A 288,358-nucleotide genomic window follows, 5' to 3' on the forward strand; every position below is an offset into this window, starting at 1 on the left:
AGGAAGCAGAAAGGAAAAATAAAAACGCATTGAAGTTATAAACCAATCTCTTATCAATGTCCCGTCCATCATCTCACTCGCATTCGTTAGGTGCCCCCCCCCCCCCTGAGTCAGAGGAGAGAATCAACACAGTGCTCGCACATACAATAACAAAACAAAGATCACAACAAATGTGTCGGATGTATACGGATTTTAATTCCATGTGAAGAAACCTTCTAAAACCATATAATGATTCATGAGGCCACCGGCCATTACAAACGAAAGGCGTAATGATTAGTTGCCCATTATGTTTATCCAACCACTGAAAGTATAATGTACTGATGTATATTGCTGTGATCCAGAGCTACACAAAATCGGCAAGACAAAGTTAATTTAGAAATTACAGGAAACTATTATAATTACACCAGTGGAATTTATAAAGTTCTTTAGGCTAAATCAACCAGAGATTTTGTAATATGACGAATAAAAGGGAAAACACAGCTATATAACAGTCATGATCATATCTTTACAGATTCCAATTCTATTGTATTGCATTTAAAGATGAAAAATGCCAATGTGTTATGATAATATAAAAATTGTTATTTTACAAAATTATCACTGAACATCTATATCAAAGTGGAGGCTAATCTCGATTCCACTATCAATATAAAAGCAGCGCCATATTCTCTTTCAATGATTATATTTTACTTTACAATACCAACTCAGAACATGCAATATATCTTTAGTCCCTGGTCATCCATAAACTTGAAGTGATGAGGAAGAGTAGGTAGATGCAGAAAAGTATCAGCAAACTCCATCGAATTACTTCAACAATCAACTCCATCTTCCAGCATCAGTGATCTGTAACATAAAGTACATCGGTAAATATATTATGAAGAGTTGTAATCATGCTGAAAATAATAAAATGTTGACCTACACAGTCAAATCAAACTATAAAACACTGACAATTTCATCAAAATGGAATAAGCAATATTAAACAAACTTATGACATTTTTAACTTTTGCAATATTTCGGGGAATCAGTTCATGAATATGCAATAAGCTATAGCTGATAATGTCATGTCCCCCATTAATATTTATGGAATTAAGTTTATTCAAATTTTGTCTTCCAATTCTTTTTTTTTTGCGTGTCAAATTTTTCTGACCAATATTACTTTCATTCTTGAGTGACCCGCCCTCTTGCTAATTTTTTTACTTCTCATTTTTTTTCTGACCACAATCACCTTTCTGGCCTGAAAGCCTGTTTCGGAGGGTTGTTTCAATGCTTGTTAATAAACTAGCTACCCTACCCCTCTGTAAAATCGTTCCCAGGCCCCTGTATGTATATACACGAAAACTGATCGATATACCACTCATTCAATGAACAAGGTTATGATATACCTTAATTGTCATCATAGCTACATCTGACCCCAGCATCTTGAGTATGCACGCAGTTGTGGTTGCCAATGTCTCCATTATTCATGTGGCAGTCACGAAGATCGCTTTCAGTTCCGTGACATAACGCGTCATCCACGATGATCTCCCCGGATCCTGGTGGGAACACACCCCCTTCTTCTGCTTGTCCGTCGTCATATCCAAGACTTCGGCAAACGACTTGGGCATCGAGAACATCCCACCAGTCCTCGCAGACAGTCCCCCATGCTCCATTGTAATAGACCTCAACCCTTCCTCCGTTCGGATCATCGCCTCCATCTACCAAACGTACTGAGTGTTATGATAAAATTGATTTCATCATTGATTTGAGCCGTTGATGATAATGACATAATTTCGCGGGAAACACGAAAAAGTGACTTTTGGAAGGAAAAAATATATCACCGTATTTAAATCATATCTTCATTTGTATTAACAAATTGCATGAGGTTTTGCCCTGACAATACACCATGAACAAAGCACCGGTTGCATGGGATGAATCCAGTTTTCTCCGACTATCATGACTATATACTTATATTTACAAACAAGATAAGGGATCTCACAAGGCTTATATCATGCACGTATTCCGGGGGGGGGGCTTTGGGGGCTCGGGCCGGAGATAGAGGAAAAGAAAAGGAGAAAAAAGGAGGGAAAGTAGAAGAAAAATAAAAAAGGGGGGAAGAAAGAGAGAAGAAAAAAAAGAGAAGGGGGCGCCGAATGGATGTTCGACCAAAAGGGGTGCCGAATCGATGTTCGAGCAAGGGGCGCCGAATTCATTTTCGACTAAGGGGCGCCGAATTTATGTTTTTACTTAGGGGCGCCGAATTGATGTTCGACATAGGGGGCACCGAATTTATGTTCGACCAAGTGGCCCGGAATTGATGTTCGACCTAGGGGCGCCGAATTGACCTTCAACCTAGGGGGTGGGGGCGCCGAATGGATGTTCTACCTATTTGGGCGCCGAATCGGAGTTTGATATAGGGGACGCCGACTTTATGCTCGACATAGGGGGAGCCGAATATAGTTCGGCATAGGGGGAGCCGAATTGAAGTTCGACATAGGTGCGCCAATTTGATCTGCAAGCTAGGGGCGTCGAACTGATGTTCGACCTAGAGGGAGGGGGGGGGGGCGCCGAATCGATCTTCAACCTAACGGGGCGCCGAATTGTTGTTCGACCTGGGGAAGCTGAATTGATGTTCTACCGATAGGGGAGCCGCATTGGAGTTTGATACAAGGGACGCTGAATTGATGTTCTACCTAGGGGCACCGAATTTATGTTCGACCAAGGGGGCCCGGAATTGATTCAGATTCAGATTTATTTCCAACAGAAATAACATAAATATTGATACAAATCATTTTCATACATTATAACAAATATTTACAATAAATTAATGATAATCATGATAACTAACATAAAAAATAATACAAAATATTTTGTAGACAAATTATAATATTTAGTTTGGATAGAAGAAAAGTATCTGTGGAAATGGGGGATTCAGTCAAAAGCATAGTTTGTATAATGTGAACCCCCCTAAAGGAAGAGAAAAGAGGAGAGGGGGAGAAAGAGAGAGAGAGACGCAATGGTTGTTATTTGCCTACGGAGATTTACTGAAAAGATTAAAAAGAACAGGATAACTCACAGAACAAGACAAAACGAAAAAATAATAAAATAAAATGAAAAAAAAACAGGACGAAAAAAGGAGAAATAAACGTAAAATAGAATCAGGGCAAATTACGACCGAAAAGAGAGGATAAAACAAAATGATAAAGACTAACAAAAATAACTTGAAGTCTGAGATGAGATGATAACGAGCGGGAATTAGTAATGAAGACCTCGGTAGGATTTAAGTAAGAAGTTTTTCAGTTTTCTTTTAAAAGAATGTATGGAAGGGCTGATTTTTATGTTATTGTCGAGGGAGTTCCAAAATCTAGGGCCATCGAACATAAATGTACTCTTTGCCAATAAAGTTCTAAAACGGGGTAAATGAAATTCGTTAGATTGCCTAGTAGGGTAATTATGAAAAGACCGATTAAGAGGAAACATAGAATCAAATACACGTGGTAGTGTGTTTTTGTCAAATTTAAACATAAATTGTCCAAATGAAATAAGTACAGGTCGCTTATCTTCAGCAATTTGCTATAAAAAAATAGTGGGTCAGTGTGTGATGTTCGACCTAGGGGCGCCGAATCGATCTTCAACCTAGTGGGGGGGGGGGCGTCGAATGGATGTTCTACCTATTGGGGCGCCGAATGGGAGTTGATATAGGGGACGCCGAATTGATTTTCTACGCTACCTTGGGGCGCCGAATTTATGCTCGACATAGGGGGAGCCGAATTATAGTTCGGCATAGGGGGAGCCGAATTGAAGTTCGACATAGGTGCGCCAATTTGATCTGCAAGCTAAGGGCGTCGAACTGATGTTGGACCTAGAGGGAGGGGGCGTCGAATTAATGTTCTACCTAATTGAAGTTCGACATATGGGCGCCGAATCGATCTTCAACCTAAGGAGGCGCCGAATTGATGTTCTACCTATAGGGGTGCCGATTGGAGTTTGATATAGGGAGCGCCGAATTTATGTTCGACCTATGGGGGTGCCGAATTAATGTTCTACCTAATTGAAGTTCGACATAGGTGCGCCAATTTGATCTGCAAGCTAGGGGCGTCGAACTGATGTTGGACCTAGAGGGAGGGGGCGTCGAATTAATGTTCTACCTAATTGAAGTTCGACATATGGGCGCCGAATCGATCTTCAACCTAAGGAGGCGCCGAATTTATGTTTTACCTATAGGGGGTGCCGATTGGAGTTTGATATAGGGGGCGCCGAATTTATGTTCGACATAGGGGGAGCCGAATTGAAACTCGACATAGGGGCGCCGATTTAATTTCAACCTATTAAGGGGGCGTCGAATTGATGTTCTACCTATAGGGGAGCCGAATTGGAGTTTGATATAGGGGGCACCGAATTTATGTTCGACCTATGGGGGATGAATTAAACGTTCTACCTAACCTAAGTTCGACATTGGGGCGCCGAATTTATCTTCATCCTAGGGGGTGCCGAATTAACGTTCTACCTAGGGGCACCCAATTGAGCCGAATTGATGTTCTATTTATAGCACCCCCCCCCCATGGTGAATTATTACCGGATTTCTGACATCTGACTCCTGCATCTTCCCAATGTGCACAGTCGTGGACTCCAAGACCAGCATTGCCACAGTCGGAGATTTCTGCTTCGGTTCCAGTACAGGAGACTTCATCCAGGACGATGCTCCCAGTGCCTTCGCCAAATCTAGCTTCCGAAAACGCGTCTAATGCATTTCCGAGACCGAGGGATTGACAGACGACGTTAGCATCGTTGATATCCCAATCGTCATCACAAACAGTCCCCCATGCTCCTTGGTAGAAAACCTCCACCCTTCCTTCTCCTAGTTTTTCACCATCAAAGAGACGAACACCTGCAACAAAACACATGTCCAGCGGATTGGACAATGGAGGAATTATAAATATGTATGCGGTTGCGTTGGTGGTGACGTTGGTAATGGTAATGATGCCCCCGGGTGCCCCCAAAAGAAGAAGAAGAATAAATGATGATGATAATGTTGTTGGTGTTGATGATGGTCACTAGCGTACATACGTGGGGGGCAGAGGAGGCAGTCTGCCCTCCCCCCTGACGAGCTTGAAGACCATTTTGATAGAAGACCTTTTTTTTTTCCTTGTCAAAGTTTAGACCGGTTTTGCCCCCCCCCCCCTGTTGGATAATCCTAGGTACGCCACTGATGATGATGATGATGGTGATTATGATAATGATGATGAACATTGTGGTGGTGGTGATAATGATGATGATGATGATGGTGATTATGATAATGATGATGAACATGGTGGTGGTGGTGGTGGTGGTGATAATGATGATGATAATGATGATGATGGTGGTGGTGGTGATGGTGGTGATGATGATGATGATGATGATGATAGTGATGACGATCAATGACGACTATAATGTTAATGAATAGTCGTTTTTTGTTTAAAGTAACGTCTTCCGAGCACGGACTTGTTCCTGTTTGGAGGTATAATTTCAAATACTTTGGACAATAGACTGCAACTTAATACCCTTACGAAATGTTTCACAATTCATATTCCGATTGGCCCCATGATAATGAATATGGTATCGTTAGAGAGCGCCAATATTGTTCTTATAATATTCAGGCTCATTGCGTTAATAAAGATGAATAATTATAATTATGATACAGTGCTTGCTGAGACACCACAACACTTTCAATTTATACAATTTCCTATACTGATTTTAAACTTTAAATTCAATAAAAATTTATTTCAGCTATCTGGTCAGTACATTTCCCTAAATCTTTTTCCTTTTGTGATGTCGTGCATTGATATTGGATTAAAATTGTTTTATGCAGAGCCCTAGCCGGCTGGGAAAGATTTTTCACAGGGATGCTGGTTTAAATTTGACAAGCAAAAAAAGAGAGAGAGAAAACTTTTGACTAAAAAATATATATATATCAGTCATTTCCCACTTCCCATTGCCATGGTTTTATGGTTATATAGATTCTGGGCAATTTTCTAACATTGTTTTCTTTATGATTTATGTTATGATTATGTCACATAAACTACACTGGGTTCACCTGGAGTTTTCTTTTATTACTACTAAGAGTGTTTTGTTAAGTTTTAGAACCTGTACTTTCTTGTAAAAGATCAATGACCGATCAACAATTTTGATGTTTTGCAAAGAATATAAAAAGTGGGTCAGTCACTTCGACTCATTTTTGGCCAAGCGTTTCACAACACACGGACAAGCCCCTCATTAATTAATTGGTATTTGGTTCAAGAATGACAACAAAAAAAAATCGTCAAATCGATCATGGATCTTTTGTATTATCGTGTTTACAGGTCAGGGCTTGAATTATCTACTTCATGAAAAAAATCAAAGATGAATGTGAGGACCCCCCCCCCCAAAAAAAAAAAAAAAATAATAATAATTAAAAATATAAAATTTTTAAAATGAGAAAAATGAATGTATAAAAAGTGGCGAGTGTTCAAATAGTAACGCTTAATCTCACCTTCAATCTGGCCTTTGACGGATGTTGAAAAGAAGCACACGACGAGGTAAACCACGAAAATCATTTTGGCTTTGAGCTCGTATTCATGCAGTGAAAGAGGGTTTAATTATCAATCTTCAAAGTTGGCGGATCACAGGCTGTTAGCGTTGTTGGTCTTCAGCTGTACCGGCGAATCTGACAACATCTCGAGTTCAACCTTCAATTTAACGTCTTAATTGCTAGGAAGTTACCCCAATAAAATTTTTTTTCCAGGGGCATGATTAAAATATACCAGCAATTTTGGTTAGAGGAGAAACAAAATCACACATGGCCGTACATGCAACAGAGCGACCCTGGGATGCCATGGATGTAGACAAAGATTTTGATTTGAATTAAGAGGTTCAAGGACGAAGGGAAATTATGTTTGCTTGGTTTTTCATGCACTCAAAAAGGAGCTTCTTTCAAACCATGTAAAAATAAAGCAACGAATGATCATTGTCAGTGTAATTGTACTATGCTAAAAGTGCAAGATTTGTTTAATGCCAGGGCGTCAGCATCCAATAATCTTGATAATATCGGCCTGGAAGATATTTTGATTTGGGAGCAATCCATTTTCTCTTTTGATTAAAAGGAATATATAGACTGTTGATTATTTTCTTTTCCATCTTTATTATCTTCCTCGTTTCCTCTTTTCTCCCCCTTTTCACTTCTTAAAAAGAAAACCCCACATGGGTTAAGGTCGCTTCCTTCTCCACCATGCGCGTAGCGCTGCACCTGCATGCAAAGGAAGATATAATTTTTAAATAAAAATATCCACTGTGGTTTAGTTTGATTTTGAATTGTTTTCTTAATTTTTTTTGTTTCTCTATTCCAAAAAAAATGAAGGTCTCCAAACTTCAAATGCTTCAGAAACTTAAAGGCTATCAAGGCAAGCCTTCAAGAAAGGTCGGTCATCCAGGGACTCCAATTATAAACACTTCAGTGGTAAAGTGCAGTTGTAAACCTTGTTGACTTAGTTCGACATTAGCCGGGTATGACACTGATCGCCTCTGAAGAAGCATAAAGATCCAGCAGATTTATAAGAGCGTTATTAAGAGATGGATTATATTATGAAAATGTTCCAACCATTGAAACCGATCAAGAGGTTGTGATGTATTATCGACCTTCACGTTCAAGTTCACGTTACCTTTATTTCATTTCGACTCTATTAATATTGGAGCGTTGTGGCCCAGTGGATTAGTCTTCTGACTTTGAAACAGAGGGTCGTGGGTTCGAATCCCAGCCATGGCGTAATTTCCTTCAGCAAGAAATTTATCCACATTGTGCTGCACTCGACCCAGGTGAGATGAATCATGAATGGGTACCCGGCAGGATTAATTCCTTGAGTGCATCAGCGCTGAAAAGCAGCTCGAGCTAAAGCCGGGGTAATAATGATAATAACGCGTATCGGAATAGAATATGTCTAGATAGATGGCGCTATATGAATGCCTATTATCATTATTATTATTATCATTATTATTATTATGATACCATTCTCATTCTCTTTTCCCCTCAAAATTTTGGGCTCCGCCGATTACGCTTAAAAGACCCCCTTACATACAAAACAATGAGGAGACGTGCAGGTTAAAATTATATGATGATGCCCATAATCTATCATGGTTACATACGAAATTAAGGTATGCAAATTCCCTGAAAAAAACTAAAAAATAAACATGTCAATAAAAGAGGTAGTTTATATCGTTTACATGATTTATGTTTCAGGTGTTAATCATCGTTTTACGATCGATATACTCCGGACCCCTTTTTATTCGGAGATTTTATCAAATTTTCAATATCAGATGTTTTTGTCCCGGGGTTTTGTATTAATGGAATCTGTATCAGTGGCGTAACAGGGGTCGGTGGCCAAGGGGGGGGGGGGCAAGAGCCAAAAAGAACCGGTCATATCATGGTATGAAAAAGATTTTTATGCTGATTGTGCCCCGAGCATTAGGGCGAAACTCAATGCGTGATAAGTACCCCCCCCAACAAAAAAAAGAGGGGGCACAGCATGGCGCGCGCAGCAAAAAGTTGCTTAATACAAGTCCGAGAGAGCGCGAAGCGATTGAGAAAAAAGTATTTTCATAAAAATCTAACTTTGAGATTGATTTTGACATGGTATTGAAATAAAATATCTTACATCTTCCTTTCCTTTTCTTTCATCTTTTCTTTTATGTTCTCGGTTGTAGAACTTTTGGGGGCCAGTGCTATGCGGATCGGGTCCGGGGCAATGGCGGCCCCAGGAGTTTTAACCTTGAGATGCAAAAGAATATTTGGGGGCGAGTCAACACACGAATATTTTGCCTATTTCTCAAAATCGAGTAAGGAGCGCGAGCTATTTTTTTTACGTAGACCCTAATGACTTAAAAAGGGATCTGTTAAGGACTAGAAGTTTGCATTGGATCATGAAGACGATATCTCACCAAATAAATAATGCGAGCGCGAAACGCTAGCTGAAAATTGTTAACACCCTGAGATGATCGATAACTGGACGTTCTATAAGCACTTTTTGTAATCATGAACTGGATGGCTATATATCTAATTTAACATTAGATGCAAGCACGTAGCGCGAGCTGATTTTTTTAAATGAAAATTATGAATAGGCAGGATGCGTATCTCTCTAAAACGAATAATTAAAACTGTAATCGCGAGAAGCATACTGACTTGAACAATGTATTTCTAAGCCCCATGAACAGATAATTTATACTTATCTCAGTCAACAGCTATAATACTGCGAGCATGTATAGCGCGGGCGGCTGAAAGATTTATGTGAGTGACAAAAATTATTGGGAGCTAACAGTGAATGGATGAGAAAATTTTCAAAATTTAAGGAACGAAAAAGCTGTTTTGGAGCACTTCACAGCAGCTGCTTTAGTAGACTGCTCATGACAACATTTACTATACATTTTTTTTTCTTCAAAATTTCGGGGGTGGGGCCAAATCACTGGGGGCAAATGCCCCCTTGCCTCCCCCTTCGTGCCGCCACTGGTCTGGGGCGGAGTCCCCGGAACGTCGTGATATTTTTAAACAATGCAGATGGCCACTGTTTTATCAAACCGCGGGTACATACAAAACACATAACTTCAACGCGGCAGTTGAGGATAATAAACCAAATATTTTGAGGCAGCACAACATAGCAAATGTGGAAATATTTATAAAAGTCGCCAGCAGCGAGCGAAGCGAGCCAGAAAACAGATTGGCCTTTGAAAAATGATTTTGAAATAAAATTCTACTTATGTGATAATAGCTTTGGAAATTTATCCAAAGTAAACAAGCTTTTTATGGTTAATCTAGCCAGTGCAAAGCTTCACTTATCTAGGTTAGGACATAATATCGGGGGATATAACTAGCCCTTGGCTAACCCTACTTTGGCTAAGGATTTTTCCCGGGATTTTTGTCCTGATTGCGACCATTATTGCATAAAATTTAGCAAGCTTATATATAATAGACTCCATCCACCTTTCTTTCTGTTCTTTATGTGTTCCAATCCTCGGCAACCCGATCGTGTTATTAATTTCTCCTCTTATTTTTCTCGTCCCTTTTCTCTATATATAAGTTATGATTTTCCAATAAGCCAGTTCAAGGTTAGCTCATAATCAACTATTCTCAAATGACCTTTGTGATCATTAGGATAAGCACTATCATTTTCAAATGTAGATGTTGCGTAAGCTTTACCAGTAGAATATTCAAATTCTAAGAACAAAAGGCATTGTATAGACCAGGTGACTAGAATAGTATAGGCCTACATCAGGGATAAAGTTTGGAAATCTGTTTTATTGTCTGCCTTTGGTACATTTGACTATTGTTTAGGCTACTGTTAAATACCAGTAATTATGAAGGCTCTATCTTCAGCTTGGATGGAATATTTTGAAATACATGAATAATCATCAAATCACAAATGCCTATGTCAGTGAATTTGAAAGCCACCTTCATGGTTTTCTCCATTTTCTGCTCGTGCGCAGTTTAACCGTGAACAGGCTTATTGGTTCTTCATATCGCGTTTCTTTCTGCCTCTTTCTCCCATTTCCCCGCCATTCTTGCCCGTGCCATTGATGAGTCATATCTTTTGATTTTATAGGCATATCTCTCTCTTGCTAATCATGCTAACGTGTTAGTATTTCAGGATATTTATACTTCCTCACGTGTTCTTCTTTCCTTCCTTTTCCCTATTTATGTTCTTCCTTTCTTTCCCTTTCCTTTTTCCCTTTCCTTCTTCCCTTTCCTCTTCTATCTTTCAGTTTAATTCCCTTTCCATTTCTCTCCCTCTCCCTTTTCTCTTTTTCCCCACTTTTTTTTATTTTAATTTTCCCGGTGAAATCCGCTGGGGGGGGGGGGGGCAGCTTGCATGCCCCCGCCCCCCCGCCTGTTACGCCACTGATGTGTATAAGAATGAAGAAAGATGAACCCCGCCCGCATCACCGTGGTAATCATTAGGGGCCGATTGCACGAAAGGGTATTTGCAAGGACCGTCTTTCGTCTCGCCCATCTTTTATGATGCGCCATGTGAAACGCATTTTAAATAAATCATCTGCAAACATATTTCATTCGTCCATTAAAATAAACAAAATATTTGTTTATAAAATGATGTGATATATCATAAAATTTGATTTAAAAGCAACCTAAGGAATTTAATTCTTTATCATAAATTTCAGAAATACCCCGCTTATAGCGTATCATAAAAGATGGGCGACACGAAAGACGGTCCTTGGAAAGACCATTTCGTGCAATCGGCCCCTGGGTTCAATTCCCGGCACGGATCTTGACCAACTAAGGTATTCTTGGTCTTTTATCTTGCATCAAATAATGAAAATTAAAATTTTATCTTGCATCAAATAAATTAAAATGAAAATTTTATTGTGTTAAAAAAAGTTTCAGGGGATTCCCCCATTATAATAACGTACACGTACATTCGTACCGTACTTCCGGGCATGCGAGGTGAAGTTTGACCTGAGCCTGAAGTGAAAACAGCACTGAAAGTTCCATGAAACGTGTCGGTTTGTAGACAAAACTAATTGTAAGATCTGAGGGTCGAGTTATTGAAGTCAATACTACTTGAATCGTTAAATTCACCTCTTAATTGACATTCACAGCGGCCTGTGTTGGCCACAAATGTGCAGTGTCGTTGATCGTTGGAGTCAGTAACCTGAGTCAGTAATCAGCGGAACAGCCGACCAGAAAGGGCCTGAACCTTCAGGACAGAGGGGGAGTCAGAGACTGGTACTTCTGAGTAAAGAAAGCTTCGTGGCGTGTCGCGTCGATCGTAAGTTGCGATTTCCTGTGAGTGTCTCACTCTCAGACTCAAGTTCTCAACTTCTCTTCTTTTATATCAATCTCTGTTATTTAGATTTGCTTTACTTTAAAAATCAATTTCCCTTGGCTTTGATGGGCATGAGAGAAAGAAAGAAAGAATGAAAGAAAGAAAGAAAGAGAAAGAAAGAAAGAAAAAAAAAACAAGGGACATCGCACATGACAACAATAAAAATGTTAATCTAGATGGCAGTGGTAGAAAAGTTGGAATTTTTTTCATTTTCATAGAAACCTTGCTTTATATAGAACATATATCTTGACCCAGAGGCCCATATGTGAAAGTCAGTTTTAATTTAATTGTGTGGATTAATTAGATCTAGATGTGGATAGCCAATTGTGAAATAAATCTCACAGCTCATGTTCAAAATACATGCTCAAATGAAATTCTGTAAGTAGTAGCTATAACAGTTTTCTCACTCATCAAAACAATTTATCAATTTCTAAAATACATTTTCGGCTTCCAATAATTTTAGCCCGGAGATAGACCTGACTTAATTTAATGCGGTCTTCAGAATTTATGGTTGAATGCAGGGGTGGATCCAAATTTTTCGGAGGAAAATTTTGACAAGCCCCAAAAAAAGTTTTTCAAGTTTCAACCACCAATATTTTGGACCCGCAAAATAAAAAAAGGTCTTCACTTTCAAAGGGGGGGGGGGGATGCATCTCGGTTTCAATGGCAATTTTGCATTACAAATTTCAATTTTTCTTCTCAAAAGGGGGGGAGGCACGTGTCTCCTGTGGCCCCCCCCCCCCGCCTGGTTGATTGGTTGAATAAGTGTGAGTAGTATATTAGTAGTACACTATCCCTAATTGTTTTAGTTGTCAAAAAAAGTACAAACCAGCGAGGTTAATTTGCTCCAAAACCACCCAAAAGCCTATAACTATCAAAATAAAGATGATAATATAGGACATATATAGTGCATGTATTTACCTTGTTAGGCGCTAAAGGCACTCCTATATTACCCCAGTTAAGCTACATGTAGTCTACCGATTCCAGTGGTCACTGCTTTTTGAGGAATTACTTCCTGCCGGGGTCCGGACAGCCCGACCACCAGACAGCCCGACCCGCTTCCCTGGACAACTCGTCCCGGTCGAGTTGTCCAGGGTTGGCTCTGAATCGGACAACTCGACCACTTGAATTCTTCTTCAAAATTTCATTAAATAAAATTTCAAACTTTACTTCGAAAGTATTTTCCCGCATAATCCATGTTTCTTCAATATATTCTCGACAGAAAAATTGACATTTCAGTGCATTTTGAGCTATTTTGAAAGAAAATATAGCGAGTTCCCTTTCAAAATAGCTCAAAATGCACTGAAATGTCAATTTTTCTGTCGAAAATATATTGAAGAAACATGGATTATGCCGGAAAATACTTTTGAAATAAAGTTTGAAATTTTATTTAATGAAATTTTGAAGAAGAATTCAAGTGGTCGAGTTGTCCGATTCAGAGCCAACCCTGGACAACTCGACCGGGACGAGTTGTCCAGGGCAGCGGGTCGGGCTGTCCAGGGTCGGGCTGTCCGGTGGTCGGGCTGTCCCGGAACCGTAATTACCCATTTACCTGAACCAGAGTTGAGTGCAGCACAATGTGGGGGTAAATTTCTTGCTGAAGGAAAACATGCCATGGCGGGGAATCGAACCAACATCCCTTAGCTTGAAAGATGATAGTCTTAACTACTAGACCATGACACCGACACCCCCCATATTAAAGTACAGTGTAAGTAACCTGCTTGCTCAGTCAACGAAGAGGGCGGAGCACAGAGCTAGCCTGCGTACATGTATGCTGAATTAACCCAAGACAAAATGGAACAGCAAAAAAAATAAATACATACTGCCGAGTAGATGCATGCTTTTAGAGTCTATGGGAATATCAATTTTTTTTTAAAATCTTATTTCTCTCTCATAGTCATATCAAGTTTTTGTACATGAGGCAGAGCCTGAAAATATGGTGCAGGTTAGACCAAAATTGTTCTGTCTCTCAGTTAGAAGTGAGTTTTTCTGGTAGTCTTATTTGAGTTGGTCACTGCTCTCACGTTTGTAAACTTGATCACTGTAGTGAATGGCCTCTATGTACAATGTACCTGTGAGGTCACATTGTAAAATTTCAAAAATGATCTGTTTGAATTGGGAAATATAATGGAATACATCCATGCATATTAATAATAATAATAATAGGCATACCATCTATCTCTAATAAACCATTCTGAGGCATACTATTATAATTACACCAGCTTAAGCTTTAGCAACTGTTTCAGCATTGTACATACAAGGAAATATTTTTGTTGGGCATCTATCACAAACATTGATAACTATTATATTATTTCAATAATTCAATTCTTCTTACAGGAATTTTAGGTGATCTTTGGTGGTCTTCTCAGCAATGATCCTTCAGCGAGTTTTGTATTCACTTGCCCTGGTGGGAATATTTCATTTGGTCACGGGGAGGCGCTCTTCTACCGGGAGCAGTAAAGTAGATTCTTCTGATCCAGCTGAACTGTGGCCTGGACACCTTGAACCGTTAGGAGCAAAGGCTGTCCAAAGAGCTATACCTGTTATAGAAGGTATTACGAATACAAAGTAGTAATGGTTGGATAGTACTTAGTAAGTTAATACTTATCATTGGTAAAGTGTACTAATTAATAGTGGTGGTGGTAGTAGTAGAAGTGGTAGTAGTAAGTAGTAGTAGTAGTAAACCAAATTAACTACAAACAACATTAAAATGTCTTTCAAACAAAGACCAACTTCATCTGCAATCACACGCTTGAACACACATGCACACATACAAACCCTGACAATGTTACATATTTCAATCAAAAAAATTCTACATACATGTACTGAAAAATTAAAAATCAGTATGATCTTGAATGAAAATTGAATCATTGAGTGAACACTATCCCACTGCAAATAGTAAGACATTATTGATGTTTTTTTATTAACAGGTTTCCTGTCTCCGAAGACATTCTATGTGGACCATGTCTTGGGATCATTGCCAGTGGTCTTCCGGAACGGGGCCAAACTATCTCCTGCCTTCAAGTCCTGGTCCGACACTAACCTGAGACTCAGACCAGAGGCCGAGACGACCATCATTGATGTGGAGATAAGGAAGAAAGAGGATCGGAAGCAGCCTACCCAACGGATGAAGTTTACGGAGTTCCTGGAGCGGTATCAGACAGAGGATGAGTATATGGTGGATACATTGCCCAAGTTCCTCAGGTGAGGGGTAGACTGAAGTAGGCTTATCATTCTTTATATAAAAAATGTGAATCCAGGGACTAAGTTTTATAATTGTGAGGGGAGCAATAAAAAGCTCTCCTAAAACTTTTAAGGGGAGCATTAGGGGAGCACTACAAAGAAGCTCTTTGACATACAAGGGGAGCTCTCTTGTCCGATTTCAAAATGGATGGAGGAATGTACACTAAGTTACAACCAAAGGAGACAAACAATCAGATATAGATCTATGCAATATTTATCTCATTGAACTTTTTAATGTCATTCTTGCATGTGTGTTATTGCTTGAAATAAAATTGTGTGTTATTTACAAAACCTTGACAGAGAATGAGGTTTTCAAGGTGGACTCTTAACAGTTTGATCATTGACTGACACTCTTGTTGATAAGCAATCGCTGCAGCGAGTGATAAATCGCTCTACCAAAGATGGATTAATGAGAGCGGTAGCACATGATCACTCTCACTCCCCTTAAAACTGATTCCCTGCGAATCAACCCACCCCAACCTTTTTAAAAACTGTGAATCAGATAAATTTCACACTGATACGGTGGCTGGTGACAGAGAAAACATGCATTAAACAAACAAACAGATGGATAGATGCATACATTAGATTGGCCTAAGTAAAATAAGGATGATGTTTGCCACAGATGGAATTTGGTATTGTAATGTAGTATACTCTATTGCATTTCTCTGTATATTGTGAATAGAGAGAAGCCGTTGGTTTTTTTTTCTAGTACCTTCTTGATAATTCTTCAGTTGAATAAAATAAATTTTGTAGTAATGATGTTATCAAAGGTAAAATGCAAGTCATAGTAAGTAGACACATAAGTAAGTTGAGCCAGATATTTTACTGTTAGCCTAGACTTTTATATGATCATTTGCTTGTAGTCTATGTGAATCAACATTTCACACAAATAGATTTGTTCATGGCAAAGTTGGAAAAAATCTTTCAAGTAATAGTAGCATTAGCCAGAGCTATTTTGGAATGGTTTCAGCATTGTTTGAGTATTTTGAGTATTTGTCCCACATTGTAACTTGATGTTGTTGAAACCATTTCTTTTTATAATTTTTGCAGGAAAGATGTTGTTATTCCTCCACCTCTGGTTTGTGATGAAATACTACAAAGAATATCAGATGTGGTGAGATTATGTATATTTGAATTTCTAAATTGTAGGTCAATCTTCTATAAGTCAAATAATGATAATAATAGGCATTTGTATAGCACCATTTATCTAGAAACGATATATTCCAAGGTGCATTGTTATTATTATTATTACCCCGGCTTTAGCTTGAGCTGCCTTTCAGCGCTAGCGCATTCAAGGAATTAATCCTGCCGGGTACCAATTCACCTCACCTGGGTCAAGTGCAGCACAATGTGGATAAATTTCTTGCTGAAGGAAAACGCGTCATGGCTAGGATTCAAACCCACGACCCTCTGTTAGAAAGGCGAGAGTCAGAACCACCAGATCACGACGTGCCCCTGAGTCAGAGCAATTTTTCAGACCAGGGGCCTGTTTCATTAAGATTCACAACTATTGTATATTTGCTGTTATCATAACTTGCATCATATACTTGATTTTATTGGCTGCTTTAGAGATTTCCATTCCTTAGAACTGAATTAAACAGACTCTCCTATGTATTTTAGTCCTTCCAAATTGCAATTGTATTGCATCCTTACAGTTGAAGTCCCCTCTTAATGTTTATGAAATTATTACGTTTACTAGTTGCAGTGTGTTGCAGCCTTCTGGAATAGTGTGCAGAGAGTAGATCACATGAAACAAGTTTTTTTGTGTGCTTTCACATTTTATTGATTCAGATTTTAATAATTTGAAGAAAAAATATTTAAAAATTGTACTGCACAATTTTCTAGATTGATCTACTCCACTGCTCATGACAATGAATACTTAGAAAGTACAAACTAGAGTAAACAACAAATCATGAGATAAAATGAACATATAATTAAGTTAACATTTGTTGAATATTACTTAGCTTAATATATTTGAGCCATTCTTGACATAGATTGGTAAGTTGGTCCACAATTCCCATTCACCTTTATTTGGTTGTATCCCCCTCCTCCTCATCTTCTCATCCTTATCTCCTCTCATCCCTTCACTCCCCTTTCTCCTCTTTCACCCACCATCTCAATTGTCCTTCTCCCCTCCTCCTCTCCATCTGCTCCTCCTGCTCTTGCTCCTGCTTTCCTTCTCCTGCTCTTCCTCCTCCTGCTCTTCCTCTTCCTGCTCTTCCTATTCCTCCTACTCCTGCTTTTCCTCCTCTTCCTCCTCCTGCTTTTCCTCCTCTTCCTCCTCCTGCTTTTACTCCTCTTCCTCCTGCTTTTACTCCTCTTCCTCCTGCTTTTCCTCCTCTTCCTCCTGCTTTTCCTCCTCTTCCTCCTGCTTTTACTCCTCTTCCTCCTGCTTTTCCTCCTCTTCCTCCTGCTTTTCCTCCTCTTCCTCCTGCTTTTCCTCCTCTTCCTCCTCCTGCTTTTCCTCCTCTTCCTCCTGCTTTTCCTCCTCTTTCTCCTCCTGCTATTTCCTCCTCCCCCTCCATTTTCAATACCCATTTTCCTGCTCCTCTGTCACCCTTCCTTCCTCCCCTCCTCACCTCCCTCCTTCATCTCCTTCTCCCCCTCCTGATTATACAGGTTATGTGGTTCAGCAGCGGTGGTACCAAGTCTCATCTTCACAATGACGATACAGACAACATCAACTGCCTATTCAGTGGTCAGAAAGATATCCTCTTCCTTAACTACACACAGTATCGCCATCAGGTAGGCCTATATTACTTGTCTGTTCGAGACCACATTCTATGATTTTGGCTGTACTTCTTTTAATGCAGATTGCCAGAAATCATAAAATATATCAAAAGAAGGAGAAAAAGAACTTTAAACTAGTGTGTCCCTTTTCATTACATCAGAATATTTTCTACAAAGCTTGAAATGTTTTGAAGGAAAATAATCACTAAAATCCATAATTTGGTGATGAAATTGAAATGTAATAATGTGGTATATATGTTCCATTCGTATAGCGCAGCTACTATAATTGCATATACTCTACTGTGCTTGATACTTGGTATCATATTATTATCCCGGCTGTAGCTGAGCCGCTGTTTAGGCACTAAGCATTCAAAGAATAAATCCTACCGCACACCCATTCACACCTGGGTCGAGTGCAGCACAATGTGGGTAAATTTCTTGCTGAAGGAAGACAAGCCATGGCTGGGATTCGAACCCACGTCCAGGCTTGAAAGACAAGAGACACAACCACTAGACCATGACACCCCCTAGACCACGACACCCCCACAAGGTTCTGCGTACCTTGTTCAAGTTTTTATATACTTTTGCATTTATTCTGTAACTTCTGTTTCTGTTTTTTCTTTGTCTATATTTTGCATATAGATATTGTACTGTTTTTGTTTATGCTTGAGAAACATAAATTAGTACCGGTAAACAGAACTTAACTTTTCGCATTGAATATGTAATGTTTTTTCTATGCAGTTTCACTTTGATCATCCTGATGGAAGTTATTCCAGTGTTGATGTGGACAGCGTAGACATGATCAAATATCCTGGATTGAGGAATGTTGAATTCTACAAAGCAAAACTATTTCCAGGTGATTGCATCTATATTCCTTATAAATGGTGAGTACCAGATCCCAACAAATCAGTAAATTGATATAATTGTGGAGAGCTAGGGGATATAAATCTTAGCTGCTTTGCCCTATATACTTTATACTGTTATTCTTTTTATCGGTTAAAATAAAAGAAATTGTGGTTTCTGTCTTGCCTGCATAGCAGAGCCAGACTATACATGTAGATACATGTAGATGCCGCTTTTTTCCAACAGTGACAGTGGCGGCGACATGACCAAGGTCAGAGGTCACAAAGGGTCAATTAACTTTGGCCATGTTGGGGGTATTTGTGGATTAAACATAAGAGCAAATATGTATCCCTGAATGTTCTGTGCACGTTTAAGGTCACATGACCCAGGTCAAAGGTCATTCAAGGTCAATGAGCTTTGGCCATGTTAGGGATATTGTTGAATTGACATCATAACTTAGAAAGTTTTTGGATCTAGTTCATGAAACATAGACATAAGGGTAATCAAGAATGACTGATTGTTTTGCACATGATCACGGTCAAAAGCCATTTTGGGTCAATGGATATAGTATCTTATTATCATATGAATTGTGGGTTGTTGTTTTGTTTTGTAAATAATTATTCAATAGATCTTTGTTTTTCAAAGCCAGCTCTGCTGTTATATTGAATCGCGTAATGCAGATGAGACTGCCAGAGGTGCTCCACTTGTTTATATGTTGCCCTACTAACAGATCTGGAGTGATCACGAAAATAATGACAATTTTACATCAATCACTTGCCACTGTTTATACATGTATCAGCCTATATTTTTTCCTACCTTCATACATACTTTTCTACCTGAAAAAAAAAAAATTACGGGTCAAAATAGTATTGAGCCTTTCCACTTGTCCATCTATTCCAATTCCATGAATTTTGCCCTTTGACATTCTTCCCACTACCCAGGATTCATCAGGTGAACTCAATCGGCCGTAATATTGCGGTTAATGTTTGGTTTGACCATTCCTGTGAAACTGTCCCTAGTCCAGAGATCTGTGGACCCACTGACCGGAGGTTGACCATAGCGGATGTAGAGCTGGATGTCGAGAGACCTTTGGGATTTGAAGAAGACTTTGAAGAGGATCAACCTTCAGCAGTGTAAGAAATTGGAATCCAACCCAACAAAATTTAATTTTACTGAAACAAAAATCAGACATATGTACTTAGATCAAAGTTTTTACAGTATCGGAGAAACAATACAAAGGTTTGAATTTTTAAAATTTGTGATAAATTTTAACTAATTTTCTTAGTCCTTGTTCTATTTCTTTCACTATTCTGTTTTTTCCAATTTTTCTCCCCTCTCACACAATATTTTATGATTAAGGCTGGATTCCCCTTTGAGAATACCACATTTTAAAAGGAGACCTTGAAACAGAACCAGAAATGTAGAAAAGAAGTATGACTAGAACTGGCAGCTTACATATAGCTGTAAGGGTTCGAAACTGCTGAAGCATTCCTCACCTCAAGCTTCCTATCTCACCATCCCATTTCATTCCATTCCATTTTGGGTTGATGAACTTGATATTTCTCTCAATTTCATTTTGAAGATACAAGTCTACAGGCTGCTGCAGATATACGAGATGCTTGTTTTGCTTATTAGATACTGGAAGCTTATTGTATGTTGTTTCTTTGACTTCATGATCATTAGTTTGAATTGTTTTTCCTTTGCAAATTGTTTTTCCTTTGTTTCTTCTCTTTTTTATGGGGATGGGGCTTTAGTAAACTAAAATACAAATATTTATGTGATAGAATGAAAGTCCAATATTTTCATTTTTAGTGATTTTTCAAACCGATTTGTATTTATTGTCTATATTGAAGTATACTTTTCAGTAGAGTTAAGTTGTTGAAAGTCTAAAACTTTTCCCTTTTCTCTCTGTTTGACTATAGTGAGATGTTAATTGACACTCTGAAAGATGAGGAGATACAATTATTTACTCAACAAGATTTTACTGCTCTATTACAGAAGGTATTGTGTATTTTCAGTTTGATCATGTCTTATTTCTTATCACATGTCATGGTGATGATGATGATGATCAACATCCTCATCACCATCCATATCATCATCATCATTATCATTATCATCATTATCATCATCATCTTCATCATCATTATCATCATCGTCTTCATCATCATCACATCATCATCATCTTCTTTTTCCTCTTCAACATCATCATCTTCATCTTCACACTCATCACCACCATCATCATCAACATCATCATCATCACCATCATCATCTTCACAATCACCTGCACCATCATCACCATCATCATCCTCTTCATCATCATCGTCTTCATCATCATTATCATCATCGTCTTCATCATCATCACATCATCATCATCTTCTTCTTTTTCCTCTTCAACATCATCACCATCATCTTCATCTTCACACTCATCACCACCATCATCATCAACATCATCATCATCACCATCATCTTCACAATCACCTGCACCATCATCACCATCATCATCCTCTTCATCTTCACAATCATCACCACCATCATCATCATCATCACCTTCACCACCATCATCATTATCATCATCATCATCATCACATCACCATCTTCTCCTTTTTCCTCTTCAACATCATCATCCCCATCAACAACCACATCATTATCACCACTGTCGTAATATTTATTGACTTGGTCATCATCACCATCATCATCATTTTCACTGTTACCATCATCATTATCATCTTTGGTATGAGGAGAGATTAATTTCGTATCATGTGGTATTATTTTCAAAGTTTTGTGACTCAAGAATCATGAAAGTTTTCACTTCTTGATATATCCAAACAAATAAATGGAAACAGAATAGAGTCACGTAAAATAAACCTATAGGCCCATATTCTGAAGTCGGGTTTAACTTAACCTCAGGTTTAAAGTTGTGGTTTAAGTATGGATAGCCAATTGTTACATAAATCACTAACAGTAGAGATATAATATTACACCTCATTTGACTCTTAAATCATTCATAATTGTGTGGGAAGTATAAATAGATTATTGTCTTCACCATCAATGAATCAGAAAAGAGCACAGTAAACATGAAAAAATACAACTTAATAACAAAAATTAACATTTTTGGCTTCCCATAATTTTAGCACAGAGTTCGGCCATGTTCTAAGTTAAATCTGACTTCAGAATACGGGCCATAATGAATATCTCATCTTGAATCAATATTGATATACATGTACATGTACATGATGTATACAATTTTCTGCAGTTCACTTTATATCAATATCATATACATTTCCTTCACCCTTATATTCCCCTTCCGTTGTTCTTCATAGAAATTAACAATGTTAAGTGATCTGAGATGGAATGAAGAGTGCGATGCCCTCTCAAGAGAAGTAAGTTGATATATTTTCATTATATTCAATTGTAATTAGTAATTTCATATGCAGTTTTGAATATGAAATACCCGGTACCTTGATTGTATAAAAATAATGCATTTTATATACAGTGCCCCTTTTATAAGGTTTAAAAACACATCGAGCCAGAAACTTATCCTTTCAAGCCTGGAGTGCTTTTTACCCCCTCCCCAACATCTTTTGTGATCAATCTTTCATGCAAACAACACAAACTGGAAGGGGTCTACAATATCAAAATTACAAACACCACATAGAAATATTAGTTTTAGAACAGGTAGCTTTTAAAACAATTTCTGCAACTAAGAGGAAAGTTTCGGAGGCTATAGTTGATAAGTTCCCATCAGCTATTTGTGATACCAGTTCAAAGGACAGCAGGTGTAATACTTGTGGCCAAGTAAATCAGATAAATGTATTAAGATTTGATCATCAGCATACTCGGGAGAGTTAGAATCATGAACTAGCCATTTTCCTCATACATTCTGAGATAATAAATGTGGGAAAGTTTAACAGTGAACCCTACCAGAAAATGAACTTATTTAAAGGTCAAGTCCACCTCAGAAAAATGTTGATTTCAATCAATAGAGAAAAATCAGACAAGAACAATGCTGAAAATTTCATCAAAATCGGATGTAAAATAAGAAAATTATGACATTTCAAAGTTTTGCTTATTTTTAACAGAATAGTTATATGAACGAGCCAGTTACATCCAAATGAGAGAATCGATGATGTCACTCACTCACTATTTCTTTTGTTTTTTATTGTTTGAATTATACAATATTTCAATTTTTACGAATTTGACGATTAGGACCTCCTTGCCTATTATGCTTGTTGAATTTGTCTCTCTTCATTCAAATCAAGTTTTTGTTGGGGTGGACTTGTCCTTTAATGTTGTCAAATCCTGCAATGTTTTAGATAGTTAATTGTGAAGTCAGGTGATAAAATATGGCATTCAATAAAGTTTGTTTCTCTTGGCTTACCGAACATTATAGTGTTGTTGTCTACATTCAGCACTCAGCATGAAGGAGTGCATTTTGTGGTGGGGTTCCTTAACTTTTTTAGCACAAATGTACATGCATATTACCCAGCTAATAAAGTTTTGAGTGCGATAGATATGTTTTTGTAGATTGAATTTTACCAGTATCCTAGAGGTGTCTTGAATTGATTTCTTTGTGTATTTGTTTTTATTTTCTCTGTTCTGTAGGCATTTGAATTATTGGACTTGACAGAAGATGGCTTACTCGATAAAGAGGATCTTTCAAAACTGCAAGATACGGTAATAAAAGTGTATTCTTTTTCAAAGCAGGGCCCTGTCTTACAAAGAGTTATGATTGATCCAATCAATCTCAACGGTATGGAAATCCATCTTTACCATAATTTTTTTTACAGGAAATTTACACAATCTCCTTTGTAAACAGAGAATCACACTAAATCTTCAAGAGAATGATGAATGAACATCATTTGTAGAAAATATTCTGAACAAATTTGAATTTTAGAAGTTGACGTTTTTGGCCGTCCATAGTTATGATTTATGTGATCAATCGCAACTCTTTGTAAGATGGGGCCCAGATGTTTCCTGTATTTATTGATATACAAGTTCACAGCAATGATATAAAAAAAAACAACGTACAGGATTATTGATCAGATTACAAATGTGACATTTACACAATGATAACAATAGATAAGACTTAATTCATATAAAAATGTAAAATTAATTTGAATGCTGTGGTCAGCTAAAGCAAAAAGCTTGAATGAATTGCAGCCAGGGGAAAAGGGCTACATGAAAACCATTTAAAGAAATACACAGGTTTTTGTCTCGGCTGCATAGCAGAGCGAGACTAGGCTCCGCTTTTCCGACGGCGGCAGCAGCGTCGTTAACATTGAAATCTTAACCAAAGGTTAAGTTTTTGAAGTGTCATAGAAAGTATATGGACCAAGATCATGGAACTTGGACACAAGGATAATCAATTATTACTGAAGAACTTGCCTGAGTTTCAGGTGACATGACCAAGGTCGAAGTTCATAAACTTAGACCATGTTGGGGGAATCAACATCAAAATCTTAATCTAAGTCTAAGTTTTTAAAATGTCATCATAAATTAGAAAGTGTGTAGACCTAGTTCATGAAACTTGGATACATGTATAAAGGTATTGGTATATCACCAAACATTCTGCCCGAATTTTGGGTCACATTACAAACGTCAAAGGTAGTTCAGGGTCAACACACTTTGGTCATGTTGGGCGTAATTTTTTAATTGCCATTTTAGCTTTGAAAGCTAGTTCATGAAACTTGGACATAAGGGTAATTGTGTATCATGTTTCACTGAACATCCTGGCTGAGTTTCAGAATATATGACCAAGGTCAAAGGTCATATAGGGTCAATGAACTTTAGCTGTGTTGGACTGGGAGTATTTGTTGAATTTTCTCATAACCTTGAAAGTTTATGGATCTAGTTCATAAAGTTTAGACAAGAATAATCAAGTATTATTGAACATCCTGCATGAGTTTCAGGTCACATGACCAAGTTCAAAGGTCATTTTAAGGTCAATGAACTTTGGCCATGTTGGGGTATTGTTGAATTGCTATCATAACTTTGAAAGTTTATGGTTCTAGTTCATGAAACAAGGACGAGAGGATAGTCAAGTACATGTATCATTTATTGTTTTGCACAAGTTTTAAGTCACATGATCAAGGTCAAAGGTCATTTAGGGTAAATGAATATAATTTGTTATTATCATATTTCAGTCGTAAGTTTCAGCTAAGTCAGCACTGCTGCTATATTGAATTGCATAATGCAGGTGAGACTGCCAGAGGCTCCACTTGTTTATTGTTATTATTTTTCACATTTTTCATTCTTTTCTCTTATTTAGGATGAGATATTCACTTTCCAGTTGGAATCCAAACTATTTATGCTTTCCGATATAGCACATGAACAGGAAGTACAAGAGAGGCTGGTAAGATTGCATGATCTTAAATATCAGAACATATTGGCCTGTATTCTGAACTCGGGTTTGAATTAAACCCAGGGGGCCGTTGCATAAAGCTGTTCGTAAGTTAAGAGCGACTTTAAGAGCGACTTTAAGAACGACTGGTGATCCTTTCTTACACACTAAACCATCACCAATGAATATACCATTTACCATAAGACAGGATCACCAGTTGTTCTAAAAAATTAAGTCGCTCTTAACTTCCGAATATAGGGGGGGGTACCTCCGAGGCCCCCCCTCAACGATTCGTACGATTTTTTCGCTGCGCAAATTTTTTTGACCGCGTTGCTCGCTGACTTTTTACTTTCACGTCTTGCGTAACTTTTGAGACCAATTTTGCGTCACCCGGGTACGCGGTTCCGAAGTTACGCAATGTTATGTAAGTGCATGTCAGACCAAAAATTGCTCAAAAACGTGATTTCGTGTACAAAGTCAATGTAAATTGTGTTTTCAACCAAAAATCATAAATGTATGATTATTTTTAGTTTTGCTGGCCTAAATGTATTTTATGCTGTTTATGATCTTAGAAGAGTCCCCAACGAATTTCATTGAAAAAAAACAATGAAAAACAAAAGGTAAAAAAAAACAAAGAAATACATAAGATATTGATCTGATATCACAATTTTGTTCATGTACACTTGCTAAGAACATCACAAAGGGTTTCTATGCCAAAAATTAGAACATTTGGAGATTTATTTATGGAGTTAGAGGAAAAAGTATGATTTCGCATACTAATTACGCATAAATTAGCATAATTATGTAATAACAATTTGCATGAAATAAATTACTATACATTTTTGTAGATTATTTCCCAGACAACATGCGTGCCAATTTTCGGCGCGATCGCGCGGTCGACGGCCGAGATCTCAAAGGGGGCCTGTAATGAAATGAGAAAAAAATAGGATAAAACAAATCTACAATAAATGATAAATGGTGGACATTATTTACATGATTGCTAAGAAAGCATAAATGCTTGTAAGCAAGCAACCAGAGTACCGACATCTTAAGGTCCTATCTGAAGCTCTGAGGAACCTGGTAACGAGGATTAATGCCTTACCAAAGGGCACTAGCGCACCGATTGGGAATCTAACCCTGGTCACTGGAATCTGAATCCCCCGCTCTCCTGCCTGAGCTATTACGCCTCCTCTATTCTACTGGAATATTTTTGTATGTTATCTATGTTATAAATATCGCAGAAATGAGATGAAACGTGGCTTTCCAAGAAAGTGTTGATTAAATCTCTTGCATAGTCTGGAGCTAAATCTGGGTTTAATCATCAGCGTACCACTCAATAGGATAAGGACATTTTGGGGATGTTGGATAGATGATTGTTGAATTTAAGGATCACATTCATGCAATTAGAGGTATTAAAAAATATGCATTAATAATTATTAAAAAATTATTTAGGATTCTATGTTTATTTTTGTGTTTTGTTATACTGCATCCGTACATCTTGAATATTTTTTTCCATGTCTGTATTTGAAAAATGTCTTATGTGTCTATGTTCAATATGATTATCTTATTTATATTATGTTTATATTTTTTTTTGTTGCTGCTCTCTGTACGGGAGCACCTTGCTCGGCAAGCTTCTTGAGATTCTTCCCGTTTTTTAACCTTTGTACATTTTGTATTACAATATCTGAAAAATGAATGAATTGAATTGAATCCAAATAAATGAAACAAAATAAAATGAATCCCTAAGTACAGTCTTTGACGCATACAACCGTTATTCCGAAGCTTCGTAATTCCGAAGGTTCGGTTATTCCGAAGGTTCGTATTTCCGAAGGTTCGTAATTCCGAAGGTTCGTAATTCCGAAGGTTCGTCAATCCGAAAACGAAATAAGGTTCGTAATTCCGAAGGTTCGTTAATCCGAAAACGAAATAAGGTTCGTAATTCCGAAGGTTCGTTAATCCGAAAACGAAATAAGGTTCGTAATTCCGAAGGTTCGTTAATCCGAAAACGAAATAAGGTTCGTAATTCCGAAGGTTCGTTAATCCGAAAACGAAATAAGGTTCGTAATTCCGAAGGTTCGTTAATCCGAAAACGAAATAAGGTTCGTTAATCCGAAAACGAAATAAGGTTCGTTAATCCGAAAACGAAATAAGGCTCGTTAATCCGAAAATTAAATAAGGTTCGTATTTCCGAAAATGAAAATAATTCATTTTGGTAACAAAAACGATGTTATTTTTTATTATTATTATTTTATTCGGCATACAGAATCAAATAAAATATTACAAACAAGTGAATACAAAATGCAATAGAGTCATACAGATCATAATATAAAATTCAAGACAAAATTACGTTGTATCAGGTGCGTCTGGTCAAGCTGCCAGGGTATGGAAAAAGTTAACTTAATAACTATGGTCCGCAGACCTTCCTCCCCATACCTGACCAGACGCACCTGATATTGATTGAAATAATACATATATATATATATATATACATACATGTATATCAAAGTAAAATACGTACATTACAAGATTACACGATATTATGCAATGATAGTAATAACGATCGATGATGTGTGTTGGGGCCAAAGCATGTATTTCATTAAGAATGGCGCCCTGATCAAGCATAGGCTAATTACGATTTTATCTGAGCAATTGCTGCCTATAAGCAAATGGATTAATTAAAGATGCAGGGGGTCAAGTGTGTTGGAAGCGTGCGAGCAACCTCTAGATAATAGGATTTGTATTGGAGGGGATGTCATTTTTGATAACAGCTTCTGCTGGTAATAAAAATAAAAATAATACTAATAAGGATCCTTGTGAGATGTTGAAAGCGCGAATCGCAAGCTGAAACTAGTAGACATTTCATGTAACAAGACGTGAAGTGAGCATTCGGAGCATTTTTTGTAATCGTGAGAAAGATGTGTATCTTTCTAAAGAATTAATGCGAGGGCGAGTTGTAATTTGTTTATATACTGACCTGGGGCCCGTTGCATGAAACTTTTTACCTGAGAAAACTCAGGTTGTTTTTACAGGAGTTTTTGCCCTGTGCTAAAGTAATTGGCGGAAATCAGACTAACCTTAGTTTTCAGTTTTTACCAGAGTTTTCTCAGGTAAAAAGTTTTATGCAACAGGCTTCAGAAAGTAATCTTTTAAGGACTGCATTTAGTGACTCATGAATAGAATATATATCTCACGAACTAAATAATGAGAGCGCGAACCGCAAGCTTAAAATTTGTGATATTCCAACCTGAAAACTGGACATTTCATACTTCTTTTTTGTAACCAGGAATAGAATGAGTTCCTCAATAAACAATACTTGATGCGAGCAAGAAACGTGAGCCAAATTTTTCCGATTTTCCAACCTGAAAACTGGACATTCTATAGCATTCTTGTAAAAAAAAATAATAATAGCTGGGAGAATAGTTTTCAGAACTGAAGTGGCTTCCCTGGGTAAATGATATCTATATCAATATCATCATTCTAGGCCCACATGAAATTTCCAAAAGTTTGAGCACGTGATTCGCTCGCAACATCTCACAAGGATGCCCTTTTCACAGTATTGACCAAAAAGGTGAATTTTACATCTTCAGATTTGACTTTTTCCCCCAAACCGCTTGCTCTCTACGCTCGCAGAAATGAAACGTAAATATATAACTTTAGCATGTTTAGTGATCACTTAAAAAATTGTGCTCAATTTAGTTACTACAAAAGCACACAACCTCTTTACACAGATGATAATCTAATGGTGAAAATATCCGTTTGCACCAAATTGCCCCTATTGGCCCCTTTTTTTTTTACTTTCCCCCCCCCCCAAAAAAAATCCGTTCCTCCCCATTGGCTAAAACACGCATCGTCTTCATGGCTAACTGCAAAAAGTTCTTAAAATGTCCCCTTTAGATCAGATCAGAGCTTATATATTTAAAAATTCTGTTCGCGCTTCTTGCTAGCAGTTATTATCTAAATTTAGTTACATAGGCATCTCGCTTTGAAGATCACAAACATATTGCCCATCATATTAACAAAAATATAGCTCGCGCTCGCATTATTTAAAAAGGGTTTATCATGTTATTACATATTTACTTTATTTTATAAGGATAAAGCTAATTATTGACTGTTAGGACTACCCTTTCAAAGAAACAAACAAAAATCAACTTTAAACTGCCGATCAAGGAAAATATGGCTAAAAAAAAATCCCCCCCCTCTATTTGACGAAAGTTGGATCCGCCGGGAGGGAGGCAGGGGGCATCAAAAATGGAATAAAAAACAGGGGAATTAATATTTTCCAAAATGGGAAAGTTCCTTTTTCAAAAATAAATATGCCGTTTTTCATGTTTTTTCGAAATAAAATACTCTTTTTAAAGTATACAAGTTAAGTTAAGTTTTCAGGCTGGAATATTGAAAAATTTCAGCTTGCGCTTCGCACTCTCATTCGATTGGTGAAATATGCATCCTAAAGAGGTCACTAAATGCTTTCTTTAACAGGTTCCTTTTCTGGTCAGTATGTTTAAGCTCGCGTTTTGCGCTCGTGTAATTCTTTAGTTAGATGCACGTCTTTTTAATGACAGCAGAAATCTGCTCGGATTTTTAAAAACTAATTTTCATTTTTTATTGAAATAACCTAAAGTTTAGCTTGTGATTCACGCTCGCAACACCTCGCAATAATGCCATTTTAAGAATAACTGACCACAAAAAACCTTATACAACTTCACCTTTGAATTTGTTTTACCAAGCCGCTCGCTCATTATACTCTCTCCCGAAAAATAAAGCCTAAATATACATTTTGCCATAATAAGAAGTCACTTCAGAAAGTTATTCTCTACTTAATCAGTATCAAACAGACAATGACTTCAAGCAGATGATAATCTTAAGGTGAAAATATCACCACAGTCCCAATTTTGACGTATGAGTTTCATTTTTTGGCTTTACCCCCAACGAAAATTTGTTCGGCCGCCCTTGCCTTCCCATCCTCATATGATAATTGAAAGGCAACAGTGTCCCCCGCCCCCTCCCCTTGCCTCTGCCTCTGCTTTCCCGGTTTTCATTTTTCGGATTAACGAACCTTATTTTGTTTTCGGATTAACGAACCTTATTTTGTTTTCGGATTAACGAACCTTATTTCGTTTTCGGATTAACGAACCTTCGGAAAAACGAACCTTATTTTGTTTTCGGATTAACGAACCTTCGGAAAAACGAACCTTATTTCGTTTTCGGATCAACGAACCTTCGGAATAACGAACCTTTTTTCGTTTTCGGATTAACGAACCTTCGGAACAACGAACCTTATTTCGTTTTCGGATTAACGAACCTTCGGAACAACGAACCTTATTTCGTTTTCGGATTATCGAACCTTCGGAATAACGAATCGTCGGAATTACGCCACAAATGTTCGGATTAACGAACCCTTTTTCGTTTTCGGATTAACGAACATCGAGGTATAGGCAATTTACGTGTTTCGGAATTACGAACCTTCGGAATAAAGAACCTTCGGAATTACGAAGTGTAACCGTCTTTGAAGTGTTCCTTTATTTGATTTTCAGAGAAAGATGGAAAAGACAAAGAAGCCGCCATTATCAGACGATCCAAACGTTTTCGTCCAGCAAGTAGAACCTCTCAATCTAGATGACATAGATTGGGGAGACGATGGAAAGAAAGATGGAAAGAAAATGGATGAAAAGAAAACAGGTCAAACAAGGGAAGACAAGAAAGCAGAAGATATACGGAAGGAGGAAGAGTTGACCGATCATGGAGTCGATAATCCAGAAGATATTGATGATGATTCAGGCGTGAGTGTGAAAGTTGAACTTTAGATATGGACATTGTTAAAGACCTGCTGATGTATGGTATCTGGATGGAACCAAATCAAAAGGAATAAAATTCCAAATATTGTCATTCACATACAAAATCATGAGGCTATCCAGAAAGGTCTGCAATACTTACCAACAACTAAAGCATTACAAGCCAAGAGGGTTTCTCAATGAATATCCCACTTCCTAAAATAGAAATACATGTCTGATTCTAAGCATCCATACTATTATCGTAAATATCTTTTCATTTGTTATTCAAGCCTGAACAAAGGAATATTGGTGTATATGTACAGATCTGAAATAAAATGTGCATTGTATACTAATTGCCACTAGTTTAGTTGAGAGTAGGGATTTTTTGGATGTGCATGTTGACAAAATAGACTGCTACATATACATCTCAAGGCATTGCACATGTGCCATGTTGTCTCACTTGTTCATTTTCACAATCAGGACAATAAAAATTGTGATTCTTACATTGTCCCAAATGTAGGACAAGGTGCACTTGGATCATTGGTAAAGGTTCAAGTGGCTCATGAACAGCTTTATAAAAAAATCTTGCGGGTGTATGTTTCATAAAGCTTTCATAAGCTACAAGCCACTTAAATAGGGACTGGTGACCATTTCTGAGGAGATAAATCAACACCAAAATTGGTGTATATTGGTGGGAATGTGGTGGTCTAGTGGTTAAGACTCGCATCATTCAATCTGAGGGACATGGGTTTGATTCCCAGCCATGGCATTTTTTCTTCAGCAAGAAATTTACCCGCATTGTGCTGCACTCAACCCACGTGAGGTAAATGGGTACCAGCAGGAAGTAATTCCTCAAAAAGCTGTTAGCACTAGCTTAGCCAGGGTAAGATAGGATTGCCTTGAGCAGTGAGCACCTCACAACGTGTATACAATCGCTATATATACATGTAAATCCTATATTTATTATTAACCGTATCAGACATCTGAGCAGGGCAAATTTGAAACATTGTTGCCTGCTTAAGACTGGGATCAAATGACCGGTCAATAAAATTCCAATTGTTTATCCACGGGCCCAATTTATTGCCCGCTCAGGAAAGTCAATGAGAAAATGCGTGGAAATGTTGCGGGCAATAAAATATGTTGTATGGCCCCTAGGCCAGTCAATATTGCTTTATTATTATCTTATATTGCTAACCGCAAGAAAGGGTCACCGGTCTTGCCTAAAACCTTGTATAAGTCTTACATACAGCTTGTGAAACGACCTCCAGTACAATGAGAGGTACTGTGTTTAAAAGTTTAATGTGACATTAACTATTCTATGCAGTATGTATATATATGATTTGATTAGGGAATACCAACTATTAGGAATGATGGTGCTAAACCATGTCAAATTCTTTGCATATAGACAGATTCAGTAAAAATCAAGTGAAAATAAAATCCATGCCATGCTATGATTTTTGTTTGGCTCTACTATTAAATCTACTAGATCTAGAGTTATGAGGAGCAAAGATTTTTTTTTCTAAAAGCACTGTTGCAGGAACTCATACTTTAGACAAGTTTTCCATTAATATCAAATGTTATTTGATTACAGTCATTTTATGTGTGGAAAATATATACATCTCATGAGAAAAGAGCAGTTTTATTTATGTTAAAAGATTATTTTCATATATCACATTGGCCAATTATAGATATGCAATAATCCTGTCTTTCCAGAGAAATGTTTTTTTTGTATTTTTGTGATATATCTCAGAGGTTTCTATATTATTTTGGTATTATGCAATTATATATTCAGTTTTCGTAACATGTGGTTTTTGTTTGGGTTAATGTTTAGTTTGTAATCTTTTGATTGGGAATTAGTGTGTGATTCGTGTTTTGGCAAATCCGTACTTATTCCCATATGAAATTATGTTTAATATTATATTTGATGTCTAAATAAATTTTGTATTTTTTAATGGCGTAAATTATATTTGTTTGTGTGTTTTCCTTTAAAATCTGGTGGCTCATGTACAAAGCATATTGCCACAGGGGTGATTAAAACCTCTTATCTAAAAATGAGACAAATTTACGATCAGGTGATTTCCTCTGTAAAGTTATGTGTAAACTCCAAGACATTCAATCATAGAGTTTTGTGGAAAATGGCAACTAAATTATGGAACTGCCTTCCAAAAAATATTAGACCAATTGAATTCTTTGATAGGTTGTAATCTGTCTTTAAAGGCTTATATTTTTCTTAGAATTACATGTATAAGCTATTAAGTAGAGACACTATGTATTATGTTATGTTTCTAAGAATAGAATAGTGGTCTTCCCTTGCAAGAGTCATTTTTTTGCAATCATTACGTTTGCTATTTAATGTGAATTTTTAACCATTTTAAGGTTGCATATTTTCCTTTTGACTCCTGTAAAGTTCCCTTTGCCCAAAACTATGTAAAAGCATTTATCAAAAGCAAGTGATTATTGCCTAAGTTGGGAGTGAAAACTGCTCAGATATTTTTAAAAGTTCAATGACTCTATTTCCATACAGGAATCATGGATTTTCATTTTGTATTCAAATTGTATTCAGCTTAATAGTTGCCTGAATTGCACAGTGTACATGTATGTAATTTTAAGAAATTGCAACAATCGTTGACATCTTCAATTATTTTAACTATAATGTACTGGTTTAACCCTTAGTTATGAAGATAATTTAGAACATTACCAAGAAATATTTTGTCTTATATGCATGCCTGGCATTTAGAACATAACTACCTAACTCTTTGGTGCAATATATGGTGACTATAAACTTCATTCCTATTTTTAGATATTATTTTGTATATTTTGTGAGTTAATGAGATAAGCTATTGACAAATTTCTGAGTTTATATTGGAAAATGGAATGATGGTCCATTTAAAACAATTTCAAGACACTCTGGCCCGTATTCTGAAGTCTGGTTTAACTTAGACCACAGTTTAACTCTATGCTAAAATTATGGGGAGCCAAAAGTTCAAATATATTTCCTATGTTTACAATTTTGTTTCATTTTGCTTTCATTAGGAAGAAAAATACATGTACTTCAGTTATCATTCCCAGACAATTATGAACAATTTGGGTGTCATATGAATTAATATTGGATTAATAATGAGGAGTCGGTAGAGCGGGGGATTCTTATTCCAGTGACCCAGGTTCTATTCCCACTTGGTGCGCTAGTGTCCTTTGGTAAGGCATTAATCCTCAGTACCATGTCCTTCGGAGAGGACCTTAAGCAGTTGGTCCTCTGGTTGCTTGCTTACAAGCATTCATGCTTTCCTAGCAGTCCGGTAAAAAATCACCACCAATTAGTACTGTTAGGGATTTGTGCCCCAGTTGGCTCTCCATAGTTAAACCACAACTTTAAACCAGTGTTTAATTTAAAACCAGAGTTCAGAATACAGGCCTCTATATTCATCCTCCGTATGTTTATACCTTGTATTCTTTATAAGCCATCTTGCTCCTTCTGATACCGTTTTGTATTTGTTTTATTTGGTGGTGGTGCTGTGAAATGACAATGTTTGTATTACAAGAAAGAGTTAGACTCAAAGAATAAAGAATATGATTGACATTTGATAATCCATGTTGAATTCATTCTCAATTAGTTTGGAATATTGTCCCTGTAATGTGAACAAGGTGAATGGAAAGAAAATAAAAACCACAAATTAATGAACTCTTGGTGTTTGCATTGTGGAGGAATTGGCCCATGAGGTTGACCCCCCCCCCCCCACCAAAAAATAAATTAATAAATAAATTAATGAATAAACAAAAGCTTTTAGTGAGTGAATGAATGAATAAAATAAAAAAAAATAAAATAAAAAAACAATGTAAGTACTCCCTGAAAATTCTATTATTTTTTGTTTCATTACAAATTGAAAAAAAAATTCTCACAAAAAGGGTTTTGGCAGTTCAAACTGTAATTTTCTTCTAGTAAAGAATAGGGAACAGTTTGAAACTTCAAAATCTTGCCCATGCAAACCTCATCTTTAATAGTATCTGTCTTCTCCACTCCACAAATCTCTTGATGTGTTTTGTGTCCGTCTTCTCTCTTAATTTCTCATACATCTTTAACTTCCTCTTTTTTCCACCTCCCCTTACTGTCAATCCTATTGACATCTTCCTCTGTGTATCTCTGTTCCTTTTTATCTCTGTCGCATTTGCTTTCCCCATTCTCAATATACAGCTTGGCTTGAGAGTTTGTGAACCCCACCATGAATTGCGCTCCTTCATGCAGTTGCCAGAGGGGAGGGGGGGGGGGGGGGGTAGGAGGGACCATCATGATTTGATTGGCTCAGAAGCCTTGGTTTCTTATCCAACTATTATGTTTATTATCATCAACTTTTTTCAGGGCTGGTATGTTTCTGGAAAGCATTTCACGAACGTTTTATCAGTCATTTTCACAGATTAATTTGCTTTTAACCAATCAGATAAAAGGATTGGCAGTTTACATCAGTTGGTGAAAGTCACTGATAAAGATTTTATGAAAACCTCCCCAGGGCTCTATAATACAAAGGTTTGCGATGAATTGGATATATAAAAGAACTGCACTGATTGGTTCCCAGCCAGTAATTCAAACGAGCACGCATGCAACGATGATCTTGATTGGTCATTGGTATTTAGCGATTGACGGCAAATCTTTGTGTTACAGAGCCTAGGTTTTCACTGATCAATATTCTATACTTTCAACTCTTTGCAACCCTTTGTATCATTCTACTCCTCTCCACTAAAAAAAAAACTCACACAAAAAGCACGACCATTTTCTTGTGACCTTATTGTCAACAAATATAATCCAACTCTACATATCTAATCTGATAAAATATATAGGAGGAATGAAAATGTGAGATACGGTAATAAATATTGCAAAATGTTTTGAACAGCACAGATTCAAATTCACTACTTTTAAACAATGAAGACAACAAATGACCAACAGTATGAATAAATAAGTGAGAACATAAAACACTAACAGCACAGACTGCATTGAACATGAACTGAAAACAGACCAAGATAGTTTTTATCTTATTGATATCTACTACACATACATGTACATGTATATACAGTGTATACATGTATGTTTAACACAGTGAAGAATGAATCTTTTAGGCTAACAGAGTACCAACAAAATGTCTGGGTAATGGTTTAACGCACTATTTCGCTGGCGGTCATCCGAACCGTCGTATCACTGCAAACCAATTTCAGAGAAAATCAACTTCAAAGTAATTTCAACACTTTTTTCCCAACCTTACAACATATTCATTGCTAGAAAAATACATGGTTGGAAAGACCAAGACAATTGCTTGACATTGGTCTCTATATTTTCACACAAAATGAAGAATCAAGAGAAAATATTGCAAAAGGGCTACATGCTTGTAATTTCAGTTTGAGCGATTTACATTTTCCTTGTACAAAAATAACCCTGACCACGATTACGTAGCATGGGATCAAGCAAAACGTTGTATAGCTCTTTCACATGCAAAGTCAATGCAGTGAAGATGTACTTTCATTTTCTGTAACAATCTCAAAATTATATTTTTTTAAAACCAAACTTGACTGATACGACTGTTCCAATGAAAGCAAAGGATTTGTTGCTGTATCAAATAGGAAGCAAAGTTTGAACAAGTTAGTAGTACAAGTGTGTGAAAGTGTGAATTCAAATAGAATATCACCTTTATCACATAAGAAATAAACGCCATCTGGTACATGTATACTACTTTATTCTCTATACTCTATACCATGCAGATCATGTACATCTGCTGCTGGTTAAATAATTCATTAATGTAAAGACAGATCTTCTGAAAACCAGAATTAATCTAAATAAATAAAACATGATATAAAACACATTTTATCATCTCTTTATTAGGTTGGTTCATTCATTTATGGTAAGGCTGTTGGAAGCGTTTGGTTCAGAAATCTTAGATTCCCAATAAATCATTCCCCTTTTTATTACAGGAAATTCCACTTAACTGAACGGATACATTGAACTAAATAGACATCTTAATTATGGTTAAACCTGTTCTACAGGTACAGTGAAGTATGTATCTAAATTGTATGTTTATATTTGAATATGGCACTTGATATGGTATCCTAAAGCAATAGAGAATGAATGCATAGACACAGAAAAAGAAGGATGAAGGCATGAATGTATTATTGGACAAAGCAAGAGAGAGAGAGATAAAGGAAGATGTTAATGAACAAGAAGAGATACAGTACATAGTATGTAAATGTACACAAAGAGAAACAAAAGAATCACCAAATGCAAATGGAAGGCAGAGCTTTGAAAGTAAATAGGCTCGGTATGTTTATGAAGAAAGAAGGGAAAAGGTCATTTATGCATGATGCATCAACCTGTCTCATTTAATAGTCATTATTAGATCATATATTATTCAAACTATCAATCATACTGAAATAGCCACTGTGAAGATACTAGATTTTGTATTAAAATGCCCCTTTACAAAAATTTGGACAATGATGTTAATATTCTAACGATTAAACTCCTAAAACTCTGTTTCCCAAATTGCACTGACAAAGAATTTTTAACGAAATATAAATCAAACATGACACTACACTACATATACCCTAAATTTACCAAAGTTTATACAGACATATAGCATCATACAAATCTAATAAGAAAAGGCGATGCACCTCTATTCTTAATACTGTGTGATTTAGCACAGCTATAGCTGCGATTACAATAGCCTCTTCCAAATCAATGTACACCTACTAGTAAGAGCGAAATATATCAGTAATAAAATGTTTTTGTTTTTTTTTAATCTAGATTTCTTTTCATCTTCTCTTTTTAGCTCCCAGGAATGTCCTAGGAAGCTTTGAATTTACAACGCAGTCCTCAGACATGTGAATTTGGCCCCCAAAAAACACTGTTGCATTCCATAGAAGAGCTACTCCGTCTTGCGCCTGTGCAAACTTTTTAGTCGTTTTTCTTTTCGGCCAACTGAAAATAGAGTCACAGAAGTTGCATTGACACATTCATACTCAGCAACTGATGATAATAAATGTTACGTAGAAAACTCCTGACTCTAAAACTCCAAAATAGAAATAATGATTATGTCATGAGAAAAGCAGATTGACAAACCTACCAGTATTTTAAACTGAAATACCCACATACGCTAAAAATGATCATTGGTATCTTTTCAAACACTTCACAACCCACATAAAAAATACTTTTTAAAGAAAAAACTATAAAAATACTGAACAGTATTCATCTTTTCTATGAACTCAAGTCAAAATCAAAGAACTAAATATACACACAAATCCAACTGATAAAACTTAACTTCATTCTGTACATACGTACATGTATACATGGCAATACTTTATAATAAGTGCTGGGAGTCAGTGCATATAATTTACGTAAAACCATGTACGTTTCATCCGAAAACCAAAGAGCATATTTTGCAGAAATACATATTTTGGCCTAATTACAGGCATACGCATGAAGTAGTATTACCTCAGAGAGTAACATTCATACATGGGCATCAATATCAAGTTTGAAAGCCTAACAAATTGTGTTTGGTTCCGATTATGATTTCGCAAGTTGAACGCAATTTCCTTTCCTTGCAAACTGGAATACACACTAAGCCTATACACAGACTACACTGTACCGTAGTCAATGTTATTGCTCTTTAGTAATCTTTTGTACATGGTATTCAAATAGACAAAAAAAGGCAATGGTTTATAACATGTAGCAGAAATGAAGGGATTTATTTCAAAATAAAAGGACACTATGCAACTGTCCACAATTAATCTAAATAGATCCTCTATTATACCTGGTATTGACCACCGGGATACAGCCCAACTTTGGCAAAAGGAAGCAAGTGACACATCAGTCAAATTTGAGTTAATGTTGTTTCTGAAACACCCTTTGTATGTTGCACGTTCAGGCAAAATTTTGGGGAAGAAATGATCGTTCTATGGATCGTTCTATGGAAAAATGACGAACACACGTTGCTCATTTACAACAAATGATAGTTTTGTAACTTGCTTCCTTTTGCCAAAGTACGGCAGCATACATGTATAAGGAATATTATCTGTCTATGAAAGATGAAACACCTTGTAATATTATTGTGATTAAAAAAAAAATCAATTGATCGATTTGTGCACAGCTGTTCGAGGAGCTGGATGGAGCATACAAAAGGCACAATGAAACAATGGTATATGACCTGGGTGATAAAAGGGTAAGTGGTAAAAAAGGGGCATTGAGTTAAATCAGTCTCAAATATTAACAAGTGGAATGCCTCTGGCCATCTCACCTGCACCACGCGATTCAATATAGCAGCAGTGCTGACTTTGGAAACTACTATAACTCGCACAAGATGTTCAGTGATACTTGGTTACTCTTCTGTCCACGTTTTATGAACTAGACCAATACACTAACACACATGATGGTAATTCAACCCCAAAAAAACATGGCCAAAGTTCATTGACCTTACATGACCTTTGACCTTGATCATGTGACCTGAAACTCACACAGGATGTTCAGTGGTACTTGATTACTATTATATCCAAGTTTCATGAATCAGATCCATAACTTTCAAAGTTATGATGTTAATTCAACAGATACCCCCATTTGGCCAAAGTTAATTGACCCTAAATGACCTTTGACCTTGGTAACGTGACGTAAAATTCACGCAGGATGTTCAGTGATACTTGATTAACCTTATGTGCAAGTTTCATGAACTAGGTCCATATATTTTCTAAGTTATGATGACATTTCAAAAACTTAACCTTAGGTTACATGTAAGATTTTGATGTTGATTCCCCCAACATGGTCTAAGTTCATTGACCCTAAATGACCTTTGACCTTGGTCATGTGACATGAAACTCGAGCAGGATGTTCAGTAATCTTTGATCAACCTTATGGCCAAGTTTCATGAACTAGATCTATATTCTTTTTAAGTTATGATGTCATTTCAAAAAGTTAACATTAGGTTAAGATTTGATGTTGACGCCACCGCTGCCGCCGGAAAAGCGGCGCCTATAGTCTCACTCTGCTATGCAGGTGAGACAAAAACGATAGATCAAACTTCACCAAAAAGGAGCGCATACGCCCAAGCATGCCATGCAGTGCCCTATTGAAATCAGTGATTTTATCTAGACTCGATTCATGGCCAATCACTGAAAATGCTCTTTTTTTCAACAACTGAATACAAGTTTACCACACTTACATATACATGTATGTAGATGACGAAGTAAAATATTATTGGCTTTCCAAAATATAAATGAGTGGAGTAGCACAAATTGTTATCAGCTAGCTGTGTCCCTGACCAATTCCTGTATTTGTTTATAGAATGATTCCTTTCATCATTAATTCCTATTTTCATTTAAATCAAATGTCACACATAAGTATATTGATAAGCAACTACATGTACATAAGCTACAGTAGTAGCTGTAACTTGTACTGAATATCATATTCTCTCTGTTAATAATTGAAAGGAAATGTGAAGCCTTTCAAACTGGAAGTATAGTTTTGCAACTACACTTGATATAACTCTCTGTATATGTAATATAAAATGGAAGAAGCCTTTTAGCTTTAACATCAGGAATATGGCATGACATTCCTGCAAGACTTCTACACACAACTCACAATTATATTTTCAATATAAAGGACACAAGTTCTTTGAATGATTTATTAATAAGAAGCAATGCTGGGTCAATATAAAAAGACATAAATGTTCAGTTTATGTACATATTATGCTTCAGCCAAGGACTATAATGCAATTAAAATATTGTTTCGTATATAAAGCAGATCATGCATAAAATATGCTGCAGATACATGTACATTATACACTACATGTGATTGCAATTAGTGTCAATGCCAACACTGTGTAATCTAGGAATCTCTTGATAGCCAGGAATAGATCCATTCTAATATCATATATCCCAACTAAAGCATAGGGTATCAAAGGAAATGGTAATGAATGCACTGATATAAGTAGGCCATAATTAGTATACAGTAATTATGAGAACAATGTAGGACATACATTGGTCCTCATCTTCTAGAACTTGATGAATCATGTGTTTCATCAAACCTCAATGACGATGTATTATTTCAATTATAACACATATATGCATTAACTTAATTAGCTTAATTAAGTACAAACTCTATCATTATCAAAATTCATTTATAATATTCATAATTATATTGCAACTTTATTATTTCAGAAAGGATTATTTACATTTAAAAAAAAACAACCCTTCTTAAGTCCCATCAAATCATTAAATTACATGTTAGACTAAAATTAATTTGAAATATCATAATAGGAAGTGATCTACAAAATGTATGAAAAATCTTATGTATTCCTTTAAAATGTCTAGATAGGAACATGAACTATTGAACCCCAAATAACCACCCCCTCAAAAAAAGGGAAATTCTTAAAAATATGTTTAAGAGTGACAAAGATTCTAGCTTCGGTCATACTGATTTTTTCAAACATAAAATATCATTTCTCTCTGAATTTACAGTTCTACCACAAGGGATATCACTATTGCAAAGACAAAGATTTCAATCAAAATCATTCATTTGAAAAGCAAATCATAATGCTGTCAGAAACACTGGGGAAAAGAACATCTGTTGATATCAAAGACAGCCAATTTTATTTGTTCTACTGTGGGCCACAAAGCAAGCGTGTGATGAATTTATTGATTTTTATTTGTCCCCACTTTTGAGCTTGACACATTTCAAGCACAAATGAGGCAATCTACATAGGTTGTACATGTATGCTAACGATTAATGGAAGCCTGCAAATACATGCAATCCAATTTACAAAATTACAAATTTGTATAAAATTAAATATTCAACCAAGCATCACTTTCATGCGTGAAACATGACACCCCAATCATGTCAACAACCAACTTTTAGTACCACTCTCGTCTTGGCCACAATAAATTATACTGTATGCAAAAATCACATACATACATTAAAAACAGTGTCATCATTATGATCTACAGATCTACTTTCTAAGACATGAAAATTCTTCAAAAAATCAGGACTGCCACCTAAATAGGACTGAAAGCCTGTTAAATGAGCCAATCAAAATCTTTTGAAGGCAAATTACTTCCGCATCATCATTCATACATGTAGGGATCGGATAGTGTGTGGTGTATTGAGTGTGTGCATTTGGTTTTGATGGGGTGGGGGGTAAGCCTCTTGTGCCATGTAAAAAGAATTACACATTATACAAAATTTTGCATCAAAAAGAGGTTCACAAAATAGCTTTGGGAGAACCATTGAAATTCCACCACTTCAGATTGCAAACATGCGGACAAGAATCAAGCTTGAGGATAACATAATTGCTATGTATTCAAGAGCCCACAAACTTTGATACCAATAGAAATCTACCCAATTATATCCACTAGATCAATAGTGTACACATACATGTACATGTCAAAAGAGTATCTTTATAAAGAATAAGTTCACCCTGTGAACATGTAAATGTACACTATAGTGTATATATAAGGAAGTCTTACTAAAGGTAAATTTACATGTTAACATGCATCAAATGATTCCATGTACCAAATCCATTGGGTCTATTTTACCTTATTCTAGTGGCCATCAATTTCAATTATTCTCTTCCGTACTAATACATGCAATGGTTTTGTATTGAACATTGTCTTTTTCTGTTCAGGAACACAATCATATGTTCAAACACAACTTCACATAATATTAGTCTATTCCAAGCAATATGCAGGCCACATAATACGTATCTGTATCTACAGGGCCTTTGTAATCACTTTCTATGGGAGGAAAAACCTGAAGCCCAGTGCTTAAAGGAGAATGAAACCATTGGAACAAGATAGCTTGTGTGAAAACAGAAAAATCAAAGAAACAGATCAACAAAAGTTTGAGAAAAATCAGACAAATAATGAGAAAGTTATGAGCATCTGAACATTGCAATCACTAATGTTCTGGAGATAGCAAATTGGCAATGTGACAAAGATGTGTGATGTCACTGATGAACAACTCTCCTCATTACTTTAGTATATATTTCACTTGAATTGCCTCTTTTATCACATCTATCCATAGATCATGTGTTCTTTCTACATGAGGGCATGTAATACATATTTTTTAAAAATACATCATGGAAAAAGAATTTGTATCATCATAAGAAAAAGCAAAAAGAGACATTTTGAGGGTATTTTATAGTCCACCAAAAGGAAAGTTGTTCATCAGTGACATCACACATCCTTGTCGCATTGCCAATGGGAGGATCTCCATAGCATTAGTGATTGCAATATTTAAATGCTCATAACTTTCTCATTTATTGTCCGATTTTTCTCAAACTTTCTTTATTCTTATTCTTTGATTTTTCTGTTTCTACACAAGCCTATTTGTTCCAAAGGTTTCATTCCCCTTTAAACCACTTGACTATAACATTTGTTCTGTCAAGAATACATTTGACGACCTCAAATAAAGATACATGTATGATGTGATTCACCACATTCACTTTGAAATATCAATCACTATGTGTATAATAATGAAAGGCATTGGACATCAAATAATCACCAGATTTATCATCACAAACAAACCACCATCAAAAATATCTCTGAAAATCTGACAGACAAAATCACAAACCTTGATATAAATAGTTTTAACTGACAAGAATACCCCATACTTGGGCAAAAATGCAACACCCCCCTCCCCTCCCGCTCCCTCCCTCCGGAGTTGTTATAAATTACACAACATCTATTAAAAGAAAGTAAAAAGATAAGAAAAAGGTAGTCTTTGGTGTTGTTTGTGTCTATAGTGTTTGGTAATTCTTATCCTGTCTTGACTGATAGAATTTAAATCCGCAAAATCCAATACCAAGAACCGCTACAGCCAAGATGATACCGCCAACGAAACTACCGGCACTAAAACCTTTTCTGCTACCGCTATCCGCTGCCTTGTCGGTGGTACCAGCAGCAGGGCTCTCTGTCGGTGAATCAGTCATGGGTGCTTTGGTGGTCGGTGCCTCGGTTGACGATTTGTCAGGTGCTGGTGCTTCGGTATTGGGTTTTGTGGTTGTGGAGTCGTTGGCAGCGGCTGTGTCAGGTTCCTTCGCTGTTGTCATATTTTCGGTAGGTCCCACTGTGCATTGGAATGAGAGATTCAAGAAATTCAAAGTTCAACGTTTGTCTTTATTTTATCCATATCACAAGTTTGTTTCGTTCACAACTTACGAGTCAATAAAAATATCAAAATACCATATCAAACATTTATGATTACATAAAAAATAATATACAATGAATGTGAATACACATTACATAATGGCTAAATGTACAAATGTATAAAGCCTCCATTTGATTTACATGTAAGATGACGAAATTTCATACTTGAGATTCAGTAGAAATGCAAGACTTACTTAGTATAGAAATATTAACTAGTAATAATTATTTAAGGAAAACAATTTTAGCATTTCATTCAAACAACAAATGCATGCATGCAGTATTAAAGGACAAGTCCACCCCAACAAAAACTTGATTTGAATGAAAAGAGAAAAATTCAACAAGCATAACACTGAAAATTTCATCAAAATCGGATGTAAAATAAGAAAGTTATATGACATTTTAAAGTTTCGCTTATTTTTAACAAAACATTTATATGAACGAGCCAGTTACATCCAAATGAGAGAGTCGATGTCACTCACTCACTTTTTCTTTTGTTTTTTATTGTTTGATATAAGAAATATTTTGATTTTCTCGTCATTGTCATGTGAAATGAAGTTTCATTCCTCCCTGAACACGTGGAATTCCATTATTTTAACATTTTGTGCTTCAGGCAAGGAGGTCCTAATCATCAAATTCGTAAAAACTGAAATATTGTATAATTCAAACAATAAAAAACAAAAGAAATAGTGAGTGAGTGACATCATCGACTCTCTCATTTGGATGTAACTGGCTCGTTCATATAACTATTTTGTTAAAAATAAGAGAAACTTTGAAATGTCATAACTTTCTTATTTTACATCGGATTTTGATGAAATCTTCAGCATTGTGCTTGTCTGATTTTTCTCTATTGATTCAAATCAACATTATTCTGAGGTGGACTTGAACTTTAACATATTAATTTTAAAAAAAAGGTTGAAATCAGATGTGTTTATTTATTCTTTTTTTTAATTATCACAAGAAAATAGGAGAAAAGTGAACAACCATTTCAAAATATAATATTGACTTACATGTATGGAGCTTGAAAGTACCATCAACTATGGAGATGGCAAGATAATTCATCTTACCAATAACGTTCAAATGTCAACATGTTGAGTTAACTTATCTTGCCAATTTGACATAAATATGTGAACATGTCGTGATGATGTATCTCGCCTTGTTGACATAAACTTTTAAAATGTAAAAAGTGGGATTTAATTTTACATGTACTGTATATCCACAGCATGCATGCACCACATCCAGTCCGCAATGCGGCTGTCTACAGATGAACATTCACATACACGCATGCTGTGGACATAAAATTGGGCTACGCATCTCGCCATGTTGAAAGACAACTTCTCATACATGTATCTCAACTTGACAATAGCGTATTTCGCCAAGTTGACATACATTTTATATATGTTGACTTGGTGGGATAAATGACATATCTTGCCATCTCGAAATCGAAACGTAGCACAATACAGCTTCCATGCGTATGGCAATGTTGGAGTCAATTATCAAGTCAAAGTGTAAGTTGAAGGTAAACATCAGAGACTAAAGCCCTATTCTGAAGTCGAGTTTAATTTAAAACCTGTACATGTAAATTATGCTCATACATTGACTTTGAACATGGACCGTAAGAAAGAGATCAAAGGAAAGTGATCATCCTTTGATCTCAAAATACCCCGAACAAGTACATGTATTTTGGCGTATTCTACCCCACCCTACATATTGCAACAAATAATTATTTTCATAATCTAGTATGATAATCCTTTGTAAACATAAAGAGTTCAAATGAGTTCAACCTGAACTTACAAGTACAGTGAACATAACAAAATATGAATTTTCCTACCTTCTGGTGTGGTCATATTGAGTGTAGTTGCATCACTAGGTGCTTCTGTTGGAGTTTGAGCAGAGCATGTAACTACTGTATAAAGGGAAAAAAGAGAATGTAGATTACATAATACAGTATATAAAAATTGATCATTGACCAATATGAAATTACAGTAATATTTAATTTGCTAGCATTCATACAAATCAATAGATATTGCACTTGGCATTTGAAAAGCAAATAGTGTTCCATATGAAGTCGAGAACAATATCATTATCATTATTATTATTTTTTTTGCGTCACCTGTGCCTGGGTGGCAAGAAGCGAACTGAATCACTGTGACCCGCAGGTCTCTCCTCCCAATATAACAGGAGATATGTTTACACACAATGTACTGGCTTCAGTCATCTGCCTGGGGTGGACTCGAACCGCGATCTTTGGTTCGAAAGGCAGACGCTTTACCGACTGAGCCAACTTCGCTCTCACATACATGTACAAATTATACTATTTTTTTCATATCCCAGACAAAGAGAGGGGTTCCGCATCATTACAAAAAACGGTAGGGAAAGAGGGCCGAATTTCGCTCACAAGATTGGGGAAAAAAATCGAAAAAAAAAAAAAACAACAATTGAAATCGAAAATGGTGAACGGTAGCGAGCGGTGATGATTTTTCTCTCTCCGCTCCACGACCGCTCCAACAACGCTCGGGCGGTGTGACCATGCCTTTACAGGAAACTAATGCATTTAATGTCTTAATATCCATGCAATCAGACAAGTGATGAAAAAATTTTTACAGTTCAATATCTAGTATTAAGATCAAATTATGTTTTCTGTTTAATACGCACTCTTTTCTTCTCATTCCTTCCACTATCTTGGAAAACAAGATATATCAGGGGGCTCCTTTCCTAAGCCTTATCCACCACTCCCAATAATAAATAAATAATAATAATATTAATAACAAAATGAAATTTAGAATTAAGATCATCTCTTTAGTTTTGTCATGTTGCTACAGTGTGTAAATGTACATGTACATACATGTAGCTCTATAACCACATAATTGCCATTATATCTCAGACTCTTTGAATCATATTTTCATTCTGCTGCAAATCTAGGTGCTCTGTTCAAGCCACTTTGAAACAATGAACGAAACCGATGACTATTTCTATTATAACAAATGCATGATTACGAATGTTACAGTTACTGTACATACTAAAGTCAAAACATGAAGAAAGAAAAGAATAGATCTGGGCATAAATGTATCAATTTATGAACTTTTGTGTACGTTACAAATGCACAGTACGTGACAAAGGACTCCTTTTTCGCTTTTCCTCAATCAGGAGAATCCGTTCCATGAGGAGAGTGTCATGTGATATCAAGTGCATGAAATACACAAATGAAGGGTAGAAATATAACACTGTACGTCATGAAGCACAATGACTGACACATCGAAAATTACCATCTAGGAAATTAAACTGGCAACCTGTCAAAATTGGATATCCAGGCATTTACAAGTGTATATTTGCATTAAGGAGTATTATAATGCTCATCATATTCATCTGCACACCAGACGTCATACTGCAGGCCTACATTTTATGTATTGTACATATAAATGATTTGCTTTCACAGAGTAGTTCTTTTAAATATTTTGTTTAAAGTTCTCAGAAAATATTATTTATTAAAGGTCAAGTCCACCTCAGAAAAATGTTGATTTGAATCAATAGAGAAAAATCAAACAAGCACAATGCTGAAAATTTCATCAAAATCGGATGTAAAATAAGAAAGTTATGACATTTCAAAGTTTCGCTTATTTTTAACAAAATAGTTACATGAACGAGCCAGTTACATCCAAATGAGAGAGTTGATGATGTCACTCACTCACTATTTCTTTTGTTTTTTATTGTTTGAATTATACAATATTTCAAGTTTTACGAATTCGACCATTAGGACCTCCTTGCCTGAAGCACAAAATGTTAAAATAATGGAATTCCACGTGTTCAGGGAGGAATGAAACTTCATTTCACATGACAATGCCGAGAAAATCAAAATATTTCATATTTCAAACAATAAAAGACAAAAGAAAAAGTGAGTGAATGACATCATCGACTCTCTCATTTGGATGAAGCTGGCTCGTTCATATAACTGTTTTTGTGAAATGAAGCGAAATTTTGAATTATCATAACTTTCTTATTTTACATCCGATTTTGATGAAATTTTCAGTGTTATGCTTGTTGAATTTTTCTCTTTTTATTCAAATCAAGGTTTTGTTGGGGTGGACTTGTCCTTTAATAGCAATTGACTCAAATTGCATGTATGGACTCACTCTACACACCTATAGGTACATGTAAATCACAATCCCCAATAGATGTGCACTGTCCATCACTCGATATGTTTAACTCATAGACTACCGGCTCCTCTTTTCATCAGCTCTAGGCATCACATTCACAGGCATACATACTCCTATTTTAATCATTTAAAATTCATGCATACTACACAAGCACTGTCCCATCAACAATTTAAGATTGGCCTTTTAGATAAGTAATTACTATCCCGCCTGATCCATTACCACAAAGTACGGTATTTGATACTAAGGGCATTAAGGGAGCAGCAGAATGGATACCCGACACCGCCTGTGATTTCCTCTGCATATCAATCGCATCTTTTCTGACACCTATCCAGAGATAGCTGTTATTAGGATAGCCTCTCGGTCTCAGAAACCGGTCATAAAACAGACCCCTGTTCACATGGTGGCACGACATTTGCTCTGGTTTTAATATATCTCAGAGGACATAGGTTTAGAGTTAGGCTTGTAGTGTACGGTTCAGAACAATGTAAAGATAATTAGGTGGCGGATGAAGATTGAAGAGTTGGTCTAATCTTCAATAGTATTCCCTTTGCCTCAAATGGCATACACAGCATACTGTATGCTTTTTAAAGATAAATACCAGGGCCCCGTCAAGATTACAAAGAGTTACGATTGATCCAATCAATCGTAACTCTATGGAAATCCATCGGTGTCATAATATTTTCTACAGGAAATTTGCACAATGTCCTTGGTAAACAAAGAGAAGCACGGTGAATTATCAAGAAAACAATGAATGCATGAATATAAATCATAGAAAATATTTTGAACAAACTTGCTCAATTCGCAATTAACAAGGGGAATTTTTTTTTCCAACCAAGTCTTTGATTAAATTCCATGTACAGTACACTGTACAGGTGTAAGCAGAAATAATGCATCATCTAAATTCCAACATGACTTTGACATTTTGAGATTGAGGGACTGAAATCCCTTTTTAGGGATTTACTTGAGAAAATCCCATTCAACTTCACATTCCGAGGCAAGAACTTCCTTCATATTGATGTCGAGGGACATACTGCATGTGGCACTCGATGGATGGGTCTATCATTGAATCACATGCCTCACATCATAAAGCACAGAGCTCCATTGATTTCCCTAAAGAGATTGTTAAGTGCTGGAGAGGTTCACATGAAACATGAAAAGTGCTATACATGGAATGCTCTCTAAATGAAGAAGAGCATTTCCTTCCTTTCATATTCATATATGTACACTGTACAGATGATTAAAAAAAAGTCTTCCAATTTACATGTACATGTTTTCCTCAATACCAGAAGTTCCTGTGCCTAAACTGATTTCAATTACCACACCTTTATTTATATAGGTGGATGATTTTTATATTTTTGCTCAGTTGTGGTATGTTGAGGGTTTAATTCATAGATATCCTACACTGTAATTCTATCAATTGAGATCATATCCTACTTAAAACTTACTCAAACTTAGGACTGTTTCATAAAAACTTGTTATAACAAATTTATCACAAACAGTTGAAAGCTACTGAAATCATTCATTTTGATTGGCTGATACTATTGAATTGTAATGCTACAGTGTATATGAATTATGCATTTTTCATCATACTATTTATGAAAATGAGACACGAGACTGTAAGTTTTATGGTGCAAACATTCATTGCTGACAAGCAGACCGGACTGGTACATGATATCTATATCAAAGAGCTCCATGGAGCTCTTTGGTATAATGGATCCACTTCATGGTAATAAAAATAATGGTTGTTAGTCAAACAACTTTTCAAGAAAAATTATTCTTTCATATATGAGCTCCAAAGAAATTAAAAAACATCTACAGAAAACATAGAATTGCAAAAGTCATTTTGAAAACAGGTTTTAAAAAAAATACAAGAATCCATTATATGACATACATGTATATCTAAAGGAGATGTTGAAGTACCGGTAGTCCATGCTGCAACCAGTAGGCCTACATGTACATGTACATGCATTTTCTAAATGTTTGGATTTGATATGGTTTCATATACCCTCAGTATGTTGGAAAAAATTATACTTCCACAAATTTTTATTTCATTCATTTAACAGGAAAAAAGCTAGAGATGATTGGGGGAGGGGTTGGTGGAGAAAAGCACTTGGCTCCAAGAGAATGAGATAACCAGATTATATTCTTTGCCACTATGCATTGCTTCTGGTGTACAGCGGATGTAAAGGCCATCCAACATTTTAGGCCTGTTTTCACGAGACAAACATGCAGTCTTTCAATTTCAGATCCTGCATATCATCATAGTTTTCATTTCAAAGGACTACATGTATTCAGCTAATTCCTTAACAGTGATTTCCCACTGACAGTGCAGACCATACTATTTCAACATTTTCCAAGTCCTGTCAAGGCAATATAATCTAACAAATATTAATGACCTAGGCCCATAGTATGAAGTTTTATAGCAATTGATCATTAGTCTGCTGTGCAAACCCTTCACTCGAGTAAAGGGTCTGAATGTGTAGCCTACTCTTGCCTTGTGTACTGCAGGCAAGTATTGTATGTGCTAGTCTTTGCAAGGAGATACACTTACTGGTCAAATTTTCAATCAGGGTATGGGCCTGCAGACTAACTCCGTGTTTACACATTGACTCGGCTCGGGGTTGAACACGAGAGCCGTGCTAAACACGGCAATTTTATGCTGTGTAAACGCGATCAGAGTGATCCGCGAGCCGTGTCGAACACGGCTTTATCGATCCTACAAAATCGAAGGTAACTTTCAACCCGCGACCCGAGTCAGACTCGGCAATTTTTTTGTGTGTAAACAGAAAGCCGTGTCGAACTATCTTTCATCTATCTATCACTTTTGGCATTGTTGTTGTTCGCACAGACAAGATTTGATTCCGGCGGTGAATTTCCCGCGTTTAATTTGCGACGTCATAATTCTTCTTCCGTTCGAGAACGGCGAGCCGTGTTGAACTCGCCTTTTTATATGTACGTATGAACGCGATCTCTGATCCCTTCTTCGCATTGTTCAACCCGGCTCGCGGATTCAACACGAGAGCCGAGTCAATGTGTAAACACGGTATAATTGATCATGGGGTTGATTTCTATGATTGATTGCATTAAATATTGCTTTATTATCACTTGTAAAAATCAGCTCTATAATCAATCGCTAAGCCTAAATGTATCAGAGATCCAGTTTATCTTTAAGATGGAAAAGGGGAGTTTTCAACTCCCCTCACGGCAGAGAGACGAACTGGTCCATCATAATTAGGGCTAGTGGGAAAGCATCTCACATGTCGGTATGTTTCCTTGAATCTCCTCATAATCCATTCATCTTTCAGGCGAAAATACGTGTGAGAAAATGCAGCCGCTATGTCCACTCACTAGATATAGTGCATGACCTTTATCCTATAGCATTAAAAGCTATTCCAGACTTCTACAGTTGTGGTGTTACAAAATCATAGAATTACATTATATAGAATATATTGTCCATTTTGCATAGTAAAGCATTTCTTGTGATTTCATATGTAAATGGGTTTTAAAAATGGGAACTCCACATGTTCAGGGAGGAATAAAACCTTTTTTTCGCAAATTAATGAAGATGAGTGCATTTAATACCCTCATTAGTATACCAAATAGGATGTGTATGTAACTCTTTGTGAAATAAAGCAAAACAAATATTTGACATCCAATAATGCCCTTTTCTGTGTCATGCTTGGAAAAGATTTTTTCTGTATTAGAACACTGGTGTACAGATGGAAAGCATGGGATCTCCCCCTCCTCAAAAAAAATAAAAATAAATGAATAATCAGGTTCCATAGACCATATCCATGAATAAAAAAGAAAGAGAACATGAATAAAAGGAAATTATTTGTTACTATTTCAAAATATATTGCAAAAAAGAATGTCATTTGAAAATCACTTTTCAGGCCAAGTCCACCCCTACGAAAAGTTGATATGAATTTTATGGCAGTGGCATAATGAGCCAAAAATTTGCTCACTTGCTTCATTTGCTCACAACTTTTTAGAAATTTTCCTACATATGCATAAGCAACATTGTGCCTCCTCAAATTCTTTGGCTCATTATGCCACTGCCATAAAATTCATATCAACTTTTCGTAGGGGTGGACTTGGCTTGAAAAGTGATTTTACAAAATTCTTCTTTAAAATGCGACATGCCATTTGTTTCCAAATAACATTGATCAGCAGGATTTAACCGGGTTGGTACAATGTCACATCTGAGAGGATCCCCACCCCCCCCTCACCTTCAGGAGGGAGATTCTATGGTAGAAAAATCAGCCATTTTCAAAACACTTTTCAACCAACTGTCCAAACAAATGAGGCACTTCTGTTTTGTGGTAATATTAAAGTACTACAGGGTAATCACGTGAAAAAAGGACTACCAACAAAGATTTTTTTTTTCATGGTTGAATTAGAGGTGAAGATGTTTCCTGTCTTACGGGACATTTCTGAGTCTCGCATGACAAACAACAAAAACACCTTTAATTCACCTGTAATCAAACATTGTTTGTTGTGAGTCAGGTATTCACATCACTACCCTCTTTAACTTATTCATTGATAAAAAAAGACAATTTTATTGGTAAAGTGTATGAGAGACTATAAATTGTTTTCAAAATGTCCGTACCGGTACAACACATTCGGAATCGCCCAAGAATGTGAAGCTTCACCGCCCCCCCTTCCCCTCTCGTCGTCTCTTTCACTCTCCATACATACAGGGCAGGTGTGTGGGTTCAGAAAGCAAGAGAACTAATTTCCTGTTGATTTGTGTTTCATCTTGGACTGTTCCGCATCAATTGACTCATTTTCCTTTTCCGTCTAAAAGGCAAGATCAAACAAGTCCAAAATATTGTTCAGAAAATATCCAGCTGGATTTATTATTTGCTCAAAGGTGTTTTGGTGTGATAAAATTAAAACATTGATTTGTTTATAAATAATATTCAAATGTCACTGCAGATATGTTCATAATAAACGTATGGTATGTCAATTCAAGAAAAAAATGTATATCCATAAATTTATTGATTTCTTGACAATTTGGTGTGTTCTATTTGTATACAAAGGATATTTTACAAATTTCCTGTATAAAAAATTATGACACTGATGGATTTCCATAGAGTTACGATTGATTGGATCAATCGTAACTCTTTGTAACACGGTGCCATGAATACAGACCATTTTGTCAGTCAAACCACAGTAGTTAGGGACATAGGGTTCTAGTTTTGACTTCTTCCCAGTGTCCTTGTCATCCCCCCCCCCAAGTTCTGAAATCCACTGTCCTATTCCAGGGTAGGAAATAATTTGCATTCTAGGTCTTTAAAAAAAATCTCTTCACTTTGGGGCAATTATTTAATTTGGAGGTTTATTTCTTTCAATTAATGGGTATCAAAATTTATGCGAACATCACTATTTTGCCATGGGTTTTCTACATATTCTTATGTTGGTATCAAGACCTCAGGGCACAGGTGAAAAGATGGTCGTCCAAATGCATGCAATTTGGGGGGTTGGAGGGGGTGGGGGGATTATGGGCTGTCATGAAGGCAAAATTGCCCTACAGTATGCTGGCTCTAACTACAGTACTTTTTGGTGCAGGTCTATTTTGAGACCATTCTTTCTTTCATGATAATCACATACAATGTTTCTCCTCATTAATTTGTGGGAAAGCCTACAAGTAGTTACAGGAAGGATGGAATCCCTACAGTAATTTGTTTTTTGTTTTTCCTTTTTTTAGACAGTATTTTTTTTTCTTTTTTGTTTTTAGATGGTCCTTTTGTTAAAAGCTCGCAGTTTATGTAGAATCTGTACAGATCATTATACAAAAAGGGGAAGCCACATACATGAAGAAGACTTGCCAATTCTCAGTAAAATCTGAAAAGGTTTATTAATAGGCATTGGCTTTCTGATCTAAATAATAGATGATCTTATAATGAATGTAGAGCAGCAACAGGGCCGTCTGGTGGCAGGAACACTAAAATGTCACAAATGTGGCCACACTGAAAGTGAAAACAGACTTTAATTGAGCAAGCGTCTAAAAAAAAATGGCAATATTTAATAGCTCTTTATCACCTCTGCACCGCTGAATGCCCCATACCACAGCGAGATTAAAACTGCCTAAAATCACACCATGCACTCTACATGTACCGGTCTATCCTTCACATGGCAGTCTGAAATTACAGTCACATCTCCATCCTTGTTGCATGCACACCAGGGGCTCGTTGCATAAAACTTTTGCTCTAAAAAAACTCTGGCAATTTTTGGCCAGAGTTTTTTAATCTGCAATTTTCAATGGCATAATTTTGTTTGCCAGAGTTTTTCATGGCACAGGTTCTATGCAATGGGCCCCAGCAGGGGCCTGTTCGACCACAACACAAAGCATAGCAATGACCGTAAAACATTTTTCTACGATTGATTGCATTGACTACTATGTACAATCAATCATGAAAATCAAGTAATGACTGAAACCTTTGTAATTACAGGACACAAGAGATGACAATAGAATAAAGTACATCATCAGAGCCTCACTGTTAAAACTGTCTCAAATACATGTCCTTCCCAGTGACTCCAGGAGTAGGAAATAAGAATAATTCTTGTTGAAAAACATAAGGTTGTTTTATCCTCATAGATCTACATGTCCCCATTTTCACTTCCTTCCTTTTGACCTAATTACATTTACATGTAATGTATATTTCAACCATGTTGTCTCTCTAGCTCCCCTCCCCCTCCCCTTCTGTCTGATGTATCTCAGCCATAACCATTCGTTTTACAGTTCGAGTGTTTGCATCCATTCTCTTCCTATTTCTAAATGTCAAGTCAACCCTCCAAATCCTCCAATGTATATTCCAGCATCAAAATATATTGGAGGCAAATGATCCAATATTTACTTTTTGGCTATGGGACCTGCATAAGATTACACAACATCAAATATCTAAAGAAAGAGTGACGTTAATAGAAATTTGAAAGTAATCTGTTTGAAAAGTAAACATTGCCCAGACTGTCTTCCCCATGTGTGCATGTGCACAAATTTTAAAGGCCAAAACAGCCCATCATATTCAAATATAAATTGATTAATGTGGATTAAATGAAATGTTCATAAGAATTGTTATGAAAATCCACTTGTGGGCAAGTCCATGAACTTGCATGTGTTATGTATCAATGGGACATTTCAGGGGCTGTTATGACCTGAAAATTGTATTAAAGGGTTGCTCCAGGCTGAAAATGTATACAAAAAGAGTAAAATTCACAAAGCAAAGTGCTGAAAATTTCATCAAAGTCTCATCACAAATACCAAAGTTATTAAATTTTAAGATTTAGCAATATTGGCATGTTGTCATAAACATTCATACATGTACATGTATGTAGGTACATGTAGTTTGATTTATTGTCACATCCCCACTTTCCCTTTTTAATGAAATCATAATCATTTCAATTTTCATGTGTGAATGGTTTGTCTCCATTATTAAGGTCATGTCCACCCCAGAAAATGTTGATTTGAATATAAAGAAAAATCAAACTAGCACAACAATGAAAATTTCATCAAAATCGGATGCAAAATAAGAAAGTTATGAGATTTTAAAGTTTCGATTATTTTTCAAAAAACAGTGATACATGTATGCACAACTGAGAGACATGCAAATTAGATAATCGATGATGTCCCTCACTCATTTTTTCCTTTGTTTTTAATTGTTTGAATTATACAATAAAGTGCATATAAAAAAGGGACAGATTTGAAAAGTCTATAAGATTTTTGTTTCAAATTATGATGTCTATATTTTGGTGTTAATAGGTGCTCTAAGGTCTTATCTTTCAAATGCTTTAAAAAAAAATTTAGTTTCGTTCATGCTTGAGCGAACATGGAATGTTTTTGTCTAGGGTTAAAAATGAGGCTTGCGCCAAAATGGCATAAAATAAAAAAATATGATGATCGGACTTCTTGCTAATTAGCAGACTTCCTCTTATCCTTTTCATTATCTTTGCCATAATTTTCAAATCATGCGGTCAAAATTCATTTTCAGATCTATTTACATGTATTTATATTTACTTAAATTGTTCTGTTGTTGTTTCTTTTTAATATGCTCTCTGTTAGCTTTGAATATTCCTTCTTCAAGCTAAAACAATTTTCAACCAAAGTATGGGAGAGCATGGATTTTTTTTTCAAATCCTTTCAATGTGTGCTACAAAGGTTATGGTCCCTTTTGAACAGTGCCACACAGATGGGTGGGAGCTCGGGATGCCCCCCTCATTTAAAAAAAAACATGACCAAGAAAAAAAGTGGACAGGAAATAAAAGGAAAGATAGAAAGTAAAACATGACATGATTTTCTGAATATTATGTCAAAATCCATCACAAAATTTGATATTATAATAAAAAAGTGGGAATATTTGCGTACTCACTTCGCTTGCTCACAACTTTTTAATACATTTTATCCAATCTGCCATACAGTATCTAGCTCCTTCAAAATTGACTCAATACACCATTGTCATTGAAAGACATGAATCCCTTCTTGTGTTTCCTGTCAAGCAATTTAAAGTGGTCAAAGAATCAATGACCCCTTTAAAAAAAGATTCATGTCTTTTAAAGGTACATAACATAATTTGTTTCATATATTAAAGGATTTGAATAATCACAAGTTTTTCCAATTAGTAATGCAAATCTTATTACTTGGGTTGACAAAAAATCTTTGTTTCTCAGTTACTTATGAAGGAAAATTAATAGGTAAGAAAAGTTCAAATGAAAAAACAAAATAATTCAAGTAAATAAATAAATTTGTAAATAAAATTTGACAGCATAATTCGAAAATTGTGGCACAAATAATGAAAAGGTCCAGAGGAACTCTCCTTATTAGCAAGAAGCATGGTTATCATAGTACTCATATTCTGCAATTCTGGCACAAGCCTCTTTTTGAACCACCAACAAAAAACGTCCCGTGTTCGCTCAAGCATGAACAAAATTCATTTTTTAAAATTACATTTCAAAGATAAGACCTTAGAGCACCTATTAGCACCAAAATATAGACATCATAATTTAAAACAAAAATTTTATAGACTTTCAAATCTGTCCCGTTTTTTTTACTACGCACTGTATTTCATTTTTTACAAATTTGACAAGAAGGACCAAGTCCAACTTGACTTTAAATATAGTGTTTATAAACAATACTAATTCCACATGTTCAAGGAGGAATTAGTTGTTGATTCATTTTGCAATGAGGAGAAAATTAAAATATTTCATACTTCAATTAATAAAATACAAAAGAAATAGTGAGTGGATGACGTCATCAGTCTCCTCCTTTGCATACAGACCAGGATGTGCATATACATGTAACTGTTTTGTGAAATATCAAGCGAAACTTTGAAATGTCATAACTTTCTTATTTTACATCCGATTTTGATGAAATTTTCAGTGTTATGATTGTTGGATTTTTCTCTTTATATTCAAATCAACTTTTTGTTGGAGTGGACTTGTCCTTTAAAGTATCATACAACATAGATTTGCATTAACAATCTATATATTTTCTGACAGAAATATGGGCCTGATTTGCTGAATTTCAATCTTGTTCGATCGAATGTTGAGGTGTGTGTATTGTGGATGATCGTCGATGGCTAGTTCTCAACTAGGTACCCGTTCACTAGGTTTACCTTAATTAGAGCTAGCCGTCTGTAACGTTGGCGAAGAACAATAGAAAACAAGATGGCGGCGTAAACATCGGGCAAGTCTCTTCCGTCTATTCATGATATTTTTCTCATTTTTTTGATGAATTCTTCTTAAAAAATAACGAGAGCGTAGAAATGTCAGAAATGAAGTTTTATCCCATGTACATGATTTAGGTCTAGATCTTTTAGAAGGAAAGTAGAAATCTCGGGGGTGAAAGTTTCAAGTTTTGGCTTCCTTTGTGTGGGTCTATGAGATAGGATCCCTGGCTTCGTATGAGAGTAACCTTACGTTAGTAAATGATTTTTACTCTCTAGAAGCCGCCTGGCTACCCGTTCCTACCATGCTGAGGCTTTATGACGCACCCCGGTAAATGACCGACTTTGACGCAACCTATTCTGATTCTCCATGCTATGACTGACCAAATGCCTCCATGACGGTACCCTGGCCTGAGTCACTAATTTGTTGGTAAATGACCCACCCATTCCCGGGGGTCGAGGGGTGCGTCTTACAATTGATAGGTGTATTAGACCTTCATCCATACCATCATTCATGGTAAGTGCTAGACAGCTGGCAGCCGTCTGTTTCGAGGAGTTTTTTAACATTTTTTTTCTCCTCGTACATAGACGGCTCGCTATCGTGCAGCCACCATTAGGGGACTTGCCATGCAAAATCCCCCCTTCGGGGCTCTTCAATTTTTGTCTTTAATGAATAAAAAATTTGAAAATTAACGCACCAAAATGCAAATTTATATTCCCTCTTGGCATTAGGCCCTAATTGCCAAAAAACAGAGAAAAATAAAGTTGAAAGGGACAAAAACAGTGACTTACCTCGGCTGTCGCGCAAACTCACTTCCCCGTTTTATCCGATCTTAAGTACATAAACATATGGCCATTGAGTCCCCTGTACAGATCGCGCTAGAACTTTGGTCTCTGTATTGTAGTGAAGCCAACGGAGTTCAGCTGAACAACCAACAAAACAGAGACCGAAGCTTTTGGTCTAGGTAAGTGCATAATTTCTCTTTTCACAATTCATTTGGAGAAATATTTAGACCATAAATCACACTAGCCCCGTGAGTATGGTCAAATACACAAGGTAAGCCCCCTGGGCTCGCTCCCTGAGTTATGTCGAGCCTTGATACGAGTGCATAGGCATAGCCATGGCCCATAGGGGTGATTCCATACGTGTCGTACGGGACATTTAGAGAACATTTGACAGTTTTTGACAAGAAAAAACAAAAAATATTCCAGTAACTATAGGTGGTCATCAACTACTACCAGAGTGTAAGAAAAACCAAGACTTAACATGACTTGAATTCACATCCTGTATAATACAGATTAAAAATAGTAATGTGTCGTACGGACGCAGAAAAAGTAGCTTTTTTAGAAACCTCAAGTTTGTACTTAAAGGGGAATGAAACCTTTGGAACAAATAGGCTTGTGTAGAAACAGAAAAATCAAAGAATAAGAATAAAGAAAGTTTGAGAAAAATCGGACAAATAATGAGAAAGTTATGAGCATTTGAATATTGCAATCACTAATGCTATGGAGATCCTCCCATTGGCAATGCGACAAGGATGTGTGATGTCACTGATGAACAACTTTCCCTTTAGTGGACTATAAAATACCTTCAAAATGTCTCTTTTTGCTTTTTCTTACGATGATACAAACTCTTTATCCATTATGTATTCTTAAAAAATATGTATTACATGCCCTCATGTAGAAAGAACACATGATCTTTGGATAGATGTGATAAAAGAGGCAATTCAAGTGAAATATATACTAAAGTAATGGGGAGAGTTGTTCATCAGTGACATCACACATCTTTGTCGCATTGCCAATTTGCTATCTCCATAGCAATAGTGATCACAATATTCAAATGCTCATAACTTTCTCATTATTTGTCCGATTTTTCTCAAACTTTTGTTGATCTGTTTCTTTGATTTTTCTGTTTTCACACAAGCTATCTTGTTCCAATGGTTTCATTCTCCTTTAAAAGTCTGTGAGTTGGGCAAATTAATTTCATAGAAACTGAACTCAAATTGACACTCAATTACCCAAGAACAAACACATTTATAAAAGAAAGCAAAATAAACATTCATGAATAAATAAAGCAAATTATAATTTTCGAGAACATTGTGGCGTACGGGACATTCAAAATGTGTCGTACGGGACATTTCTAAATTGAAGCCAAACTTTCTTTATGTCACTTTGACTTCTTCAATCACATTATTTGGTTGATGATAATGATAATCCCATCAAACTATGACATTCATTAGGTTAGAAACCGCTATTAGGTGAATATTTCTGTCAATATATCGTAAACAAAATAATGTGTCGTACGGGACAATTGTGTGTCGTACAGGACACTTCTGTGTCATACATGTGTGTCGTACGGGACACTTGTGTGTTGTACAGGCACTTGCGTGTTGTACTGGGCAGCCTGAATAAATAAACATGAACTTTTTATCAATCAGAAGGAGCATTACCCTAAATTCTTGCTTATTTATGAATAATCTTTTAATAAGCAGTCATTCAGGACAATAGAATTGAGTAACCTCAATTATACAATTGGGAGCAATATGTTATAATTGTTTTCATGATGGGAAATGTACAAGTGTTCACAGCATTTTTACGAGCTGAAAAACTTCAGGTTTCGTGTGAAGTTATATTTTAGGGAACTAATTGATGATTTCCAAACACTATTTAAACAATAAATGAATGAAACTTTGTATAAATTATGGGGCTAAAATGATGATGTTATGATTTTTTTATATAAAATGTATATCTTCATGATATATGTCACAACTGTCACTTTTTTTGCTTTTTTTTGGTCACAATTTTTTTTTCTAAAGAAATGCGGTTCTACTTTTTCAAACCCATCTGCATTTCATGAAACCATATGGTTTGTCTTATTTTCCAGATTTTTTTACAACTTGAAAAAAGTAAGGAGTTTCAATACTGTATATAAAAAATAGTGATCATCAAGAGACGTCCAAATAGATGATCATGATGATTGATATGTATTTTTTTACATCTTATAATAATTCCACATTAGCATGCAAGAGGGAGTCATCTTCCCGGCTAGGTTGAAATAATTATAAAAGTTTTCTTTTCATGCTCAATGAAAAGAAATTAACCTGCTCTGATCAGTGAAAATCACCAGTTTAGCTGAAGGGATTCACAAAAGAATAAGCCTACATGAAATCAATTAAAATGTTTAGAATCACCTATTTCATGTTCTGTGGAGATAAACAAAGTACTTTTTCAGTTCACTTAATGTTAAATCAATTAAATGAATTTAAATATGCCTACTATTTATGGTTTCTGAATCCAAATCCTGCAATTAAATGCATTATTATATTGTGTGTCGTACGGGACATTTTTTAATAGGACAATAATTGAAAAATGAAGGGCAGTAATTAGATCCTTATGGGATAAATCGATCACCCATGGGTCAAACAAAGAGAAACTCATTTTATGAAATTGCATCATCAAAAATAAAATTGTAGGAAAAACTTTTGCATTGTCATGTGTCGTACGGGACATTGCCAAAAATAGGTTCGGAAAAATCAGGGCTACCCCTATTATGGATCATGAAAATGTTGTAGATATTATTTGGAACCATCAATGATATATTATTCTATTGACCTGCAATATTTTCAATCATCTCTTGCTTTGCAAATAATTGTTTCAGGTGGTATTTGTACTTGACTATTCAATGAGCAAAATTATTGAAAATTTAAAATTCCATTGTTCTCCCCAAAAAAAACTATATCTGTCTTCACTTTTGGTTAAAACTCATAAATTTCATAAAATTTAGGTATTATAGTAAAATATTACACTACTTATGACTTATTGAAAGCATGTTGAAATTTATGATATTTTTGAAGTTCTAGTGTGGAATCGCCCATATAGGTAGTTTAGCTTCCGCTGCGAGCTGCGCTGCGATGCAGCAGAGCGAACGCCAATCCGCGGCAGCGGCCGGCTGCCGGCTTGGCCCAAGCCTTGGCTTTGCTTTGATGTACGGCACGGTACTCACCCAAGAAAAGCATCAACGAAGAAACAAAAATTAGATATCTCAGTCCCATCCTGTAAGGTTTCTCCCAACTATTTCGTGACAAGATCTTTCAAAATTTCGGCTTCTGATATGAGAATTACGGTCCAAGATTAACAAGAACAAGATGAAGATGAAATCTTCCAGACGACGTCATCAACTATCATCAACTTCTAATTTTTCCAATTCTAAGAAATAGAGGGCGCATTAGCAAAGCTCTCTCGGATCGATCGGAGAGAGATGGGGGGAGGGGGAGCTTGGGGTATGGGGGTATTGGAGGTGAGTGTGTAGCGACGTTTTTAGGCAAAATAACCTTCCTCTAGTTGACTTTTTATCCATTTTTTTGTAAAATTGTGTGCAAAATATAATATTTCTATTCTGTTCAGGCAAAAAAGTCATCTTTTACAAAGTATGTCTTTTTATTTGTCGATTGATGTGATATGATTTTTTTTCTGCTTTCACATTCTTCTTCTTCCGGGTGTAGTACAGACCTCTGGGTAGAGTATTTTCGTACTTTGTGCAGTGCTGAAAAACTAGTGTGCCATGCTGCATTGCCAAACCTCAGTAATATGCTTATGAGGTTAAAGGTGTATGTACATACTAGGTAAAAGGTAAAAGTGCTCCTGGCCTTGTGCAAGTAAAAACTAACTCCTTTTCCATCTAAGCCTGGAGCAGCGTTATCCCGTCCAGCTGCCTCTTAAACTGTTCCAGAGAAGAAGCAGATGCTACACTGGCAGGAAGCTGGTTCCAATGGCGTACAACACTAGGAAAGGAGTTCTGAAACCGTCCTACACAATTGTTGTCGATATTGAGTATGTCGTCGTCCAGATGATCGTAGTGCTGGGTAAAGGTAAGGTGGTTCAGGTGGGATGGCAATCAGTCCATGAAGAATACGGTAGAGCATGATCACTTTCAGATGAGCTCTCCTTTCAGCGAGAGACTGCCATTTCAATGAGTGAAGCATTTCAGTGACACTATGTCTGGGATGGTAGTCTCCAAGTGTAAACCGGGCAGCACGCCTCTGAACCCGGCATTTCAAGTTTTGAGATGTAGTCTTGGTAGTGAGGATCCCAGGCTGTTGCTGCATACTTATAGGTCGTACATATGTCCTGTATGCCTGGTCCTTGATTTTCTTAGGGCAGCCATACAGGTTTCTCTGGAGGAATCCTCGTGTACTGTTTGCTTTTTTTTACACATGTACTGTCAATATGCGTCTTCCAGCTGAGCTTTGAGTTGATGTGTACTCCGAGGTACTTGGCATTGACAACAGCTGGAAGTTCAACTCCATGTAGAAAATAAGGTGATTTGATGACATTTTTCACCTTATTGGTCACTCTCAGAATTTCACATTTCGATGGATTGAAAGACATCTGCCACTTGGCTTCCCAATCTTGCAGGTTAGTGAGATCTTCTTGGAGTGCGTCTGCGTCAGATTGCGAGCTGATGTGTCGGTAGAGAAGACAGTCGTCGGCAAACATCCGCACTTCCGACTGGACACAGTTGGGCAGATCGTTGATGTAGGCCAAGAAGAGAAGCGGGCCAAGTACAGTCCCTTGAGGTACGCCCGAGTTGACATCAGCTGGGAGAGAGGTAGTTCCTTCAAGCACCACTTGTTGGACACGATCTTTAAGGAAGGCTCTGATCCAACAAAGAAGATTTCCTTGGATGCCATAGAAGGCTAGTTTTCTCAAGAGTCTTTCATGTGGTACTTTATCAAATGCCTTTGAAAAGTCCAACAGTACTGCATCTATCTGCTGTTTGTTGTCAATCCCTTTGGCAAGGTCGTGTATGGTCAGTAGCAGTTGGGACTCACAGGAGTGGAATTTTCTGAAACCATGTTGCTTTTCAGACAAGATGCTGTTAGCCTCCAGGTGATTGATGATTTCTGAGAATATGATGTGTTCAAGGGTTTTGCACACAAGTGAGGTCAATGAAATTGGTCTATAATTGCAGGCTTCGTGCCGGTTACCTTTCTTGAAGATTGGTGTGATGAATGCAGCCTTCCAGTCTGATGGAATTGCACCTTGATGTAGGGTGGACTGGAACAGTAAAGATAGGACAGGTGCAAGTTCTGTAGAGCACTCCTTCAGGATACGTGCAGGTAGGCCATCAGGTCCTGGTGCCTTGTATGGGTTGATCTTGGACAACAGTTTCCAGACTCCTTCAGAACCAATTTCAATGTTGCAGATCTTCGGGTGTGGACTAGCTCCCAAGTCAGGAATGTTGTCTATGTCTTCTTTTGTAAAGACTGAAGAGAACTGATCGTTCAGGACAGCAGCCTTTGTTTTGCTGTCACATCGGAGGACGCCATCTTTCAAGAGTGGTGATACTCCAGAGTTGTCACACCGCTTATTCTTAATGAATGTCCAAAATCTCTTGCCTCCACTGGGACCTTCTCCACATATCAGATCTGAGATGTAGGTCTGGTAGGTTTTACGACATTCCTTTTGCATGGTTTTCTTAAGTTCCTTGTAATTACGGTGTTCTGTGTTGTCAAACTCGGCTGCTGCAGCTCTCGATCTCCTGAATGATCTTTTCTTCTTTCTGGAGAGACGTTTCAATTCTGTCGTGATCCAGGGTTGGCTAAATCTGCATGAGGTCATCTTCGATGGTACATCTTCCTCCAGTACAGATAAGATCTTACTTTTTATCTCTGTCCACTGACTTTCGACCGGGGTATCTAGAGAAGTCTGGTCCAAGTAGCTATCAGCAAAGCTTGCCATTGTTATGGAAGAGAAATTAGGCAGTTAACTTCATTTGTAATCATTCTGAAAATTTGCAATTTCATTGATATTGACATATTCATTTGTTTCGAATACATGTACAAAATCTTGATTTATATGAATTGTGGTTGTAAACTTATCGATTTGAAAGACGAAGAAAATGAAATATTATTCAAAAAAAAAATACAGTACACTGTTCCATTTGTTGTGGACAATTTTTGGACATTACAAACTTTAGAATTACACATGAAATGGTTATGGAACCCGGTTTTGGAAGTGAGAAGCAAAAGTTTTTGTTTAAAAAATCTATGAGATTTATTAATCTAGTGGCCGGCTATTTACAAAATCACTGAGAACCTGTAATTGAGATTAGTTTGAATCTGTAATTGAGATTAGTTTGTAATTTCGAAATCCTTTTAGAATACTAGTATCCCTTTTCTTGAATCCATTCCGTACTTTAATTCAATTAATTATCATGCTGAAAAAAAAATTGTTAAAAAGAATAGTCTAGAAAACAAGGCGACCTGTCGTCTACTTAGTAACAAAAATAGGCAATGAAAAAAGCCCACCCCCCCAAAAAAAAATGACAGAGACACTGAGAAAGCAATAAACACACCGTGAAAAAAGAGAAAAATTGGGGGCAACAGATCAACAACACCCCCCCCCCCTCATCCCAATTGTATTCATACAGCTTGTGGCTGAGATTTTGATTGGCCAGATTCGCCCCAGTTAGCGCTCTAGAAAATTTTCCAACCGTACAGAAAGAATATCACTTGATTCTTAAAATGAAACGGAGAACCCACACATGTCCTCTCCATGAGGCGAAACTTTGATGATTTTTATTTCGAGCGAACAAAAATGAGTTTGGGGAAAAAGAACGGAAGAAGATTAGAAAGAGTGAGATCTTCTTCTTAATTTTTGAAAGAAGAAGAACAACAACAAGAATGAGGAGAAAGAAAGAAAGGATTTACAAAGAAAGAAAGCTCGAGTTAGGCGTAAATGTTTTATTTAGCCTACCTTTGCTGCTTTGACACAAACTTTTAATGCAAAGTATATAGGCCAGCCTACTTACAAAACTTCTTTTTAAAGGTCAAGTCCACCTTAGAAAAATGTTGATTTGAAATAATAGAGAAAAGTCAGACGAGCACAATGCTAAAAATTTCATCAAAGTCGGATGTAAAATAAGAAAGTTATGACATTTCAAAGTTTTGCTTATTTTTCAACAAAATAGTTATATGAACGAGCCAATTACATCCAAATGAGAGAGTCGATGATGTCACTCACCCACTATTTCTTTTGTTTTTTTTATTGTTTGAATTATACAATATTTCAATTTTTACAAATTTGACGATAAGGACCTCCATGCCTGAAGCACAAAATGTTAAAATAATGGAATTCCACGTGTTAAGGGAGGAATGAAACTTCATTTCACATGACAATGATGAGAAAATAAAAACATTTCAAAAATAAAATACAATAGAAATAGTGAGTGATGTCATCAGTTCCTCATTGGCATACCGACCGAGATGTGCATATAACTGTTTTGTGAAATGAAGCGAATCTTTGAAATTCTAAAACTTTCTTATTTTACATCCGATTTTGATGAAATTTTCAGTGTTAAGCTTGTTGAATTTTTCTCTTTTTATTCAAATCAAGTTTTTGTTGGAGTGGACTTGTCCTTTAATGACTGACATGTTTGTTGTTGTTATATGTTTAAGTGCTTGCTTGTCAGGCCGGGCAGCGGAAACGGTGATGATGCTGAGCGCCCCCCCCCCCCCGTGGCGTAACTATGGGGGGCACGTGCCCCCTCAATCGGCTGCCCCCCCCAAAAAAAAAAAAAAAAACCGGGAAAAGGAGAAAAAGAGGGAGAAAGGGAGAGAAGAGAATCATAGGAGGGGGGGGAAAGAAGAAATTATTGTTCATTAAAATGTTATATTATGTTATATTATATAAAAAGCATTTTTTCATAACTTTATAAAAAATTATTTGCTCAGAGCCTATGTCTTCATTGTTCCTGGTGCCAGCTAAGACCGTTTAACGAGATGTATAATCCTGTTAATCATGTAGTACTAAAACCTCCCGTTTTCAACTGAATATACACAAAATATATTTCCTCGCAATTCGAGTTATTTTTTTTTCAAGACCACTTAAAGTGATTACCCTATTTTAAGGTCTTAATATAAAACATTTCCTGTCCGTGCTAACGTTCACATTGGTTGATTGGTGAGATGTCTGCTCTTCATGAATTCCTAAAATCAGTCCTTAAAATATCAATTTTTCTGATCTAAATATAAAAAATTCTGTTCGAGGTTCGCGCTCCCATCATTTTGGTCAGTAAAATTTGTACGGTCTTAGTAAATTTCAGTAAACAAGTCTTAGAATGTCCCTCTTCAGGTCTGAATTTCCTAAATTTTCAGCTCGCGCTTCGCGCTCGCAGTATTTGATTCGTGAGATGCGTATGACTATGACATTAAAATGTGCTTCATGTGTTTAGATTTAATTCTAACAAAATCAGAAAGTGCTTGACACTCGCATTAGATGACAATGGTGAGATACTCTTAATGGATTCCTAAAAAAAGAGTTTTGGGTCAATATGTCCAAAAAAATCAGCTGGCGCTTCGCGCTTGCATCATTTGGTTAATGAAATACGTACGGTCTAAGTGAATTCCTACAAACAAGCCTTATAATGCCCCTCTTCAGGTCTAAATTTTCCAACTTTTTGGTATAGCGTAGGCGATATCTTTTATTTGGAGGCAGTGGCGTAACTACGGGGGGAACGTGCCCCCCCCCCATCGGCTGGCCAAAAAAAAACGGGGAAAAGGATAAAAAAAAAGAGAGAAAGGAAGAGAAACGTTGTGGGAAAAAACATTATTAATTTTACATTTATAATTTTGCAATTACAATTTACAATTATATTATAATTATGTTATATTACTGTTTATTACATGAATTAACTTTTTTTTTCATAACTTTATGAAACATAATTTGCTCAGGGCCTATGTTTTCATTGTTCCTGGTGCTCGCATTGTCTGTTTTACTATAATAGATCAAATATTTTTTGGAATACTATAGTTTTCAAATATATTTGAGAGACGTGACGTTGTCAAATCAAGTCAATATACACCAAATATGTTTCCTCGCACTTTGAGCTGTTATTGTTTTATGTAGTGACATATGTTTATTTTTCATGACTACTTAAAGTGATCGCCCCGTTTTAAGGTCTTAATATAAAACATTTCCTGTCCGTGCTTACGTTCGCATTAAAGGATTTGTGAGATTTTGTCTGCTCTTCATGAATTCCTAAAATCAGTCCTTAAATGTCCCTCTTTTCTGATCGAATTTCAGCTCGCGCTTCGCGCTCGCATCATTTGGTTAGTGAAGTACGTATAGTCTTAGTGAATTCCTACAAACAAGCTTAGAGAGCGGTGTTGGCTCAGTTGGCGTCTGCCCGTCGAACCAGAGATCGTGGGTTCGAGTCGACCCCGGGCGGATGACTGAAGCCAGTGCGTTGTGTGTAAACGTCTCTCCCATGTTTCATAGATGCAGGCTATGTTACAATGGAAAACACTCCGTCCCTCGGATAGGACGTTAAATGGAGGCCCCGTGTAGAGGAGAGTCATCACCTTTGCACGTTAAGAACCCACTGCACTATTCGTATAAGAGTAGGGGAAACCCCGGTGTAGTGCATGGTCCACCTGCATTCCCCCCTATCAGTTATATCGGGAGGAGAGACCTGTGGGTCATAGTGATTCAGTTCACTTTTCGCCTCCCAGGCACAGGTGACGCCAAAACAAATAATAATAATAAAGAATGATCCTCTTCAAGTCTGAATTTCCTATATTTTCAGCTCGCAGTATTTCATTAGTGAGATGCGTATGATAATCATGATTACAATGACTACAAAAAGAGCTTCATGTGTTTGGATGTAATTCTTACCAAATCAGCAAGCGCTTGGCACTCGCATTAGATGACTTTGGTGAGATATGTACTCTTAATGGATTCCTTTTAAAAATAGTCCTCAAAATATCCCTTTTTCTGATCTGAATATCAAAAATTTTCAGCTCGCGCTTCACGCTCGCATCATTTGGTCAGTGAAATATGTATGGCCTTAGTGAATTCCTACAAACAAAGCCTTAGAACACCCCTCTTCAGGTCTGAATATCCAAAATTTCAGCTCGCGCTTCGCGCTCGCAATATTTGATTCGTGAGATGCATGTGTCAATCATGATTACAATGACTTCAAGTGCTTCCTGTGTTTAGATATATAATTCTAACAATACCAGCAAGCAATTGGCGCTAGCATTAAATGAATATCGTGAGATATTTTACTCTTGATTGATTACTAAAATATAGTCCTTAAAATGTCCCTGTTTATATACAAAAATTTCAGCTTATGCTTAGCGCTCGTATTGTTTGTTTAGCGAGACAGGTATGTAATATGATAACAAGAATTTGCTTAGGCCTATAATGTCCCTTTCTAGATCTGAATATCAACAATTTTCAGCTTCGCGCTCGCATTATTTGGTCAGTGAGATATATATCCGTTTAATGGCACTGTCCTTAAAATGTCTCTTTTAGGTCAGTATACCTGGCAACTGAGCGCGCTTTGCGCGCTCACTAGGTGACTCAAAAATTTTTTTAGTGTGCCCCCCATGCCGTGACCCACGGTACGCCACTGTTTGGAGGAGTTGATAAATTCGCAGTAATACCAAGCTTTTGGAAAAAAAAGTCACAGGTTTTATGTGTCCATTATCAAATATATGATCCAAGCTAAAAACTCCTTTATCAAAAAGATCCTTGTAAAAAATAGTTCTACCTCTGATACAACTATTTTGATTATCAAATATAATTGGATTAAAATCATCTTCAGAATATCGATATTTCCTCAAGTCTTGTCAAGCCTTCATCATTTCTGAATAAATTTAAGATATTCTTATATTCAATTTTGATGTGTCAAAGTTATACACAGTCACATTATAACACACACGTTCTCCTATTGGAACAATTCCGCGGCCTTCTTATGCGCCACTTAAAACCAATAATAATAATAATAATACAAAATCTCGATGAACTATTCCTTGAATTAATTTGAAGTTAACCTCAGATTGTGCAGCCTGAGAGAGTGCTTTTTAACGCCAGGATGACAAATTCGTTTGCTCCTTTCGCTCTCTTCTTCTTCTTCACCCGGCTTTTACAAATTCTTTTTGATGACTTTTTGGGGCGACCCCCCCCCCCCCATTTCGCTGTGCGCCCCTATTTCCTCTACTCCTAGAATGCCGCCCCGTATATTGGAAACATTGAGAGCCAAATGGAAAGCATGGTCATAACTATTTCATCCATACTACTCTTTAATTCATAGAGATGTGCACAATTATACTTCCAGCCATTCAAATTAAGAGATTTCAGAAAGGATTAATTGTAATTGTCATGAAACATGCCCTAATTTTCAACAGGCTCTATTGGCCAATCGTAAATCTTTTCGATGGATGTGCGATACGGTGCATCTGTTCTGCCACACGTCAACCGTGCTCTTGTAGCCCGTTTTCCGTTTTCATAACTTTCAGATTGCAATGGAGAGCATGTACAATACTTCAGGGTCTCTTGAATGTGATGAATACTTCAACTTAACCAGGTTAACAAATGACGATGTAGCTTCCTTGACATATCATGTGCCGGGAGACTACTTTTATTTTGCAGTGTTTCTTCCTCTAATTTTGGTGGTCGGAGTACTTGGCAACTTAGCCTTCATCTACATAGTCCTTAAAATACATAGGATACGGATCTCCACAAATTGGTTCCTATTGAATTTGGCAGTTTCTGACCTAATCTTCCTGTTAGTTACAATCGGAGAAAAGATATGGCGTTTCGCTAGCTCGCCAATTCAAGATGATTCGCACATTGGCTCTGATGGCTGTATCTTTGTACTCTTCTCCTCAAATGTTGCATACTTTTTTATTCTTTATTCTTTATCACACTGGTAACTAGCCTCCTCAGCCTCCCCCCCCCCCCCCATTTTGAAAACCGTTCCGCGGCCCTGTTCAAGATGACATTTGTTTGTGTTATCCTAGACCAGAAAATTTATTGGGATTCAGAGAAACACTTAACTTGTCACGTTCAAGAATATTAGAGGTCCTTTTTTATAATCATGTTTTCATTACTTTTTAAAGAAACAAAAATGAGAAAGGACTGAAAGATCACCGACCTGGAATTACTTTGTTAATTATATAAACTCGAATATAAATTATGATGAGTAAAACCTGGAAAAGATGCATTATGTTTTATTTTGTGTTTATTTGCAATATTCTATGAGCTGTCTTATTTTGAATGTATATACGCCAGTGGCATACGAGGGGGTGCTTAGGGCGGTTGCCCCCCCCCCCCCCCACATAAACATCACGACCAAGAAAAAAGAGAGAAGATTAAAATACGATATAATTTTCTGAATATTAAGTCAAGAGCTATCACTAAATTGGACTTTTCTTATGACTGGACTGTCAATTTCTTGCCTGCTTCGTTCTCTCACAACGTTTAATAAATTTCGCGCCACATCTGCCCCTCGAAGTTTTTGGTTTCTTACGCCAGTGGTACCATTATATTGTACGTATACTCCTTTTCGTACATACTGTCTTCTTTTCTTGTCCTTTTTCTATTTTGCTTTCCACTTTCCATTCCCCTCTTTCCCCTTTCTCTATTTCTTTTACGAACTTTACATGGAAAGGGGGACACTAGTCCTCTACCCCTCAGCTATACGCTCTTGACTGCTTTCAGTTTGGAACAAACTCCCTCCATCTCTTCGAAACCTCTCTTCTCTTAACCTCTTCAAAAAACATCTCAAAACACACTTATATAACCATAAACCTTAACTTGTCTTATGCAATTAACAGCGCTTTGTATCCTCTGGAAAAAGCGCTATATAAATCCAATTATTATTATTATTATTATCATTAGTATTTTTATTCCAACTGCTGTTCATTACTCCGGGCTGAAATGATTTCATATCTATATATAAAAGAAATATAATAAAAACATCACCAAGCGAGATGTTGAAGGTTTCATCAAAATCTGATAACATAAATAAATTCTTAAAGGGATGGTCCAGGGTGGAGATATTTATATCTCAATAAATAGAGTAAAATTCACAATGCAAAATGCTGAAAATTTGATCAAAATCCGATAACAAATAACGAAGTTATTGAATTTTAAAGATTTGCATTATACCGGTGAAACATTTCTAGGTATGTCCTTATGAATATTCATTAGATGGGCTGATGATGTTACATCCCCACTTGTTCTTTTGTATTTTATTAGGTTTATTAAAAAAAATACTACCAAGAACAACAATTGAATTGACAACTGATTAATTGCATTAGTTATTTATTGCCGCAACTTATTTCATCATAATGGAAACACATCATTTACACATGTATGAAAAAAATGATACATTTATTATTTCATAATAGAAAAAGGAAAGTGGGGAGACATCATCAGCCCATCTAATGAATATTCGTGACAGCTATGTGCATATAGCTGTTTTCACAAACTTGATAAATTAAAAACTTTAAAATTCAATAACTTCGGTAATTCTTATTCGATTTTGATGAAATTTACAGCATTTTGCTTTGTGAATTTTACTTTATCTATTTAGATATATTTTCAGCCCGGACCATCCAGCAATCAGCAATATTTCGTGAGAAAAGGTTATATGCACGCCGTAATGAATATTCAGGTGGATGATAATGTCATTTCCCTTTTCTTATGTTCCATTTATTCATATTTTCATACAAAAAAAGTCACGTGTGCATGATATACCTCCCTTGTAACAAAATAACTTGTATCAATCAATATCTTTCAAATCAGCTCGGTTGTTAATCATTATTTCTTGGTTATCAAAATTTAAATAAATATAATTTCATATAATAAAATGAAATACCCCCCCCCAAAAAAAAAAAATCATAAGTTGGGATACAACATCATCAGCTTGCTCTTTACATATCAATGAAGACATGCATACTTTATCCCTATTGTGCAAAGTTTTAAAATGTGATAACTTCGTAATTCCCTGTCCGATTTTGATGAAATGTCAGTGGTTCGTTTGTCTGTTAAAATAGTATTAGTTTTAGCCTGGAGTACTTCTTACCTACATGAATGTGGCATGTGTGACATCAGAATATAAAATAGGGCCTCTATACGTCCACAAGATAACATGGTAAGTGTGTTAAACAAAATAGAAAAGAATAAAAAAAACATATCGCTTGAGGAAATTGATAAAGAGCCAAACGAGTCATAAATCATTTCAAGCATGTTAAGTGTGAGATGAAATTGGCTTTTGATCATCGTATACTCGTAATTCATCGGTCATAAAATCTGTCATTACATTACAATATTGAATAATTTTTGAAGAGCCAATGTTTTAGGAACAAATACTAATTAAACCTCTCATTGTTTTTAGAATTGACTAAAGTGTACCTGCATATAATATCGAACTTAAAAATGGTGTACAGAAAATGAGGAAATACAGTATTCAGTAATTTTCTTGTAAAATAAGCAGGCAGATGAACTTTGAATTTTGCAACTTCCTCGTAATGAAAAACGTATTTCGCCTATTAATTTTTATGATTGATTTTTTTCAAAGTATTACGCCAAAAATATGCCGTGACGGAGTGCGAGCACCTCAGTTAAAATTCAGGGAAGCGTTTCATGAAAGAACGTAAAGGTCAAGTCCACCCCAGGAAAATGCTGACTTGAATAAATAGAGAAAAATCAAACTACTGCTGAAAATTTCATCAAAATCAGATGTAAAATAAGAAATTTATGACATTTTAAAGTTTCGCTTAATTTCACGAAACAGATATGCAAATGAGGAGACTGATGATGTCATCCACTCACTATTGCTTTTGTATTTTATTATATAAAATATGAAAAATATTCTAATTTTTCTCCTCAATGCCAAGTGAAATAACGATTAATTTTTCTCTGTACATGTGCATTGTTTAAATATGGTTCAGTCAAGTTGGTCCTTATTGTCAAATCTGTATAAAAAAATAAATATTATAATATAATAAAAATAATTAAAGATTTGTATAGCGCACATATCTGTCGATGACACTCAAGGCGCACAATTAACTTATATAAAACAGAAATGAAATAAATAAATACACAAAAATTGAACAAACTGACAAGAAAAATACACAATCAGTTAAAGTTGGTAATCAAAATAATAATTCGGGCTTATCACCCAACAGTTAAGGAAATGCTTCCCTCATGAGGAAAGTCTTTAATTTTTTGGTGGAATAGCTCTCTTGTGTAATTCAAACAATAAAAAATAAAAGAAATAGTGAGCGAGGGGCATCTTCGTCTGTCTCATTTACATGTCACTGAGTTTTGCATATCATTGTTTTGTGAAAAGTAAGCGAAACTTTAAAATATCATAACTTTCTTATTTTACATCCGATTTTGATAAAATTTTGAACAGCGTTATGCTAGTTTGATTTTCTCTATTTATTAAAAACAATTTTTTTCTGGGCCGGAATTGACCTTAGACGTCCGAAAGTCCGTTTTTATTCGCCGTTCATAGCCAATCAAAATATCTGATTAACTTGTCGGACAAAAATGTTCATGAAACATATATGTTTATGAAAGGCTCCCCAGCAGAAAGCTCCAGCATCTTTTTGTACATTTCTGATATTCATATACAGACCAGACTGGTTCATCGATTATCAACAAAACTGTCCTTACGAGGAGGAATGAGAAAGGAGAATATGAGACATCGAGGTATGGGCCATGTAAAACAATAATACCCCTATAAATCGATAAAGAAAACATATATGACATCACCATCCAATACTATCACCATCATGTTATCTTGCCCTCTATAAAATTTCACTGGCTCCCCGGGCAGTGAAAAAAATCGCAAAAAGTGCGAGCCATGCAGTTGATCATTGGCATTTTAAACACTACCTTTTTGTAACAATCATGAATAAGTGTGCGTGTATTTGAGTTTTTTCAGACGTGTATCATTCGGATATGATTATTTACGTCTTGGGACCGACCTTTAACGTCACCATCCGAAAGACGTGACCAGCTGGCTCGAACCTCGAACCTGCACCAATTTGTAACTTCCCCCACAGCTTGGATTACAGGCGCACGCCACAACGCCCAATACCCCTATACGTGAATAGGATCGGTTTGTCATGAATATAAACCCCAACTCTTAGGGCCAATTTTTAAAAAGAAAAATCATGAATAATTCTTCCTTATTTAATTTTATTAATTCTCTTCACATAACTTTTTTTTGGGGGGGAGGGGGACATGGCTGTTTATCCGCCTATATATAAGCCTATTTTGTAATTTTCCCACCCAAATTGAAGCCGTGACTATTTTTCATGATTCATTAAAGTGTGAAATAGGCCTGACGTTTTCATTTAGATTGGGGTTCGATTTGGGGAGGGAGGCAGGCGCGTCGCGGATCGAGAACTAGATCCGGATATGGAATCGGATCACCCAGTCGCTGATAATACCGGTAACGGATATCCAAAGCTGTAAAGTCGCGAACTGGAGCTAAGTATAATAAAAGTTTGGTCTTGTTTTCCCAGAATCCAGAGATGATTTAGTATTTTTGTTTTCTTTGATTTGGAAGATTGTCGAAAAAGTAGCACTCCTAATAATTAAGAATGCGGAATTTCGGTGGAAGACTCGTGAATGACTTTGTTAGATGGGCGGTGTTGGTAAGCAATTTTTTTATTGTTGTCCCCATGTATTGCATTCTACGTTTGCTACTTTACATAGAAGTTCCTGTTTGCATCTTGCTTCATTTAGAATCTAACTTGCAGTTACATGACAGAAGTAATAATTTTGCGGGTACCTTTTTTGCCACTCACCGTGGCTCTTCCCGGTGAGTAGCTATTATATGGCAGTGTATGCTATTGCTGCATGCTGGACACCTTTAGTTTTAATTCAGTGCTTTAAAAATGACAAATGTTATGTTACTTAGAGGATTACATTACAATCAAGAAAAATATGCATATTGCTTTTCCAAATATTTTTTAATGAATATTATCTATTTTGTCCATAAAAAACATACAAAAATTGTACAATGTAATTACATAAATACAATTTGAAATCGAATAATTAAATACGGATTAAGTAGAAATGAAAGAGGAGAAGAAAAGAGTAAGAAAACGTTTTTTCCATGGGCCAGGGCTCGCAAAAGTAAAATTCAGTACTATTGCCCAGAGGCATGCGAGCCCTCATGGAAAAACCATTGAGAGAATATTGCACATTCAATATATAAAATTACACATTATTAAAATTCAAATAAAAAACATTGACAAAAAGCATTATTGAAAAAAAAGTATGTAACGCCAGGCAAGATAAAAGAAATAAAGAGGGGTATTGGGAAGAATTTGAATACCCATGCCGGACTGATTAAAGAATGTGTGCAATGCTTAACATAACATATAACAAAAATAACTTAGATTTGTGTGAGGTACTAAAGCCTGAAGAGCAACAATGAAATGAAATAAGGAGGAATGCCCTAAACAACAGAAAGAGCATGCCTCCACATTCCTATTAATAACAACATGTGTACTCGCCAGGCTCCAGCACCTAACACATACAGTCATAGAGACAACAAATAGTAAAATTACAGGAAATTTAGAGGAAACTCGCCTCCTTGATAAAGAAAAGAGAAATTAAGAACTGCGTACTAATAGTAATGATATTGAGATTCTTAGATTTTATGTCCCCCCAACAGTTTTGCTAAAGAGGAATAAAAAAAATCAACTGTACCAAATGGATACAACAGATCATATAGCCTGTACTACTTTTGAGCATTATTCTGAAATATTAAATGAAAAAAAACCAAAAAGTTAAATTATATACTAAATCCTTACTGACCGATAATTAAATCAAATTACAATATTCGAAGAAAGACAATTGTTGGATGCACATCATAAAATGAAAAAAAAAAGTACATGTAATTATTTAGGTAATATGGCAAGCATATCAAATAACAGGAAAAGTGTAATGGCAATAATTAAGTTAGTATAAATGTTCTGGAGGTAAGGTCCAAATAAATAGAGGAGGAAAGAGCGGGAAGAGATATGTGCACTGTATATTGCAGCAGACAAAAATAATTCTTAAAGAAATGTCATTGTTGGAATAATAGCACAAATAATGAGGTGGTGAAAAGAAAGCAAATGAAATGGAAACAAAATGGAGGTATTGTTAAAGTTGGACAAGAGTGCTCCCTTTAAAGAAGAAAAAAATGAAGAGAGGGAAGTTGAGACAGCGTTATCTCTTACACTTAGAGGAAGAGTGTCCCAAAGTCTTGAATATGATAAAATTATTTTATATTCACCAACAGTTTTCTTTGCATCGCACTTGCCACCTATCCCTCCACGAAAAACAATTATTTTTGTGTGCGACAAGTAAAGATATTCTTGATAATGATGTAAGACTAAGAAAGAATTTGTGTTATTTTTTTTTCTCTTTATATATTATATCATGAGTAAATTCTAAGTATTTGCTTGCTTTTTTCATATCAAATCTGAGCAGATGTTGGTTATAAATTTGTGTTTGCTAACCATTTTTTTTTTTTTTTTTAACTGCATGTTCCATGGCACTTTCCAATATTATGCTTAATTGTATTGTGACGCTCATCAAATTCTATCGATGCGCTGTCGATTGTCGACGGCTCTAATCATGGTAAACCTCGCACACGGTACCTTGAGAACTAGCCGTCGACAATCACCCACATGTTCGATCAAAGGAGCGGACAGGATTGCAATTCGGCAAATCAGGCCCATATTTCCGTCAGAAATAACAATTGTTAATGCAAAACTATCATATGACATTTTAAGCATTTTCTGTCCTGTTAGAGATAAAGTTAAAGTTGGATTTTTCGCCTTGTTTTTGCAGTCTTGTTCTATGTAATGCTCTGTGAAATTGAACTTCGGATGTCTTACGGTACAAAATTGTTTTCGTACATGTCGCAGTAATATGCTCGTCTGGAATCACGATAGTGTTCGGTAATTCCATACGTAACTATACAAAAATATTCTACCGGGTTTGAGAAAGTATAGTGGAAATATTTTTGTCTGAGGTTGCTTCGGCAGTATGAATAGACCAAAACTTTTGTGTGACAGAACAGATACACCGTGTCGCATAACTTACCAAGTATCAGTCAACAAGATTTACGATTTGCCAATAGAGCCTGTTGAAAATTAGGACATGTTTCATGAAATTAATCCTTTATGAAATGATATCTGAATTTGAATGGCTAGAAGAACATATAAATCATGGGCGGAAATCCCAGGGGGGGGGACAGGGGAGACGTTATGATGGTAAGAAATACATCATTTGAAATAAAAACATCTATTTTGGGATGATAACCTTTTTTTTGCTTGTCAAATTTATTTGTCGAAATGACCTTAAATTTGGGGTGATAACCCCTTTTTTTTTTACTTGTCAAATTTTCCAGCCCCTCGCCCTCCTACCTTTTGGGAGAGATTTCCGCCCTTGGTATGAATTATGCACATCTTTTTTTAGAGTACTTGTGGATGAAATATTTATGACTATACTTTTCCATTTGGCTCTCAATGTTTTTTTTTATTTTGATGCAAATCTGATAAATGCCTTGAATAATTAACTCTTTTGTTACTTATACTTTTTATTTTACAGGCAACATGGGCAATTGTAAACCTGATCATTTGGTTGGTGACATTCTTTAAGTATATGGATAATGCTAATTACGTTTATACCAAATATCTCATGAAGGTAAGAAGGATATGCCCCTCGCTACCCTCCTCTTCCCCTCCCCTCCCCCCTCTCTCTCTCTTTTTCTCTACATGTATATCACAGGGGTCGAGGAAGCGGGGGAGTGGGGGGGTGTGGAAGTGCTTCAGTCCCCACTTTTTTTCCGAAACCATGTACAAAAAATGTAAAAATGACCAAAGGATTGTGATTTTTGCATAGTCAGCCCCCCCCCCCACTTTGAAAACCATTCCGTGGCCCCTTTATCACAAACACATTCACCCCAATAGACACACACACATCCTCTCCCATCTGCACAAATGCCCTCACTATTTCCTTTCCTCTTCTGCCCTCTCCTTTTTAATTGACCATACCTATTCAGATGTAGAAATTGATTAGAATTACCTCCTTCCTATTCTACTCCTTCCTATTCTACTTTTTTTTCTTGTTTATTCTTCTTGTTATTCCTCCTTCCTGTACCATCTTATTTTTCTTGTTACTCTATTCTTTACCTCTCCATCTTCTTCTTCTTCTTCTCCTTCTTCTCCTTCTTCTCCTCCTCCTCCTTCTTCTTCTTCGTCTTCTCCTTTTTCTTCTTCGTCGTCTCCTCCTTACCATCTCCTTTTCCTTCTCTACCTCATTTTCCTTCCTCTCCTTCCTCCTCCTTCTTCCTTTCTCCCTCCCTCTCTCTCTCTCTTTTCTTCTCCGGGGAGATAAAACATTTTTAGAGAAGGTCCTTATCTATTATTTCTCTTCTTTCTAAAATGACATTTTGTTTTGAACCCAATCTTCAGTCAGGCCTATTTTCAAATTTGCTGGTGAAGATTTTAGAAATTTTTGAAGACGAAATGCACGTTGCCCCATTCTCTGTCCATAATCTATTTCATCCCTAATTCATACTATGTTTTAAACCTGCTCTGCATACTTTCTGTTTCCAGAATGGTCTTCCCGTTGCTAGAGCAAGTGCTGCATGTCTCAACTTTAACAGCATGCTTATCTTGTTTCCAGTCTGCAGGAATATGATCTCCTATTTCAGGGGATCATGTGAATCTAAGAAGGTAAGCACCTGGGCCCCCATTTCTTGTAAAAACTTGCTATGATAGCAACTCTTGCTGGAATGTCAGCTTTCATTGGAAGAGCTGATCAGGATGCAGAATTTTTACTGTTGCCATGGTACATTTTGTTGGCATTCCAGAAAGAGTTGTTATCATAATAGCATTTCATTAAATTGGGATCTGGGTCCCGTTTCATAAAGGACTTGCAACTGTTGTAACTTTGCTATTATGGCAACTACATGTACCATGGTAACAGGGCTCAGCAGCCAATCAGAATCAAGGTTGCCATGGTAGTTGCCATAATGGCAAAGCCACAACAGTTGCTAGTCCTTTAATGAAACTGGCCCCTGGGCTGGGATTCAGTTTGATACTTAAACCATAATTTTAAGTATTTAATCAGTATTTTGCTACATTAGAATACTTAGCCATCTTTAGTATTCAACTGAATTTTTTGGCTAAGTATTTTGTACATTCTTAATGGCACTTTCTATTGACACAACAATCGTTATGTCATAGGAATAACAAGATTATTGTAATGTCATTCATGCATGCAGTAGCTTTTTATTGCTCTGTGTTGTGACATTGTCTGCTCCAGATCCATGGACCAGAGACATTAATAATGATTTTTTTTTTGGTCTTCTCTAGTTCTACCGACGCAACTTACGCCGTCAGCTGGACAAGAACATCACATTCCACAAGCTCCTGGCATATGCTATAGGATTCTTTGTTGTCCTCCACGTGGTGGCTCACTGCTTCAACTTCCAGAACCTTTACAACGGAAGAAAGGTTTCTAGTGACGACGACTGGTTGGCCAACAGACTCAGCCAGCCGTCCTTTGGTCTCAATCCCTTCAAAAGCATTCGCTCGGTAGGCCATCAGGGAGGGTTTCATGAAGCATCCAGTCAGTGATTTTCAGTCACAAATTAGCTCTTGGCCAATGGGATTCAAGGATTTCAGTAACTTGTTGTTCGATCTCAGTAACAATGTTCAGTGATAATAATTAAATATGAAATCCCTCTGTTGTTAAACATACAAAATGGAGTAGCAGTGATGATAACAGAAGCACGAATCTGTGGTTTACAGTTGTAGCAGGGTGCCTTGGAATGTAGAAAGTTTGAACATTTGAAGTCACGAAAGTTAAAAGTCCATTGATAATATCACATAGGAATTTTTGTGCAGGATGAATGAAAGAACAAGTAAGATGTGTTGTCTTTGTCAAGGGTTTAATAGGAAATGTTACTGCTGATATTTTTAAAATTATTGGTATTTTGACATGAAGCAGATATGCTCTATGTGCAGCTACATGTGTTTAGGAGGAAGATTTATAAGACTTATTTTCAACTGATTTGTATTTTTATTGTTATTAATATAAATAGTATTGTTGAATTGTGGTATGATCGTTTGGATATTAGCCTTTTACATTTAGCATGATAACACTTATTTACAACATTTATTTTTCTGAATACAGAGTGATGTGAGTGGACTAGGAGTGATAGGGCCAGGTCTAGCTTTGTTAGCTGGTTGGACTGGAGCAGTGCTCTCAGTGACTTATATCCTCATGTTCTCCTCAGCTACGGAGTTCATTAGGTATATTTTTCTCTTTCTCTCTTTTTATACATGTACCAAAGCCAGTAGCGTACGCAGGATTTTTGAAAAAGGGGGAGGTTTCGAGTTGAATGAAAATTTGACAAGCAAAAAAAAAAGAAAAAAGGTTTTCACCAAAAATTAGCAAAATTTGGTCTTTTGTAATTTGAAAAGCAAAATTTTTTTTTTAAAAAGGTTTTAAAACAACCCCCCCTTACGTACGCGCCTGACCACAGCTTTCATTTTTACAAAAATGAGACCTCTTTATGTATTCCTCAGATAGATTATATAGACTATGAAAATGCACTAACAAAATGTAGATTAGAATGTCTTGAAAGAAGATGAAAAAAATTGTGTATGGAGTTTGCTAAATCTCTTAAAAACCCGTCACTGTAATAACTGGCTACCAAAAAGGAAAAATGTCTCAATCTCATCAAGAAGTGTTCCAAACTTTGCTCAGATAAAATGCAAAACAGATAATTTTAGAAAAAGTGCAATACCATATTTCATTGATTTACTAAATTCTAAATAAATTTTTACTTTCATACCCTTGAAATCCAATCAAATTTTTGCCATTGTTTTAGTCTCCATTTCAATCCAATTGATATTTGAATTTTGAATTGTCTAATATTCATCACTTTTTAATATTGTATTTACATAGTTTTTTTTCCATTCTATTTTATTATATTTAATGAATTTTTATGTACACTTGCTCTTTAAAAATTATTTATTATCTATGTATATTACATGTTTAAATTGTTATTGTTCGCTTTTATTCATGACTTGTGAACGTTTTATTGTAAACATGCTAATTTCAGCCTTCTGGCTGTGTAACATGTATTGTTTTTATTAGAAATAAACCATGATTGAATTGAATTGAATAGATAATACAACATTGCTGCAATATTACGGTATTTGGATTATAAAAGTTCCATATGACCAGGGTTTGGAAAATGCTAACTGATATGCTTAGGCAATATTAATGTGATATTGTGGAACTGAACAGGCTGGTAGGGAAAACGTGAATAAAATTGTTTTGATCCTGACAAGAAATATATTAATAATAATATTTGGTCAATTATTTCTTAAAACTTTAATTATATTTAGTTTATGTAGCTTATTATTATGTCAAAACTCTGTGTGCTTTTTGGATAAACCTTTCCTACTTCGTAATTCTATTTCACAACTTTGTTTGCAACTAAAAGAATATCCTAATTACTCCAATGTCCGACAACCAATATCAGGATTTATTTTAGCACTCCATAATATTCCATTGATTCTTGTTTTCTTTTGTGTGTTTCATTTTAGGAGGTATTACTTTGAGACTTTCTGGTTAACCCACCATCTGTTTGTCATCTATTATGCAATGCTGATGGCCCATGGCATGGGGTAAGTGATTTCCTTTATCCATTTTGAATTTGAAGCAAAGAATCTAAATTTGTAGGATTCTGAAGGGGTGTCAGAAATTAGAGAGTGTCAGACAATCTGATAACTTTTCTGGATTGTGAGTGAATTAGGAGCAAAAGTGTCTGATTGTTAGATAAGTGTCTAACTGTTCAAGGATATTAATAACTTGTCGGTGCTAACAGCTGTCATGAAATGTTCCCCGTGGCTCTTTGTTGATATTACTTTCATATTAAATTGGTAGTTATATGACACATACAGCAATTTTTTAGCAAAGTAGTCTTTTTTTCAGTGAGAATGTTATGGCCTGCCTACTAATTTTTTTTCTTAATGATAATATGGTTACTTGTTCATGAAACTGTAAGTCTCTTCTCCAGTCTTCTATACATTTTTTCTCGCCTGCATAGCAGAGCAAGACTATAGGTGGCAGTGGCGTTGTAAACATCAAATCTTAACCAAAGGTTAAGCTTTTGAAATGACATAACTTAGAATATAGACCTAGTTCATTAACCTTGGACAAGGGTAATGAAGTATTACTGGACATCCTGCTTGAGTTTCAGGTCACATGACCAAGGTCAAATGTCATTTAAGTTCAATGAACTTAGACCATGTTGGGGGAATCAATGGTGAAATCTTAACCTAAGGTTAAGTTTTGGAAATGTCCTCCTAACTTCTAAAGTATATGGACCTAATTCATGAAACTTACACATAAGGGTAATGAAGTATTACTGAATATGCTGCCTGAGTTTCAAGGGGGGGGGGAGATTCTGCCTCGCCCCCCCCCCCCCCCCCCCCCGGCTGTGAGAGCGGTCCACATAACCTGGCTCTTGGAATTCAACATTGAAAGTGACTTTTTTTCCAAAATCATAAGATGCTCAGGAATTCCCAAGTTTCTTTAGGAAAGGTATGCAGAGAAATAAGTTATAGGAAATATTTTGTGAATAACCTAAAATGTTGTTTAACATAATGCTTAAAGAATTCAGTGTTGGCCGGCCCTGCATGCATTTGCTTATTTGATGATTAAATTGTAATACATATTGGTCATGATGCTGTGTTAATTTATTTGATGATTTTACCATCTTCATTTGCCTGTAATTTGTTTAGTTTGTTTTACTTTTGTTTATTTAGTGGAGTAGTAAAGTACCAAATAAACATTAATGAGCATGAGCTGGTAGAATGCATATTAGATGAAGAAAGATATTATATATTAATTTATTTTTATTTGAATTTATTTATCTTTTGAATAGTGGAGTAGTTAAGTACCAGACGAACATTGATGAGCATGATCCAGTAGCATGCATGGTAGATGAAGAAACCTTTGATCAGTGTGTGATTGATAACCCACCCGAGTTCGCTGGTACACCTGGAGCTGTGAGTATAGTCCCAAGGGGCAATACTTTAAGGGGGTGGCAACCCTGAGGTATTAAAGCGAAGAACATGAAGAAGAATTCCCATTTTGAATTTGCTGCTTTGACTTCCTATCAAAAATCTGATAATCGTTGGGATTTTGTTGCTTGCTTTTCATAGCATGCATGGATCAGCACCACAATACAGTCTTTCATTTATCCATTACTACAGACCAAGTAGGTCTTTATGCTCATCCACTTCTGGCTACCTTGTATCTTCCAAAAGTTTCAAAAACTTGGGGGGAAAGATCCTTTGCTTGTGCATGCCCCACTTTGTGTAATAGTCTTCCTGAAGACATGAAAAATGTACCTCTGTCAAGACTTTTAAAAATTATCTCAAACCTCTTATTTAATTCTTAGCTTTTTATGTGCCTTGAGCACTCTACAGAGTGGATTTGGCGCTTTATAAGTCACATTATTATCAAGTAGCATGCATTGTAGATGAAGAAACATCTGATCAGTGATGATCTGGTAACCAACCCGAGTTTGCTGGTACACCTGGAGCTGCAAGTATAGTCATACAGTGGCAATACTACGAGGTGGGGAGGAAGAGGGGGGAGAGGGCAAGATACAAGATACTCTGTGGTATTACAATGATGAAGATGATCCATTAGAATGTGTGGTAGATGCGCTTACTCAGCTTGCATATGAGATATGCATGTGATGTCATGATAGAAAGTACTGTAGGTGTGTGATCGCTTCATCATTGCAATCCATGAAAATTGGAAGGACTCAAACAACCATTTCACTACAAATTTATACTGCGGACTCATTTTATAAAACAAATAATGCACAATTTAAAATTTGTTATGTTAGTGACGATGCAAACACCTCGCATATTGCAAATACCATTGAATGCGCTGCATTGCCACAACACACTTGTAAATGTGCATATTTTGTATATATTTTTTTTTATTCAGAGCTGGAAGTGGTGTGTTGCACCTCTATGTGTGTACTTCCTGGAGAGGATCCTTAGAATGGTTAGAACATGGCCAGATGTCACTATCGTTAAGGTAATTCCAAAATACCCTGCCCACTGTACATTAGTTATTATGTTTTGGGTCATATGTTTGTCCAATTGAATCTAAGTGATAACTGTAGAACCTTCCAATGGATCAACTTTAAAACTTGTGTCATGTATACGTATCATAATGATCATGATCTTCTCATTTTGATGTTGCAATATCAATCCTTTCTGATTCATAATCTGGAAACTTACCATAATAGGCTGTGGCACAAAATTTGGATGCCCTTTCTTGCGTCTTATGAATCCTTTAATTGGGACACCATAAAAGAAAGAAAACCATCTGAAAACACTATTTGTGATGCACCAAGTAGTTTTTCAACATGTACATGGTGAAAAGATAGAACACCTAACCTAACACATGAGTAGCTAAAAGAATATTGGCATTTTTAAACTGGTGTAGATGTGATGAAATGCCACAAAAATTAATCATTACAGAAATGATATTGTGAATGGGGGTTAATTGTTTCCTGATCACACAGGTTGTCCAGCATCAATCTAAGGTGATAGAGCTGAGGATGAAGAAACAGGGATTCAAGATGCTTCCAGGACAGTATATCTTCCTCAAATGCTCTCCAATCTCCAAGGTCCAGTGGCATCCGTTCACACTGACATCGGTAAGCACAAGTTCTTAAAATCCTTGCCAATCTCATTGTCATCAACAAGCAGTGTATCCCACACCATTCTCTATTTTCTCCCCAGATTTCCCAGTGTGATGGAAAAATTTTGAAAAGTCATAGATTGATATTAAAATGTCAGTGCATTTTCCTCAAATGGTTGTCTAATCTACTTGGTTAAATATTGTGCATCAATATTGTGTAAAATTCTGTTATTGGAAGTGGCTATTAACCTGTTGACTTCTGAATTCTGTGATTCTCATGATTCTGATAGGCTATGTAGTGGGATTCCAGTAGACAATGGGTTAAAGTCTTCAATTTCTATATTTGAATATTTTAGGCCAAGACCACTTTTCATTTTCAATTACATCATAAGTAAGGACAAGAAAAGCTATAAGGGCATTTAAACTTTCCAAACCAAGGAGAGGGTCATTAAGGCCAGGAAAACGTCAACCTGTACCATGATCTTTTAAGGCTCTGGGGCCGTTTCATAAAGCTGTTCGTAAGTTAAGAGCGACTTTTAGAATGACTGGTGATCCTTTCTTATGCGCTAAACAATCGCCAATGAATATACCAGAGCTGCCAAGTAGTACAGATTTTCAGCTTTAAAAAATACTGAAATGTTCTTTTTCTGGTTGGCAGCTCTGATATCAAGGCACCATTTACCACAAGTCGCTGTTAACTTATGAACGGTTTTGTGAAACGGCCCCCCTGAATTTATTAACTAGAGCCATGTTAATATTGTTTCATTATGCTTGACTTTTTAATTCCATCTTGGCAGGCCCCTGAGGAGGATCACTTCTCACTGCATATCAGGAGAGTAGGAGACTGGACAGATGAACTAGCGGTCAAGATGGGAGCTGACCAAGCAGAACCTCTGCCCATCACCCGGTTACCGAGGTCAGTTAAAGGGGGATCGTCATCTGTAAACATGGGGAATTGACACAATTAAGTTGAACCACAGCAGATCAAGATTTATGATAAGCAAACATTGCTCAAAGCTAAGCAGGCTTGTCTGAAGAATTTCTTGCTAGTACATTGAGTTTGCTTTTCCCAAAGCTGTTTCTGTTACAGGCTTTTCCAATGATTTTTCAAGAAGCAAATAATTATGCAATCCTAATGAAAGCAGACGCCCAGCTGTCTGTGTAGGTTATTTCAGGGAGTTTTCACTCTGGGATGCACAATGGATTCCAGAACACAGTAAATGTATTGAAAATGCCCTCAAATGACAGCTGGGAGTTCTTTGTCGATATTGATGAACCGGAATAGCAGTTTCGTTCTAAGTGTCAGGGCTGTCGAAAAATTGCAAATATGTTAATTGTCCAGGGTCCAGCTTAGGACGAAACTGCTGTCTTGATACACCAATTCTGACAAAGACTTCTTGGATGCTCTTTGTCTTGAAAGGCATTTGGAGCGTTGTGGCCCAGTGGATTAGTCTACAGACTTTGAAACAGAGGGTCGTGGGTTTGAAGCCCAGCCATGGCGTAATTTCCTTCAGCAAGAAATTTATCCACATTGTGCTGCTCTCGACCCAGGTGAGATGAATGGGTACCCGGTAGGATTTTTCCTTGAATGCTTTAGCGCCTATTAATATGGCGGCTCAGCTACAGCCGGGATAGTAATATGATACAAAGAGTCAAAGCGCAGTTGAGTATATGCACATAGTAACTGCGCTATATAAATGTACATATTATTATTTGACATTACATTTTCTATGTTCTAGAATCCGCTGTGCATCGTTTGAGCGAAATCTCCCTATTATAGACATTTTCAACCTGATCATATTCATATCTTACCAACTGGATTTGCTTTAGATAGTTGAGGCAATTGAATATATGTTTGTTCTAGATGGAACAATCTACTGTTTGGAATTCAAATGTATATTTATTCATGATCTAGTTGGAGATTTGCTTCATTTGGCTTAGAAAATTGTAGGCTAGGATACAAACAATTCACAATACCAGTAATCTGCCTTACATTTAAGAAAGTATTTTTGTTTCTGTTTTTTCTACAGAGTTCAAGTTGATGGACCATTTGGTACTTCATGTACTGATATATTTGACTATGATGTCGTGATGTGTGTCAGCGCTGGCATTGGCGTCACTCCTTATGCCTCTACGCTCAAATCAATATGGTAAGTGATGCCATAATCATTGTAGAGTACATGACATTTCTAGTTCATTGTAGAAGTAATCCCATTCAAATAAATAGTCGTAGTAAGCAATGATTTTGAGAGAGGGTCTTTAAAATTAGGGTGAATCATTTTCGTGCATGTAGATCTAGACCTAGGAATTTATGCAAGCTAAATGTGTAAATAATGCATAATAGCTAGAGAGTATTCTAGAGAATTTTATTCAAATAAATGTTGGAGGTCAATAGTCGAAGTGACTCATTATGATCATAATCATCATTATTATCTTCATCCTCTTCCTTATCCTCAGCATCCAAATAACATTATCGTCCTTCCCTCCTCTTCCTTCTCCTTCCCTTCCCTCCACCCTCCTCCTCTCCTCATCCTCCTATCTCCTCCTACCCATCCCCTTCCACCTTCCCTCATTCACTCCTCCCCTTTCCCTCTTCCTCCTTCTCTTTTACCCCTCTTCCCCTTTCTCTCCCTCTCCTCCTCATCACCATCCCATTCATCCCCTTATGCGGGTGCGTCGTGGTCTAGTGGTTCTGACTCTCGCCTTTCAAACAGAGGGTCATGTGTTCGAATCCTAACCATGGCGTGTTTTCCTTCAGCAAGAAATTTATCCGCAATGTGATGCACTCGACCCAGGTGAGGTGAATGGGTACCCGGCAGGATTAATTCCTTGCATGCACTGAGCGCCGGTGATGGCAGCTCGAGCTAAAGCCGGGGTTATAATAGCAGCGCTTTGTATCCTCAGGCAAAAGGCGCTTTATAAATACCGCTATTATTATTGTTATTATTATTTATGGTGTTTCCTTCATCCTTCTCAAAGTACATGAAGGAATTCACCAATCCCAATTCCCCCACCTTTTCATCTTCCTTGATGCAATCCATTCATCATCTTTTTGGTCTTCTTCATGATTAAAATAACAAGGTTTTTTTTTGAGTAAGTGTAGATTAGGCACTCCACTCACAGACCTGCCAACCAGTGTTTTAGGCGTATGTAGTACATTTTTGCAACCAAAATACGGCAGTACGTTTTTCTTTTTTTTACAAAATCGTTATTAATTCAGAAAATCATCTCTATATGTCTCTATTTAATAAAACCATGGACCTAGGTCCATGATAAAACGTACACAAATATGGTTATTAGATCAATGTAATTACAGGTAACTTGTTTTTTTTTCAATTATTTTCTAAAAACCAGGGTGAGATATACACATGTTTCAATGTTTTTTTTTTCATCTGCAAGAGCAGTGCGCATTTTAGCTTGCATGCAGCTTGATCATCGCGATGACCTAGTGCGCCCAGCATTTTATAATGAAATACAGTTTTTTGGGGAAAAATACAGTTTTTCATTCCCAGAGGTTGGCAGGTCTGCACTCACATTATTAAACTCAAAACATAACTAAGCCTCATTTCTGTTTGGTTTGTTCCCAGCTACCGTTTACAAGCTGGGGATGATAGTCTCCATCTTAAGAAGATGTATTTCTACTGGATCTGTCGCGATACCCATGCCTTTGAATGGTTTGTTGATTTACTTTCATCGTTGGAAGAAACCCTGAGACAGATTGGGAAAGAACATCTTCTTACTTACTCAATCTATCTCACAAGAGGATGGGATTATACACAGGTAATCATGAAATATATATGCCATATTCATTTCAAATCAATAAAATGAATACTGACGGAGAAGGTTACAAGAAACCCAAGTCAGTAACTACATTTCGTATAGCATAGCAAAATAAATACATCATTGGCAGGGTATATTGATAAAAGGAAAATTAAAACAGAAGTGTATAACATGGTAATAATGACAACGATATTGAACCAGAATAGAAAATAGATTTACAGCTGTTTAAAAAGCATATCTTAGTATGATAATTTATGTCAATGGGCACCATTCATGAGTAGATGATTGTGCAAATTTTTCACCGTATTGCCACTTGAAATCCAACTCGAAAGTGCTACATTAAATTTCAACTCCATTTGGTCATGAAAGATGACCCACTTAAAGAACCCCTGGATCAAGATTGCTAACTCGGTTATAACTTATGGATTAATGAGTGTCTGATGTGCACACATAAAGTAAAATGATGCAGTTCTGATTTTGACATTTGATGTGTAGAATTTGGCAATAATATTGCAGTATCAATTGATATTAATCATTTTTCATATAGCAAGTCTCCCAATTTGAAATTTGTTTATGCCAGGCCAAGAATATCTACATGCAGGAAGACAGAGAGATAGATGCAGTGACTGGTTTGAGACAGAAGACTCATTATGGAAGGCCAAAATGGGATTCAAACTTTTCGTACATCGCTGAACAGAATCAAGGGTAAGAAAGTTAGAAAGTTTGATAATTTTCTCTACTATATCATTCTTCCTCCTCCTCTTTAATCTTTATGGTTGTTTGGGATGAGACCAAATGGAAAGAAGGCAAAGTGGGTGTGGACTACTGTTTACCTTCTTCATTATACCACTTTCTTCTGTTGTAGTTTACCTCTCCTACAATATAATTCATATTTTTCTCATTTTGGTATCAAATATTTTTGTTATCTCTATCTTCATCTCCTTATTCTTCTAGAGATGGCAAGAACATATTTGCCCAAGGAAGAATGAGTTGAAGTTTTTACATTGATAATTACATTTTTCACCTTCTTTCTTCTTGCTCTGATAAAGGGATTATAGTTTATTTCAACCTATCTCAACTTGATACTATTCTCCACTCCCATCTTAATAGCAGAAATTTAAAAAGTAGAAAAGTAAAAACTTCAAATAATTATGATCTTCATCCATTAAGCCTTTCATTATTCTTTTTCTGTATGATTAATTATACTTTTATTCTAAACGATTTTGAATTAATTATTGTGTCCTTATCAGAAATATGTGACGGCATATGATATGATCTGCCTCAGTTTAAACTTAAAAAATACTTTATGTTTGTTTGTAAATAAAACCTCCATACAGTGCTGCTGAGCTCAAATCAAACTGCCATTTCCCATGAAGAATAATGGGGAAAGCATTTGAAAATCTTGTTTTCCCCCAGGCATGTGTATTTTTATTAATAATTTGAGTGTCTATTTCTTCCCACAGTGCTACTATTGGAGTGTTTTTCTGTGGTCCTAAGAGTCTGTCCACCATCTTGCATCAGAATTGTAATAAGTTCACCTCCGATGAGTCAGAAGGCACCCGCTTCGTTTACTACAAAGAAAACTTCTAAGTGCAAGAGGGATATATGCAGTGGTAATTTATTTTTATATTTTTATAACTTGAGCAATATCTGCCTTGAAAATTTGGGATCTCTTGTCATTTAGTTGTATTTTTGGTTCATGTGTTTGTGAAAGGTATAAGAAAATTATGATTTTTAAAACGAAAACGGCATTCTTGTGGTAGGTAGTATGTGACTTGTTAATACAGATTCTCAAAGATTCATTAGTTTAAACATGATTTGAAAATGGTTAGAATATAACATCTTTGAGAGTTGGCTTGATTTTGTCAAGTTTGGTTTTAGTATACATGGGTGTGCTTGTTCATTTTTTTTTTGCAATAGCTGATTGTTATTAATTTCTATTTTTCTAGTAAGTTGTGCTTATCTTCCATGTTTTGTCAAAGAAAGATATTTTGCTGATTTCTTTTTACATTCCACTTTTAGGATTATTCAATATCACCAGCTTTTATTGATTTATTTCCATGTGTTTTATCACATGTATTTTCAAAAACTATTTCTAACTTATCTATTCTGGTATCTACGCTTTATACTGTTGTGAACTTGTGATATGATTGTGGTATTTAGAATTTATATAGATAGTATATACCTCATATGAAAAATGGCTTTCATTTAATCTCTCGATACCCTTGATACTGAACACTATTTCAGGTCAGTACTCTCTTATCTGTTTTTTCAAGCATAAGATATATTCATTATTGTTCGTGTGTGTGTTTTAATTCTAATTTTGTTTAGATTTGAATGGGGATATCTTTGAGATACAATACAATACAATGTGCCTACATGTACTGATCATATTGACGAGTAAAGACTCATTTTGAATATAGCCAACAGTGCTATTATTGATCTTTCAAGTTAACGATTCTCTTATTTACAAATTTCAAAGGACATATCTTGCATATAAGAATGCATAAATCTCCCTTTACAATTGCTTGAGTGGGGAAGAAAGATTGATGGAAAGATGATAAAATATCAAGTCATGTATTGTTTTCTCACATAAGTAATGCATTTAAAATGCTGATCCAGAGGACTTGAAATCATACAACAGTTATTCATCAAATAAATGAATTGAAAAAAACAAGAAATTAGAGGGAGTCGTTAGTATTGAGAGTTTTTTTTTTTAGAGCATGATATGCCTTATAACTAGCCTTACTTTGAAGAAATCCCTCTAAACATGATATATGCAATAATCTCAGTGTACTTAATTTCATCTTGTCGCTATCAAAGAAACAAGCATTTTTGTATTTCTTAAAATTTATATTCCTTCTAAATCTTTGCTTATTAACTAAAAGTGATATTGTTGGCTAGCTAGATCATTTGTAGTCAATGGTGAATTCATGCCAAATGTTAACATTTTTTTATGTGGGAAACTAAACAATTTTTTTTTCAAATAGCATTCTGCATATATTCATTAAGATACAGTGTAGTATCTTCAAAAATATAACGCAAGTCTTGAGACTACTGAATGAAAAATACTGAATGAAAAATTCTCCATAATTACTTTGACAACTGTGGAATGTGCATGGACCGAAGAAAATATCACTTGATTATAAAAAAAGAGAAAATATTGGAAATATTTTTGTTCACAAATTATCAGCTTTATGTGCAATGATTGGTCATGTAATAAGCTTTTATTGCCTTAATGATATTGATTGATATTCTTTTAGCACTGTTGTGAGAGTGTGTGGGTCAGGATTTGAAAAATGTTTTAAGACTTAAAAAATATTTTAAGACTTATATATTTGAATATATTGTGCATATTTATTGTTTTTATGAATATTCTCCCTTTTCAGGAAAATGTTTGGGTATGTTTCTCTATGTTCTTTGAAGGAGGATTAGTTATGTGGTGGTATCTTATAATATTCACCTCTCACTAGTCAAGCACCACTGATTGCTTATTCAAACATGTGATCTTGTGCCATTTTTACAAGAATTTGTTCTTTTTATGATAAAAAACTGAATCCACAGGATATAAAATGAGTAGAGAAATAAATGGCAGCGGGAATTTTTTTTGGAGATTTTGAAGAATTCTATCCACCCACTCCTAGAACTTTCACCCATGGATCTTTAACTATGCAGTATGATGCTATAAAGTTATCACATTTTATTCTTGATTTCAAGATAAATCTATTAATTATTCAAGCTTATGCAGAGGTCGTTGCAAAGGTAAACTTTTACAACTTGTTTTAGTGCCATGGCATTTCAAGCTATCAAAGTAATTTTAATTTTTTGAAAATATTTATACCTAAGTGAATGAAAAGGGAAAAGAGCTTTGTAAATCAAATTAGATTTTGTAAAAGTTTTGTTTGATGTATATTGTGACAAAGAGAGTTTGTCTTTCTTTTTTGCATTTTTTTTGCTATCAATTTTCATTTAATATTTCCATTACCATAAGCCATTGATAAAATTAAATTAATTTTTTATTTTTTTTTCTTAATGTGTTGATTAAATGAATATGAGGAATACTTGCAAAGCAAGAGCCAGTTTTACTTATCCAAAATTAGGATATGATATGTATGGGTTTTTTAAATAGAAAGTAAATGTATCAAACAACTAATATGTTGTTACATACAGTGTATTTGATTTCTTTTTAATGAGGTTTTAATATTAATGGATGTACAATGAAATCATTCATGGTCTTGATTTCGGATATCTTTTATTACTAAATTTGACTCATTTTAGATTTAGTTTTAAGGACAATGACCAATTGCAGATGCTATTAAAATAGTACTTTATATGACAGGGTGTTAGAATGCAATTGATATTGAGTAAGATAATATTAGAAGTTACTATTTTAACTTTAAAGTAAAAGAAAAATGGAAGCACCTCAGTACATTTAATTTTCTCATTCAACAACTATAGAAAAATAGACATTTTCATATTGAATTTTCATATATTTTTTTAATTGATTATGTTATTGTTTTTGTTGCTGTAAAATAAAGACAAAAAAGACTAAAGATGTTTTCTAAAGTCAACTGTTTTTTACTTCTCAGAATATGTAAACATTTGAAAAAGCAGGTTTCATTATGTTTTATTTCTAATTTCTCTACATGAAGGGAAGTTGAAAGTTCACTTTTAAATCAATTGTCTACATTTTCATACTTATGTGTTGTCGAATCTGGTTCTGAAATATCTTTATTGAGAAGTTTATGTCTATGTTTGGAGAATTGAAGATTTAAGTAGAAAGTTCTAGCATTTTTTCAGTGGGGAAGGGCAGGGAATTTGAAGGATTTTCAAAGAGAATGTGATAATATTTGTTCTGAATGAGATGTTAAAGACACGTTAACTTTCTGTTCTATGTTGATACTTTTTCTATATTTTTAAAATATTTTATTGTAATTTCTCATTTCAACAGATAATTTCAAAATATTTTGGTATGTTCTTTTATTGATATCTTGCCATTTATTTTTATCTATTTTTCTAAGATCTCAATATCCTTGATGCATTCCTGGTGTTGTTGATTACTGTAACTCTTGTTTTTTTTTAATGCCATACTCCACGCCAAGTTAGTAAATCATTCTTTCACAAGCAGGAAACAAGAAATTGAAGAGTATATTGCTCTTCCCATAAAGCCTTAAAACTCTAAACCTGTCAATATTGTGTTAACCATGAAACTTAAGCAGTTGGAAATAAGAAATGCTTTAGTAAATTTGTGTGTTTTACAACCCATGTATTTAGAATTTAGAATCATGATTGAAGATGAAGGAATGAAATGCACAAAAAACACTTTTTTTAAGTTAGCCTTGGAGGATATTATTAATTTTTTGAAATACTTTACAACATATACATGTAGCATTAATGAACATGTGTGTGATACAAGTATTCAACTCCAATTTGTGAATTATGCAATTCAAGAGATCTTCAGTGCCTTATATTTGAAAAAAAAATAATTGATTTTAGATCCAGATGTTAAGGTTTGTTTGAATTATTACTATCAATTTAACAATCACATTAATTGTATCTTGATTCATGACTTGGATCATCTATTTTCTTTTTTGCAAATATGAAGATTTTTTTCAAATGTTTTTTCTACTGCTGCTAGATCTATTTTGAAAACTGCCATATGATCAGTTCCACCATCCACCATATTGACAAAATGCATGTATGCTCCCTGTATTCTAATTTCTATATGTTTTTAAAACCTGCCTATTCAGAACAAGAAATTCTTGGTAATGTGAATTTACGGTCATAAAATAAGAAGAGGTTATTAATGAATTTATAGTTGGTTTTAAAGCGGCGCCAATGAGCCCCAAAATATGGAAGGAGCTTAGTTTTGGATATGAATTTTTACAAAAAGGAGCTTAGTTTGGATATGAATTTTTACAAAAAGGAGCTTAGTTTGGATATGAATTTTTACAAAAATCGTGAAAACCGCCCCTACCTATATTTTGTGCCATATGAAAGGTTAGATATTAAAGGAAATTATATGTTGAAAATGTTGAAAACTGTTGTTGGGAGGGGGGCATCTTCAAACTCCAATCTGTCACTGTCAATGTGAAAATTAAATTTGTAATTTTGTTTGGTCTAAGGCAATCAACAAATCATGAGGATATTTGGTGTAATTTTAGTAAGGATGATATAACAAATTTACCCACCTGATAGTTCATATCTATGTCAAGCAGAGTGTATTACATCTTACATTTCTTGGGGAAAATTCCTTGATTTTTTTCCTTGACTTTCCTTTTCAACAATAGAGATTATTTTGAATTTATTCTCAGGGTTGATAGATTCAATTAGGTGGAAAATAAATTTTTACCCACCATAGAAGCCATTTTGTATGTATAATATGATGTTGAATTTTTGAAATTTGTTCTCAGAGAAACTATGTCTACAAATTAAGTTACAAAGCCATAATCATGAATATATTGATTTCTAGATTTGTTTGTAGATTATTTAAATATTTATTGATTAATGTGTTGATTAATGTGTTGCATTAATGTGTGTTGACCATATTTAGATTAGCTCAGGGGAGTTTTGCAAACTACTCATTGGTATCCATTGATTTCGCATTCATTCGTAATTCCGAAGGTTCGTTATTCCGAAGGTTCGTAATTCCGAAGGTTCGTTAGTCCGAAAACGAAATGAGATTTTTAATTCCGAAGGTTCGTTAGTCCGAAAACGAAGTGAGGTTCGTTAGTCCGAAAACGAAGTGAGGTTCGTAATTCCGAAGGCTCGTTAAGCCAAAAACGAAATGAGGTTCGCAATTCCGAAGGTTTGTTAGTCCGAAAACTAAATGATTAACGAACCTTCGGAACAACGAACCTTATTTTCTTTTCGGATTTATGAACCTTCGGACTTCGGTGCATCAAACCTTATTTTGTTTTCGGATTAACGAACCCTTTTACGTTTTCTGATTAACAAACATCGAGGTATAGACAATTTACGTGTTTCGGAATTACGAAGTGTAACCCATTGATTTTTATTCTGAGGTAATGTTTCATGTGTTTTCAAAAACATTTTCTTGGACCTCGAAGAGGTGGGACATTAACATTAATGAGATTGAGAACAACTGATTGTCAATGCAATATCATATCAACATTCCTTTCATATTTGCTTTAATCAGATGATTGCCAGTACCAGTTACTGGTGCATGATCATGTATATGACAGGAGAAAGATTTTTTTTTATGATTTAACAAGTAATATTAATAGAAGACATTGATTTGCTTGAATTATGGAAAATCATATAAGCATTGATGGTTTACAATTTTTTTTGAAAATGTAAACTGTACACATCTAGACTTTATGTAAAGATTGTTTCTGTGATAAGTATTTTTTTTAATGATTCTTCTTTTATCCAGGGTTACATTGTGTATGGATTTAATGTTTCTCCTATGTTTCAAAATCATGAAAATCAAATGTACAATCAGTAAGTTTTGTGTATTGACCCCATGATATCCATTTGTAATTGCTGTTGTTGAAACAATTTCATGTTCTCATTATGATGTACACAATCTAATGGCCCCCTCCCACTTTGTGTTGGAAAAAAGGCTAACATTAAATTCCCATCTCTTAAAGGGCCATGATTTGAAATATGTGTTAGCCTAATGACATCCAATAATGTTCTTATAATGGTGCATAATATGTTCATTTTGCAGCTAATTGTTCATTTTAATGAAATTGTGGTTTATTTAAATTATATGATGTAACAGGATCTTTAGAGCATCGTTATATTGCTGCAGTAGTACGGATAGAAATATTCTGCAGCATAAAACTCTAAATGTTTTTGTTTTTGTCACTACACTGTTATTTCAAATAGGAAGCTTGAATAGTTCAACATAATTCAGATCATTGAACTTTTACCAAGCTTCACACAGGGTAAAAAAATAGTATAGCCGCTTTATCTGTTCAACATTCTAAATTGGAAATATCATGAAGAAGGAATTCATGTAAAATGGGTATTAATTTTACAGTGTCTTAAAGTGGGACTGCTTGTGGAGTTAGAGGGTTGTCTTATTTATTGGCATTGCATCATCATGAAATTTATTCTTGTATTTCACGTAGCTGCCAAGTAGTACTGATTTTCAGTATTTAGTACTGAAAAGTGAGAAGAATACCGATAGTTTCATGTAAAATACTGATTTCTAAAGTTTCAGTTGTATGTGTGGTCCTATGATATTTTTAAAAAATACTGATTTCCTCACCGAAATACTAATTTTCAGCTTCAAAAATACTGAAATGTTCCTTTTCAGGTTGGCAGTCCTGAAATTTTCAGGATATGACACACTAACAGATCGTGTTTCAGATTGTGTGTTTTGGATTGTAATTAGAAAAAAAACATAGGGGATATATTTTTTTCTATTTCATGGCTTCAAAAGAAATGGAAGGGAAAATGTTTTACCCCCCAAATATCAGTAATTGAATAATTTTCATAACCCACCTTTGTAAGAAAATGTTATATGGATTTATCAAAACCTTGTTATGTTGATGATGCTCTAATTATTGGCTAACGTATTTTGTTGCAAGTATGATACATGTATCTCGACATATAGTAGTACTTTGCCTTATTTCATTGAAGCTGTTAAGGATTCATTTGTAAACTTTGGAGAAAATAATTTCTTCCAAGAAGATGAAACAGTTCATTAAATGAATAAAGAAAGATGTAGGATATGATATTCTAGGTTTTTTTGTCATTCTGTTTTCTATTGTTGATTGTGTGTAAAGAGATCATTAGTGGGCAAACACAGATTTTCTTTTTTTCTACTTGCATTTTCATTTCATTTTTACTTCCGTCTTCTGTCTGCTGGTCATTCATGGTCTCCCCTGCTCTGTTAACCCCTTTCCTCTCATCTTCTTACTTTCTATTCTGAGATTTCCTATGTGTGTGTGTGTGTGTGGTTGATTTTTGTCTCACCTGCGAAGCAAAGTGAGACTATAGGCGCCGCTTTTCCGACGGCGGCGGCGTCAACATCAAATCTTAACCTGAGGTTAAGTTTTTGAAATGACATCATAATTTAGAAAGTATATGGACCTAGTTCATGAAACTTGGCCATAAGGTTAATCAAGTATTACTGAACATCCTATTAGAGTTTCATGTCACATGACCAAGGTCAAAGGTCATTTAGGGTCAATGAACTTAGACCATGTTGGAGGAATCAACATCGAAATCTTAACCTGTGGTTAAGTTTTTGAAATGTCATCATAACTTAGAAAATATATGGACCTAGTTCATGAAACTTGGACATAAGGTTAATCAAGTATCACTGAACATCCTGCATGAGTTTCACGTCACATGACCAAGGTCAAAGGTCATTTAGGGTCAATGAACTTTGGCCGAATTGGGGATATCTGTTGAATTCCCATCATAACTTTGAAAGTTTATGGATCTGATTCATGAAACTTGGACATACTAGTAATCAAGCATCACTGAACATTTTGTGCAAGTTTCAGGTCTCATGATTAAGGTCAAAGGTCATTTAGGGTCAATGAACTTTGGCCGAATCGGGGGTATCTGTTGAATTACCATCATAACTTCGATAGTTTATTGGTCTAGTTCATTAAACTTGGACATTAGAGTAATCAAGTATCACTGAACATCCTGTGCACGTTTCAGGTCACATGACCAAGGTCAAAGGTCAATGAACTTTGGCCGAATTGGGTGTATCTGTTGAATTACCATCATAACTTTGAAAGTTTATGGATCTGATTCATGAAACTTGTACATAAGAGTAATCAAGTATCACTGAATATCCTGTTTGAGTTCCAGGTCACATGATCAAGGTCAAAGGTCATGTAAGGTCAATGAACTTTGGCCATGTTGGGGTTTTTTGTTGAATAACCATCATATCTCTGTAAGTTTATTGGTCTAGTTCATAAAAAGTGGACATAAGAGTAACCATGTATCACTGAACATCTTGTGCGAGTTAGAGTAGTATTCAAAGTCAGCACTGCTGCTATATTGAACCGCGTGATGCAGGTGAGACGGCCAGAGGCATTCCACTTGTTTTGTTTCCATATCGCTTCCGCTTTTTTCTTCACTTACATGCCACCAAGTTGAGGATATTATTAAAAATTATATATCAATAATTATATATGTAAATCACTGTATTATTTCACTTCTGCAATATCGTTCTCTTTTCTCCTTTTGCCAATGAAACTCACACGTTTGAAAAGGAGGGAGCCGTAACAATACTGTGGCAAATCCATGTAGGAGCGGACCCAGCCCGTACCCCCTCCCATTGGCGGCGGAAGCCAAAAATTTTAGGAGGGGACAAGCAAAAAAAAAAGGTTCTCAACCCAAAAATTTTAGAGGGGACGTAGGAAAATAAATTGACAAGCAAAAAAAAAAAAAAAAAAAAAAAAAAAAAGGTCATCAACAACAAATTTAGGGGGGACCGTCCCCCCCTCCTCAAATTTAGGGGGGACACGTCCCCCCCGTCCCCCCCCGCTTCCGCCGCCTATGCCCCCTCCCCCTTTTGAGATTTGTTTGGGGAGTATGTCGTGCATATGCAAGTGGGGATATTGTTTTTTTTTGTTACTTGTCAAATTTTTCATGACATAAATCACCACTTATTAGGAGTCAAGACTTTTTTGGGGGAGGTTTTTTTTCTGTAAAAAATAACCCCCTTTTGGAAAATCCTGGATCCGCCCTGGCTATATATTTGATGGCCTATGATGTTTTCAGGGATGTGAGAGTTCAGATTTTTAGCTGATTTCAGATTTTGTTTTGTTTCAATTTTCTGCTTATTTTGGACTTTCTTTACAAAAAGTATGGGAGCTCTTTCTATTTCAGACTTTTTATTTGTGACCACTCACACCTCTGTGTTTTTGATCGGGATGTCATAGGTTTGATCCTGAGCAGTGTCCCCGGGGGGGGGGGGCACTTACATTGACGAGTGGATACCATGCGCGACCCAAAAAACACGTAAAAAGGATGTCTTTCTCACGATAGGGCACGTTACGTACGTAACGTGATAAGGGTGTCAAAAACACAAAAATAATGAAAAAAGGGTATCTATTTCACTAGGAAAATTACATGTTTAGGGTCAAATTTGAGGAGATGATAAAACAAAATTAAAATGTTTTATAAAGGATGTCCTTTTTGCCCCAGCACTACGTGTTTGCGCGAGGTGTAAAAGGTGGGGTCGTACTAAACCAAATAAGGTAAAGCCGACGACCGAATGAACCGTAACAATGAACATTCCTGTACTTGTTTGGGGGTTCATTTCAGGGAGGTTTGCCAAGAGTATCGTTTTGTTTCCAATACTTGTTAGGGGTAGGGTTTCACATGCCAAAACTTGTTAAGGGGTGCATTTTCAGAATATGGAAATTACGTGTTTAGGGTGCTTTTCGAGACCTCATGGTCGCGCATGGTATCCACTTGTGAATGGAAGTGGCCCCCCCCGGGGCCGAGTCATAAAAATGGGACCATCCGTCCACCCTCTCGCCAGGCATCCGGCAGTTTAGAATAGAGAAAGGCATGGAGAAGGGTAATCTATACATTGCTGAAGAGCTGAATTGGCTACCCTGGTGAATAACAAGATCTTAATCCAGCGGCTCCAGGAATTAAAGGAGGCAAAGATAATTTCTATGACAAGCCGCCCCCCCCCCACAAAAGGTATTCACTCCCGAATGAATGTGATTTATGTCACGAAAGATTTGACAATCGTATGCCCGACTTTTTCCACTACAAACATTACATATATGGCTCTCAGTGGGGGAGGGGGGGGGGTGGCACGGAACGGCGTGCCCCTTCCCCCTAGATATATCATGATATACCGAAGGATCTGATTGGTTTCCTATTACCAAACTAAGTCGCAGAGAAAATTATGCACCAATTTTTTGTCAACATGCTGGTTAGATTAAAAGAGCAAATAAAGGTTGTAAATGCATGCAATTGATTGCTGCATTTCTTTAAATTATGAGGATATCTAAAATTCTAAACCGAAAATTTATTTGAAACGCCGGCGCTTGTGTGATTCAATTATCAAAATGTAGAAAACATATACTGAATGGTTACAGGAAGGAAAGGACCAGGAATGAGCCTATTTAGTGACAGCATGACGAAAGATTTGAAATAAAGAACATGAAGGATGAATTGAGGAAAAAAAAGAGAAAAAAAGGGAATTGAATAGTAAGGTTGAAGAGGGGGATGAGAGAAGAGACGGGGGAGATGGATAGAGAGAGGAGGGAGGTTTTTTCTTTACTATTACTAGTATTTCCGTAACCTCATACTCCATCTATGTACTCCTGTAATTTTTTCAGAAAAAATCATATTCTATTCTTCATAGGGGCGCGAAAACAATTTTCTTTTTATATTTGTTTGAAGAAAACAAACAACTTTTTGCACCCGGTCAAAAACCAAAAGCAAAACACGACGATCGAGATATGCGATGGGGACCACGAACGATGTAATTTTACACCTGTTACGAGAATTCCGCTTGGCGTACTTCGCAACCATGACGACCGTAACTTTCTGCGGAATGATAAATCGATTCGTCAATATGGGTACTCCGCATGAAATATAACACCAAATCAGTGCTAAAAAAATACCTCATTGCTGATTAGCGCAGTCACAAAATTATCATCATCCTAGTTTACATGTATTTTTACGTAAACTGATCACATTTGTTCAGATAAATAGTTTTTATTCTGCCTTTCACTCTGAAAGATGTTGGGAAGTCGGCGGAAGAATATAAGTTTTGTTAATGGACCCAACAATTTGCATATCAATTAGGTCTGTCTGGCCGATACGACGAGCGAGCTAGCTGAGCTACCTGCTTGCAGCTTAACTTGCGCCCGACCGCACAGGCGAAGACTTTGAAGAATTACCGACTACTTCTGGCGGCCCTAGTGTCAACAAAACATTAACATGCGAAACGTATCGCATTGGAACTTGTGATTAACATTTTCAGAAAAATAATGCATATTTATGTGTTATATTAGTTAGAGACAGTTTCATTTTGTGAATTGTCAACGATGGCAGATACAGAACAGGCAGCCACCACTGCCACAGACGGAGGACCGAGTGAGAAAGAGGCAAACAAGGCTGATTCTCCGAAACCTGATCAAGAAGTTGCGCCTCCCTTGATTAGCACCTCGAAACGTGAGTTGACCATAGAAAAATTGCTAATGAAAATAAAACTAACCAATGGCAGTAAAAATAGTTGGGTTATTTTGTAGGGTAGGTTGGAATTTGGGCATGATATCCTTAATTTATAATATTACAAGGTTAGTCAAATATGAGTTTTTTAACTTAAATTTCCGTAAGCAAAGCCAAAGGCAGCTGTTGAGTGTTGCCTGTTGGAAATTTGATCAGCTGAAAGTCAATAACAATTAACATTAACAGTTCATGAAGGAGAGTTGGTCAAATAGATGTAAATTCAAAGGTAGACCATATCAGATGAGGGAAATAATGACAGATATAATTTTCATGCTCCATTTTAAACTGTCATAATAAAATATGATGGAGGTACCATATGATGACTTTATCTTTGAAATTGAAGTTTGATGTCCACACACACATCTTTTGCTTGCCTTGAGTTGAGATTTTCTCAACACATATGGTACGTACATACATGTGTACATCACAGGATGCATGAAAATAGCACCAATTATTTATTGTGAACCGGAGGTTTACATGCCTAATATTTTATTCCAAAACTTTCAAACAAATTATGAATTATTGATTACATTACAAAGTTTTTGAAAGTATGATTAAGAGGGCTGAAAAAAAGTGATTATTAAAAAAACCTCAGAAAAAACAGAAGATCTTTCAGAAATTCAGTCTAACCTTTTTAATACTATGAAGGGGAAAGTTCTGAGTCAGGTGGGTTGCAGTTGGAGGGCACGGTCCTTAGGACACTTTTCTTCCTGCTCTACATCAAAATGACTGAATTACCGGTGGGCCTTCAGAAATCAGAAGTTCAGTTAAAAGTGAGCTTTTTTTTACCTGAACTAGTCAAAATGAAAGGCAATTTGTACCAGGCCTAGAGGATATAAATTGTAATTTATTTTCATTACAGCAGAGAAAGATGCAGAAACAAAGCAACAGGATAAGAAGAAGCCTGGTGCTGCCCCAGCGCGCAGAGGAGCAGGCCCAGCAGTAAGTAGAATAAAAACGTAAGTTATCTCAATTTCTGACATAAATTGGCCCCACAAAGAAATCTTACAATATCAATGTCCAGGAAAAGGCAGTGAAAATCTCCTTTAGATTTTCAGATCCTAGTTAACTTGAAGACTCTTTATGCAGCACTGTATTCTATCTTCTTGGAGACATTTTATTCTTGCCTACTCTTAGTATTATTTGAATATTGGGTTAATATTCAACCAATTTAAATTAAAGCCACTTGAGAATTTGTGTGAAGAAAATTAATGAGTTGAATATTTTGTATTCTTTTTAATATTAGCATGCAAACAAAGGCCCGGTAAGTTAAATCTAATGTCAAACTATAAAAGCACTTGCACTTTGCTGACTGTTGCCGTTTATCATGAAACCCTCTTGTGTAACAATATTTTGGCTACATGTACCGTACAAAGTGTGTCACAAGTTTTGAATTTCACAATTTGTATGTATTTTTTTTATAGTGCTTTGTTATGGTTTTAAGACCTTATATTTTGTAATTTTTTTATTGGTGTATTGTAAAACTATAAAGAATTTTGCTCCACATCCCCATTTTAAATAAATAGGATGTGAAATTGCAGGTTTTATTCCTTACATGTAGCATTAGTATGTTATTTATAGGATCGTCTGTTACTGTATAAAATTGCGTTCATTTGAATGAGCTGGTGAGGAAAATAATGCAACTTTATTGTCTTCAGGAACTGTAACAATTGAATATATATTTTTTATCATGCCCCATTGATTTCAGACTTGATCAAGGTTCAAATATTGACTTGTTTGTTTAGACTCCATTGTTTGGACACTAAGGTGTACAGTTGCCGGATACTCGGTCAATAGACTTTTCTCATTGGGCAACCATTAGCTCTTTTGATACAGCCATAGGCTGTGGAGAAGACGGTCAATATTTGATTAGTCTCCATAGTTCACATACAAACTGATACCTCATTGCAAAAAAAATCCTATATTTTACGTTTGAGAAATAAATGTTTTCTTCATTATATAAAATGCAAATGTGTTTAGAAAATTGGACAAAATTTGTTCTATTTTATAGATACTCTGATGACTTCAGATGGCAGAGTGCATTTCTGATCACCATTGCGTGATCAATATATTCCTTCACATGTAGTACTAGCAAGAGGACTTCCTGTCATTTCCCCAGTGTTGTATGCAATGTGTTCATTGATTATTCTAAGATTGTTAGTCTCCTTTGATTATTTTGTTAAAGCATGATTAGATATTCTTTAGATGTAACGTTCCCTGTATGTTATTTCTAAAAAAATCTTTGAATTGATGGTAGTCTGACAAATGGTCTCATAGTTGCTTATTGTTTTTTACATGTTTTTCTTAAGTTTGTAGCCATTTCAAAATAGCATGGATGGATAAATGTTTGTTTTGTATATATAGTCGTGTAATGACCTTTCACCCTATTCTCTAGGGTCAAGGGTCACAGAAGGGTGCTCGTGTTTCCATATCACTGCAGCCTGGTGGAGACCTACACGGGCACACTAGTGATTATGTCAGAGCCAGACGCCAAGTATGTTAGACTTTCCCCCTCAGTCATTCCACTGCGTCTGCATTGCATGAATATGCTAAAAAGAAAAATTAAAATAGTCACATCCAGCTCAATACTCTCTTTCCACCAAATTATTAGCTCCACCCTCCTCTCATTTACATTATCATGCAATACACAGTTACAGAAATGTCAATTATTCTTTTGTTTGGTAAAAAGTGATGGAACTCAAAATTTTGTGTTCCAAATACCGTAATGAATTTATTTAGAAATTTTTTCTTCATGGCTTTTGTTCTCATTTCTATAAATGCATGATGGCATTTGGCAAAATGTATACTCATTATTGCTCTCTATACTAATTGCTTTTAATCATGCAATTTCTTTTCATACTATATCTCCTGGGGCCGAGTTTTATTGACTTTGACATACATGTGCAATGTAATACTTTGGGGGTGGCTGTAGGCTTTGAAAATATTGATTGATTGCAGTATTATGCTGTACAGGTTTAGACATTAGATCTGCAGTTTAATATAAAGTACTTGACAGTGTTTATTATTCCATATGGGTGAACTGTTAAAAGCATGTCATGCATCGATCATTGTAGGTCATTATTTTTTCTTTTTAGTGGAACTTGAAGGTGCTTTTATAGTATTGTTGATATTTCACATCCATAACAACCAGATAGCTTCCTTAGCAACACATGCTTTCCAGCTGCCAGAGGCGTAGAAATGACACTACTTGCCTGCCTCTCATAACGATGGGTGAATAGTAGTGTCAGAATAGATAGTGCTATGGGAAATAGTGCAGGTGCTATCAGTCTGCTCAGCTCCCCCCCCCCCCTCTCTCGTCCTTTTTTCTCATTTTCTCTCCTTTATTTTGTCTCTGTTATTTTGCCTCATTATGGCCCTTCATGGGTTAAACCTTTGATATATCTACATCTATCTATCTATCTATCTATTTATCTATCTATCTATCTACATCTATATTCATATGTCAGTTTTTCAGATTTATGTAGGATGAATTAAAGATTGGTGGAGAGCAAAAATGTAAAAAGTAGGGCCTCGTAGTTGGCATATATGTAAAGCTGAAGATTAATGTTACTCTGTTGTTGTAAAGCACATTTCAGAGAATATCATCCATAGTCGCAGTCTGCTGACTAGTTTCATAATTGGATTCAAATTTTTATCACTGTCAGTCCATCAATGCTATCTTTAGACACAGAATGAGTTTTAGTTGTCTATTCAGATGAGGTCTACCTGTACTTGCTTATAAAAGTGCTGTGCTTGTTACTACTTAGATCATTAGATGAACACCATTATCACAATTCACCTGTATACTTTATTTGAGTACCATTTTCTAGTATTACATTTTTTTTGTATAAAAAATCAATTTATTCTTGTATTGCATTATGTTATAATGCTGAACTATTTTTTTTTTTAGAATGCAAATACAATGTATGCACTATACACCCTTTTCATGATTTTTCCCCTTATATTTTTTGTGCACAAAACTCAATTTACATTTCTTCTTTTTTTTACTCCCATTAATATTTATTTATGTCAGGAGTATGTATATTGCAGAGCTCCGTATGAACATATTCATTTATATATTATTTTGCTATTGCTTCTGATTGCTGTGACATATCCCTTTTCCCCAAGTCACAATCTTTGCATTTCATTTTCCTCTTTTTTTTTCTAAGACCAAAAGCAAAATAATTATCATAGGACTTGTGTGTTTATTGAATTGCACTGCACATATAGTTTGAGACATGCGACTATGTGAGCCACTTAAGATCGGAACTAATCGATATTCGCATACATTGTAACAGTGAGTGAAAGCTTGTTGCAAAATATTGTGTGCTTACATCTATTATGAATTGTTGAATTTTTTGAAAATTAGTGATAGAACTTTGATCAAAGTTCATTTCAATTTTGTAGAAAATCAGCTTCACAATATTTCATCAACACCAATGTACATTTACTTTGGTAATGCTTATGTATACATACAATAAATGTTACTACACTTGTACAATTTTTATATTGCCTTCCCCTTTACTCATCAAGCATTTCATTTTATTTGTTTGTTAGAATTTAAGTCTTAAATTATGTGTTTCCTGTGACAACAAAGCTTACAATTTAGAAATTATATCTGGTTCAGAAAGACCAATACATTATTAATGGAAGAGTAATCCATTTTGCACAATATAGTCACTTAATTTTTAAGGTTTGAATTTGGACCAGAGATCACTGGTGAGTTATTTACATCATTTTTTTCACTCAAAATCTGAGATTAGAAGGTCTCATCACCTTGGGGAAAATCTGCAATATTTGTTATTTTTTTCATTATTTCCTTTTATGAATTTCCAGTCCATGGTCAAGAAGAACGTAGTGATGTCATCCGAGGCTATGAAGGAGATGGCAAAGCAAGCTAAGGCTAATCGAGATGAAAGGAAGACCGCGGTAAGGCAATTTGAAATTTCTGTCCTTATTTCCCCTCTATTCTTGCAATGTTCTCCTTTCATGCCATTGTGAATTTGCATAATAAAACTCCTGGGTCATTGAGAAAGTATGAAAATACTTCTATTTCATGAAATTGCAAAGACTCATATAACATGCCTACACAATTATTTTTTTTCAATGGGGGTTGGATTGTCCAAAATTTTATCTTGTAAAGAAAAATAGTTGACCCTCGAGGTAGAGTAGAATAGATCAACACTAACTCCTCAAGAATATGACAAGCAAACAGGCTGTCTTCTTGAGAATTAGGCAATGAATGAAAAATAAGTTTTCAAGTCCAAAGCTTGTTGACATTTTAGTATATTTTTAAAATATACTTGCATATCCCACAAACTCTAAGATTGTTCAGCCCTAATGTATAGTACTAGTTAGGAAAAGGAGATAATAAACTTGAGGTTTATCGGTGTATCAAACTGATTGCTTCATACAGATGAATCAATGTGTTGGTCATCAACTTGTCTGCTCTGAATTCTTAATCTGAATGAAGAAATATGTAAACATTGGAAGCACTTCTAATTTTTTGGCAAATTAGGAGATAAAATACAATGTGTAATCCAGTGACACTATTCACTATTAAAATAACACATCTTTCTCATGTGGTTTCTCCCCTTCCAGATGGACAGTAGACATGCCTTCATGTTCTCAAGTGTAAGTATATTCTGAAATGGCTCTAAAATGAAGTATGATAAAGATAAGTTTAATGAATACTATTGTTCAAGAATAGATGGTCTGTTAAGATAATCAAGACAGACAATGTATTTTCTAAGTCAACATCTGAATTTTTGTTAATGTTTCTTCTTTACTATCCATCCAAGTGGGTTCAATCTTCCAGTCACTAAACCTATTGAAGACATAGTTATCCTGACATTTCATTAGAAATTCAATGGTCAACAAATTTAATACAAAAGCAGAGTTGAAACAATCACAATGCAAAATGTAAATAAAGGTATTATTAATTTCGATGTATCTAGCTTGCTGAGGCATTGAACATGGAACTATCTCAAGTGGAGGACTTCTTGCTTGGAGATGATAAGTTTGACATGATCGGTGAGTTCTTTGCGCAGGATGGACCACGCAAGCTGATGTTCTTCTACCAGGAGGCTACGAGTCGAGACACCTTGTATTCCAGGACAGATACATCCAGCGTCATCACTCAACCAACACAGAAGAAGCTCTTCCTTACCACCGGTATGTTATCATCTAATATAGGCCATATAAAGGCCTGTAAAAGAACCATCAAGATGTGGAACACTCTCCCAGTAAAACTCTCCCAGCACCATCAACCGAAGCCTTTCGTCTGCAACTGACGAAAGGCTACAACAGCGAGATCAATACCTGTTTTTACTTGCACCATGTATATATTTGGCACATGCACTTTATCCTTGTGACACACACTTCACCAAGTTCTGCAAGAATCTTCAGGATTGAAGGAAGCAGACTATACAGAAGAAGAAGAAGGGCACTGAACACAAAACATAGTGAATCACAGTAGTGGCTGGGCCCTGTCTTACGAAAAGTTGCAATTGATCCAATCAATCTCAACTGTAATGAAATACATCCATACCATAATTTTATCCACAGGAACTTTGCACAATCCCCTCAGTAAACATAGAGAATCACACAGAATCTTCAAGAGAATGATGAATGTATGAATAAACATATCTAGAAAATGTTTTGAACAAATATGAAAGTTAGATGTTAACGTTGCTGGCCGTCGGTAATTATGATTGATCGGATCAATTGCTACTTTGTAAGATGGGGCCCTGGCTTAGATATCTCTCATTCATCTTGAATTTTATTTGTGCCCATATTCATTTTCCCAATGGTACTGTAATATAGAAAGATGCCCTATAAAAAAAGATTGCCTGGAGCTAAAAACATTGAAATTGGAGGCCTGTAAATGCAAAGAATTAGACTTAAATAGTTTTATTAAAAAAAATGATGGATTACTTGTGGAAAGACCAAGTTAATATTAAAAAAAGCTTCTTAAATCAACCTTCCCGATTCATTTTCTTGTCCAGGTACATCTGAAGGCTTGAATGGTATGTGCTATTTCTTCCTGCGCTCTACCAACAAAGCCATCACACCGGCTAACATCGCTGCCGAGGTGAACTTTGGTATGATGGACTGTACCAACGGGAAGATCCTCCAAGGATTCAAGATGATGCTAGATAAGATCATGATGCCTGCTCTTAAACTCCAGGAGGTAATCATTTGTGTTATTCCATAAAACAAACCTTGTTGTATGCCCCACACCCATATTTACTTCACTTCATTAACTTGTTTTATCAAGCCAGCTCATAGTTGTTGTTTAACTTGCTCATTACAAAAACTTGAGAAATAGTTATTAAAGCTAAATGATAGTAGTTGCAGTAAAACACTAATTTCGTGAGGAAGTTTGTAAAACCAAGGTTAAGTATGACTATATCATAGTGGATCTAGATCTGGTACAGTTACATAAACTGAACTTTGTGAAATCATAAAATCTAAGCTGAAATATGATCACACTGAAGATCGCCAACACAGATAGGCACACGTGGGACAGTGTATTATTATTGCTGGAATAAAGACCAGACGGAAGTGACCGAATCCGCACTTATTTTGCTTATTTCTCAGCAATTACACAATTTCTTCCAGAATCCTTTGGCACATATTTTTCATTCATACAAACAGACACTTGGGTGGTCATAGATTCTGTAAAAAGTCATTTTAAGATCGTTACCAGAACTGGAATTTATCTTTAATGTTCTAATGTCTTAGTTTGGACATTATTTAACCTACACATGGTATGACATTTTTACAGACTGGAAAATTTTATTTTACATTTATTGATGTTTATTCAACATCTTAGTCAAGCCTCATACCTTATTTGCCATATTTTGTTAAACACTTGTTAATATCACAGACCTACATGTAGGCCATAGTGTACTCCAGTCTTCATTCATGTATTTGTCTTTGTCAGAATTATTGTATTGTAGAATTATTGTAAGTGTTAATGAATAATGTACTGTCTATGCCAATACTTCTTGAAATAAAACTATATACATATATTTTTGTTTCATTCTAGAATTGGGGTGAGATCAAGGACGAGAGTCAGGTGTCAGATTTCTTTGAGCAGCTTGAGAAGTTTGTCGGCAGCCTTGGCACGGCGACCTCTAACATGGACGGCAGGGTGCAGCTGTGTGAGCATGAATACCTAGAGACCATGCTGGATTCACTCAAAACGGCTGCAGACTTCACCGCTGCAGGTGGGGCTATTGAATCTCCTCTGAGTGTGGTTGTTCTTATGGGGAGTTGATGACTAATCTTGTTGTAAACTCATTCAAATACTTCCCTTGCCATCAGAGAATAAATAAATCCTGGTGCCCGTATCATAAAGAGTTACAACTGTTGTAACTTTGCCATTATGGCAGCTCCCTTGGTAACCTTGATTTTGATTGGCTACTGAGCCCTGTTGCCATGGTAGTTGCCATAATGGCAAAGTTACAACAGTTGTAACTCTTTATGAAATGGGCCCCCTGTATTCAGAAGCAGTAATAAGAGCGAATACTATTCAACAAGTTACAGTTATCTTAGTGTTAACTAGACTTTTTTATAACGAAATATTGATAAAATTACAATAAAGAATTAAAAATAGCCCTATAATTAGGAATTATCAGCTTTTTATCACTGAGGCAGATAAATTGTATGATAATATCCTTTATATTATTCTGCACTTCTTTCTGATAATACACTTAATATCTTAATTGATCGGCCATCAATATCATCCGTTTGCGATGATAGCCATTCACCAGATGATATTCTGTAGGTTGCTTTCATTTTTCATTCGTATGCTCATTTAATTTGAATACTTGGTTTCGGAAATGCCTGTAATAATGTTTTATATCATTATTATTACAATCTATTATTGAACAGCCTCTGTCCCCGATACTGTTGAGAAGCTGGAGGAGCTGAGTATGATGTGGCTGAAGCAGATTGTCCAGGTATTGACCGAGAGTGAGCAGATGCGAAAGGAAGCCGATGACATCGGTCCTGCAGCCGAGCTGGATCACTGGAAGAAACGCATGTCAAAGTTCAACAGCCTCCTAGATCAGATCAAGAGCCCTAGATGTAAGGCAGTGGTCGGTGTGCTGATCGCTGCCAAGTCCAAAGTCCTCAAGCAGTGGAAGGAATTGGTAAGAACCATTTATGAATAACTTCTGTCACTAGGTTGATAATATATTTTGGTTTTTCAATCATTCATTGTTCAAAATAACAGTTATTACCAAATAACAAATCAAATACAACTTCAAAACTGTTATTGCCATAGGAAGTCATGAAGGAAAAATATAGTAAAACATCATTCTTTTCAAGCTTGATGGCAGCAATACTGGAAATTTGTCAGTAGCTATAAAGTACTACAATCAGTTGTGCAAATATGCCTTTTTGAATGTTTTTATTTGAAAAGTATTGTGAAAATATCTGTGTCTGTATAAACAATTGTTCTCATAGTGTTTATATTATTTTTACTTTCCCCCAGGATCGTCGCATCACTGATGCTGCTAACGAGGCAAAGGATAATGTCAAGTATCTTTACACCCTGGATAAGTTCTTTGGACCTCTCGTCAAGTGTGATCCTGTAAGTAGTATGGTGGACATCTATAACAGTATCGAAAACTTAAGTCCAACAGAGATCTCTGTCTTTTTCAAGGGGCTACCATAGCTCAATAAATAAGGCAGCAGTCTTTATACCATTGACAGGGGACCAAACAAAAATTGATGCACAAATTAAGAAATTAAACCAGCTGGTGTTAAACAAAGATTTAAATGTGACTCTCTTATTAAAAGATGAGAGTCAGGATTACAATACAGTACCATATTGCTATACTCTGGGAACTGACTTCTATGGATCAATATTCTCCATTTATTTATGATTTACCAAGTAAAATCAAAAGCATATTAAGCAAATACTATCTTACCTGTATTTCCTTAGTCCCCCTTTTTCCTGCTGCACCCCTGAATAGTTCACCAGATAGATTACGCATAATAAATTCTACAATGTATGTTTATTATTATTATTACAGAGTGCGATGATCGAGCACATTCCAAGCCTGATGAATGCCATTCGTATGATACACAGCATCTCCCGTTACTACAACACCTCGGAGCGTATGACCTCACTCTTTGTCAAGGTCACCAACCAGATGATCACTACCTGCAAGGCTTATATCAAGAGGGATGTTACCAAGATCTGGGATCATGAGAGGTAACCATTTCTCAAGGAATAAATCTAACATTTTATACTTTTCTTGGGTCCTAAGGAGGCGTGCTGTCTCAGTTGGTTGGGCGGTGGTCTTGCAATCTGTTGACCAGGGTTCAATTCCCAGTCAATGCGTTATTGCCCTTTGAGAAGATATATTTATCCTTACTACCAAGTCCCTTGGAGAGGTTCTTGAGCCATTAGTCCTGTGGTTGCATACTAACAAGAAATCATGCTTTCTTAGCTGCCAGGTACAATAACCGGCACCATCAAAAAAATAATGATATGAATTCAGGAGAGCTTTTCACGAAAATTCTCAGCTCTGACAGTCAAACATGTGTGCTCCTCGGCCAGTCAAAATCAATAAAGTTGCCAGATCTGACAACTTATTAGTTCTCACGTGTTGGTAACCTCATCCCTGGTGAATCCTTGTAAAATGTAGTAAAAGAAGTAAGTGTCTGGAAGGATGAGACATATTATTCTGTGTTTCAAAGGGAGTTTGCTTTTGCTTTTGTATTACAAGATTGAATATTAGGAATTTACAGGCTTTCAAAGAATATGTTCTCTGTCATTTATTATATTAGGCCTGTATTGCTGAAGCGCCTGAATGATTGCATCAAACTCAATGAGGAATACCAGAAGAGCTTCCACCGTACGAAGGAAAGGCTGAAGGAGACCCCAGAGGAAAGGCAGTTTGAGTTCAGGTGAGATAATCATCACTTGAATGTTTATTTATGTGAATGAATTCTTAGAAATTATTGCAAAGAAGCTATCAGATCCCAAAGATAGAAAAGCTTGAAAAAGTACGCTATGATCCAGGAATTAAATGTTCAACCTCATAGAGTGTGACAAATTGACTACACATTTTCAAGATAATTCTGAAGATGATGATGATGGTAATGGAGGTGATGATGGAGATATGATGCTGCCATTGATGATACTGATGGTGGTTATGATGGCGATACTGATAATGATGATGATGATACTGGTGGTGGTGATTATAATGATGATGATGAGGATGATGGTGATGGTGATGATGATGATGATGGTGATGATGGTGATGATGATGATGATGATGATGATGGTGATGGTGATGGTGATGAGGATGATGATGATGATGATGATGATGATGGTGATGATGATGATGATGGTGATGATGATGGTGATGATGATGATGGTGATGATGATGATGATGGTGATGCTGATGCTGATGATGATAAAGATGCTGATGCTGATGATGATAAGGATGGTGATGATGATACTGGTGGTGGTGATTATGATGATAATGATGATGATAGTTAAGATAATTAGGATGATGATGAGGAGGAGGATGATAATCATGCTGCTGCTGATGATTGTGGTGATAGTGATGGTGAGGATGATATTGCAATTAGTCACTGTAAATATTTTTGGCAGAGTATTACCAATGTGAGGAAATATGAAGTAGTATTAAACCTTTTGCATATGTATTTCCATGACAGTGAGAACTACATCTTTGGCAAGTTTGACACGTTCTGTCGCCGCCTGACCCGTATTGCTGACTTGGTCAATACCATGGAGAGCCTGAGTGGACTCGCTGATGTGAAGATTGAAGGCATTGACTCTCTGTACATCAGGTTCCAGGGGATTGTAGCCACACACAAGAAGAAGAGCTATGATATCCTGGACCATCGTAAGGGAGAGGTAAGAATGGATTCTCTATTGATATATGGCAAGTTGGCTTATCAAAAACAGAAATTAATAAGGTCATTCTGAGCTACTTGGTATGGCAGTTTGGCTAGGGCATCTAGTCATCTGGACTAGTGTTCTGTTCTCTTAGAGGGCTAAAGCATAGTGCTTCTCAAATATGCTCACCGGCAATAAAATATTGTCATAGCGTTTCATTTAAAGGAATTAGAATTCATAGAATGACTGATTAAGCAGACTTCATTCTCCTAAGGACAGAAAGGAGCACTGAAACATCAAGATTGAGCTGGTCCTCATGGTTCTTTGCAGCACCACTTCTTATTTAAGGAGATAATATTAGATGTATTGTGAAGCATCTACCACAACACATTCACCTGCTTCTGAAATCTTTAGAAGATATTTAACAATTAATCCAGATTCCTTTGACAACAAATTCATACACACAACATATTTATGGGCAATTCCATGAAACAACCCTTTTGTGCATATGAAATTTATTATTTTCTGAATTTTCCTTTGTTTAACAAACTTATCCAGGCAGGATAATTTTGGAGTAATAGAATTTCACATGAACTTTTCGGAAGAGCCCACATACAGAGATCGGACATACATTCGTTTGTATCACCCAGGTGTTAGTTTTATAACATTGCTTGGATATTTTTATTGGAATAAGTTTACCTCTTGATTTACATTATTCACTCTTGTCTTTGTTCCATGTACAGTTTGATCAGGATTACATGGATTTCCGCTCTCAGATTGACAGTCTTCACAATGCCCTGCAGAACTTTGTAGACAGCTGGTTTGAAAAGCCACTGACGGTAAGTTCTCCTACATGAAAGTAAAATAATGATATCTTTATTGCATTAACATTGAATGCTCGAGACACATGCAATTCAACAAATTCTGCACTGTTACAAGCTATTATTTGTATGAGCGATAATAGAACCAAGTCCTGCAAGAATTTCAGATCATTCTTTGTGTGGAAAGTCTCATTGATCAATTACTTTGTGAAGAGGTTTCTGCATATCTAATTAGTATGAACTGTTTGCTTCCATCTCCAGACTGATCAAGCATTAGTGCTGCTCTCTAAGTTTGAGAAGATCAAGGGTGCCAATCTAAACCTGAATGAGAAGTACATGCGTGTCCTGTCAAATTACGGTCGTGACCAGGAGATGGTACGTAAGCTCTACCAGAAGGGCAAGGAAGATCCGCCCATCATGAGGAACATCCCTCCGGTAGCAGGCAAGATCGTCTGGTGCAGACAGCTCTTCAGGAAGATAGAACACCCTATGAGGGCCTTCAAGGCTAAGCCGGAGATCTTGAAGACAAATGAAGCCAAGAAGTTGATCCGTAACTACAACAAGATGGCTACTGTTCTTCTGGAGTACGAGGTTAGTGTGCACAAGTTTTATTAGAAAAGCACCCTTTGAGTTACGGGGACATTTCACGAAAGGTGTCAGCACTGGCAAATTGTCTTTCTTCGGCAGTTACTATTTCAACAGTCAGAGGCCTCTCAGCCAATCAAGACCAAGGATTTCACTGAAACTGTCAGCGCTGACAATTAAGTCAGTGCTGACAACTTTCATGAAATGCCCCCTGGTTGTGTAATAATGGTAAAGTAGGAAATGGTAGACCAAGAATTGGGATGTTTTCTTAACTAAAGCTTGACATGATAAAGTTGGATGATCTGTTGGATGATTAATTAAGTATGCATCTTGGTCTGTGACCTACTTTTTGGATAGATGACCTAGAAAAAAAGTTAAATCAGGATTATTGAACTTAGGTCAGTACTTTTGTTATCAAGAACGATCTGTTGATACGAGAACTGTTATCAATGTTTTCATTTTCTGTAAGCATCTTAGCCAAAGCCTGGCAATAAGATTTACCTGTTGGATCTGTTCATGCTATATTATGGTGATTATGACTATCATAGTAATGATGATAACCATTGTTTTTTGTGTAGGTTCTGTACCATCGTGGCTGGTTCCGTGCGGTAGACAACATCCGCTCTGGTCTCCAGGCCTCCCTACTAGTACGCCACCCTGAGACAAAGGTCCTGTATGTGAACTTTGACCCCCAAGTCTTTGAGCTGATTGCTGAGGCCAAGTACATGGGAAAGCTAGGCCTTGAGATTCCTGAAGCTGCAGGAGTACTCGTGTTGAGGGAGACCGAGATCAAGGGCAACTATGTTGCGTAAGTCAGCTCTGGCAACTTTATCGTGTACATGGTGATTTTAGTACAAGATTGAAAAATTCATAATGAAGTAGGGGAGTATGACTTTCCTTATTTTTTTATCAGATAAGAATTATTTCCAATTCATATGTTGAATCATATATAATACAATGAATCACATTATGCTGAGGAGGTTTAGTCATGTACTTGGTTCTTTTAGTACAAGATTGAGATATTCATAATGAAATAGGGTAACTTGTCCTTCCGCATTATATTATCAGGTAAAAAATTATAATGTTTGATCCTCTCTAATACAATTAATAACTATACTCATTTGAGGTTTAGGATGGATTAATCTGGGAAAGTGGAAGGGGGTAAGAGTGATTGCTGTGAGTGTGAGGTAATACAGCAGCTCCCACCCCGTTCACAGGGAAAGAGCTTCTTATAAAGTTTTAATTTACTCTTTACCACTACTCAAATGTTCACCCAAAGTCTCTTTTCATTTTGACAGTCTGGTTGAGATGTTGAACGAGTATGACCGTATTGTCGGTACCATCCCAAACATCCTACTACCCCTGATGACCCCATTCCGAGACCGTGTAGAGGAAGCCTTGCAGCCAGGACTGACCAGTCTTAACTGGACTTCTCTCAGTCTTGACCAATGTAAGTATCTGACTTAACCTGTTGAATGAAATATGAATTCAATTTAACTCGTTGTGTTTCCTGTTTGATAGCTCTTTTACATCATGTATCAAATTTAAGCTCAGTCACAAACTGTCTTCATCCGTGCCTTTTTCTCTTCGCGTAGGTGTGCTAGGTCAACTGTTTTTGTCCCCTCTGGGGCCTGTTGCAGAAAGAATTGCGTTTAAACGCGAGTCAAAAAATCAATCGCAAGTCCCAAATGCGTGCTGTTGATTGGTTGAAAACCAAGTTGCGCATGATTTTTAGAGTTGCGATCGATTGCAACTCTTTCTGCAACGGGCCCCTGATGGTCCAAGGCGGGGACACTTGGGAATAATGTGGTGTGTAATTATGTAGAATACAGTCAAAGCTGTCTGTAAAGACCATCCAACGCTGACAAGAAAAGTGCACTTTATGAGCTGGTGGTCTTTATAGATATATTCCTACAACAAATACTTTAAAAAACAGATTCAAGGGAAACCAAATTTGTGGTCTTTTTTACAGGTGGCCCGTTTATACAGGTGCTTGCAAAAGCAGCTTTGACTTTATTTGTGTCTTACGCCTTTGACAGATATCAACAACACCTACAAAGAGATTCACTTCCTACAGCACGTAACCATTTACTTTGGCTTTTATGTAGATTCTACTTTAGGAATTATGAAATTATCTCTGTCCATTGTGCCTTTGACAGATATCAGCAACACCTACTCAGATATTTGCTTCCTGCATCACTTGACCTATCAGCTTTTAAATAGCTGCTATTGTATGAATAATTATCCGTGTCCATTTTGCCTTTGACAGATATCAGCAACACCTACAAAGAGATTCACTTCCTGCAACACCAAACCAAGCAGGTGTGTGATCTCCTGGAATGTCGTATTGATGATGTCCTCAAGGACATGGCCACTACTGCTCTGTGTGACTTGCCTGTGCATGAACCCACATCTACCACTGAATTCCTGGCCTCGACCGAGAGGACATGCCAGGAGGCTTGTGACCAGCTTACCAGGTAAGAAGAATGTCTCATTGATGGAGAATGTGAGATGGTACCATAAGCAAAAGTCTGTGCCAGGTTTCGCTGCGACTTTTATTAAGAATCACACTCAACATGTTTGCACTTTCAGAGATGCAGTTCACCCTGACAATATAGGTTGGTTTTGATAAAAGCAGCATAACAAAATAAACATGTCTACTGTGATATGGCAAAACCTATCAAAGAAAAACAAAGTTTGTGATAATTTAAAAACACTTTATTTTGTGAAATCAAATGCAAGCAGCTCCCTAATATGCCATGAGATATAATTTCATTAAATTCCATTTTCTCAGAAAATTTGAATTGGTTTGCATTTGTTAAACTGGGAGTAATAATCTGTATGAAGAAGAATATAATATCAATTATGTCCTGTAATGGTGTAGAATAAATTATTGATTATGCACTTACAAAACAATTCCTGATTCTATCCTTAGATGAATATTGATATCTGTTTCTTATATCTTTGGAACAATCTGAATTTCAGGCAAAGCCAGGCTGTCGAAGCCTCAGTCAAGGACCTCGTGGAGATCCTGGTTGGCAACCTACGTGAGAATGAGAAGCAGAACCTTCAGGGGTCCTACCCATGCCTTCACCCAGACTCTAAGCATAAGAGATGCCTGGAGTGCCTGCCTTGCTGCTTCTATACCATGCTAGGAAGCTTCAGTCAGCGCAATACTGACGCGCTCATCAAGTGTGAGTCTGTCAAGTTTGAGTAATATCAAATCTTCTCTTTCCGGAAAAGAAATCCATTTATTAATGTTAGATATCTTTAACACATTGGAGATGAGTAAAGGTCACTGAACTGTAATCAAGGTTAGTGGTAGAGATAGGGAGTGACAGAATTTTATGATTATAGTGCAAGTTATCACTGCATAATGAATTTTTTTTTGTCACATCTCAAGTTTGCTGTCTCTTTGGTCATGAAGATGCTGTACAGAAGGCCTCAAAAATTAATTAAGAATGAGTGTATTGACATTGACAATATAGTGAAACTAATGTGTCCACATCTTTTGCTTTTCTTAATATTATGCAATTAATTTCTTATGATTAAAAAGAATATCTTCCGTCAATATGTGTGTGTTCTTTATTACGTTTTCACTTTGTCAACTCTGAACTTCGTATTTTAGGTACTCGTCTGTCCCTGGACACCATCAAGAAACGTCTTCAGATTGGAACCAACAAGTACACCCGCGGCGCCAGTGAGAACGAGGAGGCCAAGGTACCGCTGTTCCAGGCCGACATCATCCTCTCCATCCCGTCCATCGTCCTCCAACCCAGCCTGGATGACATCCAATCTACCGTCAACAAGGCCGTCCAGGTTATCCTCAAGATGGCGCAGAATATCCCGCAGTGGGAACAGACCATCCTGAGCCAGAAGGCTGCTCTCAAGGTAAGCAGGTTGCATTCACATTGGTTTATTTATTTGCGTTGCATAGCGTTAGATGAATCGTCATGTTTGATGCTGACCCTATGCCTTCTTTAGACAAGCAGTTTACAATATTGAATTATTGAGTAGGTTTTCTGTTAAATTATTGTATATGAGTAGATTTTGTAGTGCTCATACTTGTAGTTTAAATGAAAATTGGCAAGCTGTAATATGTGGATTTATAGATTTAGAGTTTAGAAAAGTGTTGTTGATATAGTTGTGTATGATGAAGGTTATGTTTAGATTATGAAGAGACATTCTGAATGGAATTTTCAGGAAGCTTCTCTTTTCTAGTATAAATATTGTTTAATTCAAGATTAATTTGTTAACAGCACTCCCATTGATTCATGTATGTTTTTAAGTCAGACACAAATTGATTTGTTAATAAATATAAATGAAATAAAATAAGATAAATAATGAACATGGAAATATAAAAGATAAACAGATTGCATTTGAATACCATTGTCAAGGTATAGAGCCCTTAAAGCCTAATTACTGAATCGTCCTTTTAATATTTTTTTTTAGTAAAGAGCAATACTTCTCTGCCTTTTACTTGTATCTCCTTATATGAATAACCATGCACTGTGATGTGTATAGTAGCACTTATCTGAATAGGATAGATGTATTCTTTAGAAATCTATATAAACAATGGTATGCAATTGAAATAATAATGTAAATGCATAGTATTAATATTCTACTCACATAAACGACAATGTTCTTGTCCAGTATGACCTATAAAATTAACTCTTTTTCTTAGATACTTCAACTATAGGTAGATGATTGGTAAAGATGTTATCACACCACCGTCTCTTTGCTATTCTTGAATCTCTACACTAACAAATGTATTTATATAATTTCTTCCTGAACTACAATGTAGTGATTGCAATTCTTAAAAGTCTCGGGCCTATTTTAGTACTCATGTATGAATTACCCATTAGAAATATCACATAAAACTATTCATATTTGTATTTCATTTCCAACAGAAAGCTATTCCTATACTAACCATGTAGTATTAGCAGCTACTGACTATGCATATTCCTCTCTCCCCTTCCTTTCATCTTCCATTGTTTATTTATCTCTACTAACATGGTTGTCATAGAAACGGCTTCCTCCTGAACTCTACAGCAAATGGTTGGCTCAGTTCAAAACTCCTCATAGGGGGATGATGACGAATGCAAGTACTCTGCACTCGATCCCTGGTCCTGAGCAATCATAGCATCCCATATTAATCAACACAATACACACCAGTACCTGTTATTGTCCCAACACGCCTATTCCATCAATAAGGGCCAGTTTTGACATTTTGGTGTCATGTTTTCTTGAGCTATTGAGGCTGTCAGAACTGTCATGAAACTAGTTTCTTTTCTGTTGCCCGCAAAATATCAAACGATTGTCCTCATGTGTCCATTTTCTTTATCTGGGATGAAACTTCACACCTGTTTCATGATGGTTTGGATGGTTTAAAGTTCCTAGTGTTTACACCCAAAATGTCAAAACTTGGCACCCTATTTCATGGAATTGCCCACATTTACTACTTTATGTTACTGAAGCTACACTTTTACTTGTTAAGCAGCTTTAATAGAAGATTCTTGATACACTATGTGACATTAGGTGTAATTGCTTACAAGTGTCATTGTAATGGAGCACAGTGCATTCCACATCAATTGATGTATTGAATATATGTATTATAATCTTTGTGAATTTGTTTCAGAATGATCGTATATTATGCATGATGCAAACACTATTTTATTTCATATTTTATGGGAAATGTCTCACCATTTTTCACGCAACAAGATTCCAGTATCAGTTATTTGATGAATGATGAATATTTTGTGAAAATTTTCCTTACTCGGGCATTGGTGAAACAATACCAGATGGCATTATTTGACTCACTACAACATTTCGCAAACACAGAGAAATTGAATTGTTTTTTTTTAATTAACCTATTTTTCTGTGCATTTTGAGTTATAAAGAGAATAGTTGCTACCTGGTACTAAAAGGTTTATTGAATTGCATATCATCCTATGACATTTCATATCCTTCATCATGGGCAATGCATGTTTCTCTCTTTCCATTTCCCTGTCTTTGCTACCTTTTCTTTTCTAGTTGAAGGTAGAGTTCCATATCCAATCTCTTTTTCCTATAATTTAACTTTACATTCATTCATTCATCCAAACTTCCTTTTATATATCTGATGTCACATTCACCAACTCAAAAGGCTATGCTGGGGGAAAGAAAGGTGACGTATTCGGACTAAAACAGAACTGATGCACCCCATTTATCCTTAATTTCTTTCTCTACCACCTGACCAGTGATTCATCTTCGTTAACACCCTCTAATTTATCACACTCCATGTTGCTCTTCTTTCCAAAATATATTTACAGGGGCACTCGGTAATATTGCTGTGATGTGAAATCCAATTCTTGATTCCAGTTCCTTGAGAGATGTGTATTTTATACTCTGAACCTTATGTGAAATTTATGGAAATTATAAATTCAGTTGAGTTATCTGCACTTTGGCATATTCAAAATTGAAGCAAGAGAACAATTGCTCAATCATTTGAAAAAAAGGGCATTTTCTTAATTTAGGTGTCCTCTGCAAACCCTAAAAATAACAATGAAAAAAATGTGCCCTTTTGACAATGCCTAGAAGACTTGTTCCAGTTTTAACTAATTGTACATCTATACTTCTAAATTTATTATACTTTATTTGTAAAAGCAATTGTTTCCAAATGGATTGATGGAGAGGTTTATGCACACATACATGTATGATGGAGCAAATTATCTTTCATGCACAGGGTTTAATTTGAAAGTAGACCTGTTAATGTTAAACTGTGCAGGGGTCTTCATTATTATGACATCATACCATCCATCCATTCCTTCATTGATTCAGCGTTGTTTTCAAATGTCTTCAACATTGTCCAGATGATTGTAAATTAGTACATTTATGTCAGGTTGTGAATTTGGAGGTGGTGGTGGAGGTATATGTGTTGGACATCATAAAATGTACTGTAGTTGTACATGTTGGTGTTGTTGTTTTTTGCAGAGGGTTGGGTGTGAGTTGTGATTCTGCCATATTGCAGCTGAGCGAGGTCTATGACTGCCCTCCCATCAAGGGAAGAATGACGACTTGATATTTTCCTAAAAACTCTTCTTAGTAATACTAAGGAATATATTCTAAATGCTTGTACAGATTACATGACTGTAAAATGTTGATTTAAGATATGATAAAAGGGTCTTGTAATAGTTAGAATAAGATAGTTAGAATCTCCCACTCACTTTATACAAAAAGTTGTACATAAACCTCTAAAAGTAAAGCTCGTCATAAAGATTTTTAAAGAAGTCAACAATCTCAACAATATTTCAGAGTGAATATAGTCCAACATTCTGGGTTTTTCACCCTTCAAAATAATAATAAAAATGATTCACCGGGTGTCTGTTGTAGAAAATGTTCCAATAAAAATCAAATGCAAATCAAACAATCAGAAGGAAAAATTTAGGACTTTTTATTGATTTCATATTTATAAAAAAAAAAAAGATTTCTGCAACTGCTCCCAGATTTCTTCATGTCTTTATTTGATTTATTTTCCCTGGATGAATCATTTGTTCATTTCAATTTTCATATCATCAATACTTGATCGCATACAATATATTCTTTTCATTTACATCATGTCATGAACATCAATTTCAGGATTTCATTACTTACATCTACTAGTATCTGTTTGATTCATAGATTTCTTACATTCTCATTCAACCCATGTCCATTTAGCTGTGAAAACATCAACCTCATCATCATTTTCTTTATGGCTCTTGACAAAAAAAAGAACGACTAACTTCGGAAAGTGGTAATAATGGTCGGAGGGAAATTGTAAATAATTGATTGCTAGTAAACAAGCATTTGTGATTGTATTGTATGATTCTCAATGTAGAGACAGCTGAATTTGATGGGCACGTATAGAGGAGGGGTAAGCAAAAAGGAAAACGTAAAGCTATTATCTTTCAGCTTGTTCCATTTGTATAACAAGGACATATGGCTGCCTCTAAACCACGGGTTCTCAGCTAGCAGCGTGCATGCTACTTTCGGAGCATCAGGCATTGCAAAGCATTGTTTGCAAGCCAAAAGTAAATAATTTGTTCAAATTGCGTTCACAAGTTTTGCTAAATTTTTGTGTATGTTTTGCATTGATGAAAGTTGTCTGGGTCAAATAAAATGCCACATTTTCAAAAGCTGTGGGAGGCTCCTTGACCCCCAACAGGTACTCTTAAGCCAGCTGTGGACCTCACACTGATTCTTGTGTGTTGGGACGCAGTAGTGACGCAATGTTTCTGGTAGCAAATGTGGCACATCAACAACACTAATTGAGAACTCGTAATCTAAACCATGCTTGAGCGATTAACTTTGGAATGATTGATATATATACTCTGGCTATGCTTTTATGATGAGCAGGATTGAATAATCTTTATTGAATTCATCATTACATATCAACAGAAATACATCATGATAAGTGAAAAAGTTTGACATATATATACAATTATACATGTATAATATAAAATTTCATCAGTACATTATTCTTTCGTCTTTAAACTATTATTTAAACAAAACTATTAGATCTCAAAAGTCAAAACATATTAGGGCCTATTAGAATGCTCTGTATAATTCTGCTTGTTGAAATGATTTTTTCAAATCTATTTGTGCAGATTTACTCTTTTTGTCTCTTATCTCTGTTCATCAACAGGGCGTAAATTAATCCAAGGCCAGGGCCATGTAACACAAAGGTTAGCGATTGATCGCTAATATGAAAGAACTGTTCTGATTGGTTACTAGACAGTCAGAGCAAATTCGCATGCAACGATGGTCTTTTCAGGCCAATTTAATTAGCGATTAATCTCTAATGTTTGTGTTACGGGGCTCAGATCATCAATGCAATTTTATTCTTTTTTCACCCAGAATGTCCCTCTTCATTCATGGAGATGTTAGTGCCCAAGATAGAAATCTATAAGATGTACATGTATATGAACTCAGGGCCCCGATAAAGCTGTTACATTTCCAAATCACATTATCTTTTCGCAGTACAACGTTGAAACTATTCCAGCCCATGTGATGCTTTATGATGTGTATGACAGAATTGGCTTGTTTCATTTAATCTTCACTAATTGGCGCATCATGTTCACAATTAACCATTATATATATTCGTCATACCGCAATTCACCACTGCCATTCACAGAGATATAGCACTCAACAAGCCTATATCTGCACTATACACGGATGTGCGCTTTCTCAGAATGGGAGGCTGCATAAACCATGTAGCAAGATATCGTGATAATCTGCTATATCCACCCATCACTTAAAAAATATTTCATGTTAATTTCATGTGTTTAACGGTATATAGCATTATGTATATGGTTGAGGACATTAATGTGTCTATGAATTTCCAGCTACATGTACATAGCTCAAAAACATTCACAGGAATTTTAACAGGATGTTTTGGGAATAGTTATTCCATATACATGTAGGTCTAAACTTTGTAGTTATCTTTTCAAATACTTAATATTCATATGAATATAAATTATTTGAATAAAACAATGATAAAATAGTTTCAGTGAATTAACAAAGGTGTTCTTAAATGTAGGAAAACTGTAGAAAATAATAATGTGGACATGAATAGAATGAAATAAAAATCTATTTGAAATATTTGTTTATGCAATAGAAAATATGAAATAGAATAGAAATAATGAAATTGTTAAAATTGAATGGAAACCAGTCAAATGTCAACTTTAAAGTAACCATTTTACCATAATAGATGGGTTTTGAAGAGCATTTATTGTGAGTTCCTTTTAATTATAATCACTTATATACAGACTGAATATTTTGGCTTAATACTGCTTGGGGTTTGTTATGAATTTTCTTTCGAAATACAGATGGACAGATATCTATTCATACATGTATATTCAATCATCAATATGCAATCATCGATTGAGCAAAAATGAATTGAGTGCTGGCAGTATAATCTGATTGGAAAGTGCAGCATGTACTCTGATTGCTCGATATATTCTGAAAGAAAACAAAGAAAGGCAAATCTTACTATTCTCGAACTATTCAGTAATTGCGTTAATGTCAAAGCAGAGACAAAAAAAGAAACGTGGCAAAGCATATTATATATTCAGTAATTGAATAAGAAAATGAGATGTTACATGTATGATAATTGATCAAGTTGATGTCTGTTGCAATGTTATCCAATCTGAACGTTTTTTTAAAGGTTACTGGTATCCAAGAAAAACTTGAATACTGGTCCTAGGAAAATATAATCAGCTCTTTTCTTGTAAACATGTATGTAGAAAGCTTCTCATTCTAAATGTAAGATACAAATTTTAATTTTAATTCCTTAAATTTTGTTGCATGCATTTTTTAACCAAAATATTAAAACTCACATTCTTGCCATGTCAAAATTGCATCATATGAATTACCTAAGTTGTAATATATTCTCAATATTTATCATGTTTCAATCTCACAGGAACTCGAGGAATCTAAAGATGACAAGGATGCCGAGAAGGTCACTCTGCTGGCCATTACCCAGAAGCCTCTTCACAAGGTCATTGCGGAGCACAAGGACGTCCTGAAGGTCGTCATTGCTCTCAACAACATAGTGGGTAACTTCAAGATCGAGTGTCAAGACATTCTCAATGAGTTCACTCACTTTGCTGAACTCTGGACTGAGGTTAGTGTTAACCAATGCCAATGTGATATGTTTGTCTGTTTTTAAGAGTCAAAAGTTCATCATAATTATATCCCACTAATACTTGAATATTCTCACCGAATATACTTCCACCCTAGTAATCAACCGGGTTTGCTACTTTACCTGTACTACTCAAGCTAAATTGCTGGTTGGTCTAATGCCACTGTGTCTTTTTTTTCCCATTTGGTCTAAAACTAATGTGTATACAATCAGGGTTCCGTAACACAAAGATTAACGATCATTCGCTAAATGAACTGACCAAAACTGACTAAAAGAGTTTAGTCTATGGTGTAAGTTGAAACCAATGTCATAATGGTATTTTTGTGTGTGCTGTTCAGAGTCAATAGTTCATTGTTATTTTGCCCCCAATAAAATTTGAAGATTTTCTGAGAAGTTCAACAACTCTTGTAGACCAAAATATCATTGTTGTAGACCTAGATGTACCTTGCCTTTGATCATTGAATGTCTTTCTGCTTTACATACAGGATCCGGCCGAGAAGGTCAAGGAGTTCATGGACACCAAACCACTTATGTCTGAGATTGAATCACAGATGAGATACTATCAGGTAAATAACTCATCATTCTTAATCTTCAGGATATAATAGGAACATTGGAACTTTCTTTGTTGCAACTTCCATTATCAAGTACAAAAAATGATTTGTTAGTAGACACTCGTAGTCTCTAAGAAAATACATGTAGGTTGCTTTGAGCATATTTGTAATATTAGTTATTTTACTGTTGTACATTATGTCAACATTAAAACTAGCATAATAATTGGGATGTATATATGGAGCAGCGTAGCAACTGGTTGTTGGGAGTTATTTTTACATGCTATGTACAAAGTGAGCATTGCAATAAGCCATATAAGTAAAAACTTCACAGCTTTGTGTTGTGTAGGCCAAACAGGCCTTTGATAAATTGAACATTAAGTTTCATGTTTGAAAAAAAAATAGGCATATTAAAAAAAGTTCCTGTAAGATGTCTCTTGTTAACTTATTTATTTTAAAAGGGGAACATATATGGTGATAGACAAGCTCACTATGTATTGAGTGATCTTTGATGATAATGTCATCTTTGTCATACAGGGATTTGAGATCAAGATTGAGGAGATTCCAGCCAGCTACAGGGTCGGCTCCGTCATCTGCCTTACGGAGCGTCTCAAGACTGCCCTCGTTGCTGAAACCAAGGCATGGAAGGTTGCATTCGGTCGAGCCCTCAACTCCAAGGCTTCCGCTGACATGGAGGAGATCTTTGACTTCATTGAGGATCTCCAGAAGCGTCTGTCTCGCCCCATCAAGGATCTTGATGATGTCCGTGCAGCGATGGCAGCGTTGACTGAGATCAGGGAATCAGAGATCCGTATCGACATGACCATCTCGCCCATAGAGGAGTCCTATGCTCTGCTCAATAAGTATGAGCTGATCTTCTCGGATGGCAATGCTGAGAAAGTGGACAGTCTGTCCTACAACTGGAAGAACTTGACCGCACAGGTAATCCCTATTGCCAGTTCTCAACTTGTTTCAAACCCAGATCTAGGAGCTAATTAAAATTTGCCATTAATTGTAACTTTGCCTCTGATATGGTAATCTTCACAATAGTTATCTCTAGCAGAGTTTGCAAGTCAAATTTTGATCTAACAGGACCTTCTCCTTTACATTTGATTCTGGTGAAATTTTCAAGTCAGTTTTATAACTGAGCACAGCGTCCATTTGAAAACAAAAAATCTCTAAAACAACCTTCATCAAAAACCTAACTGTTTGTGTTTATCAAAGTGTTGCACAGTTTTTTGAAAAAGGAGCCAGATAACCCTTGGTCTCAATCTCATCCTATCCATTTGGTATAATGCCTTCTTGCTGTAGTTACAAAGCGCTTCACAGTTCCCTCCATCAAAAATAATAAAGAATTTATTCGTTTACATTTCCACATGTTATCCTAAACTCTGTCTGTATAATGTGGATGCAGCAACCTGTAAACATCAACTTTTTATTTAATCATTTGTATTGTTATTTGTGTACTTCTTTAGTTCATCCAAGTAGCTGATCACTTGGTGACCATCCAGCCCGAGTTCAAGGGTGACCTACTGAGTGGTGTAACAGTCTTCCAACAGGATGCCACTCTCTTCGTAGAAGAATATACAGAGAAGTAAGATTCAGTATTGTCATATATATGGATTCGGACCTCCAGTAATGTACTGGTGAACTATCACAAATGTCAATATCATGACCTCTTCCAGTAGAGGTCAGATGGGTCATTTCTCTGGAAAATGCCGACGATTCAGCAGAAAATTTGGAGGTTCTGTCAATATTTAACCTAAAATTCAGTGATATTTTGTACCTTAGCTTGGTTATGGCATTTTGTGATTCCAAGTGAAAGAAAGTGATGAAAATATGTGGTTAATGTTTGTAATCAGATTATAACATTTTCATCAACATGCATGGGACTGTCTTTCTTTTTAATATCTGATACAGTGTACATGGAAATGAAAATAGTTACTCTTAATGATCATATAGTAATTGTGATCACTCCTAAAGATATTCTTTCAATGTCAAAGTCATCATCAATATCTTAAACGCGCTTTTCTTTCCTTTGATACCCTAACCTGTCAGGGGTCCCATGGTCCAAGGTATTGCACCCAGGGAAGCCAGCGACCGCCTCCAGCTCTTCCAAGCCCGCTTTGACGAACTCTGGGCCAAGTACATCACCTACTCTGGTGGTGAAGAGCTCTTCGGGCTGCCTGTCACCGAGTACCCTGACTTGCAGCGGATCAAGAAAGAGTTCAACCTTCTCCAGAAGCTCTATGGCCTCTACAACGCTGTCATTGAGAAGGTCAACGGATACTATGATATCCCTTGGGTTGATGTGGACATTGAGAAGATCAACGGAGAGTTGCAAGACTTCCAAAACAAGTATGTTCTCATGCTTAAGTTTCAGGTCTACGATTAGGTTGAGGTATACTTAAAATATTTGATATAATTTAGGCTTTATGTTGTATTCTGTAAATTTAAGTAATCATTGGAAGACCAGTTTAAAAAAGAGGATTTTAAATAACAAACTTGAAAGTATTTTTATAAGATAAAAACAAGGTCTTAGATCCAGTGGGTGATATGGTCTTGTGCTGTGGTATGCAATTAGACCATGTGTTAAAAGGTGCAGGTTTAGAGTTCTGTTCTTTGGCACAAACTTAATCTACACTTATGATTATACACTCAGGAGTTGAATGCTGACATGAAATTTCCTAGATCCTGTGAGTTACAACAGAGTAGCCTTGTAGAATGAGAAAAGATGGTAGTCATGTAAATCTATGTTCATATTATTCTGTTATTACCATGCTGCTATGTCAGAGACAAGTATTATGTATTTGGTATATGCATGCCTGAATTACAATCTAATTTTCTCTGTCAATTTTGGCAGATGCCGTAAGTTGCCCAAGGCCCTGAAGGAATGGCAGGCCTTCATGGATTTGAAGAAGAAGATCGATGACTTCAGCGAGTGCTGTCCCCTCCTTGAGATGATGGCCAACAAGGCGATGATGACCCGCCACTGGGATCGCATCGCGAACCTCACCGCCCATACCTTCGATGTGGAGTCGGATACATTCCTTTTGCGCAACATCATGACAGCACCCCTCCTCCCAAACAAGGAAGACATTGAGGTGAGATACATACTGGAAAATATTTGGTATTAACACGTTGGTGGCTGAGCCCTTATAAATATGGGCTGGAGTCTATGTAAAGCATGTTGTAGCAAATCTTTCAGTCTCCAGTGGGTTAAATGATGCCATTGGATTTTGAATCACAAGGTTGGATGCATGTCAGACCATTGACTTACTCAAAGGCATGAATCAATAATTGCCACTCTTGACCCAGGTGAAATGCAAGTGTGAGTAAAGGAAATCAGTACGGTTGGTGAACAAGGAAGATGCTTCAGACAGAAGCGGTTGAGAGTGTATCATCATCAGCCAGAGTCCGTAACCCTTGACAAGAGGGGAAAAGGCCGACTCAAATAAATGATAATGTGGACATTCCTTGAGAAGGATCTTTGTAAGCCTCATAACATTAGAAATTAACACAAAATCCTTAATATGGCCATTTCTTAATGCCTTCCTTTTCCTCAGGATATCTGTATCTCAGCTGTGAAGGAGAAAGACATCGAAGCCAAGCTGAAGCAGGTTGTTGCTGAGTGGAGTGTCCAGGACTTCCAATTCGGTAGCTTCAAGACCCGTGGTGAGCTCATGCTGAAGGGTGATACTACCGGTGAGATCATCTCCATGATGGAAGACAGTCTCATGGTCTTAGCGTCTCTCATGAGCAACAGGTTGGTAGTATTCATATCTTCCCTATTCAAGGATTTAATTTACAAAAATAAAAATATAACTCCAGCAATTACTACATTATGATAACATGATCTTGATACAACCATGAAAATTAAACAACCAAATGTAATACAGTAATTTGTTAGGTAAATTGTCTTCTTGTAGATGTTTGACAAGATTGTACATTGTATGTTATTGACGAATTGGCATATGTTGCCAAATTTCTGTTACGATCACTATCATCATCATCATCATCATCATCATGACATTGACCATCATCATCACCGTCACATCATCATTGCCCTCATTGCCTCCATCATCAACGTGATTACTGTCATGACTAATCATCACTATCACTATCATCATCATCATCATTATCATCACCATCACCATCGTCATCTTTATCTTCATCATCATCATTCATCACCATCAACACCATTATTATCATCATTATCATCATCATCAATCATCATCATCTTATCATCATCATCATCACTATTGTCACCACCGCTTTCAAGCTCACTCAAGGTCTTTACTCACTGCTGCAATCCATGCTACCACTCATCTATAGGTTACAATTATGTGATATTGTACTATTTACCTTCCCAGGTACAATGCCCCATTCAAGCCCGAGATCCAGAAGTGGGTCCAGCGCCTGTCCAACACCACAGAGATCATTGAGAATTGGATGCAGGTGCAGAACCTCTGGGTCTACCTGGAAGCTGTGTTTGTGGGTGGTGACATCGCCAAGCAGCTGCCACAGGTTAGTAATGATGGTCATTTCCTGGGCCGTGTTTCATAAAGCCTTTGTCAGTTATTTACACTGACTTATTTTCTCTGAGCCAATACATGTAGGATGCGAGGATTTTGATAGTTTATAACAATTATAAATTACTGGCTATATCGTGCAATGCTTCCCTGGCCTGATCTGACCTGGGGGTCGTTTCATAAAGCTACTCATAACTTACAAATTTATCCATTACTTGTGACTCCTTGTTTTTCCATATTATAACAAAATGCTTGTTTTAAACAAGAATTATAAAATGAAACCAAAAATGGATGTCTTGGAAATCCATCTGACACATCTATGAAGGATCCTATCTTGGCATTCCATGAAAATGTACGACTGACCTACACGTGCAACCATCTCAAATAATTTTGTATTGATTTTCTTCTTGTTCATATGAAAGTTGTAATACTCTGATATCTTCATGGCTTGAGCAGTTCATGGATTGATATGATGAGGAGGGGGGGGGGCTGACATCCAAAAAAATTGATTATATTTTTAATTGCCCATTTGTTTGTTATGAAAGCACTCCGCGTTTTGTCCAAGAATCATCCTTCCATTTTCCGCTACCTGTTTCTTCTTGCCTTCCAGGAAGCAAAGAGGTTCAGTAACATCGACAAGTCCTGGGTGAAGATCATGCAGCGTGCCCATGAGAACACCAACGTGGTCGGGTGCTGCGTGGGAGACGACACCCTCTCCCAGCTCCTGCCCCATCTCCTGGAGCAGCTGGAGATCTGTCAGAAGTCCCTGACTGGCTACCTGGAGAAGAAGCGTCTGGTCTTCCCCCGGTTCTTCTTCGTGTCCGATCCCGCCCTTCTTGAGATCCTTGGTCAGGCTTCCGACTCCCATACCATCCAGGTGAGTGTTTCTCTTCAAACTATTCAACTTATGATGAACAGGGCCCTGTGACACAATACGTTGTGATTAATCACAGGGCTGATTTGTATTCTTGATTGCATTGATCATTATGTGAAATCACACATACAAACCAACTTTAGATCAATTGCTAAGTTTTTTGTCACTGGCCCCAAATTATGATGCATGCAAATGGTTAGACTGATATGTGAAGGATAGATAGATTTAAGTTGAGTAAAAAATATCAAAATGCAGTTCTTTTAAAAGAATTGATTACATCATTGTAGATACATCACAGTCTTTTGTATAAGATTTTCCAAGGCATGTGCTTTATACTCCCCAAGCTTCAGTAGACAAAATTAGAATGGTACTGACAAATAAACCAAATGTCTGTGATCATACTTACCCAGTTGGAACTGTTTGTATATTGGCAATTCCATATAGTATGTACATCGAGCCCTATATCAGAGATGCCAACCGTTATAAGAAATTACAATGTGAGTGACCAAATTGCTGAACCAAATGTTTTGTCACGAGACAAAACATATTTACAACAACTTTTCGCTCGGTCACTCAATCGGGAAGTAAACACTAAATTTACAGTAGAACACATCTCATTAATATTGGCAACTCTTGGCAACTCTGCTATATGCAGGGCATTCATGAAGTGATCTGCCTTTGTTCTGTGTCACATGAAAGTTGTAACATTCTCAAGTATAATGGCTGGAGTAGTTCATTTGGTGAAATAAGAATCGAAAAAAGGGGCTCAGATGTGCATAGAGGTTGATTATTTTATTTGTATCGCCCATATATGGCTAATTTAGGATAATTCTTGATAGATATTCTTACTTTTTTAGTGTATTGCATGCATTACATAATATCTTGCACTATAATGTATGAAAGTAAAACTTGTTATTGAAGTTATTATTTTTTTGTTGCTTTTTATTATGTTATATACATTTTGGACTTGCAGCCAAACTGGGTGAGAGTTGATCAGATAGCACACTATTGTTGTCCTCTCTTGTGATTGGTGCTTTAACTACAAATCTCCCATAGAAAATGTCCTTCTTCTATTTAAGTTTCACAAACAGACAAATAGTTGTCACTTATCACAGATGTGAAGCTGTATCTTGTTATTGTGTCCCTATGAAAATTTTTCACACAGTACAAAAGACCCACTCTTAATGTACATATTTTTTTTCTTATGTATGTCTTTATTTAAATGATGTTGTTTATTTATTTACATATTTGTATTTTTTTTTCTGTAATTGACATAATTAGTGTACTAGATTTACTTTTCTGCAAAATTATTGATAGATCTTGTGCTCTAGAGTTGACACAAAGTGCAAAGAACACCATGTACTTCTCCTTTTAGGCACCTGCATATCATGTAGTAAAACTATTATATAAAAAATGTATATGGAAGAAACTCATTAGATAGTTCAATATTTTTTTATTGAACCATCTTTCATCAGTCCACTATAGCTCCTGTAGTCTGTGTTTCTTTTACATTTCAAGTGCAAATAATTGAACTCATTCAGAGGGAATTACTAATATATCAGTCATTCTGGAGGAGGAGGTTATTCTCCACACCATATCAAAAACCTGGGCCCGATCTTACAAAGATGAATTGTAACTCTATGGAAGTCCACTAGTGTCATAATTTTTTCCACAGGAAATTTGCAAAATGTCGTTTGTAAACAAAGGACAACACACCAAATTGTCAAGAAATCAATGAATTTATGGGTATACATTCATATCTAGAAATTTTTTGAACAAGCATGTATTATGTGAGTTGACTTTGCTGTTGATCGGATCAATCACAACTATTTGTAAGACGGGGCCCATGTTCATGAATATATAATAATGATTGATTTCCTTGATTTGATTTGATATTGATTATAGGCTCATCTTGAAGGTCTGTTTGACAACGTGAAGACGGTCGATTTCCACGAGAAGAATTACGATCAGATCCTCGCCATCAGCTCCAGAGAGAAAGAGAAGATTGACCTGGTAACCCCAGTCAATGCTCAGGTAAGTAAGAGTCTAGTCAGGATGACATCCTAAAGATTTATTTCTATAAAAGTAGACCAAGATGTGGGGATGTTGAAAGCAAATGTATACATTCGATTGTAAAGTTTTACAATGTTATACATTAATTAATAGATTAATTTTAGGTGTAGCATTGTGGTTTACTCTCCTTGTTGAATTAAGTACAATATCAATTAATTTTAAGACATAAGGTTGATTTGGGACCCCAAAAATGATTGCGATCGATCGCATTATTCAAGAAGAACTTTGACCAGATTATTAGTGGCCCGTTGCAGAAACAGTCACTTTGAAAAGCAATCCCCCCAAAAAAATACATCAAGCGCAGGTCCCACATGCACGCATTTGATTCAACGAAAAGTTGGCAATGGCACCTGAACGCCAATGCAGACCTGATTAGATTATTGATATTGTTTGTTTCTTATTTCTGTTGAGGTGTGGTTAGGAGATTTGCTGAAGACAGTGAAGAAGTCCATCCACACTGTCATCAGGACTTTGTACATTGATCTCCATGACAAGGGGACAGAGTATTAGAACACCAATGCAGACTTGACCATGTGATTGATATTGTTTGTTTCTAATTTCCATTTAGGGTAATGTCGAGGTGTGGTTAGGAGATTTGCTGAAGACGGTGAAGAAGTCCATCCACACTGTCATCAGGACGTCGTACATCGCTCTCCAGGACAAGGAGAACTTTAACCTGATAGAGTACGAGAATACCTACGCAGCCCAGGTTGGTCTGCTTGGTATTCAGATGATCTGGACCAGGGACAGTGAAGAGGCCCTCAAGAATGCTCGCTCTGATAGAAAGGTACGTCTCGGCACAATTCGCAAGTTGTGATAATGATCTCACAATAAGTTGGAACAGAATCCGATAAAATTACCTCCCAAGTGTTTCTATGTTTGAATAAATTTTTTGCCAATTATGCTATTAGAAAATGTTTTATTAAGATATTAGCAAAATAAACATGGCATTCTTGCTAGGGGAGTGTTTCATCAGCCTTCGTTATCTGACAACTTTCATTGATTTTGATTAGCTGTGAAGCATGGTATAATGGTAAATGTCAAATAAAACAGGGGCCCGTTGCAGAAAGAGTTGCAATCAATCGCAACTCTAAAAATCATGCGTAACTTGATTTTCAACCAATCAACAGCACGCATTTGGGACTTGCGATTGATGTTTTGACTTGCGTATATATGCAACTCTTTCTGCAATGGACCCCTGGACTTGTCAGATGAAATGCTTCCCAGGTTATGGGTCTTTTTCAAAGCAATAACAACACACGGTCCCAGTCCCACAGTAACTTCTCGGTGTTGCCCATCTCCAGTGTTTGTGCTTCTCAGAATTTATGAAATTGCTATTTTCAAGAGATGCTGATCTGACGATTTTCATTTTCTTCCCTGTCCAGATCATGGCGACGACCAACCAGTACTTCCTTGACATGCTGAACATGCTGATCGACATGACCACACAAGAACTCACCAAGTACGAAAGAACCAAGTTTGAGACTCTCGTCACCATCCACGTCCATCAGAGAGATATCTTTGATGACCTGGTAAGTCAAAGTTTGTCCTTTACATTTGTAATGTTAGCAGTTGAGCTGAGGCAAACATTGAGGAAGTGATGCCCAAGATATGAATTCACTCTTTTTGGCAAACTATGAAGCATTGCTTTCAAATATTTATCTTGAATGACCATAGTATCATAGGCAATTTTCCTAATCATGAGATTAAAAATACTCTAGCGTGTTGAAAAAAGTACCTATAAGTGAATGATTAATTTGTAAAGCAAGGACTGCAATGAAGAGGACAAGAACAGGACAAGAGGACAAGAACTTTTCAAGCCTCTGGCTTTCCTAGGGTGTTTGATCCTCACATTTTACAATGTATATATCTACTCATGTGATTTTTACCTAATAAATGAATTGAATTGAAAAGATGGAATCTAAAGTGGTTCTAAAACTTGTAAACACAAAGGTATATGTAATTACTATGTCAAAAAATAATGTGTGAAAATCATGCTGCTCTGACCAGGATGTTAATAAGGGACCCTGGCTTGCATGACAAGTGTGGGGCCAAGTGAGATAATGAGGCTTCTGTTGAGGGAAGGTAACATTCTCAAATTAACCTAACCTATCTCTTACCTTTTAGTTTATTGACACAGTAGAGGTACTTTAACTTCCATTCATTCCTTTGCCAAAAGCTTATCAGACACAATTCTTTCTTTTGGCAATGTGATTTTCTCCCATCCCTTTTTCTTTGAGTAATCCTTCCAATTGTAATATTTTTCAATCAGAATAATGCAAGATTTAAACTTGCACATCTCATTACAAAGAATTGTTCCTAAGCACAACAATTTTTCTTGCATTTGATAGGTGCGAATGCACATCAAGTCCGTCAATGACTTTGAATGGCTGAAGCAATCTCGATTCTACTTCAACGAAGACACCGATGCCTGCATCATCTCCATCACTGATGTAGATTTTGCCTACATGAATGAACCTGTGGGGTGTACAGACAGATTGGTGATCACTCCACTTACTGACAGGTAGGTATAGCATCACAGTAGGAGGGACAAATCAAAATATTTCTCCTTTAATCTTTTCTTTGCTTATAATGTAGAGATACCAAATTTAGTTACGTGTATTTGAGGAAAAAAAATCTAATATTCAACTTAAATTCTTGGTTACTAAAACTGCAGGCCAAGGCAGTATTTTTATGGTGGTGTCTTTTACACATGTTGAGACAAAGTTAAACCATCTTGGTAAAGATATAATCTATGCTCATGTATATACTCATGAGCAAGTAGTGGTGTTGTTTTTCCATCTCCCTTTATGAACCTTCCATATTTTACTATTGTAAATTGAAGTCAAATTGCAAAATGGAAGCAGGGAATTGCTGACTATTTGTGTGAGATATTTGAAGCCAAAAAGTTGAAATATAACTCTAAATATATTTATTGACTATTTGTAAGATATTCCAGTCCATCATCGTGCAATATAATTTTATATATATGTTCGTTGCCTATTTTTAAGATATTCCTAACCACTATCCTGAAATATAATATGAGATATATGTTTCTTCTGTCTCCCGTACCTAGATGTTACATCACTCTAGCCCAAGCCCTGGGTATGAGTATGGGTGGTGCCCCTGCCGGTCCTGCTGGTACGGGTAAGACCGAGACAACCAAAGACATGGGAAAGGCCTTGGGCAAGTACGTTGTGGTCTTCAACTGCTCTGATCAGATGGACTTCAGAGGATTGGGCAGAATCTACAAAGGTAACCATTGTTCTCTTACTTTCTTCTTTCTCTTTTTCTTCATCTTCCTTTTTTCCTCTTCCTCTTTCACCCACTTGTCATCATCTTTCTCCTTCTCTTCCTCCTTTTTCCTTCTCTTTTTTCTTTGTTTCATCCTCTTCCTCCTCCTCCTCTTCACCTTTTCTTCCTCTTCTCCCTCTTCTTAATTTTCTTCCCCTCTTCCATTTTCTTCCTCTTCTTTCTTTTTCCTTTTCAGTTAAATACACACTGCTTTTGGCATATCATTCTGCTTCTACTTGTCAATCACCCAAGTGAATAGTGCATATTGATGACAAGCAGCCAAAAACATACTTAATAAAAAAAAACCCCATATTTTATTATTCGAAATAGACACCAGAAATGAAAAACTCAGAAAATTTGTTTTGCCCAATTGATCGTGGGCCCGGCAGCCGCTGTGCAGCGCCAGATTGACGAGGCTCTATCCCTTTAATTGTTGAACACCAAACAGGGTAGCAGTAACTCCCATCTTTTGACCTCTTTTGGTCTGACGTGGCCAGGATTTGAACCCCCGACCTCCCGGTTGTGAGACGAACGCTCTACCAACTGAGCCAACACACCGGTTAATAAAGGCACCTTTGTTGCAGATGAAGATGAATCTGCAAACCTATGAATTTTCTCACAACATAGTCCATGAAATGGATCAATCATTTTGGCTCAGCAGATCTTGAAGACTTCTCATATATATTCTCTTGTTCCCGTAGGTCTTGCTCAGTCTGGATCATGGGGCTGCTTCGATGAGTTCAATCGTATTGAGCTCCCTGTACTCTCTGTGGCCGCTCAGCAGATCTACATTGTACTCACGTGTAAGAAAGAACGTAAAAATCAGTTTGTCTTCACTGATGGTGACATCGTCGACATGGACCCAGAGTTTGGTATCTTCTTGACCATGGTAAGACTGTTGCCCGGCCATACTATTGATTCTCTATGTGGTGGAGAGGATTACAGTCTCACTTTTACTACGACTGATTTTTGTCAGATTTATTTGCCCTTGAGATTTGGAGAGTAATATATTTATTATTATCTTGAATAAGTTGGTTGTCTTTTTTGCAATCATTCCTATTTTATTTAATACAACTTAGAATTCTTCAATAGGTTTGTGAGTTGGGTTCAGGGTGAGGTTTCGGATAGGGTGTGGTTTGAAATTAAGGGTTGAAGTTGGTCATATATGAATATATGAATATATATGACTTTTTTTTCTGCTATTTTTGTAACAATTAAAAAAAAAAAAATCAGGTCTCAATATATTTAAATTAGATTATTAGATTGTATATATGCATACGTTATTAATTATATCATTTGCTTATTATGTTATGCTATGAAAAAATGATTTCACTTTTATATGCTTTTGTTTATTTGGAATGTGGAAATAAATAAATCAAATCAAATCAAATTTGCAGTGGAGTATTTGTCGCCGGAATACATGGTACCAAATTTATGCCCACCTCCAAGGTATGATCCCAAAGGTAAAAAAATAAACCATTTCCCACCTCTGTTTGCAGAATCCTGGTTATGCCGGACGTCAAGAGCTTCCCGAGAACCTGAAGATCCAGTTCAGGACTGTAGCCATGATGGTACCCGATCGTCAGATCATCATGAGGGTCAAGCTAGCTAGCTGTGGTTTCCAGGGCAATGTCATCTTGGCTCGCAAGTTCTACACACTCTACAAGCTCTGCGAGGAACAGCTTACAAAGCAGGTGAGATGATTAAGGGAAATGAATGATGAAACTGAAGTAAAATGATCCATGTTTGTAACTCGATTCCTTGGGAGTGTTTTAGCAACATTTGTTTCCTTACAAGTCGTCAGATCTGAAAACTTTTCTTGATTTGCTGAGAAGTACAGTTGTTTGACTGTTGGAATGGTAACTAAGTACTTTCATGAATTACTTTCCAGGACCATGTTTAATTAGGAATAGGAAAGAAATAGATAGTGAGTGACTAATTATACTGAAGACGTATCATGGTGTGCTAGCAAATGATCTTCTTGTTTTTAGCAGGTTTGAGGAACAATATGCAGATACTGTGCTCAAATGAATATTAATTAATATTGTGAAGCAACTTTATATAAGTTTATCTATACTTCTCAAGAACTGTTTCAGGAAGCTGTGTTTATTTTTGCATGTTGATATATGGTGTCATATCTCTATAGCTAATTATGTGATTGTTGAGTAGATTTTGCTTGTATTGTAGGAATGTTTGAGAGTGTCTGCTCTTTGTAATCGTAATACATATCGTTTCACTATCAATGATGTTCCTTTGTTGATTGTAGGTTCACTATGACTTTGGTCTTCGTAACATCCTGTCTGTGCTGCGTACCCTGGGAGCCTTCAAGAGATCCAACCCACAGGATAGTGAGAACATGATTGTCATGAGGGTTCTCAGAGACATGAATCTATCCAAACTGGTAAGCTCCCCTTTCATTCATTCGTGTAGACCTCCAACTCATTCGGAATATAAAGTTAAGAATCTGGATTTTTTGCCATGCTGACCATTTTCCTATTTTTTTATTTAATAATTTTACTTCCAACTGCCATGGGAAATGTTTTTTGCCATCTTTCGTAAAATCATCGCTATTTGTCAATCAAAAAAAATTTAAAAAATGAAGAGTGTTTTGACTCCTTAGGTTTGAGATGATTTCCTATTTTGAGCTACATACATGTATCTTTTTTTGCTCCAAGATTATACCCCCACAGTGCTAATAGTATTAAGTGACAGACTTTGAGAATGTTATATGCTTTGACGGGAGACAAGATACCTCGGTGGGTAGCGGACCAGCCATGCAAGCTTGGGCCACTGGTTCTACCCCAGTCAGGGCAGTGACATTTTTTCTTATTCTTTTTCTTAATTATTTTCACTTTCAACCATTATGATCATGAATATATATTGTATTTGTCCAGGTTGATGAAGATGAACCCTTGTTCTTGTCTCTGATTGATGATCTGTTCCCTGGGATGACACTAGACAAGGCTGGGTACCCTGAGATAGAGGCTGCCATAGAGAAACAGGTAACACCTTGATAGCATTTATCACCCCTCCTCTCTCCCAGTTAGAAACATGATTCAAAACACTTTTGCCATAGGTTTTATCAAACATTTTATTGTCGTATTTCATTGCAAGGAGGAGGGATCCTCTTATGCTTTTTATTTCAACTTCGATCTTTTTCTTTGGTGTGGAAATGGATGGTACAAAGGTTTTCATGCCTGAACTCGCTTCTGACTTAAACACCTTTATGATCGCACAAATTAGCATGATTAAAAAATACTTTTCAAACCATGTGTATCATCTGTCAACAATACCCTGAAACTTGATTAGAAAACCTATTTCTACCCCAGAAAAGAAATAATGGACATACTCCTTGACATTTCTACTTTGTAATTTCATTGTATTTGATGGTTTAGTATCTTTGCAGGGTATTATTAGAACTTGCACCTGTTAGAACTCCTAACTAGAAGATTTGATAATAATTGATGAAGGTTCAAGAAATGCTTGGATTAGACATCAATTGTACATAATCAACATTTTGTATGCCCTACCCCTGTTTTTATTTGAAAAATTTGACTTCACTTCATTAACTACTCAAGCCAGGGGCCGCGGGATGTTTTTAAAGTGGGGGGGGGGGGCTGAGCCAAGAATGTGCGCTTGACCATGCAAAAATCACAATCACATGTTAACTTTTACATTTTTGTACATGGTTTTGGAAAAAAAGTGGAGGGGGGGGGGCTGAAGCCCCTCCCCCCCTCGCTTCCGTGGCCCCTGCAAGCCATGATCATTTGAGAACATTTCCTTATATGCATTGACTCAAATGTATGTACTTAATGGAATTTCCTTTATTGATTGTTGAAGAGGGCTCCATATTTTCACTACATTTGCTAGTTGTAATATGTGACCCATACTCTTTTGTAATAGATCCGTGAAGCTGGCTTAGTTCACCATCCTCCATGGACTCTTAAGCTCATTCAGCTGTTTGAGACTCAACGTGTTCGTCATGGCATGATGACCCTAGGACCCAGTGGTGCAGGTGTGCTACATTCATAATGCCTTTCTTTAAAGATTTGATAACCACTTCCCCAGAAGCATTTGTCATTGCTCCATTTCATGTCTCCATGAAATGAATGTTTATGTCCTAAAATTGTTATCCTTGTGGCTAATAAGCAACGATTTGTTCTCATCAAATGTATTTACTATGTACATGGAAATCTATCTTGGTTGGGATCTTGACAAAAGCAAAAATAACTCCATATTTCTGTTGTTAACTTTTTCTAACAGTAGGGCAATTCTATAAAAGGATAGACCTTTTTGTACGTCGGACCCACGTTTTTCTCAAGTCTTACTTCACTTTCAAAACTTACCAAGTCATGGTCCTTTGAGAAAGTACAGACTTTCAAAAGAACAAAAAATCAGAGACAGAAAGTTTCATGAAGGTCCCACCACATATAGGGTGGCGTATGTACATATTTTATGGAATTGCCCAGAAGTGCATTCTTATCCTTTTGATGAATTAATAAGATGAGGATGGAGGGTGATGATGATGATGATGATAATGCACAGCATTTGTATAGCGCCATGAATCTGTCAAAGACATTCAAAGGCGCATTTTTGGAGGAGCCAGCCAATCTGGGTTGCAAAGAAGAGCGCGAACACAGATCTGTGACCCTCAGGTCTCTCCTGATAGTAACTGGTTGGGGGAATGCAGGTGGACCACTACACCAGGGTTTCCCCCTACTCTTTTTCGAATAGTGCAGTGGGTGCTTTACGTGCAAAGGTGGTAACTCTCCTCTACACGGGACCTCTATTTAACGTCCTATCTGAGGGATGGGGTGTACTGAAGTGTACAAAGTGGAGGGAGGGGATGAGGGCTATCATGGCCGCGAGTGAGATAAAGCCAACCATCCCTGTTCGATGCGCACAATACTTATATAGCTTTTTAGTACTAACTGAGTGACTGAGCATAATAACAACGATGACTTAGTAATAATAATAATAATAGGCAATTATATAGCGCCATCTATCTAGGAATAATCTATCCCAAGGTGCAGTGTTTATTATTTATATTACCCCGGCTTTAGCTCGAGCTGCCTTTCAGCGCTCATTGCATTCAAGGAATTAATCCTGCCTGGTACCCATTCACCTCACCTGGGTTGAGTGCAGCATAATGGGGATAAATATCTTGCTGTTCAAGGAAATTACGCCATGGCTGGGATTCGAACCCACGACCCTCTGTTTGAAAGTCAGAAGACTAATCCACGGAGCCACAACGCTCCGCTTTGGTCATCAATAATGGATTAGGATTGGATTATAATGAAATAGCAGCATGTGACATATATACTTTTCTTGCTATGTTTTCCTCAGGTAAGACCAAATGCATCCACACCCTAATGAAAGCGATGGGTGACTGTGGCGCCCCTCATAGGGAGATGAGAATGAACCCTAAAGCCATCACTGCTCCTCAGATGTTTGGAAGATTGGATGTAGCCACCAATGACTGGACTGATGGTATCTTCTCTACACTCTGGAGGAAGACACTCAAAGCTAAGAAGGTAATATTAGGTTACAGTAAAGTCCCCAGTTTTCTGCGATAAGGAATTCAGGAAAAATACAGAATAAAAAAATTGAATTTTTAAGGGGAGTGTTTCATCAACATTTTTACAAGTTGTCAGGTCTGAAAACTTTCCTTGAGATTGATTGGCTGAGAGTTACTGTTACCATGGTAATTTTCAAATAAAAGAGTAGTTGTCAGATAAAACTTCTGACAAGTCCTTTCCTGAAATGCTCCCCAGGTCAAGCAAATTTGAATTACAGAAAAATAAAGAATACAGTACAAATCAAGACAATATCCAATCGAATTAAATCTTGCATCATTGGAAGCAGTGCTGATTAAACCTTTTCAAAGTGTTCAGGTCTTTTCAGGATAATAAATACAAAATATGTTCATAATTAATCTGGTTAAAACTATAATTGTTGAGAAATCAGCAAAATAGTCTTGGCATTCCAACCAGGTGCTGTGTCATTTTCCAAGCAATACTTACACTATCCCACATGTGCTTATCTGTGTTAGCACTATTCAGTATGATTTTTTCAGTGAAGATTTCAATCTTTCAAAGATCAGGATGTATTAGGACTCTGTCATGAAATAATTTTTTTTTGTTGCAACTGCAAAATTAAGCTATAAACCTTTACTTCTCTGTCAGGGTGAGCACATCTGGATCGTTCTTGATGGACCTGTAGATGCTATCTGGATTGAAAACCTCAACTCCGTGCTCGATGACAACAAGACCTTGACCTTGGCCAACGGTGATCGTATCCCTATGTCACCAAACTGTAAGGTCATCTTTGAACCTCACAACATTGACAACGCCTCTCCTGCCACCGTGTCCAGGAACGGTATGGTCTACATGAGCTCATCCATCATGGATTGGCAACCTATACTGCAGGTAAATGCTCCTTACGAGCGGATTCAAACTTTGGCCATGTTATATAAGATGCTCTAAGGGATACAACACTACTGATCGTATACTTTCACTCTGTGCATTTGACAACTAAATTGTCTTATCACTCTTTTATATGCAAAGGTCATTGTAGGAAAAAACAGTTTATTGAACATGAGTTTGCATATTTTTTGGATGCTGTTTTATTACTTTGCTACACTATATTTATACAAAGGAACAAGAAAATTGTACAAGATTTACATGTATATCCCTATGTGTTTAATACTTTTCATATCTTGAAAACAATAGCAAATGTTATGTAGATTTTTTGCCACATATAAAAAAATGGACTTCCACTCTCAATTTGTGGGAAAGTCTCATAAGGGATACGTTGATCAAAACCTACTGATAAGAGACGTGGGATGGACGTCAGCAAAATATGTGAAAAATACATGAGCTATAGGTGAAACTGTTTACAAACAAAATCTTTCCCCAACAAGTTTAAATGCCACTTTGATATCATACTCATGAATGCTTAATTGATATTTTGATCCCATCAGGGTTGGTTGTTCACCAGACCAGCTACACAGCAGGAACTATTGATGTCTCTCTTCGAGTCAACCTACAAGGATCTCTATCTCTACGTCATTCAGAGCCTTGTTCCCAAGATGGAGGTCAGTGTTTCAAGTCCATTTGTTAAAAAATATAAATCTGGACGAGGTTTTGATATAATTTACTTCCATTATAACTTTTGATTCAAAGTTTCAAACGTACAAACTTCATTTATATCAAATTTCAGGATAAATTTGATGAAAGCTGAATTTGTAAATTTTAGATATATTTTATCCTCAGAAGAAGAATACCAAAGGTTTAAACGTTTTAGCCCCCCCCCCTTCAGAAGAATTATACATCACTCTCCATCTTAATTAACTTAATGATGATTTGATTAAATCTACATTGTTAGATCTTTTTTTTTTTTGGGGGGGGGAGCTTCTTAAAAGGTTAGATCATGAATTGGTACTGTAAAAGATGCATAAAAGTGAATGAGATTGTTTGTTAAATACCATGCCCATGTTAGCACTTAGGCTTGAATTTAAGCCCCTCTCGACCATTGACTCTTGCTAGATAATCAGTTAAGGATGCAGTTCGACTTTCACTGAACTATGATTGATTATAGGTGCTGGAGTGTATGTACGTGAGACAGACGATTGATCTTCTATCTGGTCTGATTCCTGGTGAGGATTCTAACCCATCTAGAGAACATCTGGAGAGACTCTACATCTTCTGTCTGATGTGGTCTCTGGGAGCACTCCTTGAACTCGATGATAGAAAGAAGGTAGGGTACATTTATCATATCCGCTCTAATCTCTTCAGGTCAAAGTTTAGTAGACATAGCTGTGCAATTCTATTAAACCCATGATCATTGCATATAAAGAATATTTAAAGTTTGCTTTATTCCTCTTACCTGTACCTCTCAAATGGGAAAATTAAAGTAAATTGGTTTGTGAGACCAAAGTTACTTATTCATTATATTCGGATGTTGGATTGGCACATTTGTATTCGGGTACGTCAGGTCTTATAAACTTAAAAAGTACAATCAATGTAAATAAAAGGTACAGTTAAAGGTACATGTAGCCATAAGTCTCTGCCAAACCATAACTGTATGAAGAGTTGCAACCAATTGTAAATATTGCTTGTAGCTCTCTGTCGCACCTTCCGAACAGATTCTTCATTTTGATTAAGAATATTATAGAGGACTAATGGTGTCTTTAACGAAATAGATGTTTTGGTAAGTAGGAAGTGAGGTCCTTTTAATGTAAACAAAACAAAGACCAAAACAAGCCCCAAAACAATCAAAGAAATTGATAGCAAAGTGAAGTTCAAAATGTTATGTGGTTCTCATATGGACTTTAATATGTTTGTGGCATTCTGTGATAATGTGAGTAATCTGTGACAACTTCCTTTTTTCCACAGATGGAAGCTTGGTTGGTTGAGAGAGGTGGACTCCTGCTACCAAAAACTGAACCTGGTCAAACTATCTTTGAGTTTGTGGTCAGAGATGACGGCCAATGGGAGCATTGGTCTGATAGGGTAAGAAGAGGTTTATTTCACTGTTTGAAGATAAAAATAAAGGTCATGATCATGATCATCACCACTGCCTCTGCTGCCACGGCTACATGTACTACCACCACCACCATCATCATCATCACCACCACCACCACTGTCATCACCACCATTGTTATCATCACCATCATCTTCATCATCATCACCATCATCATTACCATTATCATCATCACCATCATCTTCATCATCACCATCATCATTACCATCATCATTACCATTATCATCATCACCATCATCATCATCATCATCATCATCATCATCATTGTCATCATCACCACCATCACTACCACCACTATACAAATTTATTTTCTTCATCTTGTTACAGGTGCCCGAGTACATCTATCCCACCGACTCCACACCAGAGTATTCCTCAATCTTGGTTCCTAATGTTGACAATGTGTGCACAGATTACCTGATCCATACCATCGCCAAGCAGGAGAAAGCAGTGCTTCTTATTGGTAAGATCATCAACATATAGAAGGAGGGAATGAGGGAGGGGATTGAGCAGGGAAAGAGAAAATGAAGAATGAGTTCAGGGGCCTGCTTTATAAAGTTACCAGAGCTGCCAAGTAGTACGGATTTTCAGTATTTAGTACTGAAAAATGAGAAGAATACTGATGGTTTCATGCAAAATACTGATTTCTCAAGTTTCAGTTTTATGTGTTGTCCTATGGTATTTCTTTGAAACTACTTATTTTCTCGCCAAAATACTGATTTTTAGTTTTAAAAATACTGAAATGTTCTTGTTCAGGTTGGCAGCTCTGAGTTACTAGTACAATTATTGTACCTTTGTCATTATGACAACTACCATGGTAACAGGCCAATCATAATAAAGGTTTCAATGGTAGTTACAGTAATTGCAAAGTTATCATAGTTACAACTATTTGTGAAACTGCCCCCAGGATTGGGAATAAACCTATAATACCAGAGTCCTTTTCACAAAATCTTTAGATTCTATCTGATTGCAAGGGATTGAGACTCCACAATTTTATTATGAAAGGTCAATCTGTACATGGAATCGGGAGGTTGGAAAAGGGAAGAACAAAAATGGTTTTGATGATGACAAAGGGCTTTGTAAACTCATTAAAATCAAGCATATATAGATTGTAGAAAGAAAATTCAACTCCACTTGATTCAAGTCAACATTTCATTGTTGATTTCATCTCACAAAAGGAGAAAACAAAAAATAATGAAATACTAAGACAATATGAAAAGTGAGGCATTGGAATGATTGTGGTGTTTTAAGTACAATGTTTTATCGTTATGATATGCTAATGCGATTGTATTAGGTGAGCATTGTATCGATTGTATTGATTGTATCGATCATAACAGGTGAGCAGGGTACAGCTAAGACTGTGGTCATCAAGGGATACTCCAGCAAGTATGACCCAGAACACCATCTCTTCAAGAGTCTTAACTTCTCCTCTGCCACCACACCTAACATGTTCCAGGTATTTTAAAATTCAAAACTAAAGAAAGTAGTTGATGTTTGATACATGCGTATGTGAGCACTTGTATTGGTTGGCCAGTGTTAACTGGATGCATATTCTGACAGCCTAGTCAATGATAATATGGAGTGCACATATGCATGTACCCTATTTTGAGATCGTTCAAGGGTTTGCAATCACCTGTTGACTTAAAGTGTCAAATATTCTTGATATTTTCCATTGAATCTAAATATTGCTCTATTTAGATATAAGTCTTGTATCTGTTTGGAGGATATTTAAAATCTTTCAGCACGAGGACACATTGTCCTATGTTATGCTGGATCATGGCTTTATTTATGTATTTTAAGTATTATTTTTTTGTAGACCAGATTTTCATTTCCTTTGTATTTATGTCTGTATTGTCATTTCACTTTACTTTGATGAGGCCCCCCCCTCACCACAACCACCGCAACAAAAAAAAAAAATAGCTGACGTGTGTATTGTTTTGTAAGTGTCTTCATTATTGTTTTTCCCATGTTCACAGAGAACCATTGAGAGCTATGTTGACAAGCGTGTGGGTACAACGTATGGACCGCCAGCTGGTAAGAAGATGACAGTGTTTGTTGATGACGTCAACATGCCAGTCATCAATGAATGGGGAGATCAGGTAAGATCTGATAAAGATGATATGATGATAATGACAGTAATATTTTGCTTTTTACATTCACTTCATATATCATAGGGGTATCTCATTGGACTTGAAACTAGTTCGTGACTAGTTTGCAACTCCATATTTTGGTAATAGCAGAGATGTCTCTGAAAATTAGACTCCAAGTGGTTGCAAGAAATGAAATATGCATTTTTTTTATAGACTATTTAGAGTTTTTATCGGTTGTGGATATTATTTTGTTTTAGAGACGTCTCAGAGACTTTGCTGTGACTCGGAAGACGTCTCTTCAACTTTCTAAAGAATCGATTTACATCTGTCTTGGAAATATCTCTGATTCGTTCCCTGGAAGTTGCCCAGTTGTGAGAGCCAGACCAGTTTTGTCATAAGACATACATGTAACAGATTCTTATCTGTAAAAAAATTGAAAGATCTCCATTTTAAAAAATGTGTAATTTTCTGAATATTAGATTCACTCAACGTAAAAAAAAGTCAGTTGCAACTTTAGCAAAGCATTTATTTCAAATTTCTGAATGGTAAGGAGTTTCTCATCAGATATTTGAATATGCTCACTAAATTTCAGATCACCAATGAGATTGTTCGTCAGTTGATGGGCACCAAGGGTTTCTACAGTCTTGAGAAGCCCGGTGAGTTCACCAGCATCGTCGACATCCAGTTCCTAGCCGCTATGATCCAGCCTGGAGGAGGCCGTAATGATATCCCGCAGCGCCTCAAGAGACAGTACAACATCTTCAACTGTACCCTGCCGTCCAACAACTCCATCGACAAGATCTTCAGCACTGTCGGAACTGGACACTACTGCAAGGTATGAACGAGATGCCGAGGGAGCATTTCATGAAGCAAATAGTCACTGATTTTCACCTACTAATTTGCTCTGAGCCAGTCAGATGCAAGGATTTCAGTAGCTTGTAACAAATAGTGAAAATCACCAACTATTTGTTTTTCATGAAATGCTTGCTAAGTGTCCCTGATTATTTCAGAGACACCCTAGGAACTTATTCTTAACTTATGTTTATTTAAACCCAATCTCAGCTCTAAAGTTGTTTGTACATATATAAAGATTGATTATTTTATTGAATTGCCCATATGCTAGTAATGGCTCTTTTCTCCATTAAGGAAAGTCATCCTGTGTACATGCATGAAAACTTGGAAATATCCATCAGTAAAAAAGAAATGTACTTGTAGGACCAATGACTTATGACAGCAATTTGTCATTTAGAACCTCTTTGATTTATATCCCTTGTAGGAACGTGAGTTCAATGCTGAAGTCTGTCAGCTAGCCGCCAGTCTCGTCTCCTGCACCAGGAAGTTATGGCAGCGTACGAAGATCAAGATGTTGCCCACCCCTGCCAAGTTCCATTACATCTTCAACCTTCGTGATCTCAGTAGAATCTGGGAGGTAGGTTCATTCATTCAATTTTATTTTGTCTGATATCTCTGTCTATGTCTGCATTATTCGATTAGTTCCATGACATTTACTCCGGCGACAGTTGCTCAGCTGTAAATTCCACATGCTAATAAGATGACCAACCTCAACCCTGGATTTGATACTATACCCTGTCTTAAACCTAACATAAAACCCTTTTGCAACCCTAACCCTAATCCTGTTACTTAGACGAAATAAAGCCCAGAGAAATTGTCGCTGTATAAAATGTTGTGTCACCATTTAATTAGTTATTATCGTATCAGAAACAATTTAGTGTGACTAAGCTTAGTACTAACAATCTCGGTAACGTGTCTTATTGATGATTGCTTTCAGTAATTGGTTTTCTAAGGCCCAAATTGCATAGATATAACAGATTCAAATCTGATTGAAACCAAGATTAATCTGAATTCGATTTAAAGGACAAGTCCTCCCCAACAAAAACTTGATTTGAATAAAAAGAGACAAATTCAACTAGCATAACACTGAAAATTTCATCAAAATCGGATGTAAAATAAGAAAGTTATGACATTTCAAAATTTCGCTTCATTTCACAAAAACAGTTATATGAACGAGCCAGCTACATCCAAATAAGAAAGTCGATGATGTAATTCACTCATTATTTCTTTTGTTTTTTATTGTTTGAAATATGAAATATTTTGATTTTCTCATCATTGTCATGTGAAATGAAGTTTCATTTCTCCCTGAACACGTGGAATTCCATTATTTTAATATTTTGTGCTTCAGGCAAGGAGGTCCTAATCGTCAAATTCGTAAAAATTGAAATATTGTATAATTCAAACAATAAAAAACAAAAGAAATAGTGAGTGAGTGACATCATCAACTCTCTCATTTGGATGTAACTGGCTCGTTCATATGACTATTTTGTTAAAAATAAGCGAAACTTTAAAATGTCATAACTTTCTTATTTTACATCCGATTTTGATGAAATCTTCAGCATTGTGCTTGTCTGATTTTTCTCTATTGATTCAAATCAACTTTTTTCTAAGGTGGAATTGACCTTTAAGTATAAAACAACTCTTGGTGAATCAAGGTCATAATATCTTATCTGTTGTTTACTTGCTTATATATGGTGGATCCTTCCATGAATGTTCACTTTGAAACTGATTAAGTGTGATATTTGTTTTATCTTCATATAGGGTATGTTGAACAGTGATGCTGAAGTGATCAGTAATACGGCAGTCCTACTTGGTCTATGGAAGCACGAATGCACCCGTGTGATTGCTGATAGATTCGTCAGTCAGGAAGACAAGGATTGGTTTGAAAAGACCATCAAACATGTGAGCCTTTCATTTATGGATTTTTTCCTTGAGTCAAATTCATTTAATAGTCTTTAGCCTAAAGCTATGATGGTAGAAGTTAGGAGACAAGGAAATGTTGCATGGACCTGTCATGAATGATATGTAGCAGGTGTAATATGATGATGTTTATTATAATCATTATAATTGTTATGATTACACAGCTAATTGTATTAGTGCTATTGTTTTTTGGGGTCATTTGCAAGTCCTCCATTACAAGAATATCACTTCTGTACAAAACAGAAAATATGAGTGTGACCAAAAGTGTTATGAAATATTTCTTGCACATGCAGAAAAATTAGTTAGAGAAATTAAAAATTGTGAAAATCTAATTGTGCAAAATTATCTTTTGCATTTAGAGTAAGGCTTGTTATTACAGTGATTAGTTACTTTTAGATAGAATGGAAAATAATTTCAAGTGCAGAAAATTAAGGAAGGGATTCTACTTTGTCTGAATAATCCAGCTACAAATAATTCATTACATTGTTGGATTACTATCATTTTTTCACCGTTATTTGTTTGTTGCAGACAATTGAAGAAGACCTAGGAACGTCCTTTGCAGAGCAGCTCCCCAAAGAACCATTGTTTGTTGACTTCTTGCGTGATGCTCCAGAAATCACAGGTAAACAATTTATTTTATGGCCTAACCAAAGATTAAGAACATTGTGTAAATGACACTTTAATATCTTGCTGGAATTAAAGGACAGGCTATTTTCAGTTTTGTTGGTTGAGCAATTTTAGAGCTCTTTGAAAGACCAACCCCTTCAAAACCTGGAACAGTTTGATCTGTCGGATAAGGATTTTTCATGTTTTCGATGATTTCAAATCTGCATAAGTGGCCCAATTCGGGTTTGGAAGTTTGACATAAATTTAATACAAAGAATACTAATGATCTTTCATTTAATTACAAGGTACATGTATAAGAATGATTTTTCAATGTCAAATTTAGTTAGCTTAAAAATGAAAACACTTGTCAAAATCAAACTTTTCTAATTACAAAGTTTTAAGCATATGGCAATATATCATGAATCCTCAATGTTTTGAGGCACTGTTTTAACACACAATTTCCAATTTATTTTTCTCTTTGAAATTGTTTGTAAGTATGATTCGGTATCTCTGGATATTTTTCTCAAATAGCTGAATCCAAGCGCATTTAGTTTGTCCCGACCTTATGATTTTATTATGCATGAATTTAGCACACAACACATGAATGTTAATATAGACACAACTTTCCACTTGTTTGTTTATATAAGTATCCATAGTTTCAATACTTTATTTGCAATGTAAATTATTATCCTGTAAAATATATACTGTCAAAGAAGAGATGTATGAACTATAAGCTACTGTAATATATTTCCAATAATTGCTGATATATATTCCATTAATTTTGTAAACATTTGTGATGAAACTTATAATAAAGGCTTGATCTTTAACTTGAAAAAGTGAGGAAAGAAACATGTCAGTTGTCATCATTGTTGAAGGATAGTAGTTTTTCCCACTGATTTATTTTCCAATTGGTGTTCCTGTGCCATACACTCTGATGAAAAATTTGTTCATTATAGGACGTCCTTTGAAAAACACTTTATATAGCTTCACATTGCATGTGTCTGTCTTATCATTTATGAAATGTTGAATTGTAATGTGTAATGCAGTCTATGCAACTTTCATTGTATTAAACTGTGTAGTCATTGCCTTATCATTAATTGTTTGTTTATACACAAAGCTATCTGTACATATTTTGATTTTAGTTTTATCTATTAGAATATTTTGACTATTCTGATTTTTTTTATATATGATTTTGTCTTTCATGTGTTGTTGTTAATGAATAGGTCCTAGTTTATGTATACATGACCTAACAGTAGTTTGATTTATTTTATGCTTCAAATTGAATATTCTGAGAAATTCTCTGATGAAATGTGACTCCAATTGTCGAGTCACTTTTGATTTTCCTGAATTCTGTTTGAATGTCAGCCTTCTCCAAGAGGGTCTTTGCCTTGTTCTGAACTTCTTCCACTAAACTTTTAAAAACAGTTTTCAGTTCCTTTCAGGAATGATGCACAACACTTTTATTGGATCATGAAACTGTATGGTTTTGTACTCTGTACTTTCCATTTGTCATGTCTCATTTCATTCATATGTGCATCATACCCCATTGAATACTCATCAGAGAGCAGGGTTGTCACCGGGGACCTTTTAATTGTGGAAAATTTATTGTCTGACACCTCGCCAAAGGGATTAAGGGGCACACAAACTGGTTGGTTTCCGGTGCTTAAATATATCGAGAGCACCATTTCATTTTATATCTGTTTCATCAGGTGGGAATTTAGTACCAGGTAGATGAGTGTAATGTTGCATTGAGCGCCTGCCAGAAATTTCCAATGATGGGTGGTTCTGGTCGGCACCGTCCATCATTTGATAACATTGTGAATGGTTATGTATACAGTGTACATTCCATGCCTGACTCGTCTACATGATATTTTTCTGTACAGGTGAAGAGCCCGATGATGCTGACCTTGACGCTCCTAAGATCTATGAACCCATCCCCAGCCTTGAAGCATTGGCCGATAGACTCACCACATTCCAAGACATGTACAATGAGACCGTCCGTGGTGCCAAGATGGACTTGGTGTTCTTCAAGGTAATTATCATTGTCCAGGATGATACTGTTGTTTTTCATATGGCATATTGATTTACTAAATTCTAAATAAATTTTTACTTTCATACCCTTATCAACTCAAATTTTTGCCATTGTTTTAGTCTCCATTCAATCCAATTGATATTTGAATTTTTAATTGTCTAATATTCATCACTTTTTAATATTGTATTTCTTTTTTGTTCTATTTTATTATATTTAATGAATTTTTATGTACACTTGCTCTTTAAAATTTATTCATTATCTATGTACATTGTAAATTTTTGCTTTTATCCATGGCTTGTGAACGTTTTATTGTAAACATGTTAATTTCAGCCTTCTGGCTTTTTAACATGTATTGTTTTTATACAAAATAAACCATGATTGAATTGAATTGAATTGAATTAAACATCCAACAAAAATTACAGTAGAATAATGATATATAGCATTTATGAGGTGCCGATCGAGTTGCGTATTTAATGCTGTGCTATATACTAATTTGGCTATATACAGGTAATAGCTCCAGTTGTTGAATACCAACAATGTGTACAAAGAATGACAGAATAGGTTTCCATCACTACATTTCGAAAAGTTTGATTCTGCCATGATCTTGTGTACTTTCATTTTGAAGGTTACATCGATTCTCTTCAGTTGTTACTGTCATGTTACATGTATATTTTCCTTGTTGATATGTCATGCTCCTTCTGTGCCATTATTGCAATTTGTTTGTTTCCACAAATTGAGATTCCTTTATTGAACACATGGTCTTGTGTTCTTACATTTTGAAGGTTACATCGATTCTCCAGTTGTTACTTTCATGTAACATGTATATTTTCCTTGTTAACATGTAATGCTACTTCTGTACTATTATTTAATTGTTTCCACAAGTTGAGATTCCTTTATTCAACACATGGTCTCTCAGAGCTGCCAACCAGTACTGATTTTCAGTATTTAGTACTGAAAAATGAGCAGAAAACTGATGGTTTCGTGCAAAATACTGATTTCTGAAGTTTCAGTCTTATGTGTTGTGCTATGGTATTTCTTTGAAAATACTGATTTCCTCACCAAAACACTGATTTTCAGCATTTAAAATACTGAAATGTTGGTGTTCAGGTTGGCAGCTCTGGTCTCTTGCATTCCAATGTGAGAGACTACATTGAATCTCTTCTCCAGCCTTATACTTTTCATTTCAATATGTCATTTTCCTTCTGTTGCTATAGTAATTGTAATTGATTTGTTGTACCTCCCAGGATGCCATGTGCCATCTGCTGAAGATCTCCCGTGTGATCCGGACCAAGAGAGGTAACGCTCTCCTGGTGGGTGTGGGTGGCTCCGGTAAGCAGAGCTTGACCAAGCTGGCTTCGTTCATCGCTGGATACAAGAGCTTCCAGATTACTCTCAGCAGGTAAGACATCAATGCAAGAACTACATAATACAGTTCAATAATGGTTTTATTAAAAGATAACACTGCATAGCAGACCAAACACTGGATTGTGCATGATTTGCAGTTTTACATTATATTGTACATAAATATTCTATACATTTTCTAGTAATCAAAAGTACAAAAACATCATGTGTGTTATATAGCTAATGATAAAACCATGAAAATGCAAACGTAGGAATTTAAGATAAAATAAAAGTAAAAGTAAGCCACCATACAAATAGAGCACTGAAGTGATGACATCACAAAGAACCACCCACAACCTCAACCGGGGGGAACCAATGCATGGGGGTCCAAGATACAACCCTGCTTGTACAAACATTACAATTTTATTTGTATTTTTGCTTGATTTATGATTCCCAGTATCAATTTGATGTTCATTTATTATAAACTTCATTTATTGATAAACAGTAGCGTAAAATGGTTTTTGTATTGGTCACTTCTTCTCCTGTAGGTCATACAACGTGACCAACTTGATGGAAGATTTGAAGTACTTGTACCGTGTGGCCGGACAGCAAGGCCAGGGTATCACATTCATCTTTACTGATAACGAGATCAAGGATGAAGCATTCTTAGAATACATGAACAATGTCATTGCATCAGGAGAGGTAGGTACAATTCAAGGAAAAAATTACAGGGGGCTCGAGGCTAATTGCCCCCCCCCCAAAAAAAAAAAAATTAAATAAATAAATAAAAGCCCCCAAGAGTCCCTGAAAATGGAATATGTAAGGTCTAGTGTAAACTGACATAATATAGCAAGTTTTGGCAGGTACACTATAATTAGTTGATGATTATATCTTGAAAAATAAATAATTTAGAAGAGACATTAGAATTGTTAGACACTCAAAATTGTTTTTATTTGTTGATTTATCAATATTTATTGATGGTAATATGAATGATTTGTAAATCAATCCATGATATGATAGAAATAGGGATTTTGAATGTGTAGCTAAAAATGACTGCACTTGTTCTACACAATCTGAACAAGGAATGCGTGAATTAATGACAGTCAGATAAGGTTGAAGTCAGTTATACCCTCAGACCCTAGTATCTTTGCATGGAATTCAAATTCATGCTTTCCTGACATATATCCAATCAGATGCAAATATCAAGGAAGCATTTCCAACACAGTTTATGACTTCGTTATAATGATTCATACATAATACATAATATGATATGAGCAGTTCTTGTTCTTGTTCTACTGTATTTATTAATGTGTAATCTTGACTAAGTCTATTTTGATGTTGTGATAATATGTGTATAATACATAATAAGATATGAAAGTTCATCCCCAGAGTCATCCAAAACATGTTCTTGTTCTCTATTTTATTAATTTATAATCCTTTCTGATTATTTGTTCTATTTATAAATTTCAACCCTATCTATCGTATTTGAATATATGATACCTTCAGGTGTCCAACCTCTTTGCCCGTGATGAAATTGACGAGATCACCGGAGAGCTCATTTCCGTCATGAAGAAGGAGTATCCAAGACGACCACCGACCAATGAGAATCTCTACGATTACTTCCTGATGCGTGTGAGAAACAACCTCCACGTTGTCCTCTGCTTCTCACCGGTAAGTCGCAATTTGTGCATAACACAATCCTTTCGAGCAAATTACATCTATAACCTGGGCTCCGTAACACAAAGGTTTGCGATGAATTGCAAATATGAAAGGACACCCCTGATTGGTCCCTGGTCAGTATTTTAAACTTAATACGCATGTAACATTGATATTTATAGGTCAGTTCATTTAGCGATTGATCGCTAATCTTTGTGGTACGGAGCCCCAGTGTCACTTCTTTGTGTTAATCCTTAGAGATTACACAACACCCTCTATTCTCTAGTTCCTCTCCTTTTCCAATGTGATAAAAAAATCTTCATTTTCTGGGATCTCGCTGCTAGGTCTACTCATTCATATTTTGGGGGAATTCCTCATTAAATTTCTCACTCATGGCAAAAGGTTTATGACCCACGGTGAAAAATTGGTTTCTCATGACAATTGAATGTAATATTGTGCATTGCTAGTCTTAACAACTGGTTCTAATACAGAGTGATTTGATTTTTTTGGCACTTGTAAAGAACATTGTTATATTGCAGTGAAAATTTATAAGAAAATGTAGAAATTCTCTGTATTTTCTAATATTCTGTGCTCCTTTTCAATTCGAGTCAATCAAATTTGTCAATTTTACATGAAATTAGCATATTTATGTGTTTTGAAATAAGAGTCTGAATATTTTCATATTGAAAAAAGTAGAAAATCAGATTGGTATGATTTTGTTTTTAATACAAGAAGGCAATGGTTTCTTGAATTATATGCTGAAATTTTACATGAAATGCTCTGAAAATAAAATTCATTTATTTCTTTTCTAAAAATTGAGCTCAAACACCTCTTTCCCTTTTTATATCAGGTCGGTGAGAAATTCCGCAACCGCTCCTTGAAATTCCCTGGTTTATTCTCTGGCTGTACCATGGATTGGTTCAGCCGTTGGCCCAAGGATGCTCTCATCGCTGTGGCCCAACATTTCCTTGCTTCATTTCCCATTGTTTGCTCCGATAATGTCAAGAAGAGTGTTGTCAACACCATGGGTGTGTTCCAGGTAAGAAAACAACATAGTGTCATATTTATGAAGAGGGTTGGTGGTTTTAACACTTTCGTCTCAGTCCATGGATTTTGGAATAAAACCCAAGCCTTGCTCTGACCGAAGGTGATGGCCTTTTGGAAAAGTTCAAATGGGTCTCAAAGAGAGCCAAAATTAGATGATTAATGAGAAGTAAGGCTTCCAGGCTAAAGCCAGGGGCAATAAAATTCAAACTCCTTTGAAAATGCATAGAGACGCTAGATGATAATGTGATATGTAAAAGAACTGAATATTCACATTTTCTTCTTGGATGTATATTTGCATGTGGTTATGAAAAATGTGGTTGAAGATGAGAGAAGATTGTAGTGGTGGTGGTGATGATGATGTTGAATATTATTATTATATTCATTATGATATCATCGTATTCACCCTGTCATGGTCAATATTTGTATGGGTCATCACCATAAGGGAATGGAAAAAAACATTGTATATTCACTTTGGAAATATGGCAAACATGTTTAATTCAATTACATTGACTGATCGTTTTTCTTCATTTACATTACCTCAGGATCTGGTGGCCGAGACTTGTGTAGATTACTTTCAACGTTTCCGTCGCCAGACCCACGTGACACCCAAGTCATACCTGTCCTTCATCGATGGTTACAAGAAGATCTATTCTGAGAAAAAAGCTGCCATTGGCATGCTTGCCGACAGAATGAAGACTGGTAAGACTGTCTTTTATCATGTTTAGTATGCATGAAAAATTATTGGGATTTGTGTACATTATATGGTGCTAATTACTCAAATTGGCTTGTTAGGGGGTAATTACTTGATGATAGAAATTTGTTCCTGTTTCATATAAATCTTACCACCCACAAATCCTTTAAAAAGTTATTCTCTGTCAATTAAATGCTATTTTTAATTTTACCCCCCCAAAAAAAAAAAAAAAAAAAATTCAAACTCAATAATTTCAGCAATTTTGAATAAAAACATGACACAAAGTTTCATCTGATATTTATGCTTCCACCCTGTTTAATGTATCAACATCTTTATCCAAGTATGCGCACTGGAGTGACAATCAGGGTATCAGAGTATCAGGGCCAAAGGCAGCAGAGGTCATATACATGAAAATATCACTTTACTTTCAATTGCTCTGAATTGACTCTGTTCTGCAAGTGAGTTGCCTCATGCATCCCTAACTTGTAGGGTATCTCGCATAATGTATGCATATTATTCATGCATTGTATCATTTTTAATTGAATTGATGAATAATTAAAACTAAAGAAGACTTTCAAATTGACCTCAAATGACAGTGTTCACTCATCACTCTAACAATCTGCTTTTTTTTTGTATCATATAGGATTGGATAAGCTGGTGGAAGCGACTGCATCTGTGAACGAACTGAGCAAGGAGCTTGCCGTGAAGGAGAAGGAGCTGGCCGTAGCCTCCAAGAAGGCTGATGCTGTGCTGGCCGAAGTGACCGTCAGTGCTCAAGCCGCTGAGAAGGTCAAGGCACAGGTCCAGAAGGTCAAGGACAAAGCCCAGGCTATTGTAGATGAAATCAATGTAAGTAGGAGAGCAATTTATCTGAACATCTTTGCAACAAAACTCCAATCGATTGCCTCAGTGGCATTGTTTTGACTTTCAATTTGTGGCATTGTGGGTACTTCATATCCCAATCACAATGCCAAGATATTATGAAACAGTAAAAAGGAAATATACCAGGATGCCAGTTTTAAGACTTAAGTCTGAACCCAGACTTTTCCAGGATATTTTCACACATAGAAAATACCCGTTTCATGTAGGAAAGGGATCTTGATTGTTTTCCGAGGTTTTTTTTTTATCAAATGTGAGTGACATCCCTTAATATGTATTGCACAATTGAGTCATTCATTCCCAATACTATTGCATAGAGAGAAGCTCAGATATCAGGAAGCAAATACCAGCCAATCACCAAATATGTTTACATCAAATTCTTTCAAATTCTATTCAGTATTTGCATGTTAATACATTTCAGCTCAGTATGTAGTAGCTGGGTTATCACCTTGTACCTTTAGAAAATCGGTAATCATTGAGTTACTGCCATCCTTTAAATTTTCTCCTCCCAGGATCTGTTGTGCTTTCAGTTGTGGCACTGACCATGCAGAACTGTACAGGGTTTTTAATAATGACCTTGAGGTCTCAATCAACCCCAAATCCCTTGTACACTGTAGGAATGTCCCCTTATGCATATATAAGAGATCTTGTTTTTTTTAATCTATCATGATCAGGTTGACAAGCAAGCTGCAGAGACCAAGCTAGATGCTGCTAAGCCAGCCTTAGCTCAGGCAGAGGCTTCGCTCAACACCATCAAACCAGCTCACATCTCCACCGTCCGTAAGCTGGCCAAACCGCCCCATCTCATCATGCGTATCATGGATTGTGTGCTGCTTCTCTTCCAGCGTCGTCTTGAACCCTGCCAGCTGGATCCTGAGAGGCCGTGCCCCAAACCATCTTGGGGAGATGCTTTGCGTCTCATGGGTAGCTCTTCCTTCCTCCAGGTGGGTCATGCATGGTCCTAAAAGAGCCATGCCTTGGGTATGCTGTGTAACTCCTGATGCCATGGTCACATTTGTTCTACGGCGGCCGTACGGCGGCCGTACGGCGAGTCGAAAACAGCCGTTTTAACATTTTTTGTCCAACTACATATAGGTGGTTTGAATCATAATTGATAAAACGGCTGTTTTCGACTCGCCGTACGGCTGCCGTAGAACAAATGTGACCATGGTATTAGACTCCTGCTGGTTGTTGGGTGGGGCATGCAATGTCTTCAGAGAGTCTCCCATCTTCTTGGCCTATGTTACAAAATATAATGATGATGATGAGGTGCTGGGCAAGTGACCAAGTTTTTTAAAATGAAGGGAATGGAAAAGATTAATCCGTGGCCTTGTGTCCCAAGCTTGGTTAAAATCTATGGACACTTATACTCTAGAGCAAGGCATGTCATGTACCTGTGGTTTCATGATACATCAGATGAAATAAATGCTATAAGCCTTGTTAATACCAACTTGTGCCCCTGATAGACCCTGATGAACTTCCCGAAGGACACCATCAATGAGGAGACAGTAGAGCTCCTGCAGCCGTACCTGTTGATGGAAGACTACAACCTTGAGACCGCTAAGCGAGTCTGTGGTGATGTCGCCGGTCTCTGCTCCTGGACTGAAGCTATGGCATTCTTCTATGGCATCAACAAGGAGGTTCTTCCACTCAAGGTGAGATCACGGATGGAAGTCAGCAGGTTCCTGCTTCATGAAGACTTGTTATGATAACAAATGCACAATTTCTATGACAAGTTTACTAATAGTCAAATTGAATAATTTCATTGGCCCGTATTCTGAAGTCAGGTTTAACTTAAACTCAGGTTTTAAGTTGTGGTTTAAGTATGGATAGCCAATTGCTACATAAATCATTAACACTAGATATGTCATATTTCAGCTAATTTGGCTCTCAAACCATTCATAATTGTCTAGGAAGTATAAAATGATGATTGTTTTCATCATAGATGAATCAGGAAAGAGCACAGTAAACATAAGAATAATACAACTGAATAAAAATTTTGACACTTTTGGCTTCCCATAATTTTAACACAGAGTTAGACCATGGTCTAAGTTAAACCTGACTTCAGAATACGGGCCATTAGGTTTATACTATTATTGAATATGTGTTATTATTACAAGTTTTATGAAGCAGGCCCAGAAGAGACATTTAGAGTTCTAACAAAGTTTTAATCATAAGGAATGTTTAACATGCTCATTCATTGTTAACAAAAGTTTTAGGCAGATGAAATTGTAATCTATTTTGACTGAAGAGAAAATGATTGTAGAATAATTAAGTAAATGGTGGCTCAGGAAATATGAGACACCATACTGTGATGAGGAAAATGAAAGAATAGAAAAACACATGCAGATGGTGATTGTAGTATCCCAAAGTCAAGAATGTAAAATACAGAAAGGACGTAATAATTATTCATTATTGGTTTGCCTTGATGCAGAAATTCAATGAAAAAATGTTGACTTTGATAGTGAAATCAACAAATATTTGCTGTTGCTTTTAGGCTAACTTGGTTGTCCAGGAAGCTCGGCTGACCAAAGCCAATGCATCGCTGGCAGAGGCCCAAGCACAGCTGGACGAGAAGCAGAGAGAACTGGACCTTGTACAGGCCAAGTTTGATGCAGCCATGGGAGAGAAACAGGTAAGACATACTAAGCTCTCTCCTGGAGGTCTTGTTTAAAAAAAAACTATTATTATGACTTTCACCATCCTCTGCAGGCCTCACCAAGGCCATCCGATGCAATGGCCTACAAAGCCCTCATAAATGGCCTGATTGCCTTTCCAAATATTTGTAGAGGCCAAAATAAGTGCCCTTTTTGCCCGTGGCATTGGTGCCCTGCAGTTATCTATTGTCCCATGTGTCCCCATTGGAAATTACACATTATTATTGATGTTGTTTTTGCGATGGCAATAGATGCCCCCCCCCCCTCCTTAAGTGAGCACTGCATTTGCTTTCCTTTAAGTGCCCTTTTATAAATTGTCATTGAACTTTTGAATTATTAATTTGAGCCTTGCATTTGTTACTAGCATGGAAGCAATGCTCAGTACCCAATAAATATCAGAATCTACATCAAAGATACTGTTGAATGGCAACAGGATCTGGTGCAGTTTTTTCCTCCAAATCTTAGGAATAGTTAAAATATTGTATTCTCTGTATATGAAGTTATTACGATGGTATGGCAGACATGCCAACCAGTACGTTTTTAGGCAGATTTAGTACGTTTTTGCAACCAAAATATGACATTACGTTTTTTCTTTAAAATATATGTTTTTTGTAAGAAAAAAACAATTAAAAAAGAAACATTTTTATTATTTTTTTTAAAACAAAATCGTAATTTATTGAGAAAAATCATCTCTGTATGTCTCTACTTCATAAAACTTACACAAATATGGTTATTAGATCAGTGCAATTTCAGGTAACTTGTTTTTTTCAATAATTTTTTGAAAACCAGTCTGAAGATATTCACACGTTTCAAATGTTTGTTTTTTTCATCTGCAAGAGCAGTGTGCATTTTAGCTTGCATGCAGCTTGAACGCCTCGATGAGTGAGTGCGCCAAGCATTTTATTATAAAATACACTTTTTGGGGGAAAATACAGTTTTTTTTATCACAGAATACAGTTTTTCATACCCAGAGGTTGGCAGGTCTGGTATGGTAATACTCATACATTGATTACTATGAACAAATCATGATTATTCTGTTGCACACTTTCCACACTGACTAGGCTCTCCTGGACGACGCTGAGAGCTGTCGTCGTAAGATGAACAATGCCACTGCTCTGATCAGTGGTCTAGGAGGTGAGAGGGTCCGCTGGACGGAAGCCAGCAAGAGATTTGAAGATCAAATCAACAGGTATGTGCTCGATCAAACATATTGCCTAATTCAGTGTAGAAGGTTTCAAGGTACACCATGTATCTTCCTTGGGCAATTGTTGGTCCTAAAAAGGACCAACCAAACTCCATGTTTCGACAAGTGTGTTCTTGTCATCTTCAGAAGAAATGATATTTCCTTAATTTGTAACTCAAACCTGAATGAAATATTTTTTTGAATTCCCTCCAATCCCTTTGAAGACCTGCAAAGAAGAAAAAAATATATATACAATACATCAAATTGTTATAAAGGACAGGACTTGCTGGCAAAGGCAATGACCAGAGCCAGGTAGTGGAAAAGACCTTAGTTACATATTGGCCAACATTAATTCTTGTATCTTGACAGTACATACCGATTGTAATTCTTCCGTTCATGATTCATTGATCCAAACAAGCGTCTGCGAAGCAGTCAAATGAGCTCCATAGAAATTCTTCCTTCCATTTCTCACGGCAGCAAAGTTTTCACTTATCTGATAAACATTCCTTAGATGTATTAGCTTTAAAAGAGTTAGGAAACTTCACTTTTCCATATGTTAACGCTTTTTGTTAAATCCATGTTTTATGTTTATAGGTTGGTAGGTGATGTATTGCTTGGTACTGGTTTCCTGTCGTACTCCGGTCCATTCAATCAGGAGTTTAGAAATCTCCTCATCAGGAACTGGAAGAGAGAGATGGCTTCCAACAAGATCCCGTACAGCGATGTAAGTATCAACACACCGTCAATGGCGCATTCCATGAATATTTGTTACAAGCTACTGAAATCCTTGCATCTGATTGGCTCAGAGCATAGTAGTTAGTGAAAAACACAATATCTGTGTAATGCAATGCTGCCCCAGTGTTTTTGTATTGATTTTAACTTAGAAACTTGTTTTCAACTAATCAAACATAATGATTTCTGGAGCTTATGACGGCTTATAATAACACTGATCTTTGTAAACTATCCTAAAAGTTTACCCCATTTCTGAGAATTCCCTTACCACTTTTTAATCCCACAATATCATGAATGTTCATAGGATATTGTGGAATGAATGAGTTCAGATCATAGAGTAGGCCTATAATTCCTACCATTTTGAATGGTGAAAAGGTAATCAAGGTACAAAACAGGTAGGCCTTCGTAAACTCTAAAGTGGTGACGTCAGATTTACATGTACATGGCCTGTGTTGTAAAAAAATGGCTATTGACATGGTTGTGAATAACAGATATGTTTTGCCCCTGAATAGAAAATTTCTCTATTGTCGTTTTGGGAAGTACTGCAAAGTATGTACTGTACGTCTGACCCCCTGTATATTTATGGAACCTTACTGAAATTATTAATCTTATGGGGTTTCTTTAGTTCACATGAGGAGTTGCCATGCTCTCAAATTAGCATGACTTGAGAAATTCACAAAGTGAAGTAACTACGGAGATAAATGGTGGTCATATGCACAGAAGGGTTGATAACTTTTTTCTTTTTTCATTTCCTCGGGGTAACCCTGTCAGTTAACTAAGCACTGTTATACTTGGGGGCCCTGAGAAAAAAGAGACAAAAAATACATACATATAAGAGTTATATGGAGTTGCCCATCGCATTGTTTCCTTATTGCTGTTGTATATCTTTCATTGTTTGATTTATGATTTTGTGTTTGTAGGAGCTGAACCTGACAGCTCTTCTGGTTGATTCTACCACCATTGGAGAATGGAACCTTCAAGGCCTCCCCAACGACGAGCTCTCTATCCAGAACGGTATCATCGTCACCAAGGCATCAAGGTTCCCACTCCTGATTGATCCGCAAGGTCAGGGCAAGGCATGGATCAGGGAGAAAGAGAAGAGCAATGAACTACAGGTCAGTTTATACATCAGTCTGCCTGTCTGTCTGTTTTTCGGTGTTCTGTCTGTCTGTCATTCTGTTTCCCTGTCTATCGGTCTTATTTATTCATCAGATTTTTTTTGTTAAGGGTATATGTATCTGTCAGACCCTGATAGAGGCAACCTTCCTGAAATATATTTTTTTTCTCTTTCCTACATGAAGTTCATGTGTAAGGGTGTAATGCTTTCCAAATAATCATGGCTTCAGCAGTTTATGAAGTTAATGGAGAAAAGTGGAGGTTGGATATACAAAAATGATGATTATTGTTTAGAAACTGCCCAAGTGTGACTTTGTTATTGATGTGAATCATACTTATGATGATGATTATATTACATCACCTTTATATACTGCTTTTTAAAAATGATATAACATGTTCTGTATCTGCATCATCCTCTGAATCTAGATGACCTCTCTGAATCACAAGTACTTCAGAACTCATCTTGAGGATTCCCTGTCTCTTGGACGTCCACTCCTCATCGAGGATGTAGGTGAGGAGCTGGATCCTGCCCTGGACAACGTCCTGGAGAAGAACTTCATCAAATCTGGTTCCACTTACAAGGTCAGAACTCTCTCTCTCAACTGCATAGTGACTGTATGCAGTAGGCATTCGATTATATATGATTCGTGAAGAAATATTGAATAACTTTGAGACTTTCTTTGAAAAAAAAGAAGAAAATAGTTGATAGGGGAAAAGTATAAGTAAATTTCCTGAATGTTAAGCACAGTTAGAATAGATGACACGACATTTGCTCCAGTGTTTGATATCTCTTAGGGCGTATGGTTAGACTTAGGATTGTAGTAGAGTTTTTAGTTCATAATAATGTCAAGACCGGAATTAAGGTTTATTTAGCTTTGTAGGTTAGGTTTTTACTTGCAGACTTTCCATTAGAGCAATTGTCGCCGTAGCAAATGTCATGGAACCTTAGATTTATCACAGGTCTGCATTGTGATATATAGATTGAAAATTATTATTAGTAATGTTGTTATTAATTGTAATTCCCCATCAGGTGAAAGTTGGAGACAAGGAATGCGATGTCGATAGTAAATTCATCATGTACATTACCACCAAGCTCGCCAACCCAGCCTACACCCCCGAGATCAGCGCAAGGACATCTATCATCGATTTCACTGTCACCATGAAGGGTCTTGAAGATCAGCTTCTTGGTATCGTCATCCTCACTGAGAAACAGGTAAAACATTCATCCACTAATATACAAGTAATCAATATTGGCAAAGATGATGGACAAACTTGTCATTATTATTAGTAATGTTTATACATGTACATGTACTAATACATTTTTGAGGCAGACTAGATGAAGCTATCTTTCCAAACTTTAGCAGAGGAAATATAGGGTATGCTAAATCAAATGAGTTCGTCTGCCAGTAGGAGACTTTCATATAGCTATCATTAAACACTCTACAAAGGTCTCCACCATGTAAATCCTGTTGTCTAAATCTAGCCTAATGCTACACTGAAATATTTAAGAAGCTTCGTAGGAGCTACTATTCTTGCTCACACCACTAAAATCCCTCCACTATTCCAGTTCTGACCCACCCAAAACCCATCTTCATCTTTTTTTCAGGAACTTGAGGCCGAACGCACCAAGCTGATGGAGGAGGTCACCGCTAACAAGCGTAAGATGCAGGAGCTTGAGGATAACCTTCTCTACCGTCTGACAAGTACCGAAGGTTCCCTGGTGGAGGATGAGAGTCTCATCGAGGTGCTCAGGGTTACCAAGATCACCGCAGAGGAAGTCAGTGAGAAGCTGACCATCGCTGCCGAGACCGAGCTCCGCATCAACACTGCTCGTGAAGAGTTCCGACCCGGTAAGTTAGCGTTACTGTTCGATGTGTCTATTTTCAACTTTGATAAGAAATTGATGAACATCAAACAGAGAAAAAGCACACTTTCATGCTTGTGCTATTTTTTTTTTATTCAAAGGCCTTTAACCTAAAGTCCAGCTATTGATCATACAATTGCTTTGTATGCTTGATTGTTTGTAATGATCAATGTCCATGTAATGCCCGAAGATCAAGGGCTGAGATATGTATGTTTGGTCCAAGGATTCCCCCCAAAATTATATCTACTATGTTTGTTTCTTGTCTATGTCTTTCTTGTCCATGTGCATATACATGTATATGGTGCAGATTAGAACTTGAAACTAATAGAACATTTCAGTTTGATATAAAAGCAAACTCTGTTCTATGGGTCTCCTGACCCTCTTGAGTGGCGCCCCAAATATCTCGGATAGTTTTGTTTTTCAATCGCAGTCCTTGGATAAAATTTGTACAGAAAATTGTCTGCGAATTAGTTCTGATGTTTTTTTCTTCTTCTCTAGTTACAATCTTTGAATATGCTCTTTACATTTAACCTCCTGCAAACCATTTTCTTCATTCTGCAACTAGGATTATGTTTAACTGGCTCTTCAGTTGCAACCATTTGATATACCCTGGCTTCGGGTTTAACTGCATCAAAATAATCTGTTTTTTTGTTTTTCTTTCAGTTGCGACTCGTGGTAGCACCCTATACTTCTTGATCACCGAGATGAGTATGGTTAATGTCATGTATCAGACGTCTCTGAAACAGTTCCTTGGACTCTTTGATCTCTCCATGGCCAGGTATGAACCCTAGTTTACTCTCACTTCTAATCTGATTGATCATAGTTTTGATAGCATCTCTGGGGGTTGCTTCATAAGGCTGTTTGTAAATTATGCATGTCTCTATAAACAACTGGTGCCCCATATGCTAAATGATATATTGTATTTGGTTGACTTAAGCACCTAAGAACAAGTTCCAGTCATGTGTTACTTAGTGTGTTACTTTAAGAACAGCTTGATGAAAAACCAATTAACAGTGCTATTATAAACATTAATGTCTCTTCGTATGAGGCCCCCCTTCCCCATGTTGAGGGCTGGACATACACAGTTCATGGAATCGCCCTAAAGCTAGTAAACTTGCATATATTATCATCGCTCTGACCTTTTTGTATATGACAGGTCCCAGAAGAGTCCAATCACTGCCAAGCGTATCGCTAACATCATTGACTTCATGACGTATGAGGTCTTCAAGTACACAGCCCGCGGTCTCTACGAGAATCACAAGTTCCTCTTCACGCTGCTCCTAACCTTGAAGATTGACATGCAGCTTGGCAAGGTCAAACACGATGAGTTCCAGACTTTCATCAAGGGTGAGTATCAATCATGGGAGTGTCTCACTTAGCCATTTGTTATAAGCTACCAAAATTCTTTGGTCTGATTGGCCGAGAGCAAAATTTCCAATGAAAGTCATCAACAACTTGCATCATGAAAGTTTCCTTGGTGAGGAGGTAGATGTCATGAGTCCAGACTTTCATCAAGAGTGACTTTAATCATGAAAGTGTCTCATCGAGCCATTTGTTTTAAGCTACAGAAATTCTTTTTATTGGACTACTAGAGAATAATATTTCAATAAAATTAAGTGGCAAAATGCTTCATGAAAGTGATTCCTGAAGGTTTAATCACTCACTGGGAACAGAAGAGCACTTCATTCAGGGACTTGTGAGTTTCATTGAACAAATTTTTAAAATATATATTCTCTAGAAAAGCATTATATAAATCCAGCTTTTATAATCATTAATCTGCCTCTTTGTGAATGTGGTTAGAGTTCCTATTCACCCATGTGAAGAAAGTGAACTATTCATTTCTTTTGCCAATCAAACTTGATAGGTGGAGCCGCTTTGGATCTCAACACAGTGGATGCCAAGCCCAAGAAGTGGATCCTGGACACCACCTGGCTTAATCTTGTCCAGCTCAGCAAGCTCCCTCAGTTTACCCAGCTGTTGGGACAGGTCAGTCGCAACGACAAGGCCTGGAAGAACTGGTTTGATGAAGACGCTCCGGAGGAAGCCACCATACCCGATGGCTACTCCACATCTTTGGACGTGTACAGGAAGCTGCTCTTGGTGAGGTCCTGGTGTCCAGACAGAGCCATCCCTCAGGCTAGGAAGTACATCGCTGATTCTATCGGTGTCAGGGTAAGCCGAAGTCCTGATACTTTGTTATCATTGTGCAACTGCTCTCGTTCGTAATGCTATCACTGTTGAGTGGCCAACATGTATATCTAGTTGAGCAAATTTTGAAGCGCTTTGTAACTGCAAGGAAAAGACTTTATATACCAAATACTCGATGGATTGCATTTGATCGGATACATTGGGTGAATTCATGATCAGTATTGACATTTTTGTATCGGTTTCCAACCAATTTCAGTTTAAGTCAAACATTTATCAATTAGAGTTGAATTGATATTTTTGATGTTGTAAGACCTGAAAGAAATCTGTAATTTATTCTCTTGACTGCAATCTACACCTGTGTGTCCTTCATGTTAATAAGCCATTTGTGGTCCCAAGGTCTAAATTAGCTGCCATAATTTGATGCTTGCCGGTGTATTTTCTTTACTTACAGTGCAATTGTTACTTCACCCTTTGGGCGCTGATGTTGCAATCATGCACATATATACAATTACATGTAAATTCAACAATTATAATAACTAATTTTCTCCCCTACCTTCAAATCAGAGAAGCTAATAAAAAGTGATAGTTCTTGGATAACATCTACTAGTATATGATAATCATAAGTATCAATAATGCAATATGGAAATCTTTAGTTAAAGGAAATAACATCGAAAAAAATTGTCATTATTATCACTCAAAATTAATTCAGTGTGCAAAGAGTTAACTAGATCATGCTCTCCAATGATTGCTAACTGTTGTTGTCACTATCATAAATATTTGTTTGACAGTATGCTGAGGGTGTTATCTTGAACCTTGAGACAATGTGGGAAGAGAGCGAGAAGAAGGTTCCTCTCATCTGTTTCCTCTCCATGGGATCAGATCCAACAGCTTCCATCGAATCTCTGGCCAAGAAGATGAATCTACGTAAGTAATTTCTTTGCCCTTGTGTCCCACGGATTCGGAATTTACTATTTACAAACAACTACAATGCCACCATCATTTTCAAGCTTAGTCGCTCATGATGTGGGGACCTTCTGCATTCTTTTTGAACTATGTTATTTTATTTCAGGTGAAAATGTATCTTGTTAGTATTCATTTTTCATTGCTTATATCATGACTATTGTGTTGTTTGGTAAAGTTTACTACCTTTGTATATGCAATATTGCATATTCATTATGAATGCAGAAATAAAATAAAATAAAATCAAGTTAACAAATTCATGAAATGTACACTGCAACTATCTGCAGTAACCCGGTACTTGAGTATGAATACAGAAGATTTTCTTAATGGAGTAGTCGTATATCATGCCCTTATGACATCCTCATGTATTGAATAACCCTTTGAGGATTATTACTAGTCTACAGGCACAGACCCTGATTAAAACTTTGATCAACAAGTGGGTCTTTACACAAAGACTAGCACATATAAAACTTGCCTTTTCAATTCCTGAGTAAGAGGGCCTTCAGTACATTGTAGGATTTCTGTTCAGACCCCTTAACTCAAGTGAAGGGTTTGCACAGCAGCCTACATGTATATTGTTACTTCTTAATTTCACTTTGTTGTATAAGAACTTGTATTCAAACACAAACTGCAGACGATAATTTCTTTTTTTTTGTCTCACTTCTCAGGTTGCCGTGCTATCAGCATGGGTCAAGGCCAAGAGGTCCATGCCAGGCGTCTTCTGAGTTCCTTCCAGGCCGAGGGCGGCTGGGTTCTCCTACAGAACTGCCATCTTGGTCTAGGATTCATGGATGAACTCCTTGAAACGGTAAGATATCCACCATTCCTCTGCGTTGATCAAGAAGCATTTCAGGGAGATATTAATTTCATTCTAAGCTTCGGTAACTAGACTTTGAAACAATGCTCATGGGCTCGGAGTGATTTTCTTCCCCAATATTCTCAAAAAAGCCCTCCAAAATAAAATGAAATAATCCTGGAAAATCCCCATTTACCACATGATTAAATCTTATCAAACATTACAGATTTAGGCACTAGGTTGTGGAAAGTAGCCTGATCACTATTTTGAGTTTTTTTTTGTTGTTGACATCTTATAGGTGCTGAGTTATTTCTTTTCTTTATAATCTGTCTCATGTTTTGGGGTGACAACCACTGAGCCATGTCACAATAGCTAACATCTGTGGATCATTACTGGAGGGTTCATCCCAAGTTCTTGACACCATGTTAGTGTTAAGTCATTGCTAATCCTTGTAATCATTCTTGTATTTTGTAGGTGACAACCACTGAGCCATGTCACGATAGCTTCCGTCTATGGATCACCACTGAGGTTCATCCCAAGTTCCCTATCAACCTCCTTCAGTCTGGTATCAAGTTCACCAATGAACCTCCTCAAGGAATCAAGGCTGGTCTCAAGAGAACCTATGCTGGTGTCAGTCAGGTAAGGAACACTTCCTTCCATATAAGTCATTTGACACCGAATTTATGGCTTCTATATCACTTTGTATCATTTGAGTATTAAAAATCTTTTCTTGCTTAGATATCAATTTGTCTTTTGTGTTTGTGTTGTTAGAAACAATTGGGAATCTGAACTAGATTGGAACTTCGAAAATGAAATAGTACATTGATTTTCGGTTAATCAAATGCATGTACTAGGGACTTACCCTTGCTTCTTTGATTTTAATGAAACTTTTTCTGCAATAGACCCAGTAAGTAAACAATATCCAGATAGACATGTAATTAGCGCTTCAAGCACTTTAAAGGGTAGATAACAATTTCTTCATAAAATGCATTATTATTATACATCCGCTTGCATGTCTAATCATTTGCTGATATCTTACTGTGCACAGGAGCAACTTGAGATCTCCAACCTACCCCAATGGAAACCAGTGCTCTATGGTGTTGCCTTCCTGCATACAACGGTGCAGGAGAGACGCAAGTTTGGTCCTCTAGGTTGGAACATCCCCTATGAGTTCAATCAGGCTGACTTCACAGCCAGTGTGCAGTTCGTCAACAACCATCTTGATGATCTGGATCCCAAGAAGGTAAAATATAGTTAAATGTCATCTTTAGATAAATCATTATTTGGTATTTACAGACCAAAGACATGTAAGACATAAACACCATCAATTATCCAATTTTAAATGGTGAAGTTTATAAGGAGCCTTATTAAAGTAATTTTAATATCATGGAGACGTTTCATCAACTCTGTCATCTGACAAGTAGTCGGGTATGACATTTTCCTCTATTGGTTTTGAGGGTTTTTGACTGAAAAGCTTGGGTGCCTGACCGCAATTAAGGTTGCTTTCGGATGATGACAACTCGTCAGCGGTGGCAACTTTCATGGAATTCTCCCTAGGCGGTCGAGTTGAAATCATCCACTCTTCCTGAAATTTTAATGTGCACTCTTGATACTATATCTAGGCAAAATTAGAAAGAGTAGCAGGGCTTATCTCCTGAAGAATTTGATGTGTTGATTACCTTTCCAACAAGTTTTGAATTTTCTTGAATACAGTTCTTGGCACCTGCCTTTGGGAGAGCTTTTATAATCAATCTCTACACTATGAATACAAGAAATGATTTTATTCTGTTAGTAAAATGAATGTTATAACATGTAATCACAAACCTCTATCTGATACACTTCATATTCTTTTGTATCTATAGGGTATCTCCTGGAACACGGTGCGCTACATGTTTGGTGAGGTGCAGTATGGAGGCCGTGTGACTGATGATTACGACAAACGTCTTCTCAACACCTACTGCAAAGTATGGTTCTCTGAGGACATGTTCAGTGATAAGTTCAAGTTCTATACTGGTGAGTTTTATGCCCAGTCGACCTGACTGATCTGGTAAACCCCTCCTTAACCTAATGAAAGACAACTTTAGATTATTTTTCATATATTTTCCTTTTAAAATAAGGCCTGTTTTATTGACCACCTGTTCAAAAAAATAATTGTTCATGAAGACTACATATTCTGATTTCCATTCAATCATGCTGTCAAGAACATTTAATGAAGAACCTACTGATGGTTATCTCATTAGATTAGAGTCATGAATGAATGAATAAGACCTTTAACCCTAAAAAGACTGGGCTATTTTGGAGGCTAGACAAACTGGGGGGGGGGGCCTTTTGGGCCCCCCCCTAAGATCTCGGCCGTTGGTCGTCCGATCGCAACCAAATTTGGCACACACATCCTTTGTCATGTCCTCTAAAAGGAAACATAGTCAAAATACTGATATTCATTGTATTTTTTAATATATGCATAATTAATTATGCGAATATGCAAATTTTTATCAAAAAATTGAATTTTTCATACTTTGGTACCTATTGCGGTCCATAAATTCCCGTTTCAAGGTTTTCAGCTATAAGAAGAGGTTGTTTATCATGGAATTGTGTTATTTCGTGCTTGAATTATTAGATATGCTTATGCAAATTAGTAATTACTAAATATGCAAATAAGTACTCTGCACGCGTTATGTAGAGAAATACAACATTTGGCATGTTTTATTGCATTACACTCTCTTGCAATGAGCCAAAGCAATCTTGGAAGATAAACAAGTGATGTGTTACATGTACACTAGCTGGTGAAAACAAAGCATAAGAGATATCACATAATTTATGCAAATTATATTCATAATTATGTGAATATGCAAATTTTTATCAAAAAATTGAATTTTTCATATTTTGGTACTTATTGCGGTCCATAAATTCCTGTTTCAAGGTTTTCAGCTGTAAGAAGAGATTGTTTATCATGGAATTGTGTTGTTTCATGCTTGAATTATTAGATATGCTTATGCAAAGTGTTTCCTGCACCCAAGAATATAGTTGTGCAAGCGATTCTGGTATTTTGCACTACTTTTCTTATGTTTTTCTTTGATTTTAATTTCTTATGTATTTCTTTATTTTGCATTTCTTATGTATTTCTTTATTTTTTATGCAATGTTTTTCATTATTTTCATATCCTAGAACTGCTACTTGAATTCACAAGTGACATAATATAGAAAGAAACAAATAAAAATGTAGTTAGAAAACAATGTGTATAACATTCATTCAAATACCATACACTTTACACACAAACGAATACAAATTTCAATTTCTTACGTGACATGTGATACGAAAATGTTACGTAACTCCGCAACCGCGGCATGGGGGTATACAAATTTGGTATCAAAAGTTGCGCAAAACTCAAGAGAAAAAAGTCATGAAATGGCGGCGCGAACGCTTCATGCGCAAAAAAGTTATCGCGATTTATGTACAGGGGGGGGCCTAAAAGGCCCCCCCCCAGTCTTTTTAGGGTTAACTATTCTACATGTTTCACCATCCATAATGACATATCTTGTATCACATATGATCGCTTTACTTTTTTGTGCTACCAATCTATACTTTGTGGACATACAGTCTGCTCTCTGGTCATAGTGCTGCCCTCCAGAGCTCCAGACCAGAGTCTCTCTGCATGACAATATTGCTTTTACTTTCGGTCATTCAGTTTCATAGCAAAGCCTATGCATTGTTTCAAAGTATTAACTGCTGTACAAAAGCAGAATATTATCATCATTTGATTTAATTGTTTTGTAATTTATCTATGTTACCAGGTTACACCATCCCTAAGTGCCGTACCGTAGAGGAATACCGTACTGCCATCGATAGTCTGCCGTTGACTGATTCACCTGAGGCATTTGGACTTCATCCTAATGCTGACATCACCTTCTCTACCAACATGGCTACTGAGGTAAGCATTACCATGATTGAAATCAGTATTTTCTTTTGTAACCAACCTTTGCCCCACTTGATTGAGATGGATGATATATCAACAATACGGAATAATTACCAGATAAGAAATTACAATGTGAATAAGGAAATGGCCGAACCAAATTTTTTCTTATGAGACAAAACGTGACCAAATTTTCTTTGGTCAGTCATTCAATTGGGAAGTTAGCATTGAATTTACATTAGAACACATCTCATTAATATTCCGTAAAGGTTGGCAACTCTGCATCAAGCTGTTCGTAAGCTAAGAACAATGGGTGATCCTTTCTTGTATAGAATTTTTTCACCAAATTTCATTGATGTTGATTTTGCACCTTAAGAGAGGATCACCAGTCATTCGTAAAGTTGTGTGTACTGGGAACGTTTCATTAAGCTGTTTATAAGTTAGTGACTTTAAGAACGACTGGTGATCCTTTCTTGTGGTATACGATATTCGCTATCAAATGTTCGTTGGTGATTATTTAGCATGTAAGAAAGGTTCACCAGTCGTTCTTAAAGTCGCTCTTAAAGTACAAACAGCTTTATGAAACACCCATCTGTACTTACAAACTACACTATGAAACACCTAGCAGGTGGGGTAAATGAGTCCCATAATCTCTTGAAATACTTGCATGCTGTAATAGGCAGCCTTCTTTCTTTGGGATAATAAGCAGTATTCATTAGAGAAGTAACATCCATTGTTTTTCTTTGCTTGATGACCAGGTGTTGGAGACCATTCTGAACATCCAGCCCAAGGACAGTGGCGGTGGAGGAGGAGAGACGCGTGAAGCTACCGTCTACAAGATCTGCGATGACATGTTGTCCAAGCTACCGGACGACTTCATTCCTCATGAGGTAATGTTACTGCACAAGACTTAAGGGCCCACAACACAAAGCTTAGCGATCGATTGTAATAATTGATCTGTACACTTGACTGCACACAATGATCAGGGAAATCCAGTGCAAATATCATCCTTATAAAATATAATCAAGCCCTGAGCTTTGTATTATGAGGCCCAGTTCTTTGTCCATCGGTGAGGGCCAGTGTATCACCAAGAAATACCCTGAGAAGTGTTGTAGGAAACAAAAAATGATAGAGAGGGGGAGCCCAATAATGTTAAGGCAGGCCACATTGGTTGAAATAATTTTCCAAGCAGGCTGCAGGATTGGTGTGAAAATTGAATTCTGATATGAAAAAATAAATGAGTGTATCTGTAGTCACCAGCAGTGATTGTGTAAAATGTTTATTCATTTTTTTCTTTTAGTGAAAATACACCATAGATACATGAAGAATAATCAAAATTTCATGAAGAAAGAATAAACAAAGACCATGTATGTGAGGTGAAGGAGTGTCCAAATGTCAGTAGTTCATATGATCTTGAATACTTTCACTTTTTAAATCTCAAGAAGCTTTCATGATTGGTTGGTATGATGTTGATTTTAGAGTATGCAACAGCTTTATGCCAATCTTCCCTCTATCTCCTTTTATCAATCCATTTCATCCTTCTGTCACCCTCCAGGTCAAAGCCCGCCTCCAGAAGATGGGCCACCTCCAGCCCCTGAACATCTTCCTGCGACAGGAGATAGATCGCATGCAGCGTGTCATCTCGACGGTGCGCATCACCCTCCAGGATCTCAAGCTAGCCATCGATGGTACCATCATCATGAGTGAGAACCTGAGGGACGCCCTGGACAATATGTTTGATGCTAGGGTACCAGGCTCTTGGAAGAAGGTAGGTCAAGGCATTTTTCCATTCGGTCCAAAAGCAGATGGTCCAAGACCATCATGGCTAAACCCACTTGGTCGACCATCAGGAGTGCTTCCTTGGTTGATATTATCTTAGTCTACATACAGATTGTCTAATTCTTAGATCGACTACACCATCATGGCTAAAGCCATTCGTTCAACTATCATTTCTTTCCAATTAACTTTCGGTCTACACTGAACTTGGTCCATTACCCTCTAAGTCTTAATTATCAATGAGTTTTATACCCAGTTGTTTTAATTTCAAATTCGGCTGTTTAATAACTTGCACTTTGTCAAATGGATCCAGTTAATAATAGGGTAATTTCCACCTTGAATTAATGACTGAAAGGTTATTACAGTTCAGTATTGAAATGTAAAAGAACTGTACATCATCATCAGCCGTTGATGAAGTCTTGTATCCATCACTTTAACGTTTTGTTTCTCTCTGTCAGATCTCTTGGGATTCTATGACGTTGGGTTTCTGGTTCACCGAGCTGATTGATCGTCATGCTCAGTTCCATGCTTGGTGTTTTGATGGACGTCCTAATGTCTTCTGGATGACTGGTTTCTTCAATCCACAGGTAATACCTTCATCATGTCGTACAAATAATTCTTTTTCAACATGTCATGTTTAAAATGCACTGAATGATATCTCAAAATGAGGAAATGCTTTTGGCTTTCTCTTATTCATAGAACATTGAAAAATACCTATTTATGCATCTTTAATGCAGAAATAAAGTCCCCCAAATTTCATTGTGCATCTTTTTAGTTCTTTAATGTAAAATGTAAAGAAAATATCTTTAAATTCTGCGCAACTAGATATTTTCATGATACATTTTCTCCTGAGGAAAGGTAATAGAATACACAGTGAACCAAACCAAAATGGACAAAATGTATGGCTTTGTATTTGTTTCATGTACAAAACGGCGAGTTGAGCTATGTGTGCCATCTTTGTTGATTTTTTGTTTTAAATCAAAGTATGTTTTGTTATGTCTTTCCTTCATAGGGTTTCTTGACTGCTATGAGACAGGAGATCACTCGAGCTCACAAGGGATGGGCTCTTGATAGTGTGGTCCTTCACAATGACATGACAAGATACCTCAAGGAAGATATCTCATCCCCACCAGCTGAAGGTATGTTATGTGATGATGATGGTTGTGATGATGATGATGATGTTGTGATGATGATGATGATGGTTGTGATGATGATGATGATGATGATGGTGGTGATGATTATGATGATGATGATGGTGTTGATGATGATTATGATGATGATAAATTGATGATTTCTTTTTACACTCTGCTTCCGACAACATTATACACTTGTCAAGAAGAATTTTACGAGCACTAAATTATTGGCTTCCTCCATTTTCACATCCATTTTATTGGCTTCTAATGATTCAACTTCAAGCATTTTTATCCAACGTCATGCTTATGAGACTAAGAGAGTTCTTATTTAATGCCATGGCTATAATATCCAAATCCTGTGCGCTATACAATTACTATTTCAAAAAGTATTAATTTGATTAATGACCTTGATATCAATCTTGTTCGTCTGCAGGTGTATACATCCATGGACTGTTCCTTGACGGTGCTGGATGGGACAGACGTAACTGCAAACTGATCGAGCCCCCTCCCAAGGTCCTCTTCACCCCCCTCCCTGTCTGCCATGTCTATGCCATCAACACCCTCGGAGGCAAGGACCCCAGGCTCTACGAGTGCCCCGTCTACAAGAAACCCAGACGTACCGACCTCACCTACATCTTCCCGCTGTACCTGAAGACTGTGCAGCACCCCGATCATTGGATCCTGAGGGGTGTGGCCCTGCTCTGTGATACCAAGTAGACAGGGGTCAAAGGTCATGAGGGGTTAAAGGTTATTGAAGGGTCAACATCAGATGGATGTAAAAAGCTTCTCAATGTGCTGTGCACGTTATTGGAGTTGACATACAGTTATGGATATTTCGAGTTATACATAAAGTTTGATTTCTGTAATGACTTAATGCTCAATCTAGAAATGATAAGATTTGTGAGTATAACAAAAAAAAAGGAAAAAAAATCAGACATTTAACCAGAATTCTATCTGAGAGTGATTGTATAGCAATAACAGAATTAAATATAGTACTGTCATTATTTTCCCGGTTTTTAATCCAGGTCCACTGGCTCACTGTTACTGTTACACTTTACACAAAATGGCGAATGCGTGAAACTTTTCAAACTTTTCAAATCTCATTTGATAAAAGTATTCAGCTTTTCTATTTATATATGATTAAGTGTACAGTGTACAGCTTATGTTTTGTTCTCTATTATGTGAAGTGCCATATTTAGATTATAATCTTTCACTTTTAAACATGATATGAACTGAATGACTAAGAGGATCATAATATCTTGCTATAGTATATTTTATTGGATCATATATGGGATATATGGGCGATTTTACAAGTATGGGTTATTTTTTTATTAACAAGTTGATAAATGTTCACATATATTTACAATGTACAATTGTATAGTCCATTGCTATAACCTACATAACATTTCATCATACTATTATCACCATTACTTCTCACACTGCATTTTAAAGAATTTCTATTTACAGTAAGAAGTCTATGTTTTTCCTTAACTGAAATAAGAAACCATTCCCAGTTTCTTTCATGATATGAATACATTGCAGCTGACAAGGCTATTCAAATAAACTAGATCTGGGGCCTGAAACACAATGCTTGGCAATGATCGTAGAACCTTTTTCTATGATTGATTCCATTGACGACAATGTACAACCAATTGTGAAAATCAAGCGTATGATCGATCAATCGCTAACCTTTGTGTCACGGGACCCTGATGACATTTAAGTTATCAGCAATAATCAATTTATTTGACAATGATTGTACTTTGCAAGGCGATAATCCATCAGCAATTCAACATCACAATGCTTTCTAACTTCTACTATATATTACATTTATATACATGCTGTATATTATGCCTTGGTTGAAACACATGTATTATGTACTACTTTATTTTACAGCAGTATGATATATCGTTTGCAGATAATCTGGTATGCAGTGATGCATAAACACGTGTTTGGATACGAGTCTGATATTTGGAGTGATGTTGCACTGTTTATCCACTTTGAAGACAGTTCCATACTTCATATTTTAATCATTTGAGAGAGTTTCCTCCGTGTCATGAGTTCCAATTCATGGGAGGCTTGGTGTTCATTGAATGAATTTGGAGAATTTATTTGAAAAGAATTTAGCTCGCAATACTTTTGAAAGCCTACCTTGTCAAGCTATTGAAATATGAAAAATATGTGTTACCAGTTTTCAACCGAAATTCCTGATTATCCCATGGCATTTCTTTGATGACATGCATGGCTTGAAAAAAACATACTCATGGGAAATGTAATACTAAGACACTAAGACACTAATACTAAGACTGTGTCAGTATGCTGTGCTTGAAAGTCAGCATCACATGAGATCATACATGCTTCATACGTGCATAAGTCAGAATATGATGTCAATATCACGGGTGCTATAACCAATTTAAACTTTTGAAAGCCTACCTTGTCAAGCTATTGAAATATGAAAAATACATGTTACCAGTTTACAACCGAAATTCCTGTTTATCCCATGGCATTTCTTTGATGACATGCATGGCTTGAAAGAAACATACTCATCGGGAATGTAACACAAAGGGACTTTGCTAATTCTGTGTCAGAAAACTTCGCTCAAAAGTCAGCATCACATGAGCTCATGCATGCTTCATACGTGCATAAGTCAGAATATGATGTCAATATCACAGGTGCTATAACCAATTTAAACGATTCCGTCCAGTGTTTCTACTCATTCTGCTTCCATGATACTCATAAAAAATGTTTATTCCGTCCAATGTTGATATCAGCTTGCAGTGTGTGAGAATTTGACAAGATCGATGATAGCTTCAAAAGTATGACATGATGATTATAACTGTATAAATATGACATTTGTAGAAGTATGAATTGAATGTGAAACTATCTGAACCACCTTGAGCCAATGACTGTTATATTCCGTCCTTATGAAAAGAGAATACTTGTTAATATATGTGATAAATAACCAAACTGGGAAGTGTTTCACAGAACAAAAAGTCACTGAGTTTCAATGACTAATTTGCTCTGAGCCAACCAGAGGCAAGGATTTGGGTAGCTTATAACAGAAGTGAAAATCACTATGTATTTCATGAAACGCTCCCCTAATATTCAATAATACATAAGATTTATATAGCGCACTTTCCATCTTGATTAGATGCTCAAGGCGCTTTAGAGCAGAACAACAAAAACTACATATACATGTAATACATGTCTGAACAATAAGTCAATGTCTATAAAAAAAACACTTTTATACAGGTATGTTTTCAGGTTGCCCTTGAAGGTGGTCACTGAAGTCTGGGTTTTCAAACTGTGTGGGAGAGAATTCCACAGGCTAGGTCCTGCAAATTTACTGCAAATGTGCCTCTCCAAATCTTATCAAAGAAGCCATAGTATTCACCTTTCATGTACTTAATATCTTGCAGTCTATAATTTTCTTTTTGGTTTGTGTCGGACATCAATTATTCAGACATATTTCTCAACATGTTTAAGTGTGATTTCAATTTATTTACACAATTGTGGTATTCAAGAAACCTTGAAACAAAAGCTTATTTATATTCATATTTATCTGCTCTGCACCAAATATTGCCGCATCATAATGCTATGTGTACATGTTTTCTATATTGTGCTTGCTTGAATCTAATAAATGAGTGAAATATAATTGCTGTCTGAATATCAATTTCATTCATATTTTGCTTGTTAGTGGGAAGGTTGTGTGCTGACTATGTAATTTTGATTATGATATATTTTTTAAGTTTACAGATTGGTGTGATTGTTCTGAGAGAATTTGTTTTCAGCACAGAATGCTGACCCACGTGTTGAGCTTTAAATAGGAATGATAACGATGAAAATGGTAATTACAAAATTGTATCCCTGTCTGCTAATTTGATCTTTCCAAAATAGCATAACTACACATGAATGTTGCAACTCTCCCTCAATAAATAGAAGTAAGGTTTTCATCAATGAGCCTTACAATTGTAAGGTTGTAATCCCGCATGTGCTATACATGTAGAAGTAGATTACCGCTTTAGACGAATTAGTGTATCATGTTACAAAAAGTGAAGAGAGAGAGAGAAAATGGAAGAAAGTACAATAGAATTTGTTTAAGCTTTATAATCATATATTATATGAAAAAAAAAACGAACATAGGATTTGTATAATGCACGGATCCACCTTATTTGGGGCTCAAGGCACTCCTATATTACCCAGGCTAAGCTAGTGTACCAGTTCCAATGTTCACAGCTTTGAGGAATTACTTACTGGCGGTACCCATTTACCTCACCTGGGTTAAGTGCAGCACAATATGGGAAAATTTCTTGCTGAAGGAAAACTTGCTGTGGCTGGGAATTGAACCCACGTCCCTCATATTGAAAGATGAGAGTCAGTCACTAGACCACGACGCCCCACATAACATTATTATTCAATTGAGAAAAAATGTTAAATTTTAGGTCCCTTCCCCCATAACATATCTGAGGGTGTTTTTGAAGTCAATTAAAGTATGAAACATACTAAATTTTACTTGATAATACATAATTCATCTATATGTACATGTAGGTTAACAATGATATAGAAATGTGAACATTGATATTTTAGATTATATCGACTAAACAACATTTAACTTTTTGTTGGGGGGGATCCAATTTTTATGAACATGATAACGATATCTTGAATTTGCAACTTACTAGTAAAGTTTTTGAACATACCAAGATTGGGGTAACATTCACTCCCTCAAATATAAGTATAGCTCCAAAAACCCGGCATAGAATTAATGATTATTTACAGAATTAGGCCTATTAATTTTTAAGGTATAAATTTCCAATATTTCCACCCATTTATATCAGAAAAATATGTAAAGCTCATATTTCATTGGTGGTGACATAATGAGCTTTTCTCAGAGATATTTTCAAATATTCGATTCGGACTCCCGACATAGCATCCAGAACTGTAGAGTGATGACAAGAAGTGTGGCTAGAATACTCAGCATGAAGATGCGATCAAGGATTCGGGCAATCATTTCATAGTCATCATCCGTCTCGGATTCCTTAGAAGAAAAAGTGATACATTTGAAATTAGTCTTTTTTATAAAATGATTTTATCAATTACAGTTTTCCAGCATTTTGTTTACTATTTGAATGCATTTGCATTACTAGTAAATCAACAGAAAATCGTGGAAATCAATTAATAATTAATTTGCATGATTTTCTATATTTCTCTATATTTGAAGTCAAATTAAGCGACAACTAATATTGAAATTATTGAATCTTCATGATCACTTATCACCAATGGTACTTAAGACCGATGGTACGAGTTCTTAGTGTCTAAAGGAATCTGTACAAAAAAATATTTTATTTATTTTTCTAATATAATTCTCGAGCAATTGGTGATGTATTTCTTTTAACTGCAAATTTCTTCAACGGTAGTTAGACCTGTCTGGCAATCTTACATATGGGTATAAAGCACAAATAAAATGATCTATTAAGGTCAAGTCCACCTCAAAAAATGTTGATTTGAATCAATAGAAAAAAATCAGACAAGCACAATGCTGAAAATTTCATCAAAATCGGATGTAAAATAAGAAAGTTATGTCATTTCAAAGTTTCGCTTATTTTTAACAAAATAGTTATATGAACGAGCCAGTTACATCCAAATGAGAGAGTCGATGATGTCACTCACTCACTCACTATTTCTTTTGTTTTTTTATTGTTTGAATTATACAATATTTCAATTTTTACGAATTTGACGATTAGGACCTCCTTGCCTGAAGCACAAAATGTTAGAATAATGGAATTCCACGTGTTCAGGGAGGAATGAAACTTCATTTCACATGACAAGGACGAGAAAATAAAAATATTTCATAATTCATATAATAAAATACAAAAGAAATAGTGAGTGAGTGGTGTCATCATCATCAGTTCCTCATTTGCATACCGACCGAGATGTGCATATAACTGTTTTGTGAAATGAAGCGAAACTTTAAAATGCCATAACTTTCTTATTTTACATCCGATTTTGATGAAATTTTCAGTGTAATGCTTGTTGATTTTTTCTCTTTTTATTCAAATCAAGTTTTTGTTGGGGTGGACTTGTCCTTTAGGTTTGCGGTAAATTCATACCTGAGATTGTGGCTGCATTTCAAATCGAGTCCATTTTGAAGTCTGTGTTTTCATCCACGCCAGGCGTGAATTATCGCGATCCTTTGTTGATACTGCCTTCTCTGAAATGACAATTTCAAAACGGAATCAGGTCAAACTTTGGATGTATATAAACCTAAGATTTTGTGACGTCAAGTTTTTATCAATATTGACATGATTAGCGACAGTCGAGGGTAAATAGGTTTGGGTGATCATAGAGAAATAAACACATTCATAATTGATCGATGAATCGTTTCAATAAATCGTGATATCCACCGAGTAGCTTTGATGAAATATAATCCTTTTAAAGTCAATTTCATCAAACGATTTATTACTATTGACAACGTTCTCAATTCACGTCACTTTCTTGCCTTATCATCATCTTTCAACCATCAATTTGAAAACAGCTCTCAAAAGCTTTCTTCAATCGACAAGTAAGCATCGATGGTAACAGCTTATTAACACTCCACTTTTATTAAAACACGGAACTTTACATTATAAAGAAATTCATGTTTTAATCGTATTTCAAATATCACACTTTAAAAAAGTGCGATATTTTACTGATCATGCTGTCTACTTTTTAAATATAATATTTCAACTACAATGATAGTAACTGGTATTATGGTGAGAGGAATTGGGTCAAGTATCGAAACATGTATATCAATTAAATTCTCCAGTAGCACAGTGGAGGTGCCGTGGCCGAGTGGGCTAAGGCGCCTGGCTGTACATTAAAAAGTCCGGGGTTCGATCCCCGGCCGCGGCAGCGATGCCCGTGAGCAAGGCATTTATTCTACAATGCTCTTTTATCTTGCTTTCAAATAAATGGAAATGCTATGTGCATTATTGGTATTTGTAACTAGGTGTTAGCTTGTTTGAAAAAAAATAAATAAAAAATAAAAGTCGACAAAGAAAAACTTTGAAACAGACGTGTGAATTAAAATAAAACATTGGAGATAAAGGGGCAACACAGAATCAATTAAATTATGAAGCATTATGGGATATCAATTTAGTAAAATGTAAATCCAGTGTATTATGATAGGAAGGAAAAAGACCCAAATATGGGGTAGAAAGACAATTTTGCCCTTTTTTCAAATTCTGAATTGCTTTTCTTCCTCTCTTTTCAATTTTCTCCTCATCCTTTAAAATATGTTTTTTTTTTACAAATGAAAGAAATTAATGGCGTGGCAGCCCCATGCCTCCAGTAGCACAGCCTCTGACTTAAACATAACTTTAGAAAATTAGGGAACAAAACTTTTAAGATAATGCAATGAAAGATGTAAAAAAAAATTAATACAAATTTCAGCATTAGAACATCATGGAGACAGAAAGCCAGTATCAACATGATCAATAATTAATTACGTAACTATCGGAATTCTTCTAGATGTCACATCTGATATTTGGAATTTTGCATTTTGGGGCATAACTTGCCTGGATGATCTTTCATCTCCAGATCTTCGACGTTGGTATTGGATAGGGTATTCGAACCCGTAACCTTCTTTTTGGTGCACCCGCCAGAACCGACCAATAACCACGGTTGAAGGCAGTCGAAGAAGATGAATCGGACAACGCCGTTGTTGACGCGTCCTTTCCAATGACTGACGTTGATAACGATAGCCGACATGATGGCAACGGCTATCGTGATGATGAAACAATCGCTCACGTAGGATATGACCGGGGCCGTTTTACCTACAGAATCGGAAATCAATGAAAATTTGGGTCAACAGATTTAGATGTCCAAAATTAAATGGATGATGTTGATAGTTCACCGAACAATAATTGATATGAAACTACATCACCTAAATTTGTCATGGATACCTCTTGACGCGGGAGGAATGAAGATGGACAATTTATTTTATATTTTTTGCTGATTATCGTTAGCGTTAATTTGAGATTGTTTGGCCAATTGATTGATGAGACGATGCAAAAAGCATCCAAAAATACAAGGGATAGTCGCATCGTGACACTTGCACATTCTGGCCACATACGGTAAACCTGAGTATGTGTGGCCAGCCAATTTATGATTTAATCATAATTACTGACTGGTATTAAGAATGGGCTTTTATCAACGCCATAAAGAAAATGTATAAAATCTTATATCAGAAATCATTTGGTAAACAAAAGGATAGACCTACTATCTTGATATTAAATTAAAATTAAATGGGGAAATGGCTTGCCTCACCCTCGGCAGCATATACTGGCTAAAAGGGCCATTTGTTTAGAGTCATTAATACATTTTTGTGATGTATAGGTTAGTATAGTTCTAAACTAAATTTAGGTTGTGAAAGACAATTTAAATTCCTTGTTATCGGTCTCTGGGTGAAAATGCTGTGCATTAGGTCCCATATTAATGTCTTTATAATTATCATGCAATATAATTTAAAAAATGTAAAATAATCAATGGAATAACATAAAACACAAAGATGCTAATCCAAGTTAATTGAGGAATGGAGATTCCTTTTTCAGAAATGTAAAATGCAACTAATGTTTTTTCCCAATGATATTCCGAACCTTGGGGATTTCGAGGAATATTAATAATATAGGTTATTTATACTGCGCACATATCCACCTTGTTAGGTGCTCAAGGCCTCCTATATTACCCGGCTAAGCTAGGCGTTCATAGCGCACACAGCTTTTTAAGGAATTACTTCCTACCGGTACCCATTTACCTCACCTGGGTTGAGTGCAGCACATTGTGGATCAGTTTCTTGCTGAAGGAAATTACGCCATGGCTGGGATTCGAACCCACGGCCCTCTGTTTCAAAGTCCGAAGACTAATCTTTTAGGTGCTCAAGGCGCTCCTATATTACCCGGTTAAGCTAGGCGTTCATAGCGCACACAGCTTTTTAAGGAATTACTTCCTACCGGTACCCATTTACCTCACCTGGGTTGAGTGCAGCACATTGTGGATCAGTTTCTTGCTGAAGGAAATTACGCCATGGCTGGGATTCGAACCCACGGCCCTCTGTTTCAAAGTCCGAAGACTAATCCACTGGGCCACAACGCTCCACACAAGCAGGAATAATTATCGCTTCGAGAAATTAGATTAACACACCATCCCATAGAAGACATGAATAGCCAGAGTATACCCTTTTCAGTTAAAAATTAATCATACATCTCCCGGGGGGGGGGCACTTCCATTGACGAGTGGATACCATGCGCGACCATGGGGTCTCGAAAAGCACCCTAAACACGTATTTTCCATATTCTGAAAATGCACCCCTTAACAAGTATTGGCGTAGGAAACCCTACCCTTAGCAAGTATTGGAAACAATACGATTCTCTTGGCAAATATTTCCTGAAATAAACCCCTAAACAAGTACAGGAACATTTTATTGTCATACCACGACTCCTTCGGTCGTCGGTTTTATCTTTACTTTACACATCATTTGGTTTAGTACAACCCCATCTTCTACAACTCGCGCAAATCGGACTCTGTTGGGGCAAAAAGGACACCCTTTATAAATCATTTTGATTTTGTTTTAACATCCCCGCAAATTTGATCCTAAACACGTAACTTTCCTAACGAAATAGATACCCTTTTTCATTATTTTTGTGATTTTGACACCCTTATCACGTTACGTACGTAACGTGCCCTATCTTGAAAAAGACATCCTTTTTACGTGTTTTTGGGGTCGTGCATGGTATCCACTCGTCAATGTAAGTGGCTCCCCCCGGGATCCATCTATACCTCTTGAGTTTTTTGGTAGGTTGTCGGTGACGACGATCTGAAAGACGGTCAGACCCAGAACGAGCGAGACGGCGGCAGAAAGACGCTCTCCACTTTTGGCGGGAATGATGAAAATAACGATCGACAACCAGCTCAGGAAAGATATCGGTGACGTCACATTCTGTACGTAATATCTCGGCAACCGAACAAGCTTGAAACTCATTTGCATGATCTCGTAAGAGATGTTTCCCTTTAAAGTTACGTAATCAGATTTGGTGGATGTGCCAACGATGTTATATTCTGAGCTGACGTTTGGGTAATGTACGACGGCCATGCTTGTATCTAGCTTTACCAGGTGGACGGGTGTATTCTGTGTGGTAAAACGTAGCCTATAAAACATAAAAACAGTGTAGATATTAGGAGAAAAAACATTATTCTTATGTTTTTAAGCACATACACACACATATGCTCTTTCTCTCTCACACACACACACACATGCACACACACCCTCACACACACCAAAAAGTAAAGAAAACGCGAAGGAGAGAAAATATCGGTAAAAGTGGAGGAAAAGCAAATATGGACACCCATATAGCTATATACATGTATTTTATTCAAAACATGAAAGTTTTATGAATAATGTAATCAATATAATGTTTTATTTTCAAAATACAAAACTGCATGGTTACCGGTTTTGACATTTGGTTGCACAAAGCAAATAATTCTGATTACTTTGCCTTCAGTAGTGTTTCAAGAATGTTTATATTTTAATTCCTAGTTTGCACGTTTGCTTTTTCAAAATGTTTGAATGACATATTATATGAAATATATTACTACAGGGTAAATGACGTTATAAATTTATTTGCATTATATAAGTAATAGAAAACAAAGATATAAGAATGTTTTGCTCTATAGAAATATATCGGCATTGTAAATTGAATCAAATCATTTTCTTACTGAAATGTTGGAGGCCTACTTGTAATGTAATTCATAAATCTGACTCTTGAATATCTTCATCGAAAATTAGGTCTACCCAAAATATTCAATTTCTAGTTTCTATCTCCACCAAAATAAAGATACCGTATATTTCATATGAAGGAATTAAATATCGTTTCAATAAAAAAATCTGGGGATTAAATTTGGATGTCACTTTAAGTCTATGTTAGAAGGAAAAAATGTAAAATGTTACCGAATATTTAATATATAAATAGGGGGGGGGGGGCTACGCCCCAATATTTTTTTTTTGATATTGTTTGTGTTTTAAAATCATTTTCACTTCCAATTGTAATTAATTTCACCCTCCGAAAAGGCATTTTTGTTTTTTGGCAAACCTTACTGGCGTACAGATTGGGGGGTAAAGATTTGGGTCATGCCCCTGTTACACCCACAAATGTAATAATCGCCCACAAATGTAATAACGCCCACAAATGTAATAACACTTTACCCACAAATGTAATAACGCCCACAAATGTAATAACACTTTACCCACAAATGTAATAATTTCACCCACAAATGTAATAATGCACTTTACCCACAAATGTAATAATTTTTGATCGCCCACAAATGTAATAATGACTTTACCCACAAATGTAATAAATTTGAAGGGATTTTTGGCAAATCTGTTCTGAACTAAAATCGTATAGTAATGCGTTCATTTAGCACAAAAGTGCAAAGTCTGTTTTCCTGACCCGGTCAATTAACAAATTATAATATAAATCCAAAGTCTTTATTCCAGACCCGGTTGTTTCAAAAATAATAATATGAGCCCAAAGTCTTTATTCCAGACCCGGTTGTTTCAAAAATTATAATATAAATCCAAAGTCTTTATTCCAGACCCTGTTGTTTCAAAAATTATAATATAAATCAAAAGTCTTTATTCCAGACCCGGTTGTTTAGAAAATAATCATATGATCCAAAAGTCTTTTCTCCAGACCCTGTTGTTTCAAAAATTATAATATAAATCAAAAGTCTTTATTCCAGACCCGGTTGTTTAGAAAATAATAATATAAGTCCAAAGTCTTTATTCCAGACCCGGTTGTTTAAAAAATAATCATATGATCCAAAAGTCTTTTCTCCAGACCCGGTTGTTTCAAAAATTATAATATAAATCCAAAGTCTTTTTCCAGACCCTGTTGTTTCAAAAATTATAATATAAATCAAAAGTCTTCATTCCAGACCCGGTTGTTAAAAAATAATAATATAAGTCCAAAGTCTTTATTCCAGACCCGGTTGTTTAAAAAATAATAATATGAGCCCAAAGTCTTTATTCCAGACCCGGTTGTTTAAAAAATTATAATATAAATCAAAAGTCTTTATTCCAGACCCGGTTGGTTCGAAAATAATAATATGAGCCCTAAGTCTTTATTCCAGACCCGGTTGTTTAAAAAATAATCATATGATCCAAAAGTCTTTTCTCCAGACCCGATTGTTTCAAAAATTATAATATAAATCCAAAGTCTTTTTCCAGACCCTGTTGTTTCAAAAATTATAATATAAATCAAAAGTCTTTTTCCAGACCCGGTTGTTAAAAAAATAATAATATAAGTCCAAAGTCTTTATTCCAGACCCGGTTGTTTAAAAAATAATCATATGAGCCAAAAGTCTTTATTCCAGACCCGATGTTTCAAAAATGATAATATTAGTCCAAAGTCTTTTCTCCAGACCCGGTTGTTTCAAAAATTATAATATAAATCCAAAGTCTTTTTCCAGACCCTGTTGTTTTAAAAATTATAATATAAATCAAAAGTCTTCTTTCCAGACCCGGTTGTTAAAAAAATAATAATATAAGTCCAAAGTCTTTATTCCAGACCCGGTTGTTTAAAAAATAATCATATGAGCCAAAAGTCTTTATTCCAGACCCGATGTTTCAAAAATGATAATATTAGTCCAAAGTCTTTTCTCCAGACCCGGTTGTTTCAAAAATTATAATATAAATCCAAAGTCTTTTTCCAGACCCTGTTGTTTCAAAAATTATAATATAAATCAAAAGTCTTTTTCCAGACCCGGTTGTTAAAAAAATAATAATATAAGTCCAAAGTCTTTATTCCAGACCCGGTTGTTTAAAAAATAATCATATGAGCCAAAAGTCTTTATTCCAGACCCGATGTTTCAAAAATGATAATATTAGTCCAAAGTCTTTTCTTCAGACCCGGTTGTTTCAAAAATTATAATATAAATCCAAAGTCTTTTTCCAGACCCTGTTGTTTTAAAAATTATAATATAAATCAAAAGTCTTCATTCCAGACCCGGTTGTTAAAAAAATAATAATATAAGTCCAAAGTCTTTATTCCAGACCCGGTTGTTTAAAAAATAATCTTATGAGCCAAAAGTCTTTATTCCAGACCCGATTGTTTCAAAAATGATAATATTAGTCCAAAGTCTTTATTCCAGACCCGGTTGTTTAAACAATAATAGTGCAAGTCGAAAGTCTTTTTCCAGACCCTGTTGTTCAAAAATCATGATATGAATCCAAAATCTTTTTTCCAGACCCGGGTGTTTAAAAAATTATAATTTTAGTCCCAAATGAGATACATTAATGATATTCCAGTGGAATAAAAATTAGAATCGAGCTTAATCTTTTCTCCAGACGCTAATGGTAAATTGAAAATCATGCATAGTCTTTGCTCCAGACCCGGTGACTAAAAGCTGAAACTTTATAGTAATGTGTTTATATAGCACAAAAATGCGAAATCTTTTTTCCCAGACCCGGTTAATTAAAAAATTATAATATAAGTCCAAAGTCTTTTTTCCAGACCCATTTATTTCAAAAATTATAATAATTATAAAAAACAAAGACCCACGATCCTATTTATGTTGAATAACATGGAAATGAAGCGTAGTCTTTCTGTCAGACCCAGTTATAAAAGTCATTAAAACACAACAACAACAACAAAACAAAGACCCTGCAACCATTAAAGGTCAAGTCCTCTTCAGAAAAATGTTGATTTGAATCAATAGAGAAAAATCAGACAAGCACAATGCTGAAAATTTCATCAAAATCTGATGTAAAATAAGAAAGTTATGACATTAAAAATTTTGTTTATTTTTAACAAAATAGTTATATGAACGAGCCAGCTACATCCAAATGAGAAAGTCGATGATGTCACTCACTCACTATTTCTTTTGGTTTTCATTGTTTGAATTATACATTATTTCAATTTTTACGAATTTGACGATTAGGACCTCCTTGCCTAAAGCACAAAATGTTAAAATAATAAATTTCCACGTGTTGCAGGGAGGAATGAAACCTCATTTCACATGACAATGACGAGAAAATAAAAATATTTCATATTTCATTTAAGAAAATACAAAAGAAATAGTGAGTGAGTGATGTCATCAGTTCCTCATTTGCATACCGACCGAGATGTGCATATAACTGTTTTGTGAAATGAAGCGAAACATTAAAATGCCATAACTTTCTTATTTTACATCCGATTTTGATGAAATTTTCAGTGTTATGCTTGTTGAATTTTTCTCTTTTTATTCAAATCAAGTTTTTGTTGGGGTGGACTTGTCCTTTAAAAAAAATAATTTCTTGTATATTCCTTCCTTTTTTCTATGAAAAAACCTAAATAACAAAACATTAAAATACATATGAAAAAAAAACTGAGAAATAAGATATCAGTAAGCAATAGGGGGATTACTTCCCGAAAACGATAAAGTTGTTGATTGACGATCTATGATATGTTATATAAAAGAAAAACATTCTAACAAGAGGGGATAACCATTCCATTCCATGTTTTTATTTGGCAATAAGTCATGATTGACTATTTATGCCACCCACTGTATGAGAAGTAGGGTAACAATTTTATTTAGTATTATTTTTATTACTTCTTTTTGTCTCACCTGCATAGCAGAGTGAGACTATAGGCGCTGCTTTTCCGACGGCGGCGGCGGCGTCAACATCAAATCTTAACCTAAGGTTAAGTTTTTGAAATGACATCATAACTTAGAAAGTATATGGACCTAGTTCATGAAACTTGGCCATAAGGTTAATCAAGTATTATTTAACATCCTATTAGAGTTTCATGTCACATGACCAAGGTCAAAGGTCATTTAGGGTCAATGAACTTAGACCATGTTGGGGGAATCAACATCAAAATCTTAACCTCAGGTTAAGATTTTGAAATATCATCATAACTTAGAAAATATATAGACCTAGTTCATTAAACTTGGACATAAGATTAATCAAGTATCACCAAACATCCTGCATGAGTTTCACGTCACATGACCAAGGTCAAAGGTCATTTAGGGTCAATGAACTTTGGCCGATTTGGGGGTATCTGATGAATTACAATCAAAACTTAAAAAGGTTTTGGATCTGATTCATGAAACTTGGACATAATAGTAATCAAGTATCACTGAACATCCTGGGCAAGTTTCAGGTCACATGGTCAAGGTCAAAGGTCATTTAGGGTCAATTAACTTTGGCCGAATCGTTTTTTTTTTGGTGAATTACCATCATAACTTTGAAAGTATGTTGGTCTAGTTCATAAAACTTGGACATAAGAGTAATCAAGTATCACTGAACATCCTGTGTGCATTTTACGTCACATGACAATGGTCAAAGGTCAATGAACTTTGGCCATAATGGGGATATCTGTTGAATTACCATCATAACTTTGCAAGTTTATTGATCTGACTTTTGAAACTTGGACATAAGAGTAATAAAGTATCACTGAATATCCTGTGCAAGTTTCAGGTCACATGATCAAGGTCAAAGGTCATGTGAGGTCAATGAATTTTTGCCACATTGGGGGTATTTGTTGAATTACCATCCTATTTCTGTAAGTGTATTGGTCTAGTTCATAAAACGTGGAAATAAGAGTATCCAAGTATCACTTAACATCTTGTGCGAGTTATAGTAGTTTTTAAAGTCAGCACTGCTGCTATTTTGAATCGCGTGATGTAGGTGAGACGGCCAGAGGCATTCCACTTGTTTATTATTATTATTATTATTATTTGTATATTCATTCCTTTTTTTAATGAAAAAAAACACAAAACCTTTAAATACATATAAAACAAAAACCGAGGAATAAGATATCAGCACACAATATGGGGATTACTTCCCGTAAACGATAAGGTTGTTGATCGACGATCTATGAGATATTATATAAAAGAAAATCATTCTAGCAAGAGGGGATAAAGTTTTAACAAGTTCTTCGGTATTTTAAATTTTCAGTGTACCAAGCACTATTTGTAATATATTCAGCATTTCTTTTTATTAGTTACAATTCCAATAATCTCAGTGGCCTAAGATATATTTTCTGGGGTTATATTGACCCGTTAAGTAAGTAAAGAGAGAGAGAGAGAGGATTTATGTGATCAAGAAGTGATAAGATAGGAAAAAACTGATTTGAAATGACTGAAAGAGAGACAGGCAAAGAAAGAAGGGCCCCCTCCCACACCCGTACCAGAGTTACGGAGTTAGGCTGTCCCGTCGGTGGATTCAGGTCCATCAACATTTTGAGGTTTAATCTTTCCATGGGGCAAACGTGTGTGTGTGTGTGTGTTTGAGTTTTGTCAGACGTGTCTAAATCAGATATGATTATTTACGTCTGGGACCGACCTTTAACGTCACCATCCGAAAGACGTGACCAGGGCTCGAACCTCGAACCTCTGCATCAATTTGTAACTTCCCCCACATAGCTTGGATTACAGGCGCACGCAACAACGACCAGTGTGTGTGTGTGTGTATTTGAGTTTTGTCAGACGTGTATCAATCAGATATGATTATTTACGTCTGGGACCGACCTTTAACGTCACCATCCGAAAGACGTGACCAGGGCTCGAACCTCGACCCTCTGCATCAATTTGTAACTTCCCCACAGCTTGGATTACAGGCGCACGCCACAACGCCCAGTCTTTAAATATGGTGTAGTCTTTGCTCTAGACCCATGCAGTTATTTCAAAATAGGAAATTATTAGAAACGATAAAAACAGACAAACAATATTAACCAAGACGCCACAATATCACTGATGTAGAATAACGTTGTTGTTGTTGTTGTTATTTTGGGTCTTTAAGGCGCGTACCATTCAGATCTGAATATTTACGCCTTTTATTAATTTGACGTTTTTGTGGTATTCAATTCAATTCAATTTTATTTATTTCACTTCCATCAAACAAAAACAAGTTGTATACCAACTTACGGTATGCCTTATCACAGGGTTTTATAGTTTGGGAGATGCTGGTGTCTAAGTTTTTAGATTAATCTTTTGCTTAATTTGTATTTTAAGAGAACTGGATGTGGGGGTAAAGACAACTCTCTAAACCCAAGCATTTAACTGGGTTTAATTTTAAAGATTGGTCTTAGCTTTGATTTTTTTTTCAATATTTATTTATCTTATAAATAGCTGGGTCTAGACGAAGGTCTAAGCATAATAATAATGTTATTCAACAGGAATAAGAATATGACAAAGTCTTATGTTTTTAAGATTGTTTGAATTAATTTCTAAATGACTGGGTCTGGAATAGAGACAACGCTCTAAACATGTGCTTTTGTACTTGGTCTTAATTTGGAGGATTGTTGGTTCTTAGATTCGTTGTTGGGGGTTGGGTTTTATTGTTTTTTTTATTCTTGAAATAATTGTGTCTGGAGAAAAGTCTACAATCGATCTCCATGTTATTCCACAGTAGTTAGATTATTGGGTATTTGTTTTAGACAATTTTATTTTTAAATAATAACCAAGTCTGGAAAATGGACGTTTTCTTTGCAAATGCATAATTACAATGTTTTGTAGGGGTCTTAGTATTATTATACAAAAGAATCTGGGTGTGGGGTACAGACATATTTTTTACTGGGTGTAACTTTTGAAAACTGGTTTTAGATTTGTTTTTCTTTTTTAATTCATTTCTTAGATAACCTAGTCTGGAGGAAAGAGTACGTTTTACAACTCATGTTATTCCAAGAGAATATGATAGGGTCTTATGTTAGATTTTTTTCGTAATTTTTGTAATAATTAGGTCTGGAATAAAGACAACATTCTAAACCTCTTTTAAAAACATGTTCTTCGGTTCAAAGATTGCTTGGTATTAGATTTGGAGTTATTTATATTTTTACTCTTAGCCTTATTTTGAAAAACAAATGACTGGGTCTGGCTGAAAGACTACGCTATATGTCCATGTTATCCACCATTAATAAGATTATGGGTCTTTATACGGTTTTTGTTGTTGTTGTATTGTTATTTACAATTTTTGAATAACAGGGTTTGGAGAAAAGGCTAAGCTCGATTTTCCTTTTTTCCACTGGAATATCATTATGGTATCTTAGTTTGGACTTATATTATAATTTTTGAAATAACTGGGTCTGGAAAAAAGACTTTGGACTTACATTATAATTTTTGAAACTACTGCGTCTGGAAAAAGACTTTGGACTTTTGTGCTATATGAAGGCATTACTATAGGGTTTTAGTTTTTAGTTTTAAATAACCAGGTCTGGAGAAAAGACTATGCTTGATTCTCAATTTACTCATAGCGCGTATATTCACAATACGTTCAGTATAATTTAAAACGACAACAAAGACTTTGATTCCACCAGTTTTAATTAACTTGGTCTGGAGAGAAGACTAGGCTCGATTCTCATTTTTATTCCACCGGAACATCATTATCGTATCTTAGTTTGGACTTATATCATAATATTTGAAACAATCGGGTCTTTGGACATATATTATTATCTTTTGAACAACCGGGTCTGGAATAAAGACTTTGGATTTATATTATGATTTTTGAAACAACAGGGTCTGGAAAAAGACTTTGGATTTATATTATAATTTTTGAAACAACCGGGTCTGGAGAAAAGACTTTGGACTTATATTATCATTTTTGAAACAATCGGGTCTGGAATAAAGATTTTGGACTTATATTATTATTTTTAAACAACCGGGTCTGGAATAAAGACTTTGGATTTATATCATAATTTTTGAAACAACAGGGTCTGGAAAAAGACTTTGGATTATATTATAATTTTTTAAACAACCGGGTCTGGAGAAAAGACTTTGGACTTATATTATCATTTTTTAAACAATCGGGTCTGGAATAAAGACTTTAGGCTCACATGATTATTTCTTAAACAACCGGGTCTGGAATAAAGACTTTGTACTTATATTATCATTTTTGAAACAATCGGGTCTGGAGAAACGACTTTGGACTTATATTATCATTTTTGAAACAATCGGGTCTGGAATAAAGACTTTAGGCTCATATGATTATTTCTTAAACAACCGGGTCTGGAAAAAGACTTTGGATTTATATTATAATTTTTGAAACAACCGGGTCTGGAGAAAAGACTTTGGACTTATATTATCATTTTTGAAACAATCGGGTCTGGAATAAAGACTTTGGACTTATATTATTATTTTTTAAACAACCGGGTCTGGAATAAAGACTTTGGATTTATATCATAATTTTTGAAACAACAGGGTCTGGAAAAAGACTTTGGATTATATTATAATTTTTTAAACAACCGGGTCTGGAGAAACGACTTTGGACTTATATTATCATTTTTGAAACAATCGGGTCTGGAATAAAGACTTTAGGCTCACATGATTATTTCTTAAACAACCGGGTTTGGAATAAAGACTTTGTACTTATATTATCATTTTTGAAACAATCGGGTCTGGAATAAAGACTTTGGACTTATATTATTATTTTTTAAACAACCGGGTCTGGAATAAAGACTTTGGATTTATATTATAATTTTTGAAACAACAGGGTCTGGAAAAAGACTTTGGATTTATATTATAATTTTTTAAACAACCGGGTCTGGAGAAACGACTTTGGACTTATATTATCATTTTTGAAACAATCGGGTCTGGAATAAAGACTTTAGGCTCATATGATTATTTCTTAAACAACCGGGTCTGGAATAAAGACTTTGGATTTATATTATGATTTTTGAAACAACAGGGTCTGGAAAAAGACTTTGGATTTATATTATAATTTTTGAAACAACCGGGTCTGGAGAAAAGACTTTGGACTTATATTATCATTTTTGAAACAATCGGGTCTGGAATAAAGACTTTGGACTTATATTATTATTTTTTAAACAACCGGGTCTGGAATAAAGACTTTGGATTTATATCATAATTTTTGAAACAACAGGGTCTGGAAAAAGACTTTGGATTATATTATAATTTTTTAAACAACCGGGTCTGGAGAAACGACTTTGGACTTATATTATCATTTTTGAAACAATCGGGTCTGGACTAAAGACTTTAGGCTCACATGATTATTTCTTAAACAACCGGGTCTGGAATAAAGACTTTGTACTTATATTATCATTTTTGAAACAATCGGGTCTGGAATAAAGACTTTGGACTTATATTATTATTTTTTAAACAACCGGGTCTGGAATAAAGACTTTGGATTTATATTATAATTTTTGAAACAACAGGGTCTGGAAAAAGACTTTGGATTTATATTATAATTTTTTAAACAACCGGGTCTGGAGAAACGACTTTGGACTTATATTATCATTTTTGAAACAATCGGGTCTGGAATAAAGACTTTAGGCTCATATGATTATTTCTTAAACAACCGGGTCTGGAATAAAGACTTTGTACTTATATTATAATTTTTGAAACAACCGGGTCTGGAATAAAGACTTTGGGCTCATATTATTATTTTTGAAACAACCGGGTCTGGAATAAAGACTTTGGATTTATAGTATAATTTGTTAATTAACCGGGTCAGGAAAAGAGACTTTGCACTTTTGTGCTATATGAACGCATTACTATACGATTTTAGTTCAGAACGGATTTGCCAAAAATCCCTTCAAATTTATTACATTTGTGGGTAAAGTCATTATTACATTTGTGGGCGATCAAAAATTATTACATTTGTGGGTAAAGTGCATTATTACATTTGTGGGTGAAATTATTACATTTGTGGGTAAAGTGTTATTACATTTGTGGGCGTTATTACATTTGTGGGTAAAGTGTTATTACATTTGTGGGCGTTATTACATTTGTGGGTGCAACAGCCCCCCCCCCCCCTCCTTAAAAAAAAGTTTTCCAATCACTGAGAAAATGGGAAAAAAAGAGAAAGGGTGACATATGATATTGTTTCATAATCATATTTTCAAAATCTATCAAATTAGCATTTCCTATATACATACCAATAGGAAAACATTTTTATTTTTGCTTGCTCTTCTCTGACTTTTTCCAAAAATTGTCCCACACACCATGTCTTGTCCCCGTAATAATTTTGGTTCATTATGCCACACTCTTCACGGATGAATTGTAGAATGACGGCTCGATGAACAAGAGCAGTATACAGTCTCTATCCCTTTTTAAACTTTGTTAATGCGATTTTCGTTCATAATGCATTCAGGGTTTTAGCCCTTCCTTGCGAGCAACATCGATTAACGATTGGGATGATTTTACCTTGCAAATTGATGTGCATTTTTTCACAAAGCAAATCAAGCTTACGAGCACTTAATGCGCACATCTCAGTCAAGCATAGTAATAAGCAATCATGAACATTATTCAGCCCCTAGGTCGATAAGTAATTCTCTGGTGGCTGTGCTTGCAGACCAATTTTGAAATTGCATAAAATTGATTAAAATGTTGACGGGATTTGAATGCGGGATCTACTAACTCTCAATTGCAAATGGGGGGGGGGGGCGTAACTGTACGGACTCTATACGACTGTGATAATAAATGATCGATGAATCATTTATTTTTTCATTTGGATACTTTCGTATTTTTTCCTTTAAAATTCCATCCATTGTTAACGATTTACTACGTGCTACACTAGGGGAAGCGCCATGGGGTATTGGATCGAAGACGGTGTCCTATAATTTTGAAAGTAATAAACAGAAAAAAAGAAGAAAAGAGGAAGAAAATAGAAAAAAAAGAAAAAAAAATATCGAAAGAGAGTGATCTGGGTCTTGTATCTCTATATCATCCCCCCTCATTTCCATTTATGCTCTATATTATACTGTTTTTTGGGGGTCTGTTTTACGAAGTAAGAATGCCCTTCTGTAAAATTGTACTTGATTTGTATTGCTTTATATTACTTTGTATTATGTTTTGAATGGAAATGAAATAAAAGAATTGAATAGAACCCCTGTTAGTAAATCTAAGCGAATCTGGTGTTAACTTAAGGTCAACCCCCCCCCCCCTCCAATCAAACTACCCTGACGCCACACCAGGACGCCGTCTCGTTTGATCCGACCAACCTCAACAATGGACGGCCAGCAATTTCAAAATCTAAAATCCAAATTTGTTCAAACTATCTTCTAGATAATGTATGTTATATCGTGATGTTTTAGTGACATATTCATAATTTTACACTTAGATCCACGCTTCAGACCATTTGCTTAAAGCTTCTAAATCGTGTTGTAACATCTTACAGTCATTTACGTTAAGGATTTGGCGGTATAATATACAATCGTCCTCACATAATCGAATAGTTGATGAAATATTATTAGGCATATCATTTACAAAGCAAAGAAAGATAAAAAGATTCAGCGTGATTCTCTTTATTTATTTACCACGGACATGTGCAAATTTCCTGTAGAATAAAATTATGGTAAGGATGGATTTTCAAACAATGGAGACTGATTGGATCAATCGAAACTCTTTAATTGCAAGACGGAGCCCAGGTCAACGAAACTTACCAGCATTCTTGCTCGTCAAAGGGAAAGCGTTCAAGATTTAAGTCACATGATGTATGGTGTATCAAGGGTGATTCCAGATGCACTCTGCCATCATGGCTGATGTAAGTTTGACTGACGTCATGCTGGATGGGGTTAACTGGTTCATCAAGGACGCTATTATAGGACAAGATCAAGAAAAGATTATATTTGTGAGTAGAAATGATATATTTGGTTTGTCGAAGGTGGTCATATCAATTCTGTCCATTGAAATCATTCTTGTCAACATATTTTGCATAGGGGTTTGTAATTTCATGCAATATCACACTTTGGTTAATTAACAAGATGTTTGGAATTTGGGCTTGTAAAAACATGAAGGAAGTTTGAGAATTTCACAATCCGATCTCTTCTTATGACTCACATGGACAAACTAACTTATATCCCCTTTTCTTAATAAAAACAAATATTCATTGAAACTTTAATATAATCTTGTAAAAAAATGACAGCCTTATTCTACTTTTTGTTCCTAATGCTTCCACCTGTCTGTCTATCCGTCTTTCTTTCTTTTTCTTTATTTTTGTCATTCTGTCTACACCCCTCCCTTTGTTATTGTTTTGGCTCAAGATACAAACTACGAATTCCCTGTTTAAATCTCTGAAGCACTGTTTATAATATACGCATAATTTGAATTAATTAAAGTCATAAAATGATGTAAACCCCCTTTACTTTTGGATCCTGATGTAATTTGATTTTACAGATATTGATTTATTCATAAAAAATACAAGTCAAATAATCCATGTATTTCTTGTTTGCCATCAAATGCGTCCTGGATTTGCCGTGTTAAATTAATAAGCCAAATGCTTTGTAAATTGGCGATTCAACCCATTAGTAATAAAGTATTGCAAAAGTGGATGCGGCCACCTAATTGACCATCAATTGACCTTCAATTACACCACCTTCGGCTAAAACGTATATTCATTGTCGATGGCCGGTGATTTGCACTGCAATCTTAATTGGACGGGCTAAAGAAGAGTAAAATAGAGTTCGAGCGTTCATTGTGTAATCCAGTAGCTACATGTGAATTTGGATGAATTGACTATCCGTTAATGTAAACAGTGAATTGAACGACAATAAACGAAATTCCTTTAATTAGTTTCCAGCTCATTCCTACTTCGACACTTTTTAATTGCCTTATTTTGTTGGTTCAAATCCGATGAATCATACAAATTTCACATACTCGATTGAAACAACAATTGCACGAATAACTTAATTTATGCATAATTATGGCAAAAACGATTATTTTGGAGGAAACGTGTACAAATCATTGTTAAATGAAGGAATTATCGTGACTTTGATCCACTGCAATCTTGGTTTGGGTTATATCACTGTAATATTTTTTCACCAACATACATTTTTGTCTCCAGGTCAAAATGATTTAACATGTTCATTTAACACCCGTATATACATTTTCTTATTTTATTTTAAGTGTTTTCAAACGTATTCTATCAAACTACCTTCCTATCTATCTATCTATCTATCCATCCATCTATCTATCTATCTATCTATATGTCTGTCTATCCATCCAGTTATCCATTCATCCATCCATCCATCCATCCATCCATCCATCCATCCATCCATCTATCTATCTATCCATCCATCCATCTATCTATCATCTTCTATCTACCTTATCTATCTATGGTTACATGTAAACTGAGAGGTTTGTTTAATCGAAAAAGTGATATTGCGATCGCGTGCATGATCACCTGACTTAATATTTTCTTGAAAACCATCTCCTTAATTGAAGGATAGGTCAATAATTTTGCAATTTGCAAATAAAGGCGGTTATAATTATTCTCACGAACGGTACTGGTTTACAGAGCCCGACCTTTTGTACATATTATATTTGCCATATGATCTTTACGTTGGGCATGTTGGGTCAATCACTGGACTGGACCATTTGATTGGTAAATATGGCCGATCAACTTATTGCAAAATAATGTGGGATGCTTTCATAAAATGTAAAGCCTCTAAGAAATAATAATGATGATGATAATAATAATGATAACAATAATAACAATAATAATGATAATATTGATGATGATAATAATGATAATATTGATGATGATAATAATAATACTAATAATAATGATAATAATGATAACAATAATAATAATAACAATAATAAGAATTATAATAATGATAATGATAATAATAATAATAATAATAGTAATATAATAATAATAATAATAATGTGACTTTTAAAGCGCTAAATCCACTCTGAAGAATGCCTAAGGCGCATAAAGAGCTAAGAGTTAGAATAAAAGAGTTTTCAGAAGATTTTTAAACATCTCGACAGAGGTGCATTTTTTAACGTCTTGGAAGGCTATTCCACAAAGCCATATGAACAAGTTGATTCCCAGTACTTGTATGATACACTAAATCTGTTAAAAATATAATATATCATTATTACTTACGTGTTTTGAAGATACAATTTGGGGGACCATGTTTTGTCGATATTGACAGTGAAAGAGTCTACCCCACCAAAGTCATTCGGATCCCAGGACAGCCTATCATCATGCCAGTCCTAGGAGAAAAATAAATGATAATACAGGCCCCAAACCTTAACTTTTTTGTTTACATGGCAAATGCAACAACTTGACGATTGGACTCCAAATGCGTGCAAGGCATTTGGAGGAAGGGGTAGAATTAATAGGAAAACGTAATTTTAAAAAAAATGAAATGTAAATGAAAAAGTATTCATTTCGTGTATGAATAAACACAAAAAATAATGTTAATGATATTAATATCAGATATAAATCATAACAAATATGTATAAATTATACATATGATACTAAACATACCTAACCCTAAAACAAATTGACCCTGTTTTATCCAGCACTAATTTCACTATCCATCTAACTCTTAAAACACACTAGTAAAAAAACAACAACGACTAGCTGAATAAGTCAACTTGATTAAACTTTTATTTCAGTTATTTGACCATAGGCACTCTTGAATATAGCAGATTCATTTCTGACTAGAATATAGTAAAAATTAAATGTGGCTAAACATCCGTTGCACCTAGCTTCATACTGATCTAGCAATTTCTAAATTTTTGTTATGTTTAGAGTGAAGTGTATAAAACTAGACCTGAAATACATACCCATTTTCGTTGAGTATTGAACACTTACCACAATAAGCCAGGAGACTCCAGAAAGAACTTGAGTCTTGGGGTCCTGAAAAAGTGAAAAGCATTATGAAAATGATGCATTTCATTCACCTCATTTTATATAAAAATAGTAACAGCAAAGTATTCCATCCATATTTGTCATTTGGTTAAGATCTGACAACTTTTCTTGGGTTGATGAACTAACACAGGTGTACGATCCAATTCCTGTTATTTACGCACATATGAATAAGTCGATTACATTTTCTTCATTTCCAAGGCGGATCCACACTTTACAAGCTTTGCTTTTAGGGGACCCCCTCATTTGCATTTATGCTCAATATTATACTGTTTTTTGTTTTACGAAGTAAGAATGCTTGTCTGAAAAATTGTACTTGATTTGTATTACTTTATATTACTTTGTATTATGTTTTAAATGGAAATGGAATAAAGAAACGAATTGAATTGAATATACAGAAGTTATACTTTTCGGATAAATCAGACTTTTTTCGGATAAAACGTCCGCCAAGTCCTTTCACGAACGTCTAAAAGCAGAGCTTTATATTTTTTTTTCCTATTCACGTATATAAGTTTATAATTTGCTGTAAAAAATAATGATTTACCAACGATAAACTTATCAAAACCAAAATAACACACCCCTACACACTCACACATATAACTTTTATTCTAGAAAACGATGATATAGCTTATACAGTACGCATTTCTCTTTAAAGAAATGTGTTTCTTTAAATCAAAATAGATATTAAAAAATTACAATATTTACAAGATCTGATATTGCCAGTAGATAGAGAGACAAGTTGAAATGAAGTGGTCCCCCATCTTCTACGAAGGGCCTTTCTCTGACGTCATATCCGGTATCCAGTAGATTACGAATCAGACGTCCTTCTTCCCCACGGTGGAGACTTGCATTTCCAGTAGAATCTAAAAATAAGAAAAGAAATAAAACATGAAAGGATTTGAAGATCATTACGTTAGTGATTTTTACTGTCCCCTTTGTTTTGAGCCAATCCAGATGGGAGGCGCGATAGCTCAGTCGGTAGAGCGCGGGTTTCGGATTCCGGTGACCCGGGTTCGATTCTCACCCGGTGCGTTAGTGCCATTTGGTAAGGCATTTAATCCTTATTACCAGGTCCCTCGGAGAGGAACTTAAGCCGTCGGTCCTCTGGTTATTTTTGCTAACAAGCATTCATGCTCTATTGGCAATTAGGTAAAATATCGTTACCATCATCAGATGCAAGGATTTGCAGTAGTTTGTAACAATAGTCACTGACAATCAACCAATGGCTATTCATTTTGTAACATGATACGCTCCCTTTGTAAGACGCAAACAAAAAGAGATAGATTTTGACAAATCGATATCTTACAATGGTTGACAACTACTACCATAAAATACAATATTTGACTTTTATTCTCAAATTGGCAATCGAAAAGCAATTAACCTAGATAAAATAAGCTAATTTGGGCGCTACAATGAAGGTTGAATATCATCAACCTATCTACTTAATCCTTCACATCCAATCACCGATTAGCTCATTTCCTCAATCAGGGTGAGTTGATTTATTATTTATGTCAATAAAGCAAAGCACTATTGGTAAAAAAAGAATGACGTAACAATTTAATGAATGTTTAAATTTTCGATATAATTGCGAAGTAATTGACCTCGAATGGAGAACCGTTGCTCCATTAAGTGTATAGATGAACAGCAAAATTTGGATTGGCGAAATGGAATTAGAGAGGTGGGGAGAGGGGCAGGGAGGTAAAGAGAGTGGGAGGGAGAGAGGGGTGATAGGGAGGGGGGGGGGTTAGAAAAAGAGAGAGAGAGGTGAGTGCTAGTCTGCAGGTACAGACCCAACAAGTAGGTGTCCACGCAAAGACTAGCACATACAAAACTTCCTGTTGAGTGAGAGGGCCTTCGATCAGTACGCAAGGCATTATAGACTGGAGATTCAGGCCCTTAACTCGAGTGAAGGGTTTGCACAGCAGACTAGGTGGCAAATTTTGCCAACGTAATCATGGCCTGTATCGAATATAACTGAAAACTTTATTATTGCACGCATCATATTTTATTCATCCTTGATGAGGTATATGAAGAAACATTCAAGCAAAACATTTATGATATCCTGTGAGTAACATAAACAATTTTTTTTTCGAAACAAGACTTAGTATTGTAAAGTATTTTCCCGCTTCTTTCTCACAAAGAATCGCAGCATTGGATGTTACCGAAAGTCTTATACCTCTAACACATCAAGATGCATATTGATTAGTTAGCTCTATTTATAATTGAAAAAATATGCAGTTATAAAAGTCACAAAAATGAATACAAAATCAGAATGGTGACACCAGGAACCATAAATATAAAGGCTTATGACTACCCATCATGAGTAAAATGAAAATACTTACTACAAGATTATATACCAAAGAACAAAATCAATATAAAATATCAGAAAAAACAATAAATGAAAGAAACTGCATAATCTGTTTAACCCTATCTAGGCCGGGGTATTTTGGGAGTTCCTATGGCCAGGGGGGGGGGGCCTCCCAGGCCCCCCCTAAGATCTCGGCCGTCGACCGCGCGATCGCGCCGAAAATTGGCACGCGGGTTGTCTGGGACATAATCTACAAGATTGTATAGTAATTTATTTCATGCGAATCGCTATTAAATGATTATGCTAATTTATGCGTAATTAGTATGCGAAATCATACTTTTTCCTCTAACTCCCTAAATAAAGCTCCAAATGTACTAATTTTTGGTATAGAAACTCTTTGTGGTGTCCTTAGCAAGAATACATGAAAAAAATTGTGATATCAAATCATTTTCTTATGTATTATATTGTTTTTTGCAATTTCTTATGTATTTCTTTGTTTTTTTTGACCTTTTGTTTTTCATTGTTTTTTCAGTGAAATTTGTTGGGGACTCTTCTGTGATCATAAATATCATAACATGAATAAATTTAGACTAGCAAAACTAAAAATAATCATACATTTATGAAGTTTGGTTGAAAACACAATTTGCATTGACTTTGTACATGAAATCATGTTTTTGAGCAATTTTCGGTCTGACATGCACTTACATAATGTTGCGTAATTTCGGAACCACATACCCGGGTGACGCAAAATTGGTCTCAAAAGTTGCGCAAGACTTGAAAGTAAAAACTCAGCGAGCGGCGCGGTCAAAAAATTTCGCACGGCGAAAATATTGCGCGACTCGTTGAGGGGGGGCCTCCGAGGCCCCCCCCCCCCGCCTAGATAGGGTTAAACAGTATTTACAAATTAATATTTAAATGACTTTGATGGAATGGTGTTCTTTAACATGGTACTTATGACTTCCCGTCCACAAGCAATATTTTAATTGGATTTTGTAACTATGCATTTGATAATGAAAATAAAATATCAGAAAGTATTGATAAGTGAACTATTTCTGAAGCAATACTGACAGGGCCGGCTGCGCTTCAACAGGGTAGAGTAATTTGATAGGGGAAAGATAACCAAGTCATCACTTCACAATTCTTCCCTTCCCCATTTATTTCTATCCTCTACTTTTATGCCCCCACAGATCATGGGGGGGGGGGTACTCTTGGCCCTGTTCACTGTTAGTCCCATCTTAAAGAAGGGCAATGGATTTTCAATACCCAAGAAAAGATACACATGGATAAACAGTGCGTATCAAAAAAGTTTACACTTTGAAAAAGCCGTGGAAATGAAATCATATACAACATGTGGCTAATTTATTCACATATATTCTTGGGTTTGGGTCTCATCTATCCAATGAAAGTAAAAAGAAATTCACAGAATGGACTTGCGTGAGCATTTTCGTAAAGCTTGTCGAAATCTGTTTGCGCAGAAATGTTCGCTTTCACGCTGTGTCAATGGGAAAGAGCGAAATCAAACTTACCCTGTGAAACATTTCTCAAAAATTTCCCTTGCACTTTTAGTCAATTGAAATAAAACGGATACATTCAAGCATTTTGTAACAATTTTGCCACCCAAATTGAAATTTGAACACTTAGTAAGCACAACCTTTACCTTTTTGTGCCAGCTGGATCTGGGGACATAAGTAAATCTGAAAAAAAATTATCAGACATCTCCAGCATTTTTTTAGTTTTCATTTTTTCCCACTTTTCCCAAGCTTGAAAATGATTAACAAAATGAAAGTCAAGCATAAGCACTTCCATGTAAATCACAGCTCAGTGTAAAGCAAATATCGTCATGATGGCCTCGGTGTGTGTGGGAGTAGGGTGGGTCGCAATGCACTCTTCAAAGTGTTTTGGGCAAGGAAACAAGTTAAAAAGGTAAAAATATCTTCAAATCAATTTTACTAGCTAAATTCCATGTGTTCTTCATGAGTAAGGTCTAATGTCATTCGCATAACTATTTCAAAGTTCTGCGGAAATAATTTTACCCTAACTTTCCAAAAGTAAGTGGTGCTCACTCAAGCGGAAATATTTTTCGACAGTTATATCGTCATTTGCTTAAATGGATCTGTACCAATGTTAAAATGTGGAAAAATATTCTGGCTATAACAAATGTATAATTTTACAGGATTTCTTTTCTAAGTGTAAACTTTTTTTGATACGCACTGTATATCAAGTTTCTTTGCACTGGGGCCTAATGGAAATGAAGAAAGAAATTTATGTACCATTTTACGAGGCCGCCATCATTTTCAAGCTTAACCGCTCACGATGGCGGTCTCCTGCATTCGTTTAAACTGTTATTTTCTTTTCATTGAATATTGCTACTTTTTAATATTAATTTTTCATTGCCTTGTTATGTCTATTTCTTAAATTGTTTCGTAAAACTTAATTGTATCACCTAGATGTTATGTTGAATATTTATGCTGAATGCAGAAATAAAATAAAATCAATCAATCAATCAATCAATCAATCAATCAATTAATCAATCAATAAATCAATCATTCAATCAATCAATCCTTTATATTTATTTGTATTATTCTTTTTACTTCACTCTCTACTTTACCGATAAGATTTTATGTATAAAAACATTTGATTTACAGATGGCCACAGCACATAAAGTAAAAAGGTATCATAGTTTTAAATCAGGCATATAGCAAATTGTGTGCCTTTCTTCTTGTCTTTTCTCATCTCATCTTTTACTGATGAAAATTGTATTTCCCTGTATGAAATCGGAAGTATTATTTAGTAACGATTTATTTCATCAATATTATTTCTTTTGATTTGATTTTGTTTCCTCATTCGACATTTCCTAAGAAAGTGAACAAGTATTATACGTTTCAAAATCATAACATTGCATAACAATAAGTAAATATTTTCCATCATAATGATTGGTATTCATAACATAATTGTAATTCAAATATTAGTTATACTTGGAAAATTTTCTTTTTTTAATGGATGAAACATTGCATATGAACTAAAAAATAATAATCCTCACTACCACCACCACCACTAACAGCAGCATTACCACCACTACCACCACCACCATCAGCATCATCATCATCATCATCGTCACCATCACCACCACCATCATCATCATCAGCAGCATCAACACCACCATCATCATCACCACCACCACCACCATCATCATCACCACCACCACCACCATCACCGCACCATCATCATCACCACCACCACAACCACCATCATCGTCATCATCATTATTATAACAGTATTTGTCATCTTTGCCATTAGGCTTCATATCCTCATCATTAGTCATTTCAACAATCTTGCGATACCAAATGTAAAAACATATATATAAGAGATTGATACGATAATGTACTTTATGTTTTAATGCTATAAATGGAATCGAATGTACACTGATGCACGGAATATGATGAAATTTCGCAACCATGTACACGTATGCATGAATAATATATAAATAAAAAAATCAGTGTCCATTTTTTAAAATATATTTCTAACCATGCAAAGACATCGTTACATACGAGACAAGATTTTGATAAGGGAAAATAAAATAGAGAAAATGAGTTTGAGAGTGATCGATATTGATGGGGAGATGTGATGAACAAAACGGAGAAAATTAATTATTTTATGTACTTACCACCATAAACCAAATTCAAGTAAAACGACAAGCAAATCAAAAAGATAAAGAGCTTATCCATGATGATCCCCAAATACGCTTATTTCGAAAAAAAAAAACGAGAGCGACTCCAATGATTCCTATTCGTTATGTTTCTGCTCATGAAAAAGCGTTTCGGTTGTCGAGAGGGAGGAAAAACAATTTAAATGGCAAAGTGAGAGTGATACTATGGATACTGGTGTTAGAGGATCGATCCACGCCTGTATAAACATGGACTAGTCTGACTTAATGACGAAGATAGAAATGGACGGGAGGTATTGGGTTGAAAGCAAGCAAATTTACATGAGAGAACGGTTACGCTCGTTCCCGCGTTTCAACACTTAATTTAAGACAGGCTTGCTCCCCATTAAATGGTGATTTGGATAAAGCTTTTTACCCAGCAAGCTCTCTCTCCCCCTCTCTCTCTATATATATTGAACTCAGATTTTTGTAAAGTATTATATACATGTATATTAATTTGTTATTGTAAAGCGCATTGAAATGTTAATGTAATGCGCTATATAAATGTAACTTTTATTTATTTATATATATACTCTGCAAAAACTCCGGTGTTGATTTAACACCAGCCCGGAATCTATATATTTCCACACCAGATATGTGTTTATACAACACCAATTAGTATTTAAACAGCATCGGTTTGATTCCAAACTGGTGTTATTTACTTCTCTGGCAGTGAACATATATAGATTCCGGGCTGGTGTTAAATCAACACCGGAGTTTTTGCATGGATAGGCCTATCCAATGATTCAAGTGAAATTTGCATATTGATGCATTAAACCCACATAATATATGAAACATAGTCAGGCGCGCCGGAACACTTTCAGTTTTGGGGGGGCAAAATCCCGAAGGGGGCACAATATACCGAAGCGATCGAGGGGGAGAGGGCGTGGCCCCCCCCGCCCCACGGTAAGGACTTTGTGTAAAAATGGAGTTTAAAAGTTAAGTTTCTAAGAGAATTCAAAAATAAATATCTTGAGAATTAAACATAGAATTCACTACGAAAGACTACTCAGAGTTTATGAGAACCTATGAAATCTACGCGCAAAACGATCGCTTAATTCGGAAAGTGGTTTTCGTGTCTGATCAATTAAATTACGTAATACGCTTATATTGACTCAAAATACCAGAAATTACATTTTTCATGCAATATCCTTTCAGAAATATTTATTTATGTACATACACGGACGACGCGAGAGAGCACAATTATCATAAGTTTCAAGGGGTGTATTAAGCAGAAGAAGCGTAACAACAGAAACAAAATACATTCTAATGAATGTCTTTTTTAAAATGCCATATTGTTCTGACGTGGCAGACGACGAAAAGCGCTTAAATCCCCATTCTATTTAAATCATTTCTGACCTCAGCATTGAAGAGAGTCCCTGATTATCCATGCATAGGCAACACGTTTCATATTTTGTAACTGGAGGAAAAAGAAATATGACCTGCTTAATTATTGTCTAACAATTTAAAACTATTCTGAAAATTTAAAACATTACTCGATTTATGTGTTTCCTTTGTCATGTTTTGTATGGCTGGGAAGCACTTTTGGATGACCCCTTCAAAATCTTCTTTTTTTCTTTACATATTTTCTGGGGAAAATGTGACCATAACTAGGAAATGATGAATATCAAATTCCAGGAAATATTCATTTGTAAATAATCATGAACTAACAAACTACGGCAGTTCATAATGTACATTATGTAACATTATTTAGAAGAAAACAATTACATTCCAACAGCGGATGTGGTTGACGGTACACCATGTGGAGTTTTCGAAAAAAGTGGATAGAGGAAGAAGTGAAATTGATAGGAGGAAGTAAACAGTAAATAGTCGTGTAATTTTTTGTTCAAACGAGCGTAGTCCTGATAAAGACAGTAAACCAGAAAAGGTTGAAGAAGAGGCTTGATTAGTTGATAGATGAGTACTCCTGCTCTGCACTCCATTCGCCGACTCAAGCTAGCATCTTCTCATTTATCCAATAAGCAACTACTCAATCCTCTATAACTCTTTAAACTTTTCGGTTTAGTCCTCTCGAGATCTTTCAATGGTCTTTCAGAGATATTTTATGCAATAAGTGATCTTTCTGAATTCTTTCCATGGACTTTGCCTGGTCTTTCAATGGTCTTTCAATGATCTTTCAATAATCTCTCATGAGTCTTACAGTGATCTCCGCAAAAATCTTGAGAGACTGCCGAAAGATCAATGAAAAACTATGAAGACCTTTGAATAAGTTCATCGAAAGACCGCTGAAAGACTGCTGAAAGACCACTGAAAAACAATTTTCCTGTAAGACCGTTGTAAGACTGTTTTGAACCGTTTCAAAAAGTTTTGGAGCCCATGAAGACCACGAAGACCACTGAAAGATTGGTCAGGACTCGTGTAAGACCTCAAAGACCATTGTAGGTTCATTGAGAGACCTCTGAAAGATCAACTAAAATTCATGGTCTTTCAAAGGTCTTCCAGCGGTCTTGTTCTCTGTGGAATGGGGGTTTAAAAGGTTAAACGTTATCACACTGTAATAAGATGGAAAAGGGGCTTATAAAAGGTATGTTTCACAGAGGGACATGTTCGTCAAAAGACGCAAGGCTTACTAAGATGTGCCCCGTCAGGGGCGAAATTTTTTCATTTTTGACAAAAGAAATGACAATCGGCAATTTTCCTGTAAGACCGTTGTAAGACTGTTTTGAACCGTTTCAAAAAGTTTTGGAGCCCATGAAGACCACGAAGACCACTGAAAGATTGGTCAGGACTCGTGTAAGACCTCAAAGACCATTGTAGGTTCATCATTGAGAGACCTCTGAAAGATCAACTAAAATTCATGGCCTTTCAAAGGTCTTCCAGCGGTCTTGTTCTCTGTGGAATGGGGGTTTTAAAGGTTAAACGTTATCACACTGTAATAAGATGGAAAAGGCGCTTATCAAAGGTATATTTCACAGAGGGACATGTTCGTTAAAAGACGCAAGGCTTACTAAGATGTGCCCCGTCAGGGGCGAAATTTTTTCATTTTTGACAAAAGAAATGACAATCCTTAGGCAGAAAAGTGCCTTCATCGTTTACTTTTGTCCTTAAATGATATAATTTTTCTACTTTTAGGGGGGCACATGGGGGGGGGGGGCAAAATCTCGTTTTGCCCCCCCAAATTTTCTTTGGGGGGGCAAGTGCCCCCCTGCCCCCCCGCTTCCGGCGCCCTTGAATATAGTATGTGAATATTTCAACAAACGATCATAAAAAACAAGATGAGTGCAATCGATATTTTAAGAGGAATGAGAGGAGGAAGACGATGACGAAGAAGAAGAAGGAGAAGAAGAAGAAGAGGAGGAAGAGGAAGAAGAAGAAGCTTAGAAGATTAAGAAGAAGAAATAGTGACAGTAGGATGTATAGAAATACATTTAATGCAAATAAAAAAAGGAACTTCTCACTGATAGAAGTTTATAAAACTGATAGCATGCCATGTATGAGAAAAAATTAGGCTCTATTGAATTTTCCTTCAATCTTCATTGATATGGGGGGGGGGGGGGGGCTGCCGGGTGGGTGCAGACTGCAGGTACCGTATTTTCCAAATTTATTTGTTTACTCTATGACACCCTATTTCTATGCCAAAGTCTAGTGTGCACGAGCTTCTGCAAAAACTTATTTTCTTCGAAATAACGAGGTCTGATAATGGAAGATCCAGTATTATATGGTGAATTTAGGAGGCAGTTGAAAGCTGTTCAAATTTCAATCGGAGTGAATGTAAAATCCATCGATAATACATCTGAAAAATGTCGACTGTAAGTATTGACCTGTCTTGGCTTTCTCCGCTGAAACGAATACGAGGAAAGCAGCTATGCCGCGCCGCCCGGTTGGCTCGGCTTTGCAAGTTGGGACGGCGCGGTGTCGCGGCAAATCCTGGCCTGGGGCTCGTTTCTCAACACTAGCATGGCAGCAGGGCCGGGCTGCGCGTTTCCGTTTTACACCCTGGCGAAGGCATTTTCCGGAAAAGTAGCCAAAAAGCGACTAGTGAAGAGTCTACACACGTCGCTGGTTGCATGCAGCGTGCGACACAGGCGAGTCCACCACCACCGCATGCAATTTGCGCAGTTACTGATCAGAGCACGGAGTTCCTCGGCACTTCATGTGGCAGTCAGGAGTGAAATCCGAACATGCTTTTGCAGTCGCGTTGTTTATGATAGTTTTTTTTTCTAAAAATAAATTATTAACGAAATGAATAGAATGACAGACAAAATCAAAATAAACAGATACTTATAATGGAAAGACACATTGAAGTTTGATGGATTGATACACTTAGAAGCTGCCGAAAGATAGATATAGAAGACTGATAAATAGATAGAGACAAGAAAGACAGATAGATAGATAGAGAGAAATAGAGAGGGAGAGAGAGGTGGATAGATAGATAGAAAGAGAGAGAAAGAGGGAGAGATGGATGGATGGATAGATAAATAGAGAGAGGGGGAGAGACAGAGAGGTCGATATATAGAGGGAGAGAGAGATGTTATAGATAGAAATATGGACAGACAAAGAGAAAGAGAGAAAAAAGCCAGACAGATGCTAGAGAAGGAGAGAGATAGAGAATTTGAGAGACAGATAGATAGAAAGATAAAGAATGAGAGAGACAGAGAAGATAGACAAATTAACAGATAGATAGATACATAGATAAATAGATATATAGATAGAGAGAAATAGAGAAAGACAGATAGATGGATAAATAGATGGATAGAGAATTTGAGAGATAGATGTTAAATAGATTTAAAAGTGAGAGAGACAGAGAAGATTATTGACAAATTAACAGATAGATACTGAAGTTATAAAAATAGATCGATAAATAGATAGAGAGAAATAGAGAAAGACAGACAGATGGAGGGAGAGATAGATAGATGTTAAATAGATAAAGAATGAGACAGGGAAGATTATCAACAAATTAACAGATAGATAGATACTGTATACAAAAATAGATGGAAGATAGATAGATGGATGGGGGAGAGAACTTGAGAGATGGAGATATGTTATAGATATATGGACGGAAAAGGAGAAATAGAGAAAAGACAGACAGATGGATAGATAGATAGAGGGAGGGAGAGAGATAGAGAATTTGAGAGATAAATAGATGTTAGATAGATAAAGAATGAGAGAAACAGAGAAGATAGACAAATTAACCGATACTGTAGTTTCATAGATAGATAGATAAATAGATAGAAGAAAGACAGACAGATGGATAGAGAGAGTGCTGGGGCCTGTTGCATGACGAGATGAGTGATACGTAGGAACTTCCTAGGACCATTCTTCCGAGATAGGAAGATTGGCGACAAATCAGCGCTTTCCGTTTCACGAAGGCAATTTTGTCTTCCAAGTCCGCGACATCGTTTTATATCGATAGTATCGGAAAAATATTTAGTCTTCATCGTCACCTGAACCTTTTATTTCGGAATGACGAGTTTTCTTAAAATCATTTATTTCAATAAAAAGAGATCAAATGATGTTTTATTTATTACTGATTGTAGAATTGATGTATGGAGCTTATGAGGTAAAAAGAGAAAAAACTTTAAAGATTCACAAACATAACTGAATAAAATCGAAATTTTCATTATTTCCCTTATTTAGAACACGATGTCCTTTTAAAGACACCTTTCATTGATATTTCAACGAAAGAGACCCTTGCCCGATATAAAAATTGATGTAACTTAGTAATTTAGACATTTTAGTAGTTCAATATTCTTTATTTTATAGAATACTTATATATGATGACAATTTTGCAAATTATGCGTTAATATGTTATTTGTTGAGGTAAAAATAGGGTTTGAATGGTGTAAACAAAATCAACAGTGTCTGATTGTATGAGACTAAAAAGGAAAATATGAGAGGCTGCGTGTGAAATATGTAATTTATTTATTTTATTTGTTAGATATAACGCAAGAAATACAAATGTGAGTGTTTAGAGTATAAACATACCTCAGTTGCATGATGAGTATCCGAAGACAAGGAAAATATGAAAATTGCTGCAAACATGGCCAAGTGAATAAAGTAGCTATGCAATAATAATTAAAGCATAGAAAAAGCTGTGTAATCCGCAATGGAAAAAATACCGTTAACCGGAAATAATGCAAAAAATAAAACGATCATAAACGTTGGTCATATTTAAAGTTGATCACTGAATTAATGGAAATTTATATAAGAATATACAAAATATATATGACTAACGTGATTCTTTTAGGGCCTACCCTGCGATTTGAAATGCGCCTCTTCGTTATGGACTTTTCATCTTTTCTTTGTGAACTTATCTTCATTTATATGATTGTGATGGATTCGTAAGCTATGGGCCTAAATTCAATTAGCTATTTCTGCAGATCTTTGTTTTTTACATCTCAAGTTATCCCAAATCCATTCAAGAATTAATTTTCATTGATTATAATCAAGCTCATCAAAAATAATAATTATAATGAAAATGAATAAAAATAAATGATTTAGCATGTTTAACATCTTAGTTTTGGGTCTTTTTTTGCTGAACGTTATTAACACGTTTTTTACTTACATCAATTACTTTTTAAGAAATTTGTTTTCATGTTGTTTAATTATCTATATTGAGAAAGCATAAGGAGTCAGAGAGGGAGTGCAGCCCATTTCATAGTTCAAGTTTATTTATTTTTTAATGGAAAAGGGGTGGGGATAGGACAGGGAGAATAAAAGAAAACATATTTTGAAAATATTTGGGCTTACATTACCCTCAGAGAAGTTAAAATGACTTCCGTTATGGTCGTCTTGTCGACCTGAAAAGTGATGACAATTAGCCCCCATGTAAAAAAAAATAACTTGGCGCCATCCCAGATAAAACGCATCAACCCCCTAAAAAATATGTTTAAAGGTGATATGTCAGTGTGGCTTGCCGTAACCGCATTTTCTCTCATTGCCGACGGTGGCGGGCGGTGTGCAAAGAAGATCATGCCTACGTAGGACATGTCTGGAGGTGTCTTTCCAAGGACCATTCTTCGTATCGCCCAAATCGGCTTTGTGAAACAGTTGAGCGATATCTCGTTCTTACGTAGAACGGTTCTACGAAAGACCATTTCATGCAACAGGCCCCTGGAGAATTTGAGAGATAGATAGATGTCAGATAGATCAAGAATGAGAGAGAAGAGCGGCAAATTAACAGATAGATACTGTAATACATAGGTAGGTAGAGAGAGAGAAATAGAGAAAGACAGACAGATAGATGGATAGATAGATAGAGAATTTGAGATAGATAGATGTTAGATAAAGAATGAGAGAGACAGAGAAGATTATTAGATAGATAGATACTGCAGTTACATAGATAGATAGAGATAGAATTTGAGAGATAGATAATAGACAGATAGAAAGACAGACATCAGCAAATCGGCAAGGCAAATGATCAAGGCAAACATTTGTATTGAACCTGGAAAGTATAAGCTCAGCTGCATTTCCAAGTACGGTATGTTCTGCGGATAACTTCGGTGCGGACTTTGGATCGCGCGCCCAGCTGATAATGTAAACAAACGTAGACGTAGACTCTTCACTAGTCGCTTTTTGGCTACTTTTCCGGAAAATGCCTTCGCCAGGGTGTAAAACGGAAACGCGCGGCCGGGCTCCGTACACTTAGCCTGGGGCGTTTTGGGGACTGAAAGTCATATACTGTACGTATGGAGTCACTCCCCACTAACGCCTGGTACATACGGGCACAAAACCAGAAACTTTCGCCCCCGAGAATTCTACTTTCCCTCTAAAAGATCTAGCCCTAAAACGTACATGGGGTCCAACTTCATTTCCAACATTTCTGCGATATTGATTTCATATTTAAAGAAGAATTCATTAAAAAAACAAGAGATTTGTTATGAAAAGGTGGGAAGAGCTTACGGCTGTGTTTACGTCGCCATCTTGATTTCTTTCACACTCTATCACACTCCACATGGTGTACCGTAAACCACATCAGCGATTGAAACATACGAATTGACAAATCTATGCATGAATTAGAATTTATCACAAAGTTGATAAGGGTCTAAAAACAATGAATACGAGCCCAATTATGGATGGCCTGGCGTGGTAGACTCTTTACTGATTCAACTATTTTATTATTTTAAAACAAATGGTTTTGTTGCAATTTACCCATGTGCAGTCATGTTTTATAGATACTATGTGACACTATTATTGAATGATCTATTACACTTGTTTTGCAATGTAATTTCAACTTCTATGATTGATAAAGTACGATTATACTTTTCAAATTTTGAGGAACTTTTGCATGTCATAGTCTACCCACGCGTGATGCCACTATGTATACGTAAATAATTAACCTAGATACTTGCTTCCATTATGCCAAAGATTTCACTTTCATTTGAAAAAAATATATTTATTCTAGAGAAAATAAAAAAAGGTGTTCTTTGTAGGTACTAGGACTTCACATGATGCTATTCAAAGTACTTTGTTAGCAGAGTATCATCAAGAAGGCTGCAAGCTCAGCACTGTCGCCTGAAAAAATACCGTTTTATCACCTTATATTTTCAGGAACTCTTCTCAAACATACAGTATAGAGGTGAGATCAGACGCCATCATTTTAGTTTGTGACAAACCATTCAAGCAATGGACATTTCTCCTTCCCGAGGGGCTCCATTCTCTACCTGGATCCTGCAGTGGACTGGAGTGGATCCAGGGGGAAGGGATCCAGATGAGGCTCCAGCTGGAGACCAGTGATGAGGATGATGGAGGAGAGAAGAGAGGGGAGCTGGATGAAGAGACTAGTGATCAGTTTCTCAAGGCATTGGTTGATCCGAACTGTGAAGTGACTTGCTCTAGATGTGGGGCAATACTTGTTCAACCTGTTAGGTGAGATACTGGACCTTATTTAGATCAGAGTAATCTTTCTTTGATAACATTGCCATGAATATGGCATGGAGCGTTGTGGCCAATGGATTAGTCTTCTGCCTTTGAAACAGAGAGTCCTGGGTTCGAATCCCAGCCATGGCATAATTTCCTTCAGCAAGAAGTTCATCCACATTGTGCTGCACTCAACGCAGGTGAGGTGAATGGGTACCTGGCAGGAATTTATTCCTTGAAATGCCACCGCACTGTAAAAGGATGCGGGGCTAAAGCCGGGGTAATAATATCCAAGTCCTTTGGATGCGCATAGGGTCATTATGACATAATGTGATGTGCTATATAAGAACTGTGTTATTATTATTATAATATAGATACTGCTTATGTTTTGGGATTTTGCTTCCAATTTTTAGGATGATTCACCCTTATTTGATTTGATAATGCTATTCGTGGTAGGCTCCACTCCAGTGAACATTCAAAATGAACCATAGTGTAATTTGTTTATCAAGACTCAAGGAAACATAATTCTCTTGTCCGTCCCAATGCCAGTCAATATTTTATGATTACCGGTATACACTTCTATCGAGGGGTTATTTACTCTTCCAAAATATTTTGAATTTATAATCAATTTCAGCATTTGATTGCTAAAATCAAACTGTACTCTCTTTGAAATAGGAACAAGAATTTATTGTGCCTCGAGGTTCCATTTATTTCTTGTTCATTTCTTTCCCAGTGGCTTCAAGAAGGTCCTACCCCTTCCCTCGGGAGACTGGGGTGACATGGCGGCTGACATGTGGTGCTGCAAGAGCAAGGTCATCGCAGAGGAAAGGGGCAAGACGAGCCCTCTACAGTTGACCCCTGAAGAAGGTTGCATCATGGTGGATGACCTGTATCTCTTAGTCAATTCAAGGATGTTGACCAAGGGGTCAGTCCAGATGGAAGTGAAGAAGAAGACAGTTGCATCAAATAAACAGGGGGTAAGCAGATTCTTGTGCCAATACCCTTAATTGACATGTACAATGATAATGCTATAACTTCAAATATTTAAGAGATGGAGGGTGCTTTATGCTAAATTATGCATCTACATGTAACTACATAATATTATTATCATTATTATCATCATTATAATAATAACAGTAATAGGCATTTATAAAGCGCCATCTATCTAGAAATATTCTATTCCGAGGCGCGTTGTTATATCATTTAGGAGGTGCGATGGCTCAGTCGGTAGAGCGGGGGATTCGTATTCCGGTGACCTGGGTTCGATTCCCACTTGGTGCGCTAGTGCCCTTTGGTAAGGCTTTAATCCTCAGTACCAGGTCCTTCAGAGAGGATCTTAAGCCGTCAGTCCTCTGCTTGCTTGCTGACAAGCATTCATGCTTTCTTAGCACTCAGGTAAAAAATCACCACCAATCAATCATTGTTATCATCCTAGTTATCATCATGATCATCATTATTATGTCATTATTATTTGCATTATTATTTTTTATGAAGAAAACATTTTCTGAGAAGGACTTGACAGGCCAGTTATCCAGCTATTGGGTTGACATCATTAACTAAGGTTAAAGAGACTAACCATCAAAAAAATAATAAAACATTGTGAGTAGGTATGAATGTGTAGAAAAGTATTTATTTTCCATATAAAAACTAACAAAAATGTAAGATGGAACCTGTTTATTACAGGCTGAACTGTACGTTATGTCATCATAATCAATATTGGGAGTATAAAAGCCTTGTGATAGAGACTTGTTTTTTGTAGGTGTATTTTCTGCAGGATTCAGCTGTCTTTGGTTCACAGCATATCTAGATTGTCTTTGAGCCTTGTATTAATTTTCCAGAAAATTTCAGATCTGGTTTTTAAAGGTTCTCATGAACAAAAATTGTATCCTTTGAGCTCCTCAATCTCTTTCGATTTATGTAGGTTAGGTCCTGTGTGTCATTTTACTAAAATTCCTCTGTCATTTTACTATAATTCCTGACTTCTGTCAATATCCTTAGCATTGGATTCTGTCTTTGATCACATGGAGGGATGATAGTCTCGTTCGTATTTTCATTCTCAGACTCATCGATTCTGTGAAGTACTGAGCAGTTTTTTTGTGTGCACTGGTCAGACTGACTTGTCATGTTTATCGAGCAAAGTTTGGACTAGATTGTCGAGAGAAGTGATTTCATCATCTCGTTTGCAGCTCAAATTCTAAATATACACATACTTTTCAGTCCCCTTTTGTTGAGCATTTTATCACTCTCGGGCAACTTATGGAGTTTGTTAAATTTACTTGTGTTTAGTTCTTTGGCATGGTATTTCAAATTGTTTGTGTTTTTTGGTGAGGCCATGGCAAAGAGCACAAAAAGTCTGTTTGAATGATCGTTAATTAAACAAAATCTATGAATATACATGCAAAAATCTCATCATTAAAATTTGTCAGTAGTACATAAAGAAAATGACTTTATGCACTGTTTAGACAGTTGTTGGTTTGACGGAAGTTAGAAAACATGTCACTTATGGTGAAGGCTATCGAATTATGAGAGTTATAATGATAATTAAAAGTAAAATGCAAGCGTTTCAACAAACATTCCTGATAAGAATGTCACATTTCTGAGAAAGTGATGCAATGCAGCAATTCATTTCTCCGTAATACCTCGTATGTAAATGTATGAGTTACTTAACAATTTAAATTCATATCTCTTTTGTTTTCATTGTTTATAGAGAGCTGGTAAATGGTTCAGCATACTGTGTCAGAGGTGTGGTTGCATTCTCGGATCTATAGATAGTTCAGGTAAGAAAAGGTATAATATTGTGTGAAGTGCTATGTGATTAACAGATAAAAGAATGCATGTAATATGTGACATTTATAGATTGCATGATACAAATGGGCAATTCCATAAAATATGTACGTCCGACCCCCTATATGTGGGACCTTCATGACATTTTTCATGTCTCTGATTTCTTTTTCTGTTGACAGTCTGTAGTGTTCTCTAATTGACCATGACTTGGCCAGTTTGTGAAGTGAAGTAGGACTTTAGAAAAATGGGGTTTGGACGTACAAAAAGTTTGATCATTGTATGAAATTACCCAAATGTATTTGAGCGCTGCATAATATAACCCAAGCATTAAACATAGCTGCGAATACAGAGTTTTTTTTAGCATTTAAAGGAATTAATTCCTGCAGGGTAGGGGAAGGCGGGGTAAGTTGTGACAGTTTTTGCTTTTTGCATGTTAGAATTGATATGATTAATAATCTTGTCGAAATAAGTACCTTGCCTTGAAATTTAATTCTGAAATATTTTCCACCTATATATAACTTTCTATCCCCACACTGAAAGTCATCGTGACCTTTGAAAAAAACGATGTCAAATGGCTCAACTTGCCCCATATATGGGGTAAGTTTGAGCCACCTTCTGGGGTAAGTTGAGCCACAAAAACTATGTACAAAATGTATGAGGGGAGAACCAGCATGTCAATTTTTTGTTTAAAGTCTTTTCACTTGCTAATTCTCTATAAATACTAACATTCTTTAAAAGGAAAAGAGCAGCCATGTAAATTTACTCCTTTCAGCCAGCATTTTAATCGATTTTTATGGTTTGTTTGTTTTTTAAGATACATTACCATAGGAATTACCATGGCTCAACTTGCCCCATGCTGTTTGGCTCAACTTACCCCAGTCCGAACTTAGTGCGATAATTTTGTATCCACACATTTATTATGCATCCATCATATAAAAGACTATGACAAGAATGAAGATCCATATCTGGACTCATAATGTTGTTATCATGTCTTTATTATATTTAAAGACGTGTGTGTTTATAAAGCAGTTATCTATTTCACACTCTTTTTTACTTTTTTGGCTGAAATTCATATTTTTCCCTCTAAAAAACTACTTTTTGTTTCAAAGTTGAAAACAATATAGTGGGGTTAGGGGTTATGCTATGGGTCATCAATACATGACACCACCACAATGTCTGACTCATTCATTATTGGCCTGGGGCTGGTGGCTCAACTTGCCCCTATGCTCAACTTACCCCGCCTTCCCCTACCCATTTATCTCTCTCAATTGCAAATGTAGATCCCAACGCCTTGCAAAAGGACATAGATGCTGATGCAGGAATCAAACTCTGATCCGCGTGATCTGTAGTCCAGACACATGACCTCGAGACTACATGTACAACATCTCTATAATAGATATTGTCTATTGCAATGGACAGAATGTGTGGAGAATTTCTCTATTAATATAGTTTTATGTTATTCAAAACTTATCTTAACAAGTCTGTTACAACTACTTCATGAGAAAGTCAAAATCAAGGTTATGATGATACTAATAATATAGGTATATTTACCCAGGGAAGCCACTTCAGTTCTGAAAACTGTTTTTCCAGTGGGCCCTGCTACTATTATTACCCTGGCTTTAGCTGGGCTGCCTAGGCGCTCAAGCATTCATGGTTAATTGTCGACATTCATTGTCGACATATTTATGAAACCTGACTTTGTGAAATTATTAAATCTAATCTGAAAAAGAGGATTACACTTAAGACTGAAAACACAGATAAGCACCTTGGGGATGATGTACATTTATTATTATTGTTGCTTGGAAGTAAACTGACACCTGATAATCATTTATATTTTTATTTAAACAGAGTATTTGATATTTAAAGCTTCAATTCAAATGAAAGCAGCTTCCCCATATGAAATTCTATATTAATCTAAATAAAGTCTTCTCTTCTCTGTTTACGTGTCCATCAATATGTCATCATATACATGTTTTTCATCTGTTCTTCCTGAAGAAGAAACATTTGCATATGTTATGCATCATCAAAATATGGAAGGATGAACATCCATTTATGGGGAAAATGGGAAACTTAATGGAGGCCCGGTTATGCAAGTTTGACTACTCCCTTTACTAAGCTTTTACTGATGTGTTCGTGATATGATATTTAACCATTTATCTCAATCCTGTCAACAGGGGGCAGCAGTCAGTTAGAAACCACCAAGCTATACCGCTATGCAATCTGTATCCAGGGAAAAGGAAATGGGCTTTCTCATACCATGTAAGATATAATGTTTTGATGATTTTATCCCCTTTAACAAACAAAAGTCATATATATCCTGTAAATGGCAAGCAGCTAATAATTTAAAGCTACCCTAAGGATATTTTGTGATGCACATTATGTTCAGAGTGGGAAATTGTTCAGGGATGTCATTTTCAGGCAACACACTAAATTTGGAGTGGTCTAAGACACCTGACTATACATGGAAAGTCTGGGGTTCAATCCCCGGCTGTGGCAACTATGCCTGTCAGCAAGGCATTTAATCCACAATGCTCTTTTATCCTGCATTCAACTAAATGGAAATGCAATACACATTCTCGGTAACTAGGTGTTCTCTTGTTGTTGTTTTTTAAGAAAAAAAAAGAAAACAGACTGAATTCAGGCCAAAGCAGGTTATTTTTAGGCCATGGCAAGCACCCTTTTGTTCAAAATGACTGATTCTAGATTATTTTTAGACTTGTATATCTATGCATCGTGGAATCTGCTTGCCTTGTTTTTCCTCATTGAATGTACGACTTGTCCTGTATTGTATCCCATGGGCACTCATCACTGTGGGCAGTACAGGAACCCGAAATCGTGAAAGTGTAAGGGCCTCACAAATCATATGACTTGGATACTTTAGTAAGATACTGAGAGACAAAAGCTGTACTAGGTGCCGTTCGTTGTGTCAATACAGACTAGGAAACCTGGGCCCTGTCTTACAAAGAGTTACGATTGATCCAATCAATCGTAACTCTATGGAAATCCATCAGTGTCATTATTTTTCCAACAGGAAATTTGCAAAATATTCTAAGTTGTAAACAAAGGAGATCACAACAAATTGTCAAGAAATCAATGAATTTATGGATATACATTCATATCTAGAAGTTTTAAAAAGTAAACGTGCTTTTATATCTTGACTTTGCTTGGTTTCCATAGTTGCGATTGATTGGATCAATCGCAACTCTTTATAAGACAGGGGCCGGTATATTGTTGTAAGGAAAAGAAAGAGTGACTGATATTAATATCTTCTCTTCTTTATTTCCTCCCAAAGCAATCCTCTTCAACACACTATATGCAGCTTGATGGTCAAACTGTTCAAGACTCAGATGACCTTCAAGTATATCATTGAGGATGAAGAGGAACATAGACCAAGGTTATTGGTAAGTTAGAAGATAATCAAGTGATGTTGTTACTAAAAGAAAAAGGAAAGAATTTGTGAAAGTGATGAGTGATGCAAGAGTAAAAAAAAAAAAGGATGAGAGAGTCAGGTATAAAGAGAGAGGGAGGGAAGAAATTAGAAGAGTTTGGTGGTTGTATGGAAGAGAATGTAACAGTCAAGAGAGTTGATACAATTATCATTTCTATTAACATCCTTTCCTCCTCCTCCTCCTCATCATCATCATCATCATCATCATCATCTTCCTCACCATCCTCATCATTATTGCCTTTATTTCTATTATTTGAAATGCTTAAAAGTAAGGAAGAATATGGGGGGGGGAGAATGGTTCAATGAATACACAATCATTTGCATCATCTCAATTATGTTTAGTTTTCCCCAAACCCCAGGAGAACGAAAAAATTGAAAGATAACTTTAGATGCGCGCCTTTTTATGGTCATATTAGGATTCGTAAAGTATGGAGAAAAGACAAAAAAAATCTTGATTTTGGATGAAGACTCCTAGTAATAACAAGTTTGTTGACCTTTTTCAGTTTGAATTATCATTTTTCCCTTTATTAGAAATCAAATAACACAATTTTGAAAAAAAAGAAAACAAGAAATAAAGAAAGTTTATACTTACAGAAAATAATACAGTGTCATATGCTAGTCGCAATGACTAGTTATAAAAAAGGTTTTAACCTGTTCCCAAAATCATTCTACCATCATCTTTCAACATCAATGGTAATTTCTTTTCTTCTCAGATATGGCTTTTAGGAATAGACACCAGGCTTCTATATGGAGGAGCGCCATCTATCAACAGAGAAGAGACAGGGAATTCATCGTCTCATCAACCGTCCTCTTCTGTACCATTAGAGGGCAGCAGATTAGAAATCCAACTGAAGAGTCAACCAATCGTCAAGGTCCTCTACCAGACATGCACCAGTGATGCAGGTCTAAGGTCAGTCTATGTTTTGAGGTCAGATTTTAGATTGAAGAAAGAGGAGTTTTCAGACTGGGGAGTGTTTCATGAAAAGTTTTGTCAGAGATTTTATACTTATTTGCATTCAGCCAATCAGAAGCAAGGATTTGCATTAAACTATTAAATGGATTTCTTTGTGAAATGTCACACCCTGTGATCCAACCACCTTTGAAGAGTATACCTCATCCAAAGGTTATTTGTCAGGAATCGAATTAAAACCTGAAGAAATGATGACTGGTTGATGGTCAATAAAATCATGAAATTTTTGAATACATACTTGTGCTGATGTACATGTAACTTACATAGATATACGATTTGGAAGATTCATTTCAGGAGTTTGAATGACTGTTATGCTGAAGCACAAAAGTAGATTACCTCTAGGTCTACAATCGCTTTGTTTATTATTTTTATTTACATGTACTGTATGCCCCTCCATATGAAGGGAATCATTTGTTTACATTATTGAAGAAAAAAAATGGCTCGTTGGTTTAATTTTTTTTTCTTCTCAGCATGTACTTTATACGTAAAAACTGTCCATTTACTAATGTTTTTTATCTATTGAGATTTCATGTATTATTCATATATTTTAAAGAATTCAATACCATTTACTAATGGGCCCGAATTCACAAAGGTGGTTTTTGCAAAACCACCTTTGTGAATTCGGGCCATGGAGCCTTTTAGGTCTTAACCATTTTCCCTCTCCTGAATTATAAATTCATTCACCTGACTTCACAATGAAATATCTAAACATATGTTTAGATATTTCATTGTGAAGTCAGGTGATAAATTGCATTCAATAATGTTTGTTTTTCTGGGCTTACCAAACGTCGTTGTTTTCTCCATTCAACACTCAGCATGAAGGAATGCATTTTTTTTGTGGGTTTTGCTAACTTTCTAGCACCACTGTATATATTGTAGGATCAAAGTAAACATTTCAAGATAAAAAGTAAAAAAAAAAAAAAAATTGACACTATGATGTATGTAATGCCTAAGAGAACCGTTAGCTTCAACAAGGATGCAGATGGGTAGAGAGAGATAAATAAAGAGAGAGAAAGCAAAAATGAACAGGAGAAAGTAAGAGAGAGGGAGATGCGGGGGGGGGGGGGGATGGGGGAGAAGAGAGGAAGAGGAATAAGAAGAGAGATATCAAGATACATATCAAAATTATGGTTACACTTCGTAATTCCGAAGGTTCTTTATTCTGAAGGTTCGTAATTCCGAAACACGTAAATTGCCTATACCTCGATGTTCGTTAATCCGAAAACGAAAAAGCATTCGTTAATCTGAACATTTGTGGCGTTATTCCGAAAGCGAAATAAGGTTTGTTGTTCCGAAGGTTCGGTAATCCGAAAAACGAAATAGGGTTCGTTATTCCGAAGGTTCGTTAATCCGAAAACGAAATGAGGTTTGTAATTCCGAAGGTTCGTTAGTAAGAAAACAAAATAAGGTTCGTTAATCCGAAAATTAAATAAGGTTTGTATTTCCGAAAATGAAATTAATTCATTTTGGCAACAAGAACGGTGCTGTTCTTGCAAGATAACAGGATATTATGCATTGATAAACTCACGAACGATGATTATGTGTGTATTGTGGCCAAAGCATGCATTGATTTAAGAATAGGCGCCCGGATCAAACATACGCTTAATTTCGATTTTATCTGAGCAAATGTTGCCCAAGCAAATGGTTAAAAGATGCAGCTAGGAGATTAAGTGTGTTGGTCATTTGCGAGTAAGCTCCAGATAATACGACTTGTATTGGAGGGGATGTCATTTTTAATAAGAGCTTCTCCTGAAAATTAATCTAAAATGTATACTGTAAAAAAAGTATTTATTTAAAAAAAAAATTCCCATTTTGGAAAATAGCATTTCCCTGTTATTTCTTTAGGGGGAAAATTGCCCCTGCTACCCCCCCGCCAGGCGGATCCAATTTTCGCCAATGGGGGGGCGAATTTTTTTTCGCGTTCGCATTATTTAACAAGGGCTTAAGATATTATTACATATTTACTTTATTTTATGATAATTATTGGCTATTAGGAATACCTTTTCAAAGAAACAAACAAAAAATCAACTTTAGAGCTGCCGATCCGGGAAATTATGGGTGAAAAAAATTCGCCCCTCCCCCCCCATTGGTGAAAATTTGATCCGCCTGGGGGGGTAGCAGGGGGCACTTGTACCCCTAGAGAAATAACAGGGAAATGCTATTTTTCCAAAATGGGAAATTTCCTCTTTTTTTTCAAAATAAATACTTTTTTAAAAGTATACATTTTAATTTTCAGGAGAAGCTCTTATTAAAAACGACATCCCCTCCAATATAAACCTATTATCTGGAGGTTACTCCCAAACGACCAACACACTTAATCCCCTAGCTGAATCTTTAAACCATTTGCTTGGGCAGCATTTGCTCAGATAAGGTCGAAATTAAGCGTATGTTTGATCCGGGCGCCTATTCTTAAATCAATACATTCTTTGGCCACAACACACACATATATCATCGTTCGATAGTTTATTATTGCATAATATCCTGTTATCTTACAAGAACAGCACCGTTCTTGTTACCAAAATGAATCAATTTCATTTTCGGAAATACGAACCTTATTTAATTTTCGGATTAACGAACCTTATTTCGTTCGGACTAACGAACCTTCGGAATTACGAACCTCATTTCGTTTTCGGATTAACGAACCTTCGGAATTACGAACCTCATTTCGTTTTCGGATTAACGAACCTTCGGAATTACGAACCTTATTTCGTTTTCCGATTAACGAACCTTCGGAATTACGAATGTATGCGGAAAATTATCATAGTGAAGAGAGAAGTCAACATTTATTCAGCTAACAATGTTGGAACTGGGCAACAGAGAAGAACAATCCCCAATAGGGATCTGGCAAGCTCATTATCTCCATTTTGATAATGCACCAAAGATCATTTTTCTCTGTAAGGGTCAACTTATTTCCCATAGGTTTCCCCTCCAATTAAACCCCCATGGCACTTCCTCAAGCTAATTATCCTGTGTTTCGAGCCAACTCCAAGGTCTTGCATTGCTATTATAAACTTAACACAATAATTAGCTTGGTCTAACGACTCCACCATGTGCCTAATTGTCTTTGGTAATCAAGATGGATAGCAGAATGCTAAAATTGTGCCACGCATAGATGACGTCAGTGTGATGGTATTAATAACAGTCATTAATCAACTTAAAAATGTCTTTATCAAGGTCAAATATGTTAGCACATTCTTCGATGAAGAACAAAGTAGGAGCTTGAATGACCTTTATCAGTGTTCAGAGAAATAAAAAAAAAAATCTGAAACCCATCACTTTACACATTGATAGATTCATAATGCTCATGTGCGCTTGAATTGCGTTTGGGTGATGTGATTCCAATTCCAGAAGTGACTATATTCTTCCATTACCAAATTCATTCTTTTTTTTGTCTGGATGCTCTTTTTAGGATTTTTATCAAATGCATGTAAAAAATGGCAATATCAATTATCATATTTTTTCTTATGCACTTTTTGTGATTTAAATTATTTTGATGTGTATTTCTTGTGTTTCAATTTATTTCTTTATTATTTTTATGGAAATTGTACCTATCAATGACATGAAATCACTGCTTTTAGTATTTATAAGTATGATGATAAATTTAATTTAACTCTTTAAAGTTATACTTGACCTGAAGGAAAAAAAGCCAGGAAACATTGCTATGTCTTTTTGTGTTACAGATTTATCATGAAAAAATATCAAGAAGGAACTTGAACCTTTTGTTGTTTATCGTACAACAATTTTCACTCTTTTCCTCGTATTTGCCCTCCAGGTTAGGTGAAGAATGGAACAAAGACCTAATGGTTCATGGCATTACGCTCACCAAGGAAGCGTGTCTGCAACTAGGGTTACTATTAGCAACCAGTACTCTACAGGCTCCGCCTTCTATGAGGCAAATGAATGGATTCATGGTGAGATATGCTCTATGTTGTTTTATGATAAATCCAAACTGTTCAAATAATGATATAAAGATTAATACTTATGAAAAAGAAATTTGGAGAAAAAATTGGAAGATGAATTCATGAGTAATTAAAAGAAATTTGAATGAGAATGATATGATTGATTGATAGCATTATTCCATTCATCATAAAAACAAAACACCAAGTTAACATAAATTACGTAGGGAAAATTGCAAATAATACAATGATAAATCTGGGAAACAGTAGAATAAAGAAAAGAGTGTACATATTTTATAAATGAATGAGGAGGCAACTAGAAAGGGAAAGCCTTATTAGAATATATTGAAAAAAAAATTAACGAATAAGAATGGTATTGAAGTATGGAATTCGGTGAATGAATGAATCATTGAAAAGATACTTGATGACCATCTGAGTTCATGCAAGGTATCCCTTGCCCTTGTTGATATTTTATAGATATCCCATTGATGTGCTTTCTATGCTCATTTGAATTTCTGCAAAGTTTGTTGCAAAGCTAGACTTTATTATAGCTTTGGAATGTCCTACAGCTGTACAGCCATTATGCCGTCAAAGCGTAGCGCATGAAACATATCGATGTATCAGGATGTGCACCTAAATAATTGCGGAACGTCTTTGCAACCATTTTCTGGTACTTGATCTCTGGAAAAAATATTATTTTTTTATTGTCTCACCTGCGAAGCAAAGTGAGACTATAGGCGCCGCTTTTCCGACGGCGACGGCGGCGGCGGCGGCGTCAACATCAAATCTTAACCTGAGGTTAAGTTTTTGAAATGACATCATAACTTAGAAAGTATATGGACCTAGTTAATAAAACTTGGCCATAAGGTTAATCAAGTATTACTGAACATCCTATTAGAGTTTCATGTCACATGACCAAGGTCAAAGGTCATTTAGGGTCAATGAACTTAGACCATGTTGGAGGAATCAACATCGAAATCTTAACCTGAGTTTAAGTTTTTGAAATGTCATCATAACTTAGAAAATATATGGGCCTAGTTCATGAAACTTGGACATAAGATTAATCAAGTATCAATGAACATCCTGCATGAGTTTCACGTCACATGACCAAGGTCAAAGGTCATTTAGGGTCAATGAACTTTGGATGAATTGGGGATATCTGTTGAATTCCCATCATAACTTTGAAAGTTTATGGATCTGATTCATGAAACTTGGACATAATAGTAATCAAGCATCACTGAACATTTTGTGCAAGTTTCAGGTCACATGATCAAGGTCAAAGGTCATTTAGGGTCAATGAACTTTGGCCGAATTGGGGATATCTGTTGAATTCCCATCATAACTTTGAAAGTTTATGGATCTGATTCATGAAACTTGGACATAATAGTAATCAAGCATCACTGAACATTTTGTGCAAGTTTCAGGTCTCATGATTAAGGTCAAAGGTCATTTAGGGTCAATGAACTTTGGCCGAATCGGGGGTATCTGTTGAATTACCATCATAACTTTGAAAATTTATTGGTCTAGTTCGTTAAACTTGGACATTAGAGTAACCAAGTATCACTGAACATCCTGTGCGTGTTTCAGGTCACATGTCCAAGGTCAAAGGTCAATGAACTTTAGCCTAATTTGGTGTATCTGTTGAATTACCATCATAACTTTGAAAGTTTATGGATCTGATTCATGAAACTTGTACATAAGAGTAATCAAGTATCACTGAACATCCTGTTCCAGTTTCAGGTCACATGATTAAGGTCAAAGGTCATGTAAGGTCAATGAACTTTGGCCATGTTGGGGTTTTTTGTTGAATAACCATCATATCTCTGTAAGTTTATTGGTCTAGTTCATAAAAAGAGGACATAAGAGTAACCATGTATCACTGAACATCTTGTGCGAGTTAGAGTAGTATGCAAAGTCAGCACTGCTGCTATATTGAACCGCGTGATGCAGGTGAGATGGCCAGAGGCATTCCACTTGTTGTCTTAATGTTTATTGTAGCTAAGTTCTTGTTATCGATAATTAGCCCTTTCTGGTTGAAATATGCTGATAAGTAATTTCTCTATGCTTCTGATTATATTAAATATTGGAGACTGAATGATTTTGCTAAAACACATTTCTTCAGAGACTCATACATGCGTCTTAAGTTATATGTAGGCTCAGTCTCTGATGGGTTAAGGATGAACAACTGAAGTGAATATGTACATTCTTATTTCTTCTTAACAGGTGGGTTCTCTGAAACTTTGATGACAGTGTACGTCTGATGTATTACAAGCTATAGGATATTTGAGTCAGAATCCTGAAATAGTTCAGAGGATGGAACAGGTCCTGTTAATGAGAAAGAAGAAGGATGAAGAAGTAAGTAAACAGGGAAGAAACAAAGAAAGAACAATTAAGAAAGATGGCAGAAGATAGAAGAATGAAGGAAAAGAAAGATTTAATCAAAGAAGAAAGTAGGAGAAGAACGGAGGAAAAGAAGAGGATGAAGGAGAAGAAGAGGAAGAGGAGGAGAAAGAGGAAGAAGAAAATCAAGAAGGAAGAAAGAAGAGGAGGTTGAAGAGTAGGAGAAGGATTGGAGGAAAATGATAATGGACAGAGGAAGAGGAAGATGTTCACCAATTGCTGATGAGATAAAAGTGTTGCAATTGATTTTAGATTGTGCAATATTGACAAGTTTGCATAAAATAAAATACAATTTTTTTGTCAAATTAGCGGTTATAGTGTCTTTATGATGTTTTTCTCTTGTTAGCTATTAACCCTATCTAGGCCGGGGTATTTTGGGAGTTTCTTATGGCCGCGGGGGGGGCCTCCCAGGCCCCCCCTAAGATCTCGGCCGTCGACCGCGCGATCGCGCCAAAAATTGGCACGCGGGTTGTCTGGGACATAATCTACAAGATTGTATAGTAATTTATTTCATGCGAATCGCTATTAAGTGATTATGCTAATTTATGCGTAATTAGTATGCGAAATCATACTTTTTCCTCTAACTCCCTAAATAAAGCTCCAAATGTACTAATTTTTGGTATAGAAACTCTTTGTGGTGTCCTTAGCAAGAATACATGAAAAAAATTGTGATATCAAATCATTTTCTTATGTATTATATTGTTTTTTGCAATTTCTTATGTATTTCTTTGTTTTTTTGACCTTTTGTTTTTCATTGTTTTTTCAATGAAATTTGTTGGGGACTCTTCTGTGATCATAAAAATCATAACATGAATAAATTTAGACTAGCAAAACTAAAAATAATCATACATTTATGAAGTTTGGTTGAAAACACAATTTGCATTGACTTTGTACACGAAATCATGTTTTTGAGCAATTTTCGGTCTGACATGCACTTACATAATGTTGCGTAATTCCAGAACCACGTACCCGGGTGACGCGAAATTGGTCTCAAAAGTTGCGCAAGACTTGAAAGTAAAAACTCAGCGAGCGGCGCGGTCAAAAAATTTCGCACGGCGAAAATATCGCGCAATTCGTTGAGGGGGGGCCTCCGAGGCCCCCCCGGCCTAGATAGGGTTAAACGTAAAAGAAACTTTAATATTACCAAGAAAAGAGGGCATATTTAGATTCTTCTAGCAAAGGATACAACAGGGTTATGATATATTTACCCTTGCCTTTTCTGGCCTTTACGCCTTTAGACATCAACGCACACGAGACATTACTGCTGTTTGATACTACATGTATTGCTGAATGTTTTTGGTCTATACTCAAGAGCATTTATAGAGTGTAAAAAATGAATGCCCTCATCCATTATTGATGTTCTCAAACAGCAATGCTTACAGGCTTTCAATGATGTATGTTACCAGGAGTCGGTCAGTGAGTGAGAAAAAGAGCAAGGGGAATGGGTCAGCTGGATAAAAGAGAGGCAAGAGAGAGAGAGCGAAAGAGCTTTGGGAAGACGGTGAAGAAAAGATATGAGAGAGAGAGAGAGAGGAACTTAAAGATGGGGTGAAATTTAATGAGAAAAGAGAGTGAGAGAGAGAGAAAGAAGGAGAAAAAGAAGAAGTTTGAATTAACCACAGAGCTATTACAATAGCTCCATGAATTAACCAAGGCTCATATAATTTGGTGTGTATGATACTAGCATGGATCCCAAAAAGCCTTTTGATTTTGAGGTCAAAATGTCAAAGGTCAAGGTCACAGTGACATGTTTTCATCTTACCTTTCAGAAATCCTTGTAAATGCGATAACTTCAGTTTAACTTCTCCTACATGTAGGCTCATATGATTGGTGTGTATAATACTAGCATGGATCCCACAAAGCTTTTTTGATTTCAAGGTCAAAAGGTCAAAGTCGCAGTGATATGTTTTCATCTTACCCTTCTGAAGTCCTTGTAAACGCGATGACTTCAGTTTACTAGTAATTTAATCTAGGCTCATATAATTTGGTTTGTATGATACTGGCATGAATCCCAGGAAGCCTATTGACTTTGAGGTCAAAAGGTGAAAGGTCAAGGTCACAGTGACATGCTTTCATGTTACCCTTCTGAAGTCCTTGTTAACATGATAATTTCAGTTTAACTTATTCTAGGCTCATATATTATGGTGTGCATGATACTAGAATAGATCTCAGGAATTCTATTGATTTTTGAGGTAAAAAATTCAAAGGTCAAGTCACCACCTTCCACTTTTCTTGTTTGACCAATAATTCAATTTTCCGCATTACAGGTGGGCATATTACAATGTATGTGCTTGCCCCAGTGACACTCTTGTTATCTATCTATTCAATGTCAAAATGTTACCCAACTGCTTTTCCAATGTGTTTTAACAAAAATAATACCATCCATACCACACAAGACAAGCATCTAATTGTAATATGTGTTTGTATAACCCTGCACGCTGTTGGCTCACAAATCTGTCAGACATTAAGGTCCTGATGTTTGGAATTCCCTACCTACTAGTACTAGGAATATATCATCAGTGCATTTCTTCAAAAGTGTGGTTAAATGCATACTTGTCTTCAAGATGTAATTCTCTCACAAGATCAATATACATGTGTTGAACTGTACATGTACGTTTGAAACTTAAAAGATTAATATAATTTCAAATATTATGCCTCACACTTTTTATAAATATTTGTATTCATATTTGTGTAACACAATGATTTTTTTTACTTGTTAATTGTAATTAGATAGTTCGTTTGACTTATCTTTTTTACTTGTATAAAAATATTTCCAAAAGATGTGACAACGGCTCAGGTATCTACTTATATTGTCATATCGCTGCATGTCTGCCACTTTCGTTCTATCATTTATGTAAATGATCATTTCATATACATCTCTTTAATGTAAATTTTGTAATATGAACTTCTGTGATGGTCAACTTGTGTACATTGTAAATTGTCATGACATGAATATACAAATAAATGAATAAATAAATAAATGAACAAACAAAAAACAAATAAATAAAAACAGAAAAGGATGGAGATATGGAGGGGGTAAAAGAGAGATGAGTGTGACAAAAGTGGGCAAAAATTAAGAGATAAAGATGTCAGAAGGGGATTGAAGGGATGGTCTGGGCTGAAAGTATTTATATCTAAAAAAATATAGTAAAATTCACAAAGCAAAATGTTGAAAGTTTTATCGAAATCGGATTACAAATAACGAAGTTATTGAATTTTAAGGTTTATCAATATTTTGTGAAAATAGTGATGCACATTGCCATGAGTATTCATTATGTAGCCTGATTATGTCACATCCCCACTTTCCTTTTTCTTATGTTGTTACTTGAAATAATAAATGTTTCATTTATTCATACATGTGTAAATGATGTGTCTCCATTATGATGAAATAGTTGTGGCAATAAATAACTAATGCACTTAATCAGTTGTCAATCCAATTGTCTTAGTTCTTTGTAGAAAATTTTTGAATAAACCTAATTTCATATAATAAAATACAAAAGAACAAGTGGGGATATGACACCATCAGCCCACCTAATGAATATTCATAAAGACATGCCTGGAACTGTTTCACCGGAATAATGCAAATCTTTAAAATTCAATAACGTTATTGTTCATCCAATTTTGATCAAATTTTTCAGCACTTTGCTCTGTGAATTTTACTCTTTTTATTGAGATGTTAATATCTCCAGCCTGGACCACCCCTTTAAGAGAGAAAGTGCTGGAGTGACGTGGGAGGGTATGGGAGAGATAGACTGGGGAAGGAGGGATAAGTTTAAATAGAGAGAGATGTGGGAGATAGAGAAAAGAGTGGAAGAAGGAAATATAGAGAGAAATAATCGGGGGGGGGGGGGGGGTTGAAAGAGACGAGAGAGAATGAGATAAAGATAGGAAGGTAAAGGATAGGATAAGACAGAAACATTCCATTTAATAAAATGTTTTATTGAAATTATGGCAAATACCAAGATTGCGCTTAATGTTGGTGACTGAATGTATCAAATTTGGCAAACACTAAAAAATAAATGACCCATTTTGCGCTACTATTTTCCACTTGTGCTTTAGAGCAGCTTTGTACAACAGAGAGAACAACACTAATGAATGGGGAGAGGGGGAAAGAGTGAGAGGGACAGGGGGAGAAGATGTACAGGGATGTGATACGTGAAATAGATGGCGCAAGCATTTTGTTGAAACAATGTTACACCTGTATGTAAAGTGAAATAGAATAGAGGTGTTTTCAGAAGTCCAAGTCAAAAGCTTAGCATGTCCATATTCATTGCTCCTTTTTGAGGACAGGAGGAGCGTGGTTTTAATAAAGGAAGGAAGGAAAAAAAGAACTAGTGATATTTGACAAACAGGACTTGTATGCTCTTTTGAGATGGCCTTTTGAAAATAACGTGGATATGTGCCTGGCTGCACCTCGCATTCATAAACAAGACATATGAATTTTGATCTCGCCTATGTAATAATGCACCTTCCTTACATTCTTCTTGACCACATTAAATGTTGAAAAGTATTCACATTCAGATAAGGAATGCCAATTTGTAAATCAAGTGACTGCCTCGGGAAAAGTCGATGGTGCTTTCTATGGAAATACCACGCTGGACGTTGCCATGGAGATTTACTCATCGCTGAATTGATATGTCACTTATAATGCTGGCCCCACATGGTAGAGCGATTTTGACGCTGTCTTGCGGAAAAGAATGTTTACCGAAAAGTGATCAAGTTCAAGTGCAGGCTCGGGTGGAGGGGAATGAAAATGGTGACGAGTTGTCTGTTTTTGATTGAGACAGCCGAAAGGTGCTAGGCTTATGTTTTAGACATCAATAATTAATTAACAGCGAGCAGAATTATAATCGTTTGCCAGGAAGGCAATTATTTTTTTATGTATAGAAGACGCTCCTTTGCAAGGGAGATATTAATTCAATTTACAACTTCACCTGTCAAGGTTAATATATTGAGGTGTTTGCTTAAATGTTTGCTTATATAATTATCAGAAAATGTGTGTGTATTCAGGAAGAGGGACAGATCAAGGATTTGCCTAACGGGGGGGGGGGGGGGGCACTTTTGAAGAAGAATAATGTTGAAAAAGAAGGTTACAGCCACTCAATCAGAACAGTTTTCCATTTAAGGCAAACAATCATAGTATATAATGAATTTCTTTAAAGTTGGGATGGGGGTGCACTTTTTTAAATTTTTTATTCATGTCTATTATCATGATAAGATAATATAATACTAAGAAAACTTGTTGGTTTTCAAACATTTAACCCAACAGCGACATGTACATGTATAGCCAACACTTATATATTTGTATAATTATGGGGAGAAAATTATGTAAATAAGGTAAGACACAATTTCTTTTAGTTGATAGTTGCTGTCTTTTATGCAAAACACACAAAATAAAAAGAACCGCCCCCAAAAAAAAAAAAATAAAGAGAGATAAAGGGGAATATATTTCAAATTACTTGGAATCCGGATTTCCATTTGCATTTAAGCAATATCCTTCTCACCCTTATTTTCCAATGATACCCAAAAGGGATTTAATCTGTCAATTTTGTAAGAGTTTTGCTATCACTTATGCTATTAAAGTAATGAACAATGACAATATTGATATTTGTGATACAAATGTAAGGTCTTGCATGTCGCCTCATTAATCTATGAATATTGCGGTATGAAGATCCCTTTCAGCTCAAATGATTCAAACAGAGCATGTTTAGGGTATAGATGGAAACAGAAGGGTGAGTGATGCTGAAGAAAATCCAGATTTAAAGAGATGAATTACCTCTTAGAGTGAAAAAAGGAGATCAGACGATGTATGCAGAAAACAAATACAAGAGAGATTTCATGCGATTAGAATTATAGGCAAATGAAGAAATGGTTGGTGCATTGTCAGAACTGCGTAATGCAAAGGAAATTAGGATCAGTAAACTACATTTAATGTTTATGTTGTCTAAACTATCTACTTTTATTTTTCAATACAATGTGGAGCGTTGTGGCCCAGTGGATTAGTCTTCGGACTTTGAAACAGAGGGTCGTGGGTTCGAATCCCAGCCATGGTGCAATTTCCTTCAGCAAGAAATTTATCCACATTGTGCTGCACTCGACCCAGGTGAGGTGAGTGGGTTCCCGGTAGGAAGAAATTCCTCGAATGCTTGAGTGCCCGATCAAGGGAGCCGTGGTAAAGCCGGGATAATAATAGCAGGGCCCACTGGGAGAACAGTTTTCGGAACTGAAGTGGTTACCCTGGGTAAATATGCCGCTATTATTATTATTATTAATACATTAGAAAGGGAGCAGGAGTAGCCTGGGGTACCCTTTCCAAGGGACTCACATTTATTTTAAGGTTTTCCAAATACCTGTCTGGGGGTATTGCTCTTAAGATTAATCATTTCACCCCCTCGACTGGAAGAGGGTTGCAAGCATGCTCACAAGGGGGCATGGGCGGGATCATGAGAAGGGGGGGGGGGGGGGGGGGGGTTGTTGCACCCACAAATGTAATAACGCCCACAAATGTAATAACACTTTACCCACAAATGTAATAACGCCCACAAATGTAATAACACTTTACCCACAAATGTAGTAATGACTTTACCCACAAATCTAAAAAATTTGAAGGGATTTTTGGCGAATCCGTTCTAAACTAAAATCCTATAGTAATGCATTCATATAGCACAAAAGTGCAAAGTCTTTTTTTCAGACCGGGTTAATAAAACATCAAAGTACAAGTCCAAAGTCTTTTTTCCAGACCCGGTTGTTTCAAAAATTATAATATAAATCCAAAGTCTTTTTTCCAGACCCGGTTGTTTAAAAAAATATAATAAAAGTCCAAAGTTTTTTTTTTCCAGACCCGGTTGTTTAAAAAATTGTGGTATAAGTCCAAAGTCTTTTTTCCAGACCCGGTTGTTTCAAGAATTTTAATAAGTCCAAAGTCTTTTTCCAGACCCAGTTATTTCAAAATTTATAATATAAGTCCAAACTAAGATACGATAATGATATTCCTGTGGAAAAAATGGGAATCGAGCTTAGTCTTTTCTCCAGACCCAGTTAATTAAAACTGGTGGAATTAATGTCTTTGTTGTTGTTTCAACTTATACGGTGTATATTGTGAATATCTGCACTAAGAGTAAATTTTCCAGACCCGGTTACCTGTTACTTAAAATTATGAATAACAGTTTAAAAACAGTATAAAGACCCCATAATCTTATTAATGCTGGATATAGCGTAGTCTTTCAGCCCGACCATTTTTTCTTCAAAAAAAAAATGCTAATAGTAAGAATTAAAAAAAATCAAAGTCTAAGACCAAACAAACCTTCAACCTAAGAACCTGTTTTAAAAGAGGTTTAGAGTGTTGTCTTTATTCCAGACCTAAAACAGTTACGAAAAAAAATCTTCTAACATAAGACCTTATATTCTTATTCTCGTGGAATAACACGAGTTTTAAAACGTACTCTTTCCTCCAGACCCGGCTATTAAAAAAAAGTAACTGAAAAACTTCAAATCTACGACCAAATTTCCAAAGTTTCACCCAGTAAAAATATGTCTTTTTAAAAATAATACTACTACCCCTACAAAACATTGTAATAACGCGTGGGTAAAGCAGACATCCTTTCTCCAGACTTGGTTACTATTTGAAAAAAAAATTGTTTTTACAAATATTCTAAAACGAATACCCAATAATCTAATTACTGTGGAACAACATGAAGACCGATTGTCGAAGATCGACTTTCCTCCAGACACAATTATTTCGGGAATAAAAAATCAATAAAACTCAACCCCCAACAACGAATAAGAACCAACAATCCTCCAAATGAAGACCATGCATGTAGAAAAGCTCATGTTTAGAGCGTTGTCTTTATTCCAGACCCGGTGATTTAAAAATGATTTAAACAATCCTAAAAACAAAAGACAAATTTATTATATTTGTGGGTAAAGTCATTATTACATTTGTGGGTAAAGTGTTATTACATTTGTGGGCGTTATTACATTTGTGGGTAAAGTTTTATTACATTTGTGGGCGATCAAAATTATTACATTTGTGGGTAAAGTGTTATTACATTTGTGGGCGTTATTACATTTGTGGGTAAAGTGTTATTACATTTGTGGGCGTTATTACATTTGTGGGCGATTATTACATTTGTGGGTGTAACAGGGGTTACCACAGAAATCCATTTAGAGAGTTATTTATGTCGATTTTAATCCAGATGGTCATGAGATTTTACATAGACATGATGGGCAGTGGCATAAAGAGAAAGGATTTGACCCCCTTTAAAAAAGCTACCATAAAAAGTCAGGATATTCTGAACTTTTTGTGTGATAAGGATTTTTATTGCTTTTCAGATTGTTGGGAGTAGAAAATTTTCACCCTGTTTAGAGTGATCACCTCTTCTTTCCCCTCTATTTTCCTGTCAGAATTTGTTTTGTAAAACGTCTTAATGAGAACCAATTTTTGGATGAAAAGAAGCCATCTCATTATAAAACTTGTAAGGCTTAATGGGCATCATACTGCTCTATAGAGACAGTGATTTTCTGTTTAAAAACTGGTCTTTTCCATTTCTGAAAATCTGTCACTGAAAATGTATACAGCAAAAACCTGAATTCCGTTTTGCAAAGGTGAATTACATGAATTTTTACATGAAAAGTATTAAGAACCAAACAAAATTTCCATCTTATTTACCGGTAAAACGGAAAATCACTGCCCCTACTTCTACTTTGACATAAAAGCAGAAGTATATTTTTCTGTAAGAACAAAATATGTCTGCCATTTGTATAAATGCCATTTCTCTAGTTTGATTATTAACCAGCTTTGTCTCAGACGTGGAGCATTTTCCAGGAAGTAGAAATCAATTTTCAAAATGTCGGCATTCAAAACTAAATTCCATGAATATGTCATTTGCCTCATTTTCTCAAAGTAGGGCAGTGTGACTATACTACCAATATGAGAAAAACCCTCCTTGCAAACCATAAACATGTATGGTTTGTTATTATAACAAAGCAGTATATTTTGGTAAATCTGGACCAATTTTGATGGTATGACTGTGGTATAAGCTACTGAATGACAAGAGCATAGGCTGGTTTGAGCATGGGGAGGTGCACATCCTGGGGAGGTGGAACTAGTGGTAGGGGGTGCACATCTTGGGGAGGTGGAACTAGTGGTAGGGGGTGCACATCTTGGGGAGGTGGAACTAGTGGTAGGGGGTGCACATCCTGGGGAGGTGGAACTAGTGGTAGGGGGTGCACATCCTGGGGAGGAGGAACTAGTGGTAGGGGGTACACATCCTGGGGAGGTGGAACTAGTGGTAGAGGGTGCACATCGTGGGGAGGTGGAACTAGTGGTAGGGGGTGCATATCTTGGGGAGGTGGAACTAGTGGTAGGGGGTGCACATCCTGGGGAGGTGGAACTAGAGGTAGGGGGTGCACATCCTGGGGAGGTGGAACTAGTGGTAGGGGGTGCACATCCTGGGGAGGTGGAACTAGTGGTAGGGGGTGCACATCCTGGGGAGGTGGAACTAGTGGTAGGGGGTGCACATCCTGGGGAGGTGGAACTAGTGGTAGGGGGTGCACATCCTGGGGAGGTGGAACTAGCGGTAGGGGGTGCACATCCTGGGGAGGAGGAACTAGTGGTAGGGGGTACACATCCTGGGGAGGTGGAACTAGTGGTAGGGGGTGCACATCGTGGGGAGGAGGAACTAGTGGTAGGGGGTACACATCCTGGGGAGGTGGAACTAGTGGTAGGGGGTGCACATCTTGGGGAGGTGGAACTAGCGGTAGGGGGTGCACATCCTGGGGAGGTGGAACTAGTGGTAGGGGGTGCACATCTTGGGGAGGTGGAACTAGTGGTAGGGGGTACACATCCTGGGGAGGTGGAACTAGTGGTAGGGGGTGCACATCCTGGGGAGGAGGAACTAGTGGTAGGGGGTGCACATCCTGGGGAGGTGGAACTAGTGGTAGGGGGTGCATATCTTGGGGAGGTGGAACTAAAGTTTAGAAAATCAGCTGTTGAAAGCAGAAGAACGGGTAAAAATTTTGTTCTGCTTGCCAGTGTCGGAACTCTTTTGCCTCATGCAGCGGAAGGGTGCATGTGCACTCCCAAGCCTAAGCCCTTGAATGATAAATGTCAGGCGAATTAAACTACAGATACAAACACCGACTAATAATAATAATAATAATATGCAATATTTGTATAGCGCTTAATACAAATGTTTCTAAGCGCTACATACTATTACCCCGGCTTTAGCACGGCTACCCTGATAGGGCGCATCGAGCATTCAAGGAATTTCTTTCTACCGGGTACCCATTTACTACACCTGGGTCGAGAGTTGTAAATGTAGATAAACGCCTTGCCAAAGGACGCTAGTGCGGCGGTGGGATTTGAACCCCGGACCTTGTGGTTCACAGTCCGGAGACTTATCTACTGAGCCACAACCCTCTATGGGGAGTAATAAATGTACTTACAAAAGAGGAAATACTTCATACGTTTTTCAAATTAATCGGACCAATGCTAAAGTCACTGACCATGCCCCTGTAATTAAGTACTCAGTATCACCTTCAGATTTGGACCGGTCATCTACATGACCAGCTGTAGAACATATCATATTTGTTAATGAATCTTGCTCTTGAAATTTCTGCACAAATTATTTTTGCATACCTGTGCAGTACGTTGAAGATATTTGAGCATGTAAATTCCATTACCTTGCCACACCATACACTGTATACATGTAGCAAGATAACCAGATTTAAAACGTGTTAGAGATGCATCAATTACAGTTACCATTTAAAGCCATGTTTTGATTGACCCATGAATTTAAAAAGCAGGAATTGGGGGCAAAATTTGAAATACTATACTTAATTGCGATTTTTGAAAATGCATATTATTAAGTGTGCACCAAAATTGATGCATGGGCATTGAATGCACGTTGGAGATTGCAGGTGAATAAGAATAGAATAGCCATTTCTCACCAGCGTCACGGCCAGTGGCGTACCTATAGGATTTTCCACAGGGGGGCAAATTTCGTCTGCCAAAAAAAAATTGACATGTAAAAAAAATAAAAGAGGGTCCTCAACCACAAATATAGCATTTCGTACCGGAAAGAAAAATGACAAGGAAAAAAAAAGGTCTTCAAGCTTTCGTTAGGGGGCATAGCAGTTCAGGCTCTCGCCTTATGATCACAGGGTCATGTGTTTGAATCCCACCACAGCATAGTGTCCTTAGGCAGGGCGTCAGTCCACATTTTGCCACTCTCCACACAGGTGTTAAATGGGTACCCGGTAGGATGTGAAAGTCTATGTAGTAGCTTAGCAATAGAGTCTTGGAAATCTTGTTGGAATGCTCCCAGGGAGTGGGGAAAGTTCAGACATTGTATGATAGGGTGTTTCATGGTAAATGAATAAATGCATTAAAAAACGTAAAATGGATTTAAAACAGGATCCTAAATGTATGACTGGGGTATTAATGATTGCGATGTTAAGCGCTTAGAAACAAAGTATTTCGCACTGTCTAAATATATCTATTTAATATTTATAAGTCTTTGAAATCCTGCCCCATGCATCATTACGCACGTTGAGTCACAAGACAGAATCAAGTATGTGGATACCGACTGTCATACCCAGATGTAGTTGGTAGATGCTATCTAATATAGATATGAACCTATTCACAAATAATAAACAAAGACCTCTCGCTCTTATCTTCTATGATCTTTATATGTATAACCCTCACAAATCATCGAAAACTCTCTTACCCCTTTTCACCACCCGAGACCTTTTCTCGCTTCGCAGCTTAATCAAGGAACATTTTCTACACCACTCCTGAATCACGAGCCAAAATGTCAACTATTACCCATATTGGCCAAAATTGCATTATTGCGGAATCAGATCATGCTAGCCTTTGAACTTTGTTATTGAGCACTTCCACCGTGTATGGGAAATGTATTTGTTTAGGATCCGAGTGAGGAATATTGTTGGATAAATTCCATGTATATGCATGTATGAAGTATCCATTTTATTTGATTGTTCTTCTGCTGTGTATCATGTACTGAGCGGCACTCGAAATTAGGCTGGTATTATTACGAACACGTCAGCGAGATTGTTCGCTGTCGTATAGAGTTCTTTAAAGAACTTATGAAATGTATGCAACCAGATTCTTGCTGAATTTCCCCATATATGTTTTCTTCTTGAAATATATATATATATACTGTCATAAACCTACGCACATGACTCTATTCTCTTTTAAATCCCGTTTTAAACAAGATTATAGCTATCTTGTTTAACGTGATCAAACAGGAAACTCTCTCCACATCAAATACAACATCGACAAGTCTTCGGATTTACCTTTTTGAACTATAAAGGTTATTAGTTTTATTATTAAGTAACAAGATTGGATCGAAAAAGATGTTTAACATGTATATTTAAACACTAGTTTAATATGCCATTCTGATTTTGATTTGTATAAGTAGGTTAAACTTAAACTGTGAGCGCTTTTGGCCATGTGGGAAAAGCGCGTTATATATATTAGGTATTATTAATGCACAAAAAATTGACAGATATCGGGTTTTATAATAATAATAATATTCAATAAACTTCGGAAAGTACTTCTCATAAATATTGAAGATTAGATTAGTTTGTGGTGCCCTTTTTTAGTCCAGTATCCTCGTCTCAGTAAAGTATGCGTTACCATAGTAACAAAGGAACTTTATTCATTAATGATTGCATTAATACTATCAGTGGGTCATGATAGCACCTCAGGGAGATTGAATACTGAGATAGTGCACCCTACAATGGCCCATGATAGCACCTTAGAGAGATTAAATACCGAGATAGGGCACCCTTAGCATGCTTACAGGAGTAATGGTGGTAGCTTCGTGATTCCATTGACCTGATTGCACACACCTTGATGTAAGCGTCAACATGATGGAGATGTCACATGGGAGAATACTTAGAGCCTAGGTCCTGGCGGGGAAGGAGAGAAATGGATAAAAATGAATGGTGTGATTTCACATGAGATCTAACGATAGTGATTTCTTGATCTCCATTCGACTGATACAAATATTGAATCGCTGAAAAAAGATGATGAGATAGATAGACAGACAGATAGATATATGGATAGATATATAGATAAATATATATGTAGATATATAAATAGATAGATAGATAGGTAGAAAGACAGACAGACAGACAGATACATGTAGACATACAGATAGATAGATCGAAAGATAGATAGACAGACAGACAGATAGATAGATATATAGATACTTAGATATTTAGATAGATATATAGATAGATAGATAGACAGACATACAGACAGACAGATAGATTTATAGATAAATAGATAGATAGGCAGATAGATAGGCAGATAGATAGATAGAGATGGACAGAGAGAGGTAGAAGGAGGACTCAAGAAGAAGAAGGAGGGGAGGAGGAGGAGGAGGAGAAGAAGTTGTGGTGATAGAGCGGTGGAAAGAATATAGGATAGAAGAGGTATAAAGAATAAGAATAAGGAGAAAGAAAAGAAGACGAGAGAGAGGGGGCAGAGGGGGGGGGACATTATTTGGTGATGGAGAGAAACGATTGGTAAAGAGAAACGAAACATGGAAAATAGGTATTTTAAGAAAATTCAGGTATCAGAAGGTTATAAAGAAGCAAGAAAAGGGGGCATAGGGTGGGAGAAGGAAAAAAGAGACATTTCTTCGGATAAAAATATCAATCTGAAACTCCTCAGTTTTGACTTGATGTTTTCTTTGTCAGGTGTGAGGCGGTATCGTATGGAATCATCAAGGATGTAGAATGTAGAAGTCAGTCCGACTTCTTAGAATTTCACCTGCTGATGAATAAACGCGCTTCCTCAACATGCCTCTCAAAATGGTTTCACAGACATCCACGCCGCCAAAGGCGAAAAAGTTTCGTGGTTGCTATTTATGGGGCTGGTTGAACCCACGCAAACTGGATACAATCCTGATTTCATGTTCACGCTATTGAAAGACCGCCTCAATCAACATTATTTAAAGGTCAAGTCCACCCTAGAAAAAAGGTGATTTGATTAAATAGAGAAAAAAAATCAAACTAGCATAACATTGAAAACTGAAAAAAAACGGGGGAGAACGGGTTGGTCAATGAAAAAGGGTGAAAATGATATGTTTATAGGAACGACTGGCATGGCGTGAAAAAGGGCGCACTTACCCATACGGCCATTGTACGTGAGTGCCCCCCCCGTGTGCCCGTGTTCGATTCACGTTGAGCAAGGGAATACATTGAATGAATGGAAATGTTACACAAATACTATATTAAGATCATCTTCTGCACGTGTGTAATGAGTAACAGAATGAACCTGTTGGATGAATGGTGGCTGATCCTCTCAAACACCATATAATTCCAGCACCCCTCGTACAGCCCTCGTTATTTCTTACTCCTCATCTCCATGAACTATTAAGAGTTCTTTACTGGGAATGAAGTGTAAGAATTGAAACGATCTCTCGCCTCCGATGTTCGCATCGCTGGCACATTATCACGGCACATCGGGCCAGCCATCCTAGTATAATCAATAACAATTCAAATACAGATTAGAATTGTGCTGGAGCGAGGGTTTAGATACTGATGGATTCTTTGGTGCTGGAGCACATTTTTTCCGAACGTTTTGATTATTTGATTCTTAAATAATGACTAAAGAAGTAATAATCCATACTGAAATAGTCAACGGAAATGAAAAACCAGTATTCGAAAGGGTTGAGGAATGACCACATTTTTTTATTAATAATTGGAACACAGGTTATATGTATATATACATGTATATGCCGACAATTATAATACATTGCCAATTCTTTATGTATTACTTAAATTATTTGATCATCCTCTCCTACAAATTAAGACTTCAAATTTGTTTGGATCCTACAGACCTATAAACAAGCTTTACTTTTCTTGCAGTTTCCTCATATTTCACCATATTTTGAATTTGTCTTTGATTTCGAATCGCGGTATTATTTAATTTAGATGAAAGCTGCCATGTCTTATTTTTTTATACGATTTTATTTCTTCGGATGTTATATTGTTTTCGTACTTCTAATGATTCCTGATTTGTTTAAATTAGTACGAATCTTTCTTTTTTCATTCATTCATCCATTCATTCATATGACATTTATATCCTATCCTTTTCCAAAGTACTCAGGGAACGTTTGTCTAAAGATGACTTCGTTTTACTGTGATAGGGGTATTATGATTTTTTTTTAATTATGTGTTTTATTGGAAGTTAGCATCATCACAATTATAATAACAACATATAAAAAAAGAAAAATCAAAGTAATAACGTCAGCAGACCAAACTTTCCCCTTTATGCATTATTTTCTTATTTCTGTATTTCTTCCTTTTTAAATAATTTCTCAATTTTTCTTCGTTTTGTCACTGATTGATAAAATATGTGGGGGGGGGGGGCAGTCGCCCACCTGCCACTCACCTGTGACACCTCCCCTAGACACCATCCATGGTTTCAGTAGAAAGAGGTATCTTCATTTTGCATTTATGTGCCAAAATGTTCATAAATGCTCAATAGATCAGTTCGTAGTTACTTCATAGACAATTTATGTCAAATGACCTTTCATTTCTTTCATTTAGATAGACAGATTTCAAAGCAAGATATTATGTAATCATGCCTTACATCATGTACATAGCAGGTTGAAGAAATTGAATAAATCAGGTGACTAGAATAACACACCATTGAACAGTCTATATGGAGGTATTTGTTGCATTTCTACTTTGAATGCATATTAGAGCATGTTGTACAATGTACTTGGCAAACTGTGAAATACCAGTCGTTCGAGGACGCATTTTTTTGTGGATGTAAATGAAAAACAAAATTCAAAAGAATACATGAATGATCAAGACATCAAAGATGGTGCTTATCTCATTAAAATTTAAACCACCATGTCACTTTAGTACAAATGATCTGATCATGCGCAGAGTGGAACTACGAACTGGCAAAATTAACACAGTCTTTACCATGTTTTCTGTGCGTATTTATCCTTAAAACAACATATAGTTATTCCCGGCAAACACCAGGCACCCTGATTCAATTTCACGCTAGCCCGGCCAAACACGGAGCGGTTTCATTGAATCAAGTGGAAAGACATCGGAAAGTCCGTCGCATCTTCCCGGCTCCCTCTTTATCTCACCTCCCATCATCATATTGTTGACGAAATTATTATCCTCTTCAAGCATTCGTCCATGATTCCGCGGTCGGTTCTTACCGGCTCATTTGATCGACCAACGCACATTGTTAGTAAAGAGGGTGTTGTGAAAATCTAGTGAAGAAAACAGATAAAGATGAGGAAGGTGTTGTTAAACAACGGGATTGATAAGAATTTGAAATCGTTTATAGCATACTGAAAAATCTAAATCCGTTTTATGAATTCATGTTACGTACCTTGCAATATCACCTGATCATAGACTGTTCATATTGCATATTGAAATAGGACATTAGAAATGTAATAACTGTAATTCAGCAATGAAGAAAGATGCGATTACTGCGCGGCAACCGAGTATAGATTGTATTGTTGTAACGACACAAAATAGTTGAGAATAGACTGACCCACACCCCATAATGTCGGATCACCCTGCGCTGCCAGTTTGGTATATCCTGCTAGTCGTACGATCTCATTAGGACAAGTACGACGATCGTACGATTTTGTTTTACATACACGATTTTCTTTGAAACATCGTGTAAGCATCGTACCATCGACGCAAGGGCATCCTATAACATACGGATATGTTACGATCTCCATGCAAAAATGGCACGATTCATACGGACGACCACCATAGGATCTCAATTCGACCTCAGAATGGCTATGATGTCTTTACCTCTCTGCGATCTGTAAACCATAGCGGTAAATGACATAAACACAAACATCGTATATCACGTAGCCACATACGATGCCTCCTAAGATCTAGACAAAATCCTTCGTAGAATGATCGTATCAATGTAACGTTGACACTCTTCTCTCAGGGATGCTAGTGAAATAGCATGGTGCCTAAAAGCATGGTCACACCGCACGCCCCAGCGTTGTTGGAGCGGTCGTGGAGCGGAGAGAGAAAATAATCACCGCTCGTTGCCGTTCACCATTTTCGATTTCGATTGTTTTTATTTTGTTTTCTATTTTTGTTTTCGATTTTTTCCCCAATTTTGTGAACGAAATTCGACCCTCTCTCACTTCCGCTCCACGACCGCTCCAACAACGCTCGGGCGGTGTGACCAGGCCTTAACATTCCATTCAAACAAATATATAACCATAACCAATGTCCCATATAAAAATGTCTAGCAAATGTCAATTGAATTTAATTGGAATATAGAATTAATACCATTCTCAGATAAACCACACTCATCCCGAAGGACTCTAACTTTTCCAGGACATCTTACCCTTTTTAAGCCTTTCACACACCCCCATCTCACCCTATATTTCATCTCCTTACCCTCTTCTTCTAGACCTCGTGAAAGGTGTATGTCTGTTTTCGGGTTGTTATTCTATTACGCTTGTCAGCTTAACTCGGTTGACAGATCGTACAGAATTATTCATAGATGAACTGCTCTCATAGAAATAAATTATTGTCTCAGAAATGCGAATGTGAGGGCCGTCCCAGGCAGCTTGCACTCGCCATTGTCATAACGTTTTCAAAAGGTTTTAATCTGGCATCCCCAAATAATGTTTTTTGAAAACATTTTAGATGTATATCTTAAAACAACATTTTAACGTTCTATGAGAAATATTTCAACGGTCTGATTATTATTGCTATAATAATTATGAATGTTTTCAAAGTATGAATATAGAAGTTTGCGATATGTATGTTTTTCAAAATGGTCATGAATTTCTTTTAAAATGACAAATTTTTAATTTTGTCTGAATACCATTATAATAACGTTTTAAGAACCCCCCACACATATTCAAACCCAATGCAACATCTCAAATGTAATCAAATTAACATTTCTTAAGCCGTCGTTTAAACACTGTACTAATATACCAGTACTGTTGATAACTTTGACTGTTGTCCAGAAGTTTTGAAATAAGTTTTGGAGCTGTTTCAACCCAAAATATCCTGAATTTTTTTTAGTTCATAAAAATGGCTCACCTATTAGCGTTTTCACGGAAGCAAACACATTTTGTTTGAAAATTCGTATGCTTATTAGAAATCAAACTTTTGTAATAAAACAAAATACATTTTCTGTCATATCTTTAATAATTTTTTTTTAATTTTAGATATCATCGTAGTTTATTCAACATGACCAAAAAATACATCAGCTCATCACCATATTTTGTACTTTTGTATTATTGTTTATTGAGCCATGCTTGACTTAAATGAACAGATGAATCGAAAGATAGTAAAAAATTCTTACTTTGACTCCTCCAAATGCAAAATATTTCTTTCTCTGTCAATGGTTTGTATATACATTTTCATTTTAATTGTGGAAATAAAGTTGAATTGAATAGATTTGGTCGATCTGAGTCTCGTCTTACAAAGATTTGTGAGTGATCCGATCAGCCTCAAATATATGGAAATCCAACAATGTCACAATCTTCTTTACAGGCAAATTTTGACAATGTCCTCTTGTATACAAAGAGGATCGCATCAAATAAATAAAAGAAAACAGTGAATGTATGATTAAACATCATAATTTTATCTAGAAAACATTTAAAAACAAATGCATTTTGAATGTTGATGTTGCAGGCTTTCCATAGTTGTGGTTGATCGGATCAGTCGCAGGTCACATCGGGAAGGCAACAGATATTCATTCGAGCCAACCCATTCTCATTTAAAAAAAAAATATTGTTATTATTTGTTTGGCGTCACCTGTGCCTGGGAGGCGAAAAGCGAACTGAATCACTATAACCCGCAGGTCTCTCCTCCCGATATCACCGATCGCGGGGGGGGGGGGGGACTGCAGGTGGACCACTACACCGAGGTTTCCCCCTACTGTTATACGAATAGTGCAGTGGGTTCTTGACGTGCAAAGGTGGAGACTCTCCTCTACACGGGGCCTCCATTTAACGTCCTATCCGAGGGACGGAGTGTTTTCCATTGTAACATAGCCTGCATTTATGTAACATGGGAGAGACATTTACACACAACGCACTGGCTTCAGTCATCCGCCCGGGGTTTTAATTTTGTTATGGCTGATTGACAAAGTAAATGAATATGATTGTCCATCTAACACTGATTCTTATTTTTGGTAATAACTGAACTTCCTTTTCCCAAATTGGGAAGAAATACCACCAACTTTGGAACTATATTTTGACTGGCGGAAGGATAAGGGCTATTTCACTGTTTTAGGTGATGAATTCAATCCCTCGGGAGATTCCTTTATAAATGCCGATTTATTTTTTAAATGAGGCGGTCGAGGGACCCTTTTCTGGTCAGATTTGGATCGTCAGATATATACATGTATCCTATCATGATCCACGGGTAGTAAACATTCGACCCCAGAATTTCATCCTTATTTTTTATTTTTATTTTTTAAAGGGCCATTTTAACACACGAGTCTGGGAAATGTTTTAGGCCTGTGATACCCGCAACTCATTGTAAGACGTGACCCTATAAAGTCAGCTCTGTCAATGTGACTGGGGCATCATGGGCGTCACTTGAGCCTATGTGTGGGTGTATATCTCCATTTGCTTCCTTTAGCCTCTGAACTTGAACGATACTGATACTCGTGTATTAATGGCTAGGTAATGCATTATGTAACAGGTGCATGGCATTGAGATAATGGTGATAGAGTAGGGAGATGACGGGTGTGTGTGCGTGTGTGTGTGTGGGGGGGTGACGATATATCCTTTTTGGTGATGTGGTATTGTGATAAAGAATCTCACACGACGAAGTTAGAGGTTCGATCCCTTTTGCAGGATTCCATGAAGAAAAGCGTCATGAGCTTATGCAAATGGTTGTTATCAGGTAGAAGAGGGGGGGGGGGGGGGGGGGTTACGTACAGTATTATATATAAAATATTATAAAAAAAACCCAGACTACTCTATGGAATGATTTGGTATATATCCCTTTGTCTATACCAGGTTGATACAAATAATCGACCATTTTACTCCGATGAGTGCATGTCGAAATGCTTAAATATATCCATATTTAAGACTAATCATATTGAATTTGTTTTAGTGAATGACGAAGAAGCAAAGAAATGGGGGGGGGGGGGCTATGGAAGAGGACCACCATAATGCACAGTGAAAAAGAAATGTTGAAAATGATGAGGATTTATGAGATATTTAGCACACTGTACTGGACTTGCAATATTTGAAGAGAGATTGTTGGGTAGGACAAGAAGGGGGGGGGGGGGACAGTAAAGAGGAAGAAGTTAAAAAGAGAGTTATATCAAGTGGTAAAAGGTTCTTAAAGAAGGTACATGTAATTAGAAAGCGGAGAGCGCGGCTGATGTGTAATTTGGGTATGGCCCTAGGAAGCACCTTCAAGATTTTCCCAGGGGGTCCTTCGTGTACTATATTCCATCGGCAACATCCCCCTGGAATTCTGGTAGGTGTGTCAGATTTGAGAAAATGTCCACCCTTTTGCGTTGAAACCCTTTTTTTATTTTTTTGCATGTCAAATTTTTTGGGACCAAAACAACCTTTATTTTGCAATGAAATCCCTTTTTTAGGCCTGTCGAATTTACTCCAGCACTCCCAGCCAAAAAAAATCGTTCCCAGTGCCATGAATTTGGGGCTTAGCACATAAAATTAGGAATTTGAAAATGCGGTTAACTTATTGAAGTTTTAGCCCTACACGAATCTCCTTGAAAACCAGTATGGAAGGATAAAATGAAATATATATTTCTTGGGGTTTATTTGTCATTAAAACCTAAGTTTCTCTTTAATCATCACAACACCAACTTTATTTATTGTATTTATTAGAAAGGAAATTCGGACGTTAGGTTTTGCAGGCAGTGAGTGGGGATGGAAATCGAGAGTTGAATTTTAAAACAAGTTTGACCTAAGAAAAGGTTCTCCATTCCCTCCACACGGACCGTCCAATGGCTGATAGTTTTTCTAATTAGATTTAAGTGCATACATAAAATCGCTAAAAATATATTAGATCTTTTAAAAGGGCATCTTTTAATAGACAATGAGGAGTAGGCGCCCCTGTTAAACCTCCCGTGTCGGCGCCACAGATATGGCATAAATCATGATCCCGTTATACCTCACTCAACGGGGAATTTATTCAAAAACATGTATTGGATATCACACTTGCCAGGCTTGAGGAACACGGCTGAATCTTTCATATCTCACTCAAGCGTTTCCAAACATCTCCATTTCACGTCAGAATAATACGGGTTTGGCTTGAATCCGTTGGTCGGAAAGCGGACTATATGGGGCCAGAATTATGATGTTTATCTGTGTGTGGGGGTGGGGTGGGGCCGGGAGGGAGGATTTGGGATAGTACTACGATGTATTGGCGAAACAATTGTCATGGCACTTCACCGACAAGATGAAAAAAAAGTTAAACGCAAGTTTGTCAAAATAATATCGAATGAATTAAAAGAGGACGCGGGCGGGGGCTTATGTGCCTCGTGCTTCTTATTCTACCCATTGAACGGAATTTTGGTACTATGAACTTGCACAAAATTGACCTATGACATTTAAAATATTTTTTTTTCAAAAACAAATCTATGTGGATTAGATTATACGATGCCTGACATTGATCGTACGATGTCTCTACGATGTGCTTGAGGGCTACGAGCTAACGAAAAAATAGAATAACTTGCCGCTGTAGACTGGTAATGATCATGAATGCGTACAAAAATCGGACGATCATCATATTCCACCCTAATAGGTAGATATTACGATTAGCGGAATACACTCTCTCTACGATCACACTACGAGCACCCTACAATATACTAAATACACATGGGACCTTACTAAACACAGTTTGTATAGTAATTTGTCACATAGTGCCTGATTTCATATAAGATATTTTCTGGAGCATGATTTACTGTTACTCCGACCGTGTTGCATTGTGACGTATCTCGTATTTAACTCTTTCCATTTCCTTTAATTCATCTAGAGCCATGATCCACTCATTATTCTCCCTTTTCTACTCTAATCGATTTACCATCTATTGCTGGTTCTGCCCACATCTCCTCATCCTTCAGGTCTATTCCATGCAAAGTCTCTTTCATTAATATTCATAGGATTTCTAAAATTGATTTAACTCGTTCTTAAAGCCTTGAATCGTTTTTGCATAATCCTCATCTACAGCAAATGATTCATTCTACAATGCTCATAATTATTCTTATCGACGAATCCTGAACGCAAATGAACATGTAGTATTGAAGGCATTCGTTTATTCGAAAGGAGAACGTATATATACGTTTTTTGTAATATAGGATTTGCAGTGTTATATAATTACGCAGCGTAATCATTTTTTTAAAATTTCATTTAGGAGCATATTCACAGTCCTTTCAATGATAATTAGCACCCCATTTAAGGAAATGTTTACAATTAGGTTATAAAAAAATCATGTTTAGCAATGGAATAAGTTATGATACAGGAATTGATTTGCCGGAAAATAATTCAGGAATAGAATCGTAAGTTGTCTCAAAATGATTATGGGGGACGGGATTGGGTAAGGGTATATTGGTTAGTACGGGTGCGTGAGAAAAAAGTGAGGGTGTGTGTGCGTGTGTGGCTGTGTGTGTAATTGTGCGTGACTGTGTGCGTAATTGTGCGTGAATAAGAGAAGGATAGTGCGTGCGTGTATGCGTTTGTGTGTATATGGGGCGGCGGGGGATGTGTGTGTGTATTTGAGTTTTGTCAGACGTGTATCAATCAGATACGATTATTGACCGACCTTTAACGTCACCATCCGAAAGACGTGACCAGGGCTCGAACCTCGAACCTCTGCATCAATTTGTAACTTCCCCACAGCTTGGATTACAGGCGCACGCCACAACGCCCAGATGAGCCACCAGTCGTCCTTATATATGCCACGGTGAAGGCCTTGCTTGACATAGCAGTCGGTCTATTGCATGGTGTCAAGAATCAAACATATCGTCGGTTAGACAGGTGAAACCTTTTCACCCTTCATGATGCAACCCTTTAGTCTTCATGACCATAAAGTTTATATCTTCTTGGAGAGGAGGATGAGGGGGGGGGGGGGGGGTGTACTATATTAAAGAGATAGGCCTGATGAATGTTAATGTATTTTTTGTAACTTAATTTGTACAAATTTACATACCGTTACATTGTATAATAAAGTCATATCTTTGCATGCACCCTCATTTTTTAAAACCAGTCTGGCAGGTTAATTGATTATTATGGACCTATTAAGAAGTATCTACACTGTAAAAACTCCGGTGTTAATCTAATACTAGCCCGAAATCTATGTATGTCAACACCAGAGGAGTGTTACACAGCACCGAATTGGTTTTGGTCTGACTTCAGATGGGTGTTATACAACACCAATTAGTGTTAAAACAGCATCGGTTTGATTCCAAACTGGTGTTGTTTCAACACTTCTCTGGTATGGACATAGATTCCGGGTTGGTGTTAAATCAACACCGGGGTTTTTGCAGTGTATTTGTTTTGCGTGAATTTTTTAAGCCAACAGTTGGTAGATTCTTATTTCAATCAACCGTTGGGCTGTATTTTTCCTGAGAGTATGATCATATGATGTTTCGGTCACAAAAAATACCTTTACGAACACCATGCAAATGATTTCATACCATTTATATGGAAATACATTACCTCACAAACTTCACAACTTTAAACAATGTCATTGTATTGATGTGTTTAAGAAGATGCTCAAATCTCATTTTGTTTTGATATACTGCAAGTGGTATTTCATTTTGTGTAGTTTTATTTTTAGTTTTTACCGATTGTATTTGTTTTTTTGTCATTTTTATAGCGATTTGTAACGTAAAAAAGGCGCTTAACAAATAATGTATTATTGCTATAATTTATGTTTAAAAATCGTTCAGCTTCGTACGGTACGTGCTCGTAAAGGTATTTGTGACCGTAACATTAAATGCCCTGATTGCATTGGAAAAAAAACAATACCATGGTAATAGGGCTCCAGAGCAAATCAAACTTGAGTAACGGAATGCAAGGGGGTCCTGGCATTTAGCCTGCAAGTCACATAATTCGCTTATTAAACATGACCATACATGACTGTCATGGATTCGGTCAGTTCTCCTTGAACCTGTTTCACGGGCATGCCCGAGTATGTCCTCATGGGTGCATCATATGCTGCTGAATATAATTGAAAGGGCCGTCATGATAGCTCCATATAGATATTAGTATGCATTGTCCATTAAATTTATTGCACCCAGTGGACATATATGACTTCTCGGGCTGAATATATTTGAAAGACAATACGACTGGACATTCGGAAAAAAAGGACGAACAGGAGAAGTTCACCGAGGCGATTGAACGTTCATTTTTTCAAAAGAACGTCTCACGTAGGTTTTAGATCTTGCATGGTTAATAGGTGTTGGAAGTGATCTACTTTGATGAGTGCCCCCCGCCCAATATCCGAATCAGATCAAGGATTGATCTGAAACTCAAGTTGGTTAACATTATTCAGGTCGTTGTTTTATTTCAAAATAATTTTTATTTTGTTAAACTCACTACCCTTTCCACACTAGCATTGCATATTTATATAGAGTATGAGAGAGAGAGGGAGAGAGAGAGAGAGAGAGAGAGAGAGAGAGAGAGAGGACATGCATTGGTCAGAATTATTAAATCAAGGAGCAAGAACGAAATGTAGTGGAATATGCCGCAGGGGCATTATAATGTCAGTACGACTTAAAAGTGCCCCTGATTGGTATTTTATAACGCTGTTCGTAAGTTAACGAGCGATTTTAAGAACGATTGGTGATCCTTTCTTGTGGTATATGGTATATTCATTGGCGATGATTAAGCGTGTAAGAATGGTTCACCAGTCGTTCTTAAAGTCGCTTACTAACAGCTTTACGAAACGGCCCCCTGATGCCATGATTTGTGCAGATTTTCTTTTACAAATCAAATTGAAAAACAAAGCCCCCCTCCCCATAAAAATGGCCAAGTGTCATACGCGAATGAAAGACAAAAATGTTGATATTGAATATGGTGATATGAAGTTATGAACTCTCCTCATTCGGCACAGGGCATGTAGTTCACTCTGAGCCCGATAATCTCCCAATATTCTGCTTGACCTACTTTTGAAAGTCGGATTTGGGTCTTCTCAATATTATCGCTGGAATAAAAGTAGGTCACAAGCTTATTTTCTGATTATGAGCAATCTCTTTTCAGATTAATACCTACCTACAGTGTCATATATCACAAATATTTCCGATTGTATTTCAAAGATGATCTTTATTAGAAATGAATGGAAAAGTAGTCCATCGTCGTTGTTTTCTCTGAAATACATACATTGAAGATACAACGGAAACTGTATTAGAACCATATGCATGCTTTCACTAATATTCGTAGCTTGCACAACTGATTACCACGATAAGCAGGCCTATATTTAACAAAAGGGTTACAAATTACCATTGTGCTCGCACTTATACTCGTCCCTTAATTTTTCTCAGAATCTAATTCTTGAAGGGAAGGGTTATAAGAAAGAGAACAGGAATATTACCGGACCTCATTGCTCGTAACATCATAACAATACATGCATATTTTCATATTTAAGAAAACAAAGAAAAATACCATCTTAAAATACTGAAGGATGAATTAAATCGATCACTTGTCAACAAACTTCAACCCCCCCCCCCAAAAAAATATGGATGCTCTTCTTACTTGCAAGGAAACTATATATAATAGTATATATATATATATAAATATATATGTATATATATATATATTATATAAATACTTGTGTCAAGGAGGTGACGATGGAATATATAATGGAAGAAGACGATAGCAGAAGACGAATAGCAGGAGGATGGCATGCAGGCATGCGTGGATGAAGTGTCGATAGTAGGATGCTGTTTTTGGTTCAGTAAATCTGGATATCTTCAAGACTTGTCATTTTAGATGATCACAATGTGATGATGAAGAACACACTAGACATCTCCATTCCACTAGGTATAGGATAACCGGTGGCGTCACAGCTGAAGCTTCAAGGTGGGAGAAAGTTGCCCTTCCAAACACATTCTCCGTCTTTGCATTTTATTTTTTGTAAATTTGGTTTAAGTAACGGTATTCCATAGAGTTTGAGTTTCCATTTCTCTTGATAAGGCGTTACACCCAAAAAAATGTTTACCCCAAATTGGGAGCATTCATGACGGTTGGGTAAAAAAATACCAAATATATTTTTCAAATTTTACGCAATGTTGAAATTTACCCTTAACCATGCATTTAGCCATATGGGGTAAAAATAATACCCGGCACACGTGCGTGTTTCCTTTCTACCCAATATTGGGTAAAAAAATGTTTTTAGAGTGTATTTGAACATTCATAACATTTTTGTACCAGAATTGGCTCACCCTCTTACAAAAATGGGATTAATACCCTACTTATGTTTTCTGCGTAGGCCTACACATGATTGTTTCCAACATTGCTTCTTTTTCAGGTCTATAATTTCATTGCGTTTTTTAAGTTTTCTTTTAGCAAGCTAGCTTGTCTAATATTATTTATGAATCATTTGAATCCGGTGATTTTACTTGAATGTTGTTTTAGAAGATGATGATGATGATTGAAGATCATCATTGTCATAATCATTGTCATTGTTAAACCATCATTACCATTATTGTCATCCTTTTCGTCTCTTATCATCGTCATCATTGACGCCACCATTATTTCGCTCATTAATAATTTTATTGTCGTCATCATCATCATATATATTGTTCGTTAATCAATGATTTTAAAATGTTTACTTTGTCAATGTTCGACACGGCCCCAATGGAAATCAGTCTGTGAACTGTTTGGGCTTTTTAACCGTGTATAAATAAAATAAAATCTTTATCTTATGATAGTGTGAACAGTAAACGCATTCCTTATACTCGCTTATAATAATGAATCCAATCGAATATTCTCAAATGTAGTTGGGATACCGGTCCCCTCATACCCCTGTAACTCATCACACGCAGACAAAATGATGTCTTGAAGGCGGAACGAGACAGATGGAATAGGTGCTCTAAAAGCCATTAGAGTTATGAGTGTTTGCTGTTACTGGACAAACACTTTAAGATTCATAAACTTATGATAGCAGCGATGATGATTTCCAGCCGGCCAGAAAGAGTAACTAAATCTATTTATAAAATATGAAGAGGGGAGTGGAAGAAGATGGTGTAGAGGACAGACAGATAGATAGAGAGAGATTCAGAGAGAGGGAGAGATGAAAAAAAAGGAGAGAGTGTGAAAGTTTGTGCATGGTGTAGGTGGGTCATGTGTGTGTGCGCGTGTGTATGTGAGGGTGTGCGTGTGTGTGTGGGTGTGTTGATGTGTGTGAGGTGGAGGTGCCTTAGCCGAAGGGTCTAAGGCGTCTGGCCATACAGTCCGGGGTTCGATACCCGGCCGCGGCACCTATGCCCGTGAGCAAGGCATTTTATCTACATTGTTCTTTTATCCTGCTTACATGTAAATGGAAATGCTATGTGCATTATTGGTAACTAGGTGTGCACTTGTTTAAAAAAAAATGTGTGTGTGTGATGGCGTGAGGCATGCAGAGATAGGCGAAATGAAGAGGTAGAGTGAGAGAAAGAGAGAGAAGGGGGGGGGGGGGAGAGGAATTTGAAGGGAAACAGGAGATTTCTTAGTGCAGAATAACGTCTTTAAATATGGCCTACACTTCAAGGTCACGTAAAACATAACTACAAGTCGATTCACGTGCATTCAGAATTATTCAAAGTCATGAATAAACCACTAGCAAAAAATATCAAATCACTTAGGCATGTTACCATGCAATCCTGCCATCCATAATTAACGTATTAGATGATGAAATTACGACGGCACTCTCAGAGCTCGGAGACACGCTCCCCGGTTTTCAACAATCCATTCAAAAAGTGAGAGTTGTTTGAAGGAACGAAATGAGAGTGTAGATTTACCGATTGTATTTCTCGATGCATTTGATTAAGACGAATAGTTGAACTTGATCAAGACCCAAATCTGTCTCAGTGCTCTTCCGATCGCAGTCGGCTGAGAGGAGGATTACATGAATGCGAAATGAGGATGATAATGGTAAGGCATCAGTAAGATGTCGTTCATAAGATAATTTTTGGGGAAAAGGAAGAATAATGAATGGCAGTCACGTTATAAGTGTAATAGTAGCAGTAGCACCGGTAGAAAGTAGTAGTGGTAGGTTTAGTAGTAATAGTAGTAATAGTAATAGTAGTAGTAGTAGTAGTAGTAGTAGAAGTAGTAGAAATAGTAGTAGTAGAAGTAGAAGAAGTAGTAGTAATAGTAGTAGTAGTAGTAGTAGTAGAAGAAGAAGAAGACGAAAAAGAAGAAGAAGTAGTAAAAGAAGTAGTAGTAGTAGAAGAAGAAGAAGACGAAAAAGAAGAAGTAGTAGTAGTAGTAGTAGTAGTAGTAGTAGAAGTAGCAGGAGTAGCGGGAGTAGTAGTAGTAGTAGCAGTAATAGTAGTAGTAGTAGTAATAATAGTACACAGCAAAAACTGTGGTGTTAACCGGTGTACATAGAGGACCACACCAGTTATTTACACCGGTGTTAAATTGGTGGTGTTAGTTTTACACCTATAATAGGTGTTATGACAACACCTTTGGTTGTTACATTTACACTCTTTGGTGTTATGTTCAATCTCTATGGTGTAATTTTAACACCTCAGGGTGTGGTCCTCTATTAACACCAATTAGTGTCAGTTTAACAACACAGTTTTTACAGTGTAGTAGTAGTAGTAGTAGTAGTAGTAGAAGTAGTAGAAAAAGTAGTAGTAGTAGTAGTAGTAGTAATAGTAGTAGTAGTAGTAGTAGTAGTAGTAGTAGTAGTAGTAGTAGTGGTAGTAGTAATAATAGTAGTAGTAGTAGAAGTAGAAGAAGAAGACGATGAAGAAGAAGAAGAAGAAGAAGAAGAAGTAGTAGTAGTAGTAGTAGTAGCAGTAGCATGATTAGTAGTAGTAGTAGCAGTAGTAGTAGTAGTAGTAGTAGTAGTAGTAGTAGTAGTAGTAGTAGTAGTAGTAGTAGTAGTAGTAGTAGTAGTAGCAGAAGAAGTAGTAGAAAAAGTAGTAGTAGTAGTAGTAGTAGTAGTAGTAGTAGTAGTAGTAGTAGTAGTAGTAGTGGTAGTAGTAATAATAGTAGTAGTAGTAGAAGTAGAAGAAGAAGACGATGAAGAAGAAGAAGAAGAAGAAAAAGTAGTAGTAGTAGTAGTAGTAGTAGCAGTAGCATGATTAGTAGTAGCAGGAGTAGTAGTAGTAGTAGTAGTAGTAGTAGTAGTAGTAGTAGAAGTAGTAGTAGAAGTAGTTGTAGTAGTAGCTGTAGTAGTAGTATTAGTAGTAGTAGTAGTAGTAGTATTAGTAGTAGTAGTAGTAGTAGAAGAAGAAGAAGAAGTAGTAAAAATAGGAGTAGTAGTAGTAATAGTAGTAGTAGTAGTAGTAGTAGAAGTAGTAGTAGAAGTATAGTAGTAGTAGTAATAGTAGTAGTAGTAGTAGTAGTAGTCGTAGTAGTAGTAGTAGTAGGTAGAATTAGTAATTACACAAACATACTACTCTGTGCCTATTCTAGATTGGGTTGGCAACAAACCAGAACGTCATAATTGTTCGAAAGCTAAGACCATTTCTGTGGAGCACGCTTTGCTCCTCATTCGACTCACTTCACATCTACCGATGCAGAGTAACTCTATGCTTTCCAACGAAGTATAAGAGATTCGTCTCTGTATTGTTTGATCTCTTCGATCCATAGGGTGAAATAATTTATCATCTTTAAGCATGTCTGTGAGTGAATACGATTAGATTATGGAATGTTGATAGGGTTTTATAGATCGATAAGGTGCTTTTCCGGAAGAGTGGTACACACATCGACATACTCGAGCTAAACAAAATGAGGAGTATCTTCTTGTAATTCAGACTTGAAAATAATTTCACAACATGTGTTTTCATCATATCAAACAATCTGCCCAAAGCCTGAATTAACTATGTTTCGATGCAAGATGGGTGTGTATTACACATATTACGATTGATATTTAAAAAGAATATCTGTCATAATTTGATAGTTGCTTTCTAAAATGAGCAATCAATGCATTGTTTTTATCGATAAACCATTTCAATTAATTAAATTAAATTTGATTGTTTTCTTTGTTTAATATATATGTGTGTGTATGTAGGCTTTTGTGTGCGGTGTGTGCTATGATTGTGTGAGTGTGTGTGTGTGTGTACGACAAGCTACACCCCACAATACAGATGGCTTAAATAAAAAATAAAAATAACACAACTAACTAAATATACGTGTAAGTGGGACAATAATAAACAATGATTGGCTTTACGAGATAAATAAGTTTGGAGAGCAAAAGTGTCACTTTTAGAAGTCGCATCCAATTTTGTCAAAACTTTGAGTATATTGACCTCATTGAGGTGGGGGAGGGGTTGTTGAAGTGAAGTATTGTTTAAAGGTTAGACAATCTAAGATGCCACACCGCAATCCAAAACGTAGTTAAGGACCTCCTTCCTTACGTGTAGAATCAAGTATTTGGCTGTTTAGTTTTAACATTCCTGTCAATACCAATTGATTACATGAAGATACTGTGTCAGACTCTCTCCACCTCTATTCCATTCCCTCCGTCTCTCTTTCTTTCCCCTTTCTTTCACTTTCGCCGTCATTTTGTTTATGTCACTATCTGTTTATCTCAGTCTCCCCTTTTTAATCTCCGTACATTCTTCTCTCCCCCACCCCTCCCCTCCCCCTCTCTCTAATTTTTTTTCAATCTTCTAACAATATCAGCAGAGTTCTTCCAAATTCTTCGCATTAATTGTGACAAAATACATATGCATAAACTGCAGCGTACGGTAACAATAGGGATGGTAAATTTGTACCATTCAGGGTGTGTGGTATTACCACTTAAAAGTATTAATTTAGATTCCTTTGGATACATGATTTTACAATAATTAGACGCAGACGTTTTGAGCCCAAAAGTGCACCTTTTTTTGGTGTGTATAATAAACACATTAATAATTTCGATCCATTTTTATCATTTATCATGTTTATGATCAGAAAAGTGATTCTCTGACCACAATGGATATTTATAAGCTAGCGCACTATAAGAGAGTATTCCAAGGAGTTAAAATGCTTCCTTTCTTATTTTAAGAAGAGTGTTGTGCAAGCTTTTGATTTAGCCATTAATGTTACGTGCTTTATTGCAGCTGATTGCAAAGACCTTTCATTTTGGTAATGCTCTATTTGATATCGAGAGTGATAGCACTTTAACATGCACTCATTGCGTTTATGGCTCTCTTCTTTGATTTGATGAAGTCGTCTTTGATTAAACTTTGAAATCAGTGAAAGTAGGACTATTGCGAGAACGATAAGGAGGCTTTAGAGAAGTTAATCAAATTGAAAGCTTGACTTTCATGCACGGAGACATCAGTTTTATAGAAAAGACACGACAGAGGTTAGTTGAAATTCTAAATAAAGCAGTTATATTATAGTATAAAAAATTTGCATTTATTTTTTTTTAATAACAAATAAGACATCATATTCAGTGGCGTAATGAGCTAAAATACATGAAGATTGTGAAGTAAAGGATTTTTGAGGGTGCTAGATATGGCGTATCAGGTAAATTTATTTTTTTTTTAATGCAAACGAGCTAAGCGAAGTTTGTGATAGATTTTGAGATTACATCATATTTCATATTTATTTCTTTTTCTCTTTTTTTTCTTGGTCGTGATTTTTTCCAGGGGGGGGGAACACCCAAAGCCCCCATCTGTACGTCTCTGTTCAAATTTCAAAATACAACTCCAAAATCCTCTTCTAAAGTATCCAAGAGTCTCCATGGTCGCTCATTTCTTTATATCTATTTAACCCTAATTTGGAAAAAAATGCGATCTTGCAACAATAACATTCTAACAAAAAAATACTCATTTGTTATAAAACATTTTCAACGTACACATTTATAGCGATATAACAGTTCCAAATCCACAACATCAAATCAATCCGAACACAAATGCAATGGAAACGCAAAAACACATGACGATCATTGAATAATAGAGTTTAGGTAAGACGAGGCCCCGTTCCTGCATCATTTTGTAGGAAATATCGCAGAAAAGATCTACTCAATTCCAAACTAATGCAACGACGAGGCTACTGTTTTATTTCAGATTATAAAGTAGGCCTAAAGAGGTTAATAAATAATTGGCATCAAGTTTCAAAAATTGGATTTACAGCAGGTTCATTTCGTTTGCAATACTCGATTATGTCGTAATTACACTATCATCATTTGGAATATAACTACGAAAAATATCTCTTCGCGCAGAGCCACCATTAACTAATTTAATATTTCGCATGCCTCGTTCAAGACTATTGATCTTATGATGTTTTATAATCCAATTTGTGGGAACAGGGTTGGGTTCATGACTATAGGGGGGAAAATGTTAAACATGGGGGACTTGTACTTTGAAAATTCCGCAAATCATGATTTCCCTTATGTAGCAATCTTAAACATCAATGTATATACTTAGTATGAGCTGGGATCAACATGTTCAAAGTATCCAGAAAGTCGTTGGAGCTGTGATATATCCGACGCCTTAGTAATTACCTTCATCTATTTAAAGGGAAGAATAAAATTGAAATCAAATATTGCCGATTTGCTTCTTGGCTTGAGTCGGTTCAGTCAGTATGCATCGTCACACTAGAATAACCTTGGCCCTGTGCCGGTGTTTACAATCCAAGAAACACATGTAAAAGGGAAATAAAGATGTTTAGCTTCCATTTCACGTTTGGCTAAAAACCTCTGTTCGTAGCGGTGGGTGCAAATAAGGTCGGGTGCTCTGCCCGCGCGCCTTTTGGCGGGAAATGTTAGGCACGATCAGTGATTCGTTCCACTGCTTGGCGCCAGTGCGAACCTTGATACTGAGAGTGTAACATGCATCATTTCAACGTGAATGGGTGGGAAATTAAAGTCGTGATCTGCTTTCAACTTTCAATATACATTTCCACTCACTTTCATTATAATAATGATAATAATAATAAAAACAATTATAGTGTTGATAATGATATGATAACAAAACAACAACAATGATAATTATGATAACATCTGTTCTATTAATAACAATAATGATGATGATAATAAAAACAAAAATAGTAAATATACAAAAAAAACTAAATTTTGAAGAATTCTTATTGATATAATTTAAACGACTTTGTCATTCGCCTGAAGAAGCCAATTGATAATTGGCAAAACGTTACAACAATGAGATACATTTCAATTTATTTTAAAGAAATATCTTCATAATAATATTGATCATGATGATAATATCGATAGTGATACAGCACTTTTATATTTCACTTAATACATGACACGAAACTATTTTATCAAAAACGTCATCGTTTCCAAACTTAATTATACCTTTTGTGTTGTTGATAGAAAAAAGTATGTCGATTGACTTTTGCTCATACAATTATGAAAACAACACCCTAAGAAATAATGATATCAGTATTTCTACCCACATTTTGTTTGGGAATTTCTAGTGCAATATGGTGTCCTTTTTGCCTAACTTTATTATTCATGAATTCATACGCTGATAAACTCTTATATCAGCCATTTATTTATAATTTCCATCGAAAATAATTGTGTTAAATTTTCAAAGACCAGTATTACAGTAAGGCTTTCGGCAAAGAAACCGAGGCCAATTGTAATTTCATGCTTGGCATGCTTACCGATTTAAAAATAATAAAAACTGATTAATATTCGTGCAAAATAAAATAAGGGTTGTGGATTTGACATGCAATGGCAACTGATTTTTTTTTAAAGCCATACATCAGACGTATTTGCAAATATGTATCATCCTGTAATGTTTTAGCCTGGAATCCCCGATGTAATTCCTTTCAAGAAATAAATCCAACAAAAGGAGAAGGGAAACTCGGAGCACTTTAATGAAACGTGACAGGAAAAAAATATGAAAAAGAAGAAAAAAATCAATCTTATCCTATCTGCTTGTCGTAAATCTGGAAAGCATGCTCGTATAGTAAGTCGGCAAATTCTGCGCATTGAATACGCTGAGGAAATTTCGTTTTATGAAGATTTGCCAAACAATATCCAGACTTTCGCATTTACTACAACGCACCAACTCCTTTGAAAATCACAATAGAGAGCTGAGAGGCTTTTGTCAAAAGTTGATGGACCAGGACAGCATCGGAATCTCTTGACTCTGGACAACGACATAATTTGCAATTGTTCGTCCGGTGCAAATCTTCGATATATGCTGTCCTAGTCCACCAACTTTCGACAAAAGCCTCTCAGCTCTTTATAGTGATTTTAATTGCATTTTCAAAGGAATCGATGAATTGTAGAGGGTGTCTCCGTAATTAATGTGAAAATTCTATATTTTCTTGTATCATTGTGAGTAACAGAATCGAATGGGAGAACTTACGAGTGATTGATCAAGATAATGTATTCTCCTTATTTGTCTAAATTGCATGGGAACTGGCTATATAGTATACAGATGATGAATATACAATATACAACTGCAAAATATAAATCATTGAAAACGCAAAAATGTTACAGTACACCTCTTATAAAAAACGCGAGAGCATATTGTTCATTAATTTACACTCAGAATTAATTTCATTATAAAATGGGGTAAATTGGGGGAAATGAAATGTTAAAATGAAGTTAGCAAGGTTAAAAGGAAAAGTTAGCAATGGTGAAATAAAAAATAAATCTTGGACAGAGAAATATGAAAGAAAACTATATGAAATAAGGAAAGAGAAAATCCCGAATTCTGATAATGACACCATATAAACTACACGCGATCGTCTTTTTTTATAAAATGGAAACTGCTTTTAACAACGTGTGTGTTGGGGCGTGCAGCCTTCAAAACCAAATTTACTAGGTTAACAATATCTGATTAATAATGAATCAAAGGCAATATATTCGTGGAAACACTACTTTAATTCATTAGGCTACCGATAAACGTCGTGTTTAAACCTTTAGCCCTTTCACGCATAAAGTATTACTCACGGGACATAGGGAGTGAATGTTTTTACGATTCGGTTTAGCAATTCCCTCGAAAATGCTAGTATCAGATACAATGGGAGGGAAACAGAGGAATAGAGAGGGAGGGATTGAGTAAGAGGGGTATAAATGAGACGAAAAGACACACAGGTAGATAGATGGATGATTAGATAGATTGACAGATAATAGAGAACGTGAAAAGAAAAAAAGGCAAAACGACCTAAACGTGACGTCACAATCTATTTTCTACAATGGAATCAATAGAATTTACAGGACACATACCCCTTTTTTACACCCTTCCCCCTTCCTTCTTTCTTATGTATTTTCCCTCTTATTTCTCTTCTTTTTGTATTCTTTTTTTCACTACTTGCATGGGGCCGTTACCCCTTGTTGCGCTACCCTTTGAGAAAGTAGAGAGAAAAAAAGGGGGAGGTGGGTAGGGAGAGAGGGGAGTGAGAGTAAATGTGCAAGAAGTAAGTGTGAGAGGAAATGCGGAAAGGATGCGTGTGTGATAGAGGGGGAGGGGCTTAGTGAGGGGGTGGTGAGAAAGAGAGAGAGAAGGAGGAGGAATCCCAAGAACTAATAAAAACTACCAATTTGATTAAAGTTGGATTTACGGTGATATTCCCTGTACAATGTAGCACTTCTCATGTTCTTACTTAATATCACAACAATTCGAGAGAGGATCATCTTTCAGTAAACTTGTATTTTCTCAAGAGGTATTTGATTGTGAAGAGAGATTATTCCTGTCTTAGAAAAAAAAATCTTATATTCAATCAAAAACATTGATTGAACAGAGAGATGTGATTATATACAAGCTTATTTAAAAGCCCCCGAAGTAGCACTAACCAGCTTATTATTTTTAAAGGTTATTGTTTAGAAAGGGAGAAAGAAAGGGAGTTTCCCTTTATTTTTATCTCCATATCCACTGAGAAATCTTATTCTTCATTTTATACCCGAGAACCTTGGACGCAATTCAAATGAAGACACCAACAATTTATTGTATGTTTTTATACAACTAGATTTTTTTTCCTATTTCCAGAATTGGTATTAATGTATTTATTGAATAATAAAAATTATCAATTGCCTGAATATTTGCATTTTAGTGACGTTGTGCGCGATTTTTCGGAAGGTGGAGGGTGGAGTTGCACTCGAACTGAAAAAAAGAAAAAAAACGAGAAAAGTTAGAGATTTAGCAGAAGAACTGGGGTCCAGTTGCAGACGAGAGAAACATACTTGCAATGAGACCATAAGTGAAGCAATATAAAAATGTGGAATAATACAGGTGCTTTAATATAACTATTTCAGAAAACGTCACATTAAAAAAATATATACTCTTACTTGCATAGTTAAACTAGCTATACCGTAGTCTTGCGCAGTAGCCCCAGCTACGATCACTGGTCAATGTAAGGGTATTTTGGCTGTGTTTAATAGTTTTGCTTTTCAAAATCTCCTTTTGAATTCATGTAATTCGATTAAAAACCCAGTCACATGTAGACACGGATCCTCAAGGATCACAACGGCAATGCCGGCATGATCCAGGGAGGTCCGGAATCGTTTTGCCTAGGATTAAGCATCGACGAGCGTTGATGACTGTCACATTTCGTCTACACGGCATCTTCACATCTACACGGACCATGCCGGCAGAGCACATCGTCTACACGATTTATCAGGGCGTCACCACGGAATTACACGGATCTACACGGCATCTTTATGGACCCACACGGCAGCTACACGGACCATATCGGATTGCTTCGCCAACACAGCAGTCTACGGGTGACGCCGGATGTTTTTGACAGCCCGAAACTGCTGTGTTGGCCTCCCAGATATCCAAGGACCAACACGGACCTCCAAGGATGCACAAGGCGCGAACACGGATCTCTCCCTGGACGCGAATTTACCACTCCGGGTCAGATCCGGGGTGGTACATGTATTTGACTGGGGCTTTAGGCCAACCAAGGGGAAAAAAGGGTTTCTGGAGTTCTACCACAAAAATATTTGATGGCCTCTAAAGACAGGTTCTTACTGTGGACAAGCTGCTGCTATAGACAAGTTTGACTACATAATCTTTGGTCTCCCGAAGTAGGTTATAGCAATATAGATCTTTAATTTATTTGATACCATCTCCCTTGGATACAAACGTATTTTTGTTTCTTTGTAATGATGAATAAATCCGATGATTAACAAGGATTTCAAATGAAATTCGTGCAGTGCTTAAAGAGCTGGGTACATTAATACGATGATTTACATGAAACGAAACCTTCAGCAGTAGTAGCTAAACAACACTATTTGTATTCATAGTCACAACCTCGCTCCCAAGATGAAATGGAGACATTAGCGTTTGACAGGGCCGGAATTGAAATGAACTGGCAGGCCACTGGAGTTGAGGTGGTCTGGAATATTCTTAACGATATTGTATCCAAGTTGACGTAAACCTCGCTCCAGCATAAACATGATAAATAACTCAAACTTCATCATTTTGTTGCGGTCATCAGGTCCATAGAATTCGTTACCAAACTTAGTCTTTGATTAAAATTTAATTAGAAAAAACGCTATCAAAAACTGACAAAAAGTCCTTTAGTCAGTGTTTATGTTTTGTGGGAATTTTAGAATTGCGTCATTGATGAATAACATTTAGCTAGAAAAATACGATTGTAATGCAGCATGATTAAGGTCAAATGCTATTTGGTTTTAAAGGTATATACATTTAAAAAGAGAAATTGAGAAAGAAATCCTTGTGCCGTTTAAAAGTTCACGAGAGCACACATTCATCTACAACGTTTTAGTTCCACAACGAATTGTCTTCTTATCTATTAATTACCGTTTGAGTTGTTAAATATCTCAAGTTTTCGTTTGAATTGTTAAACATCTCAAGTTTTCGTAGTTCATTTATTTTGAATGTTTCATTTACCGCATAAAATCGGGATCTTTTTCAAGAGTAGAATCTGATTTAAATTCATTCGATTCAACCAGACCGGCAATTTTGAAATATCTTAAGTAATATTGTTCCGCGATGTTCAACACGTTCAGGATTTTATGTTAAATTGATCATTCGAAAGTGGAAGAAAATGGAGAATAAGTTGAATTTCGCTGCAAGGGAAAAGGATGTTACTGAAGGTTTGTTAGATTCATGAAGGTTCTATTTATGGTTGCATGGTAAAACCGAAAGAAGCCGAAGATGGTGACCTTTCGAATCACGTGACCCGCAGGCTTGGCGGGAAAGCTTTTAGCGATGTTTACCCTAACCACATCTTACCCACTGAATAAAAGTTGCGAATTTATAGAATGAAGTCGTCTTCTTCTTGACATAAAAGTATGCCTCAAGTCTGGACCACAGTTCATGCTGGTGAGCCGCAAGGAGTATGCATAGTTGATACATCGTAATGGTGGGACGATTTAGTAAACGAGCTACATTTTCACCCTCTATATTGCATTATAAAGCGAGGCAAACGTCGTCATCAGGAGACAGATGTGGGACGGGAACGTCCCACATCTAAAGTAGAGATGAAAACATTGGAGAATTCAGAGGGAGGAAGGGGGGGGGGTTGCGAGGAGTATGCATGGAAGAGAAAAAGAAGAAGTAAAAAATGACAAAAAAAACAGAAGTAATGTACTGATCAACTATCCTGCGTTTTTTTCGGGGGGGGGGGGGGGGGTAGAGACTCCATAGTTTTGGATTAATAGCGTACGTTTTACTGCAGTATTGCAGTTTTAACATCAGAATTTGTTCGACTTTGCTTAATGGTCCCTATGCTTGGAGACTTTTTTTTTTTGGGGGGGGGGGGGGGGAACCTAAACACCAATTACATAGCCAAACACATTATTTTTTCTGGGTGAAAAAAGTAAATTGTTCAATAATAGTACGAGCGAATGAGCAACGCTCTATGGCTAATTTCGAGGGTGTTAGATGTATCTTTAGATTGGATGAAATCTGCATTAAATTTTGAATTTTTGTAATTTCAAGAGGGAGGGGGGGGGGATGTCTGCCGCTTACTCAGTTTAAATAGATATGTGAGAGCAATCTATCATTTAGGGAAGAAGGTTGTTACTGATGACTTATTTCGATCGGTTGTAATTTATATGAAGCACGTACTTTATTAAAGAAAAAAAAAACTTAGGCCGCCTACAATTTGACTTTGAAAGAAGAAGAGCCCCCCCAAAAAAATCGGAGAAAATATAACGACGGTAGGAGAGGAGGAAAGGAACGGAAGAAAAATATTCCGATATGATTTATTTTTGTTATAAAGACACTTTTTTTTTTACTCATGTATAGAAAATAAAACATGCTCTTCATGACACGAAACTGTCTAAGGGTGTGTTTATGCTTCCATTGCGAGGACAGAATCAGCGATTTCAAACGTCGATTCAAAACACCGATCGTAAACGTGGTTCTGGGAGTACTGTTTATGCTTAACTTTTCAGAGCAAATCATGATCTCCAGCTGGCTTCGCATCGTAAAGCGAGGTCAAATTTGGCGCGCCTTTTTTCGAAAGTTTTTTTTTCCCATTGTTGTTTATTACGTAGAGATAACATGGAGCAATACGACTGTATTTGCCCGCGGATTTTCATCTCACCGGAAGCAGGTACCAAATGACGTCATTTAAACACGTTTACGATCGCGGTTGTGTTTATGCTTCCCCAGAAAGCCTGATTCTGGTCAAACGACGTTTACAAACGCACCTTTTTGTGAGTTTACAATCGGCGTTTTGAAACAGCGTTTATATGAAAGTAAGCATGGACGCAACCGTGTTTTGCACTAATCACGTTTGGAAACGCTGATTCTGGCCTGAAAAATGGAAGCATAAACACGGCCAAATTCTAGTCTACAAACATGAAGAATGTCGAAGATTGATAAAATACCGTGCAATCAATCTAATTCATGTTCTCCTTGTTCACATATATTCCAGAAAGTAAACGAGTGTAGCATGTTCCAAAGCAAGGTCGAACTCAATGGGATTATATGCGGTGCTAGGATAGTGAACTCAAAGTGATGCGCTGTAAATGATGGATAACATACGTTTCTGTTATTTAGAGCGGTAAAAGCAGAAACAGAATAGGTTACATAATTGATAGAATGCCTGTAAAATGAGTATTAAAGGTGAAACATGAAAGCACATGAGGTGAATGGACTGTACACCAAAGGAGTTCAGCTGTCAGTGAGAAGGAGGGTAAGAGAGAGAGAGAGAGCGAGAAATGGTGCGTGTGCTGGGGTGTGAGGGTGTGTGCGTAGGTGCGTATTTTTGTTTGGTAGTTTTACAAGTGACACCCTTCCGAGTTTCAAATATATTTTCTGTACATCATTAGTAGGTTTGCCTATGGAACAAAAAGATGTTATAAAAATTAATTGAAATAAATAAATACATCAAAATAAGTAAACCTCTTTTTTTCTCTCATTGTACTTAAGGAAATACTGCACTGCAGTTATGTATGCCATCTAAACTTTTCTATGTTACACTCTCTTTCTCGGAGGTGGTGTGTTATTATTTTTATGATTAGTGTCATAAACTCTCATGTTTGCTAAAATATTTTACCTGTCATAAAATAGTTCATAATTAATATACAACATTTATGAGGCGCCGATTTATCTAGTTGCCTATTCAATGGCGCGCTATATATATATTTCCCCGGATGTAGCTCCAGCTGCTAAAGGCGCTTGGTGCATTCAAGGAATTAATCCTGCCGGGTACCCATTCACCTCACATGGGTCGAGTGCAGCACAGTGTGGATAAATTTCTTGCTGAAGGAAAACACGCCACGACTAGGATTCGAACCCACGACCCTCTGTTTGAAAGGCAAGAGTCAGAACCACTAGACCATGACGCATCCGCAATTAATAACTTGTTAAGCTGACAAAAGGAAATAAAATTGTTAAAATCCATATTAATGATGGTTTATGAATAATAGCTCAGTCTTTTTCTTTATGAAATGTCCCCCGAATTAAAATACATGTACTTCTATATCAGGTATTTCAATTGCAGCATTCTCAAGTCACCGAGAGCCATTCGGGTGTACCCTTCCCGACTGACCCCTTTTGATGGAGCTGGCAGTATCCTCGAAGTATATTTTTTTCAACTGAGCTAATGAAATTCAAAGCATATCCTGCATGTTTAACGTCATATCAGGCCCATATTCTACGCATGCTATATGATTCCATGATTACAAAATATATGTATCTCCGTTTTTTTTTTATAAAAGGTTATTCTTATAATTCATGCTGAATTTAGTTTTATTGTCCAAAATACTTACTTTCATCAATCAACTTGCGATCGACCTCTTAAATCTAGAGCTAAAGTAACGATAAGAATATGATTTACCTAGATGTGATGACGTCAATATTCAGTGCTGGCTACAGTACCAAGAGACTCGCTTGTATTCTTCAGAGTGCCATATGAAATTAAAGATTCATGTCACGGACTTGACGTCTGAGAGAATAACGAGAATGAAAGACAGATGAGTGAAGACAGGAAAATAAAGAGATAAAGAAAGGGGAAGGGGACAATAAATAGAGAAGGAGTTAAGAGAGAGAGGGGGGGGGGGGGTGGGATACATGTATCTTTACTTAAAGAAAGAGATTGCGTAACCGATCGCTACTTTAGATATTTATTTAACTTTTTTTATAATCATCTGTCAAAAGATCGCTTTAAAATAATGTTTACTTGACTTATCCTTGTTATTTCTGCAAAGTTAGATTAAGTCGGGAATGGCGTAATCTCAGATTCAACTTTACATCATCCTGAGCAGAATTAAATGGGAAATCCGGCATAGAGTTGATTCTTAGCTGTAGCTAAGAGTCAAATTTGACTCTGGATGACGATATATCGTTATCCAGAGTCAAATTTGACTCCTTTGGACTAAAGAGACGGGCAAAATCGCAAAGATAACTATACTGCATCCGCAGACATGATTATGTTGCTATCTGTACATATTTCATTTGTGCTTTTAATGTATGCTGTTTGAACGATTTTTCGCAATAAATTCCATATATGACCAGCTGATGTCATAACTATCCTTCTTTTGTAAAGCCAGGTTGAGGATACAAAACACATATTTATATTCTAAAGAAAAACAAAAGAAGACACCGCAAAATCCATTCCCCATCATTTGAATTAAACACGAACAACAAAAGACGGATCCATTTGGTGTTAAGAATAAGTATATTTAAAGGTAAAAGAAAGTAGTTGCAGCAAAACAATTATTTCATGCGGAAGTCTTTTAAATCAAGGTTAAATGCCACAATACTATCATACATCTAGTGCTGATACATCGAAATAAACTCATTTTGTTAAATCATGGAATCTTAGCTGAAAAACCGATCATTATAATGAATTACTAGCACAAAACGGAATATGTGGGACAGTGTATTAATATTGTGTGGAAAAATACCCAACATTTCATGGAATTCCGTGCTTGTTTTGCTCATTTCTTAGCAATTAAACATTTTTTTCAAGAGCTATTTGGCACCTATTTTTATTCAAACATACTTACACTTTGGTGGTCATTTTATTCTGTTCGGTTCGAACTATCGTTTTGATATTGTTACCACAACTTTCATATTGAAATGATATCCCCCTTCCTATTTTTTTTCTTAGAATGGTTCAATGACCTCGAAGGGGAGCAATGATACACTGATCACGCAACAAGTCTATTTCCGACGTGATATGTAAGATATCCTCCTACGCTGTCTGTACGAGTGATGTGCGCCATCCATCTCTTATTATGGCCACCACTAAACGGGAATGCATGACCAGTATGTCTCAATTGTAGAGGTACTTACTCCAATCAAATATAACTAGCTTCAAAATTAGGAACAACATGTTCACCATATGTACGCCAGATATGAAATCTGATCCATGCATTACCAATACTTTGCGTTCTGTTCTCTACTTGTATACATGTAATCTAATAACGTTGATTCGAGTTGAGTTGGACATTTTGAGCCCCATAAACATGATAAAGAACTCAGAAAATGATATTTTGGAATATTCGTTTTCTCATTTGTATCTCATATCTGTTAATGGGGTAAAAGGACTCCTTGTGAATTTCGAAATGAAAGCATGGCCTACTGAAGGTAAAACATGTTTCGAGAATGTAATTGTACATCACATTTTTCCCCATGTAAATAATTGTTTTCGAGTCTTGTTTAGGTATCTGATCTTTTTATTCTTAATTGATTTCATTTCGGCTTAAATCGGTCACTGCATTTATAGTTCTTTCTTCTGATTGTTCTATCTTTTAATCTTCATCTTATTTTATCCCCCACTCTCACCCCACCCCTCGAAACCACGTGATCCATTTCCTTCCGTTAATTTAAATTCCAGAGATAAAACAAAACGCCTAGCTCTATACATATCCTTGGTGTTGAGTTATCATCATTATATTTCCGATGGCTCGCTTAATATGATTGATAAGGCGTGATGCCTAATCTCTTAAACATCCGTAGAATGGAGGATAGATATGAAATGTACAACACAGAGGATTTAAATCAACAGCAAATAATTTGTTTAATACCAGTCTACTCTTTAAATTTAGTGTCTATTTCATTTCACCAGGAATTAGCTATTAAATTTGAATTACTAACATAATAATAAAAAAAAATAATAATAGCTTGATTTATTAAGCGTTTTTGCCTGTGGATACAAAGCGCTGCTATTACTGTATCACCCCGGTTTTAGCTCGAGCTACCATCACCGGCGCTCAGTGCATTCAAGGAAATAATCCTTGCCGGGTACTCAGTCAACTCACCTGGGTCGAGTGCAGCACATTGTGGATAATTTATTTGCTGAAGGAAAATACGTCATTGCTAGTATTCGGACCCATGACCCGCTGTTTGAAAGGCGAGAGTCAGAACCACTAGACCGCGGCGCGCCCACACATATCGGAATCAATATCAATGTGTCATCGTGTACATGGTGTATCCGTTACAGAATGAATTGGGTTAGAACGCAACTTCACTATCAGAGTTTAAAATCAAACACAAGGCTTGTAAACAGATATTGATAAGCACTTCTGATTGGTTGAAGTCAAGTTACAATTGATTTTTTTTTAATGATTGCAACACCCTATTCTCTCATCTGCTCAATGTCTGGTGAAATTGTAAGAAAACAATCTCAAAATAAGTATGTTTAATTCCTAATGCTTATCATCAATTGTAAACTTAGTTGTATATATACATAAAACGCGGCAGTCTCATTAACTCGTCATATTGATACGTGGTTTCTTTATTCATTTGTTCATTTTGTTTGTATCGGCAATGATTGGGGGAGGTGTTTTGAATTTGTATTTATTTTTTAATTAATTTTGGCGCCTTGTAAACTTTTGTACATACAGTGTCACTTGTTGACGCGTCAGTGAACATAAAATTTAAAGTACTTTTATTAATGGTGAATAATAAGTTCCATATTGCGCCACATTGTCATGAAGTCACGAATACGGAAAAATATGTTCTTATATTATACAAAACAGTTACAACTATCACCAATCATATTAAAAAACTGTCGTCCTTTTTGTTTTTGTTTAGAAAATGCCAATGTTATTTTTCCTCTCTCTTACGCACTTTCTCTTCCTCTCTTGCCCTCCCCGTCTCTTCTTCTTCTGCTTCTTCTTCTTCTTCTTCCTTCTTCTCTCTCTCTCTCTCTCTCTCTCTCATCCTATCTTCCTACCGTCTCTCTCAACCTCTTCCTCTGTTTGTGTTTGTGTCTGTCTGTGTCTTCTTCTCTTTAATTGCCTGTGTGTCTCACTTATTTCTACATTTCTGTCTTATCCTCCCTTCGTTCTATTGCATTACATCACTTGCAGAGTAAACTTTCCCTGTCATTTAAATTCATGTTTTTTTATTCTAACAATCTTCATTAGACAAAAATACACGGAGACAAATGTCTATAACAAATCGAATCACAATGCATTAACAAAATGTTTATAGTTTACAGAACAGATTTGGACGTTTGTCATTTGAATGTAATTAATTATTGCATCTTACAAAGCCAATCTCTGACTGGTGATTCGAAATGGAATTGATTATGAAAGATCAATCCGGAAGGTATTGAGGAAAGCGAAAATGAAAGAGACTTTCTCAAAAATAAATCAATGCAAACTGCATATACTGTATACGAGAGATGACGAATAGGGCTTTGATTGTCAGATAACATATCGTACTGCATGAATAAAAATAGGAAGAAAATGAGGGCAACTAGCACTGACTAGAAAGGTTAAATAATCTTCACAACATAATAAGGCCAGAGAGCAAAATATTTTGAAAATTATTAAACATGATTGAGATGGAAAATTCCGATACGAATTTATGCAATGTATTTCGTTTCGATACCAGATTGTGGTTTTACTCCGTGGATTTTCCAAATATGCTCTCTTAAAAGAATGAAAATTATGCATGACCTATTTTGCTTAAACAGTATTAACGTTTATCCCCTCGATAGACAAGTATTGTATTGTGAAGAAGTTTGCATTTTGTTCCACTTATTCAAGAGATCCATCAAAGCAAGTTTGTTCATGTAATATTGAGGCTTATCTTAGCTTATTTTATGCTTTCTTAAAAGAATGAAAATTATGCATGACCTATTTTGCTTAAAAAGTATCATCGTTGATCCCCTCGATAGACAAGTATTGTATTGTGAAGAAGTTTGCATTTTGTTCCACTTATTCAAGAGACCATCAAAGCAAGTTTGTTCATGTAATACCGAGGCTTATCATTGTCTCTTTGTATAACCCTACTAGATTTTATTTCATTGCGTGCTTTACTTTTGAATGAGAAGAGAGAGGGAAGAAAATATGAGAAAATATGGGACGGGGATAGATAGAAAGTGAAAGGAAGGGAGAATGTGGAACGATGGGAAGGATGAACGCAAAAAAAGATATAAGAGAAATATAGATAAAGAGAGAAAGAGAGAGGGAAAGAGAGAAATAAAGAGGAAGAGAGAGAGAGAGGGAGGGGCGTACAAGAAAACGATTAGATTACAATTAATAGTCATTATTTTCATTTTTTTTATTTGATAGCATTTATTCCATTCATCATTAAAAGATAGAGCAAAACAAGGTACATTCAGATTTAAGTTACATTAAATGGGAAAATCGTAAAAAATGCAATGATTAAATATGGAAAACATTTAGAAAAATTATTTAGAGTGTATACATATGAATGAATGAGGTGGCAAGTAAAATGGCAAAGCATTATTAGTGCTGCCACCTTTATTATCGTGTTGACTTGCAAGCTTTCATGTGTAATCTAAAAATCCAAAAGATGAATTTGTTTTATTAACGATAAACGGGTAAAATAGAGAAATGATTATGGCAAGTTTAATGTAAGTAATATCTCGTTTATGAACACACATCGGATTTATATGAAACGAGATTCTTATAATGCTCAATACTCCTGTGTGTGGACACACACTAGTAGTTGAGATTGATCGATGAAAGAAATTAGAATCATTGAGCCGAGACAATTTCGTTATTAGCTCTAATCTCATCAATCATAAAAAAGTGATGGTATAATGTAATATGTCTTATTAAATATTTTCAGCATTGTAGTATGTTATTTACTTCGATTTTGATTCAAATATAAACTGAACGATTTTACTGCCCATACACAATTCTAATCGTCATTACAGCTATAGAGATAACAGGTCCTAAATACATGTAGATCTTGTTCATCATGCCAATCAGATCACGTGTCCTCCCTTTGTAAAAATTGATAATCATTACAGATTGAGGAACATTTGTAGGCGTTGCTGGGCTAGAAAAAGGGAGAGAATGAGAGGTAGAGAGAGGACCGCACACACGCTATCACTCACCCATATAGAAAGAGAGGGTTAGTGTGTGAGAGAGAAACAATACAGATAGAGGGGAAAAGAGCATGAGACAGAGACACGCACATAATTATATACACACACACACACGCATACACTCACCCCACACCCCAACGCACACACAAAATTGAGATGGGGTGTAATCCGGATAGAAGAAGGGGGTTAAGAATGAGAGGTTAAGGATAACTCAATGCCTTAAGAGGGTGTAACACCTCACAAATCATTTTCCTACTTCTTACCCAAACACATGCTTACTATTACAAATTCAATTATAAATGAAAGGACACGGGTTACATAACAATCAGACAAACCTACCCCCATGTGGTGCTAATACTCTTGAAACATCATCTCCCAGCAATCGAGTCATTCTTATCGTTATCATTCTTAATACTGGCGACGTTTGTTATCACGGCGTCGTAAAAATGCATTTTAGCATTGCAGCCATTCCTAAGTCGACGGTCAGTGATGTTTGTCTTCTTAACTGACCAACGTGATCAAAGGGTACTTTTAATATTTCCTACTGGGATGGACATGATGCAAGCAAGCTGTGATGCATCTCAAGCTGAGTGTTAGTAACTGCAAACAGTTATTATTAGCATTAGATATACTCAATTGGGAAAGCATAACCCAGTCAAATTAAAGGCGTTTCGTAACATATTGAAATGAACGGAGGAGGTGCCTCCTGATTTGAAAAAAAAAGAATTGGCTGAATGAGCTTGTCAAGTCATAATTTTTAAAGTCTAATTGTCAAATAATCAATTCTAATCTAGGTTTCAATTTGTTTCTTCTTGTTATGTAGAGAATATGTAACCTAATTTAGTTTGTGTATGATATTTGATAAATATAATGGTAATTTATTATTTTCTTTAAATCATTGTATTTAGTTCTTTTGTGTGACATGTATTTTGCCACTGAAAAGACTACCCTGGTCTAAAAATAGAATTGAGCAAGTAGAGTAAATAAACGAATTTAATCTGACAAGTATCCAGACAATTTTGCACTGCTTTTTATGATTAAGCCTCAGACTATCACGAATGAACTTGATGTGTCACTAATATGTTCTCTGACTCTTCTTTTACCATTTTTTCTGTTTCTCGTACTTTCTTCTTTTTCTAATTTATTTTCTTATTATTTTCTTATTTTTCCTTCTTTTCTTCTTCTTCATCTTCCTCTCCTCGTCGTCGTCACCCTCCTCCTTCTTCCTCTTCTTCTTCTCTCCTCCTCCTTGTTCTTCTTTCTTCTTCTTCTTCTCCTTCGTCATCCTCTTTTTCTTCATCTTCATCTTTGCCCTTTTTCTTGGTTTTCCTTCCCTCCTCCCCTTGTACTAGATTTTAGTGTAATATTAGGATTCCATTTATTTAAAATAATGCAGTTTAAAAAGTGAAAACTAAATATCGAACCAATGTTCTATTTTCCATCATTTTGCTACTTCTTTCTATTCATTGTTTGTCTTTTTTTCTGTCGTTCAATAGAGATCGTTGGAGACTGGTAGAATTATGTTTGCCTCTCCCTGGTCCGGATATCTGGAAATCAGTTTTACACCTGCCCGTGACTTGCAAATCACATGACAAGTAAGTATCTAGTCACCTGACACGTTAACGTTCCTGATTGGCCGTGACAGATACAAATGGCGCGTAGCTGTAATTGACATTCGGGCGGGAAAGTAACACTGACCCGCTGAAGATGACACGTTGAATAATTGAGGTCAAAGCTATGACAAATTTCATCATTGTAAGTTAGAGAATGCACGTCCATGGTCGTGATGGTAGATGCATTTATTTTACCTATATATATATGAGTTTCAGGAGAAAGAATTAGACAATAATAATCATATGGGCTATCTCATGATGATCGATTTAAGGCATATGAATTTGTTGATGTTTGATAACGAAAGTGTGTACTGACCATCCCTATAATTTGAATGATATAACATAACTTTTCTATAGAATCTGGTACAACCATGCTGGAGAAACACAGTGCTGTGTGTTCAAAGTGTGTTGATAAGTGTATTCACAGTGTGTTCCCAGTGTGTTCCCAATGTATTCAGATCGTGCTCACAGTGTGTACCCAATGTTCACAGTGTGTACCAAATGTATTCAGAGTGTTCCAAGTGTATTCAGAATGTGCTCACACTGTGTACCTAGTGTATTCACAGTGTGTTCACAGCGTATTCACAGTGTGTTCACAATGTATTCACAGTGTGTTCACAGTGTGTACCAAATGTACACACAGTGTGTAACAAATGTATTCAGAGTGTTCCAAGTGTATTCAGAATGTGCTCACACTGTGTACCTAGTGTATTCACAGTGTGTTCACAGCGTATTCACAGTGTGTTCACAGTGTGTTCACAGCGTATTCACAGTGTGTTCCCAGTATGTTCACAGTGTGTACCTAGTGTACACACAGTGTGTTCTCAGTGTGCTCCCTGTGTGTTCCCAATGTATTCACAGTGTGTTCCCAGTATGTTCACAGTGTGTACCTAGTGTACACACAGTGTGCTCCCTGTGTGTTCCCAATGTATTCACAGTGTGTTCCCAGTGTATTCAGAGTGTGCTCACAGTGTGTACCTAGTGTATTCACAGTGTTTCAGAGTGTTCCTAGTGTGTTCACATAGATGACTATGTGTAATTGTGTTTCACACTGTTAAAATATTCATTTTAAGAGGGTGAAGACAATTTCACAACGTGGAAACCTCGACAGCGCGTATTCACAATGTGTGCACATTGTGAGCTTTGTGAAAATGTTATTCACTCTGTTCATACGCCCCAATTAACAGCGATAGGACAATTCACACTGTGGATTTCTCGACAGTGTGGTTATCCACAGTGTATTCACGTGGAAGAGGATGTGTACATGTAAATGAGATTCACACGACTGAAATGTTTGAATTTAACAATGTGAGGACGATTTCAAATGAGGGTTCACACTGAACACACCGTTTGCAACGTTGGACACCGACGTGTTCTTTCTCCGATGGTAGAACAAGTATGTTCTATTCCTGTTTTTTGGATATCTGCGATTTTTCAAAATGAAGCATAGATGCATAAAAAAATAGCTATTAAAGAACTCAATTTTCTAACATTTCCTTCCTTAATTTTGTGTGCAATTAAATGATGGGAATCGTATTTTTTTTCCAACACCACTCATGAAATAAAATCAATCGAATTGATGTATTTGGAGATAATGTGTTTTTGATAACACCGCAATCAATAGAAACCACTGACTTTGGTCACGAATCGCGGTCCATGACCAAGGTGATTTAAAACATTGTTTAGAATTTATAGCTAAAACGATCAATAAAACATTGTTTTGGGATTATTGTTCATCTCTATCAAGAACACATCGGGCAATCATGTAACTTTACTCTAAAGTTCCTCGTCTTTTATCTTAAATTTGGTTGTCTGTATAATGATGATTGTTACGACCTCTGTATTTATCCATTTTCTTTATAGAATGAAATCGTAATTTTCCATTTATAGAAGAATAACTTTTGGGCTTGTAAATGTTAGCTCGACACTACCCCCCAAAGAAAATATATATATATATATATATATATATATATATATATATATAATAAAATGTTGACTAATGGATCTGGAAAGCCTAGATTTTTTTTCCAGTTGAAGAGTAAGTCAAAGATTTTACCAGCATTATGAGATGTAAGTTAAATGAATAATGAATAATAATAAAACGAATCTTACTTATTTTGGTCAATTTATGGTAAATATGGCTGAAACCGCGAGGCTGGACACAATTCACTGGAATCGTGCGTACTGCAGATGCAGGGAAAATTTTCAGGAATCCAAAATATCATTGAATCTTTGGTTAATGACATTTTTATAAGTATTATTTAAGACACGCATTCAGAGGTATAAGTTTAGGCCTAGATGTATTTAACCGTCTTTACAGAGCAGTCGAATCCATGTTACCGTCAGGTTGTACCTTCCATCTTTAAATATGACTGAATGTTCATCGTGTAACACCATCAGGCGTGAATGGTTGTTTAATTTCTTTTCGCCTCCCAACCTGAACCACACTTCATCCTCCCTCCACACGCCATCACACCATAAAAAAATCACTACCTTAGGCGCTCCTTCTTATCAAAAGTCATAGTAAAATACCTCCCAGATAATCAGTAATTCACAACCGCATTTTACATCTGTTCATCTTTCACCGGTTGTTATACTTGCATAGCGCAGCGGTGGCGTGCAAAAACGCGAGCCCAGAAAGCGCCACAATAATACGTCACGTGATGATATAGAACTTATATTTCTCTCTCTTTGCAGAATGTATTGTGTACAGAAGACACACACACACGCACTAACGTCAAACACCGTGTGTGATTGTCGCACCGCCGCCAGCACCTCAAACGGTAATCAGGTCCGTTTAAACAGCGGGCATCACGAGCTGATTCTTCCGAAATCTTCCTAGTCAATTTCTCCTAATCAGTGAAAAGGTCGAGTATTGGCTGCATTCGATACGCTCCGGTAGTCATTGACACCATCCTCAGACGATTTGCCCACCTTGGATTCCACAAAGAACTAATAAAAATCGACAGATCTTTTTTTTTTCTAACATCCATTCTGGATTCATGAACCAAGGATTTACAACTTATTGGATCTATTTTACCCCCTTCAAATAAAGACAATTTCGATATAGTTTCTGCCGAGTATTGCAAACTTTGATAGAAGCTCAAATCAAGTTACATCGGAAGTCAGATGATGAACGCCGTCTTGATTAGAAAAAGGGATAAGAAGATATGTGTTGAATACATTTTCTATTCCAATTGCTAGGCGCCATTAAAACGATAAAATCATTTTTGCATCTGGGCTCTAAGATACTGGACGCCGTATACGTAGAAGTACATCAATATCAGCTTCCTTACAGCTCTCTGTTCATTCTCATGGATTGGTTTTCCAGTCCAAATAAGCATCATATTAATCAGTCCATTTATATTTGAGAGCAATTCGAAGAAGTGAAGAGAGTAGATTCATATTTTTATTGGCTGTCAGAGGCAATCAGGACTGCTGGATTTTTACATTATGGATACAAGATTTTCAGGAAAGCTTAGCGGTTGGATCGCCGTGCCCTGTCTTCTAATTGCCGTTGGAATCTTTGAGGGTAGCTCTGCTGCAGAGACAATACAGATAGGTAAGCTATATCAAATAACATTCTTTCAAACAAAAAAACTGATGAAAATGTTTTTATTGATCTTTCTCATGTCGCCTGGACGCTCTGGCGTCAAATCGAAATATGTCAACCGAACATTGACCACGTCAAAATAAATTTATATGAAATTGCAGGCACGCAAATTTGTTTTTGAAACCACCACATTCTTAATATTAACACAATGATTTGCAAAATACATTAACATATATCAAACATTGAACAGGTGAGAATCTGAGCTGTAATATATGAAAGAAACCACTGGAGAATGCTTTTCAAATTTACTCTCTCTAATTTCGTGTTATCAAAATTACAATAAGAGACTCATAAATTATGATAATGTTTCGCCCCTGAAATGCTTATGAAATATTGAAATCAGGATGGAATTATTTTTCGTCACTTTTACCATTTCGCATGTTTTCTAAACGCCCTCGGAACTCTTTAGTGTAAGCAAAAACAACCCCCATAACATCGAGATTCGAAGAAAATGTTGTATCATGCGTATAACATGAAAGATTTATGGATTTCCAGATTTGAAGCTTTGAAGAAAATTAGTCAAGAGCATGATCTGTGAAGATGCGATACAGATTTTTTTTAGCAATATTTATTATGTCGTATGAAAAAAAAAACGTTTGTATGCTACCGATATTTAAGCTATACTCCATGGACCATACCTGTAATAAATTTGCAATTCTCGAATTCCATATTCGATTTTGTTTTCCATCCGTGCCGACTGCCCTTCTATACACATTTCTGTTTTTCTTATTAAACTTGCATAAAGCAATTTTGGTGGGGGAACCAGGGGCTTCCTCGTGTGATAAAAAGCCGCACCAAAAGGGCTAGGAATTGAAACCATGAATAGCATTATCAAGGAAATGGTATCATGAATGTGCATGAGCGTAGAGTTATATGAGGTATTATCTTGAAACTGTTATGCAAAAAGGGCCTTACAGCCATTTTTGCCTTTTTAAAGGAGAACAAGAAATGAATTAAGTACTTTATCATTGAAATATTAATTCTCTTGGAAAGATAATAATTTAATATTTCTCTCCTCTGTCTATGTAAATTATGTAAAAATGAAAACTATGAATATTATGTGAGAGATTCATTTGAATAATAAAAATTAAAGAATATTCCTTCTGTGCAAATTTGTATATATTAATAGAGAAATTTTTATATTTTTAAGATCACATGGTATAAGATTTGACTTGGCTTAAATAAAAAAAGGAATATGATTTTATTTAAGAATACCTTTCTCCCCGTACGATAAAGTTTCGCCATCTTTATGGTATATACAGGCAATGATTGGATTGGAGTCATATAATGCAGCTATTTAGCAGCCGTGTATATAATTTGTGAATAAGATGAGAAAGTGGTAATCAAATCAATGCTTCGTCCATGATTAATATTCTATCGTTGCGCAAATTACAGGCAAATGAGGCAGAGGGTGAGTGCAGTCTTTGACACGAATAACGAGTTCGTCTTAATATTCATCTATAAAAGCTTAGAATAAGTAGCATATTGTTTAAAACTTAGTATAATGGTATTGATTAAAATAATTAATGAATTATCATTTTTCATTTCAAAGTAACTTTTGGAAATTGACGTTTAAGCACATATATATATATTTATATATATATACATGTGTATATATATATATACATACATAATTTTTTTGGGGGGATGGGATTTTTTAAAAGTATAACGTCCATGTCTTGAAAGATTGCGTGCATCAATTATAAAGTAAAGTTGATCATGTTGAAGCTGCATAGTGTATGGGAAACATCCTTATTGTTTTTAAAATCGAAAATCCTTTTCTGTACGCGACATGGACTCATCCCTTTACATTTTTCTCATAATCCGAAAATGCCTAATTGGTTCGGTGATTTTGTGAGTGCTTTTCATTCATACCTGTATGGATTCGTCTCGGCTCGTACACCTAAAACGCTACACAAAACAGCAAACAATTAGACATTATTGATTATTGATAAATCGAGGGGTAGACTGACGACCAAATTATAGGCTGTCAATCCCTAGGGATTGATCAACCAGTTTGGAAACTCTCATTCAAAATGGGACATTATCGATTAAAAACATACTCTTTTTAGGATTAACAGACGTGCAGGTTGTTCACTCATATATTGCCATTATACATGTCAAGTATTGATACTTGAGACATGTTACGTTCTTAGACAATATTAGAGTTGACACGCTGTAGTAACTGACTTTTGTGGCTCAAACCTTGCTCAGGTTTCATTAGCTATTATTAAGCCATTACTTGTTATATGATTATTTTGAGTGAGGTATATTATTTGGTCTTGCATGAATCTGATTCTATTATCATGAGAAACACGACTTCATAAATCGTAAATCATAAAATACGACTTCGTAAATCTGGAATCCGAAGAAATTTCACTGCTTAATTGTAGAGTGTCATGTATTCATTGCATGAAACCATGACCAGTGGTTTTAGAATTAAACTCGATTTAAAACTGTGGGAATATGATCTATTAAAAAAAAAACATTTTTTTTAGAAACCGTATACCTTTTATTTTGGCTCTTGATTTATAAGCGGCGATGCTTTATGAATTATGTAAGTTATTCTTGAAGTAAAATTAATGAAGGACAAGTCCACCCCAACAAAAAGATGATTTGAATAAAAAGAAAAATCCAACAAGCATAACATTGAAAATTTCATCAAAATTGGATGTGAAATAAGAAAGTTTCACTTAATTTCAGAAAACAGCACATCCTGGTCTGTATGCAAAGGAGCTGACTGATGACGTCATCCACTCACTATTTATTTTGTATTTTGTTATATGATATTATGAAATATTTAAATTTTCTCCTCGTTGTCAAGTGAAACAACGTTTAATTCCTCCCTGAGCATGTAGAATTAGCATTGTTTACTATATGGCTCACTCAATTTGGTCCTTATTGTCAAATTTTCAAAAAAGAAATATTGTTTAATTCAAACGATAAAAAACAAAAGAAATAGTGAGTGAAGGAGATCATCAACTGTCTCATTTGCATGTCACTTAGTTGTGCATATCAATTTTGGTGAAAAATAATCGAAACCTTAAATGTCATAACTTTCTTATTTTATATCCGATCTTGATGACATTTTCAGCGTAATATGCTAGTTTATTTTTTCTTTTTTTAATTCAAATCAAAATTTTCCTGGGGTGGACTTGACCTTTAAGGTCCATGGCTGTTGTATTTAAGCAAAGACTCTCCAGCGTCTTTACATATTCCGCTTTCCGTACGCATGGTATTCTCACGACATCAATTAATGTGTCGTTTAGTCTAATGACATTTATGAATATGACCTCGTTAAAAATGAATGTGAGTATTATATTTATCACGCCATATTTAGTATCTCATCAGTTTAGGCTGACATCAGAAAGACAATGACAGACATCCCTGTCAGACAAGACACGGCCTACTAAGAAAACAAACGGAACGGATCAACCTCGAAATATCTTCAGCTTATTTAACATAGATAATAACACGTGTACTATCACCCAAAGTTGTTTCTGGCCGTATATTCCTTGGGCCATATCTACGTGTACAGTCTTGTGATCTACCCAACATGTCGCATTGTAGCTGGGTTGATATCAATGTTAGACTGGTGCCAGAATGCAAATGCATAGTGATCCGTTTTATGACAATGTTAAAATGTGAAATATAAAAAGAAAACGGCGCACATATGGTGAAGAGGCACCGCTGTTTGCTGACGAACTGTCGGTATAGAACATCATGCAAAATGAAACTCAAAAAGGCATTCAACTTTGAATAATATGATGATACATTATCTATATGAACAAACAACTTTAAGGACTTCTCATGTATTGTGAATTTGATCTGATGGTATGTGAAAAATACTTCAAAATGTTAAAAGGACTGTAATATTCACGCTATACATGAAATATGTATCTTTTACAAAACTCTCTTGACAATATCAGCAACATACCATTACTGCCATTAAAACGAATTGTATTATTTTTTTATTCTGTATATAGAAACAATGACAGTTATTGTTGTTTGTATAATAATTTCACACTAATAGTGAAAAGGTTTTTATAGAATTCTGAAGCTTGTAAAAAATAATTTGCAAGCTACAAGGGTGAGAGTAATAAAAATATGTTTATTATTTATGAACGGTTGGTTGTAAAAATAGAATTGGTGTATCGAAAACATTTTTGTTTTTTCAAATCATGATGTAAAAGTAACCTAATAAAAATGCATAATCGAACGGGTACATTCCTATTGAACTCGAACTCACGAAATATATATATAAGATATGAGATGGTTCCTTGAGCGCATATACGTATAGTATGCGTTCGTGCAGAGAATGTTTACATTATTTTGTCTGAAATGAATTGATGCTCTGACAAACACATCGCTCATCAAAATTCATTAACAATACGAATTAGAATTCACAGGAGGAGAAAATGTTAATGAAATCAGGAATGCACCTGATAACATAGGATATAGAGATCTTAATTTTGATTCGTCTAGACAGTCAATATCATAGGACTCATCTTAATAACACGGCCTAAAGCAGACTCCAGATAGTGTAGGAAAATGCCTGATCGGTGGCCACTCTCTGTGATTTGCCTCCCTATGTAATGAATATTTCAAACAATATTTCAAATTTATGAAAAGTTACTTTACGCATACATTTATCCATGTATCTTCTAGTTATGAACTACGATTTCAGCGAATTGCAATCCCGTTTGATGACACTGCTTTTTGCTTTTTATTAAACAAATGCCTCATCCTGAAGTCAGCCACTGTATATGCTTCTGTGCTTCTTGTATGCTCCTGCTGCTACTGCTACTACTTCTGTTACTACTATTTTTTCAAATACTATGACTGCTTCTAC

General features: G+C 36.2%; 7 protein-coding genes and 3 long non-coding RNA genes across 15 annotated transcripts; 6 read left to right on the forward strand and 4 right to left on the reverse strand.

Annotated features, from left to right (window-relative positions):
* Positions 1 to 624: 624 nt before the first annotated feature.
* On the reverse strand, positions 625 to 6,654 carry LOC121412665 (deleted in malignant brain tumors 1 protein-like). Its single transcript, XM_041605441.1, has 4 exons — positions 6,482 to 6,654; positions 4,550 to 4,861; positions 1,380 to 1,703; positions 625 to 840 (listed from the first exon to the last, which is right to left on the reverse strand). The coding sequence occupies exons 1-3, from the start codon at positions 6,543 to 6,545 to the stop codon at positions 1,381 to 1,383; spliced, it is 699 nt and encodes a 232-aa protein (XP_041461375.1). The 5' UTR covers positions 6,546 to 6,654; the 3' UTR covers positions 625 to 840; position 1,380.
* Positions 6,655 to 11,398: 4,744 nt separating this feature from the next.
* Positions 11,399 to 31,517, forward strand: LOC121413888 (bifunctional peptidase and arginyl-hydroxylase JMJD5-like). Its single transcript, XM_041606871.1, has 12 exons — positions 11,399 to 11,756; positions 14,151 to 14,365; positions 14,744 to 15,017; positions 16,107 to 16,170; positions 17,676 to 17,801; positions 18,528 to 18,670; positions 19,571 to 19,762; positions 20,552 to 20,630; positions 21,950 to 22,009; positions 23,232 to 23,303; positions 24,898 to 24,981; positions 30,504 to 31,517. Exons 2-12 carry the CDS (start codon positions 14,185 to 14,187, stop codon positions 30,771 to 30,773), a joined length of 1,545 nt encoding a protein of 514 aa, XP_041462805.1. The 5' UTR covers positions 11,399 to 11,756; positions 14,151 to 14,184; the 3' UTR covers positions 30,774 to 31,517.
* An 11,523-nt stretch (positions 31,518 to 43,040) lies between these two features.
* LOC121413889 (classical arabinogalactan protein 2-like) lies at positions 43,041 to 61,904 on the reverse strand. Of its 2 annotated transcripts, none has more exons than XM_041606873.1 (3): positions 61,721 to 61,904; positions 45,733 to 45,804; positions 43,041 to 43,824 (listed from the first exon to the last, which is right to left on the reverse strand). In XM_041606873.1, exons 1-3 carry the CDS (start codon positions 61,767 to 61,769, stop codon positions 43,496 to 43,498), a joined length of 450 nt encoding a protein of 149 aa, XP_041462807.1. In that variant the 5' UTR covers positions 61,770 to 61,904; the 3' UTR covers positions 43,041 to 43,495. The 2 variants fall into 2 exon arrangements, with proteins under 2 accessions (XP_041462807.1, XP_041462806.1); XM_041606872.1 differs by having other exon boundaries at positions 45,733 to 45,807.
* Positions 61,905 to 74,978: 13,074 nt separating this feature from the next.
* LOC121413890 (NADPH oxidase 1-like) lies at positions 74,979 to 91,137 on the forward strand. Its single transcript, XM_041606874.1, has 14 exons — positions 74,979 to 75,182; positions 78,139 to 78,234; positions 79,149 to 79,268; positions 79,911 to 80,132; positions 80,734 to 80,852; positions 82,158 to 82,238; positions 83,501 to 83,624; positions 84,580 to 84,672; positions 85,166 to 85,300; positions 86,082 to 86,200; positions 87,315 to 87,434; positions 88,872 to 89,064; positions 89,645 to 89,769; positions 90,528 to 91,137. Exons 1-14 carry the CDS (start codon positions 75,129 to 75,131, stop codon positions 90,652 to 90,654), a joined length of 1,728 nt encoding a protein of 575 aa, XP_041462808.1. The 5' UTR covers positions 74,979 to 75,128; the 3' UTR covers positions 90,655 to 91,137.
* Positions 91,138 to 101,828: 10,691 nt separating this feature from the next.
* On the forward strand, positions 101,829 to 178,240 carry LOC121413891 (dynein heavy chain 5, axonemal-like). Of its 5 annotated transcripts, none has more exons than XM_041606878.1 (82): positions 101,829 to 102,204; positions 103,124 to 103,203; positions 103,508 to 103,525; positions 107,098 to 107,190; positions 107,863 to 107,895; positions 108,219 to 108,435; positions 109,269 to 109,453; positions 110,315 to 110,495; positions 111,163 to 111,422; positions 111,767 to 111,865; positions 112,311 to 112,492; positions 113,071 to 113,190; positions 113,968 to 114,169; positions 114,895 to 114,990; positions 115,234 to 115,563; positions 116,136 to 116,365; positions 116,856 to 117,007; positions 117,827 to 118,034; positions 118,543 to 118,751; positions 119,186 to 119,448; positions 123,413 to 123,448; positions 125,996 to 126,199; positions 126,703 to 126,783; positions 127,303 to 127,707; positions 128,241 to 128,359; positions 128,824 to 129,123; positions 129,629 to 129,869; positions 130,332 to 130,531; positions 131,139 to 131,292; positions 131,908 to 132,174; positions 134,077 to 134,205; positions 134,813 to 135,031; positions 135,630 to 135,776; positions 136,596 to 136,768; positions 137,321 to 137,499; positions 138,240 to 138,427; positions 139,038 to 139,232; positions 139,805 to 139,939; positions 140,433 to 140,540; positions 141,442 to 141,553; positions 142,885 to 143,072; positions 143,724 to 143,966; positions 144,521 to 144,634; positions 145,138 to 145,296; positions 145,935 to 146,051; positions 146,410 to 146,542; positions 147,417 to 147,535; positions 148,056 to 148,178; positions 148,762 to 149,004; positions 149,446 to 149,598; positions 150,783 to 150,923; positions 151,470 to 151,563; positions 153,431 to 153,579; positions 154,824 to 154,978; positions 155,469 to 155,622; positions 156,427 to 156,591; positions 157,427 to 157,615; positions 158,166 to 158,322; positions 158,958 to 159,163; positions 159,868 to 160,137; positions 160,660 to 160,848; positions 161,691 to 161,828; positions 162,912 to 163,039; positions 163,628 to 163,757; positions 164,686 to 164,880; positions 165,308 to 165,463; positions 165,912 to 166,094; positions 166,488 to 166,731; positions 167,409 to 167,523; positions 167,902 to 168,092; positions 168,610 to 168,917; positions 169,682 to 169,817; positions 170,522 to 170,661; positions 171,124 to 171,288; positions 171,698 to 171,892; positions 172,512 to 172,662; positions 174,441 to 174,577; positions 175,318 to 175,449; positions 176,115 to 176,327; positions 176,794 to 176,922; positions 177,348 to 177,474; positions 177,902 to 178,240. In XM_041606878.1, exons 1-82 carry the CDS (start codon positions 102,078 to 102,080, stop codon positions 178,183 to 178,185), a joined length of 13,935 nt encoding a protein of 4,644 aa, XP_041462812.1. In that variant the 5' UTR covers positions 101,829 to 102,077; the 3' UTR covers positions 178,186 to 178,240. The 5 variants fall into 5 exon arrangements, with proteins under 5 accessions (XP_041462812.1, XP_041462810.1, XP_041462809.1 ...); XM_041606876.1 differs by lacking the exons at positions 103,508 to 103,525; positions 123,413 to 123,448 and adding exons at positions 104,657 to 104,755; positions 121,703 to 121,723; XM_041606875.1 differs by lacking the exon at positions 103,508 to 103,525 and adding an exon at positions 104,657 to 104,755.
* Positions 178,241 to 178,957: 717 nt separating this feature from the next.
* LOC121413894 lies at positions 178,958 to 180,144 on the reverse strand. Its single transcript, XR_005969782.1, has 2 exons — positions 179,899 to 180,144; positions 178,958 to 179,616 (listed from the first exon to the last, which is right to left on the reverse strand). It is a non-coding gene; the product is annotated as an uncharacterized LOC121413894 (long non-coding RNA).
* On the forward strand, positions 179,610 to 180,265 carry LOC121413893. The gene is made up of 2 exons (XR_005969781.1): positions 179,610 to 179,864; positions 180,138 to 180,265. It is a non-coding gene; the product is annotated as an uncharacterized LOC121413893 (long non-coding RNA).
* A 1,565-nt stretch (positions 180,266 to 181,830) lies between these two features.
* On the reverse strand, positions 181,831 to 209,346 carry LOC121412666 (neuronal acetylcholine receptor subunit beta-3-like). The gene is made up of 9 exons (XM_041605442.1): positions 209,071 to 209,346; positions 203,804 to 203,961; positions 203,045 to 203,089; positions 202,328 to 202,437; positions 199,878 to 200,030; positions 187,279 to 187,646; positions 185,019 to 185,276; positions 183,573 to 183,673; positions 181,831 to 182,500 (listed from the first exon to the last, which is right to left on the reverse strand). Exons 1-9 carry the CDS (start codon positions 209,129 to 209,131, stop codon positions 182,363 to 182,365), a joined length of 1,392 nt encoding a protein of 463 aa, XP_041461376.1. The 5' UTR covers positions 209,132 to 209,346; the 3' UTR covers positions 181,831 to 182,362.
* Positions 209,347 to 212,722: 3,376 nt separating this feature from the next.
* LOC121413895 (E3 ubiquitin-protein ligase E3D-like) lies at positions 212,723 to 231,439 on the forward strand. Its single transcript, XM_041606880.1, has 9 exons — positions 212,723 to 212,879; positions 217,621 to 217,938; positions 218,663 to 218,906; positions 220,637 to 220,706; positions 222,888 to 222,972; positions 224,006 to 224,114; positions 224,875 to 225,071; positions 228,904 to 229,042; positions 231,251 to 231,439. Exons 1-9 carry the CDS (start codon positions 212,770 to 212,772, stop codon positions 231,269 to 231,271), a joined length of 1,293 nt encoding a protein of 430 aa, XP_041462814.1. The 5' UTR covers positions 212,723 to 212,769; the 3' UTR covers positions 231,272 to 231,439.
* Positions 231,440 to 274,083: 42,644 nt separating this feature from the next.
* LOC121412668 lies at positions 274,084 to 283,769 on the forward strand. Its single transcript, XR_005969649.1, has 3 exons — positions 274,084 to 274,254; positions 279,777 to 279,875; positions 282,591 to 283,769. It is a non-coding gene; the product is annotated as an uncharacterized LOC121412668 (long non-coding RNA).
* Positions 283,770 to 288,358: the final 4,589 nt, after the last annotated feature.

The sequence above is a fragment of the Lytechinus variegatus genome, chromosome 4 (assembly GCF_018143015.1).
Source record: "Lytechinus variegatus isolate NC3 chromosome 4, Lvar_3.0, whole genome shotgun sequence".
NCBI classification, from domain to species: domain Eukaryota; kingdom Metazoa; phylum Echinodermata; class Echinoidea; order Temnopleuroida; family Toxopneustidae; genus Lytechinus; species Lytechinus variegatus.

Coding starts and splice junctions, on each gene's coding strand:
- LOC121412665 (XM_041605441.1), bottom strand. CDS start 6,545: ATGATTTTCGTGGTTTACCTCGTCGTGTGCTTCTTTTCAACATCCGTC. Junction 4,862..6,481: donor CGTCAAAGGCCAGATTGAAG/GTGAGATTAAGC, acceptor GTTTTGTTGCAG/GTGTTCGTCTCTTTGATGGT. Junction 1,704..4,549: donor AGTCAGATGTCAGAAATCCG/GTAATAATTCAC, acceptor CATAACACTCAG/TACGTTTGGTAGATGGAGGC.
- LOC121413888 (XM_041606871.1), top strand. CDS start 14,185: ATGATCCTTCAGCGAGTTTTGTATTCACTTGCCCTGGTGGGAATATTT. Junction 14,366..14,743: donor AGCTATACCTGTTATAGAAG/GTATTACGAATA, acceptor TTTTATTAACAG/GTTTCCTGTCTCCGAAGACA. Junction 16,171..17,675: donor TACAAAGAATATCAGATGTG/GTGAGATTATGT, acceptor CTGATTATACAG/GTTATGTGGTTCAGCAGCGG.
- LOC121413889 (XM_041606872.1), bottom strand. CDS start 61,769: ATGGGACTGAGATATCTAATTTTTGTTTCTTCGTTGATGCTTTTCTTG. Junction 45,808..61,720: donor TTCGTTGATGCTTTTCTTGG/GTGAGTACCGTG, acceptor CCCTTTATACAG/TAGTTACATGCTCTGCTCAA. Junction 43,825..45,732: donor CAATATGACCACACCAGAAG/GTAGGAAAATTC, acceptor TCCAATGCACAG/TGGGACCTACCGAAAATATG.
- LOC121413890 (XM_041606874.1), top strand. CDS start 75,129: ATGCGGAATTTCGGTGGAAGACTCGTGAATGACTTTGTTAGATGGGCG. Junction 85,301..86,081: donor ATCCGTTCACACTGACATCG/GTAAGCACAAGT, acceptor CCATCTTGGCAG/GCCCCTGAGGAGGATCACTT. Junction 89,770..90,527: donor ATCGCTGAACAGAATCAAGG/GTAAGAAAGTTA, acceptor TTCTTCCCACAG/TGCTACTATTGGAGTGTTTT.
- LOC121413891 (XM_041606875.1), top strand. CDS start 102,078: ATGGCAGATACAGAACAGGCAGCCACCACTGCCACAGACGGAGGACCG. Junction 118,752..119,185: donor TACTGACGCGCTCATCAAGT/GTGAGTCTGTCA, acceptor TTCGTATTTTAG/GTACTCGTCTGTCCCTGGAC. Junction 132,175..134,076: donor CCGACTCCCATACCATCCAG/GTGAGTGTTTCT, acceptor TATTGATTATAG/GCTCATCTTGAAGGTCTGTT.
- LOC121412666 (XM_041605442.1), bottom strand. CDS start 209,131: ATGGATAAGCTCTTTATCTTTTTGATTTGCTTGTCGTTTTACTTGAAT. Junction 200,031..202,327: donor AAATTGTATCTTCAAAACAC/GTAAGTAATAAT, acceptor GTCCTATAATAG/CGTCCTTGATGAACCAGTTA. Junction 183,674..185,018: donor GGAGATGAAAGATCATCCAG/GCAAGTTATGCC, acceptor TTGTCATTTCAG/AGAAGGCAGTATCAACAAAG.
- LOC121413895 (XM_041606880.1), top strand. CDS start 212,770: ATGGAAGATCCAGTATTATATGGTGAATTTAGGAGGCAGTTGAAAGCT. Junction 217,939..218,662: donor ATACTTGTTCAACCTGTTAG/GTGAGATACTGG, acceptor TTTCTTTCCCAG/TGGCTTCAAGAAGGTCCTAC. Junction 220,707..222,887: donor CGGATCTATAGATAGTTCAG/GTAAGAAAAGGT, acceptor TCCTGTCAACAG/GGGGCAGCAGTCAGTTAGAA.